The 220,741-nt window shown below is 46.8% G+C and overlaps 6 protein-coding genes across 23 annotated transcripts; 3 read left to right on the top strand and 3 right to left on the bottom strand.

Annotated features, from left to right (window-relative positions):
• Positions 1-12,729: 12,729 nt before the first annotated feature.
• On the bottom strand, positions 12,730-24,158 carry LOC114021648 (sushi domain-containing protein 3). 2 transcript variants are annotated; one of them, XR_005223894.1, is made up of 6 exons: positions 23,563-24,158; positions 22,948-23,223; positions 20,958-21,146; positions 19,230-19,386; positions 13,855-14,040; positions 12,730-13,139 (listed from the first exon to the last, which is right to left on the bottom strand). XR_005223894.1 is itself a non-coding variant. In XM_027831403.2 (5 exons), exons 1-5 carry the CDS (start codon positions 23,738-23,740, stop codon positions 12,899-12,901), a joined length of 951 nt encoding a protein of 316 aa, XP_027687204.2. In that variant the 5' UTR covers positions 23,741-24,158; the 3' UTR covers positions 12,730-12,898. The 2 variants fall into 2 exon arrangements, 1 of the variants encoding a protein (XP_027687204.2); XM_027831403.2 differs by lacking the exon at positions 22,948-23,223.
• A 15,636-nt stretch (positions 24,159-39,794) lies between these two features.
• On the top strand, positions 39,795-113,250 carry LOC102943211 (solute carrier family 23 member 1). Its single transcript, XM_037884111.2, has 12 exons — positions 39,795-39,848; positions 44,060-44,212; positions 45,811-45,968; positions 82,742-82,901; positions 85,947-86,128; positions 97,172-97,292; positions 98,586-98,742; positions 99,001-99,254; positions 108,563-108,727; positions 110,576-110,684; positions 111,507-111,602; positions 112,429-113,250. Exons 1-12 carry the CDS (start codon positions 39,795-39,797, stop codon positions 112,692-112,694), a joined length of 1,875 nt encoding a protein of 624 aa, XP_037740039.1. The 3' UTR covers positions 112,695-113,250.
• Positions 113,251-127,395: 14,145 nt separating this feature from the next.
• On the bottom strand, positions 127,396-156,883 carry STRA8 (stimulated by retinoic acid 8). 5 transcript variants are annotated; one of them, XM_043545230.1, is made up of 10 exons: positions 156,837-156,883; positions 152,585-152,782; positions 150,611-150,686; positions 149,078-149,165; positions 148,467-148,619; positions 141,901-142,171; positions 139,396-139,475; positions 138,448-138,559; positions 135,430-135,491; positions 127,396-129,622 (listed from the first exon to the last, which is right to left on the bottom strand). In XM_043545230.1, the coding sequence occupies exons 1-10, from the start codon at positions 156,876-156,878 to the stop codon at positions 129,589-129,591; spliced, it is 1,116 nt and encodes a 371-aa protein (XP_043401165.1). In that variant the 5' UTR covers positions 156,879-156,883; the 3' UTR covers positions 127,396-129,588. The 5 variants fall into 5 exon arrangements, 2 of the variants coding, with proteins under 2 accessions (XP_043401165.1, XP_043401174.1); XR_006290329.1 differs by lacking the exons at positions 127,396-129,622; positions 156,837-156,883 and adding exons at positions 133,032-133,900; positions 155,522-155,649 and having other exon boundaries at positions 135,430-136,144; XR_006290325.1 differs by lacking the exons at positions 127,396-129,622; positions 156,837-156,883 and adding exons at positions 133,032-133,900; positions 155,137-155,508 and having other exon boundaries at positions 135,430-136,144.
• Positions 156,884-157,733: 850 nt separating this feature from the next.
• Positions 157,734-184,958, top strand: WDR91 (WD repeat domain 91). Of its 6 annotated transcripts, XM_043545211.1 has the most exons (16): positions 157,830-157,968; positions 158,435-158,579; positions 164,373-164,552; positions 165,434-165,641; positions 167,539-167,630; positions 169,211-169,341; positions 171,843-172,020; positions 172,306-172,464; positions 174,454-174,653; positions 175,026-175,176; positions 177,306-177,400; positions 178,297-178,465; positions 179,445-179,553; positions 181,533-181,645; positions 183,562-183,759; positions 184,413-184,958. In XM_043545211.1, exons 2-16 carry the CDS (start codon positions 158,481-158,483, stop codon positions 184,575-184,577), a joined length of 2,247 nt encoding a protein of 748 aa, XP_043401146.1. In that variant the 5' UTR covers positions 157,830-157,968; positions 158,435-158,480; the 3' UTR covers positions 184,578-184,958. The 6 variants fall into 6 exon arrangements, 5 of the variants coding, with proteins under 5 accessions (XP_037740016.1, XP_037740025.1, XP_043401152.1 ...); XM_037884088.2 differs by lacking the exon at positions 158,435-158,579 and having other exon boundaries at positions 157,734-157,968; XM_037884097.2 differs by lacking the exon at positions 158,435-158,579 and having other exon boundaries at positions 157,735-157,968; positions 167,539-167,621.
• A 4,980-nt stretch (positions 184,959-189,938) lies between these two features.
• CYREN (cell cycle regulator of NHEJ) lies at positions 189,939-198,871 on the top strand. 5 transcript variants are annotated; one of them, XM_043545184.1, is made up of 5 exons: positions 189,955-190,109; positions 190,666-190,933; positions 194,881-195,010; positions 196,447-196,513; positions 197,990-198,871. In XM_043545184.1, the coding sequence occupies exons 2-5, from the start codon at positions 190,915-190,917 to the stop codon at positions 198,227-198,229; spliced, it is 456 nt and encodes a 151-aa protein (XP_043401119.1). In that variant the 5' UTR covers positions 189,955-190,109; positions 190,666-190,914; the 3' UTR covers positions 198,230-198,871. The 5 variants fall into 5 exon arrangements, with proteins under 5 accessions (XP_007064085.1, XP_037739990.1, XP_027682285.1 ...); XM_007064023.4 differs by lacking the exon at positions 190,666-190,933 and having other exon boundaries at positions 189,939-190,109; XM_037884062.2 differs by lacking the exon at positions 190,666-190,933 and having other exon boundaries at positions 189,940-190,109; positions 194,788-195,010.
• A 3,772-nt stretch (positions 198,872-202,643) lies between these two features.
• Positions 202,644-209,143, bottom strand: TMEM140 (transmembrane protein 140). Of its 4 annotated transcripts, none has more exons than XM_037884035.2 (4): positions 208,949-209,143; positions 207,463-207,548; positions 205,798-205,988; positions 202,644-203,530 (listed from the first exon to the last, which is right to left on the bottom strand). In XM_037884035.2, exon 4 carries the CDS (start codon positions 203,473-203,475, stop codon positions 202,888-202,890), a length of 588 nt encoding a protein of 195 aa, XP_037739963.1. In that variant the 5' UTR covers positions 203,476-203,530; positions 205,798-205,988; positions 207,463-207,548; positions 208,949-209,143; the 3' UTR covers positions 202,644-202,887. The 4 variants fall into 4 exon arrangements, with proteins under 4 accessions (XP_037739963.1, XP_037739971.1, XP_037739954.1 ...); XM_037884043.2 differs by having other exon boundaries at positions 205,885-205,988; XM_037884026.2 differs by lacking the exon at positions 205,798-205,988.
• Positions 209,144-220,741: the final 11,598 nt, after the last annotated feature.

Raw genomic sequence — 220,741 nt, 5'->3', positions numbered from 1 at the left:
AACTGAAAATTAAAGCTGGTGGTGTGGACTGAAATCAAAGTGTGAGCGCCCCCTGCTGTTCTCCAGCAAGCAATTCCTTCGTAAGCATGCCAGATGCATGAATTCTAGGTGAAGAAAACAAAAGAAACTAGGTTGGCTTTAATATCCCTATTGAGATCATGGTGAGGATTGGGTTAGTTCTGAGAGACAACTTCTATCATTAGCAAAACTTGCAAACTTCTATTAAAGGACTACAAATCCCTATAAATAACCCTCTTAAAGACTGGTGCAATTAGTTACTGTTAGTTAAGTTAGCAACTCACAAAGTGTGACCATTTCCATGTATTTGGATTCAGTCCCACTGCCAGAGTTTGGAAAGTTTAAAACAAAAACCTGCATGTCAAATTCTCATGCCAAGCATTGTGTAGGCTCTAGCTGTTTACAATGTGTTGTGCTAGCCCTATGAGAGTAAATGTACCATTCAGAAGTTTAACGCTAGCTGCATTCTTTTCTTCCTGGGGCTTCACCTCCCTCACAAAAGCAAACTCCCTAGCTGGTAACTTTGGGTACTGTAGTTCACAGATGTTACTGCATCCAGCTTGACAGTGTATGGTATTTACTTGTAACCTTTCTCAAATCTCGATTTAACAGAGTGGTGATGATGCAAATTGACAGACAATACATCAGATGGGCTTAATATGTTTGCTGTCTAGTTGTCTTGTCTGCTGTCCATGGTTGATTCCTTCACTGGGAGATAAGCCCAGGGTGTTTCTACGCTGTTCAAGTGTATTGCATTGGAAAAGCGGTGTGAGGCTTTATTAGTCTCATGAGGCTCTGGTTACCGATATGGTTTTCTTTTTGCATCAAACGCCGTACCAGTCCTTTTATTGAAAGATCAGTTTACATTTTCATCTGTGTTCTGGCCTTACGTCCGTATCTGTACATGCTTTGTTGCTATTTACTATAATGTTCTCAGTGGCTAATTTATTATACTGTTTGCATATCTTTCCAGTAGTCAGGCCAGAACGCTGCTGCCAACCTCAAGCATTCAAAAAATCGTGACTGGCTTTAAAAATCATAAGATATTTTTAAATTTGGCATATTTGCCTGCTAGTTTGAGTCCTTAGGGTTCATGTTTTCAAGTTTTTCTCCCCAACCATAAGTGCTAGAAACCTTGTGGCAGGAGGGAATCAATGAAAGCTCAGAATCTTATGTAATCAAATGGCTCCAGGAGCTGGGGCTTTAAGAAAAACACGAACTATCACAAAACTTATAATAAAGCCATAAGAATTGACCATGTTTTCATAGAGGTTTCTTTGGCTTCGGCACACATTTCCTCCACACTCTCATGCCAGTTGTTACTTTTCTGGGGAAGGGGCAGATTTCAGATATATTTCTGAACAGTAGATTTGAAATGTGTATAAAAAGATAGCGTGACTGGAGTTACTGTACTTGCCTCTTGCCTCAGGATATAAAGGTCCACGCCCTATTTAAATCCAAGGTGAGTTAAATCTTAGTTTTATCCTAGTCTGTAGTATGCATGGATGCATTGAATGAGAGCACCACACATTGCAGCATGATTGGCCCTCTCTGCTGTGGAGAGACTGAGAACTGGAATAATATAAGGTGCAATAGTTCAGAAATGAGGTGTATTGACAGAAATGGGGGAGAAGGCAGGGAGTGGTCCAGTACTGGAATAATGGGAGCCACTGCAGCATGGAGGGGCATTAGCAAACTTAGTGTTTTCAAATAAAAACTTTCCTTGAGCTCCGCTTGTCCTTCTCACACTCAGTTTGAATTATTTTCTATGTATGGAATGTGATTGTGACACGTGATTTTTTGGGGGGGGGGTGGGGTGGGGTGGGGGGGAAGGTCCTTTGCATATTGCTAGGCAATTTGCTTTTAATATTCAAGCATTACCTAGCTGCATCCCTGCACTAGGAGTACCTTTCACCGTACTGATCACTTCTGGGGTGGTATTCCGAGCTAAACATGCAAGACTTAATGTATGCAACTTCTCCATTTGCCCACTAAATCCTAACCTAACTCTGTGGTCATTCATACCTAAGCTTGGAAATTTCTCTTGTGCTGGCTGAGAACAGCTGGTCATCCATCTACACACTGGTAAGTCTTGCATTTAAATCTACTGCTTTAAGCAAGGGTCCCAGACACAAGATATGGTGCTGAGAAGGAAAACTTGAACACTATTAATTCTGACTCCCCAACCATGCAAATAGTATTGTTGTGGCATACAGTATTACAACTGCTTCAATGCATTGCTTGTGAGACATATCTTTGGGTTGTTTGCTGAAGAGGCCTGACGTGGTCAGTGCCTTCCCTTCATATGCTCCACTTCCTGTCTTGATTTCAACCCTAGATTATGACCATTGTTTGCTTTACATAGCAAAGCAGTGGCTGCTTAATGGGGTAGGAGACCCTGCACAGTCATGGTTTATTAAGATATTTATCCTAACAAGAAGAAAAGGAGTACTTGTGGCACCTTAGAGACTAACCAATTTATTTGAGCATGAGCTTTTTGCGAATACAGACTAACATGGCTGTTACTCTGAAACCTATCCTAACAAGGGGGCAGAGCAGGATGGTTCCCAAAAAGTGAGAAGCATTGATTGACCTGCCCACTTAAGGGAATTCACCATTCAATACAAGTTGCTTTCGCGATTGCTGAATTGGCCAAGTGTGCCATGAAAAGACTTTTTTCATGAATGAGAAAGCGCTGGTGGTTCAATGTCAGACTTGGTACAAGCTGCCTATTTGGGTTTCTTGAGTTGCAAGCTTCTTGAATGAGGAGCAACTGCCACTATGGAAGAAAACTATATAGAGTGGCAACTGTTCTAGACAGGATCCTAAACACTGGGTGTTGGAGAGGGAAGGGTGCATCCTGTCCTACAGACAGGTGCAATCTGTTACGGTTTAAATGATCACTGTGTCAGATTCGTTGCTCATTGCCATGGAGTCCAGGGAAACCAGCATTTCTATTTTTTTTTTTCCCCAGCCCTGAGATAAATCTGGCAAATCCCTATCAATTCTAAGACAGTGTGAGAGTAGGATGTGACTTTTGGTATGTCTACACTACGAAATTAGGTCGAATTTATAGAAGTCAGATTTTTAGAAATCAATTTTATATAGTCGATTGTGTGTGTCCCCACACAAAATGCTCTAAGTGCATTAAGTGCATTAACTTGGCGGAGTGCTTCCACGGTACCGAGGCTAGAGTTGACTTCCGGAGTGTTGCCCTGTGGGTAGCTATCCCACAGTTCCCGCAGTCTCCGCCGCCCACTGGAATTCTGGGTTGAGATCCCAATGCCTGATGGGGCAAAAACATTGTCACGGGTGGTTCTGGGTACATGTCATCAGGCCCTCCCTCCCCTCTGTGAAAGCAATGGCAGACAATAGTTCTGCGCCTTTTTTCCTGAGTTACCTGTGCAGACGCCATACCACGGCAAGCATGGAGCCTGCTCAGCTCAGTGTCACCGTATGTCTCCTGGGTGCTGGCAGACGCGGTACTGCATTGCTACACAGCAGCAGCAACCCCTTGCCTTGTGGTAGCAGACGGTGCAATAGGCCGGATAACTATCTTCATCATGTCCAAGGTGCTCCTGGCTGCCTCGGTAAGGTCAGTCAGGAGCGCCTGGGCAGACATGGGCGCAGGGACTGAAATAGAAGTGACTCGACCAGGTCATTTTCTTTAGTCCTGCTGGCAGTCCTAGTGCACTGTCTTCTGCCGAGCAGCCATGAGATGTGGATGGCTTGCAGTCCTACTGCACCTTCTGCTGCCAGCCAAAGATCTAAAAGATAGATGGAGTGGATCAAAACAAGAAATACACCAGATTTGTTTTGTATTCATTTGCTCCTCCCTCTGTGAAATCAGCGGCCAAGAATCATTTCGGTGAGGTCTGTCAGAGGCACCTTGAAAAGTTTAATGGAGATTCAGTCCTGCCTGAAATACCAGGGGGAGGGATAGCTCAGTGGGTTGGGCACTGGGTTGAGCAGTGGCCTCCTAAACCCAGGGTTTTGAGTTCAATCCTTGAGGGGGCCATTCTGTGTGACAGTTGTTTTTGTTTCTCCTTGATGTAAAGCCACCCCCTTTGTTGATTTTAATTCCCTGTAAGCCAACCCTGTAAGCCATGTCGTCAGTCGCCCCTCCCTCCGTCAGAGCAATGGCAGACAATCGTTCCATGCCTTTTTTCTGTGCAAATGCCATACCATAGCAAGCATGGAGCCCGCTCAGATCGCTTTGGCAATTGGGAGCACATTAAACACCACGCGCATTATCCAGCAGTATATGCAGCACCAGAACCTGGCAAAGTGAAACCGGGCGAGTAGGCAATGTCAGCGTGGTGACGAGAGTGATGAGGACATGGACGCAGACTTCTCTCAAAGCACGGACCCTGGCAATGTGGGCATCATGGTGCTAATGGGGCAGGTTCATGCAGTGGAACACCGATTCTGGGCCAAGGAAACAAGCACAGACTGGTGGGACCACATAGTGTTGCAGGTCTGGGACGATTCCCAGTGGCTGCGAGATTTTCGCGTGCGTAAGGGCACTTTCATGGAACTTTGTGACTTGCTTTCCCCTGCCCTGAGGTGCAAGAATACCAAGATGAGAGCAGCCCTCACAGTTCACAAGCAAGTGGCAATAGCCCTGAGGAAGCTTGCAATGCCAGACAGCTACCGACTCAATTTGGAGTGGGCAAATCTACTGTGGGGCTGCTGTGATGCAAGTAGCCCACGCAATCAAAGATCTGCTGATATCAAGGGTAGTGATCCTGGGAAATGTGCAGGTCATAGTGGATGGCTTTGCTGCAATGGGATTCCCTAACTGTGGTGGGGCCATAGATGGAACCCATATCCCTATCTTGGCACCGGAGCACCAAGCGGGCGAGTACATAAACCGCAAGGGGTACTTTTCAATGGTGCTGCAAGCACTGGTGGATCACAAGGGACGTTTCACCAACATCAACGTGGGATGGCCGGGAAAGGTACATGACGCTCGCATCTTCAGGAACTCTGGTCTGTTTCAAAAGCTGCAGGAAGGGACTTTATTCCCAGACCAGAAAATAACTGTTGGGGATGTTGAAATGCCTATAGTTATCCTTGGGGACCCAGCCTACCCCTTAGTGCCCTGGCTCATGAAGCCGTACACAGGAAGCCTGGACAGTAGTCAGGAGCTGTTCAACTACAGGCTGAGCAAGTTGCAGAATGGTGGTACAATGTGCATTTGGACGTTTAAAAGCTCACTGGCACTGTTTGCTGACTAGGTCAGGCCTCAGCACAACCAACATTCCCATTGTTATTGCTGCTTGCTGTGTGCTCCATAATATCTGTGAGAGTAAGGAGGAGACGTTTATGGCGGGGTGGGAGGTTGAGGCAAATCGTCTGGCATCTGATTTTGAGCAGCCAGACACCAGGGTGATCAGAATAGCACAGCAAGGTGTGCTGTGCATCCAAAAGGCTTTGAAAACCAGTTTCATGGCTGGCGAGGCTTCAGTGTGACAGTTGTATGTATTTGTCCTTGATACAAACTCGCCCCCTTTGTTGATTTTAATTCTCTGTAAGCCAACCTCCCTCTCCCCTTCGAAATAAAGTAACTATTGTTTTGAAACCATGCATTCTTTCTTTAAGTTTTTAAAAAGGGAGATAACTGACAAAGTAGCCTGGGTGGGGTGAAGTCGGGGAGGAGGGAAGGACAAGGCCACATTGCTTTTTGTAGCCATGCTAGAAATCAAACTGTTTGAATGACAGCCTTCTGTTGCTTGGGCCATCCTCTGGAGTGCAGTGGCTGGGTGCCTGGAGCCTCCCCCCTGCCCTGTCCCCCTCTCCACATTCTTGGGCATCTGGGTGAGGAGGATATGGAACTTGGGGAGGAGGACATGCAGTTATACAATGGATGCAGCGGAGGTCTGTGCTTCTGTTGGCTTTCCTGCAGCTCCACCAGATGCTTCATCTTGTCCATCTGCTCCCACATTAGCCTCCGCTCTTCGCGCTCACTTAATGCTTTTCTGGCCTCTAACACTGAGTGCCTCCATGCATTAAGCTGTGCCCTATCAGTGCGGGAGGACTGCATGAGCTCGGAAAATGTGTCATCGCGAGTGTGGGTTTTTTCACCTTGTAATCTGTGATAACCTCAGGGGACGGAGATGATAGGGGGAGTGTAGAAACATTTGCACCTGTGTGTGTGTGGGGGGGAAGATAAGGGAGAGTAAAATTTAAGATGATACATTTCTGAGAATAAAAGGGATACTCTTTCACAGTGAATCAAGCAATTCACAGCAGACAGCACATGTGCTTTAGGTACAAGGTTGCATTTTGCCTTTTATATTGAGCACCTGCTGGTATGGTGACACATCACACAAGGCGGGGCAACAGAATTCGGTTCCAGGCAGCCATGGTAAGGCTCAGGGTACACGGGGTTGCATAACATGTTATGCATAACATGTGGGAATGGTTTCAAACTGCAGCACCATCCTTTCCCATAGCAAACAATGGGTTGGGTTTCACATTTAAAAGGAGGGGCTGCAGTTTTCGGGTAGATGTGCAGTACACACCTCCCCCTCCCCCCCCGCTGCATGGTTATTCTCCAGGATGATCCCTTTTAGCCAAGTGCAAACAGCCCAGCATGCACAGGGTCCTTTTACTGTTCCCTTACAAAAATTCCCCTGTTTCAACCAGGTGACCATGAATGATATCACTATCCTGAGGCTAACACAGAAAGATATAGACCAAATGTTGCTTGAATGTGACCAAAACCCAGGACCATTCGCTGCCATGCTTTGTGCTCCAATGATTCCAGACTACTTGCTACTGGCTTGGCGTGGTAAAGCGTCCTACCGTGCAGGACGAAATAAGGCAGGAGAGCTTCATGCAGATGTCCCTGGAGGATTCCTGCTCCATCCCCAGACATATGAACAAACTTTTCCAATAGCAGTACTGGCCGCGAATGCATCCCAGTTCTTCAGGGCAAATCAAACATTAAACACTATTGCTTTTAAACCCTGTACTGTAGTTACAAATGTGCGCTCACCAGAGCTGCCTTCTCCGGCTTCAGGGTCGGGGATCCTGCCTTCGGAGGGTATTGGGTCCAGGGTGATGAAAAGGTCCTGGCTGTCGGTGAGAACAGATTCACCGTTTGCTTGCTGCGCATTCTCCTCCTCCTCCTCCTCCACAAAATCCTCCTCCCTGTTGCGTGAGACTCCCCCCTTACAGGTGTCCACGGACAGTGGTGGGGTAGTGGTAGGGTCGTCCCCCCCCCCCCCCCCCCCCCGAATGGCATGCAGCTGATCATAGAAGCGGCATGTATGGGGCTCTGACCCGGAGTGACCGTTTGCCTCCTTTATCTTTTGGTAGGCTTACCAGAGCTCCTTAACTTGCACCAGGCACTGCTGCGTGTCCCTGTTGTAGCCTCTCTCCATCATGCCCTGTGAGATTTTGGCAAATATATTGGCATTTCTTCTTTTTGCTCTGAGTTCTGCCTGCACAGATGCTTCTTCCCATACAGCAATCATAGTATATCAGGGTTGGAAGGGACCTCAGGAGGCCATCTAGTCCAACCCCCTGCTCAAAGCAGGACCAATCTCCAATTTTTGCCCCAGATCCCTAAATGGCCCCCTCAAGGATTGAACTCACAATCCTGGGTTTTAGCAGGCCAATGCTCAAACCACTGAGCTATCCCTCCACCCCAATCAGATCCAGTGTCTCCCTTTCAGTCCATGCTGGAGCTTGTTTGCGATTCTGGGGGGACTGCATGGTCACCTGTGCCGCTGAGCTTGCCACGCTGACCAAACAAGAAATGAAATTCAAAAGTTTCCAGGGCTTTTCCTGTGTACCTGGCTAGTGCATTAGAGTTCAAAGTGCTGTCCAGAGCGGTCACATTGGAGCACTCTGGGTTAGCTCCCGGAGGCCAATACCATCGATTTGTGTCTGCGCTACCCCAAATTCGACCCAACAGGGTTGATTTTAGCGCTACTCCCCTCACCGGGGAGGAGTACAGAAGTTGATTTTAAGAGCCCTTTAAGTCGACGGACCGGGTTTGGTTGTGTGGACGCATCCATTTTAAAATCTACCTAACGCAGCTAAATTCGACCTAACCCCATAGTGTAGACCAGAGCTAAGTCTAAGGAGCACCAGGTGGGAGGGTAAGCTCCCAAGGAAAGGTGGGTTGGTTGGTGTGTGTTTGTGTGTGTGTGGAGTAGGAGATGGGTGCAAAGAGATGGCTGCCCAATGGCAGAAGGGGAACAGAGGTCACATGATGAAGATATGCCTGAGTAGCACTTTTCTTCTGGCCCATCTGTTTCTGTAGAACTTTAGTTTGCAGGAATGAAAGTTTTTTTTAAATTCTATCCCCCTGCAAAGAAAACTACTTCATGTGGAAGCTGATTGTTGCTGTCTTCCTGACACTGGAGACAGACAATAGCTCTGAGAAGTTCCACTCTGCTGTTAACTGAAGCCTAACAATTCTCAACTTGCTAACTCACTGCTGGTAACTTCAGCAGATACCTACACCTACTCTTGGACTCAAGGAGGAGCTTGAGTAAACTAACGCCACTTCTTCCAGTCCGACTCGTGGGAGTGTGGTCAGAAGAATGGTAATAGAAGAAATGAAATACAAGTTCTTCCTTGTCCCAGAAAATAGCCATATCCAGTTGATAACGTAAGAGCAAGCCAAAGGCACAGAGAAACTGCCCCAGCTCTTTAACTATTTTTGAATTGTAATATATTTTTAATATTATCCTGCAAAAACCCTGAGTAAATCATACTCTGCAGCTGACAAATCTTCCACGTTGAGTTGTTACACCTGCAGAGCTAGACCAATGACATAGAAGTCACTGGACTGCACGCTGGGGTTGTCGGTGGTGACAGTGCCGGGATTTGTTGAGCTGGTGCTCGTGGAATTCGGCTCGCTGGTTGGATCATTAGCTTCCCTGACTGCTGTCAGGTACTGGTGGGTGGTGTGACAAAGATGCAGGTACATGCCACCGTGTGTATCCTTTCTGGCATCCTGCATCCGACTTCACTCCCATGGCTTCCAGTTCTGAGCAATATTGCTCCTCCTCATATCAGATGAGAGATTGCCACTGGCAAGTTACTGGAGAAAGTACGCGCTAACTCAAACCTGCCGCTGCACAATGACCTTTTTAAACCACTAGCCGCATGTTTGCCATCGCGTTGCCCATTATGGTCTCAACTGCCATGCCAGGATGTTAGGGCAGAAACACTCTGGTGAGAGGAATGGATATCTGTTATAATCCCCAACCGGTCCCTTGTCGCCGACCCCCACAATCTGCCTGCCTGGTTTTGACCTGCCCCGTCTCCAGTGGTCCCTGTTGAACAGGTTCCAGGCCAGGCAAGGTCTCTGTGCAGCCAACCAGTGTCGCTGGGGCCTTTGTGACAGCCCTTTGTGCAGCTGCGGCTCAACACAGACAATGGCGCACGTTATCGATGAATGCCTGCTCACTAGGTTCAGTGGTGACCTAGCAGAACTGCATCACGCCACTGAAGATGCCATCGCTTGGCTAGACGACAATGCACACGCTAAATACTATCCTTTTAAATCATTGCTAGGGAAATATATTGCCTCTCTGAGGAGCGACTGATCTTCATATAACATTTGCCAAAGAACCATAAAAATATTAGTGAAGAGCACATTAAAACTGCACAGCCGTTTAGAAATACCGGTCATTGTTTCGAAGTCTCCATTAAGTAATTGGAGTTCTCTCATGTTGGGCTGCTATTCTAAAGGTGCTTCTCATCATGGTACAAACTAGGAGTGAAACATTCCTGGCAGAAACCACAGGCAGGTGGAAAATTGTAAATTGTGTAACATAAACACAAATCACTATTTAACCCCACTGTATGATGAGATGGTGGTGGAAGGTATCCTGCATGGAGTGAGGTTTATTCCTAGAGTTTAATAAAGATTAATCCCACATTCCTGAACTCCAACATGTCCTCCTCCATTCTCCTTTTTGGTAAATAACCCCCAAGCGGCAAAATGCTTTCTCATACTTGTCTCCTCTCACCTGAAGCAGGTGTTTTGCTTCTCTCTACAGGTTTTGTGGACAATGTGCTAGGACTCAAGGCAGTTCACATACTTGTTCCCCTTCACTGAGTGAGTTGTGCTGCTTTTAGAACTAGGGTTGGTCAAAAAAATTCTTGACCAACATCTTTCTGTCCAAAAATGTGGTTTCACCAAAACCAGAATCTTGCAGGAAAATGTCAATTCCAGTTAAATTCTTCCATTTTCTGTCAGGAAAATCAAATGTTTTGTTTTTGAAAAGGCAGTTTGAAAACAAAACGTGGTTTCAAACTGATGCTTAGAAATGCAAGGGTTCATTTCAAAATGTCAACGTTTTGTTTGGGAAATTCCAGCAAGTTTCGTTTGGAAGTTTCTAATCTGAACATTTTTACCACTTGTTTGGAAATTTTTTTACTGCTTGTCCCAATTCTGGATGTAAACAAACATCGATCTCTGAATTTCATTCAGGGTGGAAATTCCATTTTTCTCTCCAGCTCTTTGAACTGGAGACACTGCTAGCTCCAGAGTGTGTCCCAAAGGCTCTCTTGAATTAAAAAACCCAATTGTGTGTACGGGTTGGGGTGGGGGAGTGTATTCTCTTAAAAGAGGTAGAAAAATGTTGCATTTTTTTAACTTTGACCCGCCCCCAAAAGGCCATAAAAATATGAAATCCATGTGAAAATTCCCCCCTCCTTTTGTGTTTTTGACTGGCTTAAATCTTATCTAAGTGACTGAGGAATTGAATGGTGTAGTTTTCACAGCAGAAGTTGATGATTCCCATCAAATCTGTGTGTTATGCTTTTATTTAACATGGTCTCTGTGGGATCTAGGCACAAACATCCTTTAATACCTTTGATGGCTCAAAATGCCATTGTCTCTCACTAGATTTACACCTTCTAGGAATCATTTCATACTGGCAGCTGTGCTTAGGGAATGCTGCCCTGTCCTCTGCTAAGAACGAAGCCGTTTCACAAGCTTCGGGCATGCTATTGGAGAGTAGAGTGCCTTTCTTGAAGTTTGATTCTTCTCTTGGGCAATGGCTTTTATTACTGATAACACAAGCAGTCCCAGTGATTGTTTCTCGGTCACGGGGGAGTTCTGTGTTGAGAGAGCAGCATGTGCCAGTTCAGCTTGTCTAGTCATTTTCCCAGCAAACATAATGCTTTTTATGAGGATGGAAGACTTATATTTTCTCCTACAGCATAGCTGTGGATACAATTTCATTCGAGGGGGTCTACATTTTTTTTTTAACAAAATGGTGACCCGCAAAGGATTTTTTTAAATTGTGTTTTGGCCCTTTTTCTGCTCCTTTGTGGTGTGAAAGAAAGGCCTGAAAGGTGGGCTTTCCTAAGCTTTCTTTTCTTTTCCCCCTGCATTTTTTAAACATAGCTAATATTTCTATATCAGCTCTAGTCTTGTCTGGCTTTGCTGGAGGAGCTGCTATGTGTACTGTCGGCTCTCGCCTTAATTGAAGAAATGAGATGTTGACTCTCCAGTCACAAAATCCGAGTGCCAGTTGAGCCGTTAAGAGGGGAAGGAATCTTTAGCCAGACTGTTTGTTTGTAACTTTGTTTTGGTTAACGCCTATGTAACTGTAAAGGTTTCTTTAATCAAAATGTTCATGTTGCTCGTTCTTCAGCAGTCCCCATTGTGTTTGGTAGACTAGACATGAAGTGAATTTCTAATGCAGGAAGAAAAATATTGGGAGACTGAATTAAAAACCTTTCAGGTCACTTCATCCTTCATGAAAGGGCGCACACCCATTTTCCCCTTTGCCGTCACCTTTAAGCATTTGTTACTGTATGTCAACCTCTGGAACTCCTTGCCAGAGGGGGTCGTGAAGGCCAATACTATACCAGGGTTCAAAAGGGAGCTAGATAGATTCATGGAAGATAGGTCCATCAATGGTTATTAGCCAGGATGGGCAAGAATGGTGTCAGAAGCTGGGATTGGGTGACAGGGTATGGATCACTTGGTGATAACCTGTCTGTTCATTCCCTTTGGGGCACCTGCCGTTGGCCACTGTCGGAGGACAGGATACTGGGTTGGATGGACCTTTGATCTGACTCAGTATGGCCGTTCTTATGTTCTTATGCTGTTGGTCCTTGATTCTCTAAGTAGAAGTGATAAGCTGTAAAGAATCAATATTAAAATAAAACCCCCTTTTGTTTCACCTAGTCCCAAACTACACTCCTAAACTAGGATCAAAGAAGTTCCAGTTACATCTCCACCTCCAAAAACCCTCCTCTCTGGACACTTTTTTCTTTTGGAGATTGATGATGTGACCCAGGAATCCTTCAGTACCAACTGGCCAGGGCATTGCAAAATATCCTGATCCTGGTATGTGCATTCTGTTTCACTAAAGAATATCATGGGAGGTCTTAAATGAAAGCCGGGATCAGGGTGGTTGTTAATATCATGAAATGTACGTACAGACACTATCCAAGGAGTTATATATGTGACAAGATGGCTCACGCCCTGGGTACCCTGAGAACCATCACAGATGGGCATGTAAACTTATCCACAGAATAGATGGTCAGAATGTTGTGTAATGAAATGCCTATATGTGCTCGGGCTGTATTGTAATCTGGAGCAGTTGACTTCAGCTGTTCACTTTCTCACTAAAACGATCAGGATCCTTATAGCACATGACCTTACATTTTAAACAAGCATGTAAACAGCCTGGGTGCAGAAGAAAACAAGAGTGGGGTCAAATATACTTTCAACATGAAATGTCACTCTTTTCCACCTGTTTGCAATAACCGCTTGAAAATCCAGTCACACTGATTCTATCATATGCCTCTCCTTGCTGAGCTTGGGAGACTTCCAAGGAATTGGTGTTAATAAGGAATTGGGTAATGGCTTAAAATTGTAAGCTGATCATTATCAATACAGGCTTAAGGGCTTATGTTCTTCATATCCTCTGTAGTAGGCTGTGGGTATGTCTCTGGGGGAGTTGGCATGATAAGGCATTATAGCCAGGGAGATATCTCCTGGCTTCTGGGGGAAATGAATGTACATAGAAGAGGCAGATGGTGTTGCACCCGGCCGCAGAACCACTTGTGGGAAGACGTGGATTTCAGAGCATAAGCTTTGCATGGACGGCTGGTGTGAATTCTCCTGACTCCTGTTAAAGGCAAAAGTGAGACAAGAGTGAGAACAAGACACTCTGCTAATAGGACATCTCCCTCTGTTTCAACCCAACCAATCCTGCTCCATTCTATTAGAAATATCCAAGGACAGCAGAGAATTATCATTTCTATCCTGATGACAGCATGTTGCAACCTTCCAAAAGGCAGCAGGCAAAAGTGCATTTAAATTGCTGCATTGCTGAGAAGGAATTGAGTAAGGAAGTGGGTAAACATATTAACTGTTCCCCACTGCAAATGTGCCTTCCAGTTCTTAGGTGTAAGACCAAAGGAAAATTAGTTTTGGGTTAGTCCCTAGTAAGTGTTCTAGTTACACAGCAAAATAATCACATCTGGTAAATCAGGAAAATTACTAAATTCCTAAACAGAAGAGACCCAGTCTTGCAACAAGGGTTGCTATGGTGCTTTAGCAGAACCCAGCACTGGAACAGCAGGGACAGTTGCAGCTGGGCATTATAGCGTAATAGCAGGCCTCATATCCCAATCTAATCAAAAAACGGGGAGAAAAAGCTCTGTCCATGTTGTGGATTGAAAAGCCTTTGGGGCATGTGTGCTGCAAAGGAGAAGTGATCTGGAATTAACACTTTCCCCAGTGAAGAAGCCAGTCTTTGACTTTAGGGGGTCTTCCTACCAACATTGTTGGATGCAACCTCCATGGGTGAGCAGCCCCTATGGGGTAATGGCAACAAGTACCTTTGGAATCCCTGGTTACTGCACCCTGCAAGTGCCCCAGGGTATACAGAACTACGGAGGGCGGAGATGCGGTAATCAAGCCTGTGATGGTGCTTCAGTTTCCCAAAAGCTCCTTGTTGCTTCTCCATTTCCTTGTTAGTGGAATCAGCTTGCCTTGCACCCCGGCACGTCCTGCCCTGCTGTTGCCTAAAAAGTGAAAAGAGAAACAATGAGACATAAAGCAAAACGTTGTAACGCACTCACGTTTTGGTGAGAATCAAAGTTTATGAAGATTTTTCAGTAGGGCTGGTTGAGAACTGCAGAAAACAAACTGCAATCTGTTACTTTGTATTTTTTCAGGGCCATTTCATCAAAATGCTGGAAAACTTGGATCACAGAGAATATAGGCTGACTTTGCTAAACAGGAGACATTTTGCCAATGTTGACTATTCACAGAAAATTACGTTGGTTTTGATAGAACATTTCTTGACAGAAAACTCCATTTTCATTTGCAAAATTTCAACCAGCTTTATGTTTCGGGCCTTTGGGCCCAGGCCTGGTAAGGAGCACTGTGTAGACATTGTATGTGATCACTGGGAGAAGGGGACTCCCTTCAGCTACTCTCATTTCCTCCAGGCAGTCTGCAAGCTCAGGAATCTGGCTGCAAGGGGGTGTAGCATCAAGCCCTATGCGGACTTCCACTGCAAAGTGAGACTGTGCAAGAAATGAATGGGTTAACTCTCGCTGTGCCCCTCTTGCTTCCTCAGGCTTTATATTTATATATAGGTCATTAAGGAGATACTTTAACTCAAATTTATTCTATTTAGACTCTTAAACCATACGAATCACTGTGATACTTTTTCCAGTGTCTGATCTCTGGTAGTGAGCAGTACCAGATGTTTCAAAGCCAGGTTAAAAACAAACACAAAAAATCCCATTACACAATTATGGAATAACCTGCCTTCTAGGAAAAGTGTCCTGACCCCCACCACTCAGTGATTGACTTGTATGTTGAAGCATGAGGTTTTATATCTCTTTAAAAATATCCTCACTAACCTAGCTGTAGATGTTCCCATTGTGCGTGTTCATGTCTAATCCTTTTTTAATCAGCATTACAGCCAAGTGCTTAGTCTATCTTGCAGCAGTGAGTTCTGCCGGTTTAACTATGCATGATGCAAAAGGGTGTTTCCTGTCACCAGTTCAGTTTATCCTCATTCAGTATTTCTTGGAACAAGGAGCTGACCCTGTTAGAAAGGGTTCTAGTTACTTTTGGCTGTACTTCACTAGTCAGCCAGAGCAAGGATTTGATTCACAAAGGTGGTGACTCCTGTCTACTTCAGGATATCTAGGGCTTTCTGTTGTATGAATGGATCAAATTAGTTCAAAGAGAGTCTGTCAGATATTGGGCATACACTTGGTGTCTGGTTCCAGGTGTCCTAAGAGGCCTCCTGGATACATGTGGTGGTCTCAGCAGGAAAGAGGCTCCTTGCCATGGGGGGTGGTGCGTTCTGTTGTGGACTAGTCACTCTGGCTTGATGAAGCCATTCATCACCCTGTATAGCTCTCTTTGGCAGTTGCTGTAGAGGAAAGGAAGGATTTCTTAGGCCCTTTGCATAGGTGTACAGAGTATTTGTGTTTCCATTTGCCTTGGACTATTTTTCTGGCATCGGTGCTTCACTTTTTCTCTCTCAATCTGAGGCAAATCAACTGGGATTCATGTAGCAAACCTCTGGCTTTCCCTGCCTACTTGAAACCACTAGGGAATTTGAGTCTATATACCACTTTGTAGAATGCAGCAGCTGTTTAACAGTAAACAGCCACCTTACAGTTTTAAAGGGGGAAGTGTTAAATACCGTATCTAACTGCAGTGAGAATGTATGTCGGAAGAATGTGATTACACAGGCTGGAATTTCTGAGGGCCAGTGTATCTAATCTCCTACTTTGCCATGTGATTAATGACCACAGGTGCTCAAGACCTCAGTGTTGTATCTCGTTTGAAAGAGAGTACTTCCAGCAGCATGGTGTCCCTGACCTGGTGTTGGGCGCTAGTGCAATAGTGACTTGCCGCCTGGGAAGAGTGTCACCTATTGAATCACCAACCCCCATCCTAGCCCACAATGTTTTGACCCTGTTTAGCGTTTGAGGTCTGCCAGGATTGCAGCCTATGCTGCAGTAAGTTTATGGGAGTCTCTTGTTACAATCCTGCCATCAAGCTGTATAATGGAGTGTTGTGGTGACTTCCCTGATTTTGGATCACCCCTTTCCCAGCCCTGACTGATTGCTGGGGTTCATAACCATTTTGGAAGAGCAATTGTTTGCCTTTGGAACAGACCACGTTACGGTAACAAGTCGCTATTTTAAAAATCCTTCCTGGAGAAGGATACTTAGCTTCCCTTCACCCCAATCTTCACTTGTGATTACAGAAGTTGAGCACTGTGCTATATTATCACTGAACTCCATCTGTTTTTCACAAAGAAAATATAAATATTTCCAGCAAATGCATTTAGCATATTCAGTACCCTAGTTACATTACTTCCTTCCTTGGTTAGGAGAGAACATTTTAAAGTGGGAAAACAGATTCCTCCAGTACCATAGCTTTCCTCTCTGTGCAACGCTACCTCTGTGGCATAGGCTTTATCATGGGCTAAAGGTGATATGCTTGTAGGAGTCCTTTGTTAAAATTCTAGCATTACTTCACTCTTACTAGTGATACAGGTGTAGAGGGACTTCTCCTGCATGATTTTTTTTTTGCAAAACAGGTTTAAGTTTTAATATAGTACATTGACTGCACCTTGTCTATACTCAGCCAAAGCTCTCTTTGCTTGCAAAACATTTGGTAGAGCCAAATGATAAAGATCTACAACTCCAATGTTGTTTCAGTGGAAAATATGAACTCTGCATTAACTGCAGTTGAACAAATGGAACCATTGTAACATTTGTGAATTTCAAGTTGGTGGGGCTCTTTGGCCAGCAGGTGGCATTACCAGCTTATCAATTGGCTCAATAACAGCACTGGTGTGGCGGCTTGTTCTCTAGTGAGATGACCCAGTACATCTGCAGTGTACAAGATAAGGTAGACCACTGTGTGTTGCTGTAATAAAAAAGCAAAGGGTGACCAAGGATCATCCAAACCACAACTGGTGAGCTAATGCCTACCAAGATGTTTCACAGGGATGAAATTGGAATTCAATGAGCATTTCTCTTTTCAGAAGCTTTAATTTAAGCATCCCCAATAGCAGCAAACCTGAAGAGCAAAACTGTGGCAGTCTAAAGGAAAGCTTCCAGAGGCTACGTCTACACCGTAAATGCTACAGCAGCACAGCTGCAGCTACTCCAGTGTAGCGTAGGTGGTTCCTACGTCGACAGAAGGGGTTTTTCTGTCAATATAGCTAATCCACCCCTCAATTGATGGGATTTGCTGTCAACCTGGTTGCATCTATGCTGGGGGTTAGGTCGACCTAAGTAGGGTACTCAGGGTGTAAAATTTTTCAGAGCCCTGAGTGACGTAGCTATGTTGATCTAATTTTGAAATGTAGACCAGACCTAAGTATGTGTATATGTTCTCGGGAGGGAATCTGCAAACCGATAAAATTCCCGCATCTCAGCTGAGAGCAGTTCAGCTTTCGACAGACTGGCACAACTGGATTAGCTGCCGCAGCCCATAAGGTCCTGGGGCAAGTTGCCTTTGGAACAGACCACATTACGGGAACAAGTAGCTATTTTAAAAATCCTTGTCTGTTCCAAAGGCAACTTGCCCCAGGACCTTATGGGGTGAACCCTCCCTGTTGTAGAGAAGTAAGGTGTTTGGAATGCTGGATTAATCATTCTGGAGCAGCAAAGCAGTCCAGTGTTTAACTGAGACTTCCACAATGTATGGAGAAGGGCCAAAATACAGGTATTTTTTTGCCACAAGTATAGAGCTAAATCACGCCACGTGATGTACGTTGATCTCCCCCGCCCCCCCCCCCCCCCGCAATAAGTGAATACAATCCATACATTTGTAAAGATCAGTTTTGAATAACAGAAGTTAATCCACATTCTAGACTTTACTGAATACTCTCAACTCAGAGGTTCAGTCTGAAGTCCTGAATTTTTCCTGCTTTTCCAAATACAGAGCCCAGTCAGACAGCAGAGGGAACTCGTCAAGGAACCCTGTAGCTAGGCCCTGTGTGGCCACTGCTGCTGTTGCATTGATGTGACTTGGAGGAACACTATCTGATGTCTGCTCCTGAAGAGCCAATGAAGAGTATACTAAAAATAGGGCTGATGCTGCCACCACTATCCTTCTTAGTCTTAGTTTCCAAGGCCAGAAGGGACCATTGTGATTATCTACTCTGACCTCCTGTGTAACACAGGCCATGGACAGGAGTGACAGAAATGCCCTAAAAGGGGGGGGGGGGGGCACTGCTGCTTAACTGTGGCCCTTCCCTGTCCCTCCCCTTGTCCCTGAGGCTCCACTCCCCTGCTGCCTCTTCCCCCACCCCCATGGCCCCACCCCCGCTTGCTTCTCTCCATCCCCTCCCCCCCATTGCTCGCTCTTACAGGTGGTAAAAAGCAGGAGGACATAGCCATCCCACTTTTAAAAGTGATGGGGCCATGACCCGCCCCCCGCCCCACACACACACACACCATTCCAGCACCCTTGGCCAGGGAGCTCCCCCAAAATAATTCCTAGAGCAGAACTTTTAGACAAACATCCAATCTGGATTTAAAAACTGTCAGTGATGGAGTATCCACCATAACCCTTGGTAAGTTGTTCCAGTGTTATACTGTTAAAAATTTACACCTTCTTTCTAGTCTGAATTTATCTGTCTTCAGCTTTCAGCCATTGGATCACATTATACATCTCTCTGCTAGTTGGAAGATCCCATTATTAAATATTTGTTCCCCATGTAGATACTTATAGACCATAATCAAGTCACCCCTTAACCTTCTCTTTGTTAAGCTAAATAGACTGACTTAAGGAACTCAGTCACTTATAAAGCGAGTTTTCTAATCCTCTAATCATTCTTGCAGCTCTTCTCTGACTCCCTCTCCAATTTATCAACATCCTTCTTGAATTGTGGGCTCTGACCTGGACACACTATTGCAGCAAGGGTCATACCTGTGCCAAACATTGAGGTAAAATATCCTCTCTACTGGTACTCAAGAGTCTCCTGTTTATGCGTCCCAGGATTGCATTAGCTCTTTGGCCTCAGCATCACACTGGGAGTTCATGTTCAGCTGATTATCCCCCACAAGCCCCAAATCTTTTTCAGTCTGAAACCAACCTGCCTCATTTGTCGTCTCCCTCCTCCCCCCCGTCACTTGTCATGCCTTTTTATCAGACCTCATGCACTAGGAATTAGCATTTATGATAATATGACAGGATCCTGTCCAAAATCCAAGGTACTTACTCCTCCCTGGTGTTCAGCTGCTGTGCGCTGTTTCTCAGTAGCCTGTCTCGCAAGCAGCACGCAGCGAAGGAGACAGACATGGTCAGAATGATCACGCCGCTGATGAGAGAGGCTATGACTGCTACCCGGAACCCTTTGTCAAGGGGCTTTGGGATGGCTGGGGAGAAAACATGGAACACGCCTGTAAGGAGTTTGAGGTTGGCACAACAGTAGCTTGGACAGATTGAGGATAATCCCTTGGTGGAGTTAAGCAGCCCTCTCACAGGGCTACCGAGAGCCCTTTCTACAGAGTGGCTGTCATGTTGGGCGCTGGCTCTCATTCATCCTTTCTCTGTTCTCTCCAGGGCCAGGTCTCCATGGCCTCTCACAACTGCCATCCTGCTCTAGCCCTTGGGGCAGCAGCTCTTTCTCTCCTGCTACCCTTCCACTGGGTGGCTTTTCCAGTTGAGGCAACCCCTTGCAGTCACTGAACCACCGCCCTAGAGAGGGGGAAGGCTGCTTCCTCAAACTTTCCCTATTGCAGTCTCTCTCTCTCTTTCTCTCTCTCCCCCCCTCCCACCCCCGGTTCTTTCATCACTTCTTTACTGCCGCAAACTCTCTGCCTGCTGTGAGCACTGAATAATTGTTAAGAGCATGCAGCTTTTCTGGGCCCTTGGTGAGAGTTGGCTGAGCCACCCTTCTGTGAAATGAGTTTTACGGGGTCTCAGCGTCTGCTTACCTCTCACTTCCTTCCTCCGCCCTCCTCCCTGGTTATGTTCTAGGGAAACAACTCCACCGAAGTGTTAGACTTTGAGGCATGGTAGCTGTACTGTGGGATACGGGCCTGCGTTACAAGCAGCTGCGCCTCTGCAATTGCCCGTGCCCACAAGCAGCTGGGAGCAGAAAGAGCTCTGCAGTCCCAAGATAAAACTGCCCCTAGAGAAATTCTTTGACTCTCTCCACCCAGTCGTTCACTCAGCTGTACGGCTACCCGCCAATTCATACATCCAGCCATTCATGCCTCTAGCTATCTGCCATTTATTTGCAGTACAGTAGTCTCTTAGACCCCAACTGAGACAAGGACCCCCTTGTACTGGGTGCTGTATATACATATAGGAAGAGACAGGCCTAGCCCCAAAGAGCGCAGTCCAAATAGACCCGATAGTCTAATGGTGGGAGAAAGGGAATATTGTCCGATTAATGACACATAGACTTTGTCCTCAACCTGCCTGGTTGCCAAGAAATGCAACACCTTTCACACCCTTGTTGCTTGGGTCTGAGTATCCTGGAACTTGAGGAGTTTTCTAAGACTCTTCCCCCCCCCCCCCCATTTTTCTTTTAACAAATTTAGCACTTGGGAGTAGTGCCAACTGCTAGTCTTGCAAAGTAAAGTCCCCTCGGTCTCGCCACATAACTGGTGTAGCATGGGCAGTAGTCAGGTGTTGTTTTCACATGTTGCTTCAATAATGTCCCCCCCTCATCTGCCTTAAAAACCGAAGGCCCCACCTCCAAGGGTTTTGAGACAGTTCAAATTCCCTCGGGTTGGGTTTTATTGAAACTCCTCCCGAAATAGCCAGCGAATAGCCATTGCAGCCCCCCCCTCGTGATTTGAGTGGCGGAGAGACGTGTCCATGGAGAAGTGGACTGATATTGCTTAAGGCTAGAGGAGTTGTAAGACACTAGTGTAAACAATCTGTTAAGCCAGTGCTAGCTGAAGTGAAGTGACTGATTCATTTGTAATTGCCTTACCCTCGCAGTGAGGTGCTGGGTGACTCCAGTAAGAGGTGCTGTCTCGGAGGAGGCAGGCCAGCTTCTCGCTGCCCACCAGTTGATACCCCTCTCTGCACCAGTACACAATGACTGAGCCCAGGGAGAGGCCAGTGCCCTTCTCGATGTCATAGGATCCGTAAGGTGGAGGGAGGAGCGTCACACACTGAACTGGGAGAGAAACACAGCAAATCAATGCTGATAGATACACAGAAGCTGTTTTTACCCTAGAAATCAGAATTCGTGTTTCAATGGAGGACCCTCTTTAGGGGCTTCAGGGATGTACATAATGAGCCCTCAATCCTTATTGAAAGAGAAGAGATGACGGATCTTTAACTCCTTTTCTTCAGTATGTTAGTCACTGAAGTTACATGTGTGTAAAATTACCACCATGGTAACTGTAGTTACCGTCCATATATCTGCCTGGAAAATCTCTTCCCCTCACAGTTGCTCCCTGTGCTGCTTCCAGTTCAGTCATTTCACCAGTTGGCCTGTGACAGTAGTGGCCTTGATGGAGGAAAGCAGTTAAGCATGTGCTTCCATGCTCGTCTGAATCAGGGCCACCGTACGCAAGGCCAAGTCACCAAGACCTGCATTTCACGTGCGCGGGTGTGCATACGTGGTGCTGGTGTTCCAATTGGTGACATCGACAGTTAAGGTTGCCTGACATGTTCCATTATACAACCATACTTTTCATTGTTTAACTTTTGAAAAATTAACTTGTTTGGGCTGAAATTTTCCACACTGGGTGTCTGCTGGAGGCTGATTTTTCTTTTTTCTTTTTTTCCTTGCGGGGAGAGGAAGTTTCAGCTACAATAATTCCGCTGTTTCCCAAAATGAGATTTGTTTTTCCCCATATTAAAAAAAGAATCTTAAAGCCATTTAGTTGAGAAGCTCTAGTGACTCCATGCTTTGGAACAGGGCCTTGATGTTGGGCAGGGCTCCTCCTGGTGTCAGAAATATCTTTTGGTGTTCTTGTGAACATTTGCCCAAGTTTGGCTAAGTTTATAAGCCAGCCAAAAAAACATCTGTTTGCACATGCTCAGCAGAGGCTTGTTTAGAGTTTGGCAGATAACTGCTGTGAAGACATAGTCGACACTGAGCGTGCTCCAGCCCTTCCCACCTCCTGTGTGCAGCTGGGACTGCACAGGCATTATGTCTGCTGAGTGAGGGAGCATGCTCCCTCCCAAGGATCCAGGGGCTGGCTGAGCAGGGTTTTATTGCACTAGCTATTCCTGGCTGATGTGGTCCTGGACCCGGGGCCTGAGAGCAGGGAGACTGTACAGTTCACCCCCTACTGGCGGCCAGGCAGCATGGAGGAGAAGGAAGAAGCAACCTGAAGGGAATGCATGCAGAAGGAGTTAGGAGCAAGAGGAGGGGGACAAACTGGGGGGGAGGAGGGAAAGCAGGAAGAATACAAAGTAGGAACAGGAACAAGGGGGAGGGGCAGGAGCCATTGAGGATAGGCGAGCTGGGGGCGGGGGGGTCCAGAAGTCAGGAGGAAGGGAGAATAGTGGTCAGAATGGGGGATAGGAGTAGACAGGGAAAGGCTGGGGGACAACAGGGGTGGAAGGGTCTATGGCCACTAGACACACTCCTGCACAAAACCTGGAGTTGAACACATTATTCCTGAGTCTCAGCATTCCTTGCTGGCTTGCAACATGTCTGCGTCCCCCTCTCATGGTAGATCCACTTAAAAGCCTTCCGTGCCCAGGGCCTCAGTGATTTCATGTGCTGTGGCTCTAAATATTCCAACCCTGCTTATGGCTGCACGTGCAGCCTGGATTTCAGCCTCTTTATGAGGTCTATGATCAAAATAGTCTATGATCGTGTAATTAAAGCCCATATCAGAATGCATACGGACAGAGTGGCCAAGTTAAGGTACTACACTGGCCAAAGCTTAAGAGAAGTATGTTAAATCTTTTGGAGATCCATCTTAATTGTCTTGTACTCTTTCCCCTTTTCACATTACCTCATGTTCATAGTGTCTGGCCTCAGCCCTTGATGACAAAGGTTAAGATCAGGAGAAGAATAGATGAGTTCATCAGTATGACATAGGCGGGAAGTGTAGGGGAGGCAGCGTGCTCCTCCCCTTGACGTTCAGAGCGCCTTCTGGTGCTCTTGGGTGACTGGATGTTCATAGCAGCGTTAACAAGCTCTTGAGGATGCTCCGTTCAGACCTCTTTGACCAATGGGTTGGTCATCATGGGGTGGAGGGAGAAGTCAGAGTAGCACAGAGGAATCTCCCCTATAAATAAAGGGGTCAGAGCTTTCACCTCACCTGAAAATTTTGCCTATTCAATTACAAAGCTCTCCCACTGCAGGGATGTTGCCATGGTGCTTGGGGCTATGACTGTAAGCAATAAATACACGTTAAGAGCAGAGTGACTCTTCCCACTTATAGATCCCGAGTCTGCCAGCAAATGTGCATAACAACACTAATATTCTGCACTTTCCTCCCACCCACTCGTGCCTTTCATGCCAACCAGTTATATGGGCAAGTGAGACCCTCCCCCACCACGCCCCAGTCCTCCCCACGTTTGTTCTGCAGCGTAAGGGAGAGAGGGACACTGGCTTACTACAGTACCTGAAAGGTTGCCATGGACAGCGGTTCTATTGGTGACGTCGCTCGGGAAGCCCCTTCCGATACTTCCAGCTCCAGTGAAGGTGGCCCCGGAACTGATGGCATCACTCCAGGCAAAGTGGAGGCAACTCCAAGCCAGCATGCAAAGGGCTAGACATTTCCCAGACCTTTGTCCCTTCATGCTGTCAGGAAACACAGCATCCTTGGTACTATCCCAGACGCGTCCCAGGTCCCTAACTGCCTGTGCTTTCTTTTTCCTTCAATCCAGGGCAGGCTCACAAGGAACGAGCTGGGTCCTTAAAACTTTAAGCCGCCAGGAGCAAGCGAGTTGTTGCTCTCCAAAGGATTGTCTCTGCTTCACTTACTCTGACAGAAGCCTTGTGCCGAGCCACTCGTCCCTCTCTGCTAACCGCTGCGAATGCTGCCCAGTGTTACTCGCCCATCCTTTTCCTTCCAGTCAACCCCTTGCTCTCCCAGACTTGCAGACAGCCAGTGGTTTTGCCTTCCCCTTCCCACTGCGGTAGTTCAGTGACTATCAAAACTTGCCGCCAGTGCAGGAAACTCAGGAGCTGCATAGGAAGTGAGAAGTAATAAGTGGTTGGAAGTGTAATTTCCAGCCTTCTCTTGCAGGGACTGGGTCTCACCATTTAGTCTTTGTGAATTTGCTGGCTGTTCTCGCAGCAGCTCAGATGCGCCCCCGCCACTGCCTGCCGAAATCAGTGCCTGTAAATGGAGGTGAAAAAACATCTCAAAGATTTGCATCAAATTCTTATTTTGATCCTGTGCACAGAATGCACTCTCCTGGTGTCCTTTCCTCCCCTCGGATCCTCCTGAGTCCCTTTCCTCCCCGTCCACCAAAGCTCAGGGCTAATTTTCTGTAAAATCAGTAAAGCTGAATACGCTGTCTCTGATTCACAAGGGATTTTTATAATGATACTTCATTCAACAGCACCAGCAGGGGAACCACTCAAGCAATACATTTCCTTTTCTCCTTGGGTATTTTTTTCCCCTTGCTGTCTTCATGTGTCTTTGACACATCTGTCTAGCACCTGTTGAATGCTTTATTAATAGTATAGGCTAGACTGGTGACCACCTGTTGACTACTGAGGTTTCTGAGACTATTAGAGAGACACGGTGAGTGAGCTAGTGTCTTTTATTTACTCCTGGAGGAATTCTGTGCCATTGGGTGGGTGCAGAATTCGTTTTCCCTGCAAATTTCTTTGCTTCCCTGCAGAAAACTGACTTTCTGATGGGGAAGCAAAGGGAAGCTGCAAGAGTGGTCACACGCCTCTCCCCTGCAGTGCTGGCTCGTCGTTTCGGGTGCCTGGAGCAGCCAGAAGAGAGGTAAATCACCGTGGTGGGCAGATGAGTGGGGCTGGGGAAGTCCTGGCCGGTGGCTCCTACGCCGCGCTGGACTCAGCTGCCAGTCCTGGCTGGGTGGGGCAGGAAAGGGTGGGACTTCCTCTTCCCCTGCAAGGAGGGGCTGGGGCCATGTCAGACCCACCCCCAGAAACCTCCCCTGGCTGTAGGAAGCTTCACACCCCCTGCCCCCATATCTTGTCTCCATCATTCCTCAGCCGTGGCGGGAGGGTTCACTGTATGGGGGAGTTGCTCCCCTGTCCGCCCAGTCCCCACGCATTTGGAGCCACCCAGACCTCCTGCCGGGCCCCTGACCCTTCCTGCTGAGCCCCAACCACCTTCACCTGGACCACCCTCTAGAGTCCCATTCCCCTGCACCCGGAATCCCCCTGCAAGCCCCTGTGCATCCAGATCCCCCTGGCACCTGGACCCCCCACTGAGCTGCCTGCACCCAGATTGACCCACACAAAACCTCTCACCCCACACCTGGATCCCCCCACACTAATCCCCTCCACACTTGGATCCTGCCGGGCTGAGTCTGCTTGCCCCACATCTGGATCGGGGGCCAAGGCTGGGGCTGCGTGCAAGATTCTGGCCTTTCCCTGCTGGCCTTTCATACGTCTGGCGATCTGGGTTCAGGTGTGTCCAGGTCACAGCTGGAAATGAGTTTGCGGAGCTCCTCCGCCTGTTGTCCCTACTCGACATCACAAAATGCATGCCACAATTCCGCATGCCTTGTGCTCTCTGCTGAGGCATAACAGCCAGGCAGAAGGTGAAGAAGTCCAAGTCAGGAACCAGAAGGTGCGGCAGCCTGGGGAAACTTGTTCACCCCACCCTTGTACTCTGCCTGTTTGTAGCTAGTGCTACCAGTCCCTGATTTTCATGAGTCACTACACGTCCCCCAATCCAGTCAGAATAGTCAAGAAGAACACCCAAGACGCAGAACACTCAGCCCTCAGTTACTGATTATCTGGAATGAGTGGGAGGCAGTGTGGGAAGGATTGGGTCTAGCACCTCCTCACTGGCACAAGGCGAGGATTAGGCTGGAATTCAAACCTCTCTCCTTCCCACCCCTTTTGAGCTCTTCTGACATTAAGTAGCTGGATAAGCGAGCACAAATCTGGCCTGTGTTGCACAGGCAGAGATAAGTCTTGTCACATGAGCCAAGAGTGAGCCAGCCCGGCTAAAGGCCTGGACACACTAACCGTTATTGGTTTTGTGTTCAAAATGCTGAGTAGATAATAACATGGATTTTTCTTTCATTAAAGTTGTTACAAGCTATTCCAGGACTCAACAGAGAGAAAGGGCTCATTTATTCCAGAATTAACATGCTGCGAGTATGACTTCAAAGTTTGGCCTCCTCCCACCTCCAGCTGCTGTCACCTGATCCAATACCAACAGCCGGGCACTGTGCTCTGTAAAAGGTGGGAGTGCTTTATCCCAATGAGGGGGATCCAATCACAGGTCAGATGGAGGGGGGTGGATGGGGAGGCGAGTGGATAAAGACCCTTTCTTCTGTGGTTTGTTTCATTATGGAGAAGCCAGAAAGGAAGGGGTCTGTACAGAGAATGGGATCAGCTGGCTTAGCAGCAATCAGAGACCAGCCATTCTGGCCACGCGTTTCTTAACTGCAGGGTTTATTCATGCTCATGTTCACTCTGAGAAGGAAAACAAAACCAAATGGTGTTATGTAACTGTCGTAGAAAGAGAGAGCCTGAGGTCTAGTATAAGGAGGCCTGGTGTAAGGCCTAAGTCCTGAACCAAAATCAGGGCCCTGCTGATATAAAGCAAGGTTAGCAGAAGTCAGGCTCTGTTAGAAAACATGCCTACTTGCAAGTCCACAGGAGCTGGAAAGAAAAGGGCGGGTATTGCAAAGAAGCTTTTGGCACAGGACACTCTCACGTAAACACATTGTGAAAGGGTTGTACCAGGACACCCCAACACCAGATAGGGTGTAAACACACTCCTGAAGGTGGTACAAGGACACACTGACTCCTCTTAAAGATAAGGTCGGGATGACAGAGTGATGGATAGAGATGCTTTGATTGAACCAATAGGCAGGGAGGAGGTAAGGTCTGATCTAAGGGCATTTGGTACTGACTTAGGCCACGTGTACATGAGAGCTCAGTCACTTCCAATGTCCCCACCATGGTCTTCCAACCACATGATCCCCAGTTCCTGCTCTGCAGTTCCACAGCAAGCAATTGCTGCTCTTCCCGTGAGCATAATGTCTATTTAACGCCCACACTAATGCTCCTCTCAGGCCATGCTCTCACATGCTCCCCCTCTCTGGTAGCTGCACTTTTCCTCCTGCAGCCAAAAATGCAATTTACCTCTGACTGACAAAGACACACCTTTCTTGGGAAAGTAGGGCAACCTACTTCCCTTTTGAGACAGATAGGGTAACCAGAGAGCTATCTTCATCTGCCCATCCCACATACAAAAAAACAGAGGCCTCTCTAATTTGATATAAGTTTTTATGTCCAACTCTGCCCACACCCACATAACACTAGTCAGTTTTTGACATGGTTCTTCAAGCCTGGTAGCTCTATAATTTGTTCTCGTGTTCCAGTGCAGAAAAGTTCCTATGATGCCAAAAAGCACAATGTTGAAGGAAAGCAAACACCTCTCTCCCACACTGCAAGAACAAGAACTTCTGAGGGAAGCTTGACTGAGGTGCTCAGGTACATAAATATTATTGATCATGATAAAAGGCTACTCAGGGCTTTGCTGTCTGCCAGCCACCTGGGTTTGATTTTTGATGCACTGCACAGAGTGACTTGAACTGGCATGGGGATTGGCAGCAGACAGGACTGGGTAGGAGACTAAAAACAGGATGGGGATGAGAATGAGGAGCAGCAGGTGAGGTGGAGGTGTTAGGGATCGGAGGTGGAATGGAGATGAGAAAATCCATAGCAACATCACTGGCAACAATGTGTGAGATATCCATGATCAGATTAACTGGTGGTGGTGCAAAGGAGGATGGAGGTACGCTGACAGGTGTGTATGTGTGTGCACGCAGGGGACATCCCCGCTCTGGGATACCCGTGGGGATGAGGTGGATCTTGCAGTTCCAGAGGGAGGAGATATTGTGGGACTGGAACTGCCGATCAAGATTGAGGTGAATTATAGGCTTGTGCTGGGGATACCTACGCACCGCCTGCTGCATTGCATCTGGGCCTAGCCAGTTATGTGAGTCTCCTATATGAGACCGTGCAGTCTCCCAGTGTCGTCTACAGCAATTGCCTACATGAAAAAGTAAAAGTGAGGAAGTATTTATGTATTTCAACTGTCTTTAATGTAATGGGTGTCTTTAAAAAAAGCCTAATCACACTTTAGCTCCCCTTGTGGTGAAGGTGCTAGATTGGGACCCAGGAGATCTGTGTTTGAGTCTCTGCTATACCACGGATACTTTTGTGTAACCTTGGCCAAGACACTTAGGGCCCATCAACACTGGCAAGTTTGTGCGCAGTAAAGCCGCTTTGAGTGCTGTAACTCCCGAGGCGTAGACGCTGTCAAGCCACATAGTGTGCGGAAACTGCACAGAGGCAGTGCTCTAAAAAACCCACCTCGACGAGAGGTGTACAGCTTTCTGCGCCGGGGCTACAGCTTCTCTGAGTAATTACTGCATCTCCTGAGGAAGCTCGTAGTAGGAAGGGAATATGGATGGGGAGTGCTCAGCTGTTGTGACCTGCACTGGATGTGCCATGTTTGTCTTTCTTCCACAGGACAGAAGCGACTTTGTGTGTACAAAGTGCAAGCTGGTCTCCATATTGGAAGAGAAGGTTCAAGGTCTGGAGCAACAGGTATCGACCCTGCGTTGCATAAGAGAAACTTAAGATTTCCTGGACGGATGTCAGGATATGCTTCTACGGGCACAAGGTTCTGAAGATTCAGAGCAGGCTGCGCAGCGGGGACAGGACGACGGTGAAGGAATTTGGCAACATGTGACCTCCAGAAGAAGAAGGGGGAACGTCCATGTACCAGCAACGCAGATACAGGTAAGTAACCGTTTTCATGTTCTCTCCACAGGTACCATTGTGGGGAGTGGCCCACATGATAAGTCTGGGGGAAGGGAGCAGAAGGAGACTCCACCAGTTGAAAGGCATGAGATGCACTGTCCTAAGGTTGGGGGTTCCACGACCACCACTCCCAAGAGAAGGAGGCGGGTGGTGGTGGTCGGGGACTCTCTCCTCAGGGGGACTGAGTCATCTATCTGCCACCCTGACCGGGAAAACAGAGAAGTCTGCTGCTTGCCAGGGGCTAAGATTCGCGATGTGACGGAGAGTCTGCCGAGACTCTTCAAGCCCTCGGACCACTACCCCTTCCTGCTTTTCCACGTGGGCACCAATGATACTGCCAAGAATGACCTTGAGCGGATCACTGCAGACTATGTGGCTCTGGGAAGGAAGATAAAGGAGTATGAGGCGCAAGTGGTGTTCTCGTCCATCCTCCCCGTGGAAGGAAAAGGCCAGGGTAGGGATGGTCGAATCGTGGAAGTAAATGAATGGCTACGCAGGTGGTGTCGGAGAGAAGGCTTTGGATTCTTCGACCATGGGATGGTGTTCCTAGAAGGAGGAGTGCTAGGCAGAGACGGGCTCCACCTAACGAAGAGAGGGAAGAGCATCTTCGCGAGCAGGCTGGCTAACCTAGTGAGGAGGGCTTTAAACTAGGTTCACCGGGGGAAGGAGACCAAAGCCCTGAGGTAAGTGGGGAAGCGGGATACCGGGAGGAAGAACGAGCAGGAGCGTGTGAGAGGGGAGGGCTCCTGCCTCATACTGAGAACGAGGGGCGATCAGCGGGTTATCTCAAGTGCCTATATACAAATGCACAAAGCCTGGGAAACAAGCAGGGAGAACTGGAGGTCCTGGCAAAGTCACGGAATTATGATGTGATTGGAATAACAGAGACTTGGTGGGATAACTCGCACGACTGGAGTACTGTCATGGATGGGTATAAACTGTTCAGGAAGGACAGGGAGGCCAGAAAAGGTGGGGGAGTTGCACTGTATGTAAGGGAGCAGTATGAAACTGCAGAAAAACCTGAGAGTCTCCAGATTAAGTTTAGAAGCGTGAGCAGCAAGGGTGATGTCGTGGTGGGAGTCTGCTATAGATCACCGGACCGGGGGATGAGGTGGACGAGGCTTTCTTCCGGCAACTCGCAGAAGCTACTAGATCGCACGCCCTGGTTCTCATGGGCGACTTCAGTCATCCTGATATCTGCTGGGAGAGCAATACAGTGGTGCACAGACAATCCAGGAAGTTTTTGGAAACTGTAGGGGACAATTTCCTGGTGAAAGTGCTGGAGGAGCCAACTAGGGGCAGAGCTCTTCTTGACCTGCTGCTCACAAACCGGGAAGAATTGGTAGGGGAAGCAAAAGTGGATGGGAACCTGGGAGGCAGTGACCATGAGATGGTCGAGTTCAGGATCCTGACACAAGGAAGAAAGGAAAGCAGCAGAATACGGATCCTGGACTTCAGAAAAGCAGACTTTGACTCCCTCCGGGAACTGATGGGCAGGATCCCCTGGGAGAATAGCATGAGGGGGAAAGGAGTCCAGGAGAGCTGGCTGTATTTTAAAGAATCCTTATTGTGGTTACAGGGACAAACCATCCCGATGTGTAGAAAGAATAGTAAATATGGCAGGCGACCAACTTGGCTTAACAGTGAAATCCTTGTTGATCTTAAACACAAAAAAGAGGCTTACAAGAATTGGAAGATTGGACAAATGACCAGGGATGAGTATGTAAATATTGCTCGGGCACGTAAGAATGAAATCAGGAAGGCTAAATCACACCTGGAGTTGCAGCTAGCGAGGGATGTTAAGAGTGACAAGAAGGGTTTCTTCAAGTATGTTGGCAACAAGAAGAAAGCCAAGGAAAGTGTGGGCCCCTTACTGAATGAGGGAGGCAACCTAGTGACAGAGGATGTGGAAAAAGCTAATGTACTCAATGCTTTTTTTGCCTCTGTCTTCACGAACAAGGTCAGCTCCCAGACTACTGCACTGGGCAGCACAGCATGGGGAGGAGGTGGCCAGCCCTCTGTGAAGGAAGAAGTGGTTCGGGACTATTTAGAAAAACTGGACGTGCACAAGTCCATGGGGCCGGATGCGTTGCATACGAGAGTGCTAAAGGAATTGGCGGATGTGATTGCAGAGCCATTGGCCATTATCTTTGAAAACTCATGGCGATCGGGGGAAGTCCCAGAAGACTGAAAAAAGGCTAATGTAGTGCCAATCTTTAAAAAAGGGAAGGAGGAGGATCCTGGGAACTACAGGCCGGTCAGCCTCACCTCAGTCCCTGGAAAAATCATGGAGCATGTCCTCAAGGAATCAATTGTGAAGCACTTACACGAGAGGAAAGTGATCAGGAACAGTCAGCATGGATTCACCAAGGGAAAGTCATGCCTGACTAATCTAATTGCCTTCTATGATGAGATAACTGGTTCTGTGGATGAAGGGAAAGCAGTGGACGTGTTATTCCTTGACTTTAACAAAGCTTTTGACACTGTCTCCCACAGTATTCTTGTCAGCAAGTTAAAGAAGTATGGGCTGGATGGATGCACTACAAGGTGGGTGGAAAGTTGGCTAGATTGTCGGGCTCAACGGGTAGTGATCAATGGCTCCATGTCTAGTTGGCAGCCGGTATCTAGCGGAGTGCCCCAAGGGTCGGTCCTGGGGCCGGTTTTGTTCAATATCTTCATTAATGATCTGGAGGATGGTGTGGATTGCACCCTCAGCAAGTTTGCGGATGACACTAAACTGGGAGGAGTGGTAGATACGCTGGAGCGTAGGGATAGGATACAGAGGGACCTAGACAAATTGGAGGATTGGGCCAAAAGAAATCTGATGAGGTTCAACAAGGACAAGTGCAGATTCCTGCACTTAGGACGGAAGAATCCCATTCACCGTTACAGACTAGGGATCGAATGGCTAGGCAGCAGTTCTGCAGAGAAGGACCTAGGGGTGACAGTGGACGAGAAGCTGGATATGAGTCAACAGTGTGCCCTTGTTGCCAAGAAGGCCAATGGCATTTTGGGGTGTATAAGTAGGGGCATTGCCAGCAGATCGAGGGACGTGATCGTTCCCCTCTATTCGACATTGGTGAGGCCTCATCTGGAGTACTGTGTCCAGTTTTGGGCCCCACACTACAAGAAGGATGTGGATAAATTGGAGAGAGTCCAGCGAAGGGCAACAAAAATGATTAGGGGTCTGGAACACATGACTTTTGAGGAGAGGCTGAGGGAACTGGGATTGTTTAGTCTATGGAAGAGAAGAATGAGGGGGGACTTGTGTTAAGAAAAGTTAGCATATGTGCATATGTGACTTCATTTTGGTTTGGGGCCCACCATTGTCTAAAAGCAAAAACATCATGGACCAGGAGGAGTGTTCCTTAGATACTGCATTCCTGTGAAAAGCCCCCCTTGTTTCCAGCCTGTCTCGACTCCCGGTTTCTGTTCTTTGTCTGTTCCTAACTCCCTGCCTCCTGGCCTTGATGCGAGCCTCCCATCCTGATAAGAAAGGCTACTGGTGCATTGCTTTAGGACCATGTTGTGTAGTTGAAGTAATGGTTTAGCACAGGGGATGCACTTAGCAGGGATAGGTGGTAGATAAGGGAAGGGTTTGTCTATTGGCTAAGGTTTCCGATGCATGAGGGCAACGTGCTTTGCTAAAAGGTATATAATCTCTGTATAACCTGCATTCGGGGTCCCCTCCTGATTAGCAGGGGGGCACCACGCTCGAGCGTAATAAACTTAGTATTTTTGGGAACTCTGCAGTTGTGGACTTTGTTCGTGTGCCTCAGCCTAGACTCGAACTGTGTGTGACCTATTGGGTATAATTTGTAACATTTGATAGCTGCTTTTAACTACCTGAAAAGTGGATCCAAAGAGGATGGATCTAGACTATTCTCAGTGATAGCAGATGACAGGACAAGGAGTAATGGTCTCAAGTTGCAGTGGGGGAGATTTAAGTTGGATATTAGGAATACACTAGGAGGGTGGTGAAACACTGGAATGCTTTACCTAGGGAGGTGGTGGAATCCCCTTCCTTAGAAGTTTTTAAGGTCAGGCTTGACAAAGCCCTGTCTGGGATGATTTAGTTGGGATTGGTCCTGCTCTGGGCAGGGGATTGGACTAATGACCTCCAGAGGTCCCTTCCAACTCTGAGATTCTATGATTCTACAGCGCTGTGGTGCCAGTGTAGAGATCGTGGTGATTACAGCGCTGCAATTGGCCTCCACGAGGTGTCCCACAAAGCCTGTTCTCACCTCTCTGGTTATCAGTTTGAACTCCACTGCCCTGCCTTCAGGTGACCAACCATCAGCCCCACCCCATACATTCCTTTGCAAATTTGAAAGTCCCCTTCCTGTTTGCTCAGTGATGCTTGCAGTGATCTCAGCGCATCTTTCCAGGTGGCCATGCCTGCTCCACGCACCAGGTGATCCTTCACTTGGAGCAATGCTGAGCTACTGGACCTCATCAGCATTTGAGGAGAGGAGGCTGTGCAGTCCCAGCTGTGCTCCAGCCATCAGAATTATACCTACGGTCAGATTTCACGATGCATGACAGAAAGGGGCCATGACTGGGACACACTGCAGTGTGGAATAGAAGAGAAGGAGCTGCTGAACGCCTACCACAAGGCGTGGGAGGCAAACCACTGCTCTGGTGCTGCACCCATGAGCTGCCGGTTCTACAAAGAGCTGGACGCGATACTCGGTGGCGACCCCACCTCTACTGCAAAGGCCACTGTGGATACTTCGGTGGCTCGCGTGCCAGTCAAGAGTGGGCCGAGCCAGGAGGAGGCAATCTTGGATGAAGAGCAGGAGGGGGAACCAGAGGCAGAGGATGACTTGGAAGCCAGAGATGCAAGCAGTTAGGAGCTCTTTTCTACCCTGGAGGAGCCTAGCCAGTCACAGCAGTCGGATCTTGGCGAAGTGCAAACAGGAGGGGAGACCCCTGGTAAGTGGATCTGATCTTGGGAATTGCTGAGGCGAGTTGTTGGGGGCAGGAGGGTTGCAGGAAGCCGGCTTGTCTCCCACTGCATGCCTCGTCTGAGCGGCAGAACAGGCTGTTGATGCACTCTCTCACTTCATGGGAATCTCCCTCAGAGATCTCCAGGAAACACTTGTGGAGATGCTGGACAATCTGCTACCGCAGGTTCCTCAGCAGAGCTGAACTTTGTTTCTTGCCCTATTAATGGTAACTTTCCCATGCCACTGTGCGTCACAGGGAGGAGGCAGGGACATCATTGCTGCACACAGGCTAGCCACATAGGGGCCAGGGCAGAAGCTGTAGGCTTGGAGAAGACCTTCCCTTGATTCCTTGCTCACCCGCAGCAGCGAGATATCTTCCATAATGATCACCTTTTGTGGAAAGTGTGGGGACAGGAATGATTATCAGGCCCACCCTACAGGGCTGGCTCTCCCCAAGTGCCCAAGAGGCACGTGCCCAGTGTACAGCTGGGTCCAGGAGCAGTGATTTACCCTGCCCCTGCGGCTACTCGCTATTTTGGGGGTCTTGTGGCTTATGTGTGCTTGCATGGGGTCAGCCAGTTAGTGACAGGTGTGTGAGTACTGGCTGTGTTTTAAAGCACTGAAACAGTGTTGTCTGTGTTGCAAACAATACTGTTTCTGTAAAATGTTGCATTTAAACTTCACAGAGATGACCTTGTGAGCACAGCCTCCTCCTTTATTATTGGCAGCAGGATGGTTGTGAAGAATTAGGAAGCATCCAAGAAAAACTGAGAACTTTATGCGTGAGGTTATGATGCACTCCACTGCCGAGAAAAAGGAATTGAAGGAGTGACGGGACAGTGAGAAGAGGGGCTGAAAGGAGAACACTGCACACCAGAAAGAAGCCAGGGAGTGGCTCTTACCAGTTATGGAGCACCAAGTGGACATGCTCCAGGTGATACTAGCTCTTCAAACCAAGCAGCTCCATGCCCGCCCTCGCCTGCAGCCACTGTCGCAAAACTCTTTCCCATGCGCCCTACCCTACACTGCCAGCACACTTTTATCAACCTCCTGGCTCCGCTCTCTACCCGCAGCATTCCACTCCTCCCTCCTCACAGTCTAGCAGTGCGGACTCCCACTACTCACTGCACTCAACACCCATCCCTCTACAGTTTGGCCCTGCTGAAGTACAGCACCTGTTGCATCGTACTCCAAAGGAGAAGGTTGGGTATGATCCCTGGACATACACAAATCTGTAGCTGTCCCAGGACCCCTCCTCCTCTTGAGACCTTCCATTCCCCCATCTCTCCTTCCCCCCCCCACCCCCCCCCCCCGCTGATGAATTTTTTCGTTTGCCTCTCTCCTCTGGTGGTTGTCTTTCAATAAAAAAACTGTTTGTTTGAAAGCAATCTTTATTCTATTAAGTGAAACCAAAAGGAGCACTGCAAAGCAACATACAATTATGTTAAGGCCTCTCTTGCATCAGGTGCACCAATCACCTCCTAGCGTTACAAGCATTGCAATCCCAAGCATAGCCCCACCTCCATTCCACCCCTTCCCCAAAGGCCCCGTCCCACCCCGCCTTTTCCCACCGCAGCCCCGCCCCCATTCCACCCCTTTACCCCAAGTCCCCACCCCTGCCCTGCCTCTTCTCCACCTCCTCCCCTGAGTGTGCTGCATCCCCGCTCCTCTCCCTCCCTCCCGGAAAGTCCTAAGCTCTGCCAAACAGCTGTTAGGCGGCGGGGGGGTGGGAAGCGCTTGGAGGGAGTGGGAGGAGCAGGGACGCGGCGTGCTTGGGGAAGGAGGAGGCAAGGAGGGGTTGGGGGCAGCGGGAGCTTGGCTGCTGGTGGGTGCTGAGCACCCTCTAATTTTTCCCCATGGGTGCTCCAGCCCCGGAGCACGCACGGAGTCGGGTTCTTTCCGTCAACATGAGTCCAACGATCGACTTTCCCACTCCAAACTGGTTAGCGACTGATCGGTAGCAGACTGGAGTAGCCAGCTGCCACAGTGCTATCGCCACGTGCTTCTCCAGCGACAGGGCAGCTCTCATTCTCGTGTCCTTACATCGCAGGGCTGGGGCGAGGTCATCACAGTCCCATGAATGTGGCTTTCCTCATGCTAAAGTTCTGCAGCCACTTCTCATCATCCCAGACGTGCATCACGATGTGATCCCACCACTCAGTGCTTGTTTCCCGAGCCCAGAGGTGATGTTCCACTGTGGTCAGCACCTCTGTGAATGCCACAAACAATCTCGTGTCGTAGCTACTACGTGTGGCGAGATCAATGTCGCACTCCTCTTGCCTTTGTAGTTTAAGGAATAACTCCACTGCCACTCGTGACGTGTTGGTCAGAGCGAGCAGCATACTGGTCAGCAGCTCGGGATCCATTCCTGCAGCCAGAAAGAGGCGAGGCAGGGCAGGGCACGCAGTACCCAAACCATTGAAAGATGGCGCCAAATGCGGACAGAAGCACAGGGATTGCTGGGATGAGAAGCAATGCATCACGGGGCATTGGGACTGGACCCAGGATGCCGCACGACCCCTTCTGCCTTCCCACAAGCCTTAGCGGCGGAAAAGCTGCTCTGGGGGATAGCTGCCCAGAGTGCACCGCTCTGAATAGCGCCGCAAGTGTGAACGTGCTATTGCGCAGGCAGCTGTCAGTGTGAACACACAACAGCGGTTTCCCTTCGGTGCTCTCCGAGCGGCGCAGTAACTGCCGGCGCTGTAACTTTGCTAGTGTAGACATGCCCTTAATCACTCTGTTCCTGAGTTCCACCATCTGACATGAGGGTAATAGTGTGTTTTCTATTTATAACTCTTTGGACAGGAACTGTGTCTTATGTGGCTTCTCTGACCTATCACAAGTGATCATTGCTAGGATCTGCTCTTGAACAAGCAATAGAGTTTAAAAATAGATAAAATAATACATTATTTACTAACTTCAAGTACGTCTGAGGGAATCCTGATTGCAGAAGTTCTGTAAGTAAAAGAACAGGCCTACATTTATTGGGTACATTTTTTGTTGTGAATTATTTGCTCCGGTCTATTGCTTAGCTATGGGAAGCATATTTAAAGTTCTTTCCTCATCTAAACCAACCAGAGCTGCTGAGAAAATACAAAACATTTTCCATTAAACTATTCCTATTTTTTGTTGCATATTTTTCCAACTAGCTCTTCTTCCAAGCCACGTTACTTTTATTTCTCATATCTGACTGCCCTAGAATTCAGTTTTTTCACAACTGGGGAGCACGTATCCCATAAGAGACACAAAGTGAAGACGACTACTGTATCCATTCTAAACTGCAGGGACATTTAGTTCACCAGTATGGAATTATCCAGGGTGGAAGTTGGCCAGGACACCCTTTTGGGGTCTCTAATAAGGAGGAACAGTCAGGAACAGCTCAGTTTTAAATCTTCTCTGGCTACCATTGTAACTAATGAGAAAAGTTTAAAAAATAATCCTTCCCCCCTCCACCCCCCTGCAATTTGCTTAATAATGGTGTATGGACAGTTAAGTGAGAGGACCTGGCAACGAAGCTGGGGATGTTATGCATTTGTATTGTGCGGATGTGCAAGGTTATATTATCAAAGGGGAAAAAAAGGAACATTGGCTAATTAGAGTCCAAATGTCAGTTGGAGAGGTTGTGACAGGACTTTGTTTTTCTGAAATAATCACTGGCTAAATGCTGGAGTACGGCCAAAGATTTTTTGATGACGGCCTTCATAAAATAGTGTTAAGGAGGTTGAATAATCACAGAAAGAGCAAAGTCTTGTGAAGGACTGAAAAAATATGAAGAGGTAGGAAACATCACAGCAAACGACTGCTTCTTTGAATGGAAAGAGGTTAATATTAGGGAGTCAACGTAGGAGGATAATGAGGGCATCTGCTGAGGGTGTGACAACATATGAAAGAGCACATAGGGAGGGGTGGATGCATTTTAAAAAAAGGAAAAGTATTAATCATAGTCTCGTAATTTAACAATGATACAACCTCCTGGGTATTATTTATTAAGCACTATTATTGTACCTGATATTGTGTGAAACAAGAAGTAGGCAACGTGGTTTAGACACGCAGTGCACTGGATAGGCAGGAGATGGTCCATTCTCAAAAACAGTGTAGTTTCCATGCTCCCACCACCACCATATGCATATTGCTCTTTTTAGGGTGGTTTAGCATTGATTGGCTTCATGGATGAGGTGTTCTGAGGGATTTGCATGATTAAAGAGTGGTTATTTGGGCTCTGATTCTCAAAGCTGCTTAGTCACCTCTTTTATTACCAGCAGGAGAGTGGGGTAGGGGGAGAGAAAACCTTTTGTAGTGATAAACACCCATTTTTTCATGGTCTGTGTGTATAAAAACATCTTCTGTATTTTCCACAGTATGCATCTGATGAAGTGAGCTGTAGCTCACGAAAGCTTATGCTCAAATAAATTGGTTAGTCTCTAAGGTGCCACAAATACTCCTTTTCTTTTTGCGAATACAGACTAACACGGCTGTTACTCTGACATTAGTCACCTCTGAGGATCTCAGAGTTGGTGCACAAGGAAATGGAGCTGACCTGGGGTGTCATATCCAGTTTTGGTCGCCGCCAATGAGGATAGGTATAGCTGTAAGTGCAAACTGCAAAGTTCTAGAAAAGGGCAATACATGTGGTTAGAAATATAAGGAGAGGCTTATCTGATAAGAGTGCAAAGTCTAGAGCCAACGTTTTCACAAGTGTTCCCTGATTTCAGGTACCTCAAGATTTGGAGGCCTGGGTTTTCAGAAGTCCTGAGTAGCCACAGCTCTATCTGAAGCCAATTGAATAGATGGTGTGGATAGTCAGCAGCTTTGGAATTCAGGCCAAGGGTTTTTCAGGTTGGGCACCCAATTTTGAAAATGTTGCCGTAGGATTATTTAACCTGGGAAGGAGACAAGTTACAGGAGACATGATTGAACATTTATGATTATGAAGGGTATGTAGTCAATGTCAGACAAAACTGCTTTTTTTAAATGCTACTTCATAATATGAAAGCAAAGGGACATTCCAAATTAGTGATCAGTATATTTAGGCGGTGTGCTGCTTCATACAGGAGACACTCAATCTATGTAGTTCACAGCCTTAGGAAGCCAGTGAGTTAAATATTGACTTTTAAAGGGGCTGATTGAGCAATAATCAAATTGTATCAGCTGCACTTATTAAGAAAAGGGTAAATAAATCTCATGCTTCAAGTCATTAACTGTCAGTGGTCAGGAGCCCACATCCATGTAAAGAGTTGCACCATTGACCGAGTGCATTGTTTTTTTTTTCCCCTCTTCCTCTCAAGTCTCAGGTATTGGTTGTGGTCTGAGATAGGATCCAGTATGTCTGTTCATTCTCTTCATGTTGCAAGAAGGTTCACATACAGGATGACTGGGTTGTACCTGAGTCAAAAAATACAGTAATGCATTCCACCCTGTTCATCATGCAGAGTAAGGAAAGCTGTCTGCAAACTGAGTTTATTAAAGAGCAATGAAAGCTTTTTCAGAGGATCCAACCCAGGTAGAAAATGTTAATCGGAGTTGAATCAACAATGTTGCAAACAAGGAAATGTTCTGCCTACCTGTGATCCCTTACCTAGCAAGGAAGGATTTTCTGGCATCATTTACTGATGCAATCTGTGAAGAGAAGAGCAGCCTCTTAGTGTGCTCCAAGCACTGATTTTCTAAGCAACGATTAGTTGAACGATTTCCACAGGACGGACAAATAAATAAAAGAAAATTCCTTGACAACACTTCTTACATGAACGGCTGGGACTGAGTTTGGGCTCCTAGAAGTCAGGCTTCCTGTGCTGCTGAATAGTTGTTTGTTCAGGATTTTATTTATTGGAACATGAAATGATTTTTGAAGATTCCCTTCCTCTAATCTTTCTTGTTTAAAGTGAGCCACTGAAGAAAATTGGAAGGAATGACGCACTCCGCAGTCAAAGATTGCAATGGGCTGGAGAACCCCAGTTTTATGGTGAGTTTATTGCTTTAAGAAAAGTATAGCTTGCATAAAGTTTGTATGAGTTCTGAGAAGGAAAGCTAACAGGAGCAAGGGAGGAAAGGGGAAAAAGAAACAGCAGAGAGAGAGAAAGAGAAGGGGTGTGTTAGAGTGAATGAAAGGGGAAAGGAAGAGAGATTGAACAGTCTTTCTAGGGTCCTTTGTAAAGATGAGGCTGACATGATCTGCTATCTTCTTCACTAAATCCTGTTGCTTGTACAATAGTAATTTAAAGGCTGTTTTGCGACTTTGGAGTTCCTTTTTTGTATTCTATAAATAAGAGAGAAAAGATGAGGAGATGAACTGACTTGCTGTACTATAGTTTACGTATCTGTTTCAGAAGGGATTAAACCTTCTGCCTCTTGTTCCCTGGGTTGGAGGTTTTATATGATGACAAGGGTAGGGAAAATTAAAACTGGTCAAGGATTTTCTTTTTTTTTTTTTTTTTTTTTGGAATGGGTCTATTTCAAAAGAGGTAAATTGATGAGAGGTTGATGGAGAGAATTTGGGGTGAACTAGGCACAGTGCCCTGCAGATTTCCAGTACAGTAGCAAATTCATGAGTGAATTATGTGCCGTGTTACTAGCAGCTGTGTAACTGTGCTGGAAATCCTGGAAACCAGAGGAGAAGGAGGAGGAGGAGGAGAAGGGATGGTCTTGTGGATAAACCACAGGACTGGGAACTAAGGAGATGGGGAACTTTGTTCTTTCCTTCAGGATACAAGTAACTTCCATTAAAATCAAGAAGAGTTGCTCATATCCTGAGGGGAGGGTTAAGAATTAGGTATCTGTATTCTGTTCCCTGCTCTGCCACAGACTGTTCTGTTTGACCTTGGGCAAATCAGTTACTGCTCCATGCCTCAGTTTCCTCATCTGTAAAGCAGGAAAAATAAAACTTAGCTCCCTTCCAGGAAGGCTATGAGGGTAAATATGGTAACACGGGTAAGGTGCTTTGAGATCCTCATGTGGAAGGTGCTGTAGAAATGCAAAGGGTTATTCTTTTTATTATTAAAATGCTCCCAGCCACAGCTCAGTTCAGGCTTCTAACTTTCCTAAAGATTGAATCCTCCCTTACCTTGATCATCTGGGGTTTTGTGTTTCAAGCAGTTCATATTTATTCTGTCAAGATTTTTGGTCAAAATAATGACGACTCCGATTTTATGCTGAGAACAGGCAATCACGGGGATCGACCTGGATGTCTGAGCTCACAGGATTGAGGCTGATAATTGTAACGGATCGGTAACGAATCTTCTGCTGCAGGCAACAAGACAGAATCCAAGAGTTGTCCTGCTCAGGCCCCCTGCTGCAGAGGAGGCAAGGGCTTGTCCTGTCACAGAGACTTCTGCTTGTTCCTGCTTCTCCCAAAATGAGAGGTCGATTCCATTCAGCAGTGCCTCGTGCTCTCTCCTTCCCAAGGTTCCCAGGCAGGATCAGGCATTCATGTGGAACTGGCAACGGTACATACACTGTACTAGTTACTTTGCTATAAGCTTCTTTTCTGAACAAGAGCTCCAGAAAGTGAGCTTGCTTCTGTCTGGATCCAGCTATTTTTAATGCTCCCAGCCAGTCTACATAAGGACAAGAGATAGGGTTTTAAAATGTGTTAGCCAATATGTTTTAGGCCTTCGCGCTTGCTGTAGACTAGCTTGTCTATTGAGGATGAAGGTCCAGAAATCTGGATATTTGATGAAAATAGTGCCATGTCACACCTGCATATTTGATATATGTGCACAGTTTGTCTTTTTTATTTTGACTTCAAAAGTTGTATTTATTTTCTGCTCCTGTTTCTTCACTCTACAGTATCATTTGCTTTGCTCCCTTCATTGGGAGACTGACTTTCTCTGGGGGGGTTGTTTCAGACACACCTACCCAGCTCCCTAATGCCTGCGATCATAGAGACCCACTCCAAGCCCTGCCCAACCATTGCTGCTTCTCCTCTCCCCAAGGTCCCAGCTCCCACTGTGAAAGCCGCTCACGTGGAGTGTAAGATACTCCCGCTGCCACTGCACCTCACAGTCTGTGCATGCTGAGGTCTGGCTGAAAGGGAAGGTGAGCTTCTCTGTCGAGGGATGTTCCACGAGGGAGCCTTTCTTTCTCGTCAGGGCTGGGTTAGCCCTAGGAATGCGGCAGGGCAGTTGCTCCCACCCTCCCTTTAGTAAGGTAGTGCAGCTTTAACAAGGGCTCCCCTGCCAACACCTCGTTGGGTCTTTTGTTTCTTGGTTGAGCAGAGTTCTGGGTTGGTGGACACTGGGTTGTCTGTGCATACAGCATGCTTGGCCACGGAGGGGGATTGGGAAGGAGGAGGAACGTGTCTTGTGGTGGTACAAAACCATCTCCATAGTCCAGCTGTTACCAGATTTGCCCAGTACTTTGGGGTTTGCTCATTTATTAGGGTTATTCTTCTGGGGGAAGGTGTTCTGTAATTCTATTAATGTACTGCTTGTGTCACTTGTGTGTTCATATGGAGCTCTACTTCTCCCTTCTCCAAGTCCCTTCCCAATGGAGCTATCCTGCAGGCCCTAGGTTCCCCAGGGCTGGGTTCCTTCAGTCCCACAATCAGATGAACACACGAACAGAGCAAGTCCGAGTGGACTGGGTCAATCAGCACTCTCAAGCTGACCCCCTTATATGCCCCTGGTCTCAATAGGATGGGCCAAGCAGCACTTTCAGCTGCCGCCCTTATATGCCACAGGTTCAGCACATCCCTGTCCCAGCTTCACGTCACAATTGTACTGGTAATAACCCACTTGATGAGCAAACCCCACGGTATTTTTGGGCGCTACAGGGATCTTTAGCTTAGGTAAAAGAAGCGTTGCTGCAGAGTAAATGGGAAAGCTAAAAACACAAAAGAGTAAAGTTCAGAGAGAGAAACAACCAGCTTAGCCATAAAAGTTATTTATTGAATAACAGTGATAACTACACAAGGAGGGCTAAACAAACATAACAGTTACATTATTAAAGGTTAATAGCTGAGGTAGAAAAGAAAACAGAGAAACAGAGGGAGGGATCTCACCCACTCCATGAGGCTTGAATTGGTCGGGGTTCCCAGGTGATGGTGGTAGCTCAGGGTCCTGAGTGCTGGAGACAGGCAGAGCCCCCAGCACGATCAGTCAGGAGATGGAGTCGCAGTGGAACTGGTGCAAAGTTTGGGTCCATGCATCAGAATACTTGAACATAGGTAGGGGTTTTTGTAGAGAAACAACAATGGTTCAAGGGAGAACACTAGATTTGTTTATGGGTAAACTGATGACTCAAGGGTTTTCTTTAGGCTAGACAATAGGAACTGATCACTCTTGGCTATGGGTGGAGTTTTCTTCCAGGAAGCTTACAATGCAATTACGTTGCTTCAGTATTTTGGATATCAATCAAGGATTAATTACTAGAATTGGTCTGATCACTGCTGAGCTGGGTGTGTGCAAGCATAGGTTCATTAACATCTGGAGCAGAGCTCCCCCATGATGCAGTGCTTCCCTGCTTTTCTGGTCCCAGGGTTCAGTGCGGTTCTCTGTTCTCCATTCAGTATGCTAATAGAGATGCCTTAATCTTGTCACCCTTATCAGGAGGGGTCTATGTGTGTCTCCCAATGCCCTTCACTGCTCTCTGCAAGTCTTTTCTCTGATCCGTTTTGGTTCCAGCAGAGACTGGGGGGGAGAGAGGGCTGCTGTCTTTCATGAGTGAGACAGGCTAGATACTGTGCCCTGGTTCCCCAAGAACACAGAGCTGACTGGTATCACAACACATAGGGTAGGCAGCATGTGCGGCTTTTCTCAGCTACAAAGATGGGTCAGTGCACAGTGCAGCCTGGTAAGAAGGGGAAGGATAAAAAGAAGAAATGGGGGGTAACCCAGAGGACTGCACCTCCCAAAATGATGAGTTTCATTGGATCCTCTCTACACACACACACACACACACACACACACACACACACACACACACACACACACACACACACACACACACACACACACACACACACAGTTTTCACATTGTTTTTAAATGCACTTCTTGTTCCTCTCCCAGCCAGGTTGGAGTTAGTGTGAATTAAATTACCCCCCTTCCCACATGTTGACAAGAACCTGAGACACATACACTGAAGTCAATCCCACTGAAGTCAATGAGAGTTGCAGGTGATGAATACCTCTCTGAATGAGGCTCTAACTGAGGAATGTTCTGTCCGGGTCCCTACAGGTTGAAGATGGAGACCAATACAGTGCCTTGTCTCAACTCCATGCCAAGGGCCTAAAGGAAGAGAAGAAAGACCAGGGCAAGAACTGCAGTACACTAGTGTACTCTGTCACTGAGATTCCACCATGGTACCTCTGCATCCTGCTAGGGATTCAGGTGAGACCCTCAAGAACATGGTGGAATGGGGTGGGTGGAGGTTTATTGGCTTGTTCATAGCCCTGCTCAACAAGTAAAATGTGAATTAGGAAATGGCTCATATTTACTGGCCATGCCTGAAACCATCTGATTGGCTGTTGGTGCTGTCAAGTCACCCCTGTTAAGTGCATGGGGTCAGATTGTTTTTGTTTGATATATATTTACATTGTGCTCAATGCAGTACAAGCAGGCAGATGCAGTCCCAGACCCAGCGAGCTTGTGCTCTAAGGACAAACAGTAACAGACAGCCCATTGAATAACGCCAGTGTTAGTGTTATGGAAAATATCTAAAGACTCCAGGCCCTCTGTGACTCTACTACAATAAAAGCTAAGCAGAAGTAGCACGAAAAAGAAACAGTACAGTTTCTATCAGTTTATAGGACTGCGCGAGAGAAATACACCCAACTTGGGCAATACAGTACAGGCCAATGGGGTAGAATATATGGTAAGATGCTTACCAATGATTAAACTAAGACAGTCATGCTGGCTTTGTTTGGACACTGATGGATAGTTCATGCTTTGTTCATTTCGTAAAGTGATCTTGTCAGTTTAGTTTAGACTCAAACTTTGGGCTCTGTAAAAACAAGGTTTTATGAAACCCAAGATGACTGGAAATATTTCCATCATTTTTTTTAATTAAAAAGATTCTAATGAAAGCAACAGTTATTTTGGGGGAACTTTAACATTTCCTGCAGTGTTAGAATCCCAAACGTTGCAGCACCATACTAGTGCATGGGAAGCAGAAAGTGATGTTGACAAGGAACAAAAGCTCTATTTTCATTGCCCAAGCTGAGTGAAGTGCACAATCAGCATTAATAGTGAAAAGAAAATTGGATTTTAAAGATTCTTTTTATGTTGAGTAATTAAGTCTTTACACACACACATGTTTACTGGGTTTATTAAAAAGGTGGGGCCTGATTTTTCCACTTCTTTGCATCTCACGTATTTACACCTATGCAAACAAAGTATAAAACACTACCACCAGGGTAAATGAGTGGACGGTTCTAATCTGGTAGCATTTTGCACCCACTTTGCTGATATCCCCCAGTAGTGGCTTGTGGCCTAAGGAAGCATGAGCAGTGTCATTAGGGATACTGCAGACTGAGGGAGTTGATGGTGCCCTAGAGCAAAGCAGAGTGGCTTGAAACACACATTTGGCAGAAATCCAACCTGATACTTCCCACCAGTAACCTGCCCCCCTTTCCTGGTAGAGAGCCCCCAAAATAGCTTTCTCCAGACCCTGGAAATGTGCTAGTTCCCATTGGACACCCCCTTGGGAACTAGGTACTGTTGTTTCTACAGAGTGCCGAGTGGTGGTAAGGTGAGAAAAATGGATAAGGTTGGGACAGGTTGTTAAAGCTCTGACAGAAACTTTAGAACAGCCCCCACCAGAAAATAAAACTTTTAAGAAAAAATTAAGGTTATCAAGAATTAGTGTTGTTGGTGTCATTTGAGTCCTGATCTGCGAGTGGCTTTTCACCTTCCCTCAACAGTAGAATAGTTATACTGGGTAGGTACTGAGCCCTTTTTCATGCCGATCTTTTCTCTGTGGTTCTTAGCACTACCTGACAGCTCTGGGTGGTCTTGTAGCCATCCCTCTGATCCTGTCCAAAGAGCTTTGCCTGCAGCACGACCCCCTGACCCAGGGTCACCTGATCAGCACCATCTTCTTTGTCTCGGGAATTTGTACCCTCCTTCAAGTCCTCTTTGGAGTCAGGTAGGCAAAATCCTTGCAATATAACCTATCCAAAGGTGGTGAAAGTGATTTGGAGGCTGTAATTGCTATAGGCTCTCCAGTTAGTTAATTGTGATGTATGTTAATGAATGAGAGTGATTTGCTATTCGTGGCTGTTAGGGCATGTTCCAGAGCACACAGAACTATAGGGACTTCCTTTTGCTACAGATCAGTGGGGCAACGACTCATAAAATGGTGTTCTGAGTGACAGCTGGAAAGATAAACCCTGCTACCATGCTCTGTGCTCTGAAATGTGGAACAATACCAGGGACCATTTACTTTCAGCCAGGATCAGCACTAGGACTAAATCACTAAATAATAAACATTCTCTGTACCCAGCAAAGAAGACAAAAGAATTGACCATGGTTATGGGATAAGTTTGTGAAAAGCTTTCTCAGAAGACCAGGGATGTGGAGTAGAGCAGAGGGATGGCATGACGTGCACCTTGCAGGGGCAAAGTTCAACCTCCTTGATAGGTCTGAAAGCTTCCTCTTAAGCTAACGCTGGGCAGGTTTTGGAAGGGAGAGATGGAAATCATGCCACCTTTTCAACAGTTTGTAGCTGCCTTGGGGAATGAATGAGGCATGAAGAAGTGGAAGGGGGAGAACTTTCACTCTGATTACCCTTGTGGGCCAGATTGTACACTGGTGTAAGTCAGCATAGTTTTGCTGACTTTAGAGGAGTTGCACCAGTTTTCACCAGCTGAGGAACTGTCCTTCAGGCTGGGCTATCAGCAAGGGAGGCAGCTGCACTGGTTTAAGTGCTACTGTAGACAGGATAAAACCATTATCAATATTGTCTCAAGAAGACTTGCCTCAACTAGTTGCTAAACTGGTGCTGGATGCAGTTTTATTCCATTTATTTACATTGAAACTGTTTTCGGTGCTGGGTTAGCAGCAGCCACTAAATTTTCCTAGAGTGGGCAAGGTCAATGGCTCAGTTAATGGCCACCCCTTGTGACTACTTCAGAATCACATTTTGGAAAAGATCCCTTCAGAGGCATTTTGTGGAGCAGCGGGAGTTTCACCCAAAAGAAAGGGTGATCAGCACCCAAATCTGAGCACCTGCATTAGCCTAGCCTGGGTCTGAGCAGCCACACCACAAAGCCATATCCAAGTTACAATGGCCCAGATCCTCAATGAGATTGAGGCATCCAAGTCCTATGGGAGTTCCCAGTCAATTGTGGCAGAACTTGTCTGTTCTTTTGGGCACATGTGGGGAATTGTGGGAAGGCGCTGGAAGACTAGCAGCACTTGAGTGATTTAGCCTGCATCATCACTGCAAAGTGGGTGGGCTACCCACCCGTGGCGGGCTACGCACCCAATTGAAAGCCTCATTTGTACTTTAGCCTATAGCCCCAGAAAGGGGAGCTAGCGCAGGTTAAAAGTACCACCAAACTTGGGTAAGAAGGTTTTGCATGTGGGTGGTGCAGGGTAGGGGCAACACTCAAGTAAGAGACCTGGTTAATTCTGTAGTGAAGATGATATACTCTGTGTGTGTATTTTTGTACCACTTGTTAATCTGGGATTCCAGGGTGCGACAGAGCACTGAGGCCTGACAAGTGGGTCAGCACTCTGATCACTGAAGCCTCAATTTGTTTCCCCAGAGATGGCTGATTGAGCAATTAGCTAATCAGAAAGAGAAGCTGGGGGAGGTAAGGCACTAATTAGCTCTCAGCTGGCTCACCTGACAAAAGCCAGGAAGGAAGCATTACAAGGTGTGGAAGGAGCTCAGACTGAAAGAGCTCCTTAAGAGAGGATGATCTCCTTCCTAGGGCTCTAGTAAAAGGGGACTGAAAGACCGTAGGGATTAAAATCTGTGATGTTGCACTGTACTGGTGCCAGTGGAAGGGTTTAGAATAAAATACAGACTGAACACTAAAAGAAAGTGGGTCTGAGTAGTTTCTGGGGGATCAAAGGATGGGGTCAGAGCATTGCACTGTTGCAGCTGGGGGTTGTCCTGTGATCCTGATTCTCCCTGCATCTGGTGGTTTGAAAGTTTGTTGGGGAAAGCTGGGGAAAAGACTCAGTACCTGGGCATGGAAAAGACCCTGCAATTGGTGAGTGTGCAGCAGAAGGAGCTGCAATGGATGACGTAGACCTTCCAGGAGTGCCACCAATTTGATAGAGAATCCCTGATTGCTTGGGAGGTGGAGCAACAGTGGAGCCTACAGGAGTTCATCAGGGAGTAGATTTAGGTGCAACAACAGTTGGTCCAGAAAGTGCAAGTCCAATGAGGGGACAGTGGGAGTCCTTTACATGGATGGTTCTTGTGCAAGATGGGCCTAACTGATGACCTTGGTCCATTCCTATTAAGTGAGAAAGTAGCCATGGCAGCTGGTTGAGGTCCTCCAGGTGGTGCCAAATTTCATGGGGGAGGGTCTGGTGGCTTATGTCTCCCTGAGTAAGGAGCAGCCTGGCACTATGAGGTTGTGAAGGTGGCCAGTTTAGAGTGGATCGGGCTTTCTGCCAAAAAATACCACCGGAAACTTCAGGCTGCTGGATGGACCAAAGTGGTACAACCCAGGGCACATGACCAAAAGCTGCCGGCCAGCATGTAGCCTGGTCTAAGGCTAGACAGTTGAACTATCGGGGAAATTATGGACCAGGTGATAGTGGAACCATTTCTCCAGAGCCTCCCAGGGAGTACCTGACTCTGGGTGAGCAAGCATCAGCCTACCACCCTGGAGGCTGCAATTAGACTCTCAGAAGAGTTCTTGGAAGTCGACTTTCCCAGAAAAGGGGTTTGCCCACCTATGTGCCTGGGACTGGGGAGAAGGGGTAGTGATAAGAACTCTGATAAGAAAAGGGAGGAGGCAAAAGGGACTGTCAGGGAAAAGGGGGATTGTGTGCTTTCAATGTGGAAGGCCTGGTCATATAAAATGGGACTGCCCAGAGATGAAATGTGGGATTGCAGAATTCTGCACATGGACTGGGGCTCTTGAGGATGTGGCTAAAAGAAAAATGCTGACCGTCCCTATAAAAGTGAGATGGAGGCCTCAAAAGGGGAGAGCGGCTAGAGCCTTGGGATGTTAACTGATCCAGGGAGATTTAGTGAAGCTCCTGGATGAGAAAGTAGAGATAAAATGTGTTGATGGGGAGAAGCCAAATAGCAGAGGTACCCCTAGAAGTAAAAGGAAAATTTGCGTGGAAGCAAGTGGGAATAGTGGAGAGAATACCCCATCCAGCAGTAGTGGGTATTGACTGGAGTATCTTCCCTTATAGGAAGAAACAGGGGATCCGGGACCCCACATGGAACAAAAAGGGGGAAATAATGAAGGCCCAAGTTAGCAGAATTAGACTGCCCTAGATGGAATGAAATAAGCCACAGGAAAATAAAACCAGGCTAAGTGAAAAGGAAAAGGTAGAACTGGGCTGAAAAGAGAAATTCAAGCTCTGTCCCAGGGGGTGGGAAGTCCAGGGAACTAGGTCACAGCAAAGGTGAGGGGAAGAACCCAAGGGACTAGGTGGGGCTAGGAGAACAGGAGGCCTTAGAACAGTGGTCCCCAAACTTTTGAGGGTCATGCCCCCCTTTCCCCTGTCCACGCTTGCCCCCCTGAGCTAGGGCCAGGAGTGGGGCCATGGCTCTGGAGGAGGGGGGCATGGACAGAGGTAAGGGGGCCAAGGCTGGGGGTGGTCTGGTGCCAGGAGCAGAGCCAGAGCCATGATCAGAGGCCAAGGTTGGGGGGGCAGAGGCTGGGCCAGGAGTGGAGCCATGGTGAGGCTGGGAATGGGACAAGGCATGGGGCTGGGAGCCGGGGCCAGGGAGGAGCTGGGTGGTGCTCCTTCTGTGGGGCTGGGCTGGGCCTCGCTATGCCCCCCAAAAGGTTCCTCTGTGTCCCCCTGGGGGCGTGCACCTCCCAGTTTGGGGACCTCTGCCTTAGGAGGAGGAGAATGGGCAAAAACAGCATGCCCTACCCCAAGACCAGGAGGAAGAGGCTAAAAAGAGTGGACCTACAGGATGCCCATGATGTGAAGTTCTGAAGGCTGAGACACTGTTATGGGGGATCCCCTACCCTCAAAATGCAATTTCTGTTTGGGGAAGATAGAGGGACCAGAAATGGGGCCCTACAAGCCCACCCTGGGGGCAAATGGGAATCTAAAGAGGCAAGTGCCTCTTGTAAGGTGGGGAGGGGGTGTGTGTGTGTCTGGGGGGTGAAAGTCTGCTGTTAGGGAAGTATGTGACAGAGTGCTGAGGCCTGGCAGCTGGGTCAGCACTCTGATCACTGCAGCCTCCAGTAGCTTCCCCAGTTCATGGCTGATTGAGCAATTAGCTAATCAGGAGGGGCTGGGGAGGTAAGGAACTAACTAGCCCTCAGCTAGGTAACCTGAGGGAAGGAAGGAAGGAAGTGTTACAGAGGAGGAGGACAGGGCTAGCTGAGCCCAGACTGAAAGAGCTCCCGAGAGATAATCATTTCTTTTCATCCTAGAGCCCTGGTAAAAAGAGACTGAAAGATGTAGGGATGAAAAACTGTGATGTTTTACTGTACTGGCATTGGTCAGTATTGGGGTCCACACTCAGAACGGTCCCCAGTGCCCAGGGTCCCTGACCCCCCTTCCCCCTCTCTGCTCTGAGGTCCTGCCCTGTTGGGCCATTGGGGCTACTACCCCTTTAATGGCTCCCAGTGGAGCAGATTACTATCATACCAATGAAAAAGGTCCACAGGAATTAACTTGTATACACCTACAGTTAATTTGAGAAGGAATTACACAAGCAGTAAAGGGTTACATTAAGCACATAACTCCTACATTAGACATTAAAGAACTATACATTAAGAGCTATACATTCCTCTTAGTGAGCCTGTCTTTCACAAACATACACAAACGGGTCCTGTGCTAGCCTCACACAGTTCCTGCTTGGCAAACAGAGAAGGTAGTTACCATGTCTGTGGACAACTTCCTCCTTCCAGGTCTGGTCTATCTTGGATTCCCTTGAGGCAAGGCCTTGGCTGCCTGGAAACCCCTCTGGTCACAGTCCTACTGGAGCCCAGAGAGCAGAGTTTTGACTACTTTGTCTAGCAGCATCTTCAAGCACCTCTCCCTTTTCTCCTCCTTCTCATCTCTCAATAATTTACTTTGCTTGATTCTTATACTCTTTTTCCCTCAAAGGAGTCACATGTCTTAAAAGCATGCCCAGTGGGCGTGTAGTTAATTTTAGCTGATTAGTATTTTGAAAGGGGCTTGGGGTGGGGTACCAAACAAAGACCACTCCACGTTTACTCACTCATCAATTATTCACTCTGGCTCTCTGCATGGTGTCCTTGCTGTAGGGTCACTATAACCAGGTCGGCCTGTGCTCCATGCTGGAACTTTGTGCTTGTGATATTCCTTTTGGATGGACCCATATTTACTGACCAATAGGTTCAATATCGATCACACACGCAGGCTTTTCCAGTCCTTTATCAAATCTGCATGACCACACCAATTTGGCACCATCCCAACAGTTCCCCATTCGATATTCAGTTACCAAAGATAATTGTAATATTGCATCAATCATACCCACAATTTGTACGCTAACTATTAGATCATGTGTCTCCTTTTCCGGTTTCTATAAAACTTAAAGCATTATCTTTCGATTATTAGTAGCATATGTAACCCTTCTGCCAGGCCACGTTGATAGCAGCAAGGGCCGGGTTCAGTACACAGGGGTTCCCTCTCATCAAAGCAAATACAAAACTGGCTCGAGCCCCCACCCAGTGACCTGGGAAAATCTTACACACCCCCTGGGCGCCTCAAAGAGGCAATACTTCCCCTCTTGCAAGCACAGAGTCTCGGTATAGTAGAGAATCTTTAATAACATGAGGTAAACGACATCAGCATTAAATTGGGGAAACACCACAACTAGTGTTCATTAACCAAACCATGAGCAAAGACCCACCCCAGAAAATTGGGCCACATCCTTTCCCTCGGGTTCTTGAGTCCCAGAACCCAAACGTCTCTTGAGTCCAGCAATCCTCAAATCACCCAAAATCCAAAAAGTCCAGCCCCAGAGTTCAAAAGTTCATCTGCATAGTGTTACTCCCCAGTCTGGCTAAAATGTGCCTGTGTGTGGGGGAAAGAGGTAAGGGGTACCTTACGTGTCCTGAAGCTGACTGCCCCACAGGGCTCTGCTCTGCTTCGCTGTCTCACGAACGGCTCTGCTCCACCATGACCGGCTCCGCTCTGCTCAGCTCGCCATCTCACGAACACACTGTTGTCTCATGAACGCCTCCGCTCCACCACGACCGGCTCCACTCTGCACAGCTCGCTGTCTCACGAACAGCTCTGCTCAGCTCGCCGTCTCACGAACGGCTCCGCTCTGCACAGCTCGCCGTCTCACGAACAGCTCTGCTCAGCTCGCCATCTCATGAACACGCCGCTGTCTCACGAACGGCTCCGCTCCACCACGACCGGCTCCACTCTGCACAGCTCGCCGTCCCATGAACAGCTCTGCTCAGCTCGCCGTCTCACAAACGGCTCCGCTCTGCACAGCTCGCCGTCTCACGAACACACCGCTGTCTCACGAACAGCTCCGCTCTGCACAGCTCACCTCGCCGTCTCACGAACACTCTGCCAGCCTATCCATGAACAGCACCACTGCACTCTAGATCTTCCGGCTCCCCACTACTTGACACAGTGCTCAGTGATTTCAGCTCTCAGTGATTTCAGCTCATAGTAGTGGGGGCCTTAGTGCTGGTGCACCATAAGGCCAAAGTGAATGCAGCACAGTACCTGTAGCAAGACTCTTAATAGACCCAAAATTAGCTCTGACATTCCACAGTGGAGAGAGACAGAGGTGCAATTGGTGCTTCAGGCCCTCACAAAGGGGCCCACACCATCAGGTACTAATACCTGTCTCAAGTCTCTCTCCCTTCACAGAGTTTTGGAACCCATGTCCCTTGCCTAGCGAGTGCTACTCAGTTGATGGTGAGTCCCTCCATCATAACAAAAGGCCAAGTACAGTTCCAAGCACAGTTCCCATAATCAAGGTAATAACAATTTACTCTTCCCGCCCCAACAACAAAGACACTGGGGATCCCACAACAGCCAAAGTGACCATTTGGGCAGTTATGGCCTCATTCTAGGCGGGGTGGGTGTGCCTATGCAAATTGAGATCAGCCCCTGAAGTTCTTTTCCACTACTTGCCACACCTCACCACCAGATGTCAGGGTGGAGCCCATCCTGACTCTGCTTACACATAATTCAACAACTCAATCTTATAAGTTTTCCGCAAAGCTTGCTTTTTCTTATATTGCTTACACATCTGATATCCACAACAGAAACATACAAGGAATAATACAGCAGTTCCAGAAATCCAAAATAGTATTGCCCATTCAACTCCATTCTATGTTGTTACTTGACATACGACATCATACCAAGCACATATTTGAGATCTTATTTTCTCTACAGCTTTTTCAACAATTTTATACTTTCGAGCAAGCATACCTTTTACAGATATTATCAGTTTAGCTGACCGTTCTATTTGGTCCTGTGTGCCTTGATTAGTTTATCTCCATATCCCAATCTGTATCATTCGACTCGATTTCCCTCAAACTTGGCAATGTTAATCTAGGGCAGTGGTTCCCAAACTGGGGTTCGCAAATTTTCACTAATGGCGGCCAGAGGACCCCAGGCATTGGAGGCAGCAGGTGGGACCCTGTTGCCGGGCAGACAGCCCAAGCCTCAGGGAGAGTGGGGCAGGGCAGTTGGGGCTGGCAGCCTGAGCCCTGCCCCTGTCAGCAGGGGAGCCGGCAGCCCGAACCCCAGCGCTCTGCACGGGGCTGGCAGCCCGAGACCCAGGGAGAGCGGGGCAGGGCAGTTGGGGCTGGCAGCCCGAGCCCTGCCCCCCGTCAGTGGGGGAGCCCTCCGGGCGGGTCTGGCAGCCCGAACCCTGCCCCCATCAGCGGAAGAGCCGGTCGCCCGAACCCCAGCGCTCTGTGGGGGGCTGGCAGCCTAAGACCCAGGAAGAGCGGGGCTGGGCAGTTGGGGCTGGCAGCCTGAGCCCTGGCGGTCAGCGGGACCTGCAGCCTGAGCTCAGTGGAACTCAGTTGACCGGGGTGGTCAACGGGGTCCAGCAGTAGGAGCCCCATGGAGTGCGGAGGAAATTTAAACTTAAATCCCTGGAAATATTCATTTTTAGGAGGAGGTTCATGAGATTTCACAATTTAGTGAAAGGGGTTTGAGGGCTGTTAAAGTTTGGGAACCATTGATCTAGGGTGAGTCATAAAGGTTTTAGTAATTTGAGGGTGCAATTGATATTGTTCGTACTGGAAATGAGTTATGTCTCCACGAGTACACCACATCCCTTGGTCCATAAACCAAATTTGTTTGTTACATTACCCTTTTTCCTTTTGATTCCAACATATATCTTGGTTTATTTAATATAATCCCCACCAGCCATTTTTCCACTATAAAGTCATGGTGAGATTACCTCCTTTCCATTCCAAATTCCAATTTCCTTCTTTAACCAAGGTACCCCATTCCCATTGGGCTCCTAGTATTTGCTTCCATCCTAATCCAGGTATTCACCATAATCCATTCCCTTCTGGTACTATTTCATATTACCCTGTTTCATTTTCCCACGCGCTGGCATATATTACCAGTGTGACAAAGCTCTGTCCTTGCCTCCGTGGGTCCCGCGTTTCCTGGCGGATTTCGCTAACCTCAGAGGCTCACTGTGACCCTCCATGTAACCCTTCTCTCTCTAGAGACAAGGGTCACAGTCTGCTGAGCCATTTTAATCATAAGCCAGCGAGGGAGGTGAGGAGAAGTTATTCTTCCTTGCACAGTCTCTGTTGTCTCCCAGTTGCAATCAGGGAGCAAAGGTGGGGGGGGAGCCCGGGCCCACCCTCTACTCTGGGCTCCAGCCCAGGGACCCTAATAGTATCAGCTATGGTAGCTGACCTTTTAGAAACATAACATGTACAATTCCCTGGGCTACTTCCTCCACAGCAGCCCTCACTTCCTCAAGCTCCACTTCACCCTTACCTCAGGGCCTCCTTCCTGATATGGTGTGTACTACTCAGCCTCTCCAACAGTGCAACTTCCTCCCACAGCTCCTGACATGCACACCTACCTGGCTAACTGGGAGGCTTTTAACTAGTTTCAGCCAGCCCCTGATTGGCTTCAGGTGTCCCAATCAACCTAGCCTTCTCCCTGCCTTCTGGAAAGTTCTTAATTGGCCCCAGGTGTCTTAACTGACCTGGAGCAGCTGCCATTTCACTTATCCTGGTACTAGGGATTTGTTTAGCCTGGAGCTAATATATCTATCTCCCACTACTTTTCCATTGCCATCTGGCCTTGCCCCGTCACACCAGATACACTTTCTGTGTCTTTCCATTGGCTACACCAGAAAGGACAAGAGTGCACTGACGTATGGTACATGTACACACTTGCACCTTCCAGGTATCTTGGAACGATTGATTAATATAAGAGTAGTAACTCAATGCCCAGTTAAGACTCTGGGGCCCAGTTCCTTTTTGGCTCTGTTCCAAGATATCTTTCCATTGTTTTCCCAAGATTCCCTGGGCTTCCATACAAACTTCTCCCCAGGATGATCCTGAGTGAATAGCCCTTATTTGGTTAACAATATCCAAAACACTTTCCCCCAACAATTCACTCAATTCCATCACAGAATGTCCCATCTCTTGATACATTATTTCCCCTTGTTCCCCAATATGTGCTGACTGCATTAGTTGCTTTAAAGTCTCTCTCATTCTTTCCCTTAGGGTAGAGAGGCTCCATGTGTTTCCCAATCCCATTCCAGTGTTTAGTGTTTCCCATATGGTATCTCTTTTGACCATTCCTCTTTGTGACCATTCCTCTTTGTAACCATCCTCTGCTACCAAATATTGGGCCCTGGGGGCTACTACTCCTGGATGGATCTTTAATAGCTCCCAGCGGAGCAGATTACTGTCATACCAATGAAAAAGCTCCACAGGAATTAACTTGCATACACTGCAGTTTATTTGAGAAGGAATTACACAAGCGGTAAAAGGTTACATTAAGCACATAACTCCTATCTTGGACATTAAAGAACTATACATTAAGAGCTATACATTCCTCTTCTTTCGACATCCCAGACCCCATATGTTTTATCTTGTGCAATCCATTTAGAACAGTTAGGGTAATGAGTGTCAATCATCCAATCTTCTGGGAATAAGTTTATAAAAACTTTGAATCTGGACCCATTGTATATGTATCTGCTTCCATGGTCTGGAATTAACCATTCCATACATTCAGGGGAACAATTGGTTACATTATGATGTTTCTGGGTCACTTTGGTTATATTAACCCATGTTTTACCTTCTATACTCCCTATATATGAGGTATGGCATCTTAAAGCACATTGATGTTCTTCAGGACATTTTTGTCTAGATATTTCCCATCCCTCAAATCGGGTGTTATGACGATGTCCCTTCATCATTATCCATTCATTTCCTAATTCCCATTTGAATACAGATTCACTGCCATACCCTAATGAAGATGTGGTCTGGGTACACCAATTACATTCCCATTGACATATGTCCATATTCTCAGTGATGTTATACAATTTCACAGTTGCTCCTATATCTATGGCAGGAACCTCAGTCCCATTTTCAAATCAAGCTCCTTGAATTATACATTCTTGGGGTGTTTTGGTTCAAAGGACTTTTTCTTGGGGTACATCTGGTTTCCATAGTTCTCCAGTTCTAATATCGATAACTTGGCATTTGTGAATTCCTGACTTATGTATACAATTAGTTACACTTGAGGTCCAGACACATTGTTTACTATCTGGATCATATTCCCATTCAACTACCAAAGTGTGTTCTTTTGATGTTACTTGCCCACCTTTTGTCAATATTTTAGAGTTGAACCCTTGTATCCATACGGACATACATGCTCTGTTACATGAAAGGTCCATATTCCTTGAGTGTCCTTTTTGGTTCTAAAGGGATTAACAGATTCTGTTACCATACGGTGCCAAACTTCTCCATCTCCAACATCTAGTTCATCCTCCTCATAACCTTTACCAGGTCTGCCCACTCTTTCCAGTCTCTGAACCGAGGAATCTGCTGCTTGGATAAAAAGTTGTGCATTCTCCTTTTCCTTTAATTCTGGGGAGATAAGTGGTGTTGAAACATAACCTTTGGACAATGCTACAGAGGTCGTCTCAGAAGCATTATTTATCGTAAGGTTCATGCCAACTGGAACTGTGCCTAAATCTATAGTATCCTCAGCAATTAGGGTCTGTCTCCGAATTTCTCTTCCTGCTTTTTCAGTTGGAAGAGGTGTATAGGTCTGCATACTATAAAAGGTGGAATTAAGGTAAATGGACACTCATATCGGAATCCCAATTCTATCCTCCTATACAGATACTCTCCTGGTTCTACAAATACTACTTCAGATTTCTCCAAGCATCTCCAAATAAGTTGGAGACCATCTTCACAAGAACTTCTTCCTGGTCAGGGGTAGGTCCACCATACAGGACCTCTACTCCAGAGCCTTGTGACATTCCAGTCCCAAGTCATATATCTTTCCTTTGCTTTAATGACCTCTCCATGAGGGGTGCCTATAACACTCAGTCCTATTTCGCGCTGCTTTACCCAGTCAAGATTGGTACCCCCAATTCGAAGGAGAAAATCCATATGATTCCTTGGTATAAGCCCCCATTGCTTTTGGAATTGCTTGATCTCACAGTTTTTGGTTGCTTCTCCCGTGGACAGATAGATGGTGATCCAATAGCCATGTGGTGGACGAACCCATAGATGACCCAACGAAACAGTATGTTCCTTGCTTCCATGGATCAGTCTGTGAAAATAAATAAACAAAACACAGGCCTCTAACCTTATAGGTTAGTACATCTTACATGACTATATACTATTTTATATCTACCCTATATATTCATGAACTATTATACTTACTTTCTTGATAGATACAGTTTGATTTGATCAGAATTCCTCCATACATCCCCATTCGGAATGGCCACCAGAATGACTATAGGACTGGCAACATATTTCACAGGGAATGGTCCTTTCCATGTGGGTTTTAGCTTACCCTTACTCACCAATTATTTGAGCATCACTTGATCTCCTATCTTCCATTGGTACACAGATGGTCCTTTCTGTTCTTCCCATTGTCTTCGCTGATTTTCTTGTGCCCAAATTTCTTCAATTGTTTGTACCAAATCTGTTATCCAAACTTCTTTCTGCTCATTAAGGTATCTCTTTGCTAGGTGGGAGTAGGAATTCAGGGGTTCTCATAGCTTGCCTGTCATTAACTCAAACGGCGAGTACTTACTTCCAGCTTGTCCCAAGGCTCTCATGGTCATTAGGATTGCAGGTAAAGCAGTTTCCTAATCTTGACCTGTGTTTGAATTTGCTTGGTCAAGGCTGCTTTTATTTCTCTATTCTTCCTTTCCAATTTTCCTGCACTCTGTGGGTAGTAGACTACATGCCATTTTTGTTTCATTCCCATCATCAATAATAATGCTTTTACCACTGCTCCCACAAAGTGAGGTCCTTGGTCACTATCTGTGGTCAAGAGTATACCCCATCTGCTGAGTATTTGGGTCCATAAAGTCTGAGCTGTAGTTTGAGCTGTGTTATCTGTTGTGGGGATTACTTCCACCCATCTTGAAAAATCTATGACCACCAAGCAAAAGGTTTTTCCTGTAGTTCTTTTCAAAGGTCCAATGTAATCCATTTGTAATTTTTGCCATGGGCCCTTAGTGTCAGGTTGGTGTCTCGGTATTTTTTCTTTCCTGCTTTTAGGATTAACTTGGGCACACACTAAGCCTTGTTGACAAAATCTGTTAATATGCATGTCCATTCCTGGCCACCACATTACTTTTTTTTTTACTTGTGCTAATGTTCTCTTAGCCCAAAAATGTTCTTGTTCATGTGCAAATTGGATTATTTCTTCTCCATATTGTTCTGGAGGTACCCATCTGGGATGGGTTGGATCACAGAAACCCCCTTGGGGCTGCCAGCTGATGTGCCGAGACTACTTCTGCCCCTGCTTTCCTTGCCAGCTTGGAACTCCAGAGCCCTGCCTGGCTGTGCCAGACATGCTTGCTGGCCAAAAACACAGACCCAGGTCTGAACCACGTCCCACAAACTGCAAGCTTAATTGAAAGCAGCTTAAGAAGTGTTCTTGTCTTTAACACTCAGATGCCCACCTCCCAATGGGGTCCAAATCCCAAATAAATCCGTTTTACCCTGTATAAAGTGTATACAGGGTAAACTCATAAATTGTTAGCCCTCTACAACACTGACAGAGAGAGATGCACATCTGTTTGCCCCCCCTCTCCCGGTATTAATACATACTCTGGGTTACATAATAAGTAAAAAGTGATTTTATTAAATACAGAAAGTAGGTTTTAAGTGGTTCCAAGTAGTAACAGACAGAACAAAGTGAATTACCAAGTAAAATAAAATAAAACATGCAAGTTATGCCTAATACAGTAAGAAAACTGAATACAGATAAAACCTCACACTCAGAGGTGTTCCAGTAAGCTTCCTTTTACAGACTAGTCTCCTTCTAGTCTGGGTCCAGCAATCACTCACACCCCCTGTAGTTACTGTCCTTTGTTCCAGTTTCTTTCAGGTATCCTTGGGGGTGGAGAGGCTCTCTCTTTAGCCAGCTGAAGACCAAATGGAGACCCAGCAGCACCCCAAATTGAAAACTTCTGAAATGAAAGAAGGCTAGGAAGGACAATCATCCTATTTCCCTTAACACACTATCAATGTCTCCCTTATGTCCAAATTAATCTTCTGCCAGCTTACCTTTATCTAAGGGTATGCCTTCACTACCAACGTTACGTGGCTCTGTAGTCATGGCACCAGTGCTGGGAGAGAGCTCTCCCAATGCTGTAAAAAAAACCCCACCCTCACGAGGGGCATAGCTGGCAGCAGTGAGAGCACAGCTACCAGTGCTGGTGCACTGTCTACACTGCCGCTTTACAGCGTGGAAACTTGCATTGCTCAGGGGGGTGTTTTTTCACACCCTACAGCGAGAAAGTTTCAGCGCTGTAAAGTGGCAGTGTAGACAAGGCCTAAGTATTGCTCTCCGCCAGGCACTAGGAAAAGAAAGATGCTGCCCCATCTGGGTTTGATGGAAAAGAGGCATCAAACTGTGTGTGCCATGTGCATCTTGATAAAACTACAGCCCAAATGGTTTTATTATTTTCCTCAGCATGACATACAGGAGGGGCAATCAAAATCAGCCTGGCAGAACATGCATGAGAACTGTTTCTGGACAGATAAGCAATTGATCAAAATCACATTCTCTGATCTTTTGGGACCAAATCCTGTACCCATTGAACTCAAAAGAAGTTTTTCTATTGAGTTAAATGGGAACAGGCTTTGACATTTGGAGAGCAAAGAACAAAACCACTCAAGCAAGGGCTATGTTGCTTATACCACAAGTATCAAAAGCTGCTGACTTGTGAAAAAGTCAGCAGACATCTGATCTTTGTCCATTGCAAGGGAGAAATCAGCAATAGATAAGGTTAGAACAGACTTTGTACCATATCCTACTCATAAGGCCATCTGCAAAGGATCAAGGAAATATGAAGGCTCCAGATTACCTTAAAGTCCGCAGTCTCTTGGTTAGAATGTTCCCATCAGTATATGTTCATAGTCCAGAGGCTGGAGCAGGAATCAAAAACACTGTTTAAACACCTTCCGCCCCCTCCCCCTCCTGAGGACTCCTGACCAACTTAACAGCACAATACATATGCTAATAAACTTAAACAAAGCCTTTGTTTAAGTTTGTTAGCATATGTATTGTGCTGTTAAACCCATATAAAGAATGAATGCCCCTCCCTACCCACAGTTCTGCTCCTTTAAGGAGCAGAGTGCAGCTCCACCCTCACTCCGGGGTGGGGGCTATTAGCGCCTCCCCAAGTCTTTCCGGTACAACGTACCCACTAAAAATCTCTTGCCGGTGCTGCGTACTGGAGCATATCACCCGACTGGCGCTCATGAATAGATCCATCGGTGAACCATACCCACTTGTGATCCAATAGTGCCTCTAGTAGGTCCCCTGCTTCTTGCACAGGCCACTTGTACTGTGTCTGTTTGGGTACAGGCATTCATGTTGTTCCCCTTCTGTTATTAGAGCATATGGAAGTTGTCAAGGCTGATTCTCCACTCTGGCACGTTGAGTGCAGAAGGTGGGGGCCTGCAAGGATTCTAAAAAATTAATGCTGGCAACTCCAGGCTTGTATTAAACTCCCAAGGCTACAGCTTTTCTCTGACCTTGGATGGGTAGATGCTGCCCCCACCCAAGTGCAAAACCCCTTTGAGAACCCAGGAAGGAGCACTTGGTAATTCCTTCCTGTGGAATACCCTCAATCCCTTTCACCCCGCCTCCAGGGAAGAGCTGAGAGAGAAAAACAAAGGAAATCAGCTGTTTCCACCAGCTAATTAAACAACATGTGCACAAACCTCTTAGGACACAAAATCCAATGCTGTTCTTAAAATAGGTAAATTTTATTAAAAACAAAAAGAAAGAAAATACATTTGGAAACTCAAGCTATTGCTAGATTTTAAAAAACCCACTTAGAAGAATTAAGCATCAAGAATAACCTTCTTGAGGTCCAGCTTAAAGATTACAAGCAAAACAAAAGCATTTGGGGTTAGCACAGAGGAGTCCACAAGCTATAAAGACATAAAAAGAGAGAAACCTAATCACGTCTTCCTAGACATTTCCTGATCTACTTACATATTTGGGGATTTCAAGTGAGTAGTTTCTAGTTTTGATTCAGATGATTTTTCATACTGTCCCAAAGCTTTTTACAGCATAGTTGCTGCCCTGTCTGCCTCTCTCTGGAAAAGGACAGACAGACCGACCAAGGGGAAGTTTTCCCCCCAGTTTTAAAAAGTTCTAGCCTTCCCATTGGCTCTTTTGGTCAGGTGCCCACTCCCTTCCTTTTACCTATGCAGGGAGAATTTTTAACCCTTTACAGGTAAAGCAAGTAGAGAACCGCTACTAAAGGGGATTTTATAGCTAACTGGCTGGCTGGGTGTCCATAAAAGGGAGCTACCCCACTTTTCATTTATCACAGACGTAGTGAGGGTTCCTTTACTTTATTCACCACAAGCCTGCGGTTCTGTAGAATCAGAGCCCACTTAACCAAATGATGATCATTTACTCTAATATCAGAAGTCTTCCTTTGCAGAATCAGTTTCACTGGGGGTGTGAGCTGTGGTTACAATAATAGGCACTTGTCCTGTTATATATTCCCATTTTTATAAAGCCCATATAATAGCCAAGCATTCCAATTCACATGGAGAAAATGTTGACTCTTGAGGTGTTAATTGCAGCTTCCATAAGCCACAGGAAGTTGCTTTCCACATTTTCCTGTAGTAGTACTGCATCTCCCAAGCTGTGCGATACAATTAAGTAAAAAAGACTTAGCTGGATCTGGATATGCTAATGTTGGTGCAGTCATAACTGCTTCTTTTAGCCTTCTGAATGCCTTTTAAGACATGTGACTCCTTTGAGGGGAAAAAGAGTATAAGAATCAAGCAGAGTCAATTTACTTTGTGCTCGCACTGATCCCCTACCGGGTCCTCCATGTCCTTTGTTGGACCGCCCTGCTCCATGTCCCATGCCAGCATGATTAGGACCGCTGTAGCCTGCTTGGTTGCTGTAAGCAGCCTTGCTGACTGCCTTCCGGGAGGAGCCACTTATTTTGCTCACTAGCTTTTCTGCCTCCTGTGTCATTTAAATTAATCTGGCCTGATCCAACTCCTCTCGAGATCCTATAAACACCTAACTAGGTTCCCTTAAACCATCATATAACAAATCTGTTACTTGTCCTTCCTCCTCATCAGCTAGAGAACCTGTTAACACAGTCTAGCACAATAAGCCATAACTGACTCTCCCTCCTTCTGATGCATCAGCAAAACTGCCTTTCTTAACTCAGAAGGGGTTAAGAAATATCGAACTATCCTCTGTACCACCACCTCTCTGTCCTCTTGATTTGACTCCGTTTCAAGCTCTGCTAACATTGCCACCCCTTCCGTAGGGCCAGCACAGGTTATTACCAACTCTCTTAGGCCTCCTGAATCCAAATACTTTCTAACAGTGTATCCCATTAACCAGGTCAGACATGTTTTCTGAGTCAAGGGGCCTAATTGCTTTGCTAATGCCTGCTTCTTGCTCTTGGTCAACTGATGCATTGTCTGTTCCAATACATAGCCTGGGGATTTAGGTATCTGAACCACCCCTGCCGGCTGTCTTTCCATTTCTTCTCCTGATTTAACAGGCTCATCCTCCTCATCCAGGAGTTCAAACACCAAACTTCCCTCTTGATCTTTCACCATTGTACCATCAGTGTTGTATTTAGCTCTGTATCTCTGTTTTCTAATCACTTGTGGACGCCTTACAGATACATCAATGTTATGGTATGTAGCTGACTCGCTGCTTCACTCCCAGACTTTTTGCTAGACTTGGCTTTACATATTCCTCCATCTTCTCTTGTGCTTTTTCCTTCTGCCACTCCTCCACAGCTTTTTCCCATTCCTTATCATTCCAGGGATCATAATCAAAAGCTATGCTACAAATAGTTTTTCTAGCCACCTGTCAAGGTTCCTTCCCCACTCTGAACTCTAGGGTACAGATGTGGGGACCTGCATGAAACACCCCCTAAGCTTATTTTTACCAGCTTAGGTTAAAACTTCCCCAAGGTACAAACTATTTTACCTTTTGCCCCTGGACTTTATTGCTGCCACCACCAAGCATCTAACAAATATATAACAGGGAAAGAGCCCACTTGGAAATGTCTTTCCCTCAAAAATCCTCCCAAACCCTACTTTATTGCTGATTTATTGCTTTATTGCTGCCACCACCAAGCCCTACACCCCCTTTCCTGGGGAAGGCTTGATAAAAATCCTCACCAATTTGCATAGGTGAACACCGTCCCAAACCCTTGGATCTTAAGAACAATGAAAAAGCAATCAGGTTCTTAAAAGAAGAATTTTAATTGAAGAAAAAGTAAAAGAATCACCTCTGTAAAATCAGGATGGTAAATACCTTACAGGGTAACCAGATTCAAAACATAGAGAATCCCTCTAGGCAAAACCTTAAGTTACAAAAAGACACAAAAATAGGAATATACTTTCCATTCAGCACAACTTATTTTATCAGCCATTTAAACAAAACAGAATCTAACACATATCTAACTAGATTGCTTATTAGCCCTTTACAGGAGTTCTGACCTGCATTCCTGCTCTGGTCCCGGCAAAAGCAACACACAGACAGAGAGAACCCTTTGTTTCTGTCCCCCTCCAGCTTTGAAAGTATCTTGTCTCCTCATTGGTCATTTTGGTCAGGTGCCAACGAGGTTATCTTTAGCTTCTTAACCCTTTACAGGTGAAAGGGTTTTTCCCCTGGCCAGGAGGGATTTAAAGGTGGTTAGCCTTCCCTTTATATTTATGTCACCACCAAAGCAGATTCCAGCTTATTAATCACTTCAATGCATTTCTTATGATTTTCTTTTCCAGGTGGCTTTGTAGCCTGTTCAGTTAAAACAGACACAGCCCCTTTATATTATTTTTCCTCCAGTTTTATACTTTTGCTTTTCCTGCATTTGTGCATCAATATCACATTCCAATTCCTGACAAGTTTGGGTTAAAGCAGCCATCTGCTGGACATTAGTTAACATTTTGCATCAGAGCAGTTTGCAAATCTCTTTTCATCCCCTCATTTTGCAATCTTAGCTTTTCCAGCTCCTGTTGCAAACTTTCCTTCTGCTGTTTCCAAATCTCCTGCTCCCCTGCAAACTTATTCAGAGCCTGATGCATAATCCACACAGCAGCATTTATCCTTTGTTCCCTCTTAGGAGTAGGAGTGCCACATATCTGATATTTTGACAGCATTTCATTCAAACACCCTTCCTTATTGTGACAGGGCAGAGTGGTCCCGCACTGGTACCACAGAGGTTAACGCTTCCTTCCTGGCAGAGGAAGCCCCACCCCGGAAGCCCTGCTGGGCATGCTCCAACTGGAGACTAGGTATAAAAGCCTGCAAAGCTGCTCAGTCTGGACTGACCACCGGAGGAGAAGGAGGCACACTGCCAGCTCCTGAGGAGGGACAGCCAATGCTTCAGGATCCAGGGGCCAGCCAGGCTGGGACACACCCAGCGTCCCAGATGGAGGTTTTGACAGGAGGGGATGGACCGCAGGACACCCCCCCCCCCCCCCAGAGTGGAGAATATGACATTGAGGGTAGGAAGTGACCCAGGAGAACTTTAGAGACAAGCAGCATTAAAGCTGCACTGACGCTCGGCGTGTTGTGGGCGTATCCCCGCCGAGCTAAGAGCGAGGGGGAAACCCGCCAATAGGCAAGCCCTGGGTCGGGACCCGGTGGAGAGGGTGGGCCCGGGTCCCTCTACCACTCCGGTCATTGGGATATACTTCCCTGCCTGAGAGGCGGAAGGCTATGGACTCTGGCTGCTAGGCCACACTGCCTTGATATGCAGGGCGAGTTGCGGGGACTCTGGCCGTTGGGCCACACTGCCCTGATATGCGGGGCATGACACATGGACGCTAACCTTAAGGTCCACTACCCCGACCAAGGGGCGAGCACGGGGAAACTGGCCATTGGGCCACATCGGGACACCCTTAATGGGACGAGCGTGGGAACTTAAGAGTGGCGAGGCCCCAACACCCCATCCACCCCTGCCACAAAGGGGCGCTGCGGTGCCGGACCTGTCACACTTATACAGGACAGGAACAGCGTTTGACAACCATGGATCACACAACCAAGATCTTCACATGCCTGTCTCAGTAAACACCTCTCCACCATCCCCGGGGGTTTCAGGGCATCCCCCTTTTCCCCAGTTCACCAACCCTTTCCTGTCTGCATTTGCGAAACATCATTGACTCTAGGAACGACTAATACAACCCCGCTCACCGGTATATTTCCTTCTCTGCGTACTGTAACTAAATCAGGTTCCCCGAGCTAAAATTAATATAAGGCAGAACTGATTCAGAACAATATTTAAATTAGTTCGTTAACACCAGTGATTCAGGATACCAAGCTCCTCAAAGGCCACCAGTTCAGAAAACAGTTTGATTCAGTTTAAAGACCCTTTTTCTTGGACATGACAGTAACCATCCTCTGCTACCAAATGTTGGGCCCTTGGGGCTACTACACCTGGATGAATCTTTAATGGCTCCCAGTGGAGCAGATTACTGTCATACCAATGAAAAAGGTCCACAGGAATTAACTTGTATACACTACAGTTTATTTGAGAAGGAATTACACAAGCGGTAAAAGATTACATTAAGCACATAACTCCTAAGTTAGACATTAAAGAACTATACATTCCTCTTAGTGACCCTCTCTTTCACAAAGATGCACAAACAGGTCCTGTGCTAGCCTCACACAGTTCCTGCTTGGGAAACAGAGAAAGTAGTTACCAAGTCTATTGACAACTTCCTCCCTCCAGGTCTGGTCTCCTCAGCCCTCTGGTCTATCTTGGATTCCCTCGAGGCAAGGCCTTGGCTGCCTGGAAACCCCTCTGGTCACAGTCCTACTGGAGCCCGCAGAGCAGAGTTTTGGCTACTCTGTCTAGCAGCATCTTCAAGCATCAATTAAGGAATCCCCTCTCCCTTTTCTCCTCCTTCTCATCTCTCAGTAATTTACTTTGCTTGATTCTTATACTCTTTTTTCCCTCAAAGGAGTCACATGTCTCAAAAGCATGCCCAGTGGGCGTGTAGTTAGTAATTTTAGCTGATTAGTATTTTGGAAGGGGCTGGGGGGTGGGTATCAAACAAAGACCACTCCACGTTTACTCACTCATCAATCATTCACTCTGGCTCTCTGCGTGGTGTCCTTGCTGTAGGGTCACTATAACCAGGTCAGTCTGTGCTCCATGCTGGAACTTTGTGCATGTGATATTTACTTTTGCATGGGCCTGTATTTACCGACCAATAGGTTCAACATCGATCGCACATGCAGGCTTTTCCTGTCCTTTATCAAATCTGCTTTTGCTTAAAGGGACCCTGCTCCCAGGATCCTCTGCAGTTCTTCAGCCATGTTTAAGTCATGTCAAGTTGTGCTCACACCATTCATTCAGCACAGCCAGATGAATCTGGCACCATTCCAACCTCTTCCCCCACCCCCAACGCCCCGCCCCAGCTTGCTCATCTGTGCCCCCTTCCCTCTATGTGAGTGATGGGCAGGGCCTTGTAGGGAAGAGGCCAAGTGGGGGCGGGGCCTCTGGGCAGAGGGCGGGGCCATGGTCCAGGCACCGGGGCCCACAAAAGACTAATCTGTCCCTGGGTGTTGGTGGAAGGGTTTGGAATAAAATACAGACTGAACATTGAAAGGAAGTGGGTCTGAGCAGTTTCTGGGGCATCAGAGGTTGGGGACAGAGCACCGCCCTGTCACACTGGAATATGGGAAAAAACAACCATTATGACGTGACAGTGTTTGTGTTATAGCATCAAAGAAAGACTACAGAAGGGACAGAGATCCCCTTTGTTCAGAGTCGGGCAAGGCTCCCTAATATACTTAATGCTGATTCGTTTTAGCTGCTTTTCAACAGTACAAAGACCCTTTTGATTCCAAGAGAAATCTGCTAATCACAATCTTCTTGCACCAAGCGGCTACTTCCTGATGCATTTAATCTGGGAGATAAACTCTTACTTGGAAGTTTCAAGGAGCTCCCAGCATTGTTGTAGTGGCTGCTCATGAAGGGCAAGTACATCAGGAGTTGGTAGGAGAGGAGAGAGAGACACCAGTGCTCCTTAGCTGTGACTCAACCTTTGTCAGGAAGGAGATCAGCAACAGATCCCCATCCCAATTGGTGCTGAAAAGATTGTAATGGCTGGTGGGTTTTATATGGAAGATAAAACCACCCAGAGCTCACATGAGTGAGAAATATGTATTTAGATGGTGTATAATCCCTCATGCCTTAAGGCATATAGTGACCTCTAAATGACACAGGCTAGGAAAACAACCTCCCTTGGTTGTGGACAGGTTATTCCATTACTGCCTACTCCAGAGTTTCTGCATCTTCATCTGACACATCAAGCACTGGCCACTGTCAGAGACAGGATACCAGACTAGATGGCGATACCTATCTAGTGGTGTTTGTCTGAAATATCCCCACACTGTTAGCGAGTGTTCAGGAATTGATCCAGCTGGAGAATGTTAAGTGGGTTCTGTTGAGTTACTGAGGCAGGTGGATTGTTATCCTACCTGGATATAAGGGAGGTGGAATCCCCTCTGGGGGGAACCCTCTTCCCTGGGGGTCTTGCCATTCCTTTACCCAGCAATTAGCTGATGGGGTGTCAGTCAGTGGCTCAGGCCAGAATCTCTGCCTTTGGGAGACCTGATGGTGTTAGCTACTCTCAAATGTTTTTTAGACAGCCCAACACAGAGGGGGCAGAGTTGGGTGTGCCAGCACCAGTCATCTTTGCTGGCAGGGGCTGTGTGGCACACAGAAGGCTGTGTAGAGGCTGAGATGGCAGAGACACCCTAGAGCAGTGGTTCTCCACCTACTGTGGGCTGCATATGCAGCTCTCTCTGTTATGTAGTCCACATAACACACAAATATATTCATGCTACCTGTATGGCCCTGAGGATGTCACACGGGCCTCAGCTGTGTGCGCATTGGGCCGCAAGCAGCCCGTGGGTTGAGAACTACTGCTCTATAGCAATGGCTTCAGCCCAGACTTGAAGGATGAACTGTGGGACAGACCAAGGAACCATCTGGAAGAAAACTAATGAGCTTTGGGGGAGCTGAAAAGGATGCATCCCTTGCTCTTGCGTGGGTGCTTGTGGAGACCCTGGCACTCATATTCTGTCCCGTGATGGAATGTAACTTGAGGGGAGATGTGGACTTATCAGGACAATCACCCAGACTCCTGAGGGGAGTCCACAGCTTAGCCTTGATTTGTTGTGTGTGCAAAACAGGAACATATACCAGAAGTATGATAATGGGGAGACACAGGGTCTTGCCAAATGTGCAAGGTCTTGAGATCCTAGGAGGTGTATTGTGTACAGGATTCCCAGGCCTATTCTTCTGCAATAATTCCTCTACGAGCAAATGATTGTGCGGGCAATGCAGGTTGCGAGTGGCCTGCCCATTAGTGTGGCTTGAGACCACTTATACTAGGAGTCTGCCTGAAATGCAGAACATAAGCCAGGTAGGGCATCCACGGATGGGCTTCCATGACATTGGGTCAAATGGGTGGGGTGAGCAGGCTGCAGAGCAAACACTCGTCCTTCTCCCACTTGGAAGCCAAAAGCAGTGGATCCTTCCACTGGCAAAATTGGAGTTTGGCCACAAGTAAATTATCTGTCACCTTTGTGCCCCATACATACAATTACTCATGGAATGTCAAAGAAGCTCTTTGAGGCAGAGACCCTCTCTGTCTGTTACTGTTATGAGATACCTAGTGCATGCTTGGATGCTTTATAATTAATAATAAGCACAGTATAACAATTCTTTCCTGTAAACTCCAGATGGTTGTCTTGCAAGTCACACTGGCAAGAACTCAGTGAACTATCGAGCATAGCCTCAGCATTACAGTTTGTTCTCAGCCCTCCTAAACCAGCGCTAGCTGTGAACTACTGTGTTGTAATGCCATGTAAACATGCACACCAAGCAGCAACAAATCTATTATTCATTCAACAGGGGTGTTATTGGGCCTTTAAACAAATAAAACTGACAAACCAAACCACTCTCTTGAAAAACCTCTCTGAGGTTTGAAATAGTTCAGTGCAGTAACAATAAATGACTGTTTGGGTAGACTACTTTAAACAAGAACTTGCTGGTGAGTTTCTGGTAATGTTACTACAAACAAACCCTAATCTCAGTGTGCAAGTAACCATGGAGGCAGAAATGCATAATTTATAAGAGAAGGAGACAGTTCTGTATATTTATATAGCATGTTTAATCTCAAAATGCTTTCTAGGCTACGGGATATGCCTAAACCACTGATAGAGGCTGAGATTTTCAAAGAAGACTAGAGGAATTAAGCCATATATCTTCAATTGAAATTAACAAGAGCCATGTACCTAAATCCCCTTTTTTGGCTTTGAGAATTTCAGCTTTACCTTCTCTGTCTCACTTTTCCCCATCTATAAAATAGCAATAATATTACTTTGGACTAATGTGAGCATTAGCTAATGCATGTGAAGTGCTGTCCAAGGCCAGTACTGCCCTATGTTTCAGGGGCAAGCCGACTGGACTTTCATATTCTGATCTACAGAAGCCATACAATTTACTCATAGGCTAGCCAGAGTAACTTGGGAGCAGTCCTGTGTCAAGAGCATGATGGAGAACTGAGATTAGTTGCATTTGCTAGTGAAAGTCTGAGAAGGGGCGTACAAGAATTATCCAGTCCACAAATTGGAGTTCAAGGTATTGAAGTGGGTGGTAGTGGATAAGTTTCCTGACTATCTGTATGGAGCCAAGTTTCTGGTACACTCAGACAACAACACATTGACCTATGTGCTCATATCGACTACGTTTGATACCACAGAACACCAATGGCTCTTTGCATCGTCCACTGATGACGTAAGTCTTTGGTACCAGCCTGGTCTGAATAATGCTGATTCCCTGTACTTCCACCCTCTCCTACTGGATTGATGGAGGACTATTCCTGAATCTGGGGTAAAAGCCATGTGCCCACCATTGGACCCAACAGACCAACAAATGACGGCACACTTGCAAAGTGTGGTAGACCAGTTGGATGCCCCTCCAGAAGCTATTTTTACAGCCAGTGCCTGCTTCACCAATTGGATGTGATTTCTCTATAGCAGCTGAGCAAGTCTGCCTTGAGAAGCTCAATATACTAACTCTAGTTTACGGGAAACTTATTTTATATCTTGGAGAAGGGACAGCCAGAGTCATCAATTAAATCTCAGCTGGATGCACCGCTGTTCTTAAGGGAATAAAGTAAGTGTACGCAGTGCAACAGCCCTTTCCTCCGGGTAAGTCAGGGCTCCCTGGCCCTGGAGAAACAGCTAGTGCTCCCTATTAAGTTTAGGATTATCCTGTATTCCCTCCATGAAGACATGGGATACATTGGAGTGGACAAGTCACTTGACTTGATAAAATCCAGATTCTATTGGCCTCATAGGACTTACAATATAGAGAAGCATTGCAAAGCTTGCTCTTGGCACATACAGAGGAAGACATTGTTCAAAAAAATCTTCCCTTTTGGTCAGCATCAGCTGTGGATCATTGGACCTGGTCTGTATGGACTCTGAGTTTGGAGAAAGACAGTACAAATACTGGACACGTACGAATGGTCATAGACTGTCTGGTCTAGTATGCTCATGTTTCCCCACTGAGGACCACCGTTGCAAAGGTATTGTCAGAAAACTTTTTTGTCTTCTATGAACTGTCCTGTAGAATCCACTTAGATCAAGACAGATCCCAAGAGTCACCTTATCAAGGAGCTACTGCAGATAGTGGGGGTGAGGAAATCCAGAATGTATCATCTCCAGGGACACCCTCAGCCAGAAAGCTTATTAAACACGTTTGGGGGGCATGTTGAACCCTGTTGAGAAACCCAAGTGGAGCCAGCATGTCAGCTTCCTAAAACATGCCAATCACTGCACAATTAGTCCACCTGATATTCCCTGTGTCAAAGTCAGATTCAGGACTCACATAATTTGTCAGACCACTCTGTTTATTAGCAAAGCGCTTTGCTAATGCACCCAGATGTGAGCCCCTCTCTGAGGCTCAAGATAACTTATTTATACAGCTAAGCCAAAGCCAATTTAACAAAAGAGACAAAAGAAAGCAGAAACTGACAAATATACATGCGTATCTTATTCGCATACTAACGTTTACCAATCTCCTAGCTCAGCAGGAGCTCTAAGTTAATTAGTTTGAGGACCCATTGTCTCACACTCCTTAATGTTTCTCTTCCTGACAACTATATGTCAACAAACCCTTCAAGTAGCATTTCTTTAATGAATTATAATTTCAATATAATTCATTCTACTTTCACAATCCCTCCTTTTGGTCAAGCTACGCAATGACCAACAATGAGTGGGTTCCACATATCAATCGTTTTTTATCTCTTTGTTCATCAGTGATATTTAAAATCATCAAATTAGCACTCTGGTTTGGGGCAGCTATCTGTGTAGCATGCCTGACACAATTTTGGATGCAACAGGAAAGTAACTGAAAACATACAAAAATTATTAGGATTCCAAACAGGAGAGTTAGGGCTCCCTGAAACAACCAGTTTCCTATGCCAGAGAAATTGAAAAGGTTACTTAGCCACTTCCATAAAGAACTTGGCTCTTCGTGGGGAAGATATGCAATTTGTTCTAAGTGGCTAGCACGATCTATTACCTCATTGATGTTGTCTGGTATATACACACAGCAGTCTTTTCCAATGAGAGCACAAGTCCCTCCTTTTGCCGCCAGCAATATGTCCAATGCCTGACGGTATTGGAGGGCCATCTGTCGGATTGCCCCTGTTTCTTTGGCCAGGGCTCTTAAACTTTCTCTGGTTTCATTTGCCATTATTTCAACTACTGCTTGTAACCTTAGGAGCCTTTTTGCATGGTATATTACTCCCACTAAAGGTATGAAAGAACCGCCAATGGCTGCTTCCCAGGTTAAGTGGCTTATGTTATTTACATACCATTGGGCATCTGTTAAGTCCCTTCTTTTTCACCTGAAATTGCGGAGGCGTTCTCGAGGGAAGGTTCCTAGCACTCGGAATTGTGGGAAGAGTCGGGCAGGATAACAGATTCCTGACCAATTAGCTGGTAGTGCGGTATAAGCTCTGGTCCCACACACCCAGTGATGGCCTATTAAGGCCGGAAAGGGTCAGTTGCACCCATTTGTCATATAGGTGTTTGCAAAGGAGGAGTAGTATCCCTCAAAGGGTACAGGGTAATTCTCCTTACGAGGAGTGGTGTTATTTGCATGACATTGAAAGTTTGTATTGTTTTCACTAAGGTTACTGTAGGGGGAACATGAGATTGATTTCTCTGTTTGATCCCAGGTTGAGAAAAAATTCATATCTCCATACCCGGCCCGCCACTTTTTAGTTTTGTTTGAATAATCCCATACACCATTGGCTACAATATGCTGAAGGCAACGGCTTTTCCCCAGATCCAGCCCTGTCCCATTACACACCCAACACCAATGACTTTTTCCCTCCACCACACTTATCCATTTAGATGCATTTATTCCCACCACTTCCCAAGTGTCATTTCTGTTCCATATTTTGTTAAACGGACGAGACCCTCCAATGAGGTTTGGGGACTTGAGTGGGATAGCCAGGACAGGAACACCCGTTTGAGAGTGGGCTGTGATGTGTCTGCAGACTCAGCAATTAGAAATATTAAGGGTCTGAGCTATCCACACCTGCTGCTGCTGGATAAAAGAATTGTCATCGTGGTCTCCCCAGACCATAAGATACCAGCAGCCGAGGAACAGGCAGAGGCGCATGTTGGAGGCAAGGCTCTTCTGGTTCTGACAACCTCAACTGAGGGAACCGCAGTCACGGTTTTACGCCCACCAGGCAGTAGGCGCTAGGCTCGCTACTGCCTTTTTTTTTTGTGTGTGTGTGTTCGTTGTCTGCTTCTGGCAACCCTTACGAGAGCGTAGATTGTAAGGTATTGCAGACTGTTCCTCTACGTCTTCTTCTGGAGTCAAAATTGACTCTGCGTTGTCCTGAGGTGATGATTGGTTCTCTGGGGATGGTGCCTTCTTTCACTGTGAAGCATGTATCCATGCTGCGATGCCAGATAGTTTAACAGCTGTCTGTGTAGTAAGCAGTACCTGATGAGGACCCTTCCACCGGGGCTCCAAGGCGTGCTTTCGATGATGGCGCCATACGTAGACCCAATCACCTGGCTCGAGGTTGTGGCAAGCATCGGAGGTGGGTTCCGTGGGCCAGGCGACTCGAACCTGTGAATGGAAGTGACTTACGGCTTGCATTAGTCCCTTGCAATACTGAAGGAGCGCACTGTGAGTCAAGTTCAAATCTGGAATGGGAGTAGTGGTAGTCATAGCTTGCATAGGGCGTCCCATAACAATTTCAAAGGGACTTAATTTATGCCTTTGGGATGGAGTGGATCTCATGTCCATAAGGGCTAATGGTAAGGCTACTGGCCAGCTTAATCCTGTTGAGTCACAAATTTTAGCAAGCTTATTCTTAAGTACACCATTTCGTCTTTCAGCTGCACCTGTACTCTGTGGGTGGTAGGGACAGTGCAACAGGTGTTTGATATGCAATATACGGTCCAGGTGTTGAACAAGTTGTCCAGTAAAATGTGTACCCCGATCACTGGAGAGAGTAGCAGGAATTCCCTTGGCAGGCATAATATGATTTAACAAACATTTGGCAACAGACAGTGAGTCGGCCTTGTGACAAGGAAAGGCTTCAATCCAACCGGAGAATAAACATACCATAACCAATGTAAATTCGTATTGTTGACACTTAGGCATTTGTGCAAGAACGGTGCTTGAGGCAGGCCCCGGAACCCCTGGGCCACTTTTACAGGTTTACCAATATTATGGCTTTGGCAAATGGTACAGGCTGCACAGTGGCGGGCTGCAAAAGAGCTAAAATGGGGGGGCCCACCATCCTGTCTTTGTTACAGCAGAGACCATCCCCTCCTTTCTGACATGCGAAACACCGTGTAGCAGGGTGGCCAGAGATGGGTAGAGTGAAAAGGGGGCTACAAAGGCGCCAAAAGGAATCAGGATGTAGAGAGCAACCTTGGGCAACCCAGGATTCTCTCTCGGTTTCTGGGGCAGAGTCTTGGAGCAGGGTGAGGTCAGTGAGGGACCAGGAGGGTAAGAGGAGAGCGGAGAGCAAGGGAATCAGACATTTCGACTAGGCGCGCTGCAGCAGCCACAGCACGCAGGCAGGGGGGTAAGCCTTGGGCAACAGGGTCTAAAGTGGCAGAGAAATAAGCCACTGGGCGGTTCTTTTCTCCGTGCATCTGAGTGAGAACTCCAAACGCACACCCAGATTGTTCGTGGCAGAAAAAGGTAAAAGGCTTAGAATAGTCAGGCAGTCCTAAGGCAGGGGCAGAAGCCAAACCCTGTTTGAGGGAAACAAAGGCAGAATTGGCCTCACGGGGCCACGGCATGGGGTCAGGCACAGAGAATCGAGTGAGTTCCTGGAGAGGTTTTGCAAGGGAGGCATATTGGGGAATCCATTGTCTGCAAAATACAGCCATGCCGAAAAACTTCCGGACCTGGCGTGGGGAGCGGGGTCGGGGAAAGCTAAGGATAGCTTGGACGCGGGTGGAAGAAAGTGCATGGGAATCCTGGGAGAGGAGAAAGCCAAGGTATGTGACAGAAACTTGACAGAGTTGTAGTTTAGAGTGAGAAGCTTTGTGACCCTTATTTGCTAGGGCAGTAAGGAGCACAAAAGAGTCAGTTTCAGAGGCAGACAATGAAGGGGAACAGAGGAGTAGATCATTTACATATTGGACTAGTGTGGACCTGGACGGGAAAACAAGGTCAGCAAGGTCTCAGGCTAATGCTTGGGAAAAATATGACGGGCTTTCAGTATACCCCTGGGGCAGTGTGGTCCATGTGTACTGTTGCCCCTTGTAAGAAAAGGCAAACAGGAACTGGGAGTCAGGGTGAACCAGGACAGAAAAGAAAGCAGAGCACAAATCAACAGTAAAATGAGTTGCATCTGGTGGGATAGAAGCCAGAATCTTTGAGAGAGGCAAGTTTTGATTCTGTCCACCTATGATTTGCCTCTTCCCACCACTGCATGAAACAATCAACCTCTCCTTTTGCCAATTTAGTTTTAGGTTGGCCGAGTTTCTTTTAAGACGTCTACTCGGTCTTTGTCCCAAGATCCTAACAGTGGCCACTGAATTTTGGGATTCTCCTGAGTTAGCCTTTTGCATTCCCGTACACATCTTCCCTCCCCCCCCCCCCCCACCCCGCCCCAAGGTCAGCCTTTTGAAGCCATCCCCCACCCATGTCATGAGGTTTTCTGTTCATTAAAACACAACAATGCTAGCAACAAGACAAACACCATAGACAAACAACGCAAAACATAGATCCATGGTATTCTGAGTTATTCTTCCGCTGGCGCCAGCTTGCTTGTAGAGTCTAAAAACAAAAGAAACAATTTCCACCCCCCTGGTGGGGACAGATTATTGCTTAATAATAGTACCACTTTCTTTTACAAATTTCCTTGCTAATTGCAGGAAAAACAGAAGAATTACCTCCAGGCTGTACTTATTTTGTTCTATAGTCAGGTTGTTCTATAGTCAGGCTAGTGAATTACCCCACTCACTGGTCATTTATGAAATTCATGAGGTGGTGTACCTCAGTTTCCCCTCTTGTGCAACAGACCATGTTTGCAATAGTTTCTCTGCTGTACCAAGTTTTAAGTTTATTCTCAGGTAATAGCGGAGACACAGCTTCAGATTTTAGCACTATACACACACAGAAAATTCTCTTTTGCCTAACATCCTTGCACTGTGATTACTCTTTTACACAACTGTACCCCGATTACACTTCCATCTTGTACAACTAGACTCAACCAGGAGCAGCCAAGTTAAGTTCCAATAGAAACCCCTTACATCCTTTAGTGATTTTGATTACATTACCCAACAGTCAAATAATTTTGATCAGATTCTCTCTCTGCCTGCTGCCTGCAGCAGTCCCTTATAGACAATTTCTGTGGGAAAAGGGCCCATTTTCCCTCAGAATAGCTATAAAGGCTTCTGGGGACAGAAGCGTAGTGGTGGTAGTAGCCACTCTACCTGACCCCCTTAGCCTAGACCATTTTTCCAGAAATTTACAGGAGTCCGGACTCTTCCTAAAATACATAAACTGAGCCGGCATTCCTTTAAGGAACTGTCCCGACTTAGACGTCTGGTTACCCATACAGGAGGACTTTACACACCAATCACACAAGAAGGAAAGTTGGATTCGTCAGAGCCATGCCCGGTGCAACACACAAAAGGAGCCCACAGGCTACTGCCTCAGTCGCCCTTGCTTTCACACCAAGGGTTTTACCCAAGGTGCGGTGCATCTGCGATTGTGCAGATTTCACTCACTCAGACCGTGGGGACAGGAACCCTTTGGTCAGCCGATCCCCGGACGGAGACGGCGCCCAGACTCAAACACACCACAGGGAGGACAGATAGACACAGAGACAAGACAGTCCTCAGCCTGGACAAAACACAGAAATAATTACCTGACCAGATTCCTGATGTCAGATCCCGGGATCCCTACCAGAACAGAGTGGGAACCAACAGGTTCGATGGTGTAGATTTCATTGTGGTCATGCACCCTTCCGTTCTGGCGGAGGACCGCTCGGGCCAAATGCCCAGGTGCCGGCTTGCCACGGCCATCCTAAGAACAGTCAGGAGTCACGCGGCCCCAGTGAAGACGGTTGCCATCTCGGTGGAACCTCCAAATTGTCAAAGTTAGATTCAGGACTCACATAATTTGTCAGACCACTCTGTTTATTAGCAAAGTGCTTTGCTAATGCACCCAGATGTGAGCCCCTCTCTGGGGCTCAAGATAACTTATTTATACAGCTAAGCCAAAGCCAATTTAACGGAAGAGACAAAAGAAAGCAGAAACTGACAAATAGTATGCAAATAAGATATGTATGTATAATGTTTACCAATCTCCTAGCTCAGTAGGAGCTCTAAGTTAATTAGTTTGAGGATCCATTGTCTCACACTCCTTAATGTTTCTCTTCCTGACAACTGTATTTCAACAAACCCTTCAAGTAGCATTTCTTTAATGAATTATAATTTCAATATAATTCATTCTACTTTCACACCCGTAACATCAAATGTTTGGAAGAGAATAGACTGCCTGTGGACTTGTGCTTTGGCGTATCTGCTGATGGAACTTCTATCATCTAACATTGTTCAGCTCGTTACACATGAGGAGGAGGAACCTCTTGCTTCTGAAGATGACACAAAGTGCAGCTTCCCATGTGGAAGGCTAGTCTATGAATGCATCACTTATTTGGTGTTCTGAGGTACAGGCTCCCTGTAAAACCTGAAATCCCAGGTCCAGAAGGACTCTGTGATCAGTCCATCTGTGATGCCCATAGGCGTGCGCTGAACCCTGTAGCCAAACCCTTCACACCACCAAAGTATCCAGAGGGAACAGCCCTGGATAGCATGGAAGAGCCTACCGAGGGAGGAATTGCAGACAGTGGCATGGAGCCTGAAGTAGGGAGTACATGACCTTTTACCCCAGGAGATCCATCGATACCTAGGTGCTCTGGGTGAGAACTGAAGCCCATCATCTGGTTAACCTATGGCTCTCATAGAATATTAGGGTTGGAAGAGACTTCAGGAGGCCATCTAGTCCAATCCCCTGCTCAAAGCAGGACCATCTCCTGATGGTGCCTCTTGTGTTCCACAAATGGGTGTTGGGAGTGTGCTACCCAGTACTGGAAATCCTTCTGTTATCCTCAAAGTTTAGTAGGACATTGTGCTTGTGTGTGTTATATTGCCTGTTTTTGTGGTATTCTTAATCAGAATATGAGCTCAAAAGTATATCTTGATTGTATTATGTACTACCTTATGTTTATGCTGAAGTACTTGATAATGACATCAGATTTTTCTCAGGTGGGGAATGGCATAACTCTCTATTGGCAGGGGTGGCCAGCCTGTGGCTCTGGAGCTACATGCAGCTCTTCAGAAGTTAATATGCGGCTCCTTGTATAGGCACCGACTCCGGGGCTGGAGCTACAGGTGCCAACTTTCCAATGTGCCGGGGGGTGCTCACTGCTCAACCCCTGGCTCTGCCACTGGCCCTGCCGCCCACTCCACCCTTCCTGCCCCTCCCCTGAGCCTGCTATGCCCTCGCTTCTCCCCCTCCTCCCCAGAGCCTCCTGCACGCCATGAAACAGCTGATCGGGAGGGAGGCGGAGGCGCTGATCAGTGGGGCTGCCAGTGGGTGGGAGGTGCTGGGAGCGGGGGTGGGGGTGGGAGCTGTTGGGGAGGCTGCTAATGTATTACTGTGGCTCTTTGGCAATGTACATTGGTAAATTCTGGCTCCTTCTCAGGCTCAGGTTGGCCACCCCTGCTCTCTTGGGGTTTCCTGGCCCAGGACCTCTGGGCTGAGCCTCCAGGGGCATGTCTACACAGTCTACAGCAGTGAGTCTCCCAGGCCAGTTAATAGACTTGGGCTAGCGAGGCTCATGCTAGAGCTCTTGAAGCTGCGTAGCCAGTGCTTTGGAGTTGCAGCTTGGGCTGGAGCGTGGGGTCTGAAGCCCAAGGAGGGAGGTGGGCCACACTCCAGCCCAAGTTGCAACTTCAAAGCACTGGCTACGCAGCTTTTCTTAAGAGCTCTAGCATGAGCCTCTCTAGCCCAAGTTTATTGACTGGGCTGGGAGGCTCGCTGCTGTGGGCTGTGTAGACATTCCTTATGGAGCCCTGTTGAAAGGGTTACGACTAAGTTGGCTGCCAGAGCCCTCAGACCCCATTCCCAGAGTGCTTGGAGTCAGAGGTGGGGAGAGAAGGAACTAGAAATCCCTGCTGGGACTGGTTAAGGAGGTTTCTGTAAGGGATGATCTGGATGAGCCGTCCACTGGACCAAAGTCAAGTCAGGGCTGCAGATTTTCTGTTTGGAAGCTGAGAAAGATGCGACATGGCTCAGGGAGTCCCTGCTAAATTCCCACTTCCCTGAAGGGAGTTTGTACAGCTGAGTCTTTAGCTGCTTGGACCAGGTATTTCCAGCACTGCAGTGATGAGAATCCACCAGGGAAAGATTTGACCAGCTGCTGAGACCACAGGAGGATTCCAGACCAGAGAACAGATGAGCCCAGTTGAGAGAGGACCCTGACCCACCCAGGGGTGGAGAAAAATGACGTTTATTTAAAAGCAGGCCCATGCCCCAGCACTGCAATACAGAATCCCAGGATGTTCAGCCTCAGCCTATCATTCACCTGGGGAAGGTGTTAGGGAGGAAGCAGGGGTTTGGAAAAGTTTGAGTGTGTTAGGAGGTGGGGAGTTGGTTTATTTACAAATGTTGGTTAACTATTAGTTAACCTTTTAAATCCTTTCCTTTACCATGTCCTATTTTCCTGTCTCTCCTCCCCTGTCCCAGTTATAGGGTTATGTTTGGTGTGTATCATTCTGTTAATGATTGTTTTATTTACTTTATTGTCCCCCTGGGTACTGGACTTAGCACCCCTTGCCCGCTACAGACATGGCCATTAATTTCTCAAGGGACAGCACCCCTGTGTATCTGGCAGAGCAAGGAGTCATTTGAGGAACGATGAGTCAAGAAGAGGAACCCAGGACCTGACCTGTTCAAGAAGAGGGGAGAAGCTGCTCCAAATATTGGTCTTAGCAAGCACCAGGCAGAGAAGAGGGCTTAAGCTATGCCGGGGGGGTTACAGAGCATTTATATCATCATATTGTCAAGACCTGCTCTAAGCAGCATTATATGATGACATGGTGGTAAATCTCCCTGAGCCTAGTGTATGCTATTGCTCCCACAATAAGGAGCTCTGATGGCCCAGGACTGGTGCTGCAGCACCAGTGGGAGATTTTCAGAAAGAGCTCAGTGCGGATACTGCCTTGTTCTGTGGGATAACAAGGTAATAAAGCTTGGAGCAGGGGCTGAAGGGTGGGGTGGGGGCAAAAGAACAGGGAGGTCTGATTTAAGGAGAGAGTATCGGTATCCCACTAGCATGTAAATGAAGTCCCCATGGAGGCAATTTAAGGCAGGTGGTAAAGGCCTAAAAAAAGATTAAGCTGTTTGCGTACTGTCAGGCTGACGATTGTTTAATCTATGTAAAGTATGGATCCCAAGTTGAAAGGCGTTATAGAAGGCAAAGTACTATTATTTATTCAAAACTATAGTGGGGGGGGGGAAGGGTGGGGGGGGGGGAATTGGAGCATTCAGGCCAGCCTGGAAGCCCTGTGTTATCATTTGGCATTGCTATGTGAGAGACAAAGGGCTCAGTTTTCCTCTCCCGCTTCAGGGTACAAATCATTTCCGTTCGCTTTGGTGCAATCATGTGCAGATACCACAACACGTCTCCCCTTCTAGCTTCTGATAAGCCTAGTGGGCCAGTAGTATACAGAGAAGGGTCCAGTGGCTAGGGTTCTAGTCAGAGACTCTGGGGATCTAGGTTCTGCTCTGCCACAGGCTCCATGGGCAGGCCGCTTAATGTTTTCTGTGTCTCAGTTCCCCAGGTGTGTATTGGCAGTGATAGCACTTCCCTACGTCACAGGGGTGTTGCGAGGATGAATACAGTACAGATTGTGAGGAGCTCAAATACTACAATAAGTACCTTAAATGGTACTTAAGTGTACCTTAAATACTACATAAGTACCTTAAATGGACAGAAGTGTGGGTGTTGCACTGGAAGGTTTGAGGGGCCACAGAATTAATTATATGCTAGTTGGGAGTGAAACCCTTGCAGTGAGTTCTTGGGTGAGGTAGTGGCATCCTCCTCCAGGAAACGCAATATTACCAGCCCTACCCACACAAAAATCATGTCAGCTCTGCCAAAGTCCCAAGGTTGTTGGGTTTTTTTAAGTAAAAAAAATTGAGGATCATTTATTTTCCTTCTGGCTTTCTGAGCCTTTAGAGTGCACTTGCTTCACGTTTCCATGATTTTCTCTGCAACTATGAGGGACAGAAACTTAATGAAAGCTGATATTTTCAGGCAGTCTCTTGATCCCTGAAACTGGGTTTTTAAGAAAAATCCCAGCTATCACAATAAAATGGTGAGAGTTGCAACACTGGAAACCTTGTCAGAGAATTCTGCACTTTGGAGATGTCATGAACTGCATTCAGAGGGGATGACTCCGTCAAGGGCCATCACTCCAACATTCCTTCAATTTGGTGGCAGAATTTTAACCAGAGACTCTCAGCAGCCCCCTCCAGTAGATCACTGCTTCACTGAGAGTTACTTGTAGCCTGTTTACAGAGAATCAGGCCCCTTATTTAAGTCTCAGACTGGGTCTCTTTCCCCTCCCTTTTGCTGTTTCCTAGAACTTCCCCCTCTGCCCGGTCACACTTAGCCACAAACTTCTGTCAGTCAGGTTTCAGAGTAGCAGCTGTGTTAGTCCGTATTCGCAAAAAGAAAAGGAGTACTTGTGGCACCTTAGAGACTAACATTTATTTGAGCATAAGCTTTGAGCTGTAGCTCACAAAAGCTTATGCTCAAATAAATTTGTTAGTCTCTAAGGTGCCACAAGTCCTCCTTTTCTTTCTGTCAGTCACTCACTCTTTCTCTGCTTTGGTTCCTTTCCTTTTCTCTTCTCTCTTCCCTTGTTCTTTTACCATCTTGTAGCACAAAGATCTGATCCGAAACATACAGACACATGCTTTAAGATGACTGTTTTCCCTCCTTAAAAACTACCGCAAATTGGGGTGAGGGATCCAAAGTTTGAATCCAGAAGCAGCATTTCCCAATTCTTGGGGTACTACTATTGTGTCAGAATACATACCAACTCTTGGGTATTGTTGGTGACAGGGTTCCCAGAAATAATCAGTGTTTTGAAGAGGAAATTGCCAAAGGCAAACATGAGAGAGGCTGAATCCCCCTTTTGAAATAAAACTTTAGTGTAATTGTGTGGCTAAAAGACACCTCTTTGTTGTCAGGTCTCTGCTGAGACCTCTGGATTTCCCCTGACTCTCTGCATGCTGAGGTGGTTACTGATCCATCTCATCCACCCAAGTCAATTACTCTGAAATATCCTTTCTGTATCTCACTGGAGGAAGACAGTACTACTAACCAAATACTTCCCCTGCCCTGCCTGAGGTGGGATTCCCAGAGATCAAATAGCTTAACTCTCTGCCCTCTGGCTTGTTTCCAGGTTGCCCATTCTCCAAGGAGGGACTTTTGCATTCTTGACTCCTTCCCTTGCCATGCTCTCCCTCCCTAACTGGAGATGCCCTGCGTGGACGCAGAATGCCAGCCAGGTGAATGCTACTTCGCCGGAGTTCATCGAGGTCTGGCAGTCAAGGATGCGAGAGGTAATCCCTGTGAGCTACTGCCAGAAGAGCAGCTATAAAAACCTGAAGTATCATCTGAATGGGCCTTGAGGTGTTAGAGGGAACATCAGGTCCCAGGAGAGGTACCTGTTTACTTGTAAATACAAGGCTACGTTCTAACTTGCACCGCTGCAGACATCTGTGGTTTATAGACTTTGCTCATGAACTTGTCCCGAAGGCTGAGGAAATGCTGTTAGAGTATTTTATTGTCTGGGAAAACATATTCCATGTCAGGGCCGTTTCTGTGGTAACTAGTGACCATCCCAGAGCCATCTATGCTAGGGACCCCTCCCCCAGTGGAGTTCCACTATAGCAGTTCTCCTCCCCTGCTGTGGTTTCCTCAAACACCATCCCTCAATGGAGTGGGTTCTTCAGCATGAAGAGGGTCTATAGAAAAGAATATACAGCCTAGAGCTGAATTACACTTTCTGTGTAATCTCTACTGGGCTAGCTGGGGAATAATACACCTTGTTCAACCCCCAGCTCTTCCCTCCATGCCGATCTCCACTGAGGGAGGAGTTCCCCCCAGGATGGGAAGGAGGAGGGTACTTCAGAGGTGGCTGATACTTCCATCTCCTTCTGCAGAGGTCCTTCCCTGTGTATTGATCTGAGACATGTAATTCGGACCATTGTAGCTACTGGTCATGTCAGCAGAACATGGAGGACACAAATGATCATAAACAAGAAGGCAAAGAATATGGTCTGCTGGCTAAAGCATGGGGACTTGTAGTCAGGCCACCTGTGACCTTATCTCAGATCTGTCACTTAGTCACTGTTTGACCTTGAACAAGTTGCTTAGCCGCTTTGTGCCTCTGTTTTTCTGCCCACTGGAGCGCTGTGAAACAGCTTATGTTTGTCAAGAGCTTCGAGATTCTGGCTGAAAGCTGCAGTACAGTGCAGAGCATTGGTATTACGGTCACTGTTGACCCAAGTAGATACAGTGCAGTCACAGGATAACTGTTTTCTTGCCTTCTTATTTTGGTCAGTGGTTTTCAACCTTTTTTCATTTGCAGACCCCTAAAACATTTTCTAATGGAGGTGCAGACCCCTTTGGAAATCTTAGACATAGTCTGCAGACCCCAGGTTGGAAACCACTGATTCAGGGGTTTGAGCCTCAAGGTGTTAAAAACTTCATCTCACTGTAGGTGGTGGGAGTTGAGGGCACTCAGCACCTCACAGGGTCAAGCCTCATCATGAGAGCCAAGGTATCTAGTAATTCATTCATTATTTAGTGGTATTAACTAGTAACTCATATGTAGGGTAAATAAACACTGTTTAAATACACAACAGTTACCAAGCACACAAAGGTTGCATGGTGAGGAATGTGTCCTGCAGAGGAAAGCAATACTCAGATAAATCAGAAGCCTGGCTATCCGCATGCCCACTAGCCCTATCTCCTAATCTAAGTGCTGGTGTACTGTAGTTCCCTGGCTGTCTTCTCCTGATTATCTGAACATGTTTGGTATTGCCCAACTGATTCTGATAATTAAGGAGTTTATTGTACTGGTCTGCCTGTGACTATATTTGCAACCCACAGAGAGAAACAGAAGGGACTTCCAGGTCACCCAGCACTTTGAAAATTTAAATAGAAAAATTTAATTTCTGTGTTCAGCTGAAGATTCCCTTTGCTTTGTTATACCAATAAAATAAAAACCAGCAGGATCTTATTCAAGGGAAGAAGGCAAAATGCCACATTTATTGTGAACACAGAAGGAATCCTAGTAAGCAGTTAGTTATAGCTATAACATTCCATTCAATTTCATATTTATTCACACACACACACACTCACACACACACACACGAGGTTCTGCAAAGTTGTTATCATAGTTACCAGCCTTAGAGTTGCTCGTGCCAAGCCACTGGCTAGGTGGCCTGCACACCAGAAGGGAGCAGGGCCTTGTCAGATGCTCATCTGATGCTCCTGGAAGTTGGTTTGCAGAATCAGACCCCAAAGTTCTCAGTTTCTAGAGTCCATTTTTATAGGAATTTATTCCTATGCCAATCTATGGGAATTGCTTCATCATGCTGCTGCTGAATCAATCAGCAGATTGCACATTCCTGACGGCTCCGTGCTGCCAGATGTTATCTTGTTCTTCAGTTCTCCCATCCTTGAGGCTGTTGGGTGGATTCCAGTCTGCCCTCCGGGGGTCCTCTGGTTGTCTCCACTCTGTGCATTCTTCGGCCGATCAATACTGAACTCCTGGGCTGGCACCTCCCTGATCATTCATTTATTATCCACACCAAGCATCCACCCACATACATCCTCTATCTCTATTTTAATCACAATTGTGAACAAAGCTAGATAAATACAACAAAAGGGCAGGGAGTCTGTGTGCTGTTTCTGTTGTTACAGAGTATCGCTTTGAGTCTCTCCCTATGTGAGTAGTTGTTGTTACAAAGTATTGCTTTGAGAACAGACTCTGTCATAGGATATACTAACACAATTAGCAGCTTGCAAGTTTCACACAGAGAGGGAGAGAAACAGTAAAAACAAGAGACCAAAACCAAGAGACCTCTTTATTAGTAATACCCTGGAATTTAAACTATGGTGAGTCAAACTCATTTGTGATTTTAATACAGAACTTCTTTAATATGATCCAACAGCTTCCCTGGCTGAGCCTCAGGAGATCAGAGCACTGGCTTGTCACGCAATCACTGGGCCTGACTCTGCAAACCTTGACTCATGCGAGTCTGCATCTGCAGGCTCAGGGCCCTGATCAGGACCTGACTAGAAATGAGTTAGGTTGGTACACATTCTAGTTCCCCATGAGGTGCTTTGGCAGAGCCAGGTGAAAATTCAAGGCTAGAACAGTGGAGTTGGTTGATCAGGACTAAGGTGCTGGAAGAGCTGGGTTAGGATCGTTTGTGCAGTATCTGACCCTTGGTCAATGCCCATAATAGTAATTACTACTTGATTTCCCTTTAATGAACACTAACCTGTGCTCAAAGTTTTTAAAAACTTTAAAACAGTTTTAAAAACAGAAAGAAAGTCTTTAAATCTCTGCTTTCTTGCCCTCTGTTTTTCAGCTGCAGGGAGCCATCATGGTCGCTTCCTGTTTCCAAATATTTGTTGGATTTTCTGGCCTGATTGGATTTCTGATGCGATTCATCGGTCCCTTGACCATTGCCCCAACCATAACCTTGGTTGCGCTGCCTCTCTTCAACTCTGCAGGAGATGAGGCTGGCTCACATTGGGGCATATCAGCCATGTAAGTAACACTTCACCTTTGCAAAACTGGGGTCAGATTAATGGGATAAATAGTCTAAATCAGAAATTGTATCAGGTATTACATGCTGGTGGGGAAATGACCTCTGGATTCTAAATGCACTGTTAAATGCTGACAGGGTACTGAGCGTTGTACAAGACACCGATGGTAACACAGACTCTGCCCCAAAGAGATTATAGCCTTTACATTTACACACATACCACAAACAGAAAATGCATTTGATTTTTAAAATTCCACACCAGCAACAAACAGGCTAATTGTCATTTTTGTGTGGCATCGTCAGTGTACAAATGCTCTGTCATAGTCGTTCTGTTACATGTGTGGATATATATGTATGTGTAACAGTGTGAGACTCACCCCTGCGGAGCCTCTTGCTGGTCTCTCAGGGAATTAGCTCTTCCAGCCTCCGGAGCACCCTCTGCAGGCCAGTGTCCCGCTTGCCACTGGCCCCCGTGTCCCTCCCGGACCCCGGTGCCCCTTTCCCTAGGGTGCTGCTCCATGGCAGTGCCCCACAGTCTCTGGGTCTCCCCTCCCTGATGAACCCTCACTTCACTTCAGTCTTTGGCTACTGCCCAGTCACCATCTAGCCCCCATTCACTGGGGCAGACTGCATTGTATAAGCCAATCATCACAGGCAAGGGGGGTTTGGACCTGCTGCCTCTGCCTACCCGTGGGCTGCCCCCTGCAACCCCAGTACCGATCTTAGGCCATCTGCCAGGCCTGCAGCCTGGGGCTTTTCCAGACTGGAGCCTCCCAGTTCCTCTGGCCTTTCCCAGCCCTGCTTCACCTTAGGTACCCAGGTACACTCCCCAGCAGCCAGGCCCTTCTCCGTCTAAATGTAGAGAGAGACTTTGTCTGCTCCTGGCCCACTGGTCTCTTATAAGGGCCAGCTGAGCCCTGATTGGGGCGTGGCCACAGCTGAGCCTGCTTCCCCCAGTCAGCCTGGGAATTGCTTGCTCCCAGCCACAGCCCTCTCCTGGGCTGTTTTAAGCCCTTTAAGGCCAGAGCGGGTGACCAGTGGGTATGTGAGTATGTATTACCCACAAAAACTACATTAAAAGAACATTATTAAGGTTGCAAAGTCAAGCAGTCAGAAGTTAGGAAATGCCAGAATTAAGGTTGCCTGTGCAATCTTAATTCAGCCCCCTTGTTCGTATGCATTATGAGAGTCTTCAATTACACGATCCTTGTGTGTGTAGGCTGGGGGGAATATCAAAGAAACCCCCTTTTTGAAGTTAAAAGCTACATTGCTGGAACTACATAAAAATGAGGAAGTTGGTTAAACAGAAATTAGAAGGAACAGTCATGAATGAAATGCCTGCAAGCTGAATGAAAACTAGTTAAAAACACTATAATAGAGGCTCATGCTAAATGTATACCCAATTTTTTAAAATAAATAGTAAGAGTACTAAGTGCCACGTGTCTACACAGAGTAAAAGAGGCAGTTAAAGGCTAAGAGACATCCTTTAAAATGGGAAGTAAAATCCTAGTGAGGAAAATAGAAAGAAGCATCAACTCTGGGAAGTCAAGTGTAAAAGTATAATTAGGCAAAAAAAGAAGTTGAGGAGCAACTAGCAAAAGACACAAAAACTAAAACCAACCAACTTCAGAAGCAGGAAGCCTGCCAAACAGTCAGTGGGGCCACTGGACTATAGAGGTGCTAAATGAGCACCCAAGGAAGACAAGGCTGTTGTGGAGAAGATAAATGAATTCTTTGCATTAGTTTTCACTGTGAGGAAAATTCTCATACCTGAGCCATTCTTTTTAGGTGACAAATCTGAGGAACTGTTTCAGATTGAGGTGTCAGCAGAGGAGGGTTTAGAACACATTGATAAACTAAACAGTAATAAGACACCAGGGCCAGATGGCATTCACCCAAGAGTTCTGAAGGAACTTAAATACAAAACTGCAGAACTACAAACTGTGGTATATAACCTATCGCTTGAATCAGCCTCTGTACCAGATAATTGGAGGATACCTAAGGTAATGCTGATTTTTTAAAGAGAGATACAGAGGCGATTCTGGCAATTACAGGCTAGTAAGCCTAGCTTCAGTACTGGGCAAACTAGTTGAACCTATAGTAAAGAACAGACGTATCTGATACCTAAATGAACATAGTATGTTGGGGGAAGAGTCAACACAATTTTTGTAAAGGAAAATCATGCCTCACCAATCTAATAGAATTCTTTGAAGGTGTCAGCAAGCATGTAATGGTGATCCAGTGGATATAGTGCACTTATATTTTCAGAAAAGCTTTGACAAGTTCCTACACCAAAGGCTCTTAAGCAAAGTAAGCAGTTATGGGAATCGGTAACTAGTTAAAAGCCATGAAGCAAAGGGTAGGAATAAATGGTTGGTTTTCACAGTGGGCAGAGGTAAATAGCAGGGTCCTCCAAGATTCTGTAGTGGAACCAGTGCTGTTCCACATATTCATAAATGATCTGGAAAAGGCAGAAAACAGTGAGGGGACAAAGTTTGCAGATGATACAGAATTACTCAGGATAGTCAAGTTCAAAGCTGAGTGCAAAGAGTTACAAAGGGAAAACTGGGTGACTGGGCAACAAATTGGCAAATTGAAATTCAGTGTTGATAAATGCAAAGCAATGAACATTGGAAAACATAATCCTAACAATCCATACAAAATGATGGTGTCTAAATGAGTTTTTACCATTCAAGAAAGACATCTTGTAGTCACTGTGGATAGTTCTCTGAAAACATCTGCTCAGTGTGTAGCAGCAATCCTTGTCCTGCCAATCCTAACCTCCCTCCAATTCCTAGTCTCTTCTTGGTCTTCCTGCCCCTTCCTCCAAGACAACTAGCTCTTATTCCTTCCTCTGTTTCCCTCACTGGCTCCTAGTCTACCAACCTCCTCTGTCCTGCCACCCTCTAGTGCCAGTCTCACTAGACCCCCTTGTCCCAATCTACTCCCTTCCCTCCCCACAGGTATGGCTCTTGTCCCCTCTGCAATTGCATCAGATGGCTTCCTCCTCCACAGTGCCTGGATGCCAGGGGGGAGGGGTGGCACTGAGAGTACAGGAGAGACAGGCTCCCTTCTCTCCATTCTGGTGCCCAGCTTCACCCTGGCCCAGAGCAGCTGGGAACATCCTTTTCAGGGCAACTCTATCTTTGTCCCTATATGCCTAGGTGAAAGCCTGCTCTGTTGCTCTGTGGGCATGGTGCATATGCTGTCGGGTCAGCACTAGGAGCTGAGAGAGGCTGGAGCATGCTCAGTGAGGATATAATCTTCAGAAATGTTAGCTGCTAAAATCAAATAACTTTCTAATGAGTGTTTGCAAACTGTAATCTTTTTTCCCCAAAGGCTAATAACTTGGCTACATTTGGGTGGATTTTCACAGGATGGCAAAAGGCACATTCCTGACCCAATGGCCAAATTTCAAAGCATGGTCATGCTGGAGCTGTTCAAAGAAAAGGTTTTCAGAACTTTTTACTATGGGTAAAACAACTTAGTTTCCCTAGCCTCATTCTTGGAAATGGCTGATCTGTTTTAGCTGAAATTTTTCAAACGCAGGCATCCTGAGTCAGACAACCAGCATGCAAAACTTCAGCCTGAATGATTGTAGGTTGTTTTCGGTTGCTTATAAAATTGGCCAGTCTTATAATAGGAGGTGTTGGGTAACCTTAACAGGCAGTACTACCAGCTCCACCTAAAATACCATTTTTCAAACAATTCATAAACCTACCAACAATCTTCATTGGTTCAAGTGCACAAAAGACGTCCGTGAACAAAAGGGCAAATATGTTGGGTTCTGTAGCTTTAGAAATTGGGAAAAAGAAACCGTGACAATGGTTAGGCATGAAAAGCTCTCACAGACACTGGAGTCACCGGGCGATGCTCTGGAACGACTCCATACGAAGCCAGTCAGGACTCTGGGGGATCCTCCTCTCTCTGAGCAGACTGTCTCCAGGGCAAGAAGCTTAACAGCTTCGACCTTCCTGAGTCTGACCTTGGAGCATTCAGCATCCCATTCCACACTGTGCGCTTCCCACAGCGAGTCCGCACCGGCGGGGCTCCTGGGGAAGCCAGAGGGCCCTGCACCCTACCTCCGCAGTCAGATGTGATTCTTGGCCAGCCAGTAAAACAGAAGGTTTATTAGATGACAGGAACATGGCCTAAAACAGAGCTTGTAGGTACAGAGAACAGGACCCCTCAGTCCAGTCCGTCTTGGGGGGCAGGGAGGCCAGAGCCCCATCTGGGCCTCCCTCTATTTCCCCAGCCAGCTCCAAACTGAAACTCTCCCGCCCCTCCTCTCGCCTTTGTCTCTTTCCCCAGGTCAGGAGGCCACCTGATCTCTTTGTTCTCTAACACCTTCAGTTGGCAACCTTTATAGAGGAGGGGCCCAGGCCATCAGTTGCCAGGAGACAGGGTATCGACCATTCTCTGTGCAGACACCATCACACTGGGCTTCTAGGGCTCTGCAACAATCACACACCCTTATCCCACCACTGGCACCAGTTGTCACAGAGTCACCGGACGATGCTTTGGAACTACTCCATATGAAACCAGTCAGGACTCTGGGGGAGCCTCCCAGTCTACTGACAGAGAGGAGGCTCTCCCAGAGTCCTGATTGGCTTTGTATGGAGTAGTTCCAGAGCATTGCCCGGTGACTGTGACAACTGGTGTTAGAGGTGGGTTCTACTGCACCCCGTGAATGGCGCTTCTTGCAGTAAGTGACTGGGGAGCAGTAAAACGAAGGGGGATTAATGAGGACCAGGCATGCTGAAGGCTCAGAGAGAAGTGGTTTCGGGGGGCGGAGGAGCTACGCTTAACCCCTGGGAGTGTGACCAGCAAGAAGGACTGTTGCAGAAACGGGTCTCCCTGGGGACTACGGTCAGCAGTCTCGGGTGGAGGAGTCTGCGGCTCGACCCTGGGAGAGAGGTGGTGACCTGGAGAAGGGCTGGCACACTAGGGGCTCTTCTTTGAAACCATGGGGAGCTGAGAGCGCACAGGCCTGCGAGTCCACAGCAACTTGGGAGCAGCGAAGTGATGGCCTATCACCATCTCCTTAAGAAGGACATTGTAAACCTGTGCAAAAAGAGAGGGTTACGGGTTGGAAAGTTCACCAAAGCACAGTTAGTCATGCAGCTGGAAAATGATGACCGCCCTAAGGAGCAGATTCCTGACCCAGATGGGGCTACAAGAGGATCTGGGAGCAGCTGGAGTGGTAACCAGGCATCCCCAAGACTCCTGTCCCCGACTAGATGGTCCCCGACTTCATGATTGGGGTCTCCATCAGGGGGTCAGACACAGATGGGACTGGAGCTGAGTCCGAAGGAGCGAGAGGACCATGAGAGACAGCGAGAGCCCAAGAAAGAGCTGCAGAAGAAGCAGCAGCAGCAGCATGAACTGGCGATGGTGGAGCAGAGAGGCATAGGGGACTTCCCAGGGGTGAGTGGGGATAGACCCTGGGGTGCCAGTTCCGCAGGGAACCTTGATACTAAATTGCTGCCCCTGGTTAAGGAGTGGGGGGATGTGGATGCCTACCTCACTGCCTTCAAGCAGGCTGGCGATTTGAACCAGGGGGACCCTGCGGAAAAGCCCCGGTATCTAGCTCCCTTGCTGGGTCCCAAGGACATAGATGCCATCAGCCGGATGGGTGGGGTGGTGGACAGGCTTCCACTCCTGGCCCCAGCCTATATGTCTTAGCGTGGAGTTTCCTGGGCTCAGGCCCCTCAGAGCCCCAGTGGGAGTGGAAGGTGATGGTCAATGGGGAGACATTCCTGGGCTGGCGACATGCTGGGACAGAGAGAACTGTTGTCAGACCCCGGGTGGTGTAGGCCCACCAGATGCTGAGGGGCTTTGTGAACTGGGTGAAGGTCCCAGGTATGAAGCCCCTCTCCCTGCCTATGGCCCAGATCCCTGTGAAGACACAGGAGGGATCGGGCTGGCTGGTAGTTGGGGTTCTCCAGGATATCAACTGTGAGGTCCTGTTGCAGGATGACTGTCTCTCTTTGGGACAGGATCCAGGCCGAGCTCCTGTAACGGCCGAGGATTTGAATTTGAATCCAGGGAAATAATTGGCTAAGATAGAAATGGTCAGTGAAAAGGCAAATGACCTGGCTGGCCGGTGGGAGGAGCTGCTAAGCTCGGGATACCTGCCTGCCTGTAATCAGCCCCTTGGGGCAGAGTGGGATGGAGAGATGCTCCCCACCCCCGTGCACACCTGAGAGGGTGCTCACGCTGGCTCTGATGCTGTGACCAAAGCAGCGAGCTCGCTGCCTGCCCCCACTGGGACAGCAAAGGCAGCGCTGAGCATGGGGGGAACGGAGACCCCAGCTGAGTGTGAGGAGACACAGGCAGGGCAGGACGACTGCCAACCAGGTTTGCTTGGTCCAGAGGGGCTGCTGGGAAGTGATCCCATGGCAGGGAGGGAGCTACCAGGGACAGGGCTCAGCAAGGCTGTGACCCCAGCCCAGCCAGCGAGAGGGAACAGGTCCCCATCCCTTCTCCAGCAGCTGAATTCCAGACTGAGCTGCAGGAGAAGCTGAGGGAACTTGCTGGCCACCGTGCTTTCCTTGGGGAAGGCTGCAGGGAAAGATTCCTGTGGGAGAAGGGATTTCTGTACCGGGAATGGGCTCCCCCAGGGGAAGCAGAACTGTGGAGGATCAGGAGGCAGCTAGTGGTGCCCCAGAAGTATCGCCGCAGGCTGTTGTACCTCGCCCATGATGTCCCTCTCTCAGGACACCAGGGGATTCATCGTCCCAGGCAGCGGCTGCTGCAGAACTTTTACTGGCCCGGAGGCTGTGACGCAGCCTAGCAGGTCCTGCGACCCTGCCAGAGGGTGGGGAAGGCCCGGGAGAAGGGTGAAGCTCCCTTGAGACCCCTGCCTATCATAGAGGAACCTTTCCAGAAGGTGGAGAAGATCAGAGATTGGCCTGTTCCCCAGACCAAGAAACGGGTCCAGGCCTTTATTGGGTTGGCAGGGTATTACCGGAGGTTTGTACCCCCTTGAGCTCCCTAGCTGCCCCATCACTGAGCTATGTAAGAAGGGGAAGCCAGATGAGGTGGTCTGGACCAAGCAGTACCAGAGGGCTTTCTGTGCACTGAAGGAGGCTCTAATCCAGGGCCCGGTAAATCTGGTAAACCTGGACATTGCCAAGACCTTTACAGTGTTCACCGACGGCTCAGACGCAGGGCTGGGTATGGTGCTGATGCTAAGCGGGAGAGACACCCCATCGGGTATCTGAGCAAGAAGCTGCTGCCCCGGGAGCAGAACTATGTGGCCATAGAGAAGAAATGCCTGGCCATGGTGCAAGCCCTTAAAAAGCTGCAGCTGTATCTATTTTGGCGGCGCTTTAGGTGTATACCGACCACTCTGCCCCGACGTGGCTGTATCAAATGAAAGGGGTTGATGCTGAGATGCTGGTGACAGAGACACCTGGTCAGAGGGTGGCCAAGGTCAAGATGGGGGCTCTTAACCAAGAGAGCCCGAATCACAGCCCTCCAGACTGGAGCTCTGGGAGAATACCTGATCCCAGTTTGAACCCCAAGGGTTTTGGGGTGGCAAAAGGGTTGCATAAACCTTCCCAAATGCGGCCTCTGAGTGCCAGTCGAGCACACCTGACCTAAGGGAGGGCGTGAAACTGGAAGGGCCTGGTGAAACTCCCACCAAGGAATGGGAGAAATGCTGGGGCATCCATGGGAACGTTGGTGGGTTTGAACTTCTCCAGGTCACTGGCTAAAGTGACCCCACTCAGTTTGGTCTCGAAGGGGGGAGAGATGTGATGAAGTGGGAATGTTCTTAATGTTTTCTCTGAATGCTTTGTGAGTGCCTCAGTTTCCCTTAGGCATTTCTTAAGTATCTAGGTGGTGGGATAAGGGTGTCTGATTGTTGCAGAGCCCTAGAGGCCCAGTGTGATGGTGTCTGCACAGAAAATGGCCGACACACTGTCTCCTGGCAACTGATGGCCTGGGCCCCTCCTCTACAAAGGTGCCAACTGAAGGTGTTGGAGAACAAAGAGATCAGGTGGCCTCCTGGCCTGGGAAAGAGACAAAGGCGAGAGGAGGGGCGGGAGAGTTTCAGTTTGGAGCTGGCTGGGGAAATAGAGGGAGGCCCAGATGGGGCTCTGGCCTCCCAGTCCCCCAAGACGGACCGGACTGAGGGGTCCTGTTCTCTGTACCTACAAGCTCTGTTTTAGGCCATGTTCCTGTCGTCTAATAAACCTTCTGTTTTATTGGCTGGCCGAGAATCACATCTGACTGCGGAGGTAGGGTGCAGGGCCCTCTGGCTTCCCCAGGAGCCCCGCCGGTGCGGACTCGCTGTGGGAAGCGCACGGTGTGGAATGGGATGCTGAATGCTCCAAGGTCAGACTCAGGAAGGTCGAAGCTGTTAAGCTTCTTGCCCTGGAGACAGTCTGCTCAGAGAGAGGAGGATCCCCCAGAGTCCTGACTGGCTTCATATGGAGTCGTTCCAGAGCATCGCCCGGTGACTCCGTGACAGCCAGTTAGTCAATGCTCTGACTGTGTCGTGGCATATTTTTATATGGTAACAAGTATAGCTGTTCCTGTTAGTGCTTTAAATATCTTTCCTTATCTTGAGTGTTTTATCTACACGTTTTGTCTCTTAGAAAACCTCTTCATCTCATTACATCCGTGGACTTCATAGTGCTTAGAACATTATTACATTTATTGCAGTGACCCAGGCTAAACGAGGCTATGCCAACTGTGTGGAGAGGCAGAGGCAAACCAAGACAAACGAGAGAATTTTAAATTTTTAGAACTTTATAAGGGAAAACACAAAGATTGTAGCAGAAGCATAAATAATATAGAATATTACTGAGTACTGACTACTTATATTAATAAACTAGATGTTACCAACACATTAACCTTTGCAAGCTTGTACACACTACTCTTCCTTTGTGCAGTTAACACCAAATGCATTGTTTTTACCAAGAATGAAGAAATTTACTTAATATACTGTGTCATTTTGGCAAAGAATCAACTTTTCCTCTCCTTGGTTCTAAGTCCAGCTCCACTCTTGCTGTCCTATCCTTTGTGTCTCTTTGGCTAGAAGTGCTCCTTAGCTTTGGTGTTCCTGGGGCGGTCCCTCTCTTCACTGAGTTTTTCCACAAGAGGGGTTTCTTTACCTAGGGGCCCTCACTTGTCCGGTTAGTGCCTTTGACCTGTGTTCCTTCAATAGATTTTCAAACAGTCATTCTCTCTGTTCGTTTACTTTAGGTCCTTTGTGGGTGGGCTTCTCATGTACTGTTTTCAGGATCTTTTTACTCTAACACAGCTTCTGATCAATTCCCTGTTCCACCAGTTATATTTCCTTTCAGTTCTTTCCCTTGAGTCGCTCTCTCCAGTACGGCTGTAGATTTTATTTCCCACTACTTCCCATTTCTAATAGTGTCTGCTCGCTTACCCTATTCAATTTTTTTCAGCTTCTACTGACTCGAAACCTCTCCTAGCTTTCCTTCTCATTTCCAAGTCCCCTATTTCTATTCTCCTGTTCTTTTATTTTATCACCTCACCTCCTACCAAACTCCAGTTCATCTGCTAACTCAGCAGCTAGATTTTTCTCCTTTACCACCAGCTTGTCTCAACGGCCTCTCCTTCCACCATCATCTGAGCCCCTGCCGCAGCTTGAGCTACTACTGTCCCTTTGGCTGTTCCCTTCCCAGGCCAGCATTTGATGCTGCCGCATCACAACTGCAGGTCCTAATAGTACCTCAATAATTCAACTGCAGCAGGTGCTAGTGCTGGGGCCAGGTTCTGTTATCAACTCCCCACTGATTCCTATTTGGAATAATCCCTTAATTTTACATACATTTAATTTGGGTATAAAAAACTGCATGGCTCTTCAAAGGTTTAGCTAACACACAGTAATAGAATGTCTTCATTTGTCTACCAGCATATCCCATCTGCTCAGAATTTGTTTGATAAATATTTTTGTTTGTTCATTCTCACCTAACTGGGGCAGTTATGGCCTGCAAGGTTGTATCCCCCAGTGGAGAATTAGCTACATAAATCCAGCAGTACAGATCACACTGTAGGAAACAGCTATAAATGGGCAGTAATCACAAATATAGACCTAAAAATTGGAAATCAAATTAAAATCACTCTCTGAAGAAAAACGAGAACTGGGTAGAACATCCGGACACTTGGTTTTCATTCTTGTGTTTCTTTCAAAACAAGAACTTGCACAGGTATTATTGGCCATCTGGATGTGACATCAGAACTGGGCCATACCTGCCTGTGGTGGGAAATTGAAAGCCTGAGATTTATCTCTCAACTGATCCTTTTCTCCTTTTCATATGGGTTCACTTTGCCATTTAAAAAACATTGACATTGAATAAACTTTAAATCATGAAACGAATGTCCTTTCCTTCTAATGAAAATAGTGTGGCCCAAGAATAGTTTCCTATACAACCTGCCTGGACATAACCGATCTCTCTATTCTGCCTCTATTCTATTTAACATCATGTTTAAGCCTCTGGCAGATGTCATACTTGGTGGTTCATTGTATGTAATTGTTTGGCTGGTTTCTGAGGCAAAAAAATCAGAATTGAAAACAAAACCCTCAACAAAACTATATTTAAAATATAACTGAAGGCTTGTTTCAACCTCAACTTTGGTTTGGGTCTTCCCGTGACACTAAGGGAATGTCTACACTAGGGGTGGATGGTGTAAATTACATCTCAAGGGGACATATCCATGCTAAAAATAGAAGTGAAGTCAGGGTGGTGCAGCAGTGGGAGGGGCTAGCCACCTCATGTACGATCCTGTCTGAGATCCTAGGGACGTATTCAGGCAGCTAGCCTCTCCCACCACTGCAGCACTACACGTCTGTTTTTCGTGCACTAGCTCAAATGGCTCAGTGTCGTCTTGAGCTGGAATTGACACCGTTTGAGCTCCAGTGAAGACATGCGCTTAGAGCCTTATTGTCAGAGGTGCTTTGAAATCAGTTGGAGCTGAAGATGCTCAGAACTTCTGAAAGTCGGGTCCTCCGAGTGTGGTAAAGCAAACGAGGCAGTTGTTCTCTTTTTTTTTTGGTCTCATTCCAGGGCCATTTTCTTCATAGTTCTGTTCTCTCAGTACCTGAAAAATGTGCCTGTGCCACTGCCATCGTACCAAGGATCCAGGAAGTGCCACTTCTCGAAGGTCTACCTCTTCCAGATCTTCCCCGTGAGTTATCGTTTTTGGACTTGGGTCACCAGATGATCCACTTTTACTAGAACTGGACTAAATCACGTTCAGTTTAGATACCCAAATAATCCTCCTCCCATTCTCTTCCACTGGAGTCGATGAGATTCCTTGGCTGAGTAACTGCTCCCCATTGGGAGAAAGAGCTTCACAGTTTGACTCCCGCTACTCCCGCTGTTTGACTCCTACCATGTTTTGCATTTGGTTTAGTCTGTTAGAAACTCATTTTTGTGGTAGAATTCCCCCAAAGCGCAGGTGTTTTTATCCTGGCCTTGTAAGTGCCCATGCGTAGTGAAAATAAGTGCTTCCTACTTCTTGACTCGAGATATCTGGTCACCATACTGTGGACACTGGCCCTTACCAGTAACTGAGCCCAGTTGGTGTGTACCACAAACCAAGGGCACTTCTATTTCTTTCTAAAACAATAGTCAGCAGCAGTTCATTGCTAGGATGGTGCTCACAAGACTGATGTTTTTACCAAGTCTGAGTAATGACATAATGCACTGCAGTATAGCTAAGGATTCTGAGAGCCTGTTACAAGGTGATGATGGTAAGCCTGGCTAGTAATCGCTTGTCAGTATTCACAGCTGCTTCCAACAAAACTTTCTGGGTAACAGGGAAAATTGGATTCTCCAGTGCAGTGGTTCTCAACCTGGGGTTAATGTGCTCCTGGGGGATACGCGGAGGTCTTCCAGGGCGTACATCAACTCATCTATACATTTACCTAGTTTTACAACAGGCTACATAAAAAGCACTAGCTAAATCAGTACAAACTAAACTTTCATACAGACAATGATTTGTTTATACTGTTCTATATGCTATACACTTGAAATGTAAGTACAATATTCCTATTCCAATTGATTTATTTTATAATTTGATGGTAAAAATGAGTAAGTCAGCAATTTTTCAGTAATAGTGTGGCTGTGACACTTTTGTATTTTTATCTCTGATTCTGTAAGCAAGTAGTTTTTAAGTGAGGTGAAACTTGGGGATACTCAATACAAATCAGACTCCTGAAAGGGGTACAGTAGTCTGGAAAGGTTGAGAGCCACTGTTTCAGTGAAGCTTCTAAACCAGACAAAAAACTGCACGAGGGGAGACTCTGCCATTTCACCTTCATCTTATTGAATGAACAAGCAAGTGGGGGAACAAAAAAGAGAATATGCTTTCAGAATGCAATGGGGCCTCGTTTGTCTGTGCTCCAGGAGGCAGAGTACTTCTATAATGGAAATGAGGATGGCCATTAATCAGAATACACTTTATGTGGCTGTCTAGGTTCTTCTTGGCCTCGCCATTACTTGGCTGATATGTTTTGCACTCACTGTTACCAATGCCTTCCCCTCGGACCCTGCAGTTTATGGCTATCTGGCTCGGACTGACATCAAAGGAGACGTTCTGTCCCAAGCACCCTGGTTCCGGTTCCCATACCCAGGTATAGTTGTAGTAGCATGTTGTGAATTATTTACTGTTCCTTCTCATCGTTGTTTTGTGTGTATGCTTTTTGCTTTTAATGATCTTGAATGACCGTGGAAAATAAGGACCCTGAGGAACCCAAATGGTAAAGCTCAGGTGGGGCTGGCCTAGAAGCACAGGCCAACACTTAGAGAAGTCATTAGTGATTTACTTGAATGGATTTTACAGCAAAACTAGCCCAAGTTATCTGACTCGCTCTTTTTTTTTTAATTTGCAGGCCAGTGGGGAGTTCCAACAATCAGTTTGGCTGGGATATTTGGCATCATAGCTGGAGTGATTTCCTCTATGGTGGAGTCAGTAGGCGATTACTATGCCTGCGCCCGACTGTCTGGTGCCCCGCCCCCTCCGAAGCATGCTATCAACCGTGGAATTGGAGTTGAGGGAATTGGCTGTCTTCTGGCTGGGGCCTGGGGAACAGGGAATGGCACCACTTCTTACAGTGAGAATGTTGGAGCGCTGGGAATCACCCGGGTAAGGTTTACTGCAGTGCCACCAGCCCACAGCAGTGGAGTGCTGGGTTAGGTCGTCAGTACAGAAAAGTGCAATAGTTTTCAAAGACTGCCTGTACTTGTGGTTTTTATAAATATATTACACACATTTACAACATGTCTTAGTGCTGGGTCTGTGAAGTGATCTCAGTCCATCTCAAGTACAAATGTCCTCATCACAAAAAACACTACCACATTCATTTCTAATTGGCTCTCAGGGAGATTAAGGCTCCAATGGGCCATGTGACCTGAACTATCGTTCCATTCCTAAAGGCGGGGGGTTGCTCTAGTTTGGGGGAGGCATGTTGTTGGCGTGATGCATGAGACGCATACATGGTGATTATCTGCTCTGCACCCCTTCTGGGGATAACGAGAGGCCTTCTCGCTGTGAGGCTGGCAAGCTGGGACCTTCTCTGAGAGCCAAATTCAACAAAAATATTGTGGAAAAAATGGAAATAAGAAATATATAGTCTTTAAAAACTGCTCATGTTCCATGATACTTAGAACTAAGCAATGACAGGGATATTAAAGGTGGCACACTTCTTGATAACTACAGATGTCAAACCATAAGGGTAAGCATTTTGAATCATTTTGAACTTGCACTATTTTCTGAATTGTTTTACTCCCATTCTTATAGAGTGGCAAGGTGGGTGAGGTAATATCTTTTATTGGACCAACTTCTGCTGGTGAGAGAGACAAGCTTTCACGCTCACACAGAGCTTTTCTTCAGCTCAGGGAAAAGTACTCCAAGTGTCACCTTGCATTTAGTTGTGATGCTAGGAGTATGTTTCCCTAACCTGAAGAAGAGCTCTGTGTGACTAGAAAGAAAGCTTGTCTCTCTCATGAACAGAAATTGGTCCAATTACTCACCTAGCTCGTCTCTCTCGTATCCCGGGACTGACACAGCTACAACTACACTGCATTCTTAAATTAATTTGTGTGTATAAATTTCACTTTAACGGTCAGCTCTGAGTTATTCACAACATTATGGGATTGATACATCTGACAGCCAATCAGAAAGCTTTGGCTGTGGTGACCATGCTTAAATCATTCATGAACAAATTATGTAATGTTGTCAGGGGGGTTGCATAGGGGAAGTGGAGGCAGAAGTTGGCCAGTCACAAACCAGTTTATTTCACTTTATTTTATAAACCCCATGAAGAATCCTCATTTCCACAGATACCAGCTGCTGGTTGTTTTCAGCATAGCTGGTATGTGGGCACATGCATGGAAGGCAGTCTGCTCTGTAATCCAGTGTACACGGTTACTAGCTGGTCAATGCAGTGATGTTTCCTATGCATTGGCTAAATGATTCATTAAATGTGTGATTTGTGCATGCTTCATATATATGGGATATGAACATATTTGAAAATGCACTCAATATTATCAAGTAGCCCACTTTCCCTCTCTTCATAAGCACGATCTAGCTTCAGTGCAGTAACGGCAGTCCTTCTGAGTTAGGTCAGAAATTTCCTTTGGGATCCCATTTCTTGTAAGTTTAGTCAGCTCCACAAATTTGGGGACCAGTTTCATTTCAACCCTGATCCAAATCTTTATGAAGTCAGTAGAAAAGCTCTATTGACTTCTGTGGGAGTTGGAGCTGGCCCTTAAAGTATATTTTGAATTTTAGTTTTTATGTGTTTATCATTTCACAGGAAATACATCTTTCAATAATAAATATAGAAACAAGACATCAATGTCAAGCCATAACTTCTAGCAAAGCATAAATAGGATTTCAGAGTCTTGATGAAGACTTCAGAATCACCTTACAAACAAACAGTAAACTAGATATGTTTTCATCCCATTAAAATATGAACTTAAGCAAGATAATTGGGCTTCCTTTTCTTTCCCTGACGCGATTGAAACAGACTGTTAACTACAGGCTTTGGAATCAAGCACTCAAACCCATGGCACCAGTGAAGTAGATTGTTGACCTTGATGTCAGTATAATTTGTCACCGGAGTATATTAAAAATATTAGGGTTCCCCATAATTGTAGTGTGACCGGGGTGTGTGGATAGGCCACACTGAGTGCCTCACTCAGGGCAGACTGCAAGAAATAGGGCAGGCAGTTCCTAAAAGTGGTAGATTATTCTATACTTGGATTCACCAAGCTAATAACAATACAGCTTCTGCAGTACCACACTGGGTAACAAGAGGGCAAACTACAGTCCCCTTTAGGCATCCCAGCCCTTGGTTCCCACCTAGACAGCCAAGGAATATAGTGAAGGGTTACTGAAAACCTGATTCACCATATGTGAGGTTTACCGATCCCAAAGGACCGGACACTTATCCCCAGGTCCATATGAGTCTCAGATCTTACCCAATAATCACACTGATGCCAATCTTTTAGTAACTAAAAACTAAAGGTTTAATAATAAAAGGAAAAAGAAAGAAGAGAATTATAAATGGTTAAAAGATCAATATACACGTACAGTCCTTAGGTCTGTGTCATAGGCGAAATGGTGAGGCTACTGATTTGTAATAGTCTTTCTGGAATCAATTTAAAGGGTTATAGTCCAATAAGCAACCCAGGTGTACAGTCTGTTGGTCCTTCCATGCATTTTCCAGGCTATTCCAAATAATAATTGGGAAGATCTCTGTCTTATGACTTTCCCTGTTAAAAGTTTAAGCAGACTGCAGATGAAAGGATCAGGCCCAAAGCTTTCCTTTATAGCTCTTCTAAGCAGGCTGACAAAACTCCTCACAGAAATTGTCACAGCAGGGCCTTCCCCTGAGAAAAAATAGACAATGCAGATCTTCGCTTTGAAGCTAATCTCCTATTTCCTATGCATACACAGGTAAACTAGTTGCATTCATTCACATAAGGCAATTAGTCAGTACTGCATTATAGCATTGATAGTTAAGCTGAAGACAATGTAGATAATATTATTAGTTTCCTGCAGTATTACACATCTTTCATTTTAAGATTACTTGGACATAGTCACATATATAATTAAGACATGAAAGGGAATTAACATGGTTAAACATTGCTTCAATTGTTAAACTTCTAACAAGATACAGGTAAACACAGACAAATACACTCTGGGTATGTCTACACTACGAAATTAGGTCAAATTTATAGAAGTTGGTTTTGTGGAAAGTGGTTTTATACAGTCGATTGTGTGTGTCCCCACACAAGTGCTCTAAGTGCATGTAGTCGGCGGAGTGTGTCCACAGTACCGAGGCAACCGTCGACTTCCGGAGTGTTGCACTGTGGGTGGCTATCCCACAGTTCCTGCAGTCTCTGCCGCCCATTTGAATTCTGGATAGAAATCCCAGTGCCTGATGGGGCTAAAACATTGTCAGTGGTGGTTCTGGGTACATATCGTCAGTCCCCCCTTCCCTCCCTCCCTCCCTCCGTGAAAGCAAGGGCAGACAATCATTTTGCGCCTTTTTTCTTGCGTTACCTGTGCAGACGCCATACCACGGCAAGCATGGGCCTGCTCAGCAAACCGTCACCGTTTGTCTCCTGGGTGCTGGCAGACGTGGTACTGCATTGCTACACAGCAGCAGTTAATTGCCTTTTGGCAGCAGACAGTGCAGTATGACTGGTAGCTATCATCGACGTAGTCCTGGGTGCTCTTTTAATCGGGCTCCTGGGCAAACATGGGAGTGACTCAGCCAGGTCATTTCCCTTGTTTCGTCTCGTGGCGATTCAGTCCTACCAGCAGTGCACTGTCTTTTAACCTCCAGCCAGCAGAAGATGATGGCTAGTCATCATACTGCACCGTCTTCTGCCGAGCACCCAGGAGATGATGATGGCCAGCAGTCGTACTGCACAGTCTGCTGCCAGCAAGATGTACAAAGATAGATGAAGTGGCTCAAAACAAGAAACAGACCAGATTTGTTTTGTATTCATTTTCTCCTCCCTCTCCCCTTCCCTCTGTGAAATCCATGGCCTGCTAAACCCAGTTTTGAGTTCCATCCTTGAGGTTTTGAGTTCTATCCTTCAGTTCTTTCCTTGAGGGGGCCTTTCAGTTTATCGCAAAGCAACCCCCTTTGTTGATTTTAATTCCCTGTAAGCCAACCCTGTAAACCATGTCGTCAGTTGCCCCTCCCTCCATCAGGGCAATGGCAGACAATCGTTCCGCACCTTTTTTCTGTGCAGACGCCATACCACGGCAAGCATGGAGCCCGCTTAGATCACTTTGGCAATTAGGAACACATTAAACACCACACGCATTATCCAGCAGTATATGCAGCACCAGAACCCGGCAAAGCGATACCGGGCGAGGAGGCGATGTCAGTGATGAGGAAATGGACACAGACTTCTTCTCTCAAAGCATGGGCCCTGGCAATGTGGGCATCATGGTGCTAATGGGGCAGGTTCATGCCATGGAACGCCGATTCTGGGATCGGGAAACAAGCACAGACTGGTGGGACTGCATAGTGTTGCAGGTCTGGGACGATTCCCAGTGGCTGCGAAACTTTCGCATGCGTAACGGCACTTTCATGGAACTTTGTGACTTGCTTTTCCCTGCCCTGAGGCGCAAGAATACCAAGATGAGAGCAGCCCTCACAGTTGAGAAGCGAGTGGCGATAGCCCTGTGGAAGCTTGCAATGCCAGACAGCTACCGGTCAGTCGAGAATCAATTTGGAGTGGGCAAATCTACTGTGGGGGCTGCTGTAGCCAACGCAATCAAAGATCTGCTGATATCAAGGGTAGTGACCCTGGGAAATGTGCAGGTCATAGTGGATGGCTTTGCTGCAATGGATTCCCTAACTGTGGTGGGGCCATAGACGGAACCCATATCCCTATCTTGGCACCGGAGCACCAAGCCGGCGAATACATAAACCGCAAGGGGTACTTTTGAATAGCTATGCAAGCACCGGTGGATCACAAGGGACATTTCACCAACATCCACGTGGGATGGCCGGGAAAGGTACATGACGCTCGCATCTTCAGGAACTCTGGTCTGTTTCAAAAGCTGCAGGAAGGGACTTTATTCCCAGACCAGAAAATAACTGTTGGGGATGCTGAAATGCCTATAGTTATCCTTGGGGACCCAGCCTACCCCTTAATGCCATGGCTCATGAAGCCGTACACAGGGTAGCCTGGACAGTAGTCAGGAGCTGTTCAAGTACAGGCTGAGCAAGTGCAGAATGGTGGTAGAATGTTCATTTGGACATTTAAAAGCGCGCTGGCGCAGTTTATGGACTCGGTTAGGCCTCAGCGAAACCAATATTCCCACTGTTATTACTGCTTGCTGTGCGCTCCACAATATCTGTGAGAGTAAGGGGGAGACGTTTATGGCGGGGTGGGAGGTTGAGGCAAATGGCCTGGCTGCTGGTTTCGTACAGCCAGACACCAGGGCTGTTAGAAGAGCACAGGAGGGAGCGGTGCGCATCAGAGAAGCTTTGAAAACCAGTTTCATGACTGGCCAGGCTATGGTGTGAAAGTTCTGTTTGTTTCTCCTTGATGAAACCCACCGACCCTTGGTTCACTCTTCTTCCCTGTAAGCTAACCATCCTCCCCTCCTCCCTTTGATCACCGCTTGCAGAGGCAATAAAGTCATTGTTGCTTCACATTCATGCATCCTTTATTAATTCATCACACAAACAGGGGGATAACTACCAAGATAGCCCAGGAGGGGTGGTGGAGGAGAGAAGCACCAGGAGGGGTGGTGGAGGAGGGAAGGACAAGGCCACACAGCACTTTAAAAGTTTAAAACTTTAAAACTTATTGAATGCCAGCCTTCTGTTGCTTGGGCAATCCTCTGGGGTGGAGTGGCCAGAGGCCCCCCCCATCGCGTTCTTGGGGATCTGGGTGAGGCTATGGAACTTGGGGAGGAGGGCGGTTGGTTACATAGGGGCTGTAGCGGCGGTCTGTGCTCCTGCTGCCTTTCCTGCAGCTCAACCATACGCTGGAGAATATTGGTTTGATCCTCCAGCAGCCTCAGCATTGAATGCTGCCTCCTCTCATCACGCTGCTTTCAGCTTCAGCCCTCTCTTCAGCCCGCCACCTCTCCTCCCAGTCATATTGTGCTTTCCTGCACTCTGACATTGTCTGCCTCCACGCATTCGTCTGTGCTATGTCAGTGTGGGAGGACAGCATGAGCTCAGAGAACATTTCATCACGAGTGTGTTTTTTTCGCCTTCTAATCTTCACTAGTCTCTGGGAAGCAGAAGATCCTGTGATAATTGAAACACATGCAGGTGGTGGAGAAAAAAAGAGGCAGTGGTATTTAAAAAGACACATTTTCTAGAACAATGGCTACACTCTTTCACGGTAAACCTTGCTGTTAACATTACATACACAGCACATGTGCTTTCATTACAAGGTCGCATTTTGCCTCCCCCCACCACGTGGCTAGCCCCTCCCGCCTCCCCGTGGCTAACAGTGGGGAACATTTCTGTTCAGCCACAGGCAAACAGCCCAGCAGGAATGGGCACCTCTGAGTGTCCCCTTAAGAAAAGCACCCTATTTCAACCAGGTGACCATGAATATCATCACTCTCCTGAGGGTAACACAGAGAGATAAAGAACGGATGTTGTTTGAACGCCAGCAAACATACACTGCAATGCTTTGTTCTACAATGATTCCCGAGTACGTGCTACTGGCCTGGTGTGGTAAAATATCCTACCATGGTGGGTGGAGTAAGGCTGCCCTCCCCAGAAACCTTTTGCAAAGGCTTTGGGAGTTCATCCAGGAGAGCCGCAAATGCCAGGGCAAATTAATCATTAAACATGCTTGTATGTAAACATGTATGTATTAAACATGTATAGTATTTTAAAAGGTACACTCACCAGAGGTCCCTTCTCCGCCTGGCGGGTCCGGGAGGCAGCCTTGGGTGGGTTCGGGGGGGACTGCCTCCAGGTCCAGGGTGAGAAACAGTTCCTGGCTGTCGGGAAAACCGGTTTCTCCACTTGCTTGCTGTGAGCTATCTACAACTTCATCATCATCATCTTCCTCATCCCCAAAACCTGCTTCCATGTTGCCTCCATCTCCATTGAAGGAGTCAAACAACATGGCTGGGGTAGTGGTGGCTGAACCCCCTAAAATGGCATGCAGCTCATCATAGAAGCGGAATATTTGGGGCTCTGACCCGGAGCAGCCATTTGCCTCTCTGGTTTTCTGGTAGGCTTGCCTCAGCTCCTTAAGTTTCACGCGGCATTGCTTCGGGTCCCTGTAATGGCCTCTGTCCTTCATACCTTGGGAGATTTTGACAAATGTTTTGGCATTTCGAAAACTGGAACGGAGTTCTGATAGCACTGATTCCTCTCCCCATACAGCGATCAGATCCTGTACCTCCCATTCGGTCCATGCTGGAGCTCTTTTGCGATTCTGGGACTCCATCATGGTCACCTCTGCTGATGAGCTCTGCATGGTCACCTCTGCTGATGAGCTCTGGCCAGCGTGGCAAGCTGCAGGTGACCATGCAAACAGGAAATTGAAATTCAAAAGTTTGCGGGCCTTTTCCTGTATACCTGGCCAGTGCATCTGAGTTGAGAGTGCTGTCCAGAGCAGTCACAATGGAGCACTCTGGGATAGCTCTGGGAGGCCAATACTGTCTAATTGCGTCCACAGTACCCTAAATTCGACCCGGCAAGGCCGATTTAAGCGCTAATCCACTTGTCAGAGGTGCATTAAGGAAATCGATTTTAAGAGCCCTTTAAGTCGAAAAAAAGGGCTTCATCGTGTGGACGGGTGCAGGTTTACATCGATTTAACGCTGCTAAATTCGACCTAATCTCCTAGTGTAGACCAGGGCTCTGCATCTACCCTTGGATTCTTATCAATACAAAACCCTAATTAATATTTCTTTGATACACATACATAAGTGAATTGTCTTGATTACAATTGTAATGCCTCCTGTTAAGTTGTTATGGGTCATAGACAGGTTGGCTTGGCTGGTCTGTCAGTGTCACATCTAGTATAAATAATTATTTGGGCCTTTACTAAGATAGATGTGGTTTTTGTTTTTAAATGGAAAGAATACTGAGGCCTTAAAACCAGGGGACAGAAAAATCAGACTGAAAGATGAACAGAAATATATGAATTATTTTATTTTGAAACACGCTATCACCACCTCCCCAGAATGGATTTACTAATATCTCACACACCAAGAGGTGTTTGAAAAGGGACAATAATAGTTCCTGGAACTGGTTTTGCTGATGCCATTAGCCAAAAAACCCTCGTCTGAAACATGAAATTCTTCACATATTAGCAGGGGAGGAGTAAAATGATTCATTTAATTTTAAAATGTCAACAAGGATTATATAATTCCTCTGCCTAAAACATGAACATTTCACATTTTAGTGTGGTTCTCTAAAATTTTCCATGCAGCATCATGCTACTTTTAATTGAAGGTCCAACAAGTGTTTTGGTAGTCTTTCTCCCTTAATTTACATAACTATTAACTTTTCCTGAACATCTTTAAAGTTTGTTCCATAGTTTCTTTCTCATTCACATACTTTGCCAGATATGTGTGAGAGGAGAAGCTCTTAGTGTTTCATCATGGTGTTTGGTGCATTGCCTTACCAGGGAATCTCCCTGGCTTTATCCGCTGAAAAGTGAGAGAAATCTTGCTTCCTCACTTAATATATCTGGGTTATGGTGTATATGGACAAACCAAAGTACCTACCCAGTTTTCTTTAACAAATGCTCAATCTGTCTTTGAAAGAGATTAAAACAGACTCTCTCTCCAGTGTCCAAACATGGGTCTCCAAAGGCTTGATCCTGTTCTGGAAGTCAATGGAAACTTGGTCATTAACTTCAGTGCCAGGAGAGTTGGCTGCCAAGTTTGAAAGCAATTCTTAAGCACTGCTCTGTGCTCATGTGAAACTAAACTAAGAAAAATCAAATAAACAGTTTCAACATAAGTTCCAGTTGGCCCTAGGAGTTTTTAGAGTGATGTCATAGCAAAGCCCCCAGCAAAAGTCATTAACACTGTAATTTATTAATTAACTTTTTGTGCATGGCCCCGAACTAACAGTAATGGTTCACTATTATTACATGATAAAGTGGCTGACAGTGGTAGAGTATTTCCAGGATAAAGATCTCATGCAACAAGGTAAATTAATGACTGTTCTCAGTCCAGGTTATGTGTTAATTAAACAGTATTCTTTAGAAATCTGCAACCTGTGCAGTTGTGTACCAATCTGTGAGGTTGCTATGTCTGTAAAAACCTCTCAGGCTGTTGTTTGAGTACTGGAATTTGACCTGATATTGAACAATGTAATCTAATTTGTAAATCTGGATGTGGTCAGACTGTGCAATCTCTACAGCCTTCCATCCTCCAGTTCTGTATACTTTGAATAGTGATTCTGTGCTGTCCCCTTTGACACAGGTAGGAAGTAGAATAGTGATCATTGCTGGTGGCTGCGTGTTGCTTGTGATAGGCATGTTTGGGAAGATCGGCGCTGTGTTCGCCAGCATACCAACACCCCTGATTGGAGGACTGCTCCTTGTGATGTTTGGAATCATCACTGCTGTGGGAGTTTCCAATTTGCAGGTAACGGCCTCAAAGGATTTAATTTACAAGACCAAATACTCTTGAGAGAGAACTTTGATCTGCAGTCAGGTTCCTGTTCAGTGCAGTTGTTTACTGAGACAAGTGCCTCATCACAAAAACCACTGCTGTAATTCATTCTAGTTAGCAGTCATGTTGGCAATTTCATCCAAGAGGCCAATGAATGGACCAGAAGAAGGCTCAACTGTGGTGGGGTCACCAGAAAAGGAGTCCCCTGGTTAACTTATCGTGGGACTGCAGCACTGCTAATAGGCCAGTGATGTCAAAGTTACCGTGGCATGGTTACACCACCTGGTGATCTCTACTGTCACCCCAGAGGCAGTCTTTCCTGACGGGTTGATTTGAAGCACATTGGTGTAGGCAGGAGGGAAGCCTGGATTGCTGCTGTTGTGACCTTTTTTTTTTTTTCTGGTTAACTCCATTAGTTCCACTGGAATCGTATATCCTGATGCTAGTAAGGCTTTTGGTACAGTCCCACATGATATTCTCATAAGCAAACTAGGGAAATGTGCTCTAGATGAAACTACTATAAAGTGGGTGCACCATCACTTGAAAGACCGTTACTCAAACAAAAGCTATCAATGGTTCCCTGTTGACCTGGGAGGATGTATCTAGCCGAGTTCCTACAGCGGTCAATCTGGGTCCAATACTAGTCAGTATTTTCATTAATGACTTGGACAATGGAACGGAGAGCATACTTATAAAATTTGCAGGTGACACCAAGCTCAGCGGGGTTGCAAGCTCTTTGGAGGACACGATTAGAATTCAAAACAACCTACACAAATTGGAGAATTGGTCAGAAATCAACAAGATGAAATTAAATAAAAACAAATGCAAAGTACTTCACTTAGGAAGGAAAAATCAAATGGACAACTACAAAATGAGGAATAACTGGCTAAGTGGTAGTCCTGCTGAAAACAATCTGGGGGTTACAGTGGATCACAAATTGAATATGAGGCAACAATGTGGTATAGTTGCTAAAAAGTCTATCATCATCCTGCACTGTAGTAACAGGAGTGTTGTACATAAGACAAGGGAGATAACGGCCCTGCTCTACTCAGCACAGGTGAGGCCTTAGCTGGAGCACTGTGTCCAGTTCTGAGTGCCACGCTTTAGGAAAGATCTGGACAAACTGGAGAGAGTCTAGAGGAGAGCAACAAAAAATGATAAAAGGTTTAGAAAACCTGACCTATGAAGAAAGACTAAAAAAACTGGACATCTTTAGTCTTGAGGAACAAAGATTGAGGGAGTCCCTGATAACAACCTTCAAATACATTAAGGACTGTTATAAAGAGGACAGTGATAAATTGTTCTCCATATCCACTGAAGAGAGGACAGGAAGTAATGGACTTAATCTGCTGCAAGGGACTTTCAGGTTAGATATTAGGAAAAACTTTCTAACTGTAAGGGTAGTTAAGCACTGGAATAGGTTACCAAGGGAAGTTATGAAATCCCCATCACTGGAGGTTTTAAGAGGCTAGACAAACGCCTGTCAGGGATGGTCTAGGTTTATTTGGTCCGGGCTTCAGCGCAGGGAGCTGGACTTGATGACTCCCCAAGGTTTCTTCCAGCCCTAGAGTTCTGATTCTGTACTAAGGAATGCCAGCTGATGACATGGCTCTGTGTACATCAGTGTATTTCTGTATACATTTGTTAATTTCGATTCTACTTTAAACAGCTGTTTCTGCAATAGCATATGAAATTCTGCCCCTAGTAACTATCACTGCATATGTGTGTGCAGGTACAAGGATTCATCAGCAGGTTCAAACAGTTTATAGATTTTGATCATTTTGAGCAGTATGTATTAACACATGTAATCTCTCTGTACAGTATGTGGACATGAACTCCTCAAGAAACCTGTTTATCTTTGGATTTTCTATATATGCGGGTCTGGCAATTCCCAACTGGGTAAACAAAAATTCTCAAGTGCTAGAAACAGGTAAAAATGAGCATCCTCATTTATTGGGACCATCCTCCCAAGTATGAAACTGAAGTCAATACAGATACAGAAAAGTCACCTGAAATGCAGCCTACAAATGTTATGGGTTAAACCCATGAAAGTTGCCTGGTGGCTGGCACTCCTGCCTTCTGGAGGTGCTGCTGTAGTACTTTCATTGTGAGGAATCTTTAAGATGTAGGAATCTCTCACTGCTAAATGAATACATGTTAACAAATACAGACTTTGCAATGCAAGGAATCCATGGCTCCCATTCATTTTGGAATGTTCCAGTGTGAGAAGCAATGGAAGAACTGGCTTCTTATCATGTCTGAATTCTGATTGGAATCTGTGTCTTTGGAGCATCCTTGTGGCTATCTACCTGCAGTAAAATACTGCCTTTGGAAAAACAAAGGGCCAGAACCTCTTGCTAATTACAACAGGGTGACTCTAGTCACTTTCTTGTCCTTGAACAGTTAGCCCACACATAGTTGCAGTTAATGTGTCTGCCCCAAAGATCTTACAAGTGTCGTTTTATGAATTAGTAAGTCACCTTGTATGCTCTGGCCATTATATAAATTAGTTACATGGAATAAAAACATACACATGAAACTATCAGCAGGATGAAGCTATTTTAAATTGTAAAGTAGCAAAATCTCATGCCCTGGTTTGGAAGAGGGAGCATGTACTTTCTGCTTTTGAGCTGCATGTCTCTCCTTGGCGAGTGACAGGTTTCGAGTGAGTGACTTGTAGCAGGTTGTCATTGGTTCTGTTGTTGGTCAAATACGTCTTTGGGTCCCTTACTGAGTTTTGTTTTTCTTCTAGGAATTCTCCAGCTAGACCAAGTGATCCAAGTGCTCCTCACCACTGGCATGTTTGTGGGTGGATTCCTGGCATTTATCCTTGATAACACGATTCCGGGTATGATCAGCTATGGCGGTCTAGCCCTCTGCTTCCTACAGTCTCCCACCATAATTACCAACTATTAAGCTCCACTGGTGGGAATAAGGTGGGAGTGCTTGTGTAGACAGGGCCTCAGTTGCTGTTGGCATTTAAAATGCCAACAGTCATCTGAGGCGGAGCTGGGGGTGGTGTGATCATGGCTGCCATCTTGCCTGACACACCAGGGACCTCCAGAGTTGCCTGACACACCAGGGACCTACAGCTTGAGCTAAAAAGTCAAACCTCCACAGCTAGGAGGCTGTTGACAACTCATATTCTCTGTGCACCAACACAAAGGGGGACCTGTAACACACCCCCACTAGGGGTTTACACTGAAAATGGTGGGACATGTTAGGAGAAATACCTACTGTGTGCAAAGCCCTGGCAAGATAGGCTGTAATGTCTACTGATAACAGAAAGGCTTCTGTTTTGAGCAAGCTTAAGGGGGGAACTGGGGACATGGGGAGAGCAAATGTGCACTCAGGCTAGTTTTAAAAGGGATTATTTTAACTGTAGTCAACACGCATTGCATGTGATAGATCCCCATTGTAATCACTGGAGAATCCTGCTTATGATGCTGTTGTATCAGGGAGAAAAGTGTCTTCTAATAGTGTTAGTTAATGTTTGTTGAATGCTTTGAACATAGAAAGAAGTGTAAAGTATCAATATATCGTATTGCATTGCGAGACTATGCTGGGAGTAGTACGATACCAGAATTGTGTGTAATTAGGGAACTGCACTATATATGTACTTAAGTCTGTGTTAATGGTTCCTCAGTAACTTTCCTCTCGTTTCCTTTTGGTAGGAAGCCAGGAAGAGCGAGGATTCTTAGCCTGGAAAGAGACCTGCCAGGAGGAGTGTGACGAGATTCGTGTTATGGAAGTCTACAATCTTCCATTTGGAATAGGCACCAAGTTCTGCACCTCCTCTTGGGTTCAGTTCCTCCCAACTTGCCCCAAAAGGCTATCTGTATACAAGAGAAAGGAAGAACCAAAGAGCCTCAAACAGGAAAACAGTTTCAAAACAAGCTCAGAAAGAGAACTAGAGATAGACATGGATACAAAGATATAAGCCCATGGTTAGGAGGTGGACTCATTTACAAAGCACGTGCCATGAAAACCATATTTACAGATATCCTGACAGAAGTTGGAACAGGAGAATAGGTGATAAAACGTTTGTTTTCTATTCCCAGCTCTGCCACTGACTCCTTGTGTGACCTTGAGCAAGTCACCTCACCTCTTTCTGCCTCTATTTATCCAGATGTAGCAAGAATATACTGACTGGCACTGGTCCCTGAGATCTCCCTGACACAGGTTAGGAGGCAGCACGTTGGTCCCTGGTATCAAAAAGGTTCCAAAACACTGCTCTAGAGAGAGGCGGCCTTGTGACCGACCTGGCTGAAGAAGAGACTTTTCAGTTTCCAAGCAGTTTTGAAAAATTGGGCCGGGGGGAGGGAAACGAAAATGACATTTTTCAAAATTTTGGGGTGAATTGAAAAGTCAAGCCAGATGAGCAGAATGTTTTGGTGATACAGAAATGAAACCTTTCAGTTTGACTTTCAAGTGTTTTGACAAAAGCAAAGGAGTCATAAAATGGCCAGAGGAGGTCCTACCACCTCCCTTATAAGCTTTAGCCCTGTGGTGAGAGTACTCACCTGGTTTGTGGGAGACCCAAGTTTAATTCCTGCCCCTTTTGATGGGGAGGCAGAATTTGAACTTGGGTCTCCTGTACTGCAGAAGCAGGTTCTAGCCATAGGCCTATGGCATATTCTGATATGGGGCTCTCTCTGTTTCTCCTCTTGAAGCTGTTCCACTTTTATATAAATAATTGATCACTGGAGCCAGGACTTGACTATGGGTCTCCGTCTCCCAGGTGAGTGCCCCAGCTACCAGGAAAGAGTCATTCTCAATTTTTCCATGGCTCAATAACTGGCTGACTATGAATGACTATGACCTGCCGCTCTGACTGGCAAAGGATCTAGCTAGTTCCAATAACAATAGCAGTGAAGCCATGACACCATGGGCTAGCTCGGGGTGGGCAAACTACAGTCCGGGGGCCACATCCGGCCCTTCAGACTTTTTAATCCCACGCTCGAGCTCCCGCCAGGTAGCAGAGTCCAGGGCTTGCTCCACTCTGGCGCTCCAGCCAGGGAGCTGGGTCAGGGGCTTGCTCCACTCTGGCGCTCCAGCCAGGGAGCGGGGTCAGGGGCTTGTCCCGCTCTGTGCGTTCCGTGGTTCTGCGTAGCTCCCGGAAGCAGAAGCATGTCCCCCCTATATGTAGGGGCAGCCAGGGGGCTCCGCACGCTGCCCCTGCCCCAAGCACCGCCCCCGCAGCTCCCATTGGCTGGGAACTGAGGCCAATGGGAGCTGCGGGGGCGGTGCCTGCGAACGGGGCAGCGTACAGAGCCACCTGGTCTCACCTCCGTGTAGGAGCCAAAGGGGAAATATGCCGCTGCTTCCAGGAGCTCCTTGAGGTAAGCACCACCTGGAGCCTGAACCCCTCCTGTGCCCCAACCCCCTGCCCTGGCCCTGATCTCCCTCCCACCTTCTGAACTCCTTGGTCCCAGTCCAGAGCACCCTCCTGCACCCCCAACACTTCATACCCAGTCCCACCCCAGAGCCCACACCCCTAGCCAGAGCCCTCACCCCCACCCTGCATCCCAACCCCCTGCCCCAGCCTGGAGCCCCGTCCCACACCCTTAACTCCTCATTTCTGGCCCCACCCCAGAGCCTGCACCCCCGGCCGGAGCCCTCACCCCCTTCCGTACCCTAACCCCCAATTCCATGAGCATTCATGGCACGCCATACAATTTCCATACCCACATGTGGCCCTCAGGCCAAAAAGTTTGCCCATCCCTGGGCTAGCTACTTGAGTATATGTCCAGTGCCCGTGGGGAGGTTTCGTGCAGCACATGCTGCCCTGGCTTCGCTACTAGTTTTGTTGGCGCTAGCTCGATCAACCCTAGCTCCCATACATCTACATGTGCTGCAGTCACACCTCTGATTGCAGTGTAGACAGACCCTTAGGTGCCTAAGTCTCACTTTCAAAAGTGATAGAGGCACTTAGGAGCCTATGCGCTTGTCTACACTACAGAAGCTCAGCTGCAGTTGTGCCACTGAAGTGGCGTAGTGTAGACGCTTCCTGCAGTGACAGAAGGGGTTTTTCCACCCCTTCGAGAGACAATAGAAAGGCCAAGAAAAGAATCTTCTGTTTCCCTAGCAGTGTCACCACGGGGGGCGTGGTGGGTCAACCTAACTACAGCACTCCAGGGTGTACATTTTTCACACCCCTAAACAATTTAGCTAGGTCGATTTTAATTTTTCAGTTTAGAGCAGGTCTAAATCTCATTTGAAGATCAGTGAGGCATTGCAGCATTGAGTGGAAACATAAAATAAAGGCAGACTCTGCCTGAAGATCTTACAGTCCAAGGCCCTGATTCTGCAAAAACACATGCAACTGTCTAATTTTGTGAGTAGTCCCATTGAAAAATGGGACTTCTCGCAGTGTGTAAAGTTAAGCACGTGCGTAAGTCTTTGCAGGACTGGGACTCAAGACTAGACTAGGAGCAGAGAAGGCAGGCCATACTTACAGAATGGGGGACTGTGTCCTGGGAAGCAGTGACTCTGGAAAAAGGCCTGGGGTTCCTGGAAGAGAATCGGCTGAACATGAGCTCCCAGTATAAGACTGTGGAGAAAAGGGCTAATGTCACTGGATGTATAAACAAGTGAATCTCTAGTAGGAAGTTGGGAGGTTATATATGTGGCACTGGTGCCACCGCTGCTGGAATACTGTGTCCAGTTCTGGTGTCCACAGTTAAAAGAAGGATGTTGATAACTTGGAGAAGGTTCACAGAAGAGCCACAAAAATGACTGAAGGATTGGAAAACATGTTTTTATATTGAAAGACTTAAGGAGTTCAATCTATTTAGCTTATGAAAGAGAAGGTTAAGGGATGTCTTCATCAATCTATAGATGTTTCTGTGGGGAACAAATCTGGTAATAGTGAGGGCTTCAATCTAGCAGACAAAGATATAATATGAACCAATGGCTAGAAGTTGAAGCTAGACAAATTCAGACTAGATATAAGGCACAAATTTTAAACAATGAGGGTAATTAATCTTTGGAACAAGGTTTGTGGTAGATGCTCCATCACTGAAAACTTTAAAATCAAGATTGGGTGGTTTTTTTTCTTTAAAAAACTGCCCTTGAATTTGACGCATGAATTAATAGAGTGAAATCCTATGGCCAGTCTTAAATAAGAGGTCAAACGAGTCAATCACAGTGGTCCTCTCTGCCCTTAAAATCTATGAACATCACAAAGCCTTTGCTCAGGATGGAGTATCAGAGGTGCTGCAGGTCAAAATTGAGGTGTGTTAGGGGGCTTATTCCTTCACCCACTTACTTCCCTGGTCCTTCTCGCATGAACAGAGAGCAACAATACCCGAAGTCCGAAGGTGCAAACAATTCGATGTTTATTGGGGTGAACTTCCAGCAAGCATGATTCCAGTTTCCTTCCTTAGTGTCCCTCTTCCCAGCTCTGACACCACAGAGCCTTACACCTGTGTCGCTGTTCCCATTCCTGCCCTTAGCCAAACATGATTCCAATTTCCTTACTCCCATTCCCTGTTCCCATTTCCCCTTTTAGCAAAACATGATTCCAATTTCCTTACCCCTATTCCCTGTTCCCATCTCCCCCACCCCCTCACTTCCTGATTGACTGCAGACTATATAGTAAAACTTGAGTTCTGCTTAGCTATACCTTAACCAATCATTTTACTGAAATTTAACTAACCAATCCTAACATATTGTAACATGATTATGTAACCAATTATATCCCGCCACCTTAGTTAGTTTACACCCAGAAAAATTAATTATACGGCAGACAGGAACAGTCACAGAACCAGAGAGAGATTATACAGACAGACAATAGCAAAGTAGGAACTATAATGACAAAACAATACAGAAGTGAGGATTTCACATCCCAGCTATTGATAAGTGAGTTCTTGCCAGACAGGATGCTATCAAACTAAGTTTCCTTTTACATTTTCTAGGCACTTCCCTTTCTCTGGAGGCGAAAAGCATTATCAGGACAGGATTGTATTCCTAACAGCCCAATAGCACCTTCTTTCAATGTGACTAGTTTGGAATGTGAGGATGTGACCGGTCGCTTCCCAGTTTATGGCTGCCTGTTGCTTAGCCAAAGGCTTTAGCCTAAGAACAGGGCCTCAGACTATCACAGTAAGAGAAGGCCCTTACACTGGCAGACAGTGATTTTGATTCTTTCTTTTCTCTCTCTCTAACTAGCCAAGTGATAAAAATACACCTAAATGCTTAGAGTATAGGCCTTTACGGACAGACCTGAATATCTATATCCTAACAAGGTGCACTGGCAAAGCTGTTTGGGGAACCCAAGACTAGAACAGAAGGGTGTATTACAGATGATGAAGGCGGGATATAAACAGCTATGTGGGAGACCAGGACTGATCTATTAGATAGACTATCTACTATCATCTTGGAAGCTTCAGTGTGAGATGTTTTCCTACAGGGCTGCCATTGTTTAAATTGGGATCACCATATAGTGGAAATAGAACACGAGGAATGTACTGTAAGGATTCAGTGTTTATATAAGCTCCTTGTAATTTTGGAGCCTGCAGGTATGAGTGTTTGTTTTCCTAACAATTCATTGGGCTGAAAATCTAGAGTTTGAAGAGTGTGTTTTAGTGAGGCACATTACGTGTGCAGTGTAGGCATGTTTCAGAGTAACAGCCGTGTTAGTCTGTATTCGCAAAAAGAAAAGGAGTACTTGTGGCACCTTAGAGACTAACCAATTTATTTGAGCATAAGCTTTCGTGAGCTACAGCTCACTTCATCGGATGCATACTGTGGAAAGTGTAGAAGATCTTTTTATATACACACAAAGCATGAAAAAATACCTCCTCCCACCCCACTCTCCTGCTGGTAATAGCTTATTTAAAGCGATCATTCTCCTTACAATGTGTATGATAATCAAGTTGGGCCATTTCCAGCACAAATCCAGGTTTTCTTACCCCCCCCGCCCCCCCCCCACAAACCCACTCTCTGCTGGTAATAGCTTATCTAAAGTGACCACTCTCCTTACAATGTGTATGATAATCAAGGTGGGCCATTTCCAGCACAAATCCAGGGTTTAACAAGAACCTCTGAGGAGGGGCGGGGGTAGGAAAAAACAAGGGGAAATAGGTTACCTTGCATAATGACCTAGCCACTCCCAGTCTCTATTCAAGCCTAAGTTAATTGTATCCAATTTGCAAATGAATTCCAATTCAACAGTTTCTCGCTTGAGTTTGGATTTGAAGTTTTTTTGTTGTAATATAGCAACTTTCATGTCTGTAATCGCGTGACCAGAGAGATTGAAATGTTCTCCGACTGGTTTATGAATATTATAATTCTTGACATCTGATTTGTGTCCATTTATTCTTTTACGTAGAGACTGTCCAGTTTAACCAATGTACATGGCAGAGGGGCATTGCTGGCACATGATGGCATATATCACATTGGTGGATGTGCAGGTGAACGAGCCTCTGATAGTGTGGCTCATGTTATTAGGCCCTGTGATGGTGTCCCCTGAATAGATATGTGGGCACAGTTGGCAACGGGCTTTGTTGCAAGGATAGGTTCCTGGGTTAGTGGTCTGTTGTGTGGTATGTGGTTGCTGGTGAGTATTTGCTTCAGGTTGGGGGGCTGTCTGTAGGCAAGGACTGGCCTGTCTCCCAAGATTTGTGAGAGTGTTGGGTCATCCTTCAGGATAGGTTGTAGATCCTTAATAATGCGTTGGAGGGGTTTTAGTTGGGGGCTGAAGGTGACGGCTAGTGGCGTTCTGTTATTTTCTTTGTTAGGCCTGTCCTGTAGTAGGTGACTTCTGGGAACTCTTCTGGCTCTGTCAATCTGTTTCTTCACTTCCGCAGGTGGGTATTGTAGTTGTAAGAATGCTTGATAGAGATCTTGTAGGTGTTTGTCTCTGTCTGACGGGTTGGAGCAAATGCGGTTGTATCACAGAGCTTGGCTGTAGACGATGGATCGTGTGGTGTGGTCAGGGTGAAAGCTGGAGTGTAGGCATGATGGGGGCAACGTTAATTTAAATGACCTTATAGATAGCATGATGTGAAAGAAAAATCTGGTACAGATTTGATTTAGAACTGATGGAAAGAAAATATGATATAGGAGGTTCATGAGAGAGTCAGTCTTCATTGTATGAACACTGCTGTGATCACTGCGTATCACTTAGCATAACTGTCTCACTGTTAACTTGTTCTTCCCCAATATGTCTGTTGTATCCACCTGTTTTTTTTGTTTGTTTGTTATATTTGTATGACACTTAGCACAATGCGGCCCAGATCCCTGATTGGGCCTTTAAAGAACTACTGCACTACAAATAATAAATGTAACCTAGATCTTATTTAAAAGAATTCAAGAAGAGGCAGAAAACTCTTGGTATGGAATGCTAGAGGGTTTCAGAATTTCATCTGGTCCTGTTAATATTTAGTGTGGTGTTTTCTGAAAATCTCTTCTCTTACTTCAGAGTCAAACCTCTGGAGACTTCTTTATTTTTAATCAGGCAATTTTTCATTTTCAGTCTCTGATGTCATATTTGTTGGAGCTAGATTTGGAAGGAATAGCTTTTTATTGGTAAATGTGAATTTCACCATACACACAAAAGCCAACAACAAAATATTTCTATTGATAACTGAAATGTATAGATAGGCAAAGTAAGAAAAATGCTGCTTGAGAACTTATTAGAGTTTGATGTAAGGATATTTAATTTGTATATTTTGGTGTGATGTTGAAAACTTTTGTTTTAATGATTTATAAAGCTTTAACTTTTTGAATCTCAAGCTCTATTGTCATTAAATAATTGTCTGCCATGCCACATAATTTTCCTCAACTGTGAAAAGTGATTGAGAAAAATAAAAATGCTTTAAAAATAAACATTGATATTATCCATCCAAACGATTAAGAAAAATCAAATTCTGCCAGTTGTAGACTGTGTCAAAAACACTCCCTATTATTGATTCAAATGACTTGAAGTTCCTAAACACAGATTTCAATTCACAGCAAAATCTCAGTATATGGTTCTATGATACATCTTGTACATTGAAATCTGCATCCTCAGAGTAAAACAGAATTCCTGGGATCTAGACCAGAGCTTTAGCTTGCCTGTGAAACACCAGTTTCACTGTCAAACATATTGCCCCTTCTTGTTTATCGTTTTATCTTGTGGTAATGCCTGGGGCCCTCAGCCAGGTGAGAGCCCATTGGGCACTGGACTGGATTCTAGTAAATGAGCTATAGGCAAACGCCGTTGCTGGCCTTGTAGAAATAGATTCCAAGGCCAGAAAGGAATGTTGTGATCTTCTAGTCTGACCTTCTGTATAACACAGGCCATGAGATGTGTTTGCGTGTAACTAGCTGCCCCATATTGTGCTCTGGCCTTTATGGCTTATTGTTTGCTAATTCTCACATTTACAAAGAGAAATCTCAGCACTGTAAATCTGTAGCAGAGCTGTAATGCATTATTACTATTGCCTTGTATTTAATTTCTAGTGGCCATCATCATATGCCCCAGTTATAACCTCTTGCAGCTGTGTAACCTACCCTCCTACTTTTGTTTGCATCGCCCACTCTTTTCTTCCTGTCTCCTTCCCTGCTGCCCATCTGCCTCAAACTCCCTTCATCCCCAAGCGTCCCAGGCTGCCACCCTATGTTTTCAGATTTGCGCATCTCTTACGAAATCGACCGCCTCACATCTGCCAAACCAAGACTCACTGTAAAACATTTTAAAATGTCCATGACAGAAACTAAAAATCCTTCCCTGCTTTGTGATAGTGACCCTCAGCTCACCTGGTGCATTGTATGTTAGCAGTGTGCACTGTCCGTTTAGACTGTAGGGTCTGTGTGATACAGACTGTCCCTCCTGTTGTTAGATACAGACCATACACTATTGGTGCTCAATAGATAATCATTCAGTTGGAGGAACAAAATAACCTTCTCTTCATTTTTCTGTGGTGTCCACTACTGTTTCTAGCCTTCTTCCACAAAGCTGACAACCCTACCCAGGTCCATCCTTGGTTTAAAGGTTTCAGAGTAACAGCCGTGTTAGTCTGTATTCGCAAAAAGAAAAGGAGTACTTGTGGCACCTTAGAGACTAACCAATTTATTTGAGCATGAGCTTTCGTGAGCTTAAAACTTTCGTGGTTTAAACTTCACCTTCAAGCCTCCATTACCTTAAAACTGGTCCTGTCCCTGTAAAGCAGTGTGTGGTGCTATGTATGTAAGATGCTCTGTGTTTTTAAAAAAAAATAAAAAAAAAAATGCAGGGATAGAACTTCTCCACTTGCTACTAAAATGTGAGCCATTCTTGTTCATGCAGTGTGTTTCATATCTGGCTGTCAGTGCTGGATTAACACACACACCCTGGGTGCCCAAGTTTCTGCCTCTGGGCATGTGCACTGCTTTCTCCCCTTAGGCAGCCAGGTGTCCATCTCCTGCCTAAACCCTAGTGTGATCCATGAACAGGGGCAAGATAGGCATTTGTCTGCCTAAGTTGCATGCTTTGGTCTTTCATCCCAGCAGCTAGAGCACTCACCAGCTTCAATTTCCTCCTCTCTCCACCTGAGGAAGAGAGAGAGGATCTGAACCCAGGTGTTCCACATCCTAGCTGAGTGCTCAAACTGCTGGGCTGAAAGCTATGAGGTGGGCATCCCCCTCCCCCGGCCATTTTGTGTGATGTGCGGTAGGAGCTTAACTCATTCGCTCAAGAAATGATTTAGATGCCTAAGGGTATGTCTACACTACGAAATTAGGTCGAATTGATAGAAGTCGGTTTTTTAGAAATTTCTTTTATATAATCGATTGTGTGTGTCTCCACACAAAATGCTCTAAGTGCATTAAGTGCATTAACTCAGTGGAGTGCTTCCACAGTACCGAGGCTAGCATCGACTTCCGGAGTGTTGCACTGTGGGTAGCGATCCCACAATTCCCGCAGTCTCTGCCGCCCACTGGAATTCTGGGTTGAGATCCCAATGCCTGATGGGGCAAAAAACATTGTCACGGGTGGTTCTGGGTACATGTCATCAGGCCCTCCTTCGCTCCCTCCCTCTGTGAAAGCAACAGCAGACAATCGTTGCGCGCCTTTTTTCCTGAGTTACCTGTGCAGACGCCATACCACGGCAAGCATGGAGCCCGCTCAGCTCACTGTCACCGTATGCCTCCTGGGTGCTGGCAGATGCGGTACTGCATTGCTACACAGCAGCAGCAACCCATTGCCTTGTGGCAGCAGACGGTACAATAGGCCTGAAAACCATCCTCATGTCCGAGGTGCTCCTGGCCACCTCGGTAAGGTCAGTCAGGAGCGCCTGGGCAGATATGGGTGCAGGGACTAAATTAGGAGTGACTCGACCAGTTCATTCTCTTTAGTCCTGCAGGCAGTCCTATTGTACCATCTTATGGTGAGCAGGCAGGAGATGTGGATGGCTTGCAGTCCTTCTGCACCGTCTGCTGCCAGCCAAAGATGTAAAAGATAGATGGAGTGGATCAAAACAAGAAATAGACCAGATTTGTTTTGTATTCTTTTGCTCCCCCCTCCATGAAGTCCTGCCTGAAATACCAGAGGGAGGGATAGCTTAGTGGGTTGAGCATTGGCCTGCTAAACCCAGGGTTTTGAGTTCAATCCTTGAGGGGGCCATTCTGTGTGACAGTTGTTTTTGTTTCTCCTTGATGTAAAGCCACCCTCTTTGTTGATTTTAATTCCCTGTAAGCCATGTCGTCAGTCGCCCCTCCCTCCATCAGAGCAATGGCAGACAATCATTCCGCGCCTTTTTTCTGTGCAGACGCCATACCACGGCAAGCATGGAGCCCGCTCAGATCACTTTGGCAATTAGGAGCACATTAAACACTACGCACATTATCCAGCAGTATATGCAGCACCAGAACCTGGCAAAGCGAAACCGGGTGAGTAGGCGACGTCAGCACAGTGATGAGAGTGATGAGGACGTGGACACAGACTTCTCTCAAATCACGGGCCCCGGCAATGCAGGCATCATGGTGCTACTGGGGCAGGTTCATGCTGTGGAACGCCGATTCTGGGATCAGGAAACAAGCACAGACTGGTGGGACTGCATAGTGTTGCAGGTCTGGGACGATTCCCAGTGGCTGCGAAACTTTCGCATGCGTAAGGGCACTTTCATGAAACTTTGTGACTTGCTTTCCCCTGCCCTGAAGCGCATGAATACCAAGATGAGAGCAGCCCTCACAGTTGAGAAGCGAGTGGCGATAGCCCTGTGGAAGCTTGCAATGCCAGACAGCTACCGGTCAGTTGGGAATCAATTTGGAGTGGGCAAATCAACTGTGGGGGCTGCTGTGATGCAAGTAGCCAACGCAATCAAAGATCTGCTGATATCAAGGGTAGTGACCCTGGGAAATGTGCAGGCCATAGTGGATGGCTTTGCTGCAATGGGATTCCCTAACTGTGGTGGGGCCATAGACGGAACCCATATCCCTATCTTGGCACCGGAGCACCAAGCCGGCGAGTACATAAACCGCAAGGGGTACTTTTCAATAGCGCTGCAAGTACCGGTGGATCACAAGGGACGTTTCACCAACATCAACGTGGCATGGCAGGGAAAGGTACATGACGCTCGCATCTTCAGGAACTCTGGTCTGTTTCAAAAGCTGCAGGAAGGGACTTTATTCCCAGACCAGAAAATAACTGTTGGGGATGTTGAAATGCCTATAGTTATCCTTGGGGACCCAGCCTACCCCTTAATGCCATGGCTCATGAAGCCGTACACAGGTAGCTTGGACAGTAGTCAGGAGCTGTTCAACTACAGGCTGAGCAAGTGCAGAATGGTGGTAGAATGTGCATTTGGATATTTAAAAGCGCGCTGGCGCAGTTTACTGACTCGGTTAGACCTCAGCGAAACCAATATTCCCACTGTTATTACTGCTTACTGTGCGCTCCACAATATCTGTGAGAGTAAGGGGGGGACATTTATGGCGGGGTGGGAGGTTGAGGCAAATGGCCTGGCTGCTGGTTTCGCACAGCCAGACAACAGGGCGGTTAGAAGAGCACTGGAGGGCGCGGTGCGCATCAGAGAAGCTTTGAAAATCAGTTTCATGACTGGCCAGGGTACGGTGTGAAAGTTCTGTTTGTTTCTCCTTGATGAAACTCCCCCGCCCCTTGGTTCACTCTTCTTCCCTGTAAGCTAACCACCCTCCCCTCCTCCCTTCGACACCGCTTGCAGAGGCAATAAAGTCATTGTTGCTTCACATTCATGCATTCTTTATTAATTCATCACACAAATAGGGGGATAACTGCCAAGGTAGCCCGGGAGGGGTGGTGGAGGAGAGAAGCACCGGGGCGGGGGGTAGGGGAGGGTGGAGGAGGGAAGGACAAGGCCATACAGCACTTTAAAAGTTTAAAACTTTAAAACTTATTGAATGCCAGCCTTCTGTTGCTTGGGCAATCCTCTGGGGTGGTGTGGCTGGAGGCCGCCCCACCCCGTTCTTGGGCGTCTGGATGAGGAGGCTATGGAACTTGGGGAGGAGGGCGGTTGGTTACACAGGGGCTGTGGCGGTGGTCTGTGCTCCAGCTGCCTTTCCTGCAGCTCAACCATACGCTGGAGCGTATTAGTTTGATCCTCCAGCAGCCTCAGCATTGAATCCTGCCTCCTCTCATCACGCTGCTGCCACCTTTTAGCTTCAGCCCTCTCTTCAGCCCACCACTTACTCTCCTCATCCCACCACCTCTCCTCCCGGTCATTTTGTGCTTTCCTGCACTCTGACATTGTCTGTCTCCATGCATTCGTCTGTGCTCTGTCAGTGTGGGAGGCTCAGAGAACATTTCATCGCGAGTGCATTTTTTTCGCCTTCTAATCTTCACTAGCCTCTGGGAAGGAGAAGATCCTGTGATCCTTGAAACACATGCAGCTGGTGGAGAGAAAAAAAAGGGACAGTGGTATTTAAAAAGACACATTTTATAGAACAATGGGTACGCTCTTTCACGGTAAACCTTGCTGTTAACATTACATAGATAGCACATGTGCTTTCATTACAAGGTTGCATTTTGCCTCCCCCCACCACGTGGCTAGCCCCTCTGCCCTCCTCGTGGCTAACAGCGGGGAACATTTCTGTTCAGCCACAGGCAAACAGCCCAACAGGAATGGGCACCTCTGAATGTCCCCTTAAGAAAAGCACCCTATTTCAACCAGGTGACCATGACTGATATCACTCTCCTGAGGATAACACAGAGAGATAAAGAACCGATGTTGTTTGAATGCCAGCAAACCTGCACTGCAATGCTTTGTTCTACAATGATTCCCGAGTACGTGCTACTGGCCTGGTGTGGTAAAGTGTCCTACCATGGTGAGTGGAATAAGGCTGCCCTCCCCAGAAACCTTTTGCAAAGGCTTTGGGAGTACATCCAGGAGAGCCACAAATGCCAGGGCAAATTAATCATTAAACATGCTTGCTTTTAAACCATGTATAGTATTTTAAAAGGTACACTCACCAGAGGTTCCTTCTCCGCCTGACGGGTACGGGAGGCAGCCTTGGGTGGGTTCAGGGGGTACTAGCTCCAGGTCCAGGGTGAGAAACAGTTCCTGGCTGTCGGGAAAACCAGTTTCTCCACTTGCTTGCTGTGAGCTATCTACAACTTCATCATCATCATCTTCCTCATCCCCAAAACCTGATTCCGTGTTGTCTCCATCTCCACTGAAGGAGTCAAACAACATGGCTGGGGTAGTGGTGGCTGAACCCCTAAAATGGCATGCAACTCATCATAGAAGCAGCATGTTTGGGGCTCTGACCCGGAGCGGCCGTTCGCCTCTCTGGTTTTCTGGTAGGCTGGCCTCAGCTCCTTAAGTTTCACGCGGCACTGCTTCGGGTCCCTGTTATGGCCTCTGTCCTTCATGCCCTGGGAGATTTTGACAAATGTTTTGGCATTTCGAAAACTGGAACGGAGTTCTGATAGCATGGATTCCTCTCCCCATACAGCGATCAGATCCCGTACCTCCCGTTCGATCCATGCTGGAGCTCTTTTGCGATTCTGGGACTCCATCATGGTCACCTCTGCTGATGAGCTCTGCACTCACCTGCAGCTTGCCACGCTGGCCAAACAGGAAATTGAAATTCAAAAGTTCGCAGGCCTTTTCCTGTGTACCTGACCAGTGCATCTGAGTTGAGAGTGCTGTCCAGAGCGGTCACAATGGAGCACTCTGGGATAGCTCTAGGAGGCCAATACTGTCTAATTGCGTCCACAGTACCCCAAATTCGACCCAGCAAGGCCGATTTCAGCGCTAATCCCCTTGTTGGGGGTGGAGTAAGTAAATCGATTTTAAGAGCCCTTTAAGTGGGGAAAAAGGGCTTCGTCGTGTGGACGGGTGCAGGGTTAAATCGATTTAACGCTGCTAAATTCGACCTCAACTCCTAGTGTAGGCCAGGGCTAAGCCAGTTGATTCTGGGAGAGAGGCTCCTGTTCATGAATCACTAGCAGAAATAGATGCATCTTTGTTGCCCAGAGTTCGGTGCCCATCTCTGGGCAGGCATGGGGCTTAGGACTCATTTCTCTGGTTGGCAACTCCCATTGGCTAGCTTAGGCAGCTCCGTGCCTATGGTGTTGGCTCTTGTGAATTGCAGCCTAAGGCACTTATCTCCCCATTCAGTATATAGGGAGCCTAGCCACCTAACTCACACTTTGTGAATCACTGTGTCCCTGTGAGTTTCTAGGCCCCCAAAATTAGGTGGTGCAATGCTCAGTATCGTGCCTAAGTACCTTTGTGAATCTAGGCCTATAGGTCAATGCCCTATACGTCCCTGTTCCTGTTGTCAAGCAGGAACTTCTTTGGGAATTCTGTGCGAAAAAATTAAAAATTCTGTGCCTAAAAAGTCTGCACAATATTTTAAAGTTCTGCAAAATTCTGTATATTTTATTTGTTGAAATAACACAATATAATCACACTAGTTTCAATTATGTTGGTGATTTATTTCAAAATACCTGCCAGCAAGTATGTCTGTAACAATACAGACAACAAAAAAGATCCAGGAAATGTTTTTTGACAACTAGATTTCTTACTAGGCATATTAATACAGAACTTTGAGTAATAATTCATTTAAACTTCAGTACAGAACCGTATTTCCTGAACCCCTCAGAAGCAGTGCAAAGGCTTGGGGGGGTCAGGGGTATTGGAGGAGTTGAGGGAGAGAGAAGTAATTGCTGGGAAGGAGCCTGGGAGTGAATCTCGAGGCTTGTTGGATGTGTGTGTGCGTGGGGGGGGGGGGGGGTAGAAGTATGTAACAGGGTTTTTTTGAGGGGACGGAAAGAGGGATTGTTAGGGAATGGGGGAGCCTCCCCCAGGCAGCCCCTGGCTGACCCCTAGCCTCTCCTATTTAGCTAGGCGCATCTGCCCTTGTCCCCTGTGTGGCCCTGCATGCCCACCTCCCCTGTATCCAGGTGTCCCTGCACCCTCACTCAGCCAGGCATAGCTGTCCCTGTCCCCATGTGGCTCTGCACCCCCAACTACCATTCAGCCCTGGCTGAATGTTGTCACCCCAGTAGCTCCTGTGCCCCTGCCCCAGTCTGCCCCCCCACAAGCCCTTGTGAACCATCTGTATGACCCCCACAGCAGTCCTGTGTGCCCCACCGAGTCCATCCCCCCCATAACCCATGCTGCTTCATCTGGCCCTGCAGGCAGGGTGCTGTGAGGAAGGCAGCCTCTGCCCCAGCGCTTGCAGCGGCTGGCTGTCCTGGCCCATGTCCTCTCTTCTGTCACCACATCAGCCTTTGGTGGGCAAAAGGTGTAATTGCAGCTTCCCTTCATATCCCTGTCAGAATCAATTATTCTGCAGGGGGAGGGGAGGGAAAATCTGTGCGGGACATTAATTCTGCACTTGTGCAGTGGCACAAAATTCCCCCAGGAGTAAACTCTATCAGCTTTCTTTCTTTCTTTCATTTTTAATGATTTTTAGCCTTCATGGCTGCAAGGGAAAATTCAAAAATGTAAACTGAGTGACATCTGTCTGAATTTGCAGAGGGCCTCAAACAATAGCTCTGAGAGTTGTGAGCGGCCCTGTTTATCCTAATGGGATGTTAACTCCAAGACCCTACTGCTCTGGGGCGCTCCTGCCAACACCAGCAGACAGGACCATGTGTGGCAGATGTGTGAAGTGGGTCTGGCTCACCCCCCCAGGCTGATGCACTCTGGTTGTTAAGGTATTGGGGATCCCCCATGCTACCACTCCTGCCTCTTCAGGGAAAGTTGGGGACCACAGCTGCTGTCCTTCTTGAAGGGGGAAAAGGGCCCTATGCTGCTGCTTCTCTGGAAGAGGAGGGGGGGCCCACTGCCACTCCAAGTTATGGGGGTGGGCATAGAGATGTGGAGCCACGGGGGGTCTCCATGTTATGATGTGCCTTGTGCTTGCTGTGGGCCATGGTTTGGGAACTACTAATCTACTGGTTAGAGCCGGGGCCTAGGAGATGGCATTGCTGTGCTTTATTTCAAGTTTTGCCATATACTTACTGTGGGCAAGGTCACCTAACTGCTCTGGGTCTTAGGTTACGTATGAAATGGATGGTGATTAATTGACATGTTGGTAAAGCACTTTGAGTTCGCTGACTGACAGGTGCTTTGCAAGTGCAAAAGAGAACTATTTCTTCACTATTTTCGGAGAAGACCTCTACACATTGTCCTCTTTCAGCAACCTGTCCATGATGCACCAAGGAGAGGAGATTGCTTGAGCACATTTGGCCAATCCTGTTCTGGTTTTTGTTTGCTTATAGCTCATCGTTAGGTCAGATTGCTTACTATCCCAACCATCACTGGCTGCAGTTTTTTACTGCTTCATTCCCAGCCCCTCCAAAAAAATGTTTCCACTCTGTTGAAAAATTTGAGTGTGTTCAGAAAATAGTCACAAAAATGATCGAGGGCTGGAAAAAATGCCTTACCTTGAGAGAGTTAGAGCTCAATCAGTTTAGTTTATCAAAAAGAAGCTTGAGAGGTGACTTGGTTATAGTGTATAAGCACAGGGAGAAAGTACCAGGTACTAAAGAGTTCTTCAATCTTGCAGAGAAAGCCATAACAGAAACTAAGGGCTGGAAGCTGAAGCCAGAAAAATTGAAATTAGAAATGAGGCACAATTTTTTTAAGTGAGGGTAAGTAACCATGGAACAAACTACCAAGGGAAGCAGTGGATTCTCCATCTCTTCATGTGGTCAAATTAAGACGGGATGCCCTTCTAGAATTTATGCCTCGTAACCAAACACAAATGATACTGTAGTCAAATGTGATTAGTGGGCTCAATGCAGGGTTAAGTGGGTGCAATTTAATGGCCTGGGATACACAGGAGGTCAGACTAGATAATCTAATGGTCCCTTCTGGCCATAAATGCTTTGACTATGAGAGACATGACTAGTGGTCAAGTTGATATGTTAGATCAGTATAAATTACACCCCCCCTCCCCCCCTTTGTACATGACATGGAAGTTTTTCTGCATATGTAATACTTTTTGATTTTGGCGCTGGTCCTTGGTTTGTAAAAATGAGAGATCTGACAAAACCTTATTGCTGAGGAAATGCAAAGTCCACTGTACACAAAAAAAAAAAAAAACAAATACCCCCAAACAAAAAGAATCATATGAAAACAGATGCACTACACCATCTTTTCTTTAAAACTTTATAAATAGCTGCAACCTAAAACATTTTTAACATATAAATTATGTAACTGATGCACAAAAGCACTGATGAGGGAATGTACAGTAAACAGTAACAAATCACTTCAACACAGTTTCTCCATCCATGTCCTGAAGCAGCTCACTGAAACGGGTGCAGCATCTCTTCACGGGCCAGGCACATCAAGCAATGCTCTGTAATGCTTTAGTTAATGGAGACACCTGTATTTACAAATCTTCATCATCAAAGGTCTCCGTGCACTGCAGCATCACGGTCTCATAGTCAAACTGAGGAGCCTCTTCCTAGAAGACACAAGCAGGGTAATGGGGGAGACAGAAGCTGATTGTGGTCATTAGAAACCTGGTGATCTGGCACCTGCATACTTCAGAAAAGGGACAGTGAGCACTCCCTCCCTTTTCAGTCAGCCACTGACACATGCCAGCCGAAGCGTGTTCGTTGTCTGAAGACAATTTCCCTGTTTCAACCAATTGCGAAGGAAGCAGGGGTCAGTCCTGGTCCAGCTGACATCATTTAGAGATTTCACTGAGTGCAATGGGCGTGTCTTAGGTCTTTAATCTGTGAGGGGCTGAGTACATTGCACAAGATATTATGGGCAGGATTCACAAAGGGACTTAGGTGTTACAATGCTCGGGGTCACACTGCCTAGTGATTAGTTGCCTAGGCAATCACCGGAACAACATTGTGATCCACAAAGCCCTGTTAGGTGCCTATACACTGAATGGGGAGAGATAGGCACCTAAGAATGCGATTCACAAAGCTAGTATGCAAAGTACCTCAGCTACCCAATGGGAGACACTGACCAGAGGGGTAAGTCCTAAGCCCCAGTCCTCTCTTGAAGATAGGAGCCTAAGTCTGGGCTATGCGCAGCTCTGCTAGTGATCCACAAACTGGGGGAAGTTAGACATTTGGTGCAGGACCTGAAACAAAACAGGGTGGGTGGAAGGAGGAACTGCTCCCTTGTAATCTTCATCTTAGTGGATAGGGTACTCACCTGGGATTTGGGAGACCCTCCACTTCATGTCCCACCTCTGCCTGAGGAGAGAGAGAGGATTTGTACAGGGATCTGCCACATAGCAGGAGACTGCCTGGACCACTAGCCTATGAATAGTTGGAGGTGGGTCTCCCTCGAGCTCTCCTGGTGAAGTTGTTCCACTGTGTTAAAAATGCAATATTTACATATTGATTGAGCTGGAGAGAGATGGCTCCATAGCCAAGTGGTTACGGCAGTCCCGTGGAAGGTAGCAATCCCTGCTCAAATCCCTTCTTCCCTCAGAAGGGGGAACTTGAACTGTGTGTGTGTGTGTGTGGGGGGGGGGGGACAGATGACTCGTAGAGCCTGATTAAGTACCTTATTCACAAAGTTGTAAAGTGGTTGATGCCCTCCTCTTCCCCCTCCCCCCCATCTGTTTTGTGTGAACTCGCCTGAGGCCCCAATCTGGTAGGTGTGCTCAGAGGCTGCGATCCAGATTGGGTCTCTGCACGCAATTTAGGCAGCCAAAAGTCCATCTTTCCCAGTTTCTGAATTCCGCTGGAGTTTGGCTGTCCAGACACCGTGGTGAGGCAGCCGTGTGCAGGCAGTAGCCAGGTGTCTAGCATGAGGCTGCAGTGTGCATGTCCAGAGTAAAAACTCAGGGATAAGCAGCAGCTGAGCGAGGTTCTGTGGATCGCAGTGGTGCCTAAAAGTGGGCCTAAGGCACCTAAGTAGCTCTGTGGATCCCACTGACTTCAATAGCTCAGGATCAGGCCCTACTTCCCCTAACTCAAGAGACGGATAAGTCCCTCTCCTGGACAGACTTAAGGAGAGTGAGTGTCTCTTGGGTGGTGAGTGAAGCAGAGATTAAAAAGCTGGCAGTCTTTTGACATATGTCTACACTGCAATGTGAGTCCAGGTTCTGTGGGACTCGAGCCCACAGGCTCGGTGTTTGTAAGCCTGGTACTGAGCGTCCATATTATCTGTTGCTCCTAGGTTTAGAATAGCTGCACCTGGGTCTCACACCTGTGCACACATGACCACATTGCTATAGTCAGACCCAAGTCAAACAAGCCCAGCCCAGGCTTCTTAGCACCCTCTCCAGCTGTAGCCACTCTAGCTTCTTCTTCTTGGTGCACTGTGGGAAAACATGACTGTCCTTCTCATGGCACTTTACAGGAAGTTGTCACGGCCTGCCAACTCATCGAGCCAAGCCGTCTTTTGGGTCTCCCCACACCCTTTCCCCCCAGCAACCGGAACCAGAAACATGAAGGCATCAGCATTTGAAGAACGTGTCCTGCTTGGGCTTTCACTCCTGTTTCAGGAAACAGGCACAGCATCCATGAGACAGTGGTGGACACTTTGGTTGTGTTTTCTGAACTACCAAAGGCACCTGTCAGAGGATCTGGACAATACAGACATGGCAGACTCACATTGGCTGAGGCTGCACGTGACTCTGATTCCCCCTCAGTAGACTGACATATTCAGAACAGGACCACAAGCAGAGACTGGTAAGAGCACACTGTCATGCGGACCTGGGATGACCAGCAATGGCTACAGAACTTTTGCATGAAGAAAGCTACATTTCTGGAGCCTTTGTGAACAGCTTGTCCTGATCCTCCAGTGTCATGACACATGCATGAGGGTGACCATGCTGGTCCAGAAGTGGGTTGTTATAACCATCTAGAAGCTGACTACCCTAGATTGCTACAGGTCCATTGCTAACCAGGCTGGTGTTGGGAAGTCAGCTGAGAGTAAAGTGGTGGCAGAGGTTTCTGAGGCAATCCGGCAGGTGGTAGACATAAACAATGTCCCTGAAGTAACTGCTGGTTTTGAGAGAATGGGGTTTCCAACCTGTGCTGGGGCCACTGAAGGGACCTCTTTGCCCTCCTCAAAAAGCACACGAGTACATAAACACAAAGGGTACTACTCCATTGTTATGCAAGCCTTTGTGGACCACAGAGGCTGATTTATGGACACCAATGTGGGCTGCATGGAAAAGTTAATGATGCTAGGGTCTTCCCCCGACTGGGAGTCTGTCTTCATGGACAGGCCAGGACATTACTGCCACAAAATGACATTGTCATATGGAGTATTTGTCCCCACTGTTATTCTAGGGGATTCCGTGTACCACCTTTTAATTTGGCTTATGAAACTGTATCCTGATCTCAAAGGCCTTGGCAAAAGAAGGTTTAATTATACTCTCAGTAGTTGCAGAATGGTGGTTGAATGTGTGCTTGGCAGATTGAAATCCCACCAGCGCTGTTTACAGTCGCATCAATGCTATTTGAATTATTGTGCCTTTCTATGCTCTTCACAATCTCTGTGAATCCACATGTGAGTGGACCTATGACAGTAATGGATTGCTGAACTGGTACACTCAGCGAGAAGGTGCACCTGTCACAGCTGCAGCAGGATGCACCCGGGCAATAGAAATCAGGGATGCTGTATGAGCCCACATTATGGACTTGCCTGGACCAATGGAAGAGGGAGAATAGTACATTTATGGATGTGTCTGTATAGCAATTTGTATATAAATGAAGTATGGCTGCTATACACTATGAATGGGCATGTGTGTAATTGTCATGAATTTTTAATTGTGGAGGCGAATACTGCTTATACAACATGGGCAGGGGACGGAGGCTTGTGTGGCATGAACTGTGGATTTTCATTATGGATTGATCTGAATATAGTCATAAATTGTGCTTGAACACAACTTCTCAGCTGTGCCTTATCATGTCTTGTCTTTATTCTCTGAAATACACATTGTATGATGCGATGCAGTGATGGAAATACTCTTTAAAATGAAATAAAAGTGTTCATTTGTGAACATGGCAGTATTACCAAAAATCAATATTGTCAGGCAGGCCAGCTGCCATTAAAACACCAGTAATAAACCAATATCAAAACCGGTGATAAAATAAAGTGCATAACACAAACACTGAACAGTGCAGAACAGTGAAATAAGTGCAAACAAGTGGAACCAGTGCAAACAAATACATTCCCTACTTCTGTGTGTCCCCGGCTGCCCATTCTCCTTTCCCTTTCTAGCTTGTTTAGTGTGCACTTGGCGCTATTGCACGGGGCTGGAGGCCGGCAGTAGTGTGGAGGACTGCTGGGGGTACATTTGCCCTGCCCAACTAGCATTCAGTCCTGGTTGCATGGGCCACCCAACCATGGTATTATCTAATGCATTCCTGGTCTGCAGGACATGGTAGCGTGGAGGGCACTAAGGACATAGTGTGGGTGAGGCAGGAGCCTGAAGTCTTGTGGCCATTGGTGCAAGCAGCCTCTCAAACAGCCTTTCTGCTGCACTCTATCTTCCTCCCTCAAGGGCCTTTCTTGCTCCACAAACGGTGCTGTAAGTCTCTCCTCATGTGCTGCAATTCTCTCCTTGTGCTCTGCAACCTGTTGGTGTCTTTCCATCTGCTGTGAATCCTTTTCCCTTTGGTATTGTTCCTGCTGGCAGGCCCTGTCCAGGATGTCCACCCTAAGTTCATCATGGCAATGCTTCCTCTTTCACCACTTGTGACTGTTAGAAATCCCAGGCACTTACTAGACTGTGTCTGGGCTGCAGAGGTGGAAGGGCCTGAAAGCAGACATCAAACAGTACCCTATCATCTCAGTACTTCGAAAAAGCTTTGGTGCATCCTCAGAAAAAGTGTCTGTGGAATATCAAGGCCAAAATTAATCCCTTTGTAAAACTCAGCTCCAATATATTCTCAGCAGAATGCTTTGGTTCCTCAGAAACTCCATGGACGCAACTCAGTTAAGCAGAGTGAAAAGAGAGGACACACAATGGTAAGGTGTAATTTTAAAATGCTGTATGTTTAAAAAATGCAGACGACTGTAACTTGGGGGTTTGCCAGTGCTTTCAGGCACTCCACATTCTGCAGGATTTAACAATCCTGGAGGGTCCTGAATGGCAAGGAGACATTCTAGTATCTAGTCCAGGGGTTCTCAAACTTCATTGCACCATTGCACCTTCTGACAACAAAGTTTACTACACGATCTCAAGAGTGGGGACCAAGCCCTCCCGAGCCTCACAGTCCCGGGCGGGGTGGGGGGGGCCAAAGCCCGAGTCTCACAGCCCCAGGGCCAAAGACGAAGCTCAAGGGCTTCAGCCCCATGCAGGGGGCCTGTAACCTGATCCCCACCACCCCGAGCTGATGCCCTTGGGCTTTGGCTGTAGGGCTTGAGGTTTGGCTTTGGCCCTGGGCCCCAGCAAGTCTAAGCCAGCCCTGGCGACCCCATTAAAATGGGCTCATGACTCACTCTGGGGTCCCAACCCAGAGTTTGAGAACTGCTGATCTAGTCCATGCCACTGGTGTCAAGTCAGCTGTGTATGCCACAGATTTTCAAGCTTATTGTGACTGAGCAACACATCTATGAGTGGTGTGAGCTGCTGTCCTATAAAGGTGGGCCTGGAAAATATGCTCGTCCCCTATCTGGAGTTTCTACTATACGAAAAGTTTGCAGCTATCACCATCAGAGATTGGGTCACAATTCATGGGGGGAATCAACAGGATGCTAATTTAGCACCCACATGGATTACTGCCTCCTTATTACTTATGATACAGCCTACTCTAATGACATCGACCTATGGACTACATGTAAGCCCACACAATAATACAGACTCTCATAAAACTGAAAAGACAGTCCCCCCTTCCCTGGCAATTTCTTGACTACATACAATCCCCTGCCGTATTTTGGCCACTAATTTCATCACCCATGCACTACATTTCCATGTACATTTTACTGGTTACAGGCAGCTTGCTATGCTGTGTTGTGGCTGATTTGTATGGTGTGATGTACTAAAAGGGAAAGAAATGAACGGTTCTTATCTTTAACATCCCAGCACATCTCTGTAAGAATGTGTGAGTATCTAGTAAAAATTTAATCATAAATGCTTGTTTAATTGTTTGCACTTTCCGGTCTCCATTCTGAATTCACCATGTGGTGCTGAATGACATCTTGATGCCAAGATGCTGGCATGCATTTTGCCATTAGTGGACATGTACAGCTACCCACAAATTGTAATAAAATGCACTGGGTCATAACCCAGAAACCCCTCTTACTGGCATATTAACAACAACAAATGTGGAGCCAAACACTTACCAGGCTCCGGGGCTACATTCTGCCTCTTCTGCTTCTGCTGCCAGTTCCACGGCAGGCTGCTCCTAAGGGGGGGCAGGGTGTCATCAAACAGCTCCTCTGAGTATGGATCCAGAATGTGCTGTGTCTGCTCTGGAGACAAAACCTCTTCGGGGACTGGTATGAGCACCAGTCACCAGATCCGGCATCTGCTGGCTCCCCTCCAGCATTATACTAGATTTGGGGGTCAGAAGGCTGCCATCCAGGCTATTGTGAACTGCTGGGGGCTCAGTACCCAGCACCCAGTCAAAGTCCTTGTTAAAGAGACAGGATGACGGGGAGTTCCCAGAGGTGTGCATTCTCATCCCTGGCTTTCCGGTAGTCATTCATCAGCCGTTTAATCTGCTCCCTTTATGGTCACCACTCCGCTGAATCCCACCACTGTCTGTTTATTTCTTGGTACATATGGTCATTTCTGGGATTCTTACTGGAGTGGAACATCTTGCTTGCCTCACACCACAGCTCTACCAGAAGCTGACTGTGGGCCTATGACCAGGTAGCAGTGCGCTTGACAAGGACTTCTGTTCAGTGGCCATAGCTTATGCAGGAGATGGTTCACTCCCTTTGTACTTCAGCAATCAGAATAAAATGGAAGGGTTAAATGCTGAGCAGCTGAACTTGAACCAGGGGACTGCTTCCGCTTCCTGGGCGTTGACTGGCTAGTCTTGGGATAGAAAGGCTAGGAACAAGGGATTGTGGGACTGCGTTGGCGGACTCTCAGGATGTGAGTTTGGCAGATTGGTGCCCGAACTGCATCCACGCTGCAAAATGGTGCAATTTGGATGGGACTCAGGCCCATCTTAGGGCATGGATGCTGAGGGCTTGCTGGCCTGAGGTCAGACACATTTCTGTGCAGACAGAAGGGAAGTATGGCTTGAGCCTGAGCTTACACTACAGTCTAGACCCACCCATAATTCATCTAGTTCCTCCTTCCACACCAGTGCAAGATTCTGTAGACTGGGGGAAGGGGGGAGTTAATATTTTTTAAAGGCACCTAAGTCCTATTTTCAAAAGTGACTTAAGCACTTCTCTTCCTAAGTCCCATTTACTTTCAATGTGACTTAGGCGCCTAAGGGCTAGATGTTCAAACATACCTAGGCACCTAGATAGCTTTCTAGTGAATTTATAAAAGCACCTAAGCAGGTTAGGGACCTAACACCCACTGACTTTCACTTAACACAGTTTTGAAAATTCTACCCTAGATCTAAAATAATGTTTTATCTTATCTGCAGTTGAGCAACACTTACAACAAGGCCTCAAACCAGCAACCCTGGACAAATTATATAATTGCATAACTGATCTCCCTGTTAAAAATATTTTCCGTCCATATAATCTAAACATTCTCAGTTTTAGGCGTCCCATTCTGCACTGTGGTGGACATAGTTCTTTTCATTCTTCTGCCTGGTTCTCTCACAAGTATTTTTTCAGGTGGGGTGCCTTAGCAGCACTGAGAACCTGACCAGAAACTTGTCCACAGCAGCTGCATTTGATGAGTGTATAAATAGTCACAGTCATAAATTATTTGATTTGTAAATTGTTTGAGAGAGCAGTGGAAGCAGCACTAATTAGTTTGTACTGGCCAGCTAAAAACCCTTCAGCTGATCAGTATTGTTCTTGTCCCACAGTTAGAGGGAAAGGTGATCATGGGCTGTATTTTATTATTCAACCAGCTACACATTGTGCATCCTGATTACAGTTAAATCTGCCACCCTACCTTTGTCATATGCATGAACCTTAAAGACACTAGTTAATCTGTTCTGGGTGTTTTACGCCATCAGCATTGCCCTATTTCCTGAGCTAACAGAGAGCCTGCAGGAGCTACTGTGCTCGGGGCAGAATGGAGAGTCTGTGGCTACTGGAATGTGGAGCTGCATCTTTGCTCTCAAACCAAGAATCTTGAAGGTTGTATTTTGCTTGGTAGTATTATTCCCCAGGTGTACTGTGCTGCTGTTATCTACATTAAATCCAATACCATGCGTAATTTGCCTGTTTATATCCAATATTATGTGATTTCTCCTTGGATTCCCTTCTAATTATCTGTCAACTGACAACCTGGTATTCCTGAGGAATGAAAGTGCATGGCACATTGGTTTTATCTTGAGGGCTATGCCATCTGAATTATGAAGAACATCAGCCAACCACCTACAGGTTAATCCATAGCTTCCTCTGATGCTACAAAACTTTTTGTCTTTCACACTCTTAACTCCATTTCTTATTCCCCTCTGCTTGTCTCTTCATGACCTGAATGTCACACCACCCCTTCCCACCCTCCCCAGTCTGGGTGCAATGAGATAGACACATGACAAAAATCACTCACGCTCTAATAGCACTGTTTTGAAGAAAGGAAAGGGAGAGCACATTGTGACTACCTAATGCAGACAGACATAAATGCTATGCATCTTTACTCCCCCACAAGTTACATGCAATAAAGAAAATATGTATTTTGGTTGCAGCTATTTCTTCTTTCCCCCTCCTTCCTCATCTCTTATATCACGAATGATCAAGTGACGGAAATTAGGAAGCAGAAGTAACAGCAAATATCAGAGAGGCAGGGCTGATGTTGACCACAAGCAGGATTTACTTAGGGACACCCCCACATCCCATGCAAGCTCTGCAGCTCAGAGGCTGACCCAATCTCCCTGTCTAGTATAGGGATGAGAGGGGGAGGAAACAACCTGCAATCTGAATGACTTTCTGTCCACTGGGCCAGCCAGCTCCAATGATATCAGTGAAGTTATTCAAGAGTTAAATTTGGCCCCCATGTCTTTTCTAGCATCTAAAATAAAACAACTGAACCTTGCCCCCTAAATGGTGAGTTGATTAATCTTTGGAATGGAAGGAATTAAAAAAATAATTAAGCCTAAGATTCCAGTTTGGATGATCCTGAGGAATATGAGCAAAGGCACATCAAATGGAAATCCCAATCTGCTATTCAGAGGAATACACTGCCTCATCTGTAACAAACACTTTGGCAAGGCCTACCTGGGGAAACTGTGTGTTAGCAAAGAAAAGACCCTTTAAGAAACCAGTGATCTGCAAGTAGAGCCGGTGGTTATCCTCTGGATTTTCTGAGGTGCAGCCTGCAAACATTGAGCTGAAAATTGAAACAGAAATTATACTTAATTTCCAGTCTCCTGTCTCCTCCTGCTCGCTTCTTTTCCTTTTTATTTATTTACAAACCTTAATTATTTTCAGGATTAATAAAATAAAAGCAAACAACTGAACAATGGGGATATCATTACACAATAAATGATACAAATATAGAAAAGTGATACACGAAACAATTATCAAAGCAAAGAAATTCAGAGATACAGGTATGTGGTAGATGTGATCATATTATTCCAGCAGAAAAATGTATGCTAATTATAATACAAAGTAACAGTCATATTTATCTGGCAGCCTGAATGTTTTATAGCATCACCTTGTTCACATTAAGGCCTTTTATTTTTTATGTTACATTTTGAGTGAATGAGACAGCTTTATGTCGTAAAAGTTGACTGAGAATATCAACTATCAACAGCCACACTGTGGCCATATGCTGGACAACTAATCTTGAACCTGACTTCCAGCCTTGCATCTTCTCCTGAGCTCCCATAGAGCTCTGCCAATGCACATAGCAAATCCTACATTACGACAGTGGAGAAGACTACACATGCTGATGAAGAAAATCAAAAAGATCCCATATCTAGTACTAATTGGGCATTCTTGAGATTAACACAGAGGGTACTTTCCATTCTAATGTAAAATGTCTATTAATTTCAAGCTTACCAATTCTTACACCTTAACAAATGGTATGATCATGAGCAAGTTGCTGCAAGCAGTTGTCTTTAACAGACCTAAGGGAGGAGGACATAAATATGGAAGCTGCCTTATTAATGTGCATCAAAGGACGAGGATGCTGGCTAGCAAATTGGGTGTGTTTATAATTACCCTGGACTGGACAGTGCTTGTTGAGTCTCATTTCTGTCAAGGAAACCAGCAGCAACATCAAATGCATCTTCAAATAGTATCTACCAAAGAAAATATTTTAGATGTCAAAACTATCAGACCCCCTGTACAATGTTATCCAGTCTATGACAGTTTTTGGTAATTAAGTCTTTCTTCCCCTTAGACAGTGTGCTTATTTTCTAGACTGGACCAATAATATACTGTAAAGGCAGAAATAAATTACTTTCATTACTACACAATGGGGCAAAAAGTCCATCAGTTCCGTCCAGACTCAGTTTCCAGGAACTGGATTTAGGCCGATGGTTTACACATCGCTCAATGAAAAGCAGGGATTATACAAGTGCTTCCCAGACTATTTTGCTAGCTGTTACTGATGCGCTCAGCCAAAGATCTCAGCTGTATGAGCCAGTGCCCACACAAGCTCATGCAGCTGTGTGCTCCAGCTTGCAATGAAGCCTGGGTTGCTCTAAATTCCAACACTGCACTGTAGAATTCCATGAGCTCATCCATCCACCCTGCTATGTTGGTTATTACTCCTGGTGTACATGTAACCCTCCAATACCATTTTGTAAGTAGGTCAGCTACATGAATGGCCTAACTTCCTTCCAATTGAGAGGACTTATTGCTGTCATGCACTTATGCATTAAAGGTAAATACTACTAAAATACCATTAAAAAAGTATCCAACCTTTCTTTGAGCAGCTGAGCACTCAAATAAACACCATTTCAACAAATATTTACAATCAGTTACCTTCTGCTTATTCTCTTTAAAAAATTCCAGCCATCACATGGTCACTAGACTCGCAATTTCAGTTGCACAGTTGACTATCACTGGAGTGAGGAAGCTGGCGTATGAAAGTTAAGTTCAGTTTTATTACTCTCTGTTATAAAACGCTATTAAAAAGAAAACGCTTAAGATCTGGGAGCTGATCCTTGGGTCCAGCATAGCTGTATTCCAAGCAGCACTTGTGAGGCGAAGGTAGGTGTATGTCATCTTTATCCTTATGCCACTTGATAGATATGGCCATTTCCCGCAATATCTCTGGGATTCATTTTATGTATCATTATGGGCCAGAGATTGTATGTAATTCAATGGGGGATGGTGACCACAGCCCTTCAGGAACTAAGAACAGTGGGGGTGATTAGGCAAATTCACTCAGGCTATAACATCTCTTGAGAAGTCCCACCACCAGAGAGAGCCACATACACTGGTTAAGACTGGATTCTCCAACAAAGGATGGACTTTTGGACATATGGCCCGAGTTTAAACTGATTCAGCCTGCTTTCTGATCCAGCAAATAGACAGGATCTTCCGTCCAAGGGCGTCCCCAATCCTTCCTGGGAACGGCTGGAAGGACTTTGGCCTACTGAGACCCCACAAGACTAGTAAGCTTGTAGTATGCATATAGGAACTTTTGCTGAGAAAGAGGTGTGTGGTAACTTATTACAGTGGGACATTAGTCTGTTTATAGCCTCTGAAGAGAAAGCAAAGCACTGGTGATGTTTTTAGTTAGTCTGGCTTGGTGGGAGTCACACAGTGCAGGAAGGGGACTGTGCAGCATGGAAAACTCCCAGTCAGAAGGGAGAGAGACGGGGGTCTTCACCCAAGAGAGGTGACGCCTGAGGAGCAGGGAGCCTGCAGGGCATGCATGGGCGGCGGGTATCACAGGCCAGGGCTAAGTTTTCCCAAACAGCCTGGTGTGGCCCCGCCCACACTCCACCCCTGTACCGTCTCTGGCTTCCTGCTCTTCCCCCAACCTGGGGCTAGGGCGGCCTGTGACTGGGGCCGATGTTCACGCTGCCTGGTGCTCTAGGGCTGTGGCACTGGGGTTGGGGGCGCAGGGGCTGCGCCGTCCGCCCGGTGCTCCGGCACTGGGGCCGTGCCACCCGCCCGCGACTCCGGGGCTGCTCGGGTGGCCCAGGGCTGGGGTGGAAGGGCCAGTGGCCGTGGTGGGGGAGCTCTGGCTCCGGTGGGGGAGAGGTGGGACCTCAGGCAGAAGGGGTAGGGCCGGTGGCTAGCCTCCCCCAATGGTTGGTTCATGTGCTGCCCATGAGTGTGTGCCCTTGTTACACTAAAGAGGGGGAATACGGGTGCAATTGCCCTGAACTGTGATGCCCCCCTTCCTCTCTCATAAGCTGGAGCAAACGTAACCATTTCCTATTGACAGAGTCCTCACTTCAGTGCAGATCAGCAGTACTACTGCCATTAAAAGCCCAGGGTACTTAGGGATACCTTAGCAAAACTGAAAAACTGGCAGCCACAGTAGAGCAATGTTTGGGATCTGCTAAGGAGTAAGAAAGAGTTCAACGTAAACATTTACTGCCATGCCGTTAATGATATTCACTTGGGTACTATGCTGCTTATGGGAAGGTGTCAGTAAAGTGACGTGTGTTACCCTTTAAGAGTTACACACACTTAGTGTAGCTAGCAACTTTTCCATGGTTTGGAACTTCTGAAGCCGGAAGCCGAGTAGTAATTGCCACCTACCTCCTCTGGCGTGGATACCAATGAACCACTGGGCTCCTGACTATTAGCTCTGCTGTTCCTCACACTACCTTCAGTGCAGGCTGCCTTGGGATCTGGGAGTATATTTTGTCTCTGACTACAGTACTGCAAGACACTGTCTCTCCTTTCCTCTGGAAGATTCTGCCATAGGTGGGAAACAGCGGTGGAGACCACAGGAAGAGTGACCTCTTCGGTGCACACAATCCCATTCTCAACCAGCAGGTCCACGGTCTGTTTATAAAAATACAGGTACCTGTAACAAGAGGAAGGGAGGCATCTCTTAAAAACAGCTTACGGTGGAGCTAGCGGTTAGACCAGCAAGCGATTGGGTAATAAGTCTTAGATTCTATTCCAACCAATGCTGCTGACTCAGTGGGACCTTACATAATTACTATTGTTAACACAGGTGGGGCTGGAAGCACCACTTGCTATTGTGCCACAGGTACTTGTTTTCTTTTTGCGAATAAAGACTAACACGGCTGCTACTCTGAAACTTGTTATTAAGGTTGCCCAATATGCACTATTATAAGACTCTGTTTTCAACTGCTGCTGACTTTCCCAAACTTTAACTGGGCTGAAATTTTCCATGCTGCGTGTTTGCTTCAGGCTGAATTGTTTTGGAAAATTTCAGTCAAAACAATCAGCTGTTTCTGAGAACAAGGCTAGGGAAAAATACATTGTTTTGGCCATGTTAAAAAATTCTGGCAACGTTTTTCTTTGAAAGACTCTAGTCCCTTTGTGCTTTCGAGCAGAGGCGTGAAATTTGGCAAGGTCTGGCCTTTGCCATTTCCATGAAAATATGCCCAAATCTGGCTAAGTTATGAGTCTCAGTAGGGAATTATATGTTAGCAGCTAACTTCCCTGAAGATACCATCCACACTGGGCATGCTCCAGCCTATGGTTGAGCAGGATTTTCCCTGCTATTGCAGCTGTGGGCTGCTACAGGCTCTGCTGTGTCCAAGTCTGGGCACTAGAACTGAGAGCAGGAAGCCTGTCTCTCTTGTGTGCTCATTGATGGCTTAAGCAGTGTGTAGGAGGAAACAACCTTATTCCCATACAGAGGGGACAAGAGCTGGACCTGTGGGAGGAGCAGGAGGAGAACACTGGGACAAAGAGCATGGGAGAGGGAACTGGGACTGGAGGTTGGTGGGACGGGGGAAACTAGGATTTGCTGGGTAAGGAGACTGCAGCTGGCTAGACAAGGAGACTGGGAACTGGGGAAGAAAATGGAGGATAAGGTGGGAGCCGGCAGGCGATTGGGGGGGCAGGGTGGGGCGGGGGGAGGGAGACTGAGATCAGAGGAGCAAGGGAGACGCTGCGTTGGGATACTGGGACTGAGAACCAGCTGTTCAATCTTTTAAAAATTGTTATTTTGATGAGCCAAGATTGTAAAGCTTGAGGGAAAAAACCCACCAAAACCTAAGACCAGCAGCGTTCAGTCATTCAACTGTCTGAGGTTGTTCCACTGTTCCTGGAGGTAGCAGTACTTGTAGTGGCTTTATAATTTTGGGGTCTTTTCACATAATTTGTTATGCTCTTAGAAAATGCTGGTTTGCCAGCCCTAGAGACTGACGGGTATAATAGCTCCCAAACAGGTGTTCTTTAACCAAACCAAGAGGTAGCAACTTTCAGTGACTAGTCACCTGAGCTGAATTTGAATGAGGGTTAAAGAAGGAAAAGACTATATTATTATTACGTATTGCAATAGTTATAAGAATCCAGTGGGCTAGAACCCAAGTCTTTAGGTGACCAACACTTCTGTGCCACCACCTGGCAGAACTGTGGTCAATGCACTATAAACCCTGGGAGATGAGACACCACTGAAAATGCCACCCATGGAAGACCCAATTGGTGGCATCCCTTGTGACCTCTGACTGGCCAAGGTACGCTATTTAAGCATGAAGGAAGTTCCAGGAAGCCATTTGTGTAACAAGGCAGATCTGACCTTCTGCTGAGACAGCTCCTGCCTTGTTCTGGTGTCCTTGCCCTGTCCCAGCTCTGCTTCTGCCTTGGACCCAGCTCTGCTCCTGTCTGCCCTGACTCCAGATACCTTGTTTTGATTCTCGGCTCTGATTCCTGGCTCTGACCCTTGGTTTAGTTTCCTTACTCGTGCTCCGACCTCTAGGCTCGAAGGCCCACATCCTGGTTCCTGACAGATTGCACAGATTACCTCTGACCCCTCTATGGACAACGCCCCATTACCAACCAGGAGAGGGCAGGGCTCCAGTTGCCTAGCACAGGGGTTCTGAACCTTCTTCTTTTTGAGGCCCCCCAAACATGCTATAAAAACTCCACACACCCCCTGTGCCACAACAACTTTTTTCTGCATATAAAAGCCAGGGCCAGCGTTAGGGGATAGCAAGCAGGGCGGTTACCTGAGGCCCCATGCCACAGGGGCCCCTGCGAAGCTAAGTTGCTCAGGTTTTGGTTTCAGCCCTGGGTAGTGGAGCTTGGAGCCTCAGACTTCAGCCCCATGCGGTGGGGCTTCAGCTTTCTGCCCTGGACCCCAGCAAGCCTAATGCCAGCCCTGCTTGGCAGCCCCCCCGCCGAAACCTGCTCTCTGGTTGAGAACCATTGGCCTAGCATACCGTAGGGGGCACCAGATCTGCAGAAGTGGGTCACCCACTTCCAGACCAAGGCCCATGCTCTGTGGGCTTGGACGATGCCACTTTTGACAGAAAACCAAGCCCTCTGCAAACAAGTGGCCCACTTGCAAGAGGAGAATGCTGCACTCTGGGCACGAATGGTGGTCCCTCCATCTGAACACGGTCCTATGGTGCCCCTACCTGAATGCTTGGATGGAAACTGCCAAAAATTCAGGAGACCCCTTAAACAGGGCCATCTCCAGGAGCCATGCTCCATCCCTGGACCTACTCAATTTGTTGCCTGGCGAAGCACTGGACCAGACCTCTCCCTTGGTTGAGCAAAGTAGCCCAACACTGATGGGCTGGAACACCTTTTTTGGGGCTTTTTTCTGCAATTTTCAATGGTCACACATGGTCAGCTGAAGCTGCCAGTAAAGTAGTGGGGTGCGAACCTGCAGGAACAGCATTTTTGCACTTCTAATGTCATATGCTCTGTATGTGTGAGGTCATGCTGCATGCAGGATGCCATTTTATACAGAAAAGGCCAAGAGAAATCATGCGAGAGGGGGGCTAGAGGAAGGCAGAGTACCTGCACTTAAATAATCAGGACTACACCTCTGGGAGCTGCCCTGTGGAACCTCCACCAGGGACAAGGGCCGGCCGCATCATACGCCACACACTTTTGAGGGCTGACGGCAGATACTGTGCATTGAACCAGATAACGATCCGGAACTGGTATGTCCTTTCCCTAATGTCAGAACTATTGGATTGTGTGTGATCCATGCAGCTATTCACCAAACTGGACCTGCAGGGGTGGGGCCTACAACCTTGCGTGTATCGGGGCGGGGGATAAGCGCACTCTTCTGGACCTGAATTTTGAATATTTGGTGATGCTGTTTCACTGGCTAATGCCCCCACGACCTTTACACCTTTGTTAATGATGTGTTTAGGGACATTCTGGACCAGGACGTTGTCATCTACCTCAGTGACATACTTGCCTTTTTCAGAAAACCATGAGCAGCACAAATGCCCTGTCAAGTATGTACTAAAGAGGCTGCGACAGCACAGCCTACATACAAAATTAGAGAATGGTATATTTCTCCAAACTGCCACAGAGTTTTCAGGGTACATCCTCTCCCCAGAAGGCATTAGGGTGGACCCAAAAAAAGGTGGAAGCCATTTGCAACTGGGCAGGACACTGGAATACTCAGGCGGTGCAGCGTTTCCTATGTTTTGCAAATTTTTATCAGCATTTTATGCCATATTTCTTGGGGCGAATAGCCCGCATGCCAGCCAGCCTCTGCAAAACCGCCAAACTTGTCTGGTCGCTCAAGGCCCAGCACACCTCTGAACAGCTCAAGACCACAAATGATATGAAGTCCATGCCATATTGGATGCCAAATTGCAACAGGGCAGGCTATGGTACCTCAAAGATTGGGGAGGCTGTGGCCACAAGAAGCAGTTCTGGGAATCTGCTAGTAATGTTCACACACCTGAACTTGGACAGAGCTTTCACAGGGACCACCCAGACTAGGGTGACCAGACAACAAATGTGAAAAATCGGGATAGGGGGTGGGAGGTAATAGGAGCCTGTATAAGAAACAGACCCCAAAATCGGGACTGTCCCTGTAAAATCAGGACATCTGGTCACCCTAACCCAGACAAGCACAGGTGCTGACTTCCCCTCTGCCACATGGGTGCTCACCCCCCCCCGCCCCAATCCACCCCGTTCTCCCAAGTCCCCACCCCTGCCCTGCTTCTTTACCGTCTCCTCCCCCGAGCACGCCACATCCCCACTTCTTCCCCTCCCTCCTGGAAAGTCCTAAGCGCCGCCAAACAGCTGTTAGGCGGCGGGCAGGAAGCGCTGGGAGGGGGAGGAGTGGGGACGCAGCACGCTCGGGGAGGGAGGAGGCAAGGAGAAGGTGGAGGCAGCTTCACTGCCGGTGGGTGCAGAGCACCCAATAATTTTTCCCTGTGAGTGCTGCAGCCCAGCAGCATCCACGGAGTCGGCACCTATGCAGACAAGCCTGGCCCAACACTGCCCCAGGAGCACCCTTAAAGGGGGGGGGGCGGGGGGGAGTGATATAAGGATCCGGTGAGCTAGAATACAGGTCTGGAGGGCACCCGATGACCAGTGCTTTCATTCCACCCCCCAGAAGCCATGGCAGAGCCATGATCAATGAGTTGCAAACCCTGGGAGACTAGGCACCACGGGAAGCGCCACCTATGGACACTCGATTGGCAGCACCTCCTGTAACATCTGATTGGTTCAGACACACTATTTAAGCAGGGAGGGAGTTCCAGAAACCTGTCTGTGAAACAAGGTAGATCCCTGACCTGCTGCTGAGACAGACCCTGCCTTGTTCCTGCATCCTTGCCTTGTTCCTGGTCCCTGTTTCCTCGCCCTGTCCCAGCCTTGCTCCTGCCTTGGACCCAGATCTGCTCCTGCCTTCTCTGACTCCAGATACCCTAGTTCTGGTGCTCTGCTCTGATTCCTGGCTCTGACGCTGGTTCGACCCTTGGCATCGTCTCTGCTCAAACAACCACAGACATCAAACCATCCAGACCCCCTTAGAATACTGTAATATGTGTCAAGTGTTTTTTTTATTTTATATGCACAATTTACACAGGGATATTTGATCCAAAGCACTTAAAAGTAGCTGCTGCTGGGGTTCAAATGGCACGGAAGCCTGCTGAATAGTACTGTTCTGTGCCTCTGTTTCCCATCTACCCTTTGCCTATTATGTGTGATTTAAGTGGAAGGAACTGTGTCCCTCACTATACCTTTGTCCAGTGCCTAACAGAATGATCCTGATTGGTAAGGAATGGCTGGTGTAGATTCTTATGAGTGGATGAACTAGGATCAGGCAGCTGTGTTAAAAACCTAAGTGTGAATCCTGGACCTCCAATCTCTTTCGAGGCTGGCAAGAATTGATAGCATTTTGGAGGGGATAGTACTTTGTGCCGCTACCAGTCCAGGATGACCAGTTTAGCTGACTTAGATGATGGACACAAACAGTTATTCAAAAAGGCTGTGATTCCGGGTGTTGGGTGAAAAACATGGCTACAGTATCACATGTTACTAAAGGGGTGAAGTTGTTCCTACTGGACAGATCACTGCTGGGTTGTGTCAGACAGGAGAGATCCCATGAGAAGGATTCAATATACAGTAGTTGTAATCTGCCATGAAACTTCAAGGTAAATGCCACAGATCCTACATACAGCTGCAAAGGTCTTGCTCTGCATGTGTCAGTGAGGGAGAGGAAAGGGGAACCCATGAGGAGCGAATTACACTATACCATAAAAATCTTTAAACAGCATATTTCAAGGTACTCTACACACTACCTGCCTACAAGCACTGTTTTTTTTCTGATTCTTACAGAAGGAGTAAAGGATAATACTGTAGAATGAAAGCAGACAACTTGTGCCACCTGCTGCCACAACTGCATTCCCATTTTTAGAAAACCATTATCAGCAACAACAGGAAACTTTATAAAAAGCCAGTACAACATGACAGTGAGAGCAGATTGCAGAAGGTTAAAGATTCAGAAAAGAACAGACACTTATATGGATAACAAGAATACCCAGAATTACCATAATTAATTATAACATTTTAGAAGGGATATTAACCCTCATGCTTCATGTTAGAACACTGACATACAGTACTTGAAAGAACATTATATCTCTTTCCTGCGGATGGGGAACCCTCAGAGATTTTCAAAGGCTTGTGAAGCAGGAAGATGCCCTGTGGTCGAGGAGGGCTGGACATGCCAGTATTCAGGCTCCTAGTGCCAGCCAGGAGTGAGGGAATCAATTGAGAGTCATGGAAGATGATCAGTTTCCCCACCAACAGGGGCTGACATTGATGTCTCTGCTGGTCTGGGGATCCTGGGATCCAAAGTCAGACCCCAGGAAAGCTACATGATATGCAGTGACTAAAATACTACACACTTATACTCCTACCGTTCAAACTCCATCAGATCAGGAGATGAAGTGGCTGGGGACTGGATAAGTCTTGGCTTCCCATCCTCTTCTACTGCGTTTTTTTCAGATTCTTGAATCAAATACCAGACTGTAGAGCCACTCTCACTCATGGCATCTGAGGGGGATGCAGTACTGGAAAGAAAATACGGGACAAGGCCAAATGCATGGCTTCCCAACCAATTTAAATCGGTCCCTGCCAGGAATACTTTGGTAGTCTCAGTGATTCTTTTAGAGCAGGTGACTTTTTTTTCTTTTCTTTTTTTTTTTTTTTTTTTGCTTTGCAGGGCTAATGAAAGCCCCTAAGTGGAGACGATCTACACAGGGAAAGAAAGACAAATACATGCATTGACTGGGAACGAGACCAGCAACGTGCTCAGAGCTTACACGCACTCAGCTGCTGTAAGGGTCCAATTTTAATAATTTTTTTCCCGCCTGCCAGGTAAAACCTCTTCATCTCAATCTGTGTATTTCCTTCCTTCACAGGGACAGACAACCTCTGCTCTGTAATATTTGCCAAGTGCTTTGAGATGCTTTGCACTTTAGAAGCAAGTGCAAAGTATTATCATTTCTTGATCTGTGTGAGTCCTTACCAGTGATCGCTGAAGTACATCTTGACATATTCCTCCTTGACTTCCTCCAAGCTGGACGGGTTCCCATCCTCCAGATTGAAGGACTCTACTGTCAGCAGAAAGATAATTGTCACAGACTGGAGCATTTGGCATCTCATTCACCGTCAGTCCCAATCAAAAAAAGAGTAATGGTCACACAGAGTTTTTGATTAGACAAAAATGATACCGGATGGGACATTCTGCCCTTCCTTATAACATGACCAGCTGTATTAGCAGTTTATGAGCGCTGATATCTTCATAATGCTGGCCTTGTCAGTGAACTGATAACTTTGGTTTTCAGTAATAACAGCCAGTGAACCAAAGTCCCTGTAATTACCAGTCAATACAATATTTTGTGGTTATTTTCTTTCTCTGAAGTATTGATATTTCGGGCTTTGGGGAGGCTTTCTGACACCACTTAAAACATGAAAAATGTGTTCAACAGCTTTAAACCATCACCATGGAGTTCAAATCTCTACCACTGAAAACAGAAAACATACTTGATTTTTAGTTCTGGTTCCCAGATCCTCAGTCAGGTGAGGAGGCAAGGAAATGGGGCTGGGAACATTGCAGAAGCAGCATATTCTGCCCTAGCGGAGGGAGAACCTCACACCACTCAACAGCAACTGATCCAGCTGATTAAAGGGTATGACAGGTACTGAAAGGAGTCATATCGTACTGTCCTCATCCAGAAGAAAAAATGTGTTTGTTTCAGATTGCTGGGACAGGCTAATGGAAAAGTAGGTGTGGAGGAGCCAACAAACCACAAAAACAAAAAACTAACAAACCCACCACTACTTGTCTTAATCATTTCCCTTGGAGTAACTTCTTAATTAAAACTTCTCACTTCCTACATTTTTGTGAGGAAAACCAGAATGGGATTTCTGTCCCCCTCCTGCCCTACTTTTACCCCAGAATAGATTCTCTCAGTGCCCTCCAGTCCAAACTTGGACCCCAACTATGTTTGTGAATCAAGAAGTTGTATACTTAGGGTCAGATTGTGAGTTGAACTATGTACCTATGCAGAGAAGATAAGGGGAGGAAGAACTTCCCTTTGACTCTTTCGTTAATTAGCCGGATTTTGGGTGCACAGATGTAAGAAGGCACTCTATGCTGCTACTGTCCCCTGGAATATGTGCGTGAGGAGTGGGAAAAGTTCCCCAATCCACTGCCAGTGCAGATGAGCCAGCAATAAATGGGGTGGGGGGAGGAAAGGAGGGAACAGCCTCAATTTGCTGCTGATGCAGGCCAGCAACAAACTACCATTTGAATCTGCCCTCCCTCACCCACCAGTTCAAGGGGGAAGCAGGGAGGAAATTGAGAGTCAGAGGAATATCTTTGAAGCACAATGCTTCCTTGGGCTATTCCTAGGTGATACATTTTATGCACTATGCCTAAAGGCACCCATCTTGCCTTTAATACTGGCTCAGCCACCTGGCTAGCTGTGCCTATTTAACAAGTAAATGAAAGGCAGGCCCAGGGAAACTTTTTCAGGTATATATTTCCATACAGTACCTTTCATCTTCAGCAAGGTACCCAAGGTTTGCTCCAGCTCCTGGATATAATTCTTAGCTTTACGCAAAACCTGACACTAAATACAAAGAGAAAACAGAACCAATCTTCCTGTGTTCTGATTGGACTGAAATTTTAACATGCCTTAAGCGTCTTTTACATCTTTTCCTTTTGCTGACTAGCTATCTCCATGTCCCCCTAAAAACAATTAAGCGGCCCACTGCACTGATGAATGTGAAAAAAGGGAAGAAACCAAGAATCAAGGCAAATACAAATTAAGATTTTAATTTATATGCTGTACCTATTCACATACAGGTTTGGGGTTTACTCTGACAATTCTCTACAGTCAACAATTCCTTTCTAGAATTCCTTCCTTTTGGGACTGTTTGCTCTTTGAGGCATATCTGTAAAATATCATGTACATCAATGGTGCTATATTTATTATTATTAATAATAATAATGATGATGAATAAATCAATAATGAATAATAAAACATAATTGATACAATTTTACGCCTTATGGCTTACTGTTGGATGTTTTCTGACTGTAGGCATAATTTTTTCCTGATCGTTTCCAGTGGGAACTATGTGAGGAGACCTCTTTAGCCAAATTCTGCTCCGTTACACTGATCTAAAACTGGAGTGACTTAACAGCCTTCAGTGCAATTATTCCAGGTTTATACCAGCATAAATGACAGCAGAATTTGTCCACTTGTGACTAAACACACAGAGGATACAAGAACGGATTAAACATTTATATGGTTAATGAGAATGTTAGAGATTTTTTTTTGTAGGGGATATAAACCCAATGCTTCAGGGCATAAACCAATCACTCACTGACAAGGATTAGGAAATGACTTCTTCAGTGTGCAGGCCCTTGAACAAATCCAATCTTCCTTGACCCAAAAGGATCATGGCTGTGATGTGATACTTTCAAAGGTAGCAGCGTAAAGCTGGGAAAAATCAATGGGACTCATCAAAGTTCTAAAAGGGAGTCAGAAGTCCTCCATTCCAAGCAATAATAAATGAAAGGTAAGTCTTGTTAGACAAAACAAAGAATCATGTTTTGGATTTAGCTTCTGAGACCAGGATGATTATTAGCTTCGGCTGCATCTCCATCAGAACTTAACAAGCAGAGCTCCTGCCTCAGGCTAAGTTACAGTTAAAGAGTCCAAACAAGTGAAGTTCCTAAATAACAATACTTTGCACCTCTCAAGCACCTTCCATCTAAGGATTTCAAAGCTTTTTACAAGGACATGCCCTTTTGAAATATGCATTACCATCCCCATTTCACGAACCAGGAAACTGAAGCACACATAACCTAAATGATTTATTGAAGGGAGTCAGTGGTAGAGCTAGGAACAGAACCCAAGACTCCTGATACCCTTTCCCATGCCTTGAACACGATAACATTCTTCCTCCCTGGAAGCATTTAAGTGCCAAACTAGTGCTGTTTCACTTGTTTTTATATAGTCCATTTTGTTTAAACAATTTCTAAAACTAGTAAAACACAGGAAATGGTACAGCTTGATTTTTTATTTTTACATACTTTCCCAGTCCCCCGCCCCCATATAAATTAACTCATGAGGTTGAATGAACTACTTTCCCCTCTTTCTAACCACAACCTACTAGTTTTGATTTCACAGCTGTATGTCAAGGATGAAATTTAATCATGGTATTCCTTTATTAGCTTCCAAAATACTGCCATTACGAATGGTTTCAAAGAAGCTCAAAATCTACAAAGTGGAGACAAGTCACATGATAAACCCATGCCAGTAACAACAGAAGGCACTTAGTTTTCTTGTTCTGAAGGGAGTATTTATACAAATAGAAGAGACACAGGGAAAGCTGCACATGATAAAATTACACACATACACGAACCCCAAAAGATATTGTGATCAGAACGACCACTTTGGTTAACTACACTTTGTCTTTGCAAATATATATCCATAAACAAATAAGAGTTTCTCCTCCATACCTTTGATGCTGAATTGTCTGACTGAGAAAACACAGTTTCCCGCAGGTTGTTGAAGAGTCCTGCTAGCGTAGCCCGGTGTCGTGCCTGAGATAAGCGTCTTCTTGCCACTTGGGGCTCCAAATCTTGCAGATGTGTCAGGAACCCAGGAGTCACCCTGACATATGGGCTGCTACAGTCGCCAGGTGTCTCCATCAAAAGCTGCAATGGAACATTAAGTTTTATTAAATAAATAAATAAAACAGAACTTAAAAATAGAGTGAATCTACAGTATGTGTGGTGGGCTGATGAACAAGTAAAGTTGAAAAAAGAAAAGGAGTAGTTGTGGCACCTTAGCGACTAACCAATTTATTTGAGCATAAGCTTTTGTGAGCTACAGCTCACTTCATCGGATGCATTCAGTGGAAAATACAGATGCATGGTAAATGCATGGTAACACCCATTGTTTCATGTTCTCTGTGTATATAGATCTCCCCACTGTATTTTCCACTGAATGCATCCGAAGAAGTGAGCTGTAGCTCATGAAAGCTTACGCTCAAATAAATTGGTTAGTCTCTAAGGTGCCACAAGTACTCCTTTTCTTTTTGCAAATACAGACTAACACGGCTGCTATTCTGAAGTAAAGTTGAGAGTGCTGAAGCAGAACAATCCAGCTCATTTCCCGCAGGAGGTTATGAAGGGAATGTCAAATAGTTTTCTCTTCTCCCTGTGAAAGCAAACTATCAATATGTAGTAAACCCTGATCTACCATAGGGGTTCTCAAACTTAATCGCATTGCAACCCCCTTTCGACAATAAAAATTACTACATGACCCCAGGAGGGGAACTGAAGCCTGAGCCAGCTGGAGCCCCAGGTGGGGAGGGGCCAAAGCTGAAGCCCAAGGGCTTCAGTCCCAGGCAGGAGCCTGTAATCTGAGTCCCGACACCCAGAGCTAAAGCCCTTGAGCTTCAGCCCCAGGCGGTGGTGCTCAGGCCTCAGCTTCGGCCCTGGACCCCAGCAAGTCTAAGCCAGCCCTGGTGACCCCATTAATATGGGGTCATAAACACTTTGGGGTCCCAACCCACAGTTTGAGAATTGCTGATCTACCACAATGGTGGGCTAGTTGTACAGTGTGGCTTGAAACACACTAAAAGTTAAGGCAGGCAGGCAGTTATTTCTTGCCCTGAAATGATGTGGTTAATCTTTTTCCATAACATACACTGGGCTCCATCTTGCAATGTGCTGAGTGCTCTCAATTCCCACTGAAGTCACTAGAAGACACGGTTCTTTGTGACATTATAATCATTTTCTCAGTCAAGTGGGATGTCACAGTAAATTATGATGTTAGGTGGGGATGGGAGAATAAGCAATAGAAGCAGACCTTTTAAAGTCACCCAAATACCCTTTTAAGTTAAATGCTAGTAGTGAAGAAAAAAAGGAAAATACTTACTGAAATTATATTAAACAGAAGCAGAAATGACTTTTTTATGCTGTTATCTGCTTTTTAAAGGCTCAATTCAACTGCCATTGAAATCACTGGAAAAAAGCCATTGATTTCAGTGAAAGCTGGAGCAGACCCTATGCTGGTAAAATAGAATAGTATAGTTTAAAATTTCATTAGGGTGGTCACAAATAATATCGACACATAGGAAATTATATTTAAGGTAATTGATTTCCTTATGTAATAAATATCTGGTATATTGATTTTGTGTTGTTCTACAGAATGGTATCCATGTTTTAATGTACCCATTTATTATTTCTGATGTAACGAATTTGTATGAATTTCTCAATCATGGCAAAAGCCAAATAAATAAAAATTAATGTGTAATGAATATCAAATACTCAGTTCACATTTTCTTTTCCAGATACTATCAATGACTTTCACACATGGATTTAGGCACAGAAATAAGCATAATGAGGACATTACATATCCTCCAGAAAAAAGTCTGAATGCAATTACCCTGGAAACGTGAACTAGGCAATTTAATATGGCGCAATTCCACAATCTTTACACAGGCAAAACTACTACACTACTGGAAGTCACTAGAAGTTTTCCCTCTCTAAATACTGCCAGACTGGAGCCATAATTAGCATACTTTCTGAGCAGTCTGTAAAGTACCAACTGCATCATGTGTTCACACCCCTACATATTCTGTTTCTTAAAGCCTCCTCCCATCTTTTAAATTATTTTAAAATGTCATAAATTATGTATATGGTAATTTCTAAATTTCCACTCATTTAGGGGAAACTAGCTTGCCCTTGCCCTGACCCTTTCCTTAAATCTCTGGGTGAAGATCCTGATTCAAATCTTGATGACATTTTTGTTATTATAGACAGGGGGGAGAGATTATTAATAATTATTTATTATCACTAATGGTTCCAGAGGTTCTGCAACTGAAAAAAAAAATCAGATCAAACAGAACTGTCGCTGTAAAAAGCCTGAATTCGTCCTTCAGATACCCACAGAAAGAGACATTTTAAAAAATCAAAGAGGGATTTTTTTGTCTGCTTTTCAGATTATTTTAAATCATATAAATGTATAGCAAGAGCCCCCCTAGGAACCGTTCACCAACAACCTTCGCACACTTCAGAGCTCTGGCTCCCCTTTTCTATGGCCTTTGTCCTTCCTTTTTGGGTCCTGCGCCATTGTTCTATACAGGCTCCAGCCTTTCCCTCATTTCTGTGCGCTCTGCCCCCTATTTCCCTGGGCTCGCTACTTCCTTCTATGGCTCAGTCCTTTCCTATGGACGCTACCCCTTCACTATGAGCTCCGCCCCCTTTCTTTAGGCGCTGCCCCCCTTCCGTAGGTTCCGTTCCCCTTCTTGGCTCTGCTCCCGGGTTCCTCCCCAGCTCTCTTCAATTACAGTCCCAGAGCGGCTGGAGGCCTCAGGCATCTCTGCGGAGTATCCCTCCGGCCCGAGTGCCTCTATAGCCCGCCCACTTCCCGCCCGTCGTACCCACCGCCCGGTTCCTGCTGCGACTCCCCCACGCAGCTTGTTTGTGCTGCCGCCACGGCCCGGCAACACCGGCAGCACGTGGCAGGTAGCCAATCACAGCTCAGGAGGGAACCTCCTCAGGCCAATCGGAAGGCGCTGGGGTCGGGAGGGAGAACGTTGACATTGTAGCGACTGCCTGAGAAGGCAACAAAAGCGCGGGAAAGCGCCAGGGAGGAAGGTCGGAGGAGAAAGGGGAGGGGAGGAGGAGTCGAGGGGAGAGGGGGATCGGAGCAGAAAAGGGAGGAGGCAGGGGGAGGGGAAGGGAGGAGGTTGAGGAGCGGGTCTGGAGAGAGAGGGGAGAGTAGGAGGAGGGGGTCAGAGAGTAAAGGGGAGAGGAAGGGGGTCTGAAGAGAGAGGTGTAGGAGGGGCAGGGGGAGGGGAAGGTGAGGGGGGTGTCTGTTGGGGTGTCTGCAATAGTGGGGCGCAAAGTAGGGGTGTATGTGCATGGGTGGGAGCCTGCAGCTGGAGGAGCCTGTGTGAACGTGTCAGGAGCTGTGCCACCATCCCACTCATAGCTCAGTGTGGTCACATCTCCTGTCGGCCCCCTGTGGCTGTGTACATCGCTCTGCTTGTGCACACCAGGGCTGTGTGTTTGGGTGTAAACTCGGCCGGGGGGCGGGCAATGAACACCCCCATGTGCTCCTTTGTGCCCCGTTCGAGCTGTCAAAGGCCCCCTTCTTCATTTTACAGGTAGCCCAATAATTAAAAGGCTGGTGCCCCATTCTTTCTTTCTGAGGGCCACTGTGATCCGCTGAAGGATGTGGCATATGAAAGGGGATGCCCACGCTTTGTCCCACTGAAAGACACACTGCCATCTTGCTGGGATCTGTAAGAGCGAGAAAGTGTGGTCAGCAGATACTACAATTCCCAGCATGCAGTGTGGCAGCCTGCTGTGAGCGGTGTGAAGTATTGCATGCTGGGATCTATAGTCTCTATAGGCCACACTTCTTTACTGGGAATGGGGGTGGTTAGTCCCTATGTTAGAATTCTGTGGGTTGCGTTCAGCCCCCGCAGTCACATTGGCATAGTTACAGTGTCAGGAGTAGTTTGGAGAAGGATGTTGCTCAGCTCCTGTCTCCTCTATTCTACTGTGCATGAGTAAGGCTGCATGTCTGTCACGGAGGTCATGGATTCCGTGACTTTCTATGACCTCCATGACTTCTGTTGCAGCCGGTGCTGGTTCAGGGGCTGACCAAGTCAGGCAGCCCCTGAGCCAGCAGCAGTTTGGGTGTGTGGGGTCAGGGCTGGAGCAGGGGACTGGGGTGTGGGGCGGCGCTTACCTCGGAGAGGGAAAGGGGGGGGTCCCCAGTTCCCACCGTCATGTCCCTGCAGCTCCTCGGTGGAGAGGCCAGGGGGTTCTACGTACTGCCCACGCCCGCAGGCAACACCCCTGCAGCTCCTATTGGCTGTGGTTCCTGGCCAATGGGAGCTGCGGAGCTGGTGCTTTTGGCGGAAGCAGCGTGCAGAGCCCTCCTGGCTGCCCCTCCCCCTTGGAGCTGCAGGGACATGCCGATGGGAACCGGGTAGGGAGTCTGCCAGCCCCGCCGACCCTCCCCTCCCCACTACCAGCAGGGGTCCCGGGCCGCCCCCCGCTGCCTGCACACCCCCTCCAGCACCAGCAGGGGTCTTTGGCCAATGCTCCCAGCACCCATGGTGCCTCTGAACCGCCCCCCCCCCCCCACAGAGCACCCACGCCCCCCTGGCCAAAGGTTTAGTTAGGGTATATAGTAAAAGTCATGGACAGGTCATGAGCCCTGAATTTTTGTTTACTGTCTGTGACCTGTCCATGACTTTTACGAAAAATAGCCATGACTGAAATGTAGCCTTACTAATGAAGGATGTCAAGTTTCTAAGCATAAATTATTGATTTTGCTCTTTGGCCCCATGGAACTACCCCTTGGGGCTGTATATAAGACTGGCCAGACTGGGTCAGAGACCAATGGTCCCTCCAGCCGAGCATCCTGTCATCTCACAGCAGCTGGGGCCAGATGTTTCAGTGGGAAAGAACTGAACAGGGCAGTTATCAGGTGACACACCCTGTCGCCCAGTGCCAGCTTTTCGCTCAGCCACCAGCCCCTCCCGCCAGGATCCTCAGGGAGAAGGCGGCATGTGAGAGGAGGAGAAATGGGTGGGCGGAACTTGAATGGGAGGGGGCGGGGCGAAGCGAGGGGGCGGGGCTACCCGCGGAGGGGCGGGGCCGGGCCGTGGCGTCCGGGGCCGCCGGCTCGCCGCAGCCTGGGCTGGTTCCTCTGCGCCGTGACCCGGCTGCCTGGGCGGCTCAGGGGCCTGATGGCGGCGGCGGCCGAGCGCACGGACGAGCTGGTGCGGGAGTATCTGCTGTTCCGCGGCTTTACCGGCGCCTTGAAGCAGCTGGATGCGGAGATCAAGGCGGACAAGGAGAAGGGCTTCCGGGTGAGGCCGCCTGGGCGCGGGCTGGGGGCGCCCGCGGGGAGCAGATGGGAAGGAGGGAATGGGGCTGGCGCTGGGGGCAGGGGTACAGTGTGCGGGCGGGGGGGGGGGGACGTGAGCAAGCCTTTTGAGACCCTCGCTCCTGAATGTGGGATACCCAGCGTGCCCTATGCCTGACCCTCTCGGTTTGGTGTGAGGTTGAATGCTTTGTAATAAATAACAATGACTTAGCCATGTACCCTCGGTAAGGGGTGCGAGAGATGGGTGCAAGGTGTGGGTGTGTCGGGGCATCAGGGAATGAGAGTGAGGGCATGGGTGTCCTTGTGGCCTGCCACAAGGTGGGTTACATGAGTAAGGGGTAGGCCAGACCCATGGCAGTTTGCTGCTACTGAGGGATTGTGGCGCTTGGGGAATTTAGTGTTGGGAGATCATTATCTATTTTAGAGTTTTTTAGCATCTATCACTGCAGTGCCTGAGTACTTCCCTGAGATGCTAGAGATGAATAAATCAGCACAATGAGATCCCTAATGGACTTTGTGGAGTCTTCTACTCTTCTTCGCTCCCTGGTAGAGGCTCTGCTTAGGCCTTGGCTACACTTACAGATGTACAGCGCTGTGAGTTAAACCCGCCTTCGTACAGCTGAGTAGGGAAAGTGCTGCAGTCTGTCCACACTGACAGCTGCCAGTGCACTGTCCTGGCTACATTTGCAGCATTTGCAACTGCATTGGGAGCGATGCATTATGGGCAGCTATCCCAGCATTCAAGTGGCTGCAACATGCTTGTCAAATGCGGGGCGGGGGGGTTGGAGTGTGACAGAGAGTGTGGTGGGAGAGTGAGTGGGTTTTTGGGGTGCTGAGAGTGTGTCAGCGAGCTGTCTTGTAGGTACAGACCCCCGTCCCTCCCCCGCCTCTCTCTCTCACTCACTGAAAGCAAGGGGCAGCTGTTTCTTTTTTCCTCATAGACGACATAAGCAGCCCCTCGTGGAAACGGACCCAACACCCCTGTCCCTCCGCGCTGCCTCTCTCTTCAAGCAAACATTAGCTGTCGGCACTCCAGACGGAGCCCCCCTGCCTGCCTTTCACTCATTCAAAGGAAACAGTAGCTCTGTTTGTTTTTTTTTATAAGCAGCCCCCGAAAGGGAGCTTTGAAACGGCACTTACACGTCTGGAGTTCACAACAAAACAAGACCGGACGCTTCAGTTAAAAGGATTATGGCGAGTTTCCGGAGGTCAATCAGTGTGTAATAATGTTACTCCCCATTTACACTGGAGCATCTCCACCAATGCGCAACAGCTGTTAATCCTCTCGGGGAGGTGTAGTACCAGGAGCACTCCAGCCAGGGAGTCAGAGCCCTCTACGTGCCTTGCCAGGCACAGTGTGGACGGGGAGTAAGATAGAGCGCTCTGGGAGGCTTTATTGCGGTGTGACGTGCAAGTGTAGCCAAAGCCTTGGGGAGTAACATCTTTTATCATGATGCTGATTTTAATGGAAATGCTTCCTGAAAGAGGGGTGACTGAAGGGGTGTTAACAGGTCACTTCACCTTGAATAAAGAAAAGGAGTACTTGTGGCACCTTAGAGACTAACAAATTTATTAGAGCATAAGCTTTCGTGAGCTACAGCTCACTTCATTGGATGTATACAGTGGAAAATATAGTAGGGAGATTTTATATACACAGAGAACATGAAACAATGGGTGTAACATACATACAGATTGTAATGAGTGATCAGGAAAGGTGAGCTATTACCAGCAGGAGGGGGTGTGGGGGGGAAGTGATAATCAAGGTGGGCCATTTCCAGCACTTTACAAGAACAGTAAGGGGGGAAATAAACAAGGGAAAATAGTTTTACTTTGTGTAATGACCCATCCACTCCCAGTCTTTATTCAAGCCTAAGTTAATTGTATCCAGTTTGCAAATTAATTCCAATTCAGCAGTCTCTCATTGGAGTCTGTTTTTGAAGTTTTTTTGTTGAAGAATTGCCACTTTGAGGTCTGTAATTGAGTGACCAAAGAGATTGAAGTGTTCTCCGACTGGTTTTTGAATGTTATCATTCTTGATGTCTGATTTGTGTCCATTTATTCTTTTACGTAGAGACTGTCCAGTTTGACCAATGTACATGGCAGAGGGGCATTGCTGGCACATGATGGCATATATCACATTGGTAGATGTGCAGGTGAACGAGCCTCTGATAGTGTGGCTGATGTGATTAGGCCCTATGATAGTGTCCCCTGAATAGATATGTGGACACAGTTGGCAATGGGCTTTGTTGCAAGGATAGGTTCCTGGGTTAGTATTTTTGGTGTGTGGTGGCTGGAGAGTATTTGCTTCAGGTTGGGGGTCTGTCTGTAAGCAAGGACTGGCCTGTCCCCAAGATCTGTGAGAGTGATGGGTCATCCTTCAGGATAGGTTGTAGATCCTTGATGATGCGTTGGAGAGGTTTTAGTTGGGGGCTGAAGGTGACGGCTAGTGGTGTTCTGTTATTTTCTTTGTTGGGCCTGTCCTGTAGTAGGTAACTTCTGGGTACTCTTCTGGCTCTGTCAGTCTGTTTCTTCACTTCAGCAGGTGGGTATTGTAGTTGTAAGAATGCTTGATAGAGATCTTGTAGGTGTTTGTCTCTGTCTGAGGGGTTGGAGCAAATGCGGTTGTATCATAGAGCCTGGCTGTAGACAATGGATCGTGTGGTGTGGTCTGGATGAAAGCTGGAGGCATGTAGGTAAGTATAGCGGTCAGTAAGTTTCTGGTATAGGGTGGTGTTTATGTGACCATTGTTTATTAGCACCGTAGTGTCCAGAAGTGGATCTCTTGTGTGGACTGTTCCAGGCTGAGGTTGATGGTGGGATGGAAATTGTTGAAATCATTGTGGAATTCCTCAAGGGCTTCTTTTTCATGGGTCCAGATGATGAAGATGTCATCAATTTGCAAACTGGATACAATTAACTTAGGCTTGAATAAAGACTGGGAGTGAATGTGTCAATACACAAAGTAAAACTATTTCCTCTTGTTTATTTCCCCTACTACTGTTCTTGTAAAGTGCTGGAAATGGCCCACCTTGATTATCACTCCAAAAGGTTCCCTCTCCCCCCCCTCCGCCCCCTCCTGCTGGTAATAGCTCACCTTTCCTGATCGCTCTTGTTACAATCTGTATGGTAACACCCATTGTTTCATGTTCTCTGTGTATATAAAATCTCCCTACTATATTTTCCACTGTATACATCCGATGAAGTGAGCTGTAGCTCACGAAAGCTTATGCTCTAATAAATTTGTTAGTCTCTAAGGTGCCACAAGTCCTCCTTTTCTTTTTATGGATACAGACTAACACGGCTGCTTACTCTGAAACCGTTCACCTTGAATGGTTCCTTGAAATATGTGTTAATTATTTATGCTGAATTCTGTTCCAGCTATGTATTTAGCAGTGGCACTCTAAGGGTATGTCTTCACTAGCAACGCTGCGGCAGCGCTTTCACGTGCCTGTGTAGTCGCGGCATCAGCGCTGGGAGAGAGCTCTCCTGGCCCTGTAAAAAAACTCACCTCTGTTGAAAAAAACACTCCTCTGAACGACCTAAGTTACACCAACAAAAGTGCCGGTGTGGACATGCTATGTCAGCGGGAGACGCTCTCCTGCCAACATAGCTATTGCCACTTGTTGGGGGTGACTTAATTATGTCGATGGGAGAGCTCTGTTGGCATAGAACGGCTACATGGGAGATCTTACAGCAGCTCAGTGGCATCGGTACAGTGTACCAATTGCTAGTGTAGACATGGCCTGAGTATGTTTCCCAGACCTGAAGAAGAACTCTATGTAAGCTCAAAAGCTTTTGCCTGGTTTGGTCTAGGCTAGCAAATTATGTTGGTATAACTGCGCCACTCAGAGCTTGGAAAATCCACACTAAGTGACATATTTATACCAACCTAACCCTGGTATAGCCAGCACTATATCGGACTTCTCCCATCACCCTAGCTACTCCGGGGAGGTGGAGTTCTTGCGCCGATGGGAGAAACTCTCCCACTGGCAGAGGTAGCATCTTCACTAAGCACTACAGAGGCCCAGCTGCAGCGCTGTAAGTGTAGACAAGCCCTCTCACCAACAGAAGTTGGTCCAATAACAGATGGTACATTACCCACCCTGTCTCTCTAGTCTCCTTAAAGAGGAGGGTCTTGCAGCGTATCCTGAAGGTTGCTGGATTCTAGATTAGTCTGACTTCCTTTGGAAGCTTATTCCTATAGGTTATTCCTCTCTTCTGAGAACACTTTATCTCCAGCTACCGTGTGGTTCAGCTGGGGTTTTGTAAACTCTGTTGTTCCAGAGAGAGGACACCTTTTAGCAGGTCACAGGTGGAAATATGGTTGCTTATGTACCTAGGTCCCGACCTTTTTAGGGCCTTAAAGACCAAGGCTTTGAACTGCAACAGGAGTGAATTGGGAGCCAGTGGAGGGATCAGAGTCTGAAGCTGACAAACTAGTGGTGCTCTGTCTCACGAGGAGGTGGGCAGCCACTTTTTGTCCATGGTGTGGCCTCTTCATTGTTGACATTCATTCCCGGACACAGTACGTTATAATAATCTAGACTGGAAGTGTCAGATTTATGGATTGCTATGGCCAAAACCTTGTCTGGGAGATAGGAGCCAAGTTTCCTAGAAAGCTATAGATGTCTGCCTATATTGTAGTGCACTAACCCTTTGCAGAGTGCAATATTCTTCTGTGAAAGGTGCTATAGAAATGCAGTTGTTATGATTATGATCCTTGTATTGTGGTTCCCAATAAATGCTTCGTAATCTAGATAATTTGATTTGCATGCAGGTAATACATTTATCATCTGTTTATGAGCTGACTGCTAGCTAGCTCAGCTTCAGAGTGAGCTGTGGTTGGAGACGGTACTAATATGACAAGGGACATAGGATTGGAAGGGACCTCCTGGGTCACTGAGTCCAGCCCCCTGCTATTGCAACCCTGCCATGTAATCGAGATGGGCAGAAAGATCTGGAGGAGAATCAACAACTTTGACTTAAGCCATTCTTGTTCCTGAAGTTTTAACAAATTATTATTATTTTATATGTACAGTTTGGAACCTTTAAGCATTTTAGATAGACAATATAGATACTTATGTAGAATTATACAGAACTTATCATCTCTGAATACAGTATTGGATACAGTCTCCCTGTGATCCACAGGACTAAACATGCTCAGTTTCTGTGAATGCTAGTGAGTGTCTATCTTTGTTTGCCCGAGGCATAAGTCATACTGCAACCTTGTTCTAGGCCCTAAATCTAGATATTTTTATAGATGACCAACTTTCTCTGCAACCAGCTGTATAGCCATGTATAATAAAGTTATTGAATAAAATTAAAACCTCCTGCAGTAGGTGAAATCCAAGCATAAGGACCAGCAAGTAACTGATTGTGATTGAACTGTCACTGTCCAGCAGCTAAAAAAAGTACAAAAAGTAAAGTGATAATATCTGATGGTGAAAAGTAAACAAGAGTTTAAGCAGTTTCAATTATTGTGTTTTTGTAACCAGCATAGAATCTTTTTTTTTTTTTAGGCTCATGTTGGCCATCAGAAATTAGCACACTGAAATCCTGGTCTTACATCATTGTTCCACACCATTCAATGTCCGTGTCAGAAGCAATTTAAAAGGGACTGTCAACATAAGGCTCCTATGTTGTAAACAAATGAGCTTCTATGCCTATGTTCCTAATATGCTAAGTCAGTGGTCCCCAAACTTCTTCTGTTGCACCCCACCCCTTACTAGTAATGCAATCTATCTTAGGCAGGAAGCAGAGGCGAGGTCAGGGCTAGGGGCCCAGGCTGGGAACAGAGCGGGGCTGGGTGGTGCTCCCGCCGAGCCCCCTGAATGTTCCTCCGCGCCCCCACAGGGGGCATGCCCCAAAGCTTGGGAACCTTTGTGGTAGGTGATTTAAAAGTGAAAGGTTAAAAATATAGTTTACTTGATACGATGCTCTTTGTTCGCTTTTTGCATTGTTCTTATCTTGGATAAATGAAGTTAGTTTCATTTTCAGGTTTTTGTATTTGTATTTCAAACTATAGGGGAATATTTTTGTTTAAAAACATTATCAGTGCAATTTTAAAAAGTGTGGAAACATTTCTGATGGCCATTTTATAAAAGCATGTGTTTACAAAATGTGAACTTTGACCGAAAGATTGGCAGTATCCCTTTTAACTGTTCTGCAATTGAAAGATACTGTAGATGGGAGAATGTTACTATAGAACTGAAAACATTTATCTATTTACTGACTTAAATAGCTAATGCAAAAAATTCTTTGATTCCAACTGTACTTTTGTGGTTAAACCTCAAGCATCAAGCTGTGTATCTATTCTTGTGTAAGTGGAACTGTCACATGACTGAAACAAACAAGCGAACTTTTTTGGTTCCCCATTTCCTTCATCAGGTGGATAAAATAGTGGAACAGCTGCAGCAGTTTGTTCAGAGTTATGATTTGGCTGCCCTTCGGGATTACTGGAATTATCTTGACCGGCGCCTTTTCAGTCGTTTGGAGGATGTGTACCGGCCTACGGTGAACAAGCTGAAAACCAGTTTATTCCGCTACTACCTCGTCTACACTGTTCAGGTATATATTAGTCCATTTGTTCTTAAGATTCTGCTTAAATGGTGTTCATGCAAATAAAATGAGTAATTACCATATTTGGCCCGATAACTCAGAGGCCCTGGTGTTTTGGCTCTAGTTGTGGAGGGGTTGAGTGAGGTCAGTAATGAGACAAAATCAATGTGTAGAAGGGTGAGTTTTATTTATTACAAGCATCTCTGTGGCACTCATCACTATAGTATCTGGGTGCTTTTTTCATGATTTAGGTTACAAGTGACACTTCCCCTATGACTCTGTCTGACAACACCAGGAACTTTACATCACTTGTGCATGAGGAGCCTTGTCAGTAGGCTAAATGGATGGCTTGGGGGGGGTGTCAGAACCATCAACAAAGTCTTTGGAAGACCTGTTCTCTCCTATTCCAATCCCCTGTTCTGGACACATGTTCTGGCACCATCCTTCTGGTGAAAGAGAACTGGATGAGATTCTCTTTGGGTTCCATCAATTGTAGGTATAGGTATTGAGTAACTCGGGGCATGCCCTTCCTTGCCCTAGGGGCTTAAGCCATTACACCTTGTCTAAACACACAAGCTGCACTGGTTTAACTCAAATCAATTTAATTCAAATGGGTGTAAACCCAACCATTCGTAGGCAAGGCCTTAGTGATTGTAACAAAGGAGATCTGATTCAGTGCATTTTTTTAGTGTATGGATTTGGGATTCTTTAGACATGATAGTTTCCATTTTGTTTGGTATTAATTTGAGTTGCTTTTCCACTGCTCCATTTGATGGTACGACTGGGTATATGGTTTTGCTCTCTGTTCTGAGCTCAGGGTAACTATATTTTGGATTTCTTGTACTAGGAAGAGGTAAAACTCAAGTCACATTCTGCTTCATATGTTTCAGACAAACCGGAACGACAAGGCACAGGAGTTCTTTCTCAAGCAGGCCTCACAACTCCAGAACCAAGTGGAGTGGAAGGATTGGTTTGTTCTGCCCTTCCTCCCCACCCCAGATTCAAACCCTGCCTTTGCCACATATTTCTCACGACAGTGGGCAGACACATTCATCGTGTCTCTGCACAACTTTCTTAGCGTCTTATTTCAGTGCATGCATATCCTTTTAGCTTCAGAAGAATATTTGCTGTTCTGTAGCTGTTTTATACCCCCTCAAGTGGGTAAAAGTGATGTTCTGCTTATTACAGCAACACTGCCAAGAATCTAATGGCATAGAATACTTTAAATGCTGCCTTAAGACCGTTGCTAAGAGTGGAGGCTAATCCAAATCAACAATCCAGATCTTTGGTGATCATCCGTGGATGTTGGAGAGATCATTTTGTTTAATGAACTATCAATTATTTTATATTGAAGGCTAGTGTTATACTTGCAGGGTCAAACTTGGCCCTCGCATAAGTAACTCCCACTTAGTCAAGGCTGAGGTTAGCCCAGTGTTAGTGGCTGGGGTGTAGTGACCACTGAACTACTGTGAGATGCAGGCCTTGTTCTTGAGCCCTTTCCCTCATTTTCTGGACCAGCAGAGGCTCGAATTGCTGCAAGGTGATTCATGATGGCTCATTGGGAGGATGTACAACCCTGTGCTCATGTGGCTTTGGGTTTTTTGGGGAGTTCCATCCACTCCTTTTCCAGTGTGAAGAAAACTGTGTCATGTCATCAGGCTGAGGGCAGTTTTATACGGAAGAAAAAAATGATAGTTTGGATCAGTGGTTCTCAAACTTTTGTACTGGTGACCCCTTTCACACAGCAAGCCTCTGAGTGCGACCCCCCCCCCCCTTATAAATTAAAAACACGTTTTTATATATTTAACACCATTACAAATGCTGGAGGCAAAGCGGGATTTGGGGTGGAGGTTGACAGCTCGCGACCGCCAATGTAATAACCTCAGGGGGTCGCGACCCCCAGTTTGAGAACCCCTAGTTTAGATGTTACATGCTTGTTCTTGTAAGTGACCTTCCAATTTGTATATTAGCAGTGTGTCTCTTTGCATAACAGTTCGGGGGGGGGGGGGGGGGATGGAGAAGAGGCTGCAGGACTGAGGGGTTCTATTAGAAATTACTCTTGGCCATCATTTTAAGACTATTCCAAGCAAACATCCACATTTAAATCAAGACAATCTTTGGTTTTGGAAAACAGCTCTTTAAACTGTTCCAGGAGACAGCCTCAGTCTGGAAAGAGACCACTGAAACTCCTACAAGTTGTTAGGGCCTGTGTGCATGGGATTAAGACCTTGAACAAATGAATAGATGTGCAAAGAGTTGGTCTTTGCCCATAACGAAACTAGAAATGCCTATTGGATCTTGGTCTAGGCAGAGCCTCACTATATTGTCTGGAAAAGCTAAGCATCATGTGGGGAGAAGGTGTAAACAGTTCACAAGCTACAGTCCCAGTCCACCTTCATAGAGCGATGGGAAGGTTTGCCTTGTGCCAGAGTTGGAAGTCGGGAGAGCTGGCTTCTGCTTCTAGCTCTGTCATACACTTGTTTGAGCCAGTGAAAGTCACTTAACCTCAGTGGCTCTCTGTTTCCCATCAAAAAATGGGAATAATAATACTACTACCTTGCATAAATGTTGTGAGATTAATTCTTTAGTTTCAGAGTAACAGCCGTGTTAGTCTGTATTTGCAAAAAGAAAAGGAGTACTTGTGGCACCTTAGAGACTAACCAATTTATTTGAGCATAAGCTTTCGTGAGCTACAGCTCACTTCATTGCTAATTCTTTAGTGGTTGTAAAAACACTTACAGATCCCCAGACGGAGGGTATTGCGGAAGTACAGAGTAGGTGTAGTTGAATAGGCCACAAACCCATTAACAATCCATGATTTTACCCATGCCCCTAGCTATCCATGCTTGCTCCAAGGACTAGTCGGACTTGCTCTGTCTACCACTTGCCTATAAGGCAAAACCCAGACGAGTTCTGTGCATTAACTTATGTGGAAATGTCTTAGCTAAATAGGATGTGCAAATACTGTTTTGGGTTTCTCTTTAACCTTCCTTACCTGTCCCAGTAATCTTGAACTTTGATGCCGAATGTCAGAGGAGCGCTCTCATACAGGAAGAAAATGATATTTTGCGTCAAAAGGTCAGAGGGGTGTGTATGTGTGTATTGTATAAATAGGATGCCAAAATCAGACACTTGAATGTATTATTTTGAGGTTCGGTTAATGGACTCTTGTTGCTTTTGTTTTACCGTCGCTTCAGTTTAACTTTGCCTCTTGTTGACAAGATTCTGGCTTTCAAAAGATTTATTCAGTCTTTGTCTATCGGAGAAAGTTTCACCAGTTTTACTTTTTAAAAAAGTTAGTTCTGTTAAACCATTGCAAGCCCTTACGTGAGTACTATTATTTTGGCTTAAGAATGTCATATTTTGGGTTGGCTTAAACCTGTTCCCAGTCAGTTTAAGCAAAACTGAAATAAGTGTCCACGTAGCCTTTTTGCACCAGTTCAACTACATTGGTTTAAAATCACACCTTAAGTTAAACCTTTCTTGTGCTGCAAGATTTTAGTGTAGTCTAGTTCCCCAAATATGCTAAATTTAAAATTAGTTTTTAAAGGAACATAGTCTAGGAGTTTAAGCTCCAAACTTTACCCTCTGCCTCACAAAAGCTTTATGATCAGATGTTCCACTTCCTGAAATGCATATCCTGTTTTACTGGAAGCTGATCTACTGTATTGTTTGCCTGTCCTAAGATTCCGAAGGATGCCAAACGTAGTTTTTGACACGCTGTTTATCTGCCATTACTGGGGACAGGAAGACCTGTGTCTATGCAAAGTGCAAGGGCTGAAAACCTTTTCTGTAAGGAATCTGTGAAGATGGCTAGTGCATGTGCAGGGAGTAATAGAGGTGTTTTTCCAATTTGATATCTAAAAATTCATACTATCATGCACTTTTTTTGTCAGCCAAACTGAAGCTGTCTTTTATCCTTGCCATGTTACTTGGCTTTGTTTGTAGAATGTAGTGTCAACTTTTAAACTGTACTTGGTAAAACAATACTTTTTTTTTTTTTCTTCCCCTTCTTCTTTTTCTCCTTCTTTCTGGCTCGGGATATTAGTTCAAATTTGAAAGAGGACAGCTACCTGTGAAACATGATCTTAAATTATTTTTTTTAAGAATTAATTTGCATTTTGTGAATAAATGGCAGCTTTCCTTTGAAATCTATGGGGAGTAAGAAGTGAATCTGGATCATTCTGGTTTCACTGTCCAGGCTGAGTGAAGTACAATAAGTGAACAGTATGATAAGAAAACTAGACTCTTAAAGTCCCTTCATTTTCAGTCACGTAGGATGTTACTAATGGGTGAGAAATTAAAGATGAATCTTCTACCTGAAAAACCAGAAGCCTCATGAAGTATTGACTCGCTCGTGCTAGTTTGCTTTCATAGCTCTTGCTGGCAGATGAGAAAGCAACACTAGAACAGCTGCTTGTGGAGAAAAGTGAGGGGTTTTAGCAGGCAGTGATTTCATGTGCACAAACCATTGATTGTTCTCTGCTGCTCTGAATGATTATTAAACATTGAGCCAGTCAGAGCAACTCCACTTTTTTCCACAACCTACTAGAGTTGTTGGACTAGCGCTGCTGGGCTAAGAAATGGCACATGGTGGTGGTGTCGCTTGTCATTGACATGGAGGGGAATCCAGTGAAACCTCAACGAACTCTGTTCCCTTGTTGTAGCTCTTTGCCTTGCAGGCTGAGACCTGCCGAATGAAGAAAGAGGAGCAGCAGCAGCAGGAGGAGGAGTCAGTTGTCCACCACAAACTGCCTGCTTACGTGTCCAACATGGATCGACTTGGGGACAGTGAGCTGTGAGTGTCTCGGTAGGGTCAGGCAGCTACAGGGGATGACAGCCTCTTAAACTTTTGTTTGTGCTTTGGTGCTGTGATGAGAGCCCTTTCCCTCCTTTCTGCACCTAGCATGTGAAGTGATGAAATTTCTTATAGAATCCCACTTGGGTAGGATTTCATCTCGCAGAAATGAATTGTGTGACGCAATGGATTGTCTCTCCTGTTCTTCCCTTTTGGTGGGGGCCCATTATCCTGTGTCCCTGTCAGAGCTCTGACATTCCCATGCCAGCAGCCATTCTGCCCTTAAATAATGACTTTTCTATAGTCATGGTCCAAAACCACATCTTACCTCAGGGATACTATGCTGTTTTGGACCATGACTGTAGTCTCTGAGGGGTGGAGTTCCTGCCTCACATCTACCTATCTTACTAGCTGGGGACACCCTTTGGCACCTGCCTATAAATGCTGTTCCTACGTGACTCGGGTTGCTGTTGAGCAAGAAGTAGTGTTCTTTTCTGCTTCTCATAACGCAAGAACTAGGGGTGACCCAATGAAATTAATAGGCAGCAAGTTTAAAACAAACAAAAGGAAGTATTTCTTCACACAACTCACAGTCAACCTGTGGAACTCCTTGCCAGAGGATGTTGTGAAGGCCAAAACTATAACAGGATTCAAAAAAGAACTAGATAAGTTCATTGAGGATAGGTCCATCAATGGCTAATAGCCAGGATGGGCAGGGATGGTGTCCCTAGCCTCTGTTGCCAGAAGCTGAGAATGGGCTTCAGAGGATGAATCACTAGATGATTACCTGTTCTGCTCATTTCCTCTGAAGCACCTGGCATTGGCCACAGTTGGAAGACAGGATACTGGGCTATATGGACCTTTAGTGTGACCCAGTGTGGCTGTTCTTAAGACACTTCCCTGCTGCAGCGGGGTTACCTCACTGCCTTACAGTTCTCACAGCACTTGCTAACATGAGCAAAAGGCTCTCTTCTGCCCTGCAGAGTGGCACTCAGAACCACCAGACCAATGAGCTGGCTCCAGAAACACTATTTTAAAGTGTGTGCCTGTTGCCCAGTCTGAAACCAGTAAGCCATAGTGGAGATTATGGCTATGCAAGTGATGATGCAAGATTGTCTAGCTGGCTGACGTGTATTGAATTAAACTCTTATTTTTTGTGAGGCCTAGTCTTCAAACTTGAATTTCGTTTGCATGTCTACATCTTACAAGATTATTCTAGGAACATAAATTTGGCCATGAGAGCTATTTATTAATTTTACTGGGACTTGGACTTTCCCTGCGTCTATTTTATTTGAGTTGAGGCACTGCAGAGTTGAGCGAATCCCTAATGCTGCTGGCAGTGATCTAAACAAAGCTGTGTAGTTTTGAGTGCATGCACAGAAAAGGAGCTTTCAACTGCTTAGAGCTTCATTTTTGAGCTTATCAAATTAATAGATTTTGAGGGCAGAAGAGGAGACCATTATGATCCTATAGTCTGCCATCCTGCATAACACAAGCCATAGAATTTTATCCAGGGATTGATGCATTGAGTACTGAGCCACATGGAAAGTTTTAAAGTTCAGCTGTATTTGAGGAAAAGAAAGGGGCAAAAAAGAAAAATTATTTTCCCAGTGTCGCTTTTGTGTATTTGAGGAAAAACTGACAGCATCCATGGCTTTTCTTATCTGCGCAACTCAAATGACTAAAGTGATTTTGGTCACTCTTTCCTCTAGAACAAATATACAGGCTTTGGGTTGAGACCAAGCTTGGAAATTGCAGCCTGCAAGCTGAATGAGTTGAAGTGGCTGGAATGGAAATGTTGTGTCATTAACTATAAACACTGCAGTGGGTACAGGTTCTCGAAGTCAGACACTGGGAAGTGGTACAGCAGCTAGCATCTTGGGCTTCCTCTTTTTTCATGCTGTGTCTCTGGCAAGGGGGGTGTATGGGAGTGGAGATGGTTTGGAAGACTGAGGCCTAAACTTCACTAATTTTTTGGTGCCCGATTTGAGGCCTGCATTTCAGAACTGCTGAACATCAGTAAGTGCTGGTGAAGTCAGTTGGAATTGGGGTGCTCAGCACTGCTGGGAAGGCCCACTGACATCTCACATTGGGAATCCAAGATTAGTGGGCACTTCTGAGAACTTGAGCTTTAGTGTTTCCAAGAGTCTCTCTTAAGTACCTGATTGGAATCTTCTTAAAGGTTCCCCCCAGACCTGAAAACACCTCAGTGAAAGCCTGACATGCGCCCAGTGCCTCCCAGGGTCTTTGAAAGGCAGCTTTAGTTTGTTGGCTGAATTCTAAATGAATTCCCATGGGCTGAGAGTGTTGACATGGTGAGGCTTTTTGTTTTGTTTTTAAAACCTGATCTTAGCACAGGATGGATCAGCCCGCGGGAATGAATCTCTGTATTTTGGAAACTAGAAGCAATGTAGTCCCCACTCCTCGCTAATTAGATCTGTCCAGGTTGGTGCTCTGGTTACACCCCTCTCAGGTGTCTTATTTTTATTTTTTTAAACCAGTGATATGACACGCAGCCAGAGGAGCACCGCACACTCTCTTCAATCCCGAGGGGGCTTCCTGTCCTCTCTGCTCTCTCAGGGTAAGAAGGGCCCTTCTAGACCAGCTCTGACAACTGGAGTCTCCCCAACGCAGGCTGGTGGGATATTGTTAGGGAAGAAAGAACCATCAAACCATCAGGTAATTCTTCAGTGCGTTCATTGTAAGATGATGCTTGAATAGCCAAGGAGCTAACCTGCGCCACTTCTGCTATTGGCTTATCCTTGAACCTGGAAACCCCCCCCCCCCCCCCGCTATCTACCATCTTGTTCTCATCTGGATCCCGGGACTGAGTGGCCGTCATTCTAGTGCTGCATTGGTCTGAGAGCAGCTGGTATCTCGCCTCCCATTTTGCTTTTTATTCAAAAGGCTGGCACAGGGCATTAACAGGGCTCAGGTTTTACAGATCTTCTCTTTGCCTTCCAGAGCACCAAAGGAAAGGAGATGGCAACAGGCTGCAAGGATGTAAAGAGTCACTTCACTGGGCTTACAGCAAGCGAGCCTAGCTCAGTACCGCAGCGTCAGAGGCGTCTGCAGGATCATGGGAAGGAAAGAAAGGAGCTGTTGTCGAAAGTAGCTTCCCAGGTATTTGGCGATATCACAGGTGGTCTTGGCATTGTACTGTTGTACCGTGCAGTAGAACTTAATAAGGCAGATGCACTTTTTTTGTAAAATCCCTAGCCTGATATTCTAACGCCGCTCGGCTACATGAAAGGTCAGTTATTCTAGCTAATCGGTTACTCTTTTCCCATTCATAGAGTATTTCTGCAGATTCCTAGCAGAATAGAGGAGGGATCTGGGTGTAAAGCAGGAGTCAGAAGAGTTCTCTGTCTCCCTCCTCACCATCGTCAGTGGGCCCCAGCTGTGCATCTTCAAATGCATGATGTTTAGTTCTGATCTCACTTTATCAGCAGTGATACCTAGAGACAAGCCGCAGTACAAGCTGGCGACCCGCTGTCAGCCAAAATAAAATCCCTATCTTTAAAAAGTGGTGCTGTCCCAGAGAAGCTAGCAGCTCTTATTCCAGTGACCACTCTTTCTTCACTGTAACAGCCTGGGCTGTGGAGAACAGTTTGACAGGTTTTCCTGGGAAGAAATGCAGAGGCTTGAGGCCTCACCTGTAAGAGTTAGCAACATGTCTTGTACAGAAGAGTGGATTTGCTGTGGGTAGGCAGGTTGCAGAACAGGAGCCACCCCGTGAAAAGCTACATTTTAGGCTTTAGAAAACCTGTAGGTCAGTAGTGCCACATAAAACAGCCCTGTGTTGTTGGTGCAAACCCTACTGTAAAAGAGACAGGACAGCAGCAGCTTGTATTGCTTATCTCAGACACCCTGGCTTGAGGGCCCTTATGAGGACGGGGTAGGGACAGCAGTCTTATCAGTCCTTCCAGGTGGCTCTTCATTGGGTGAGGTGGCACTGCCAGATCATCCAGACCACAATGTGACCCTTGCAGTATTGGGTGCACCTCTCCAGGCTTCTCACCAAGTTTTCTCTGGCCTTCCTATTTTCCCTGGCTTTGTTCAGCTCTCAGGAAGCTGGTTGCTTTAGGGGTAATGTGTTCTTGATGCATGTGGGTAAAGAGGAAAGGTTATGCTGTGTTTTTTTCCACAGGCGTTCAGCAGTGTTCCCTTCCACGCTAAGTGACGTGAACAAGGGTGACGTTCTGAGGCTTCTGTTTCACAAGCTCTTTGCAATCACGTGACTGCAGATGGGATTTGATTCTCTCCTGTTGCTCAAAGCAGGCAAATAGTATAAATGCAAAAAAAAAAAAAAAAATCCCCAGTTATGCTTTTGAATATCTTGACCTCTCCAGATAATGCTGTAACAAGATGCTGTCTCCAGGGATCTCCAGCTCTGCTGCTTTCCATCTCTTGTCACAAGAGGAGGGATGACCTTGTGGGACTCTGGATACCTTTGTTTAGTTCCTGACTGCCACAGACTTCCTGTGTGAATATAGGTGTATTGTTGAATTGCCATGCTTCCGTTCCTTATCTGTAAAATGGGCATAATATTTCTCCTACCCTCTCTCTATCTTGTCATCTTAGATTATAGGCTCTTTGGCTTTAAGTGTTTGTATTGTGCCCATGTGTTGCCACCATGGGGCTGCAATCTTGATTAGAGCCTGCATACAATAATAAATCCAAATATAACAATGATCTGGATAACTAATAAAAATTGAGCCAGGCAGAACTGGGTGCGAAGAGGAACACGACGTGACATATCTGCATTGGTGTTTAAAACCTTCACAGAGTTGTCTGGTTAATCTGCCACTTTGACAGGCTTTCATTAGAAAAAGATCAGGTTAAAACTAGAACTCCAACCTGTTTTATAAAAGCTCCCTGACGCACGCCATGCGATATGCTCTTTTTCCCCAGGGCAGTTGTGGAAAGGCGCCCGAGGCACATGCTGTGACTGTAATAATGCTGTTCCCTCCAAAAGAACCTTCTAGTTATTGCAAAAGGCCTCTAGTAGCGCAGCTCTTTGGTTCTCTAGTTTGTCAGGATGGATGTGAGTCTCTTAGCCCAGGACTGCTGCCTGGCTGTACTTTCTATAGGGTTCTTTCCTTGCTTTAGGGGCCGAGTGTTGAGAAAAAGCCTGAGACTGGTGCTACAGAGGCAGAACCCTCACCTGAGCTGCATATTGAGCCATCGGAAACCCTCACCAAAGCTTCCGCGTTCAGCACAGACGCTGGAGGTGTCAGACAGGAGCCGCCGTTCATTGTCCTGAGCCAGGAAGAATACGGAGAGCACCACTCCTCCATCATGCACTGCAGGTAGTGGGGACACTTTTCATGCAGTGGAGATGGGATAGGATTATTATCCCCTTGGGAAGGGGGTATAGGAGCTACTCCCGAGGTAGCATTTCAAGGTGGCCGGCATAGTGTGAGTGCCTTTGCTCCGGGGGGAATGCCGGTGATGCACAGGAGAATGAAATCCATGGGAAAGCAGGAGGGTGTCCCTAAAGGGCATCACGCTTTGAAATTCTGTTCAGATTCTTGTACTGCACCTGATATCTCAGCACCTTCAGTTAAATGGCTGCATGTCGCTCTAGCAAAGGAAGACTGTTGAACTGTGTTTAGAGGGAGACGTTTCTAATCATGAGTGTAAGAAGGAGAATGCTCATTGATGTTTTCTTCTGTGCACAGGGTGGATTGCTCTGGGCGGAGGGTGGCCAGCTTGGACGTAGACGGTGTCATCAAGGTGTGGTCTTTTAATCCCATGATGCAGACCAAAGCTTCGTCTGTTTCCAAATCTCCACTGCTCTCTTTGGAATGGGCAACCAAACGGGACAGGCTGGTAAGTAGCACATCTACTTGTATACTACGGAGTTGCTACTGATGCCTAGCAAATAGGGGTTATGCATCCATGGGCATGTTCTGCTGAACTTCAAATAAAATCAGGATAATATCACATGTCAACATATACATGTAGGAACAAAGAATGTAGGTCATACTTACAGGATGGGGGACTCTGTCCTTGGAAGCAGGGACTCTGAAAAAGATTTGGGGGTTGTGGTATATTCAGCTGAACGTGAGCTCCGAGTGTAACACTGTGACCAAAAGGGCTAATGCGATTCTGGAATGCATAAACGGGAATCTCAAGTAGGACTAAAGATGTTGTTTTACCTTTGTATCTGGCACTGGTGTAACCACAGCTGGAATGTTGTGTCCCGTTCTGGTGCCGACGATTCAAGAAGGATGTTGATAAATTGGAGAGGGCTCAGAGAAGAGCCACGAGACTGATTAGAAAACATGCCTTATAGTGACAGATTGTGCTCTTTGTTAAGCTAAATAGACTCAAAGAGAAGGTTAAAGGGTAACTTGTAGGTACTTATGGACTGTAATCATGGGGAAAAATATTTAATAATGGGCTCTTCAATGTAGTAGTGAAAGGTATAATATGAACCTATTCAGACTGGAAGTATGGTGTACATTTTTAATGCTGAGAGTAATTAACCATTGGAAGAATTTACCAAGGTGAATTCTCCATCATTGGCAGTTTTTAAATCAAGATTGGATGTTCTCGTAAAAGATCTGCTCTAGGAATTATTTTGGGGCAGTTCTCTGGCCTGAGTTCTACAAGAGGTCAGAGGAGATGATCACAAATGCCCCTTCTGGTCTTGGAATCTATGACAATGGAAGGGAGTTGTAAATTTAGGGGATGAAGAGCTGAAACAGAGGGGAGAGTGGGAGTATATCTGGAACAACTCAGCAGAAATTCAGCGCTGCCTGCTTTAGTAGGTAGACCAAAGGACTGGAAGTTGGGATGCTGGCTCCTGTTTCCTGACTCGCTGTGTGGCCTTGGCCAATTCAGTTATCCCCTTTCCAGAGCTGGGTGGATAACAGCTTTCTCACAGGGACACTAAAGCTTATTTAATTTTCATTAAGTGGCTTGAGACGTTCAGAAGACCGGCCCTGTGGAAGTGAAGAGCACTACTCCTTATCCTTCTGGATAATAGGACAAGGCTTAATTTCTGTGTAGTCCATTCACCTGAGTAACTTTTATTGTCTGTAATTCTATGGGACACAGTAATAGGATTTTACATCATCCCAGTTGGGCAAAGTGGGAGGGAAATGGTCCTGTGACGGGAAAGGTTGTTCATATTAAGGAGTTTCTAATGTCTCGCTGCTCGGTCTGAAATGCTGTCCAATTAAAGCTAGTTCTGCTGTTTGGGTGTTTTACTTCCCTTGTTCTTACTGAGACATTTCATGCAAATGTAATCTTTCTGGCTTAGAAGTCTCTCCTGCTTGTTCCCCAACTGATAATTGTGACCTGAGGATTTTTAAAAGTAATGGATTCACATCCAGTGGGATTCAGCAGCATGAGAAGATGAAAATCCAAAGCCAAATTATTGTTTTTTCTTAATAAAAGCAGGGATAGATGCATTAATGTTGCTGATGTGTATATACTTGGCCCGTTTAAATTTATATTTCTCCTTCCCCTGAACAAAAGGAGGCATCCCTGTTTCCCTAGCTCTCCCCCAAGAAGGAGGCATCCCTGTCTCCCTAGCTCTCCCCCCTCATTCTGTAGGCTCCATGACCGTTTTTGCTCTACGCCAGATCTCTACTCTTAATCTGACACCATTTCTTCTTCCTCCCCATACTCCACCCTGCAGTGTATATCCTGCTTCTGGAAGATGACTTGTTCCTCCCCAGGGTCCTAACCTAGTCCTGTTTGCAAAGTGGTCACAAACTTACCCCTCTCACTAACACCATGCTTTAGGGGCTTTCTAAGAGTAAACTCCCTTGGAATATAGCCAGTCTCCTGTGGATATCCACAAGGGGATAGGAAACTTTCTGATTGATATGTAGTGAGAAGTGAGTGTTCTAAAGAGAAGACTTCCCATGTGGTGTAGTGGTTTGGGGGCAGAGCCATCATCCTCAGTTCCTTACTTTCCATTTCTCTCCCTCATGCTTGGTTTCAAGCTGTTGCTGGGCAGCGGGGTTGGGACAGTTCGTCTCTATGACACCGAAGCCAAGAAGAATCTCTGTGAAATTAACATTGATGAAGACATGCCCAGGTAATCCTGAAAAGCTCTTTGCATTCCTCTGTGTGTTGAAGAGTAGATGGGCTTTCAAAGTTTCTCCTGCATTCATAAGACTCTGTTACCCAGCCCCTATTTCCGAAGGCAGTTTCTGTCTGGTCCTGTGTGTAACAAGTGCCTTGTGTAACAGGAATTGTTTCATTGCACACTACTTCTTGATAGCAACCTGCTTCTAGTCCTCTGTAGAGTTTTTTCAGGATGCTTACTAAGTCTCAGAGCCATCACATAGGTCCATCTTCCCGGCAAACATCTATCACTGAAGTGACAAATCAACTCTGCATGTGGTCTAGTTTAGCAGCAGACAAGCAGGACACTTATTGTAATCCAAAGTGTGTTAGTGGGCTTTAATATGCCTACATTGAGAAGTCTGGCATCTTTTGTGCGACTTTTAATTAGTCCAGTATGAATTACCTTTAACTAATACTAACTCTGGTGGCCACCCTATTCTGCCATGACTAATGCACAGCACTCTAAATTATGTTCTTTATGCACAATATGAAGTTCTATCCCAACACGGAAATAACCCCCTCCTCCAGTGAGTGAGCAGATGGTGTTGAAGACATGTTAATGTGTGTGCATTCTGGCTAGCAGCACCAAACCCCCTCAGCACAGATTGTTTTTGCTAGCAGCAAGAATTGTCTTGGGTTGGGGATGTGGCGTGGTTACCATGTCAGGTTGTCATGAAACACGTAGGTCCTAATCCTGCGTGGCCGCCGGCTGCTGCTGCTCTGAAGGCCTTGCCAAAGCAGCCTTTCTGGGGGGGATTTCTACCTGGGTGAGGGGGAGAGCTAGGAATGGTGCCCACTTCGGGCTCCCTCTCTGGGTTTCTTATCCAGAGGGACCAAGCTGACTGTGGGTGCTGTGTATTTCAGGATCCTCTCACTTGCGTGCAGCCCAGGTGGCGCTTCCTTTGTCTGTTCCGCTGCAGCACCAAGCCTGATCACCCAGCTGGACCTCGCAGCCTCTGATACTGGAGGGAGAGGCATGAACCAAGTTCCAGGGAAGCTGCTTCTGTGGGACACTAAAACCATGAAGCAGCAGGTATTGTCTCGTGTCTTCACTCCTTGAATTTTCTCACTAAGAACAAGGAAGCATTTTTTTCTCCTAGCCCCCTCTTTAATTAGCAATCTCACTCTGCTCCACTTCCCAAATAAAACCACAACTGAGTAACTAACCAGGCTTATTTTTGAGGGTTCCTTCAGAATACCCCAGCCCCTTGTTTTCTTCTCTTCCCAGTCCTTGCGAGGGCTTACATGGTTGAATGTTGCTTTCTCCAGCCTCTGTTGTCCCAATCTGAGGTATTTTTAGCAGAGCAAGGTTGCTCCTGCAATCCCCTGTGCTGCCTGGTTAGCACGTGAGGGACACGTTCAAGGTTCACATTTTCCACTTAGCACTGATGCTGAGGTAGCTGAGCAAACCACAGTATTATGAACGCTCAGTGCCACAGCCTTGGCCGGTCATGTTAGTCGTCAGGCTGAATGTAAAGGGATCAACATACAATGCATTATTCCTTTTATTTCTAAAGTGCCTGTAGCATCTGAGTGCATTTATTGACATATTTGTGTAAGGGAAAGCCTCCCAGAGGGGATATAGCTCTCCTGGCTTCTCTGCTTCCTAGCTTTTTATATGGAAGGGTAAGACTGAAAGGGGAGTCATGGGCCCTATCATCCTGTCCCTATGGCTATGCTCAGACTCTGTCTAATAACTGGCAGAAGTTGGTTCTGTGGTCTTGGAGCCATGACCAAGAAAGCTCTGACTCAGCCAAGCTGAACAGTTGGTTCTATCAACTAACACGTCCTGACAAAATGCAGCTACCATCCAGGGGTGCAGTTAGAGGCGGTCATAGGGTGCGTAGGTAGGGTGAAAGTGAGGAGGTGGGATTCCAGATTGTGGAGGGAGGGCTGTCAGTCTGAAGTCTGGCTAAACAAACTGGATACCTTGGTGCTATCTGCCCCATGAAAGAGGTTTGTAAGGACATAAGCACAGAGTGAAATCCACTAATGGTGACTTTACCTTTTAGCTCCAGTTTTCTCTTGAACCTGAGCCCATTGCCACAAACTGCACAGCCTTTAACCACAACGGCAACCTGTTGGTCACTGGAGCAGCGGATGGAATAATTCGTCTCTTTGGTAAGCGGGGGTCTCAGATGACAACTTGGGTCCTGTTTCGCTTTTCCTAGCTGAACTGTCCCCAGAGTGCTCCTCAGCACAATGAGGTACACATGGGTAGTGCCGTGACTAAAGGCAGAGGTGGCAGCCCCTAGTCTGGGAGCTATTGCTCGGGGCAAGCATGATTTATTGGAACCAGTTTTTAGTGGGGGAAGTTGGATGCTCGTTGAAATGTCGTAGAATTCTTCTCCTTCCCCTCCGGCCCCTAAGAACAGGTGGAAGCTCAGCTTAACCTCTCATCTGGCGAGTGGCACTTCAAGCAGTGCAATTACCCCTAACACAGCACCAAAATCACATTGGTGTGAGCCCAGGCTCATAGATATTAAGGTCAGAAGGGACCATTATGATCATCTAGTCTGACCTCCTGCACAATGCAGGCCACAGAATCTTACCCACTCACTCCTACAATAAACCTCTCGCCTATGTCTGAGCTATTGAAGTCCTCAAATCGTGGTTTAAAGACTTCAAGGTGCAGAGAATCCTCCAGCAAGTGACCCGTGCCCCATGCTACAGAGGAAGGTGAAAAACCCCCAGGGCCTCTTCCAATCTGCCCTGGAGGAAAATTCCTTCCTGACCCCAAATATGGCGATCAGCTGAACCCTGAGCATGTGTGCAAGATTCACCAGCCAGATACCCAGGAAAGAATTCTCTGTAGAAACTCAGATCCCACCCCATCTAACATCCCATCACAGGCCATTGGGCCTATTTACCATGAATAGTTAAAGATCAATTAATTGCCAAAATCATGTTATCCTATCATACCATGTCCTCCATAAACTTAATCGAGTTTAATCTTGAAGCCGGATAGGTCTTTTGCTTCCACTGCTTCCCTTGGAAGGCTCTGGAGTAGAGCATCAGTTCATGTCCATCTGGTCCAAAGATGAGTACTGCCAGCGAGCTGTTCTCTCCGCTTCCCGTCGGCTGTTTCCAGTTCATTCTCTCTGTATGCTTTAGCCCATACCTGTGTGTGTGTGTGTGGAAGCCACGCACCCTGCTCAGTGTTCTCTCCTCTGTCAGCATTGGATTGCACTTGCCTAGCTAAGCCTTCAGACTGATGTGCTGAGAGACGATCAGTCACTTGTGCTAGGCAGAAGTGAGGATCCTAGAATGACGGAAATGACCGTTTAAAAGGACTGAGTGCCATCGTCTTCTGAACGCACTGTGGCCTCTCTGAGGGAGGTCACTTGTTCTCTGGCTCAGTGTAGCTCCGCGTCAGGCCGTCGGCATGCACAATCTTCTTTCCCTGTCCAAATGAGTTTGGAGGTTAAAAAGGAAGTCAAAATTGCATTTGATGCTCTCAAGTGTCTTTGCTCTAGTGACAAATTTGTGTAGACAGTCAGGTGGGCTGTGACGGTAGGCTGCAGCCTTCGCCACAGCTTTCCTCATTGCGCCTTACCCCTCCACAAGAGGTAGTTCTACCTTTCCTCGTGTTCCACTTCCCCTCCACACTACAGGGAAGAACCTTCCTCTAGCTGAAGGGAGGCATTCAAGACCACTACGTTCTGTGATAGAACCTAGTGTCTTCTCGCATAAGAAGATTGCCGGGAAAAATGCTATCCTGTTTTCCTAAATAACACACTCTGGGGTGGTCTGTCCTGGCGTGTTGTACTGCTGGACAGGGGATTGCCTAGAGAAGCCATTGGGCTACCATTGGCAGCCTCTTGTCTCATCTGGTGATGCTCTGAGGAATGGGTGTACAGCCCTATAAAGCCAGAGGAAGTGGGCTTGGATACAGGGCCTTTTGGGATAATAGAAGAACAATACACGTGAGGGATCCTTGGGCTGGGGTGGGTGGAAGGGAAATTGGCATGGTTGGAGAATGGGGGACTGCATGCTGTGTGGAGGGAAGGCACAAGACACCGTGCCTTCAGTTCTAAGAGCCCTTTCTCTGTTTCCCACCTCTGTGCACAGTGACTGTTCAGGGATTGCTCTCCCCTCAGATATGCAGCAGCATGAGTGTGCTCTGAGCTGGACAGCGCATGACGGGGAGGTCTACTCTGTCGAATTCAGCTATGATGAAAACGCAGTTTACAGCATAGGAGAAGATGGGAAGGTAGGCTCTGCGTGACCTCACGGCAAGGAGAGGGTAGCGAGATCCTACACAGGTGTGGTAGTGACATGTTCTCCCTGTTCATCAGCTGTGTTGTCTTTTCACTGCGTGCTGTTCCTTCCTGCACAGCTAGAGTGGATGGGCTCTTTTATTGTGCATTGACAATTCCATCCCTGGGGCCGTTTCTCTCTCTTGGTAGGCAGGCCAGTCCACATGGGAGAAGGCGGTTCAAAGGTGGGGGAACACTTACCTCTGATGCACACTGGGAGCAGTTCCTGGTGGGTGCAAGTGCTGTGAAGCAAGTATTGTAATAAGGAAGTAGTGATGAGTGGTCTGAGGAGGGAGTGGTTGATCAACTGAAGAGAAGAGGTGGGTGAAGAGTTGTTCATTCCACTGTGTACTGAATGCATGCAGTGTGCCAGGCGCTGTAAAGAGGTATAACACAGTCCTTGCTCCAAGGAGCTTAAAATCTGATTTCAGTATCTTCCTACACTAAACCTGAATGTCTTCCCCAGCGTGGAGAGCTCCTGTCCCCCCTCTGCCCACCCCTTGGAATACTCCTTTAATTGAGATTGGGTCAAAGATGGACAAGTGCTGATGCTTGTCGCTGTGCTGCTAAGACAGCCAACCAAACCCCATCTTCCGTCCAGTGTATGTGTTAAATATCCAAGCAAGTCAGGTGGCTCTTGGGATGGCTAACTCAGGGGAGATCCCAAGCTGGGAAGTACCTTAGTCGCTGTATTTGGATTTATGAGACTAAAGATATTGGCTGCCCAGGCCTAAGATGCCATCATAAACTGAGTGTGTCCAACCATTATTTAAAGCCACTAATAACCATAAATAGAGGCCAGCAACAGCCTGGACCATATAACAGCAATGGCTAGTTTAACCTAAAACAAAGAGAAAATCGACCAATTTGTGGAAAAATTGGAAAACGTCCAGCGGAGGGCAACAAAAATGATTAGGGGACTGGAACACATGACTTATGAGGAGAGGCTGAGGGATCTGGGATTGTTTAGTATGCGGAAGAGAAGAATGAGGGGGGATTTGATAGCTGCTTTCAACTACCTGAAAGGGGGTTCCAAAGAGGATTGATCTAGGCTGTTCTCAGTGGTAGCAGATGACAGAACCAGGAGTAATGGTCTCAAGTTGCAGTGGGGGAGGTTTAGGTTGGATATTAGGAAAAACTTTTTCACTAGGAGGGTGGTGAAACACTGGAATGCGTTACCTAGGGAGGTGGTGGAATCTCCTTCCTTAGAAGTTTTTAAGGTCAGGCTTGACAAAGCCCTGGCTGGGATGATTTAGTTGGGGATTGGTACTGCTTCGAGCAGGGGGTTGGACTAGATGACCTCCTGAGGTCCCTTCCAACCCTGATATTCTATGATTCATGCCTCAAACTCATGCCTGAAGCAGCATTCCCCTGCCCAAGAGCCTTCATCAAGGTAAACCTTGTAACATGCCCTGAAGGCCAACGCACTGCAGGGCTGCCTGACCAATGCGGAGCGAGTTCCAGAGCCAGGGACCCTCTGCAGAGAGCACCCTGCCAGCAGCTCCCTCTGTTGTATGATGGAGGGCTCCACTTAGGGCACCTGCATGGATCTCTGTTGTGGTAGCACGGCCCAAGGGGCGAGGCAGTTTCCAGTGATGACAATTACCTATTGGAACAACTTACCCTAGGGATGGGCTGGATTCCCCATCACTAGGGTGTCATTTTACAAGATCTGCTCCAGCTCAGCCAAAAATTAAAGGCATGATAAAGGGCTGACTGGGTCAGATTCTATGGGCTGCGTTATGCAGATCAGATTAGATCATAATGTTTCCTTCTGGTCTTAAACTCTATGAATAGTACTGAACTCTGTGATACCTCTACCATGAATCTATTTCACTGGAAACTTTTATCCCCTCTTTTGCTGTCCTAGTTTATTCAGTGGAATATTCACAAAAGTGGCTCAAAAGTGTCTGAGTACGCCCTTCCCATGGATGCCACGGGTCCCTTCGTGCTCTCAGGATACAGCGGATATAAGCAAGTCCAGGTCCCGCGAGGAAGGCTTTTTGCTTTTGACTCTGAGGGAAACTACATGCTGACCTGTTCCTCCACTGGGGGCATCATCTACAAGGTAAGGGTATGAAAAACAATGGGGGGTTGTTGGAACTGATACAAACAAGCTTCCTTATCCAGAGGCTGAAATTGCAGCCTTTTGCAAGAATCCGTTAGTACTTTGAGCCAGTAAAGGGCCACCACCAACTTGTAGCACAGGCTGGGCTAACTGGTAAGTCTGATTTTTTTGTGGGTGCATACACACTTAACAGTGGTGCACAGCAGGTAGATTGTTTTGTTACAAAAGCCCCATTTGAAGCAGTTTTCCTTTCTGTAAATGCCTAGGAAGAATCCGATATGTGTTGGATGGGATAGACTTCTACAGGCTCAGGATAGCTTAGTGCCAAACTCACAACCAAAGTTGCATTTTGCTGGCTAATTTTGCCCCTTTGCTCTACCTGATGTACTCTGTGCACGCTTTTGCTGGATCTAGTATGAATTTCCTTCTACTGGGTGCCTTTTTAAAGTACTTTAAGGAAGAAAAATGACCTTTTCCCTCCTCCACATATCTACCTGAAGCCCAAACTTGTCCCTGACGCAACTGAAGGACATGTGCCTATTGGGGCACCTAGGTTATGTCAGGCTTTAGATTCCCAGTTGAGCAAGCTGCTTCTGGGTGGAAACCTGCTTTAATAAGTTCTTGTGATCTGTCTTCCCAACCCCCTGTTTCAGCTGAACAGTGATGAGAAGATCCTGGAGAGCTGCCTCTCCCTAGGAGGACACAGGGCCCCAGTAGTCACCGTGGACTGGTGCACAGCCATGGATTGTGGGACCTGCCTCACTGCTTCAATGGATGGGAAGATCAAATTAACAACCTTACTAGCTCAGAAACCTTAAACTGAGCAGCACTGATAGGAAAGAACCAGATGTGTTATGAAACCCAGTGTTAACCGTAGAGGAACAAACTACGTGGAAGAGAAGAAGGCGAATTACCTGGACCAAAACTTTTTTACAAACAGCAAATCACTGCAGATAGGAACCTGTTCAGCTACAGGAACAGTGGCTGCACTGAAGAACCGACACCCTAAGATGACCTGTTTTGGCAGCTGCGGAGCCTCAAGCTCTAAGTGGTTGGGGTAGGACAGGTCGAGGTTACATGCAAATGTAAACTGAATGTTGAACTGCATTTTAACACGATGGCTCCAGCTGAAAATGCCTGCATGAAACTCACAGTATTCTGTATTTAATCTTTTTCTTAAAATAAACTGTTCACTTGCATTTGACTTGTGTACTTATTGCTGCAATAGATTCATACTGTGACGTTGCACTCCATATGTTTATGGACATATGCTTATAAGTATGAATATGACATAACTGGAATATGCTTTATTCAGAAGGTCTCTTGTAAGGTATCATAACAAAGGTTATAACCTACTGAATATATTCCTCCTATTTGTATGTGTGTAGCATTCTTGTATCTGAAGCTAGAAATATGAAGTGCAACTCTGAGGTCCTATTGTAATTATGCAAAGTGTGGGCCATTAATGGTGGCTTACAATCTTGATGGCTCCCATTGACTAGGACAGTTGGTTGTGAATGGATTTATTTACCTGCAAGCCTTCCTGTGTACGTGTGGGCCAGCCCGTGGATAATGAAGAATGTCACATGATACTGGAATCCATCTTAAATCTGGTACTTTTCCATTTAGAAGGAGGGGTGGGGACCCAGAGAGACAAAAGATTCCTGCCTTGTGCCAAAGCTATAAAAGGGGGTGGAACAGAACACCATGGCTTCCAGTCATGAGAAAACCCTTGCTTTCCACCTACGATGTCTGCTGGAACTAACAAGGACTCTACCGGGGAAGGGATTGGGCCCAGACTAGGAAGGAGTCTAGTCTGTGAAAGAAGCTTATTGGAACATCTCTGAGGGTGAGATATTACCTGTAATCAGTTTCTTAATGTATTAGGCTTAGACTTGTGTGTTTTGTTTTATTTTGCTTGGTGACTTACTTTGTTCTGTCTGTTAGTACTTGAAACCACATAAATCCTAATTTTTATACTTAACATTTTTGTTTATTAATAAAGCCAGAGTAAGTGATTAATACCTAGGGGAGCAAACAGCTGTGCGTATTCCTCTAAAAATGGGCTCAGAGGTAATTTCAGCACATCAGGTGACAGTCCCAAGGGGGTCTTTGTGACCGAACCCGTCACAATGGCGTAGTCGAACAGGATGTGTGCAAAGCTAATTGCTTTGAGACACTGGTAATAATTTTACGTGAGGTTTAAGTGTGGTGGCTGGAGAACAAACAAAGTGGTTACTGGTTTGTTGTTTTCTGTTTGCTTATTTCAGATAAAGGAAATTGAGGCAGAAAATTAACAATGAGTGAGAGTGAAGCTCAGAAGAAGCAAGAACTGCACAGGTTGCAGATGATTGAGAAGGAAGCAAACCCAACCTCAGTGAAAGGGGTGGGATTTTGTTGGCCAGTAAAGGGTCGGTCAGGGCTGTTAGCTGAGAGCCCACAGATGGATCAGGAACAGTTTTCCTTTTCGGGGACACAGGTATGTTCCTCATGGGGAGCCTAGAGAGGAAAGTCCAGATGGAAGGTGAGGGGGGACAGGAGGGTCTGCCCGCCTTTTGTCGGAAGGCTTTTCCCCAGGAGGAGGGTGAAGGATCTGCATCTGAAATGCCAGACCCCTCACCTGTGAATCAGGTTTTAAGGGAAGACTGGGGGTCAGATCTCCTGGAGGGGAGAGTCCACCCAGTTGACCTTTAGGTTTGAGGTAGGGGATGCTATTAGATAGTTAACAGCTCCCAGGCACTCTTGGACCGTAAATGGCCCTTCCTACGACGCTTCTATCTTATGGGCCTGGAGCACCTTCAAGACCATTACCTGGTCCCCTACTTTGAAGGAACACTCTCTGGCATGTTTATCATACCAGGCCTTTTGCTCTTCCTGAGCATCTTTTAGGTTTTCTCTAGCAAGGGCTAAAGAGTTTCGGAGCGTTTTGTAGGGAACAAACACCCCCCAACCCACCCCCCATTAGAAAGTATCTTCTTTCCTTAGTGGTCCTTTTGGTCAGGTGCCAACCAGATTATTTGAGCTTCTTAACCCCTTACAGATAAAGCAATTCAGTACAGCTTCAAGGAGGGATTTTATGCTACCCTTATCTTTGTTTATGACACAAGCTAAACTGTGTAAACACAGCCTGTCTGCCATCGCTTTGCTGGTTATCTTATGTCTTTGGCTACTCCACCGATAGGTCCAGACAAAGGAGTTAATACTAATGGTAAACGCTTTCAAGACGTGTGACATACCTAATTTTTGGAAAAAAAAACCTTTTGTACATGCTAGGGATGGTGACAAGACAGTCCCACAAGCATGTTGCTTTTCAGCTTACACCTGTAAACAAGCTGGAAGCTTGGCATAGCAGCAAAAGCATAACAGGCCTACACTGCTGTGTGGAAGGGGAAACTGAGGCACACCGTCTCATGGCATTGGTGGCTAAATGTCAAGACACCTACATTTTAACAGATATTGCTATCTGCACTCCGTTGGTTAGACACTGTGGGCTGTGGGGGGGGGGGGAGGGGGCGGGTAGAGGAGGAGAGGCAGAAAACTGTAACACATTAAGTTTCTGTAATGCAGGCAAAGCTAACAAACAGTGGAGTAGTAGTATATAGAAGCCAGGTTCTCCAGCTTTTACTTCTTCCCTTTGTTAATTTTCTGATCACTGTTGTTTCCCTTACATAGCCTTGCAGATCTCTAGGGAACATGTTTCAGCCCAACCTCTGGGAGTGGGGGAATAGTGCACAAGTGAAATGTAGCATAAAATCCACTCATCGACTGCAGCTGTGTGAAGATAACTGAACCAGAACATTTTTGTGAGCCACGAGAGAGATGAAGGGGGAATGATCAAAGTCCATTGCTGTGTGTGTTGGTCTGGATCTGACCCGTGATCAATGTGCTCCCTTAAAGGGCAGCAAGGATAAGGGGAGAAATCAGGCAAGATGGGGGCAGGGGTGGAGAAGGAGTAAGGAGAAAAAAAAATCAGTTACTTGTTAAGTTGCTCAAAATGAGGCAAAAAACAGCCCTGGTCTTTTCAAACTTATACCCTAACCTTTACCCTAGAGAGAAGCAAGGTGGGGGTTGCCTTGTCTGTAATGCACAAATATTTCACACAAATTAGATTGTTATCGAGGAGGCATTTTTTTCTGTGAAATGTACAGAGTGGAAATCATAAAGCATCTATTTTTTTCTGGGATAGTGACAATTTTTAAAAATTATGAATGTTAATGGATTAAATGAGTCCTGTCATGCAGTCTAAGGCTACAATGGGACCCTTTTAAAAACTGCTTCACTGTTGGCAGAAGGAAAGGTCATTCTGGCATCTGTATAGTCTAAAATCCCCACCCTGTAATCACGAGTTTAAAGCACTACAGTACTAAGTTCATAATTGACTTAACATTAACACTGCTGCTGTGCAGTCTGCCAGCAGAGGGAACCTAAACTAACAAACAGTTCCAGGCTATGCTGACTTCCAGGAAGATCCAGATTTTGCGATAGGGAGATAACCGAATTCCCTTGTCAGGGGGACACAACCGTGCTGTTTCCTAGCTGGAAAAGGGGTAGGGCCAGAAGTGTCACTTTAAAAACAACAACTACAACAAGGAGTCCTTGTGGCACCTTAGAGACTAACACATTTATTTGGTCATAAGCTTTCGTGAGCTAAAATCCACTTCATCAGCTGCATGGAGTGAAAAATACAGGAAGCAGTATATATATTACAGCACATGAAAAGATGGGAGTTGCCTTATCAAGTGGGGGGGGGGGGACGGTCAGTGCTAATGAGGCCAATTCAATCAAGGTAGAAGTGGCCTATTCTCAACAGTTGACAAGAAGGGGTGAGTATCAACAGAGGGAAAATTACTTTTTGTAGCGTTAATGAGGCAATTCAATCGGTGGACGTCACCCATTCCCAACGGTTGACAAAAAGGTGAGTATCAACAGAGGGAAAATTACTTTTTGTAGTGACCTAGCCACTCCCAGTCTTTATTCTGGCCTAATTTGATGGTGTCCAGTTTGTAAATTAATTCCAGTTCAGCCATTTCTCACTGAACTTTTTAAAATTTTTTTTTGGTTGAAGAATTGCCACTTTTAACTCTGTTATTGAGTGACAAGGGAGATTGAAATGCTCTACTGGTTTTTGAATGTTACAATTCTTGATGTCTGATTTGTATCCATTTATTCTTTGGTGTAGAGACTGTCCAGTTTGGCCAATGTACATGACAGAGGGGCATTGCCTCACCCCTTGTCTAAAAGGGCCGCAACCATCAGATCCCTACAGAAATGACTCCAGGCCCTTTTGGAGTTCAAAGAATGCAATTTCCACTTCTTTTAACTGGGCTCTAGAGCTCTTGCAAGAGGCGGCTGCCCATGTTTGCCTGCCACACCCGTTAACCCTTTCCCAGCAGAATCAAGTGGGTTGTGCCGAGTTACTGAGCCTGCTGCCTCAGGGCCTCCCATGGGGATAAAGGGAGGTGGTCAACGCTTCTTAGTTTAATGACAGTGAGAACCAGCCCAGGCAGTTTTGTTTCCATGGGGGTGGGGAGTGTGCACTGATCACTCTCTTGCATAATGACAGGTTTCAGAGTAGCAGCCCTGTTAGTCTGTATCCGCAAAAAGAAAAGGAGGACTTGTGGCACCTTAGAGACTAACAAATTTATTTGAGCATAAGCTTTTGTGAGCTAGAGCCCATTGTTTCATGTTCTCTGTGTACATAAAATCTCTGTGTATATAAAAATTCATGCATCCGATGAAGTGAGCTGTAGCTCACGAAAGCTTATGCTCAAATAAATGTGTTAGACTCTAAGGTGCCACAAGTCCTCCTGTTCTTTTTACGTCAGGAAAGCGTCTCTCGGCAGCAGCCTGGGCCGTGGGCAGGCCCCAGCCTAAACCAGAACACAACTAGCCCGCAGGGCTGGAGAAGCCCTTCCCCTGCCTGGTGGGTGGGTGGGGCACCCGGGCGCAGCGCTAGCCCCAGAGCGAGAGGGGCGGGGTCTGCTCGGCTCGGTCCCGGGCTAGGCACGAGGCTGAAGGCCCCTGGACTGACCCGCGCTGCAGCGCCGAACCCCCCCCAGAGCGCGGCGGGGCAGGGGCGATCCGCCGCCGCCGCATTTCCCGGGGGCGCCGTTGCGACTGCCCCGCCCTCTGACGCCCTCGTGTTTTCCAGTCGCCCTCCAATGGGGAGAGGGCGAGGCGGGGCCTGGGGCCCCCCCGTGTAACGCGGGTTTCCAGCCGGGGAGGGCGGTGCTTGGAAAAGCGGCAGGCCCCGGGGTCTTGCCCAGGCAGCCGCTCCGCGCCACGAGAGGAGGCGTGAGCGCCGGGGGCCCAGCCCTTTGCTCGCCGCTGGCCTGAGGCCCTGCCTGGGGGTAAGCGGGTGGGAGGGAGGCAGGAGGAGTCCGGAGACGTGCGGGGGATGTGAGTTAGTTCCTGCAGGGAGCCGCTTGTCTCCCAGCACCAGAGCTGTGGGGGCAAAAGGGACGGGGCACGGCAGCCTGTCTGGTGATGCACGTTTGCCAGCCTTCCCCGCCCCCCCGTCTCTCTCTCTCTCTCTCTGATGCTGGTGGGTTTTGCTGGGTGAGACGTTTCCGAGCACAGTCTGATCCTCGCAGCTCTTCCTCCGGGTCGCTCCTTACCTGGCTCCGCGAGGCTAGAGCTGATCTCGGGCAGGTCTGGGTGAGAGCCGCGCTTTAACGAGGGGGGAGTGGTGTCCGTTTCCCGAGCCCAGGCGAGGCTCCGAGCAAAAGCTGTTACCCAGATTCCAGCTTTTTATGCACCTTTCCCGTATCCCTGCTGCCGTTTGAGGCCCCGGAGGCCGCCAGCGCGAAGAGCTCATTGGGGGCCGGGCGGTAGCGCCCACCGCTGAGGCGGTAGCAGCAGAGTCCAAGCAGAACATCTCCTTGAGCCCGCTGCTCCTCTGTCCAGCATCCCCAGGCCTGACAGCCACAGGGCAAGGAACCCCGGGGGCCTGCTTGCAGAACCAGGGGCCCAGTGAAGAGGCAGAAACGAGGCACAAAAGCAGGGAGCAGGAGCCAGCTCCCTGCTCTATTGAATTCCAGACTTTTTAAAACAGGCTTTGGTGGAGTTTTTGCCAAGAGGGTGGGGCTCAGGCTGCTGCAGGAGGGTTTGTACTCCAGGCACAGGTGCATCCTCTGTTGGGTGTATAAGGAACACATGGTGAACGCTGGTGTAGGTGGATCCAAAGCCTTGTTCTCATAAGGTTCTTAACCCCCCCAGTGTAGGCCATGTTTGGGTTAGTTTATTCCTCCCTGTAGTAATGTGTACACCTGTAAAGCAGTCCATCTTTAACAAGCCCTTATGTGAACAAAAATATTTCATGAAATTATTTTGAATGAAAACATTTTTGCGGGGGAGAAGATATAAATCTTCCCCTGGAAGAGTTGTGAGCCTAATCACAGCCACAATTGATTAGTGCCCAGGGACCGGAAAAATCTGATGAGGGGAGGCAATGTGGTCTGAGTGCAGGAATTGCATTTAGGAGCTTCTGATCCTGATTAGGTTCATGGCCTGGGGCTCGTCGCTTCACCTGTCTGGTTAAGTGACGGGGTGAGGAGCAATTAGTAGGGCCCTACCAAATTCACGCATCACAGACCGTGAAATCGGATCTCACCCATGAAATTTGGTTAGTTTATGAGGGAGGGGCAGGGCTGGGGGCACTTACTGTACACTGGTCTCCAGATGCTAGACCTGGACAGCTGGGAGGGACAGGACTTCCTCTTCCCCTGCAGGGGCCGCTTCCAGGGCCTGGTCAGACCCATGTCCGGAAACCTCCCCAAGCTGCAGGTACCTCCATGGCTGCCCATTGGGAGCCCAGCTCTGAAGGCAGTGTCACCGCTAGCAGCAGCACAGCAGTGAGGGTGGCAAGACTGTGACCCCCCCACCCCACACACACACCCAACAATAGCCTTGAGACCCCGCCACGACCTCCATTTGGGTCGGGACCCCCGTGGTTCCTACACTATGAAGCTTCTGATTTAAATATCTGAAACCATGACATTTACGATTTTTAAAATCTTCTGACCATGAAATTGACCAAAATGGACTGTGAATTTGGTAGAGCCCTAGAAATTAGTTGCTCTTTATGCACAGTTAAACACCAGTTCTTCTGGTCAAGATGAGGGAAACTGCAATAAGTAACTGGCAACGGCTAAATATAAACCAGGTCTTCTAAAAATGCTTTCAGTCCTAGGTGGTGAGAGAAGACAGGTTTGTTTGAAATTAAAAAAATTAACCCACTGTTAATAATAGAATACCATTTATTTAAATATTTTGGATGTTTTTTACATTTTCAATATATTGATTTCAATTACAGTAACTCCTCACTTACGGTTGTAGTTATGTTCCTGACAAATGTGACTTTCTGCGAAATGATGTTAAGCGAATCCAATTTCCAATGGGTGGGGGAGGGTTTGGTTCCAGGGAAATTTTTTTTCTCTGACAAAAGACATTATATACATATACAATATACGTTTTAAACAATTTTAAACAGACAGTTTAATACTGTTCACAGCAATGAATGATTGTGAAGCTTGGTTGAGGTGGTGAAGTCAGAGGGTGGGATATTTCCCAGGGAATGCCTTGCTGCTAAATGATGAACTAGCACTCGGCTGAGCCCTCAAGGGTTAATACACTCTTGTTCATGTAGCCTCACACTCTACAAGGCAGCATGGACTGAGGCAGGAGGGAGGAAAGAAAATAGATGCAGGGCAGTAGCTGCAAACACTTCCCTGCAAAAACTGAACATGAGGATGAGCCCACGCTATCCAGCTGGAGCGCACCACGCTCTCCTCCTGACAGCACATGCATGGCTGCACAGGTGCTTTATTTCCAAAGTGCTGGGGGGTGCGTGCATGAGAGAGAGAGACGTGCATTGCTCCTTTAAGAACGCTAACCCCACTTCAACTACGTTGCCCTTTTAAGCAGATCAGCCAGTTCAGACAGGAAGCAACAGCTTCCAGCAAGCTCCCTCCTTTCTGTCCCTGAGCCGTCCCGTCCTCTGCTTGGGGGGGGACAGGAGCAGGGGGACACCCTGATATCAGCACCCCTCCCCCAGCAAGCAGGAAGGTCCAGAGAGCAGCTCCAAGGCAGAGGGTAGAGCAGGAGCAGCACGGTGCGGGGGCGGGGGGAGACAGCTGAACTGCTGCTGGGCAGCTGCCGAGCCACATACCTTACAGGGAATTTAGGGGAGCTGAGGGGGAAACTGCCGCCCCTCCCTCGTTCTAATCCCCACGAGGAGGGGCTGCTCTTCCAGAGAATCCTGCAAGCAGTGGGCAAAGCAGGCAGCTGCCAAACAACGTTATAAGGGAGCATTGCGCAACTTTAAACAAGCATGTTTTCTAATTGATCAGCAACATAACAATGTTAACCGGGACAACGTTAAGTGAGAAGATCCTGTACAACGCCGAATACAAAGTGTACGCTGCTCACTTTATATTTATTTTTTATTACAAATATTTGCACTGTAAAAAAAAAAAAGTATAATTTCAATTCACTTAATACAAGTGCTGTAGTGCAATCTCTTTATAATGAAAGTTGAACTTACAAATGTTGAATTATGTACAAAAAAACCTGCATTCAAAAATAAAACAATGTAAAACTTTAGAGCCTACAAGTCCACTCAGTCCTACTTCAGCCAATCGCTCAAACAAGTTTGGTTACAATTTGCAGGAGATAATGCTGCATATGTCTTGTTTACAATGTCACCTGAAAGTGAGAACGTGGTACTGTTGTAGCCGGCATCGCAAGATATTTACGTGCTAGATGCACTAAAGATTTTTAGGTCCCTTCATGCTTCAGCCACCACTGCAGAGGACATGCATCCATGCTGATGACGGGTTCTGCTTGATAATGATCCGAAGCAGAGCGGACCAACGCATGTTCATTTTCATTATCTGAGTCTGATGCCACCGGCAGAAGTTGATTTTCTTTTTTGGTGGTTCGGGTTCTGTAGTTTCTGCATTGTAGTGTTACTCTTTTAAGACATCTGAAAGCATGCTCCACAGCTCATCCTTCTTAGATTTTGGAAGGCACTTCAGATTCTTAAACCTTGGGTCGAGTGCTGTAGCTATCCTTAGAAATCTCACATTGGTACCTTCTTTGTATTTTGTCAAATCTGCAGTGAAAGTGTTCTTAAAATGAACATGTGCTGGGTCATCATCTGAGACTGCTATAACATGAAATATATGACAGAATGCAGGTAAAACAGAACAGGAGAAATATAATTTTCCCCCAAGGAGTTCAGTCACAAATTTAATGCATTATTTTTTTTAACAAGCATCATCAGCACAGAAGTATGTCCTCTGGAATGGTGGCTGAAGCATGAAGGGGCATATGAATGTTTAGCATATCCGGCACGTAAATACCTTGCAACACCAGCTACAAAAGTGCCATGCGAATGCCTGTTCTCACTTTCAGGTGACATTGTAAATAAGAAGCAGGCAGCAGTTATCTCCCGTAAATGTAAACAAACTTGTTTGTCTGAGTGACTGGCTGAACAAAAAGTAGGACTGAGTGGACTTGTAGGCTCTAAAGTTTGACATTGTTTTGTTTTTGAGTGCAGTTATGAGACAAAAAATGTACATTTGTAAGTTAAACTCTCACGATAGATTGCACTACAGTACTTGTATGAGGTGAATTGAAAAATATACTATTTCTTTTGTTTATCATTTTTACGGTGCAAATATTTGCAATAAAAAATAATATAAAGTGAGCACGTACACTTTGTATTCTGTTGTAATAGAAATCAATATATTGGAAAATGTAGCAAAACATTCAAAAATATTTAATAAATTTCAATTAGTATTCTATTGTTTAACAGTACGATTGATCGCAATTAATTTTTTTAATTGCAGTTAATTTTTTTGAGTTAATCATGTGAGTTAACTGTGATTAATCGACAGCCCTATTTAAAATATATATTTATTCTGGCAGTGTCCCTTTAAGACATTAACTGGGACCTGTGCACATTCCTTGATGCACCAGCTGTGGATTAATAAATGCTTCTGTTTGCGGGGGGATTGTGCATAGGACAGTACCAGACAATCAGGCACATTGGTGAATTCTGAACTGTGTGAACGGCTGAGTCTTGACTGTGTGTCAGTTCCTTTTTTAGATGCAAAGAGATGGAAAGTGCTGTGTGGAAGGCAAAGAAGAGGGTCCTCCCGCCATGGATGGCCGTGCGGGAGGTGGAGCCAAGAAAGACTAGGTCAGCAGTGAGACTCAAGAGGGCGAAGAAGCCAGCTGTGGCAAGGTAAGCGCTTTGTGCAGCTGTGCCACCTGGGGCTGCAGTTGCATTTGCTCCCATGTGCAAAGCACCATTGGGCCTGGTCACTGGTTGGCTAGGAAACCTCCAAGGAGAAGCGAGGGTATCACACAAAAGTGGGGATGGAGGCTCAGTCAGGGTGTTCTTTGCTGTGTCAGAGCTGCAGGGAGCGCTGTGCTGGCAGAGCTGCTGTCTCTCAGGAGAGATGGAAAAAACAGAGCTGTTTGCTTAGATCTTATTACGCTCTTCACAAAAGCTGGAGCCATGGTTGAATCCCTTGTTGGGTATTTACCTTCTCTCTGAGCTATGTTATTCTTCACTTCCCTCCCTACACTCCCTCTTGTGCAGCGTTCCTGGTACTCGATCCCTGCTCTGGATTTGTACATGAGCCCTGTTCCCCCAGCCAGTACGGTGCTTTGCAATCCTGCAGGGATAACTGTTGTGTTTAGAAGTGTAAGGGATTATGATGGTTATGGAAATATACAGAAAGGAATGTTCCAAAAGGGTTCTGATTTCTGCTCTGAGCTGATGTACATCAGGAATAACTCCACCCAAATCATCAGATTTATACTGGTGTAAAAGTGGTGTGAGAGGACAATCAGGCTCCAGCTTCTGACTTCCTGCTACTGAAAAACAGGAATTTGCAGAAACAAAGGCAAACATTACAATGACCTCCTATGCAGGCATTCCTTAGTCCTGGAGGAATTCTATCCCAAAAAATTAAAAATTCTGCACACAATATTTTAAAATTCTGCATATTTTATTTGTCAAAATAACACTATGCAATCATGTCAGTTTCAATTATTTTGATAATTTATTTCAAAATACCTATCAGCAACTCTGTCTGTAACAATACAGACACAAAAAAATGTCTCCAGGAGTAGGGAGTTAAGGAAACCCCTACAACAACCCAGTTCTTGTTTGTCTGTCCCCTCTCTGGAGAGCCCAGCAGGGGGGCCAGACACCCACACTCCCTCCCCACAGAGCCCAGGGATCGAGAAGGAAAAACAGCATGATGCTGGGTCCTGGGCTTGTATGGAGTTTCCTGCATGCTCTGTCCTTCCTTCAGGACATGCGGGGAACTGCAGCTGCAAGGAACCCTCCAGCTCTCTCCCCTCACCCCCTGCAGTGTCTTCTATTTGCGAGCCAAACTCTGCCAGCTCCAGCACGCCCTTAGTGGCATCCAGCAGCTCTGCAGCCCATTTCCGTCAGGGGAAAAGGAAATTTTGTGCCCAAACCATTAATTTCTGTGCAAATTCTGCATTGTGCAGTGGTGCAGAATTCCCTCACGAGTACATTCCTCTGCTGTTTCCTATGCTGATTGTGTTTCCATGGGGGCAGCATTCACATTTCTGCCCATGACAGTGTTCCCCATCTGATTCCTGCTTTTGTTTTCTCTTCTGATCTCCTCTTGGCCTGCTCAGGACCGTGACTGTCTATTGTATGAACGAAGCGGAGCTGGTGGATGTAGCATTGGGGGTCCTGGCTGAGGTGAGCACTGAGGCCTGCTGGTCCATGTTCCTGCCAATGCAGCAGTTTCCTAACATGTCCCTGTCCTGATGCTTTTGCCCAGGCTAATTTAAAATGTCCTGCTTCCACCACTTCCCTTGGGGAAATACCACTGTAGGGGGGCTAAATGGAAGCCTTCTCCTTTGTAACCAGCCGCTTCCATTTCAATGATGCCATTATCCGGCATGTGTAACGTTGCATCACGCCCCCCTGGAAGCGTTGTGATGTAAGCAACAACAGTGAATGGGTCAGGCAGGAGGAGGGAATAGGTGACCTGGGGGTTGAAGCTTGGGACTTGGGAAGTCTGCATGATATTTCATGCTCCGTCACACACTCCTGCATGACCTGGGGCAAGCCACTTAATCTGTCTGTGCCTTGGTTTACCGCTCAGTAAGTGGGGATAATGGTACCCCCCCCCTCGCCAGGGGATTGTGAGGGTTACTATTTGAGATGCTGAGAGGGTGGTGAGGAGGGCTGTAGGAATGCCTATAAATAAATGTGAGGAGAGAAGTCCTCTTTACACAGACACCCTTGTAATCAGCAGGAAGGCGGTGCAGAAAGAGGGCACCTGGTTAATGGGATTTACTAGCATGATTCCCAATAATTATTTATTTTGAGGGGAGGGGAGATTTCTCTGGAATCCTGCAATTCCCCCCCCCCCCCCCCCCCCCCCCCCCCCCCCGCATGTCTGCCTTTTCCCCCTCCAACACCTGCATCACAGTGACCCTTGCTGTGGCTGAGGCAGCCTCCAGCCAATCAGTCCTGCTTCCTGGGGCGGGGGCGGGGGTGCTGTGTGTCTGGAGAGTAAGTGCTGTGCTTTCCTTCCCAGCCTTGTGGGGGCTGGGAGATGCCACCTGGGTTTGGTGTGCCAGGGGGATGCAGGAGTTTGTCAGACACTCACTTGGGTGAGTAAATGCTACAGTGCTGAATTCACACTCCCTTGCAGGAGACTATGTTAATGGCACCTCAGCAGCTTTCTCTCGTTAGGTTGGCAGCTCCCCGGGCTCTCTGCCTGGAGTCTCCCCCTTCCTGTGGCCCTGATCCTGCAGTTAGATCGCTGCAGGCAGACCCTGGCTTTTGCATTGGCTTCAGTGATGGGTCAGCCCACGTGGCTGTGATTGCAGGACTGGCCCTTAGTTGTTCCTGATGGAGAATCCGTTATTCCTCAGGAGATTAACCCCCCTCCTCCCCCTGAGCACTAAAGACCCCGTGACACTCTGTGAAGGTGCACACGTGTTAACTGCAATGTCCTCACCAAACTGTAGCTTGGGTAACTTTGTCCAAAATTCCCCTACAGCTTCAATGGCGAAGAGCAGTGTTCTTCGCTGCCCGGCCTAAGCCGCCGTTAAGTGGGGTGGGATGCAGCAGCTGTTGATCAGCCTTCCACTGACTGGGGGCCTGGTGCCAGTGGGGATGGGTGTTTCTTCCTCTTGCTTCATGGACGTGTTTCTGCGCCAGCACTGTAAATACAAGGAAATGGAGGGGAACGTTCCGTCTGAAACCGAAGGGGAGCAGGAAGGCCAGCAAACGCCGACGGAGCCTCAGTGGAGTCCAGCAAGCAGTGGCGGGGCCAGCACGCCCAGGCCAGGCCCCGGGCCCCACGCTCAGCCAGATGCTTTGGGCTGTGCTAGCAGGACAGACACGGAGGACGACGAAGATGATGCTTTGAAATATGTCAGGGAGATATTTTTTAGCTAACATCTCACGGGGGGTTTTTTAAGCAGAGCAAAAATAATGCCAAGGGAGCCATAGTGGGAGGGTGGGGCAGACCCAGGGGCAGGCTCCAGTGGGTGGGGATACAGCAGTGTGGGGCTGTATGGGTTCCCCCAATGCCCTCCCAATTCAAAGGGAGCCCGGAGCAGTGGTGTGGATGGGACCCCAGGAGAAGGGAGCAGGAGAGAATGTCTGAGAGGAGCTCGCCCTCGCTCTGCCCTGAGCTGCATGGCCAGTGTCTGGTTCAAGTACAGCCCTTGCCCAGCGTGTCTGAGCCTTGGGTCAGTCCCTCACCTACCCCAACACTCCCCCCTTCATAACCTCTTCCTTGTGAGCCACGGGTCCCCTCCTCCCTGGGCCAGCTCCTCAGCTGATACTACGTGGCCTCCTGATTGTCAGTCTCTGCCCAGAAGTCATGGAGATTGAACTCACCCTTCCAGCTCTGGGGTGGGGCTCTGCAGGGCAGGGCAGGGCAGGCACATGGAGGTGGGGGGGCCAGACTTGCTGTGCAGCAACCCTTGATCTGTGAATAAACAGTTCTGCCGGGCTGTCACTGGGGCACCTTTTATCAGTATTATATTAAATTTGAAAGGTTATTAAAATATTAAATGTCTCTTTTAAAAACAAGCATCTGCGTGTTCTGCCTGCACCATGGGCCACCCTGTGCTGTCTCCTACCTCACCTGTGGGCATCATATTTACCTGATCTGTCAGTGGACTTGCATTGTCTCTGCTTGATGACACGGCGAGCCAGAGAAGCAAACCGGTTCCATTGTCTAGGGCAGACCTGTTCACAAGCTCCCCCTGCCATGCCTGGTTTAAATGCACTTTAGTCATAATTTCTGCATCTACCCACAATTCTTAGTACCCGCTGTGTACCTACCTCATGCAGGAATAGTAGTGAGCAGTGAGTTATTTGTCTGCATATTGTATATAAAGATTATTGCAATGGTGCGAATAGAGAGTGCTTTGAGTCACATGCGTTACTCAACCAGAGAGCAGAGATGGCACCAGCCGAACATGCTCTACAACATTCCACCACCATGCTCCAGCTCTGCCCTATTCAGTCCTTGTCCTGAGCCTACCAGACTGTGGGGAGAGGCCCACAGTGGCCGTTTCTTCCCTGTGGACAACTGGGACTTACAAACTGTGTGGTGATGCCACTATCTCATTTGCCATGAACAAGTAGCGGGTGGTGATACTTAGGTCCGCTCCACGTCTGTAGAGACTAAATCTGTGCTACCGGGAGGGCTCAGCACCTGTTTCCCAACTGTCTGAGCTGCATTTTCTGCCATGTTAACATATAAAATATGAGCAACTCATCTGAAGGATTTTGCGGGCAGGTTTGAATGCACACGGGTGTGCTGGAAAAGGTTTTCCACTGTCAGTGTTTTGGCCTTCTCTTTTTCAGTCTCCTGGCATAGGGACCAGATTATGCACGCAGCAGATGAAATTACCTAATAGAGCTAGAAAAGACCTGTGAGCCTTTCCTGATCTCCCTTTGGGCCAGGTACTGATGCTGTAGGTGACATGCTCGTAATTAAATCATAGAATATCAGGATTGGAAGGGACCTCAGGAGGTCATCTAGTCCAACCCCCTATTCAAAGCAGGACAAATCCCCAATTTTTGCCCCACATCCCTAAATGGCCCCCTCAAGGATTGAACTCACAACCCTGGGTTTAGCAGGCCAATGCTCAAACCACTGAGCTATCTCATGCCTAAGCCCCCTTTATAGCACGTAGGCATCCCCCTTTACAATGAACATAGATATGCCAGCATACCCACAAGGCTACAGTAACCCTTCTCTGTTGAGCGGCTCTGGTAGGTAGCCCTGGTTTGTCTTACATCTCTTAGCCACTACTTAGAATTCTTTGCAACTTGCCTTTATTGTACCATGACTAAGCACGGGCCCTCCTATATTTGCCTTACTCAGTTTCCTCAAGGGCACTGACCAGGCCGCAAGAGTCATCTTCTGTACACCAACTCAGTTTAAAGCATTAATTCACTTTACCCTGCAGAAATTTACATTTCTGTACCACAAACTGTGCAACACGTAAGCTGGCTGTATTAGAACTAAAGGTCTCCTAGATGAACTGCCAGGGCTGTCCTTAGGCGTACACGGTTGTGTAGGGCACCTGGAAATTTGGGGCACCTCCGGGTCTTCCTATCCCTGTTCTGACCCTTCCTGCAGGCTCCCACAGCTGGCTGCTGAGCCTGGTGAGTCTTCCTCTGGAGGGGGATCGAGTAACTTAAAAGTGAAAAAGCCTTCCAGTCTGCCAGACCTATTAGCACAACACTGAAACTGTAGACTTAAACGCTTGGATCTTCACACATATATTTTTTAAAATAAATCCTTCAAAGAACCACCCTGATCTAAAATACACATTTTAATTTTAATTACTATAGTACAAAAAACTTTCTTCCAAAGTCTTCCTGTCCTTTCTGTCCATCCCTTTCTCCCTTCACCCCCATGTTGAAGAGAGCCCTTAAAGGGACAACACCCCTTTCCTGCCAGATAGTGGGACAATGAGTTTCCCTTTCTTTACTTCTGACTATTTGATGAACTAGTTTTAAGAGACCCCTCTAGCAAAATCAGTACCTTAGTAAGATATAAAATCCTTTGTTATGCCTAAAGTCTTTGGAAACATATTTTTTAAAGTTGGTGAAATTTCATAAACATGTCTATTGTTATGGAGATCACACAAAATAAATTAGTGTTCCCTTTGTCTAAAAGCAATGAACATTGTTATGAACACACTAAACCTCTGCGACTGATTAATTTAAAATAATGTCTTTGTTTCAGTGAGTTAAATATGTAGTAATCTGGAATGATTACTTAATGATGGCTTAAGAGTACATTTAAAATGTAAAATCAGCTTAGAAATACTGATTAAGAAAATGTCATACAGAAGAGCTGCCTCACGTATTCCATAATATTTAAGGTTGTATTCAGCAGGACAGCTGACTTGCCTTTACTACAAAGTTTTTGCAGATAAAGCTCTGACAGACTTCAGGGTTTATCAAAAAAAACCTGTGACTGACATTTTTTTATTCCCAAGTTTAGTGCTTTTCATGAGGTACCTTCTGCATGTCCAGTCTTCACCTTCTGGCATGCCGTGGAAAACATGCTCCATTTTCTTTAGAAAGAAATTGCAGAAGAGTGATTTTTTTCAAATGTCATTTGCTTTATTTGGGTTCAGGGATTTGGCTGGAAGGGGGGAGAGCAGGGAGGTGGAGGGGAGAGAGTGGGAAGAGGGCGGGGCTTGGGCAGAATGGGGGCGGGGCCTGGGGCGGAGCAGGAGTGGAGTCTTGGCAGGGCCACAGGCAGAAGAGGTGGGGTGGGGAGCTAGGCTCCCCAAACTGCAGCTTGACCCACCGCCCATGACAGCAGGTAAGAGTGGGTTGACTCCCGCACACCCAGTGCACGCTACAGTCTCTTTAGGCAGGGGCTGTATTCACAGAGGTGAATGCGCCGGCACGGCACAGTCTGCGTGAGGAAGAGGGTACGGCGGTCTCTGTGGGGAACTGTGACTCTCTGCCACCAGGAGGCAAGCAGGGCGGCTCGGTATCCTTTGCTGTCACGTCCCTCCTCCGCCCGGGCTGCGAGCCCGGGCTGCCATCGGGCATAGGGGCACCAGTTTAATAATACTGCATAGGACCCCATAAATCCTAAGGACGGCCCTGTGAACTGCCTGACAAACTTAGACACAGAATAGTGTTTCGGCCTGTTAAGGTTTCCTCCCCACTCTGAACTTTAGGGTACAGATGTGGGGACCTGCATGGGGGACCTGCTTATTCTTACCAGCTTCAGTTAAAAACTTTTCCAAGGTACAAACTTCGCCTTGTTCTTGAACCGTATGCTGCCACCACCAAGCGTTTTAAACAAAGAACAGGGAAAGAGCCCACTTGGAGACATCTTCCCCCAAAATATCCCCCCCAAGCCCTACACCCCCTTTCCTGGGGAAGGCTTGATAAGAATCCTCACCAATTTGTACAGGTGAACACAGACCCAAACCCTTGGATCTTAAGAACAATGAAAAATCAATTAGGTTCTTAAAAGAAGAATTTTAATTAAAGAAAAAGTAAAAGAATCACCTCTGTAAAATCAGGATGGTAAATACTTTACGGGGTAGTCAGATTCAAAACTTAGAGAATCCCTCTAGGCAAAACCTTAAATTACAAAAAGAGGAATATACATTCCATCCAGTACAGCTTATTTTACCAGCCATTAAACAAATTGAAATCTAACGCATTTGTAGCTAGATTATTTACAGGAGTTGTAAGACTGCATTCCTGATCTGTTCCCAGCAACAGCATCACCCAGATGGACGAACCCTTTGTTCCCCCCCCTCTCCAGCTTTGAAAGTATCTTGTCCCCTCATTGGTCATTGTGATCAGGCGCCAGCGAGGTTATCTTAGTTTCTTAAGCCTTTATGGGTGAAAGGGTTTTGCCTCTGGCCAGGAGGGATTTTATAGCACTGTATACAGAAAGGTGGTTACCCTTCCCTTTATATTTATGACATGGCCCAAAGCTGGAGATCAGTACACAAGAGCAGGCTATATAGGTTGAATAGTAGATGATGATAAAAACTTGATTGGTGAGCTCCCACAAGCTAGCACTGCATCTTCCTCCCTCTCTGCCTTCAGACCTGCAAGGCTGAGGCCTGCTTCTCAGGGGAAGAGCTTCCCTTTTCAGGAACCTCCTTGAACCTCGTGACGTACACAGCAGCAGCAAAAAGCTGGAGCAGCAGCAGGGCCTGAGCCCCAGCTAGCGCCATGAAACCCCCACTGAGTTCAGAGAGGTGAAGCCAAACCCAGGTCTGGAGCAGAAACAAGCTGAGGCCACCAGCCAGAAGCGCAGCTGAGAGGCCCAGCACCACAAGGGTCACTTCCCAGGCCTCTCTGGTGTTTGCACATTGGGCCTGTATGATTAAAAAGGGGGAGAAGCTACAGAGGACCTGGACAGTGTATACACAGAGCCTTGCCAGCACTAGCTCAACCTGGCCAACCCCCATGTCCATCAGGTCCTTGAATTCTAGGCACTGCAGCTCTCCAGCCATCTGGTTCCACAGGCAGAAGTTGTAGAAGCCGATTCTTTTGTGGGGCAGGTTGATGATGTTTCCAGCATTCCACATCAGGGCGTACAGCATCAAGAAAAAGGACCCTCCAGCCAGGAGGAGCATGGTCCAATAGAGCCGGCACGCCCCAGTTTTCTGCTGCAACAGACCCATTCTAGTTTCCACACTAGCTCCTCAGGACCACGGTCTCACTGTCCTCAGAGACCTGCTGTGAGACATGAATGGGGAGAGCCCCCAGTTTCAGTGTTCATGCCAGTAATCCCACTGCTTCCTCCATGCCCAGGTAACACACTGACTGAGGAAGTGGTGCAGCTCCTTCACATGGCTGGTCCACTAGAGGATAACAGCTTACTAGTGCTCAGAGACTTTAAGGTCAGAAGGGACCATCGTGATCACTGAGTCTGACCTCCTGCACACTGCAGGCCACAGAACTCACCCAGCCACTCCTGTAATAGACCCCTCACCTCTGGCTGAGTTAGTGAAATCCTCAAATTTTAATTTAAAGACTTCAAGTTTCTGTGAATCCACCATTTACTCTAGTTTAAACCTGCAAGTGACCCCTGCCCCATGCTGCAGAGGAACGTGAAAAAGCCCCAGGGTCTCTGCCAATCTGACCCTGGAGAAAATTCCTCCCCGACCCCAAATCTGGTGATCAGTTAGACCCTGAGCATGTGGGCAACACCCACCCACTGGAAAGAATTCTCTGTAATAACTCAGAGCCGTCCCCAGCTAGTGTCCCATATCCAGCCGTTGGAGATTTTTGCTCCTGGCAGTTGCCAGTGGGCCACATGCCATTGTAGGCAGTCCCATCATATTATTGCTTCTATTGCTAAAGGGGGCAGTTTGGTTGCTGAAGGGATGGGGTCTGTACTGTGGGCTCAAGAGCCCAAGTTCGAAGGCTGCTGACTGCTTATATGAGGGGCTGTTACACGCACTGTTAGTTTCCTGTATGTGGCAAATAGGGATTTTACTTCTTCTGGAAACAAGCAAGGGAAGAAATGAGCAAATTCTGTGAATTAACCAGGGGAACATTTAAACGTTAAACTAGAAGCAAACAAGAGTTCCTGACCCCAGCACTGGGCTGCAGGTACAAAGGTTAAAATTCCAGCTGCCTGTGAAGTGGGACTCCCGTTGGAAATGTGACTAGAAATACCCTCGCAGGGTTCTGTTCTCACCAATCCCACAGCCAATTTGCTCCGGTGACGAGCCAGGAGATGGTTGTTCTACTGGCCAGCCCCGCACAAGCCACCTGGGATCTGCAGCTCAGCCTGTGCTCGGCCTTCCTCTCGTCAGTACCAGTAACGACGAGTCTGGCTGACGATGTAGGAGACAGACCAGAGGCTTTGGCCCCCTCCCGTAGCTCTGCTGGCTGGGCAGTGCTCATTGGAGGACAAACAGGGCTGCAGCAGGAGGGGCTAACACATATCTTTGTGACATGAGGCCAAGTCACTTGTCTGACTGTAACCCTGCTGGAGGGCTGCCATCCTAGAGACAGAGGCTGAGGGAACTGAGGGGGCAGCACAGTTAAGCTGCTTTAGGGCATTTTCAGTTTTTCCAGTGCCCACCCCCGCAGTGATGCTGTCAAGAACTGGAGGTCATCACATCCATTTTGCCTCATTTGAAGGCCCAGCAATATGGGACCTTACGGGGGTGGGGGAGGGGACCAGGAATACCAGAGCATAACCTCACTTTAGAAACTGACACCCATTTCACTGTTCCACAACTCCTCCTTCTGTATTTCTGGGGGTGGGGACAACAGGAAACGAGCAGAGACACCCACCATCAGCACAGGAACTCTAGAGATAATCAACACGCTTCCTCCAGCCACTTGTAAGAGCAGTAAAGGCAAATGGGCCAGGTTCTGACTTTTATACACGTGTACACGCCCCCTCCCCAAATTGACGTCCTCCAGGGACGGTCAGCCAAAGGAGGGGGGGGGGGGGAATTTGGCTCCATGGGAGAAAGGGTATGGATTCTCTCTACCTATTCAACTCATGCCCTATTGGCCAGGTACCCAGCCACCAAGAGGGAAAGTGAAAGTGCCTCACTGGACAAACATGCTCACATGATCCAGTTGATACAGTGCCAATAGTTATAACCATGACACATTATTATGGAGTTAATCTGAAAAAAAACAAACAAACACTAAAAGAAGCAGCTCTTAAGCAAAATGGTCACTGTGAGGAGGAGAGGGGTGAGCGTTGCCTAGCTTCAACCTAAAGATCTCAGTCAGGGACCTTCCAGATACAAACTTTTCTTGGCTGGACTAGGAGTCAGTTATTAGGCCAGTTATTGCCAAGCTTGATAGTGTGAAAGCCTTGGTGTCATTTACTGTAAATGCCTAGATTGGCAGCACTGTCTCCTCCCAGGTAAAGCACTTTTGATTTCAGTTCTGGTGAAAATAAGCATGAATCATGGGAAAACCAACACAAGAGGTGGGATTCCTATTGCCTGAAATGGCAATTAGGTGCCTACCTTTCTCTCCTGAATCTCAATGGAGGGAACTAAATAATCTGACTATGGCCCCGAGACCCCAAGGAGACAGGTGCTATGGGAGTCAACCTGCAGTCTCTCTTGTTCAGCCTGACTTGGCAGACTTCACTGGCAATTTCTCTCTTAGCTCCTTAGCTTCCTTTCAGTTGTATTTTTGTGGCTTGTGGTTTAGGCTGGAAAACAAAAGCCGAGGTAAAAGGTGAGTCCCCAGCAGGCCTACGCAGGGAAAAGGATCAGCAAGATCCGCTGCCTCAGCCTCTCAAGGACAGGGTGACCAGATGTCCCGATTCCATAGGGAGTGTCCCGATATTTGGGGCTTTTTTTTATATAGACTCCTATTATTCCCACCCCGTCCCAATTTTTCATACTTGCTGTCTGGTCATCCTGCTCAAGGTTGTCTTGCTGGTTGGCTCTGCATGTAGGTATCAACAAGGGACTGGGAGTGAGCGGGGGCCTGCCTACACCGTGCTTGGCTTTGAACACTTCAGAGAGAGAGCATTTGCCTTTTCAAGCATAGTTAAGGATAAGATTATGTTACGGATTCTGTGACTTTCAGAGACCTCCGTGACATCTTCCAGCCCCAGGGTGGCAGGCTGGGTCTATCGGCTGATGGGGGCTTTGGAGCTCTGAGCTGCCATGGGCACTGGGGGCCAGGTGTCGGATCCCCTCCTTCTGCAGTGGGGCTCGGGCTCTCATCCCCGCCTCCCCACTTGGGCTCCAGTCCTCCCCCTGTCAACCCCATTTTGTCACAGTTCTTTTTAGTGAAAGTCAGGGACAGGTCAGGGCTTCTGGGAATGTTTGTTTACTGCCTGCAGCCTGTCCCTGACTTTTACTAAAAATAACCATGACAAAATCTGAACCTCAAGCATAGTCCCTGGAGTGTATTCCCTTGGTGGGGTATCCTCCCCTATGTATCCCCCACTCAGTTTAACAGATCCACCCTCAGACATTTGGTTCTGGCAATGAGGACTTTGAATCATAGAGTATCAGGGTTGGAAGGGACTGCAGGAGGTCATCCAGTCCAACCCCCTGCTTAAAAAGCAGCACCAATCTCCAATTTTTGCCCCGATCCCTAAATGGTCTCCTCAAGGATTGAACTCACAATTCTGGGTTTAGCAGGCCAATGCTCAAACCACTGAGCTATCCCTCCCCCTTCACTGAACTCCCTTTGGATCCTGCCATCACCACTCCATTGGCTGTTACCACTGAGCGATGCGTGACAGGTGCTGTCTCATGTCTCCCAGGGCCTGACGGTTATCGCGTGGGGAGGGGATACAGTTAAAGCCTCTAAACCACAAGCTCAAACCATGTTTTAAGTGTATCACGGTGGGATGGCTGTGCTGTGCTGTGCTGTGCTGTGCTCAGGGCGTGGCTGCAGCACAGCTGGTTCCTGGGAATCCTCAGTGCTTCCAGCCCCTGTGCTGAGAGCCCAGGACAGGGAGCTGAACCCTCATCTCCCAGACGGTGCTCACAGCCAGTAAGCAGGTCTGTTTGCTAACCAACAGGCCACAAGCCATCTTTCTGCCATTGACAAAGGCTTAGCACCTACAGTGTAGGCACCTCCTTCCCTCCCCCCCGCCCAGCTCACCCACTCTTCGGGGGTGAGGGGCCCCAGTTCTCTCAGCATTACCCCTAGATCATCAATACCTCACTTCTGCTTCCGCGTGCTTCGCTTAGAGATCTTCTGGCGAAGCCTGAATGTGCTCCTGCGCTTGTCAGTGGGGTCCAGTGCACTGTAACAAACACAACCACACAAGCAGCTCAGAAGTGGGTGAAAGCCAGAGCCGGGGGCGGGGAGACTACAGGGCAGGTACTTGGTTGACTAGATTAATAGTTCCCAATTGATTTCCACCTGGTATGCACTGCCACCCTCCCCAAAAGACCCTGGTTTCTTGCTGCAGCCTGCCCCAGCCAAAGGGGGATGAGACTGGGGGGAGGGTGGTCATAGCAACAAAAAAACTACTTGGCTGACTTGGGGTTCTGGGCCTGTCATGGGGTGGGGCAGGAGCTGGGCCAGGGAGCTGGGGCCAGGCTGGCAGCCTGGGTTGGGCTGGTGTGGGAGCAGACACCAGCCTGGTGGCCGGAGAAGGGCTGGTGTGGGAGTGGGTGCTGGGCTGCAGGCCTGGGACTGGCTGGCATGGGAGCGGGCATGGGGCTGCCGGCCTGAGGAAGGCTGGTGTGGGAGCGGGTGCTGGGCTGGCAGCCTGCGGAGGGCTGGCGTGGGAGCGGGCATGGGGCTACCAGCCTGAGGAAGGCTGGTGTGGGAGTAGGTGGGAATGAGATTAGGTGCCTAAAGGATTTGGGGTGGGGGGGAGGTTCTGGATCACAGTGGATCCAACACTGGGACTTAGGTGCCTAAACCCCAGAATTAAACCCCTTTGTAGATCTGGGCTTTAACGATCACTTGTAACATGAAAACTAAAAATAATGGGGGCTGATTATGCTCTCAGTTACTCTGTTTTTTCATGGTTATAATACGCCACTGAAATCAATGGTGTTGCTCATGAGTTGCCCTAGTGTAGAGAAAAATCAGGCCGAGGAGATGTGAACACTGATAGGGACATTTGGTAATATACTAATAGGACAAATGCGAATAACCACATTTTTATTTTCTCAATCAATTCAACTGACATCCTCAAGTGGAAATCTAATCCATTGCAAAAAGAGAGCATGGAAAGTAGTTTCAGGTGCTTCACCTACTCTCTGGAGCCCAATTACCTATTTCTGTGATTCTTTTCAGTCACATTTTTTCCCATTTAAAAATTTTGCTTTCTCTCCCCTCTTGCTGGGCAAAAATCTCATGCAAACAACAAAGGAAGCTGACCAAACAGAGAGTACTGCCAAATTCACAGAGTAAACTGACTGTGATGAAATGAACTATACCCGTAATGCTCTCAAATACCCAAAGGAATCAAACTGAAAAAATAAATATATTTCTCCCGGATCTCTTTGCATTAGACTGATTTTAGGCATTCCATATATAACAGCAATAGGTAAACAATTCGGACAGAAGTAGGGTTTTTAAGTTGATAGTGTCCCTTTAAAAGACTCAGGAAGGAATGGACTCGGTGTTTTGCATGCACAGTATAATCTCAAAGTGACATTGCTCCCAGCCCACCAGAAGGGTACTTACATGAGGACCACCATTGTGCTGATTGCTGAACCCGAAAAGAAACACCAGCAAGAGGAAGCACTTGAAGTCTTGTTCAGTTTATCCTCTTTAGTACGGTTCAACAGCCCTGTCTCAGATAGAGTGTGAGAGCAAAACTCGAGCCTGTCCTCCTCTGAAGCTATGTACTTATGCTGATAATCTTTGCCACAACACAGCAGATTTCACTTTCATTTTGACTGTTTGGGACTTCCCACACAATAATGGTTCTAGGTCAGATGAATGTTCCCAATCCCACGCCCTATTGTTGACTGATTTACAAGACAAACTTAGCACGTAGCTGGGGTGCTCAGGCAGGTTTGCATTTATTTCCTCGGTTACTACTAAAAAGGGAGTTACTTGCTAAGAGTAAAGCAGGGTTTCACTAGAAACTTTTGCCAGTATAGCAATGCCAGTTATGGTTGTGATGCTTTTACAACTTTTCTATACCAGCAAAAGCCCTAGTTTAGATAGTTATACTGGCCTAAAAGTGCTTTTGCTGGGATACCTTATTTTGCTTGGGGAACAGATATAAGCTATACTGCCAAAAGCACTTTTGCTGGTATAAACTGTGTTCACAGTAGGAGGGTTTGGACTATAGCTATACTATTCTAGCTTTTCTAGTATAGGCCCTGACCTGATTCCTGACTCACATTAATCCGCTTTCCTTCAGATCCCAACTTTCAGTATAGCTTCTGGTGGTTCTGAGTATCTGCCCTTCACACACACACAAACACACCCATTGTCTATGAAATTCTCGGTCTCTTAGGAACCGTGCACACCACACAGTGGCTATCTGCCAACTATTTCTCAGAAAAGTTCCATGTGGCTAGGCAGGTAACTAGTGCTGTGTGGAGGCAATGACATGAAGGAGAACAATACCTACCTCAAAGAACTGTGCAGAGGATTAGTTCTAGAATCTATTTAAAGTGCTCAGATTGTGTAAATAAGTGTACAGATTATTTTTACCTTCAACAGAATCAGTCAGGAGATGAGATCAGAGCCCCAGAAAAAAGCAGCAATTACACCAGCTTTTTGAACTCTGATACTTCCAGTCTTCATCAAGTCACCCAAAACTATGCAAAATCAGAGAGTGGTAAAAAGAGGGTGTTTTAGCTTTAGGACCTTGGGATCATTAGTCACAGCAAAGAATATACACAGAATTGATTTGCTTACAGTGTAGAATGAGCATGGACTAGGAAATGGAATTCTAACCTGTTTCCCATTCACACTAACAGATCATTTACCCAAACAAGTGGAAGAATTAAGTGCCTTGAAGCAAAAATATTAATTCACCTTTTTGACTCAAATTTGTACACAAATTTGTTGAAGAAAGCACCCTGAGCTCACCATGATCAGAATTCAGACAGCCTAGACTGGGAGCTATTTAACAGTGACCTAAAGAAGAAGATCTAAGGGCATGTCCACACTGGCAGAGTTACAGCGCAGGCAGTTACCGCGCTGCTCAGAGAGTGCTGAAGGGAAACCGCTGTTGTGTGTTCACACTGACAGCTGCCTGCAAAATAGGGTGTTCACACTTGCGGCACTTGCAGCGGTATCTGGAGCGGTGCACTCTGGGCAGCTATCCCCCAGAGCACCTCTTCCTCTTCTGCCACTAAGAGTTGTGGGAAGGTGGAGGGGGTCGCAGGGCATCCTGGGTCCTGTCCCAATGCCCCGTGATGCATTGCTTCTCATCCCAGCAATCCCTGTGCTTCAGTCCACATTTGGTGCCATCTTTCAACAGTTTGCATACTGTGCGCCCTGCTCTGCCTCTTGTGGGTTGCAGGAATGGATCCTGAGCTGCTGACCAACATGCTGCTCACTCTGACCAACACATCACAAGTGGTAGTGGAGTTATTCCTTAAACTACAAAGTATTGTTCCTGGAGGGGTCTGCCTGGGAGAATAGTGTCCGGGGGGCTTATTCAGCTTGGGTTGCTGCCGCTGGGGTGAAAGCCCAGGGTGTGTGTGGGACCAGATGATGTTTGGGACAGGAATATCTGGTATGATCTGGATCCCCTGGATGGCCGGACCCCAGACACCATGTTGCAGCGGTCTGGAGAGTGGTCTGAAACTATGGGCCTGTGCCCGCAGGTGGCGGGGCAGCCCCAAGTACTGGACACATTGTAGCAGAGACCGCATTGACTCCTGCACAAGCAATAAAGTTAGCAAAAACCCCGGGTGGCCCCTCGTGCTCCAGGTTCAGCGGGTGGGCCCGGGATATGGTGACTGAACCTAGCTGAGACCCAGTTGGTGTTGAAAGCCGCGTCCGGGTCGGGAGGAGATTTAGCAGGGGCAGCTTGGCAGCAAGCTGATCATGCCACACACAATAGTATCTTTGATATGTTGGTGGGGATGGTGCCTGCCATGTGGCTGCGCACATTGTTGGCAGAGTTTGTCTCAGCGACTGCTGCGCCTGGGGAAGACCCCATCTGGTTCGTAGAGATAATGGTTCTTCTGGCATGTTTGTGTGGCTGGGATGTGGCTGCCACAGCGGGAGAGCAGGTACCCCCGACCATAGCTCAAATAGCCCTTCCTCTGGAGGAATTGAGACTGGTTGCCCAGGGTCTCCCAGTCCACATGCAGCAGGCAAAGTGGGAGGGATCCTATATGGTGGTGAACAGGGCAGGAGCAACAGTGTATATAATAGATAAAACCCTGGAGGGAAAATGGGTACACTGCAGACAACTCAAACGAGCAGGGTCTGCCGCGGTGGGAGCATGGTGCTAATTTGTTTCTAAGCTTCTATCTATTAGCCTCTGAAACCGGAACATCAGGGGAGCTGGTACCAGCTGAAGAGTTATAGAAATGCCATGGTTATAGTGTCATGACAAAGTCTGTGTTCAGTGTTCTGTGTCTGTCTCTGGTGGGTGTCTTGTGCTAGCACTGGGTCCAGAGAAAGAGGGGATGCTACACTAGACAGGGTAAATACCTTTTCCTCGCTCTACTTCCCCCCTCTCCAACCAAATTATCTAACACATCCACCTCTATCCAAAAGACTTTGGTCCCCAATGCATCAGATTTATTTTTTGTTAGGTTCTCTAATAATCATTTTGTTGTTGATTTTTGTTATTGATACATTTGTATTGTTAAAAGAAAAGGAGTACTTGTGGCACCTTAGAGACTAACCAGTTTATTTGAGCATGAGCTTTCGTGAGCTACAGCTCACTTCATCGGATGCATATGAAGTGAGCTGTAGCTCACGAAACTCATGCTCAAATAAACTGGTTAGTCTCTAAGGTGCCACAAGTACTCCTTTTCTTTTTACGAATACAGACTAACACGGCTGTTACTCTGAAACCTGTCATTTGTATTGTTAGTTACATTTTCTTGTATTGTTAATCCCACACTTTCCTCTATGCACCCTGGTTCTACTTCCCCAAGCCCTGAAGGGTAGTTCATGGGCCCCCATAACCTGTAACACGCATTATCACCCCCCTAGTGGGATTTTTGACCTTGGCCCGTAATTGTAGGGCCCCGTCTTTCCGGTCTTGGATTTGTTTCCCCCCCCACCTCCCGCCCCCAGAACTCTTAAGAACTGTTAGTAACAGGGGATTCTGCAACATTTTAGCAACTACATGTTAGTTTAAGTATCAGCAATTTCACCAAGTTCTCTGTTACAATGTATCTTCCAAATCAGTTTCACCTTGCAGGACAACTGTGGTACTCCTACAAATCTTATTTGTTGTGTGTACTTTAAGAGGTCCTGACCTCAGTGACTTATTGTTTGATGGCTATTGCAGCATCAAGCTTGAGCCTCATTTTGTTTGTTGATGTACTCGATTATTGTAATTGTAATGGTTTATTTTATAATCACCTGGTTATGATTGTTTGGTTTGTTTACAACAGATCACCTGTGCCCTACAATGACAACAACTACTGTAATGACCATAGATCAAGGGGCGGAGTGTTGTAAGAGCAGTGGTGATCTGTATGCTCTGTATAACCGGTCTGTTCAAAAGGTCTGTTATGCCTTCCTCCCCCTTTTGTCTCTTCTCCCTCTTTGAATACCTGTGAAGTGGCTTCCCCCCTCCTCCTCCCTCCTGGAATGCTTGTGGGATGAATGGGCTGCTTAAGCAGCTGGAAGATCAGAAGAGCTCCCCAAGTAGACAAGGTGTCTGGGACTCTAATTAGGCTGCATTCACACACCCAGTGCATAGACACTGCATGGACACTGCCCGAGGTGGAGTGTGACCAACCAGACGTGGCCAAGTCATTTCTAGCCGCAGGCCATGAGGAGCAGGTCCTTAAAAGGGGAAGGGGCCATGTGCTCAGGAGTGCACTCACAAGATTGTACCTCCCGTAAAAGTCCTTCGCCCGGACCGCCTGGCCAGTGGTTCACCGCGTTGCATTCCATCGTGCCTCGGGAAGACTTACCTTCATCGCACCATCCATCGCTGTGCTGTGGGAACTTATCTTGAAGGTTCCTGACATCTCCAGTGCCGTGCCTGTCCTGGAAGTGTTAGTATGTGAGTGTGACCCTCCCCCTTCTTTTGAGCTTAGCTATCAGTGTAATAAATGTGCTGCTTTCTGGTGGGTCATTAGTCCTCCCTAAGCTTACTAGCTGGTCCAATTTCAAGTAACATGGGTACCTTGACAGCTGCAAGGAGCGGTTCAACAACAGGCTGAGCAAGTGCAAAATGACTGTTGAGTGTGCTTTTGGCTGTTTAAAGGCCTGCTGGTGCTGCCTATATGGGAGGCTGGACCTGGCCGATGACAATATTCCTATACTTATAGCCGCATGCTGTATACTCCATAATATTTGGGAAGGGAAGCATGAAAGCTTCACTTGGGACTGGACCATTGAGGCTCAGTGTCTGAAGGCTGCATTTGAACAACCAGGGACCAGGGCTATTAGAGGGGCATAGCGTGGGGCCATAAGGATCAAGGATGCTTTGAGGCAGCAATTTGAAGCTGAAAGCCACTAATATTTGTTGCTATACTTGGAACTGCAGTGCTTGTAATGCTAGGAGGTGACTGGTCCACATGATGCAAGAGGGGCCTTAACATAATTGTATGTTACTTTGCAGTGCTCTTTTTGCTTTCACTTAATAGAATAAAGATTGCTTCCAAACAAACACAATTCTTTTATAAAGAGACAACAACAAGAGGGGAGAGTCAAAAGAAAAAATACATCAGCAGAGAGGGGGATGGGGGAAGGGAATGTCCAAGGAGGAGGAGGGGGTCTTTGGGATGCCTAAAGGTTTGTGTACATCCAGGGATCATGTCTAGCCTTCACCTCTGGAGTATAATGCAGCAGGTGCTGTACTTCAGCAGGGCCAAACTGTAGAGGGATGGGTGTTGAGTGCAGTGGGTAGTGGGACTCCGCAGTACTGGACTGTGAGGAGGGAGGAGTGGAATGCTGCGGGTAGAGACTGGAGCCAGGAGGTTGATAAGAGTGTGTTGGCAGTGTGTATGGAGCGCATGGGAAAGAATTTTGTGACAGTGGCTGCATGGGGAGGGCGGGTGTGCTAGTAGCGCCTGAGACATGTCCACTTGGCACTCCATAACGTTTAACAGCCACTCCGTGGCTTCATTCTGGCACATCTCATTCCCCTTTCGGTCCCTTTTCTTGGTTTCCCACTACTCCTTCGATTCTTGTTTTCCGGCCGCCGAGTGCATCATGACATCAGGCAGAAAGTCCTCTTTAGTTCTTTGTGTCCGCTTTCTAATTCTGTGCAGCCGTTCAGCTGGCGATAACAAAGAGGGAGGCTGGGCTCCCAAGGTCATATCTGTGAAGCAAAAATGCAACATTTTACAGAAGCAGTAATTGTTTGCAGCACACAGACCACTGATTTAAAACACAGCCACTATGCACATACCTGTCACTAACTGGCTGACCTCAGGCAAGCACACATGAGCTACAAGACCCCCAAAATGGTGAGTACCACAGAGGCAGAGGAAAACAGTGTTCCAGGCCCATACTGTACACTGGGCACCTGGCTCTTGGGGAAAGCCAGCACTATAGCGGGAGCCCTATAATCATTCCTGTCCCCACATTTTCCACAGGCTGTGTTCATTATGGAAGATATCTCGCTGCTGAGGGTGAGCAGGGAATCAAGGGATGATCTTCTCCAAGACTGCAGCTTCCATGCTGACCCTTATGCGGCTCACCTATATGCAGCAATGGTCCCCCCCACTGACGGCAGAGTAGCGTGGGAAAGTTACCCTTAATGGGGCAAGAAACAAAGCAGCTCTGCCAAAGAATCTGCGGCAGCAGATTGCCCAGTATCTCCATGAGAGTTTCCTGGAGATCTCTGAGGCAGATTCCCTTGACGTGAGGGAGTCAATCAACACCCTGGTCCCCCACTCAGACTAGGCATGTGGTAGTACGCGCATCATACAGACACAATCCTGCTTTCTGCAACCCTCCTGCCCTCAACAACTCACTTCAGCGAGTCCCAAAATCAAAGCCACTTACCATGGACCTCCTCTCCTGTTTGCACTTTGCCAAGATCCAACAGCTGTGACTGGCTAGCCTCCCCCAGAGTAGAGAAGAGCTCCAAGCTGCATGCATCTCTGACCTCTGAGTATGGGCTGGATGAATGCACTATAAGGTGGGTAGAAAGTTGGCTAGATTGTCGGGCTCAACGGGTAGTGATCAATGGCTCCATGTCTAGTTGGCAGCCGGTGTCAAGTGGAGTGCCCCAGGGGTCGCTCCTGGGGCCGGTTTTGTTCAATATCTTCATAAATGATCTGGAGGATGGTGTGGATTGCACTCTCAGCAAATTTGCAGATGATACTAAACTGGGAGGAGTGGTAGATACGCTGGAGGGGAGGGATAGGATACAGAAGGACCTAGACAAATTGGAGGATTGGGCCAAAAGAAATCTGATGAGGTTCAATAAGGATAAGTGCAGGGTCCTGCACTTAGGATGGAAGAATCCAATGCACCGCTACAGACTAGGGACCAAATGGCTCGGCAGCAGTTCTGCGGAAAAGGACCTAGGGGTGACAGTGGACGACAAGCTGGATATGAGTCAGCAGTGTGCCCTTGTTGCCAAAAAGGCCAATGGCATTTTGGGATGTATAAGTAGGGGCATAGCGAGCAGATCAAGGGACGTGATCGTTCCCCTCTATTCGACATTGGTGAGGCCTCATCTGGAGTACTGTGTCCAGTTTTGGGCCCCACACTACAAGAAGGATGTGGATAAATTGGAGAGAGTCCAGCGAAGGGCAACAAAAATGATTAGGGGTCTAGAACACATGACTTATGAGGAGAGGCTGAGGGAGCTGGGATTGTTTAGTCTACAGAAGAGAAGAATGAGGGGGGATTTGATAGCTGCTTTCAACTACCTGAAAGGGGGTTCCAAAGAGGATGGCTCTAGACTGTTCTCAATGGTAGCAGATGACAGAACGAGGAGTAATGGTCTCAAGTTGCAGTGGGGGAGGTTTAGGTTGGATATTAGGAAAAACTTTTTCACTAAGAGGGTGGTGAAACACTGGAATGCGTTACCTAGGGAGGTGGTAGAATCTCCTTCCTTAGAGGTTTTTAAGGTCAGGCTTGACAAAGCCCTGGCTGGGATGATTTAACTGGGACTTGGTCCTGCTTCGAGCAGGGGGTTGGACTAGATGACCTTCTGAGGTCCCTTCCAACCCTGATATTCTATGATTCTATGATCCTCTGCCTCTGGGTCCCCCTCCACACCCTCATCCAAGACTTCCTCCTCTTGGCTTGGTCCACCCTCGACTGGCATGTGAGCCAACAAAGTATCCACAATGGCCTTCGCAGTGGAGGTGGGGTCGCCATCGAGTATCGTGTTCAGCTCTTTGTAGAACAAGCAGCTCATGGGTGCAGCACTGGAGAGGTGATCTGCCTCCCATGTCTTGTGGTAGGTGTCCCGCAGTGCCTTCACTTTGACCCTGCACTGCAGTGTGTCTCAGTTATGGCCCCTTTCTGTCACGCATCATAAAATCTGTCCATAGGTATAATAAAGTGAAGCTCTGTACCTCAGGGGAACACTCTACACTGCCATGTTCATCTTTATAAAATGATTGTGTGGTATCCAATGCAAAGTTTGTCATGTTGGGTGTCTTCAGAAGGTTCATGATGCACTGGGCATGGTTGTTATAGTGATGTTATAGTAATTGTTACAGTAATGTTATAGCAATGTTATAGGTTCTAATTTCATGTAAGTAGTTATGAGGGTGAAAATGTATCCTCATGGCTTAAAATAAGCCCAGGCAAAAACTCTCCAAGAGCAGAGAGGCAGTTCACACTTCATCAGGGCAGGTATGGGACAAACCCAGCCCAGCCTCACAGGAACAAAGGACGCTGGCCTAGGCAGCAACAAAAGAATCTGTTAGACTCTTGAGGGAGTCACCCCCCTTCCTTTGGTCAGTTTGGAACTGCGATGAGGTAATACTCACCTGACTCTGAAGCAGGGGATGGGGGGTGGGAGCAAAGCCAAGAGGGAAGAAAGGACATGATAAAAGGGAGAGACATTAGCCATGCTCTCTCTCTCTCTTCCACCTACATCTATAGACACCACACCAAGTGACTGAAGCGCTGATCAAAGGGGAGAGCCTGGCTGAAGAGCAACCAGCCAGCCTGTGATGAGAAGCATCTAAGTTTGTAAGGGCACTGAAAGTGTTAAGATCAGCTTAGAATGTGTTTTGCTTTTATTTCATTTGACCAAATCCAACTTGTTATGCTTTGACTTATAATCACTTAAAATCTATCTTTCATAGTTAATAAATTTGTTTGTTTATTCTACGTGAAGCAGTGCATTTGGTTTGAAGTGTGTCAGAGACTCCGCTTGGGATAACAAGCCTGGTGCATATCAATTTCTTTGTTAAATTGATGAACTCATATAAGCTTGCAGTATCCAGCAGGCATAACCGGACACTGCAAGACGGAGGTTCCTAGAGTTGTGTCTGGGACCGGAGATATTGGCTAGTATCATTCGGTTGCACAATCCAAGGAGCAGCTTACATGCCAGAGGCCGTGCGTGAACAGCCCAGGAGTGGGAGTTCTCACAGCAGAGCAGGGTAAGGCTGGCTCCCAGAGTCAAGAATTGGAGTCACCTAGCAGATCACCGGTCTGGATAACACCAGAGGAGAACGTCACACATAATTCCTATGGCTGGAGCACAGCTGGGACTGGATAGCTTCCTCTCCCCAAATGCTGATGAGGTCCAGCAGCTCTGCATTGCTCCAAGTGGGGGATTGCATGATCACCTGGAAAGATGCATTGAGACCACTGCACGCATCACTGAGCAAACAAGAAAGGGACTTTCAAAATTCCCAAGGAATGTATGGGGTGGGGCTCACGGTGGGTCACCTGATGGCAGGGCAGTAGAGTTCAAGCCGATAACCAGAGAGGCAAGAACAGGCATTGTGGGACACCTCCCAGAGGCCAATCCCAGCGCTGTAATCGACCAGGTGTCTACACTGGCACCGCAGCGCTGTAGCCCCAGCGCAGAAAGCTGTACGCCTCTCGTCGGGGTGGGTTTTTTACAGCACTGCAACTGCGCAGTTTCTGGGCACTAAGTGGCTTGGCAGCGTCTACGCCTCGGGAGTTACAATGCAGAAAGCTCCTTTACTGCACAGAAACTTGCAGGTGTAGACAAGGCCTAAGAAAAAGACCAGTAACTAGAGAATATAAAAGTGCAATAGAAGCATGTATAAAACAAGTGACATGAAAGAATATTCCCCAAATAAAGGGCATTTACAACAGGAAGAAGCTGGAAAAAGAACAGGGTGAGTTACTACATTGTCCTTTCACCACTGGAGACCTGAATTCCAATCCTGTTTCAAATCACAAGTGAAAATGCTGATTTGTCTCAGATGATGCATTGGATTAAGAAAAAAAGGGGATGTTCCATGCAGTTAGGCTTGAGGTGTATCAGCAAAGCAGGTCCTGGCTCAGTGAAGGCCACAATAACCACCTGGAATCAGCAGAGGAGGTAGGTGACTTAGAAATGTTACATTTTACTTATTGTCATTGTTGGCCATATCTTTTACTGCTTGCTTTGCTTCACTATTTGTTTTCCAAGGAGGCTGGGTTTGTGTTCCTCTGATGGAGGCAGGATTCCCCAGGTACCTTGCCCTGAGGCCTTTTTCTGCAGCCATAGTAGGAGAGCAGCAGCCATGTGCCAAGACTCAGGAGGTAACATCCTCACATTCCTTCTAAATTATGTCAAAACATTGTAATATTGGGCTGGTAAGAAGGCACCATCGCCAGATAAGCAAGGAACCTCCTAAGATGTTTCAAGAAAACTTTGTTTGATGGCACTCTACCTGGCAAGGAATCAGTTATCAACAGTTGTAGGTGTGAAATCTATATTGTTTATCTCTATGGTTTCTGTCTACTTCTTTGATTGTTTCTGTTGCATAATTAATTTTACAAGATTTAAATCAACTAAGATGGTGAAATATGAATGGGTAAAAAATTATTTCACAATATGTTAGGATTGGTCAAAGAATTATTTTCTAATATTTTCGTAAAACGATTGGTTAAGGTATAGCTAAGCAGAACTCAAGTTTCACTAGATAAATTGAGGTCCAAGATGGAGACCAGCAGGGAAGGAAAAAAAAAAGGAAAAGGGAAAAGAATAATAGGAAGGAAAGACCTGAAAGAAGGACTCACCCCCGAAGACACAGCCTGAGAGCAGAGCTGCAAAGAATCCTCTGCATGACTGTGACGTGAAGCAACCAGAACCAAGATGAGACTGAACTTGCCTGGGCAACAGGAAAAGTCCAACTGTGTGATCAGGATTGGCGAGCACAGCATTGTATGCTTAGCATGTGTATTTTGCTTGGTAATTGTTCATAAATAGAGGACAAGGATATTACTGTGTAAAGCTCTTTCACTGGTAAAAAGATCCTGGAAACGCACAGAAGAGTATGCCCTGAGCCCTAGGAAATGGGTAAGGGTGGGTACTTAAATGAACCAGATTATGCCAGGAGCCCTAAGAATTGGGTATGGATGGCCCTGAGCCCTAGAAACTGAGTAAGGGTAGGTGCCTTTTGCCCAGAGCCCTAGGAACTGGGAAAGGGGGAAGGTTTGTAAATCCACCAGGTTATGCCTCGAGTCCTAGGAACTGAGTAAAGGTAGGTGCCCTAGAGTGTGTGGGTAGCAGCCCCAAATCTGCCACTGCTGTTGAGGCTGCTATACCTGGAGGTAGGGTGAGTCAAGGCCAGTGAGGAGTGTGTGGGGGGCAGGGCATGACCTCCTATTAAATGTACCATCGTTTTAAACTGGTACTGTAATTTGTTATCCTGGTGAGGTATCAATACTGTCAGCAACATTTGCATGCTGGACCTAACCCACTTCATGTTTTCTCTCAACTGCAGGAAAACCTGCTGGAACTGCCAGCTGGAGAGAAGCAAGTGTGAACTTTCTGTGCAAAGGCTGTAAAGCTACTCATGTTTGTAAGTCTTTACAGGATAAGGCCCTAACATTTCATATACCGATCTCACTACTCACATGCATGGAGTGAGTGTGTAAAGGTTTGAACCTTTGAACTGAAATGAGCTATCTTGAGATCGTTACTGGCTCAGGATACAGCCGAAGCAGCTACAGTTACATCATTATCCTGTTTATTTACAATATCCTGTTGCTCAGTACACAAAAGGAGGGAGTCAAATCTATAGACTTTGGATGCTGCTTGTTACTGTGACATTCGGACGGCACAGGGAGGCTGTGTTTGTTGTGGTATAAAGCTGAGTAAATATCCCTTTGGGGCTCTCCATTATCTGACCCACATTTCATGTGAGCGTGAATATTTTCCACAACGCTAACAGATACACATTTCCAGGAGAGGGCAGTCAGGTT

The sequence above is a fragment of the Chelonia mydas genome, chromosome 1, assembly GCF_015237465.2.
Source record: "Chelonia mydas isolate rCheMyd1 chromosome 1, rCheMyd1.pri.v2, whole genome shotgun sequence".
In the NCBI taxonomy this organism is placed as follows: Eukaryota; Metazoa; Chordata; order Testudines; family Cheloniidae; genus Chelonia; species Chelonia mydas.
Note: the sequence above shows the minus strand (reverse complement) of the source record. Positions and strands in the feature narration are given on the sequence as shown.

Bases quoted from the DNA above. Each gene is read 5' to 3' on its own strand.
- TMEM140 (XM_037884035.2), bottom strand. From the start codon at position 203,475: ATGGGTCTGTTGCAGCAGAAAACTGGGGCGTGCCGGCTCTATTGGACC.
- LOC114021648 (XM_027831403.2), bottom strand. From the start codon at position 23,740: ATGAAGGGACAAAGGTCTGGGAAATGTCTAGCCCTTTGCATGCTGGCT. The intron at 19,387-20,957 runs GTAAGGCAATTA...TTTTCTCCCCAG, and splicing joins CCCAGCACCTCACTGCGAGG to CCATCCCAAAGCCCCTTGAC. The intron at 14,041-19,229 runs GTAAGTACCTTG...TTCACTTTTTAG, and splicing joins CAGCTGAACACCAGGGAGGA to GCAACAGCAGGGCAGGACGT.
- WDR91 (XM_037884088.2), top strand. From the start codon at position 157,846: ATGGCGGCGGCGGCCGAGCGCACGGACGAGCTGGTGCGGGAGTATCTG. The intron at 179,554-181,532 runs GTAAGCGGGGGT...CTCTCCCCTCAG, and splicing joins TGGAATAATTCGTCTCTTTG to ATATGCAGCAGCATGAGTGT. The intron at 181,646-183,561 runs GTAGGCTCTGCG...TTGCTGTCCTAG, and splicing joins GCATAGGAGAAGATGGGAAG to TTTATTCAGTGGAATATTCA.
- STRA8 (XM_043545230.1), bottom strand. From the start codon at position 156,878: ATGACGGTGGGAACTGGGGACCCCCCCCTTTCCCTCTCCGAG. The intron at 149,166-150,610 runs GTACTGTATGGA...TTCTGCTGACAG, and splicing joins TACCTTGCTGAAGATGAAAG to TAGAGTCCTTCAATCTGGAG. The intron at 139,476-141,900 runs GTAGGTGGCAAT...TTTCTTTGGTAG, and splicing joins TGGTATCCACGCCAGAGGAG to ATACTATTTGAAGATGCATT.
- LOC102943211 (XM_037884111.2), top strand. From the start codon at position 39,795: ATGACGCACTCCGCAGTCAAAGATTGCAATGGGCTGGAGAACCCCAGT. The intron at 86,129-97,171 runs GTAAGTAACACT...GTCTCATTCCAG, and splicing joins CATTGGGGCATATCAGCCAT to GGCCATTTTCTTCATAGTTC. The intron at 97,293-98,585 runs GTGAGTTATCGT...GTGGCTGTCTAG, and splicing joins ACCTCTTCCAGATCTTCCCC to GTTCTTCTTGGCCTCGCCAT.
- CYREN (XM_043545184.1), top strand. The intron at 195,011-196,446 runs GTAAGCGCTTTG...TGGCCTGCTCAG, and splicing joins AAGAAGCCAGCTGTGGCAAG to GACCGTGACTGTCTATTGTA. The intron at 196,514-197,989 runs GTGAGCACTGAG...TTTCTGCGCCAG, and splicing joins CATTGGGGGTCCTGGCTGAG to CACTGTAAATACAAGGAAAT.